This window comes from Danaus plexippus, chromosome 24 (assembly GCF_018135715.1).
Source record: "Danaus plexippus chromosome 24, MEX_DaPlex, whole genome shotgun sequence".
NCBI classification, from domain to species: Eukaryota; Metazoa; Arthropoda; class Insecta; order Lepidoptera; family Nymphalidae; genus Danaus; species Danaus plexippus.
The window spans coordinates 1520840-1764632 of NC_083552.1; the positions used below are offsets into that span (position 1 = coordinate 1520840).

The 243793-nt window shown below is 30.6% G+C and overlaps 9 protein-coding genes across 21 annotated transcripts; 4 read left to right on the forward strand and 5 right to left on the reverse strand.

The window, feature by feature from the left end:
- Positions 1-13629: 13629 nt before the first annotated feature.
- LOC116775960 (uncharacterized) lies at positions 13630-15245 on the reverse strand. The gene is made up of 2 exons (XM_032669030.2): positions 15102-15245; positions 13630-14991 (listed from the first exon to the last, which is right to left on the reverse strand). The coding sequence occupies exons 1-2, from the start codon at positions 15214-15216 to the stop codon at positions 13694-13696; spliced, it is 1413 nt and encodes a 470-aa protein (XP_032524921.2). The 5' UTR covers positions 15217-15245; the 3' UTR covers positions 13630-13693.
- A 27939-nt stretch (positions 15246-43184) lies between these two features.
- LOC116776060 (potassium channel subfamily K member 9-like) lies at positions 43185-50677 on the reverse strand. Its single transcript, XM_061524340.1, has 9 exons — positions 50152-50677; positions 49368-49801; positions 47982-48137; positions 47511-47637; positions 46173-46363; positions 45733-45920; positions 45532-45646; positions 45328-45415; positions 43185-45075 (listed from the first exon to the last, which is right to left on the reverse strand). Exons 2-9 carry the CDS (start codon positions 49492-49494, stop codon positions 44367-44369), a joined length of 1701 nt encoding a protein of 566 aa, XP_061380324.1. The 5' UTR covers positions 49495-49801; positions 50152-50677; the 3' UTR covers positions 43185-44366.
- A 79759-nt stretch (positions 50678-130436) lies between these two features.
- LOC116775896 (nuclear factor interleukin-3-regulated protein) lies at positions 130437-138821 on the forward strand. Its single transcript, XM_032668922.2, has 2 exons — positions 130437-130716; positions 136591-138821. The coding sequence occupies exon 2, from the start codon at positions 136636-136638 to the stop codon at positions 137728-137730; it is 1095 nt and encodes a 364-aa protein (XP_032524813.2). The 5' UTR covers positions 130437-130716; positions 136591-136635; the 3' UTR covers positions 137731-138821.
- A 1351-nt stretch (positions 138822-140172) lies between these two features.
- Positions 140173-143928, reverse strand: LOC116775975 (protein THEM6-like). Its single transcript, XM_032669047.2, has 5 exons — positions 143696-143928; positions 142414-142617; positions 142129-142343; positions 141768-141956; positions 140173-141287 (listed from the first exon to the last, which is right to left on the reverse strand). Exons 2-5 carry the CDS (start codon positions 142577-142579, stop codon positions 141165-141167), a joined length of 693 nt encoding a protein of 230 aa, XP_032524938.1. The 5' UTR covers positions 142580-142617; positions 143696-143928; the 3' UTR covers positions 140173-141164.
- A 1250-nt stretch (positions 143929-145178) lies between these two features.
- On the forward strand, positions 145179-148111 carry LOC116775925 (uncharacterized). Its single transcript, XM_032668979.2, has 2 exons — positions 145179-145447; positions 145699-148111. Exons 1-2 carry the CDS (start codon positions 145264-145266, stop codon positions 146160-146162), a joined length of 648 nt encoding a protein of 215 aa, XP_032524870.1. The 5' UTR covers positions 145179-145263; the 3' UTR covers positions 146163-148111.
- Positions 146645-173053, reverse strand: LOC116776059 (uncharacterized). 7 transcript variants are annotated; one of them, XM_061524249.1, is made up of 18 exons: positions 172893-173053; positions 170469-170633; positions 169709-169949; positions 169368-169520; positions 168567-168715; positions 168301-168426; positions 167179-167367; positions 166829-166927; positions 166482-166661; positions 165945-166195; positions 165383-165546; positions 156657-165032; positions 151612-156566; positions 151311-151478; positions 150190-150297; positions 149728-149872; positions 149347-149594; positions 146645-149119 (listed from the first exon to the last, which is right to left on the reverse strand). In XM_061524249.1, the coding sequence occupies exons 1-18, from the start codon at positions 172977-172979 to the stop codon at positions 148268-148270; spliced, it is 16656 nt and encodes a 5551-aa protein (XP_061380233.1). In that variant the 5' UTR covers positions 172980-173053; the 3' UTR covers positions 146645-148267. The 7 variants fall into 7 exon arrangements, 5 of the variants coding, with proteins under 5 accessions (XP_061380233.1, XP_061380232.1, XP_061380231.1 ...); XM_061524248.1 differs by having other exon boundaries at positions 149728-149854; positions 151612-165032; XM_061524247.1 differs by having other exon boundaries at positions 151612-165032.
- Positions 173054-173729: 676 nt separating this feature from the next.
- On the forward strand, positions 173730-201627 carry LOC116776058 (rho GTPase-activating protein 190). 2 transcript variants are annotated; one of them, XM_061524410.1, is made up of 39 exons: positions 173730-173847; positions 174293-174426; positions 175767-175879; positions 176456-176600; positions 177338-177543; positions 177695-177937; positions 178797-178897; positions 179504-179591; positions 180569-180696; positions 181027-181177; positions 181343-181452; positions 181708-181894; positions 182466-182581; positions 183315-183464; positions 183882-183984; positions 184328-184478; positions 185107-185213; positions 185430-185524; positions 186112-186267; positions 186627-186771; positions 187200-187306; positions 187672-187853; positions 188290-188464; positions 188841-188959; positions 189519-189596; positions 190303-190409; positions 190895-190987; positions 191398-191487; positions 192391-192481; positions 192768-192873; positions 193514-193626; positions 195612-195700; positions 195976-196080; positions 196319-196396; positions 196674-196809; positions 196978-197109; positions 197527-197665; positions 198007-198211; positions 199132-201627. In XM_061524410.1, the coding sequence occupies exons 2-38, from the start codon at positions 174363-174365 to the stop codon at positions 198203-198205; spliced, it is 4698 nt and encodes a 1565-aa protein (XP_061380394.1). In that variant the 5' UTR covers positions 173730-173847; positions 174293-174362; the 3' UTR covers positions 198206-198211; positions 199132-201627. The 2 variants fall into 2 exon arrangements, with proteins under 2 accessions (XP_061380394.1, XP_061380395.1); XM_061524411.1 differs by having other exon boundaries at positions 173739-173847; positions 174297-174426.
- A 289-nt stretch (positions 201628-201916) lies between these two features.
- On the reverse strand, positions 201917-236650 carry LOC116775864 (uncharacterized). Of its 6 annotated transcripts, none has more exons than XM_061524412.1 (9): positions 236465-236650; positions 207230-207333; positions 206863-206951; positions 206603-206733; positions 206017-206052; positions 205889-205924; positions 205422-205538; positions 202972-204150; positions 201917-202509 (listed from the first exon to the last, which is right to left on the reverse strand). In XM_061524412.1, the coding sequence occupies exons 2-9, from the start codon at positions 207298-207300 to the stop codon at positions 202348-202350; spliced, it is 1821 nt and encodes a 606-aa protein (XP_061380396.1). In that variant the 5' UTR covers positions 207301-207333; positions 236465-236650; the 3' UTR covers positions 201917-202347. The 6 variants fall into 6 exon arrangements, with proteins under 6 accessions (XP_061380396.1, XP_032524755.1, XP_061380397.1 ...); XM_032668864.2 differs by lacking the exon at positions 236465-236650 and adding an exon at positions 208423-208458; XM_061524413.1 differs by lacking the exon at positions 206017-206052.
- On the forward strand, positions 212308-215961 carry LOC116775866 (uncharacterized). Its single transcript, XM_032668869.2, has 3 exons — positions 212308-212537; positions 214092-214478; positions 214690-215961. The coding sequence occupies exons 1-3, from the start codon at positions 212375-212377 to the stop codon at positions 215166-215168; spliced, it is 1029 nt and encodes a 342-aa protein (XP_032524760.1). The 5' UTR covers positions 212308-212374; the 3' UTR covers positions 215169-215961.
- Positions 236651-243793: the final 7143 nt, after the last annotated feature.

The window sequence follows — 243793 nt, forward strand, 5'->3', positions numbered from 1 at the left end:
TAACAATCTCTTTAATGTCCAACGAAACCTCCGCTGATGAATACATATTATGAATAATGTGACATCGTTATCACGTAGAGTGTAAGTCTGTTTGTCTGTTATTCAATTCCAATAAATATACTAAACCGTGTGGTTTTATAACAGACGAATCTTCGGGTAAGTACTAGTTATATATATTTGAAAAAAAATAATATTAATGAAAATTCTGTTCGTTCGTGTATTTAAAGATCACGAGAAGAGAAAATATTTGTACAAGAAAAATGAGATTTCTTATCAACGCACTGATAAGAGAAGTATATAAATAATAATATTTTATAAATAAATATTTAAATAATATTTCATTTATGACATTATCATTTGAGAGTGTGGTGACTGATGTCTGGAGTAAAATGCAAGTAGTTTCATTTCGTTTTCTCGTTTGGTGACAAGACGTAAGATAACAACCGACTCCACACATTCAAACATTAATATATATATATAAAGTAATAAATATACTGATATTTTTTATTATATATATATATATATAATTGGATTTATACTTTCGTCATGTCTTATGTTTAGAGTCATAAGATATATTTTATTTAATATATATATATATAAATTTTGAAACATATTCATGTATTTCAAAATTATTTTTTTTAATATAAACATGTGAACTCGATCTCAGCAGATTTAATGTGAGACATACATACATACAATGACATTAACTAGTACAGCACGCGGTTCCGTCCGCGTTTAATGTCTCTTGAACACATTGAATCTACAAGCGATATATGTTTTATTAAAATATATATATTATTACTATGTTTTAATTATATATAATAATAATAATAAACACCACATACCTTAGTTATAATATATTAACAAAAAATATTCAACAGAACACAGCACGACACTTTTTTTTTATTATTATTATAATGATTAAATTTTAAATATTTTTTTTTAATAAATACTGAAATTTAATTAAAAGAATGAACATTAGAAAATTACTGTCTGCTGACATGTGATGTCTACCGTCTACTGTCTACTGTCTACCGTCTACTGTCTACTGTCTACTGTCCAGTGTCTGGTGCCGTTTGTGAGAACAGGAACAGGTTTGTTTGCGCCAAGACGTGTTCCTTTGTACGTTAGAGACCCTTCGGACGTCGGTCAGCGTGGGAACACGGGGAGCGCTATCACTAATATCACCATTGACCTTTGACCTTTGACCTATAATTTGCTTAAAACATCCGATGGATTACTAAACATATTATGCTCTTATTTAACTGGTATATGCTACAGAAAATATATTTAATGGAATTTAAAACCTATTTGCAAGATTAAAAAAATATATATTAATTTTGACTGGACTGTTTGATTTTCTTGTTAATTTTGTTTTTTATTCCTAATAATTAATAATAACTTATATTATATTTTAAATTATAGGTTATTACGTTTGAACAGAAATTGATATTAAATTTGTTAAATTAATTTATATAAATATTTATATTCTCTATTATTTTTAAATAAGAAATATCTTCAATTACTTAAAATTTACAACAAGATGAAGCCATTAATACGAAACGATAAAAAATAAATAATATATATATGAATTTCTCGTAAGATTATAAAAAAATGAATATTTTTACTTACTTTTTTTCTGTTTTATTTCTGTATCTAACCAATTATAGAGAATAATATAGTTATTAAAAGCCTTTCACGAAGTTTAAAATTTATATATCTTAATAGAACGAATTAATAAATAAATTACTTTGAAATAAAAAAAATCTGTTTCAATAAACGAATCAAATATATTAATTAATTTAATTTTATTGAAGGTTTCAATAGAAAAAATCTTCTGTATAAGTTTGTATTAAGAATATCACTTTACATTATTTCTGTTCCAGAAGTAATTTACAGCATCCTAAAGATTTATCCCACGAACATCTTTGTTGTAACATATTTATTTTATTCCTTAATATTTTTTATATATATACTTATACTTAATAATGTTTTTAATTGATTTTTTTATAAAAATAAAATATATTATTCCGCTCTCTGATGATAGGCATTTATTAACACCCTCATATTATTCGACTGGCAACATCAGAACCGTCTTTGAAGTACTTAATGCTTAGTATATATAAAAATAGATATTTTTATTTACAAAATTTTATGTCATACCATCTCATATATGGTTTAGTTTTTGTGTATTTAAATTATTATATAATGAGATTTCTGTCCTTTTCATATTAGAAAAATAGTCAACGAGAATTAGATTGCCCGAACAAGAAGCAAGTGTCTTATAAGAAATGTGAATAAAATGTTTTCTTTAGGAGTTTTTTTACTCGTCAAATAATTTAACAGAATTTTATTTAAATAGTAAAGAAACGATTTGCAGTATAATTGATTTAAAGGGTGCTAGAAATTTTAGACTAGTAATGCCATCTATTAACAAAAAGCCATACTAGAAAGCGCCACCTATATTCTGTTCTGTGATTGGCGCCACCTGTTGATCAGTAGAAATATTTTAGTAGTTTTATGTTTCCATATACTGGTTCAATTATTAAATTAGGTCAAGCTGAAAATTTTTACGCAAAAACACAATATGAAATATATTTTTAATTAGAAATTGTACTAAAATTATGGTTTTTCATTTCACTTCTTTTAGTTCCATCTAGTGTCGAAAAGCAAAAGCAAAAAGTCGTAAGTTTTAACTTTATAAAATATACATACATTTCTGAACGTATAAAACAGTAAGGTTTATTAAAATAAATGTCATATATTTTGCAAATTAGTATCTGTTTTCATGTTTTAAGCATATTACATATTTTTCAATACTTAAGGGGGCGATAAACATGTGAGGGGCGCAAAAGGGAATACAAATTAAAATTATATTAATTTATTATAGAAAACATATTTCCTTTTTTTCTTTTTCTCCGCCAAATTCATTCACATGAATCTGAAAATGCATGTTCCTTCCTTACTTCGAAAACAAAAATGATTCAGTGTTCAGTGAGTTTGCAAACGTTATTACCTCCTTTAGTGGCGCCTCAAGGTTTTGCTCCCTCCATCCTTTGTGTGTTGTATTATACATTTTATACTAATTTAAGAAAGGAAATGTATTGTAGTAATTAAGGTATTTTTGTGATTAAATAATATTTTATAAATATTATAACATATACAGACTCGGTACAACCTGAAAAATCTCACAGTTTGAGATAACTGTAGGTAATTTTTTATATTACATTTTTACTAATTCATAGACGCGTTTCTAAATATATAAAACTATTATTTATATATAGTTCTGACAGAAATTAATCCATTGAATAAGTAAAAAAAGAAAGTTATAAGAAATAATATTTATAAAAAATTTGTATATTAATTTTCTGAAATATTTTGAAAACATTTTAAATAAAAAATATTTAGAGAAATTTAATATACCACGATAAAGTTTTGATTAAAATTATTATGTTGTTTTGTATGAAAAAACAATATTAAAGTAAATATCCTTAAGAAAAAAATTCAATGTACTTTAAATTTAATTTATATCAAAATGAAATAAACAGTAATATTTCAAAAGTATTTTTATATAGAAATAAATATAATATTTAATTAATATAATATCAGATTAACTTAATATTATCTTATATCTTTTTAAATTAATTGTTAAAAAATAAAGAAATTGAAAATATGTTTCTAATTCTTGTAATATATTTATTAAAATCAAACAAAAATTATTTTAATTTTATTAAATGGTAAGAAATAATGATTATTAATTAATATATATTAATTATTAATATGTATTTTTTATACAAAACAAATAACAGCCGACGGAAGGTGAAATAATAGTTACAAAGATTTTAAAAAAATATAATTTTAACAAAAACGACGAAAATATTTAAATATTTTAAATTAATGTTTGAAATAAAAATAAGATTCGGAGGAACTAAAGAATTATATATACACACAAACATCACATACTTTTATTAGACATGTGCCTAATATTTATAGGATTATAGACAATTTTTGGCCGAGCCATTATTGAATAATAAAATTATCAACATAATCACATTTAAATTATAATAATGTTTTATAATAAAATATATATTTTTTACTTAAATATGAATATCCCATATAAATAGCTCTAGTGTCCATATAAATCTCGACTGACCAAATGTCGGGTCGATGACCTCACGAATATATGGAGCCGACGACTGTAATACGATTAGGTACGTTTATGTAATACATTCATTTTACAAAACATTAACAAAACAAAAACAATCCTTATATATGTTGTCGAAAAATAATATATCATATAAAAATATTTATATATAATTAATTTTAAATAAACAAATTATAAATTATATAATTCTATTTATAGGTTGGTAATTTTTATATTTGTGACTATTCTCATCCTGTTCCTTTTCATGAAATACAAAAAAAAAGAACGTTTTAATTTAAAAAAGGAATTATCGTTTTAAATAAAAGGAATTTTTTTTTTAAATTACATTTCAAATTAAAAAAATATATTTATTACTTATTATTTTTATTTTTTTCGAATATATTGTTCAAATATCAAGAATGCATTTAAAATATTTAGAACACAATTTATTTTATACCATTTTTTATTAAATAAATACATATACATAAATTATAAAAATTATTATAAATAAATGAGAAAAAAAAAAACAAAAATAATATATATAATTTATGTTCGTATTTTATATATTATAAAAGCTCAGTCACTATTAAATATATTTCTATAGGTACATAAATAATAATTCTATTAAATTATTATTTTTTTCCTAAATAAATAACAAAACAAAATAATTACTTATAAAATAATATATTATTTTTATTTTTATTTATTTACAACAGTCTCATTTATTTATTTTTTTATATATTCAAAATTAATATATATAGATAATTTTATTAAAATTGGCTTTAATCCACAAAATACAGTCCCTACCAACTTAGTTTTGTTTAAATAGCTTTTTCTCATGTTAATATATATTTATTTATAAATATTTATTATTATTTTTTTTATACAAAATTCATTATCAGATCTATTACGTATTTTTTTCTTCGTACTTGTCCTCGAAACATAGTTTGATATAAAAATATAACTTTAAAATAAATACGATATTATTCTCCTTAATAAATATAAATAATAACTTTAAAAACACTATCTATGTTGTTCATATTGAAACTTATTATTTTTGATTCTCATTTATTTTTTCTTGTACTTATACCATACTGTTGTAAAATATTCACAATCAATTTCTAACAAAGGTCAATGACCTGTTGTTTCAAGGTAACTATTTAAGAATTGCATTTTCTAAGACTTATAACAATTAACAATATCGCATAATGTCACACTAACAGCATCTCTGTACATCTCAAGAAGTCGCTGAAATAATCTACATTATACAATATAACATTTAAACTCTATAAGAATAAATAAATTACATTTTAATTTAATTAAGCAGACATCTTGAAATTCCGATGTTGGCTTCCCATTAACTGAACTAAGCGAAAATCCAATAAAAACCTACCCTTTTCAAACTTCTTCCAAACTTGATCCACTATCCAAACTATTTAGCCCCGCCCATCCACACGCAACCACTATATTGTTCCCATCTCCTTCTACCCTATGGGGAAATTTATTTATGAAGCGAGATGCTGCTGCTGTTACCGCAACCATTGTTAATGTAGTTTTATGTTTTGATTCCGGAATGTCATGTGTCATTGCTCTGTATCAAGGAAATAGCAACCTTATTACTATGTCATTGAGTTTAAAATCGTATGCTTTATTTGGTTCTTCGGTTCTTCTAATATTATTCCAAAACTGAATAGAGCGATATTTTTCCGCGAGCGATTCCGTGGCGTAAGGTGTAGACGTAAGAGCTATAGTGGCATAAAAATACTCAACTTAAGACGTTCTAGGAAAAAAATACGCGGCACCTCGAACACTATCGACGTCTTGTACAAGATGGCGGGTGTACGGGCGTTCGAAATTTGAATTTCTGAGAGATATAGGTGGGGTGTTTAGTTTATGTAGGCAATATCAAGCGGCTCCAGCGCCTCGAAGCGCTTTAATTGTATTGTATGGAAATTGTATTTCGCCGTCCAATAAGGTTTAAAACACAGCTTTCTTTGTTTTATATTTAAGTTACGGTAGTTTTATATTTGCCATAACTTATGTAATTATTAAAAAAATATTTTACATATTTTCTTAATGTACTTACCCCGTGTTGTGTACAAGTTACATCAAAAAAAGTGTTTCTCATAACATTATTGCTGAATAATAATTTCAATAAAATCATATGAATTACAGAACGTCTTATAAAACCCCCTCGCATGTAACAATGCAATACCTGTTCCTGCGACAGGTTAAGAAATTAAAAAAAAAAAAAATTCTCACAAGAACCGCTTCGGACCGGTTCCAACCGGATTTAACAAAATTATTATCAATAGCATTTCAATACTCTATCTACGTCCATATAAATATATTTTTCGTACAATAGATACATTATAGTATATGAATGTGATATTTCGTTTAGGTATTTATAGAAGCGTGATGTTGTGAATCTAAATTTGGACATTGGGTCAAGGACGGTCATTGGTGTGAGCTGTGGTTGTGATAGGTACTACCTTATAAACTATTGTTGTATTGAACTTAAAACAATTATATATAAGGAAAATATATATAAATATATGTTGAATGTACATATTATGTTTATTTGTGATGTGAATTAAATTAAAAAATTTAGCTAATAAATTCTTATACATATATATATATATATGTAAATAGTCCTACAGAACTTTATCATAAGAAGTTATTATTTAAGATGGACGCTTTACAGATATATATAATGTAAAATTATAAACACTGAATAAATATTCTTCTTGACAAAAAATATTCAAGAAATGAACGATAAAAAAAATCCCTCTATACTTAAATAAAAAGAATCGATATATTTTTTCTACATGATTAGTTAATGCTTGTTAGTCCGCATGTTAGTATATTTCTCATGACCTACATGAATCATTGTCCATTTCATAATAACTTGTTATATCCGGTTTGTACCGGATCAAGATGTTCTGTGTGAGAACATGTCCATCACATTGATAGTAACAGGTACCTACTGCGAGGGTGAGTTTAAATTGTGACCATTTAGTTGTTTATATATATATACCTTCAGTTGGAATACCAAAAAAAATTATTAAATTTGAAAAAAAAAACAAAACCGAAAGTGTCTTAAAAACTTAACAATATATATTTTTTTTTTAAACAATCTTTACCCGCGACTTTGTTATCTTGGAATTATAAATTATAACTACGTATGTATGTATTTATAATAATAATTTTGTATGGAGTAAAGGTTTAGTTAACGATACTAAACAGGGAAATAATTGGTATGTACATATGAGTGAAAACCACATCTCAATCGATTTAGCCGTTTCTGAGATTAGTCTGCACTAACGCACACACCTACCTACAAATAAACAAATATTCTAACAATCATTATTTTTCAGTTCTACCTGCGTTGATTATATATTTCTTTCTCATATACCTAACATAAGTAATAGATATTTATTAGATACAAGTAAATTATATCACTACCTATTATATACCTACAGATAAAAAAAATATTATTTATAAAAATAAAATTATGCATGTAACTAATAAAATTTATTTTCCTTCATAAAAGATAAATGTATTTCTCTTTCTTTCTATATCTTTAAAGATAACTCATACGTAATACCTGTTCTTATAAACAAGTTTACATTTTAAACTTTATTTCAATGCATAAAATAAATTCTCACAGTAACCGGATATATCCAGTGAAAACCGGATATGACAAGTTATTGGTTTACTCTACAAATGGTTACTGAGATTGAACCGTTCGTTAGACTTGATGATAGCTCTATAACAATGTTTTATAAGGAACATATAAAAATATATGGGGCTGGCATCCGGGGGTTCCAGGAAAACTAAGAAACTTACTTATATGTATATTATAATAAGAATTACATATTAAAACTCGTAACCTATACATAACACTATATTGCCCCGATGTTAGGACAGCAATGCCTTCCACAGCTCGTGTGGTGTCAGGAATCTCCTGGTTCACACGGCTTGGTGTTGGTTCCGCGGAGTCAGCGGCGTCACTCGTTATGTGATATTCTATCGATACAACGATGTCGCCCCGGCGATGCTCATTTATTTTCTGATATGTGACGCGTACGTAAAGCTGAATAAAAATATATATAAAATATTATAAAAATATTTACAAAAACTGACATATAAATTTTATTATCTGTGGTATAATTTCATACGGAAGTGATGAATTTTAAAATGATTTTAGACAATGAAAAAGAAATTCATATAACTTAAATTTGTTATTTACTTGTTTTTTTTAAAAAAAAGGTAGGTATTCTATTCGTGTCGTACGTATATATTAAAGTAAATAAAATTTATTTAACTTATCCGCGTTAATATGAAAAATAAATGTATGGAAACATTGAATTAATCAAGTAAAATAAAATTCGTCCATATCGAGTAAATCCTAATGACGAAGAAAACTAATACTTTTCGGATGTTACTACGCGTATTTTATTACTATAAACACTACATACTACCGACGTTTAGGTTACTTTCCAGCAACCGTGATCACGTCCAGACGAGTCGTGAAAAATATTAGTTTTATTTAAATGATCCGCGAAAGTCTTAGATATCATTATCCTAATGACAAAACCTAGTAATACATTGCATATATATATATATATATATATATATATATATATGTATATCTATATGAACATATAGAAATCAATTACAATAACAACGTCCAACGAAACAAGATAAATATTATAAACAAACAAAATTCTGATCACTTTTAAAAAATGTTGTATATTTTTTCTACTTTTATTTTAATTTAATAATATTATTTTTTTTAACCTAATTTAAACTAATATTTATATTAGTACTAATATTTATTTACACACACACACATATATATATATATAAATATATAAATATTTTATGACTAAACGAAACAAAAACAAACCTACATTTATTTCGTTTGAATCAAATGTTTATTTTATTGTATCACAAACTAGTTATTACTTACGATTTCACTTGTGTATAATAAAAGATTTAAACTCAGATGTCAATCACAACTTATGTCGGCACAGTCATTAAACATTTTGACAGGTTATACCTACTTATATGTTACAAAGTTGTAAATATCTTAAGATTAAATATCTTAAGATATATGCAGATGGATCTTAAGTCACCTTCATTAATTGTCTATCGTCGCTACTTATTTATTATAAATTCAAATTTTTTCTATATAAATAAATATTTCATTAAGTCGCATCTATTTAAATATATAAACATTATTATATTAACATTTCAATAACAGTCGTAATTAATTTTAAATGAAGGTGAAATTTGTGATTACGTAGCATTATGCTACGTAATCGTAGCCACGTGCTACGTCGTAGACGTTAATTAATATTGATCATATAAAAACAACCTTAACCAACTATGTAGACACTAGTTCATATTTTACCTATCAACTTAAACTAAACATACATATTATATATATATATATAAATAAATTGAAATCATTCTTGATTAAGCATACAATCAATACGTAATATCTCAGCCATCTCATCTATCTATATCTACATCTATATCTATACGAGTGTGTAGGTGTGTCAGTTGATACCTGTGTCATTAATTCATTCCAAGACGACTTATATCCCTTTAGACATTTGCATATTACAAAGTATAAAGTTCGCTAACTAACGGGGGCTGGAAGGTTGTAAGACGGGGAATTGGATACAGGGACGGACTCAAACAAGAATTGTATATATATATATTATATTACACCATCAGTAATAATAGTATCATGTATTATTGGGAAAATATAGATCAGCAATGAGCATAGATCGAAACATTTTATTTATTTATTTTTTGTTATGTAAATAGGTTTGTATATATTTGACGCCATTATCACATACGCTAATGGGTTGTATAGTGTGGAAAATTAATTTAGAATATCGTATCAAACTGAATGCGTACCTGGTGAGATCGAGCGCGGAAAGATGAAGGAAATGAAAATGTACTGCAAAAAGGGGGGTTCCCCCGGACGCCGAAAATTCTATAAAGAGGGGCTGCGGGGGGGTGAGGGCGGTTTCCCGGGGGTGTGGGGGCTGGGGTGTCGCCTTTTGTGATAAGCCTTGGGGGGCATTAGTCTTGCAGACGTTCAGAAATGAGTTCTTATCGGTCGGGATATTTCCTTTTCGGTGATGCGGGCTGTTTACATTAAGGTTGACTTTATATTAGTTGAGGGTTTATATGGAGATAGACAGAGATAGGGGGAGATAGAGAGAGATGAGGCCTAGTGGTTATATTACAGATGTTATTAATTATAATTATTATAAATAAATTTCAATATGACTTAGTGTATGTATGTATGTTTTGTGTGAAAATAAAAATAAACTAATTCCTATATATATATATATAATTAAAAATGTTTTATACGTCCGTAACTTAATATCTATTTACATCGATTCTGAAAATGTTTTATTTTATGTTATTATATATATATATACTATAATATTGAGAAGAATTAATATATTTTTCATAAGTACACAATAGATGATACTACAAAGTACCTACCACAAAATCATGAGATTTAATTCCTTATATGGTCATAAATCATTGATATATCACATATTTCATATAAGGCAATAACAAACCTAAATAAATTTATTAAATATATATTATTTAATAGTTATTATGTATATAATGTTTGGGGTCTGTGACGTCATCGCCCCAGGCCTGCTGACGTCACAGATGACATTCATACACTATAAAGTGTCTATTAAATACAAACTATGTTGTTTTTAATCACATAGTAACATATAGAGAGTTATTATATTAACATTCCAATAACAAATATATATATATATGTGTATATATATTAGCATTAGGGATATTAGGGACTGGATTAGAGATGAAAGCTCGTCTTTTCTTTTTTTATCTCTTTTTCTACGTATATATTACTAAAATTAAAATAGGATGAGATAGATAGTATTTATATCAACTCTACATAATTAATAGTATCGTCAAAATCGATTCAGCTGTTTCAGAGATTAGTCGGAACAGACGGACAGATAAAAAAGATAAAATAATAGTATGTTGGTGTATGTACCATGTATTCATCCAGGTGATACGAGTAGAAAACGTGTACCTTAATGTTACAAACAGAATTTTTTTCTACACATACCTATAATAACATACACACACACACACACACACACACACACACACAAACTAAAAAACTACTTAAACTTTTAATAACAATCCGAAAACATTAGCTTCATTTCAATAAACACCCGCGAAAAACTAAGATCTCATTAACAAACCACTTACAAGTATAAACCCAGGCTCTCCTCGTCTAAGACGCTATTAAAATTAATAAAGTCATCAGCGTGTGTAGCGTGCTCGGCGCTGTGTTCTCACCATACATTTCATATTTAATACAGAACACCACATTTTAACCGACACCGCATGAATCTAAACTTACTATGTAGAGGAATGATGTCGCTAGTTCAACTGTACTTAAAGATATATATATATATATATATTATTTCATATTATGTCATTGTGAGGTTTAAACTAAATGTTCTCACTTGGTAAGAGTTGTCGTGAACTAAATACTTACAGTTTGAACGTGATAAATTTTAATAGTCATTCATACTAGTAATATATAACGTAACAATTTAAACTTATAAACTGTCCGTATGTACCTTAATGATTAATTTGAAATTTAGTTTAGTACTTATCTGGGAACCACAAACAAACATACATACAAACATATATGCATATAATATTATAGTCATAATTAAATGTATGTACCTACCTAGTAAGTATTTGTTATACTGTTTTGGAACTTTGCCGCGTTCCAATTTTGAATTTAGATTACGTGTAGGGTTGTCCCCGAGGATACTGACGGCCTCATAGTACCTATTATTGATATCTTATAGAAACTTTATTCATACCATTATATTAATTTTATTTTACCATACGATTTTATTAAACTTATATTATCTTTGTTTAGATTTTTCTGTAATGAGTTATTAATGATTTTTATTTATTTAAATATATATTTTTTATTGCATTTATTAATTATGCAGTGTCAACCCTAAGTTCCAAGAAAGCAAAGGAAGAGGCGAAGTTAGATTGAAAGGCGAAGTAAGGACGTGCCGGGACGGACTTTAACGTTTTACGATCCCGGGATTTATTACAAATATATGCCGGGATTGGAAGAAAAATACGGGATTTGATTAAATATGTTGTGATGACACTAATATTTTGGTTTAATTTCGTTCTTTTTTTAAAACTATTATTATATTTACAAGTAATATTGCTAAATATGGACTCATTATATGACGTAATAATTAAGAATTTATAGTTTTCTTATAATTAATTATCATATTTTAATACTAAAAATAAAATTATTAAATATTATCGTTATTTAATATCAAGATATTTAAACTCAATGAAGATAACTTAGAATAAACTTTCCTCAATATATTCATATGTGTAAGATAGGAGGGAATTAAACGTAATTATGTAAATAAGTAAGCCGTGAAGTAGAGGCTCCCTCCCCGGGACTCCCCCTTCCTGGGATTCCCCCCATCCTCCTCGAGACTCCCACCACCCAAGACGAGCCCCCTTCGCGAAAACCGGCGATATTATAACTTTGCAAGCCTCAACTAACATATACGGAAACGGCTTTTTATAAATAATACATAATAAATATTACATACAAATCATTATATCATGCTCTGTTATATTAAAAACATTCTTATAAGAAAATAATTATAACATTTTTATAAATAATTAAAACAAAGTAATATAGAAAACAGCATTTTATATTAAATATATACAGACAAAAATAATTGTATATAATATATAATAATCCATCTCCATGTATACGTGACCGCAGTCTCACCGCGCTAAGAACTGCTCGGTCGCCATCTTGAATCTCATCCTTATATGTAGTAATGTATTAAAATACCTATTTAAGTTACACACGTGTACAGAGAGAGGTTGTGTATATATAAACTCGGTTACCAAAGCATGTATGCTAAATACTATGTCCTATATAAAATATTACTTATATGTATTATTTAATATTAACATTTTATAGTTTTTGTATGGAGGATTGATTATTTGTTTTGAATCAGAATTATCTTGGCAGAATGTATTAAACCATTGCTTTATATGAAAAAATAAAAATTAGAAGTTAAGGATTTTTTTATTAACAAAGTCAATATAATATGTATTGTAGTATAAAGACGTGGATTTAAAATATTCTGATGACTTAGTGTAGGATAATAGCAGGCGTTTGGAGAAATGTTCATAACAAAAGATATTCTCTATGACGAATTTATAAAAGAAATATTTTAGTTTTTTCAAACAATTTTTTTTTTATAACAAATTTTATAAATGTATTACGACTTTATTATAATCCTTGGAAATTTTCAAATACGATTAATTAGAAATGAAACAGAATTTAAATTAATATATTTATTTAATAATATAAACTAGAAGTGACAATAACGATGATTAATTCAAAAAATATATATATTCGATTAAAACTAAATAATAATAGTAATAATGTAATCAACGCGGCGTAGTCTTTGATTGGGGGCGTTTCTTGGAGGTGTTGGAGTATCTCCTGGAGTGGGCCACGAGACCTGCTTCTAGGAGGTCATCGACCTGAACAAGCTCCCTACATGATGCTGGTAGACTGTTCCCTTCGATGCACAAATTGATCAAACCCCTAGGTTTTCTATCAACCAGTTTCTGGTGCAACAAAACGCTGAGGATTTTCTTGACTGATAGATATGATAAGTTATTATAGGCCACGTTCAGGTAGCAGAGGGAGTTGCATCCCATGCAATACACGGTTCCGTATCTCTCGATGGTGTTGCCAGCGCTGTACGGATCGCTGAATTCCCCCAGCGTGTTCTCAACCACACTGACGGCCTTGTCGTAATAAAATATGTCCATGTTAGCGAGGCTCTTCGCGTCAGCGAGAGATTTCAGGGACGATTCCTTTTCCAGCTTGCCTCTTCTTATCGCCGGGACTCGAGTAGACTTTCTTCTCGCCGCGCGTTTGTCAAACTCACCGGCTTTTATCTCGTCTATCATTCTTTCTATGAGTACGTTCTTTTGTTTAAGATACAGCATATGCCTGGCTCTAGCTGATATCAGTTCGTCACAGCTCAACGGGAACTCTACCAGGCTATCCAGGATGTAACCCAGTCCATCATCGGTGATTCTGTTACCGGACACATTAAGGTAACACAGCCGTCTATTAGTCCGCAGAGCCTCCGCTATATACTTCGCCCCGACATCGGTCAATCTGTTAGTTGATATATTGAGAATATTTAGAGTCAGCGACGCCGGTGACGGGAACGTCAGTTTGGCTGATATTTTCTTGATGACGTCATCGCCGATCTTGCACCTGGACAGCGACAGGCTCCGTATGGAGGTGCTGTTTTCCAGCAGGATGTCGTAATTGGCTTCCTTGAGGAACGCTCCGTCGAAACAGATCTCTGTTAGGTTTGATGAAGTCATCATTTTATTGATTTCGTACACGGTGTATTTGTCCATGCCGCCCCTGATGGTGACCTTGCTGATGAATGACTGGAACCTGATGATGAGAGCTATCACCTTCAACACCATCCGCGGTATATTCAAGTTCCTCTCGAAACGAATCTCAACTAAGTTATCAAATGAATCGTAAACAGCTGATATTCTGATGACCTTGTTGTCCACTACGATCGGCTGGAGACCAGCCTCTGAGACATCATCTCTGTACTGATCTGAATTGACATCGTAACGGGATGCTGTCAACTTAATCTTGCTTTTGATCCTCTTAGATTTTTCCGCCGTAGCCACACTGACGTACTCATCTAGAAGAAAATAATTATAATAATGACAATGAAATCCATTCAAATTAAAATTAACTCAGAAATATAAAATCTAATCAAATTGAATAAGAAAATTCATAATATATACAAACTTTGATATATTTTGGTGATAGCGATTTCGCATTGCATCTGCAACTGTTTGCAGGCCCAGGGTAAGTAGTCGAGGAAGTTGTCTGGTGATGGACGGGCCTCGGACTCTTCATCCATTGGATATTATATATAAAGTTACATACAAATTATATAATACTATGACTATTCTTTATAGAATTATATGTCAAAATGATTTAATGACAGCAAGAAGCATACAGATAATATAAGAACATTGTGACAAAGATAAAATATTTATATATATATATATATATATATATATATGTGTGTGTGTGTGAGTGTGTGTGTGTTTAATAACATGAATAATATGCTAAATAGTAAACAATTACTATATTAAGAGAAATTTAAACGCTGTCAATGGTTCGCAAATATTATATTAAAAATATCTTATATCAGAAAATTAATTATAAAAATACTATAAAGCCGCGCAACGCCGGGGTATAGTCCTTACTTGGCACGGACGATTAAAGCTCCAATAATCTTAATGAATCAATATAAGTTAGAAACAAGATATAATCTTATAAACTATAACCAATTTAATCTGACACCTTAAAGACAACAGCGAGACCCCATACAGACAAATACAGTACCACTTAACATAAAATCAGATCAGATCGTAGAAAACCCATCAGAATTCCATGCAGTTTCAAAAACATAAAACAGTCCCCTACAAATCAGCGCGAGGTGGGGTCCTGTGGGGGGGTCGCGGGGGCCCGGGGTCGCGGGGGGCCCGGGGACCGCGTCGATATTCGCGCTCGGAAGCCATCTTAAAATATAAGGCCCCCTTCCCTCTGCCTCCTTAGACGTCGCTTTTTCAAACCGCGCTCAGAGGTCCGCAACCCTCCGGTCTGATAATAAATTATATTATATTTTCCATTTAATGTAACATATTCTTTTAATGTCGGATATAATAAATGAAGGTATGACTATACATATAATACAATAATAGAATATAAAAAATACTTTTACACTTTTGAATATTTATAGTGCAATGTAATTAACAGCTACATGATTTAAAACCACAAATAACCTTCTCTAAAAATCAAAAGTGATTCTCTAAAATATTTTAATTATTTTGGAGAACAAATGAGAACTTTTTTTTAAGGAGGTTATACATATTTATAAGTATTTCTATATTTTCGGAACTACGGAGATGAAAGTAACTTCACTTTGTACAACTGCATGTAGATGTTATACATTAAACTATTTATATCTGAGAGTAATTTCATGTTTCTCTTTACTTCAAAAGACAAACATAAAAATAGATAATGATAGGAAGTGTAAGAAGTAAGAAGAATTAATTCGTGTTAAAATATACAATGTTCAGGTTTCAGCCAAAGCAGCAATATGACACGGGTTAAAACAATCTGAGAAATTTGTCATTCCCCATACAATATGTTTTACTTTACAAATAAATAAATATTAAAAAAAAAAAAATCAATCGCTGTCAAAACTTTGACATTATACTAATGTCACTTGGAAACTATAAAACACGAACGCGTCTCAAGACGGCCACAGACTATAGAGTTATTAAATCTATGGCACTCATATTTAATATACAATACAGCCTTAACAAAGCCAACAGTAACAGAGCCACTTAGAGCACATAAACTAAACCCATAAAACGGCGATACAAGTTTACTTGTAAATTATCTTAAAGATAATAAATTTCTTGCCAACAACCGCCTGAATCAATACGGCATTAACTCACACACTCACACTCACGCCTACGGTTGCAGTAAAAACTATTGAAATGAAAATATAGACACACACATGCATAGAGCACTGCGAGCACCCACACAGACGCACGACAGGTGTGTACACGAACCGCGCTCTCCCCCCCCGCCGCTCGCGCCCCTCAGACCCCTCCCGCCCCCTCGGTGCGCCTTAGACGTTGGCTTTTTACATGGGTACAAGCAAACGCGCAGAGACTCGCAACATTCGGCACACTAAAATTATGTAAGACATTATTATTTTATTTAATACAAGTAAATACAAAAACTTAACAAATTATATACTATAACCTTCCTCGAAAATCACGCTATCGAGTGGTGATAACTGTTGGATAATCGGTGCAGTAGTTTTTCCGTGTATAGCGAACAGACAGACAGACAGACGCGGCGAGGGACTTTGTTTCGTAATGTATTGATTGATATTAATTCTCGTACCACAGCATGTAGGTCGTCTTCGATATGACAGTAAGCGAGTGAACCGCTAGTAAGATGTCTAACTGGATCGTCCGGACCCGTACTGTAACCGGTTCGCGCTATTCCTAATCTGTAATTGTTATCGACCCTCGGACGGTAGCATCAATGAAAGTGACGTGTGGGAATTCTATAAAGTTAAGAAATATATCTTAACCTGTTATATTTATACTCGGATCTAGTTTACTCGAACGAGTTTTATGTTAAATTGAAATGCTGTTCTGTTTGTTCGACATTTCCCACGAGGTCTTTGGATAGCTCCTTATTCATTTTTACTCTGATATAAGACATTCTATATTTAAAAAACTATTAAATCATAGAATTAATAACATTTTGATTAATATGACTAAAACCTATTTCTATAATAGTAGCAAAGATTTTATTTTAATATTACGTTTAGTCCTCTAAGATTTTAAAAATTTGGACATATACAAAAATAAAGTTACTTTCTTATCACAAAAATATAGTATTAATTATAGTAATAAACAATTCATATGACCTTAAAAACAATCACAATATTATGGGAATAAGGTAAACAAAGTCAGACGTATATTTGAATCAACCCTTAGTCTAAAAAACAGGTTTACAAAAACTTACTTCCCACGATCTCATAAACGAGAACAAAATCAGACAGAACCTGTTCTTTTGAGGACAAGTGGAGACAGGTGAATGAGTTATAGTTCAGACTACAGTTAGTGGTAAAATATTGTATTAGACGCATCGTCTTCAAGTGAAGTTAGTTTATGATCGCTTAAAATATTAGCTGTTGCGTTATAAGTGCTCAAATGTATTTTATGAAATATCGGCGGAGTGTAGGTATTTTAATAAAAGCGTGTCATTTTATACGGCTAAGGTAATAAATAAGCCTTGTATTATCATTGAAAGGCTATTTACGATCCCTATTAATTTTGTTATCGACTATCAAGTGATGGTAGAAAAATTTATTATTGTTTGAATTATTTTGTTGGTAATTCAAATTTAATGTGTTATAAGCGTTTTGAGATGTAACCGCAAGAAAATAATATCTTAATGGTAAATATGAAATATTAAACATACCTACTTCAATTTATTACTCTTATGATGTAGGCAAATGGATAAAAGAAAATAAACGTTAGATAATTTTTGAGGTCATAATCAAAATTAATAAAAACTTTAAAATAATGATTTAATATTAACGAATCCTCAATAACCAACATGATCCTAAACAAAAATTAAAATTCATGCGAGCGGAATACATAAACGCAGCAATACCCTAATTAGACATTTAATTATAAATCCAACATGAATTCTTAACGGACTAGACATGTTAAAATTTCACTTCCCCCAACCGAAGTGCGCTATAGGCGTATCACCGCGGCCCCATCTCACTGTCTTTCTAAGGGGACCACATAAAATAGTTATAGAGGGTAGGGGAGCTACTTAACCGTTTTTAGGAGCCCCCCTCTCCCCCCACCGCACTCCTTCAGCCCACTTCCTGCCCCCACGCCTCTCAGCCACCCCACAGTCGTATAACTATTCGTATATTTTTGCAAAACTGAATTCTTCCCGAGGGTTGGCGATACCTGCCTTTTATAGTGCGCGTCTATTGGTGTCCGTATTGTTTTTGTAGTGGTGAGGGGATTTCGAATTTCGAATTCGGGTCAGCGTTTTACTTTTAATTTGGAACGCCGGAAAACGGAAAACGTTTCCCCCTTCTATATTATAAAAACATTTTGTTACCGGACAATACTATCTATGTTTTTTTTTTTTTAATTTTATTCATCCGACATATGTAATGTAACCTCATGATATATTTTATATAACGCACAGCAGACGGAGCACAAAGGAGGTCTAACAGGTCGCTAAGCTAATTAATGGATAGGAGAGATACTTTGTACCAATTTCGCTTTAAACTAAAATTGCATGAAATGATATAAGGCCGTCGTATTTCTGTGTAACTAAAATTGTTTATGACATTTTTTTTTTTATTAATAAAGAGATTACATTCAGCGCAAAAAGTATTTATAGAAGAAAATTATTAACTACTGCTATAAATAATATATATATACACACATATATATTATTATCATTAGATGTATTACAGACGTTATTTATTAAATATATATGTCTTTTAGATATACGTTATCGATATCTTTGGAATTTTTCCAAAAGCTGACTTCAACTCTCTAACAAAGACTATAACTTAAGTCATAATATTGCCACAACTAACGTTATATATATAATTCTTCCTACTAATAAAATAAATATGTTAATAAAATAAAATCTATATAATAAGTCTGTCTGTTTATAATTAAACAAGCAACACAATTCTACTTTCCTCATATCACTTCACTGTATGGAACATATAGTTTTTGTAGGTATTTATTTATTTATTTATTTCCTAAATCCGATATAATTAGAATGTATAATGTATAATGTATAATGTATAATACAAGATGTTTGTAAGACGTACTTAATACTTATGTATGTACGTAGCAAGACAAGGTAAAATTTAAGGGAGGCGGTGACACAGAAAGGAAAAGGTTAGAACTGAAAATTTTATTAAAATTAAATTTTATAATATAATATTTTTTATTATATTTATATTTACATTGCGAATGTTATTATTATTATTGTTAGATTATAAACCGACATCAAAATAGTTTGTATTATAATTTAAGATAAAATGCTTTTCATTTATATTTGAAACATAACACATACATTAATTACTATATTACATCTGTCATCAATTGATGTAACTCTCTGGTTACTACTTCTAATCTATTCTAGACGATTTCCTTTGAATTTCATTCATGATATTTTTATGTAAAATATATATAAAATACACATACGCAATTTAAGATTTAATATATAGAAAAAATCACAATAAAATATTAGGTACATATAGACATAGATATGTTATATTTGTTGGCAAATATAATATAATGCAAAACTCATTACACCCCTTCTGTTTGCGTGGTGAGTGTGTCTTGATACAGCATATAAGTCGATCGCGAGGGTGGTTTTTACATACCCCTCAAGTATACCCACCCCACCGCGAACATCACTTACATAACGATACAAGCGAAACACACCTTTAGAGCCATATAAACAACGAACATTGTCCCATCCATATAACCATAAGAAATTCACCCCGTAGCTGCATTATATTCATAGGAATTAAACCTTTATTCACACGCAATAAAGATCGTTATGGCTTGTATTAAATCCAAGAAGTCCTCCCAACACCCCAGCGAGGGTGTAATCTTAATATTAATATCGCCCTGGGATGGCTGAAGTTTTATGTTGATATGTTCAAGATTACTCCACAGTTGTTATATAGGCGGTTTTATGATATCGGCTTCATACATATACTGTATTATGACGTCATTATATACAATAATATTAATGGGGAATTCTGTGAGTATGTTTGTTACCGTTTAACTCGGAAAATATTCAATTTATCTGTATGTTACTTTACGGTAATGTAGTTCATATATAAGAATAGGCTATAGGTATATATTTATGCCTTCACGATTTGTAGTTTTCGCGGAAATACGTCGTAAAAGTAGTATCGTGTGAAGTCACGTGGCACAGGATAAAGATGTCGCTGAAGGTCGCCTCGCAGATTTATTTTATACTTTAAGCAAACAATATGACTTAACTTAACCCAATTCCAAAGACCACGTGGATGAAATCGCGAGCAAAAACTAGTGTGTAAATTTTTTTATAAATTATATCTATATTTATCAAATAACACAATAAAATAAGCAAACTTTAAATATATATTTTTTTTTTTACAAAAATAAATCATGCGTAGTTTATCCGAAAAATACTAGTTTCATTTAAATGAATAAAACTCGCGAAAATGTTAGATCTCATTATTTAATTTTTTTTTTCTATACGTTAATAAAAAAAATTATATGGAAATTTAAAAGTAGATGAAAAATAATAAATTCTCCATAACTATAACCAATATGAAGGTATTAATTTCTATCCATAAATAAAATTTATATCACAGGTATTACGAATTAAATACACATATTAAAACATTATTAAAAATCTATTGTTTTTTTATGTCACAATTACAAAAAGAACATAAACACATACATCTCTTAACATATTTAGAACAATAAAAATGTAATTCTATTTATAAATTGTAATAGGTAATTTTTACTTTTCCAAGTCTCAGCCCATTGATCACATAATCTTGCCCTGCCTAAAGGTAAACTTAAAATTTTATTAAATACTTTTACTATTGAAATATATTATAATAAAAAAAATGTTACCTCATTTTAATTATTATTAACTTAAAATTGACAATTTTATAAGTTAAATTAATTTATCTCCAAATTTGAAATTAAAAATTTATTAAAAAAAAAAGAAGGATGAAATAAAATATGACGACGTTAATTTCAAATTAACAATGTCAGCGCCTCTCAAACATTTTTATACATTTTTTTTATAATTAAATGTCATGTGATCAGTGATCCTCAAACTAGTGCCATTATATTTAATATTATTATGTAACACGTTATAGTTGAGAGGCTCCGCTATGCGCCTTACATAAATTTTATTGGCGTAATCTCGACCGGCCGCAACATTCACTGGGCGGAAATTTTAAGATATACGAATGTCTTACGATCAGCAAAATAATCATTTTATTTATTAATATATTGTACATATATATATTAGATATACAATTCTTGACGATGGATAGATTATATTATAAACATGTATGTATATGTTTATGTTTATTATATTTAATTGTTCAGGTTTGTTTTGTTTTTTTATCTTGTCTGCGTGGATTTCATGTGAGTGTGTGCAATAAAAAAATATAACGATTTTATTAAATCATTTCTAATATATCACCTTCATGCTATTTATAAGTAGTTATTTTGCTTTATCTATGTTATCTGTAATAATTTTTTTATTTATACAATATTTATTAAAATAATATCACCACATTTGTTATCTGTACCATTTTATTGGGTCAACTTCTAACAACGTCTTTGCGTTTAATCAAAGGAAATTTCCAATTAAATTGATAACGATCTCAACCCTCCGCCAATGTTCACGTTACTATAAATTGTTTAAAGCACAGACACACACACACACACACACACAGACATACAAATACACACATACACGAACAGGCACACAGCGACATGGTGATAGGTAACAAATATTAAAAGAGGATATCACAGAAAACCTTCTTAAAGAATATTACATATTTTTTTTTAATTTATAACTGTATTTATAATTTTATTAGCTTGATAAAATGTGTAGTATCACATTTCACAATCATAAAGAGAATAAAATTTTTATTATAAATTTCATTTATGATAAATTAATTATTTTTTTAATTCAACGTTCAACAAATGTAAAGCAATGCTTTTCTGAAAGGCGTTTTTGTAACGAAAAAGGAAATTTATTTTACACACACACACATATAAATATATATATATATATATATATATACATGTGTGTGTCTGTGTGTATTTTCCTTCCTTCCTTGACTTCTCTTTGTTTTTCCAGCATTAATTTTATTGTTCTCTCATCTCGCCATCTTGTCTTATTATATTAATAACTTAATTTGGGGTAATTTTATATTATTGTAGATTATACCTAATATTTTATTACAAAAAAATTCTGCAACCCCTTTAATGGAAAAAAAAAATATTTAATATATAACAGATAATTAAAATATAATGAAGTAAAAAAAAATAATTATTATTTGATTTTCTAATTTAGTTTTTATGAAAAACAAAAAGAATTAAATATTTTATTGAGTAATATTTTAGTTAAAATCTTCACGTACATTGAATTTCGTAATGAGTCTCGTTGAAGCAGAAATGATTATGCCAGCATTTTTGTCTATAGAAATAATAATAGTTTCATTATTTTTAAGACAGCAAAAAAAATTAAATCATTTTAAATACGAATTAATTTTTAATAAAAAATATACAACTTTGTGTTTTTTTTTTTTTTTTTTTTTAAATAGAATATATTTTTTTATATAAAGAATTCAAGTTTGAACATTTTTTTTTATTTGAAGAAATATAAGAAATGTCTAATCTAATTTTTTTTTTTAAATAGATTTAATAACAGCTTTATTTACCTGACTTTGCTTTAGTTTTACTTCTGAATAGATTTCGTTTATTATCTGTTTTATAAAAATATTATATAACTTTTTCTAGATTTTTATTGGTTTGAAATTTTAATACCTAACTAATATTTGTACATATTCACATTTTTTTTAAAATATTTTTAATATAAATTATTTGACAACAAAGCTACCAACGATTAGGTAAGTCCAGATTTATAGCATTTTATCCAAAACCTCATCAGACATATATAATGATAGTCTGTTTGTTAATACACAATAACACACGAACAAGGAAATGTTTTTTTTATAAACAAGAAAAAATATAATATTAATAAGAAATTATGAATTAAGAGACATAAATATCTTGTTTTGATATAATAAAACTATTTATTGATTCATATTAGTATTATTTATCCAATCGTATACAATTACCTATAATTAAATATTATATATAAGTTAAATTTATAACAGATATAAAAAAAATTGTTATGATATGAATATTCTTGAATTTAATTTTAAAATCTACTGTAATAAAATAGTCAAATGTAACCTGTTTGAAATCTATTCACCAAGTACACCTACTTTTTCAAGTCGGTCAAATGACAATGGAATAAAAAACAAGAACTAGAATTTTGAGAATCTTAAAAGTAACAATTATAAAGAGAACGAGACATTGGAACTTGTTTTATATGTGTGTTTGTCTGTCATCGATTCCCAGGACAGACCCCGAAAACTAACCAAAAACTGGACGTGTCCGGTTCAAACTGGATATTGTGGGAAAAAACATGTTAAATTTAACCTGTTGACTTCAATATGTTTGTATAAAATTAATATAATTTTATATTATTGTTAATAAATAGAATTAAAAATATATATTAAATTTGGGATATTTTTTATATAAAATAATTAAGACATATTGTATTAATTATTGCTATTGTAAAATAAATATTATTTGCCTTATAATATAACAATGAAAATGAATAATATATTTTAAATCGCATGTTACGGACGAAAACATATTAAAAAATAAATGAGCATCGCCGGGGCAACATCGTTGTAGGGATAGAATATCATATAACGAGTGACGCCGCTGACTCCGCGGAACCAACACCAAGCCGTGTGACCCAGGAGCTTCCTGACACCACACGAGCTATGGAAGGCATTGCTGTCCTAACATCGGGGCAATATAGTGTTAGGTATAGGTTACGAGTTTTAATATGTAATTCTTATTATAATATACATATAAGTAAGTTCCGTAGTTTTCCTGGAACCCCCGGATGCCAGCCCATATAATTCGCATCTAAATATAAACTATATTAAAGATTTATTTTTTTATTTTTCGTATATTATTATGGCGTCTAAAAATTTCTTCTACGCTCCAACTCCTCTAGCGTCCATTACATCTTGACCTCTGTTTGTTCTCCAGCGACTAACAACTTGGGGTCATCCAATTAGCAGTTCATAATTTGATGTTAAAAATTAACTTGTTAATGTAAAACTTCTGCGTAATATTTGTAATATAACCCGACCTTTTTAAATATCCCTCGAGATGTAGGGAGTGTTTTGAAGTTTGGGACTTTCAAACTCTGCCGGGTTAATATTTACATGTTTTTTAATGTACTCACTGTTTTGTTTACATTTTAGTACGAACTAATTAAATATATATGGGATATATAATATATATACTTTATATAAAGAATATTTCGAGTTATATATAAAAATTATACAAAATGTATGTATGTCTTGTAATATATAATATTCAAAATATTTTATGAAGTAAAAAAAAAATGTTCCTGCTTACACAATTATTGATATAGCTCTCAATAAATAAATTAAATTATTTTATGATATATAAAAAAAAAACAAATTCTAGGCTTCGGTTGCTACAGGAAAATTTTAATATTTGCAATACAACCTTTATATATATATATAATATATCGAGAAACATTTAAATGTCTTACTATGGACAAATCATGAAAAATCTCTGTACGAGAATATAAAAATAATGTCTGGACATAAAAAATATATGTGAGAGGAAGTCATCAGTGTGTGAACACAATGGACAAACCAGGCCACTACATCCGGTTCGATAAACCACAGATCATCGTTCGTAAAGGCAGGTACACACAGAGGGTGATCCGCGAGGCTATTGACATAAAAAAAAAACATCCGAATTTCAATAAAGATGGCTGGAATCCATCCAACACCTGGAACCACCTCCTCAAAAATATAAAATCCCATCTCCGTGACCACATAACAAGACCTCAAGACAGAGTTAGCGTGAAACGAGAGAAAATTAAAAAGAATCTTTGACGATAGATGACAAATGACAAGACGAACAGACAGACATACACATCACGGTCGCTGCTAACAACCGAAACATCGGGGTGACGTAGTTTGGAATAAAAAATAAACATAACATATGAATCACAGTTTAATGGAAAAAACCTTCAACGAATAAATTAAAATTATTCAAACATTAAAATAACAAGCGGAAATACCGACCGTCCGCAGTCAGCTGGTGACGAGCGCGATCAGAACACGAGGGAGTGTACACTACTGTAGTGGAACTAAAGGGAATATTAATATAAATAACTTTTAAAACGCAATAGTAATCTCCACAGAGGCAGCATCCACGAACGGGCCGTGCGCTAAACGCCTCTTTTTTAAGGTTATTTTTTCCCCGGGCCGCGGTCCTTCCCCGGGCCTTACAACAGTGATTAATTCTCTCTCCCGGTCTGTTAACACGTTTTTTTATTTTATTTTTTAACCGCAATTTGTCCAGCGCCCCGCTGATGGACTCTTAGCTTGTTGTTTTTTTTTTATCAGCCTGTTGAGTTTTAACCTTTACGAGAGCTTGATCCTTTCAGAGCTTTTTTTTTATTTTGTTTTTGTATAGATTTAATATTTTTAACGTTTTATGAGAATTGTTTTTGTTATTTTTGTTATTTTTCAATATATTTATCGGGAGTGTTAGATGTGTGAATGTTTTAAAGATCGTGTGAGGTCGGAAGACGTAGAGAAACTAATTTACTGTTTTTCCTATATTGATTATGTTTTATCTCTTGCGTGTTTTAAAACGTAATAATTATAATAAAACAAATATATCTGCTAATTTAATTCAGCTTTAAAATTTTTAAGTTCCGAACTCAGCTCCGGTAAGTCGTGCAATAACATTACATTGTGTGACGTAGCTGCTCAGAAAAATATCATAAGTAGCCTTTTTTAATAATAACACACAGATACGTACACTAAGAGACATAAAGCTATATACATTTTATTTTTTTTTAATATATTACTAAGCTGTTCCCATTAAGGCAGGGTTACACATACCTAAGTTACCAATCACCTGTTTACACAATTGTCAATGAAACCTTTGTTGAAATTTCAATCAATCAACTATAAGGTGGTACCTGTATTTTTTTTAAATGAAGAATAACATTTTCCATGTATAAACCAGAACAATTAAACTATAAATTTAAAAAAAGAAAATTGTAACATAAAAGTAATGACAAGGTTATAAGGTACATAGATGTAAGCTACTAGACGGAACTACCCTTAACGCCATCTAGTATTGAATAGTGTGATAAAAAACGATCATTTTAATATATTTTATCCAAAAATCTATACTGATTAATATTGTGATCAAATTTATTAAATTCGTACTTAGTCATCAATAATTTCAAAGAATTTTTAATTTCTGTTATAATTTTTTTTATCTATTCCTCACAAGGTGTCACTTTTTCATTGCTTATTCTATTCCATAACAGATGTCAGTAATCATTGTTTTCTTTTCAACAACAGATGGCGTTCGAAATATTTCTTTTTATCGTTAGATGGCGCTGTAACCAACTACTGCCCATGAGATGGCGCTATCCGCATACTTAAATTTTAACAGTAACCTATTTATTATTACACAAATCATATCGCTTATCGTTACTATTCCTGTTTTCTTTAAATTTTTCTTTTGTCTGATTTTTCTCATTACGAAAAATTCTTAACAATTTCAAGATTTCCTTTTATACAGTTTTATTTTGTTATTATTTAATATTTGAAAACAATTTTATCCTTTTATATTTTTTTCTTCAATATATTAAAAGATAATGTTATAAACTCGTTTCAATTTATTTGCATTTTACCAACGGTTGAATATTTAAAAAAAAAGCCTAATTAACTAAAATTTATATAACACAGAAAAAAAACATCGAACACTAAAACAGATGAATTATCAGATGAATCTTGGTCAATATTTTATTGGATCTCATCTCAAGGGTCTAACCCTCCACAGGTGACGGTAGCCGTGGTCTTAAATCTGAACCCTTGCTTACAAAAACACGGCTCTGAGATACCCATTGTCCTGTTAGCGTGCGACCGTTGCAATAACGTTTGTCTTTCTTTGTTTCATCGTCAATGGGATGCTGCGGGTCTTCATGAGATGAATCACTTATTACTGATTATAACGTCGTGGTTCGCCGGAACAAAAATATATAATACTATTGATTTTAAGTTATTTGTAAATTTTAATTAAATATGTATTTATTTTATTATATACAACAGAATATTCAATATTCTATTTTCATATAAATTTACTTTAATATATATTGGACGGAAGTACTTTCTTCGTATTAATAACACAATAAGTAATGACTATATACCATGTTACTTTATAATTCTGATTAATTCAAATTTCATATATTTTTGATTTCTTTTCAGATACAAAATTTAACGTATTAATAATTTTTTATTAACAAAAAAAAAATGACACATAATTTTTATAATAAAAAATAATTCTTTGCTAGTTAGTGGGTTTTAATTCAAAATTAGCAACATTTGAAAACTATCAAAGGATTTTCAATTAACGTTAGGCATTCCAAACATTATAATATTTTTTTTAATTTTTATATTAATATTATAGAGATCGTAATAATCCGATCCATTTCACTTACTTCCGGATTATAAAAAAAAATTCATCTCACTTGAAAACTATAAATTTATAACGGTAAAGTTGCAAACAAGCAATTCTACGGCGTAGAAGATTCGTAGCACGAGTGACGTCATGACCCACTTAAAACCAACCTTTTCATGAAAATGTAATAATTCCTAATCTTTCGTCATAATACCTCGAAGGTAAACAAATGTCGTCAAAAAATAACTTTGTTCAAATTTGCTTATTTATAAAAAATTTAAATGCGCTTAACACACTAATTGTAGAGATGTCGAAGTGTAATTTTAAATGTAACAAACAGAAATTTGAATGTTACATTTAAAAGGTGATCATTTAAAAGTTTATTTTCATTTATTTATTTATTTTTTACAGTCGGGGACGTTGGCCGGCTGCAACCCTCGTGAGAACCGGTTATTTGGACCTCGATTGTCTCATTCACACTTTAGTCTTTTTAAATATTATATCGATAATTTTGCTTAAAATATTCACTATAATATATAAATATTATAGTGAATATTTTTTCTTTATTTTAAGCTATTTAATATATTTTTATTTGAGATTCAGAATTTAAAAAAAATATTTATTATAACTTTCCATTCATAATTACATCATCTATAAATGAGAATATTTATAAAATAGATGATCATAATCCGTCGGATGATATATCGATAAAACTAATCCGAATGAGTACATCACTAAAAAAACCGCCAAAAACCGGTCAGGTCAGTTTCTCGCTCACAATAGGGCCCAATGGTTACTTAAATAGGTCCAAATATTATAATACAATCCGGTATTATTAGACACTCGGCCAACCCTTTAAAAGGTGATTCTATTGTCCAGTTCGCCCTTCACTATCTTTTGTTGTAACCCCACTAAGATAACCGGTAAGACAACTTTTTGACCCCATGACACGTTTAAGGGTTACCTCAGTAACGTTCTGACCATGTCCTTGTGTTGTGCTGTTCCAAATTCAAAATTTATACTGTGAATCAAAACAAGGTGAGTAAATTATTTAAAAGATTCCATTTTTGAATTTCTCGCTTTTACTCATATTCATTTTTCTGTATGACATCTATCGTTTTTGAGTCTTTCTTCAAAGCTGCCAGTGTTAATTTTTTTTAAATTTTTATATAATGCCAATATCAAAATCCGTTGATCATAACAAAATAGCGAAAAATCGAAAGGTCCGCGTTACAATGGATCTATAGATTGTTGGAAGCCACCCTCGCCGATATTTTTAAGGGATCGTCATTGGCGGATTTTTGTCGGAGATTTCTAAAGCTTTTTCTGTCGTGGGCGGTGCGGGGGAGAGCCGGGGGAGACTCCGAAGCAATATGGCGTTTCTTAAAAATAATGGCGGGCTTAATGTTAAAGACGTACTGGGGCGAGTGTTTTAAATATTAACTTAATTTTTATATTTTATTGCTATATGTATATTATATTTTTATTATCTTTTTCAATAATATATTAGAATAAATAGAACATATAATTATATCATGTAATATTTATAAACATTTTATTAAGCTTAACTTATCTACTAAAATACAAGTATTCATATATAAAGTAGTTATAATTCTTCAACTCGAGTGTTCTTCCAGTAAGCAAGTACTTACTCCATTAACTCGCATCTTTCAAACGCTCCATCGCCTTTCTTCCACCTCGAGATAGAATTTATAATTTAGATGGACAAAACGATATTTTATTTTCTGCATTTATATTCTTAATTCAAAATCTATTTAACTAACAATATATAGACAACAAAAAATCTCATCAACGTTTCGTTTTTAATGAAGCAATTCAAGTTAAAATAATAATCCGAATCTAATAAACTCGAAATTACTTTAAAACTGGCAACTCGAAAGAAACCCTCCGAATAAAAGGCGCATTGAAAAGGGGTCCATCAAAACTTCGCAATCATTACAAATATAATAAGGACGAAAAAGTTACAAAATGGAGGACGGGATTGATTTTATTTGTGAGATGACACGATTTTTTAATTACGCGCCCATAAACTGTTAATGACGTCACAATGTTCGATGATTTCGATTTGATTAATATGATTCTATTTTTGAGTTTCCTGTTGTTTGAAAAATGTTCCAAATTCAAATAAATTATTTTGAAAAGAATATTGAATTTTAAAGCGTATATTATTTGTTTATTATTTTTTAAATAAAAGTAATAGATACGTCTAAATATTTATAAATTTACATTAGAAAAATATCTAATAGATTATATTAATAAAAAGAATTGGAACAATTAACCTAAAAGAATATTTATAGTTTATACCCATTAATTAAAATATTGGAAACATTTTAAGAGATTATAAAGAATATATAAATTTAAAACTCTTATTTTAAATTTTATTATAAATACAAACAGCTAATTATGTAATTCTAAACTAAAGTGTCAATGGCTATATTTTTCAAAGTGACACGTCGTCGAAACTTCCAGAAGCAATTTGGTGTTTAAGAACGGCCATTTGTCTGATAGCAAAGCGTCGATTTTATTTAAAATTCGAATATCATTTAAATTAATTATAAAAAAGTTTTTATATGTCACGATAAAATTATACATTTAGCAAACGTAAGTAACTCATTTATTATAAGAGTTAATGGTTTTTTATATTTCTTCATCGGCACGTTAATAATACGAGCAATTGAAAATCACGAGACGTCTCAAGATATAATTTAACTGTCAATAAAGAACGGCCATTTTGATTTGAAATAAAATACGAAGCAAGAAAGGCATGAATTAAAAATATTTGTTGTCGGGGGCGATTCCCTCCTTGGGGTAGAATTTTTGACGCCCACCATAGCTTTTTTTGAAAGGGGAATTTTGCAATTTAAATTTTATCTCAACGTAATGAGTCCCAGGATTTTAACGGATTCGAATTTGTAAGGAACCGTTGAGATATCTCCCTAATCTTTATAATGCCTTTAAGCAACTTCGATGGGTTTTTTAATTGCTTTTTTTTCATAACGGCTCGTGTTTATTATCTGTTGTTTTTGTATCCAAAGATATGGCAACACTGAAATCTTTCTAATAAGAAAACACGTCATTGAACACGTTGCTTATAAAATCATTTTTAATGTAAAATAAAATAACTTTATAAATTAAAATAACCCTTTTTATAATACACATATATATATATATATTATAAATTTGATTGATATCTATGTTTTTGTCGCTATGACAATTATTATCGGCATATATATATATATATATATATATATATATATATATATATATATATTACTCTTAATGCTTCCTGAGCCATCTCTGCCATTATATGCGACAATATAAGATGGAAGTATATACGGACCCAAAAAAAAACATGATTTGTTTAATTGATTCTTTTTTATAATATTAAAATTGTTATTTATAATTGATTTAGTCTGTGCCATCGATTTAAATTTCGAATACTCATAAAATTTTACAGCCAATAAGATTGGATGTGTAAATAGATTACACATAGTACGCAAAAAGTTTCTTATTGGAATTAGTTATTAGGAGGAATAAAAACATGTATGTGTTTTATTACACACACACATATATATATTTGTGTGTATGTAATAACATGAAAAATATGTTTTATTTGTAATTATATTAACATTGTTTCGTTTTCTTGTATTGTAAGGGTTCACAACAAGCTATAATTTTTATCTGTGAATTCTTTTGACGTACCCTCCTTCCGCTATGATAACGTTTCAATCATATTTGTAATGTTACAGATTAAAAAAGGATAAAACTTTATTTTAGGTATAAATAATATTTAATGTGAAACATTTATTACATTGTGTAATTTTTTTAAGTATATCTATCGCATGTGGCCATAGAACTACCTGAGTAGAGACGTTGAGTGGGGATGTAGAAAAAAATGCTGGTAGTTAAAGACATTCTTGTTGTAAGACGATTCCAATCAGCTGACTTTACTTTAAAATAAAATAATAATGTACAATTGAACATCTCGAAGGTTATCATTTTAATATTCATAAAATTCTTAATATTATAATGTTCCGATAATGTTTTATACTAAATTAAGTAAGACTTAAATTCCTTTATATTTATAGTACGTATCACGGTACGGGATGAACGTAAATACGTCGCTAAAGCCTCTCCGTGGATCAGTTGCGTGTTGGTGAATTACACCAAACAACTGTTAACGTGATTATTATCTGTTTGAGTTATTAACAACTCAAATTAAAAAAAAAACTTCTATTTAACAACTATATATCACTGGTAATGCATTAATATATTGATATTATCATCAGATAAGTAACATATTTAATATTTATTCTATTAATTACCAAGCTTCGGAAATGAATAAAAATATAATATTTTGTTTATTTCATCATAAACCTATAAACCTATAAAAGATAATCTTAAATGTTGGCCATAAATATTAAACCACTGCCGAGTTGAAATTAAAAAGTTAAACACAAAACCAAAATGGCGTCGAATAGTTTAAAGTTCGAGAGCGAAAGTGTTAGTAACTTTTTAATTTGCGAACCGTTCGGAAGTCGAATTTTTCAACGCCGCCAACTTACGGCGCTTCACTGAAAATTAGTTTAATAGATTACATTTAAGTTTGTTATTTTAAGCGCTTTATGTGTTTAAAGTAATATATTTAAAGGAAAATTCATTAACAATAACTTAGGATTATTTGTTTTATTTTTTAAAGCACATTGGCTGTATGGAGTTTTTATACACATATGAAACCTTCTTTCTATTTAAACTTAATGGTTGAAAGTTGTTGATAAATAAATGATTTTATTATGTCTGACGGTCTACCTTAGGAAATATATAACAGTATTACTCTATCAATACGCTACATCCGGCGGTTGGTACATCCTGTGACACCGGATCTCAGTTATTACGGCCATTTTGTATTCTTCTAAGTAATTTGAAAGTAGAATATAATTATTTTAATATGTTATAGGAAATATTAGCAAAAAATTTACGATTTCGAAGGTTTTAGCGAGTTTAGATTTATTTTTCTCCCTCTAGTAAACTTTGTTACCTTAGTACGGGGTTGGAACTTCACTAATTACCATGACGCTTTGGTAAAAGACGTATATAATTTGCGAATAAAAAACAAATGTAGGTACACGATAAAAAAAAAATTATAATATACAAAAAATATACACAAATATACTGAAATACTTTGATATATGAAGTGTAGGTATGTTTGTTTTTTTGCATAATTACCTACATTATATAACATTTTCAGTACATTTTCCTTTTAATGGACTGTAAAGAATGAAAAATGTTATAACATTATATATATCAAAACAAAGTAATAAATAAGCTTCAAAATTTTTAAATTTTCCGATTATATTAAGATTTCGAATATTTATTAAAAGATCGAGCGAAGCCGGTAAAAATAGCTTGTTTCGAAACAGTGTCTTTGCTACGTTAATTAGCCCTCGATAAAAAAAATGAAAGGGGCGATTCCGACCCTTTATAAAAACTTACCCTTAGGTAACTTACATCTGTTCCTGTTAGTATATAAACGGTACAATACTTTTTATGACCTTCCATTATTTTTTTCTTATCTATTTTTATATATATCTAGTCAAAGGTTTAGTTTTTTTCAGTTTTAAATTGATAATAAATTACAAGCAAATACATGTAGGTAGCTATACATTAATTACTAGTTATTTTTATAAAAAATATAATAAATCTTTATATTTCAGTAATTTATAGGCAATTAAAATGATAAGTACTTTAAATATATGTATAAAAAAATAATATAATTATTTTACCGTAACAATCTCAAAGAAAACATTTATAACAGGAAACATATTTCTTGGGTTTTGTTTGAAACGGATGGAGTCATACTGACAACCTCCTTGGAGCGACGCCAGATGAAGGAGCTTGTATTTTTAAGTCTGCGATCGTTGGCTACCGTCCATAAGTCTATAAAAAAAACTATCTTTTATACTAGATTTATACATTGTATTATAAAATTAATAGTATAAAAAAATTAAGACATTTTTATTTAATAAGAAGTAATATTTCTTCGCAAACCTAAGTAGACAATATTAACACAGCACTTTACTAATTATACTCGGAAGGCCTAAGTGTGTCGGTGAGGCAGACAGGATATTTTTGTCTTTCTCACAACTAAATACAAACTATACTTTATAATGATTTAGTATATTACATTTAGGAAAAGAGTTAAATTAAAAAACAAGAAATTCTAACAAAGATGGTGTTACGAATATAAAAAATAGCAAAGAAACAATATTTCTTTGAAGCAACGCTTTTCTCATTCCGCTTTTAAATTAAAAACAATTATGGAGGGAGGCGGGGGTCGAGATTAAAAATTAAGACAATTTGAGAGACGACGCCCCCGGATATAGACGGACGATGGACGCTCGTGTAATAATAATTAATGTTTATATAAATATAGTTTTTATTTGCATTCCTATAAAATTATTTGACGTGAGTTCAAGTTCCAAATTTGAATGTGATTAGGTTTTAGATGTTTTCTTTACGGCCAGGTAGGTTCTTTAAATGTTTTGGCTTCTGAAATTCAAAATTGGAACATTGATTTAGAATAGGCATATAGGAACTTGTTATTTTTTTTTATGCAATACACTTAAATAGCACTGTTATTTTTAGTATAAATCTTACTTGAGTAAATATTTAAAAAAGTTTTCGCTTTTCCTATCTTTAATTGGATACATATATATATTTTCCATGTGACTAAGTTAATGATAGTCTTCATTAACTTAATACTAAATAACTATGATAATTTATAAAATACACTTTTATTTTCAAGACTTCTGAACTTTTTTTACCAGTTTTTTTTTTATTAACAAAAATTCCTACAGCGAGTTTAAAGACATCACGTAGAAAAAATATAAAGAAAACCATCTTAAAAAATGCAAATAACATTACCCCGAGGGTGAAACCGTCAAACGGTATCATTACCATTCCAATAACAGCTCCCACCCTTCGATCGACATTTTTTCACCCCCCCGAGAGGGATGGCTATATAAAAAACTATCAAGTGCGAGAGGGACGGAGATACACCGTCCGACGAATTTTAATTTTCTTACTATTTGAATCTTAATTTTTCGGGCGATCTTTTATTCTACTCTAACTTATGTAAGTTATATTTCCGTCCCTCTCGGACATTTTTAAAAGGATCTCATTTCTATTGGAGGGTCGTTTAATTTGTTTCTTAAGACTGTCAGCTACAAAGCTCTTCGGATAAGTTATAATTTTTTTTTTACTTTTACTAAATTAAAATATTTTAAGAGAAAACATACGTTTATTTTTAACAACAAAACGAAATTAGCCATAGATTAAATATGAAATGTTGCCATACAAATAAAATTATACATCACAAACATTATGCAAATTATTGAAAAATAAGCCTGCGATTTGTATCAACGTCTGTGAGAATATTATTTCATATCTAATATTTTATTTTTTTAAATCTATATAAAAAAACTTTTTACATTTAATTAAGAGCTATCGATCACGAGGGGGTCAGAACACGTTAAAAATGTCCCCCACTTGGGGGAGGGATTTCTTTGTTCCGTTATCAACAGAATTATTTGAAAGTCGCAAAAAGATAGCCGGACATCTTGGATTGCGACCGTCGCCGTTTATAACAATTAATATGTGTATATTTTATATTCAACTTTGATTTAGTCGTCTAGTTGTAACTAGTTGCAACCTAGTTATAGATATACGTAGATAACAAAAAATATATTTATTAATATTAAATGGTCACAAAATTATAGTTTGTAATAAAAAAATATAATTGCATTTTATATTGAGAATTACCAAATCTAATATATGTAATTAAATATATACATTGATATAATATACTAAATTATTACTATCAATAATAATAAAATTATAATTTCAGGCCACTCGAAAGCAACATCTCGACGAATCTACAAAAACGATCCGCGAAAGGGGAGACGAGGCAAAAATGACGCTCCAAATAAAATAAATAACCGTCCATTAAAGACAGAGCTCCCCGCCCTCGCCGGCTCTAGAAAAAAATGTACCATTTCGGGGCGAGGCCGTTAACGAGACGGGTCTTCAGCGCTGGTCGAGCCGCTGTCTCTGGCAGAAGAAAAACCTTACAATTTTCCACAATATTTATAAGAAACAGTTTGTTCTCGTAAATTATATTTAAGAAGCATTAATCATATTTTAATTAATTAATATAGAAAAAATAATAATAATAACGAATATCATAATGTGATCATTAAAATTAATGGATTCTTTATGACGTGGAGAATATTCTAGAAGCAAAGCCTGTAACTGTGTGATAGTTTAAAACGTCACACGTAACGTTGGCCGTTTTTCATACATAGCTTTACATTATAGTCTTACTTAAAGCATAAACTATTTGTATTGAGAGTGATAACGTGCCCTTTTTAACATACACTATACTACAAACTACGTTGAAATTAGAAGCAAGTATGAGAATTTAGAAACAGAATACTTAAATACTCTCATTTAACCGTTTTCACTTAAAACATATTAATTCTAAATTTAAATAATGTTCAGGTAATTGTGTCTCATCAGCTTAAATAGTTTTTTTTTTGTATAGTGGCCATCATCCGTGCAAGACTTGCACAGTATATTCTGCCAGTGTCGCGTAAATATACAGTCTTTATCAAGTTGATATAAAAACTATAAGAAATTGAATGTAATCACTCTGAAGGCTGGTCACGAAGCGATGCCAATTTCCCATCCGACTGACAATTTCCCTGGCTTGCCCGATTTTAATACAAAACGAGAAAAAACACTCCTCTCAACCCCTGAGTTATTACGTGGATACACCCGTAATATTTTTTTCATATTGATATATTTAATTAGTATAATACATAAGGAACATTTCATATAATAAGTCACATTTAACTATATTTAAATGATTTATAACCAAATCAATCAATTATATAGATATATAATACGCAATATATAAGACAAATGAATTATATGAAGGTACTGATACCGATCAAAAATACATCGAGTATAGGCCAGTCTTATCCTCATATATCTTATCTTTTAGAATAGCTTTGGCGAGAGAAAGAAAACTGCCAGCCCCCGAACCCCCAACCCCACCCCCGACCCCCAACCCCCAGGGTGGGTTTTATAAGATGCTATTTTATTACTTCCATTGTATTTTTATCGATGTTTCCACCGAAGGAGTTTTCATCCAACAAAAGATATTTTTAATGTACATAATGTTATAAACAAAAATTATTTGAATATTTTTAAAAAGCACATATCCCGTTACTTGTACATTAAATAAAAACCGCGATATAGTCTAGATGAGAAATTTCAAATTAACAACACATGCAAACTAATTTGAAACACACTAACTTCTAAAGAGATTTTTATTTTTCGACAAACGAAAAACAAATGAAATATATATATATATAATACAAAGATCGTTTGCTATTTTAAATAAAAATTAATAATAATGTTTCCCGTAGTTTCGTTGTGTATTCTAAAAATCTTACTTAATGTTAGACTGCCTATATATATGTATATAAGTGTTACATTAAACATTAAAGTTAAGTTATAGCGAGTGAGTTTTATGAGCCGCGACCGATTCACAACTTCGAACATCGTTTTTACTTTTCAGTCAAAGAAAGGACATTAAAACTTTTTAAAAGCTATCGGAAAATAATTTATAATGAGAGAGTTTAAATACATATATATATATATTAGTAAAACTTTGTATGTTAGTATATCACGAAAAAAATCTTATATATACGTAATTATGAGGTTATGATTTTAAATACACTTAGTACGAGTTAGTATCGTCGGTACATACGAAGCGTTTCCCGTCTATAATCTAATTTACATTAATACTGTGTGTAAAGAGATCGTCAAGCGTCGAGTGATGAGCACTGAAAATAGTTTGACACTCATCAAATAAAAATAACCAGTATGTAGAATGTAGTGACAATACTCATTTCGTTTAGTTTGGGGAACATACCGAATGAATGAACGAAAGTAAATTGAATGATAGGAAACAGTAATGAAAATAAATTTTTCTCATTCAGCAAAATGACAGTGTAATATATTAATTTATAACATCCGGTTAGTAATTTAAGTACAAAAATTTAATATCAGAAGGTAGGTAGCTATTTATATTTTTCATCCCCCCCCCCGGGTTTCTTTTGGCGATTATTATTCTGTGGGGGGCGGGAGGTATTCCACCCCTTGGACTCTTTCCTTTTTGCTTCTTAAGTCCATCTTGAGACGGAACAGAGATAACAATGGAGTAGGCGTTGTTTATAAATAATATATAATATATATATATGATGAAGTTAACTACATACGCATGGACTTTTTTAATGTTCTTATTTCAATAACTAATCTAACTCCTAAACATATGATAATATATGTTTGGAAAGATCAAAAGTTATAAAGTAAAAATGAAATTTCGTCGCAAAAATATTATTATTATTATAAAATCTATTGCCATTTAAAACTTAATTTATTTACTAAAATATATATTGAAAAAATACTATCAATGCACGCGCGACTCAATGTTATTTTTACGTCCTGTTTCTGTCACTTACCCCTTTACTGGAAAAAGCGCGCCATCTACCCGGAAGGGGTGCGATATTTAAATATAAGAAGTACCCCCTTTTTTCGAGGGAGGTTGCCCTCAGATTTATAGATCTGGCCTCGACTGTGTAATTACTTATCTCTGAGAATGCGAATCAATCGTGAGTACTATCGACTTGTTTGTTATATAATGTTAACCATGAAGACGCGATGCCATTACTAAGGATATGATGAAGTGGTTACAGGATGTTGGGATGCTTCAGGCCCTGTTGAAGAGTCAAGGAGTTCCTTATAAGATCAACTTAATATTCAGCCAATATTAACACAGATTTTCATGTCTCGCTTATTGTTTAATGCAACTAAATGTAAATTTACGATTTATTACACGAACATAGCCCTTAATCGATGATTTCATTGACGTACATAATACATTTAATTCATTAAAATTTAATAAAAATGAATGTCAACGTTAAATATATTACCCGGTAGGTATATTAGTTCAGTCGGCTAATTCGTCTATTTTGTTCTAAAGCGTAAAACGCAAAACTTTCTTGGAAGTTTTAGTTTTGCAAACCAAAAATTGTTAGGCCGTCTAAAGTTCATTGCAATGTGAAAGTGAATCGTGCTCGAGGCGTAAGTGAAAATGGCTAAAGTTCTCACAACCGACCTCTTAAGACGTCTCAACTTTGGATACCTTGAGAACTAGATTTTTATAAACAAATTACACGCTTTCCAGCTTTATATGTAAATGTTAAAAATAACAATAGAATATATTTAGCTCACACAGACTATGTTGTGATCGTCTAATCTTTTTAGAACGCTCCACAGATTATAAAAGGTAGTGCAATCAAAACTTTTTGTTGCGACTCAATACGATGTGTATATATATAAAATTTTAAATATAGTATACAACTATATTTACTTAATAAAATTTGATTATCTGTCTGTAATTAAATTCTAATATATGGATATTTTGTATTTCTTATACTGTTGTTATTTCGAGCAATATATCGAGTTATATAAAAAATATGTTCACAGGTAATAAAGAATACTTATAAGAGGCCGTTGTGAGAAACGCGGGTTAGAGTCGCCTCTCCCTCCGCGGGGGTGATTTTTGCCAATACTTCAACGAAGATAGATACCAGCCACCCCTTGAAGGGTGTTTAAAGAAAATTTTAACTTTTCTTTATTCAAAGAAAACCGACTCCCTCCAAGGGGCGGCAGGATTTTTCTTATTATATTCTCTCCGGCTCTCAAAGGGTAGTAACGGCTTCTACTTAAGCATTTATTAAATCCATTTAAAGAGAATTGTTTAAAAAGTGTTTCCTATTTATAATTTTACTGTATTCCTGTAAGCAATTTGTTCTCGGAGCTCGTTTTGTTTTATTTAAGATGGCGGAATGAGATTCTTTTGTGAATTCATTTCAAAGGCTTTTTATGTATGGCCTCTTTGCTCTCTTTATTACTTTGTTGCTTATATTTTAATAAAAACGTCTCCATCTTCACAGTTTTCGATATCAACAAAATTAAAATTCAACTTTTGCATTGATCGTTTCTTTCGTGTGATATAAATTGCTCTCCTTCACAGTACCTATTGTTTAATCAATTGCTTTGATGTAAAAATTATACTAAGATAACATTGTTGTAATAAATATCAGGATGTTTTTTCCAATATAGTACCTAATGGAGATGATTTTTATTAGGTTTTGCAGTAATTAGTTAGGTTATGTCAGAGGTCATAAGTTTTTGTATTAGTCTTGATTGCAGAACACCAATACCCTTAGTAAATTTATTAACCGATAATTAAAGCGATGTACAATTTTTCTAACATACAAACATTTAATTTATACCATAGAAACTAATGTTGGAAATACAGACGATTGTCATCGGCTGAATGTAAAAAAACCTTCGATTTTATTACAAAAAAATTATTATGTCAAAGTATTGCAATCTATTTTGACAGTTAATATCTATGATCGACTTCAAGATATAAAAGTAGTATTTAAAACATTTTTTCTATATCTTCGTCTCCGCGACAAAGACAAATGATACATCTTAATACATACATTTTTATTACAAAAATGTTATTTTTTTTCATCGCCGTTTCGCGATCGTCAAAAACGTTAATAAGTTTATAAAAATACTGTTAACTTATGTTCGAGAAAAAACATGTTTTGACTTTAAATGAAACAAATATTTTTCGGATAAACTGCGCGTGATTTATTATTGTAAAAAACTACGTTTCGGTTACTTTTGAAGTATGTAGTTTTTTCAAAAATAAATTACGCGTAGTTTATCCGAAAAATATTAGTTTCATTTAAATGAATAATACTCGCGAAAATCTTAGATCTCATTATGTTTTTACTTTATATAAGGTTTTATTTTTTTAAATTGCATCTTAACGGAAGCGAATTTTAAGAAATGTAATATTTTATAGTATTTCAGGAATATTTTAACTTCAAAGTACAAACAACCAAATAAATTATATTAAAAGTTAAGCATAGTAAAGGTTTCTATTAATTTGTGATATTTTTTTAATTACAAACAAAAAATCAACAGATGTAACTTTGGTTGCAAGTTCCTTACAATCAGTACGTTGAAAGAAAATAAAATAAAAGCCACTAACTAAGAGAGAGAGAGAGAGAGAGAGAAGAAAATAAAATTGGTTAAATAAAATCGCTAAAAATGAGAATAATGAAAAAAATATATACATAAATAAAGATCGTCATGATAACTTTAACTTTAGTTTTATTAAAAACTTTAAACTGTTCGTATGATGGCGACAGTCAGAACCACCGCTGTTACCACGAACAATACCGAACGTGACTGACATTGACCGATTACTTTACATATAACATAAACTAAATTAGTGAAAGACGGACACTAGTCACTACCAACACAGAACAGTGACATCTATGAATTCTAAAATAATATCAACAGGAATTTTTGTAATAATTTTAACTTGTCTTATGGTTATAATATATAAGTAAATTTTATTTTTATTCTACTAGCTCCGTCGCTGGAGACAATTATGATAGTTCAAATAGCCTATATAATTACAAATACTGAACAATCATTTTATAATATTATTTTAAAACTTAATTTCAGTCTCGAAAACGACCGGAGATGCTTTACATTAAAAATATGCATTTGATAAACAATACTAAATTATGCTTAACTTAATATAAAACAAAGTTTACTTTAATTTCTTAATTGCAAGTAAGGTTCAGTCCAATTCGGACTTAATTTAACACGCTAAGTTTCAATTTGACCTTGACATTAAGTAACATTTTCGCCATGTGAATATAAAAATTATTTAGTACAAATTTCATCCGCTTTTACATAAAACCAGTAATTATGAAGTTATAAAGTAAATTCTGAAATTATTATCTCAGTTTTCTTTTGTAATGAGTATTGCTGTTAGCCCTGCGGCGTGGACAGAGTCACTGGCCTGTATTATTTTGCTTTGCGGATGTAAGAGTATATGGTTAAAAAGGTTTTAACATATTTTTGAATATAACTCCATCTATGAATAAATAATGAAATTCCGACTATTCAATACTATTAAAGGTAATCTAGGGGTTCAAATTCTTTTTCAGAGATGGCGCTAATTTAAAACTACTCCAGATTTAAATGAGATGAAATTTCTCAGCATTCCATGGATTCACCGTGCAGACGCCGGATCGATCGCGTTGCAGGGAGAGGAGCTTCAAATGTGCCTGGGATTTGCGACCCAGTTATAGTTTAAGGGGCCTCTATCTAACGCACATTAAACGCTCGCCTCCACCTTCCAAGCTCCTCTCTCTGCTAAACCAAATTTGAAACGAACCTGCTAGGGCTGCCATCGACGCACGTTCCACGAATTAACTGATGTTAGTTCTTGACAGGCCCAAGTCTTTTAGCAGGTTGTAGAGATATTTGGCTGTTATACCTGTCGCTCCTACTTCTACCGCGTACAAATTTACAACGAACATATTCTTAGTGGGTTCGTTAGTGAGCTCGTAATACTTATTGACTTTGATGACATGGTCTTTGGAGGTGTTGGTTTCCCAAGGAACCGTGACCTTTATTATATACGCACTTAATACGTAATTCAAAAAAAAGAACAGCCATTTTTAATTAAATAATGAAAAGTTAAGCTGAGAAAAGTTAATATCAGTTTTACTAAACTCCTTAATAACAAAACACTTGTCGCATATTAATATCGTATCTTTCAGCCAGAAATTAGCATATATATTTATATTTGATATACAATGAAAATAAAACAATCTTTTATAATGTTTTTTAATGAAATCCGATTTTATTTTACATCCTTTTTAAATTACAATCAACTCAGACCGTTATTCGTACATAGCCTAACTCAGTAAACATATATATTTGTCAGACACACCAAGTACTTATAAAGCAGGCATACAATGTTTTATTCTTATACGCGGTTTGTAAATCACTAACCATTATAAGGTCAACTTTAATGACGTGGAAGTTTACGAGGTATTATTAGTTCATCTAAAAAAAAACATATATATTAAATTTCAAACCGAGATCATTTACTCCGTCGGATATTCGGCCATTTTTTTAAATATTATATCGTATTTGGCACGTGCATTGTAACATCTGACTAGTCTTTTGAATTATTTAGAAAAAAAAAATGACTTAGTTATTTTTACTTAATCTTAAAAGCGTTTTGATTAAAAATAAATCACGTGTAACTAAAATTACAATTATTTTAGTATATCATTAAAATAAATAAAATCAGTCAAAATATATTATATATATATAAACGGAATGTTATACATTGAGAGTGTATCACTATACAGATAATAAATGCTTTAGTTAATATTAAGAGATCGACTCTTATAATACGAGGTTCAAAACCGAAAGTGAAATTTTAATTTCAATAAAATTTCAACAAAATCTTTTATATCAAACGCGATCAAAGATTTTTAATTTTTTTTTTGCTTCTGTCAGCATTAAAATTATTCTTACTAACAACAATAGTAATAAATGAAAAAAAAATTTTTTTTTCCATACTTAAAAGATTCAAAACTCTCTAAGCTCAATAGAGTTAAGGAATGTCGTTTTGGCTTACTAGTTAGCGACTTCGGCAGAATGGAACTTAGTCATAACAACAGTACGAACGACTCCGCAATCACACATTCTTTATTATCTACATTTTATCTAAAGATTCAAAATATCGGCTATCACAGAAATCAAATGCTATTAAATGACATCAATTACATTCCCTCTTGCGCAGTGAATGAAAAACGTTATCGACGATTACGTTTGTTGACATTTGAGTTCTGTGATGGGAGAAAAAAAATATATAGGGTCCAAAAAAAAGGAATTTTTAGCTTAGCGAATTTACAATATCTACATAAGCCAATACAAGCGTGAACTGTGTAAAATCTATAATTTACACTAATTGGCCCTTGTTTTAAACTAGGTTGTATAATTAGATGCTGGCACGATGCGGCGGCAGGTTGAAGGTGAGGGTGTCGTTGACGAAGTACAGGTCCTCGTCCTCGTCGTCGGGCAGGTAGTAGCCGTAGCTGTCGTTGGAGAGCTGGTCGTACACGGCGCTGGGGAGCTCGCACGTCAAGTCTATGTTGCGGTCCACGGATTTTCTGCGTTTGGCGAATATTATGGAGCCGTCGAAGGCGTACTCGTCGTCGAAATGCAAGATGGCGTCGTCGTAGAAGTAGTTCTCGTTTCTTCTGTCCGTGTTCCTCTCTATGTTCTTTATGATCTTCTTCCTCTCGTAGCTGGACCTCTCGGAGTCGCAGTCGTACACCAGCGGGTCGTTGGATCTGTTGTCGTTTCTGATGTTCATGGAGTACAGCGAGCTCTGGCTCTCCGTCCTGCAGCTGTCCCTGTGCGCGTGCGTGTACTGCTCGCTCATGTTCGTCATGCCCTTCCTCAGCTGTTCGCGTCTCTTCGCCACTATGTCTCTGAAATCTTCCGGGTCTATCTGGAAGTCGTTGGACTTAGCGTTCATGTACAGATAGCCGGACGCCGAGTTCAACCTCAGCGACTGCGACCTGTTCCCGGAGGTCTTCTCGCTGTGACGCGGCATGTTCCCTAGCTCCCGGTAGTTCTTTGATCTAATGTCCTTTATATAAGTCGGCGGCACCGGGGACAGAGGATCTCGGTAGGGGATTCCCCTGAAACAGTCAATATGTTAATTATATATCATTATTGTCATATATTATAAAAACATTTTATCTTATTGTTACTTTATATTTTGCCAAAGTACAAAAAATACAGTATAAATACTATATATGTTGTAAATTTCAGATAATCACTCCTATGCAGTCTTCTAAATGTTGAAGAATGTTAAGAATAATTTAAACACATTTTAATAAAATGTAGAGAGATATTTTAATTTTATATTTATATATATATTTTATACTCACATAGTTTTCCTGAAACAACTGCAAGAACAGCTACACACACTGGGCGAGTACTCGTCGTCTATGTACAGAGGTGTCATTGATGGATCACCTGACAAATGAATTAAATATTTATATATATATATATATATATATATATATACATATATATATATATGTGTGTGTGTGAAATTAACTAATATAATAATTATAACACTATATATTAACCAGCTGTGATGAGAGCGTGCGGTGCTGGCAGGCGTGTACCCCGGGCCACTCCGCGTAAAACCGCTCCATCCGCCGTGATGACGTCACCCTCCAGACGAACGGCCACCTGCTGCGCCTAGGGTACAAGAAACGTGTGACGTCACAGCTCACAGAGACAAAATGATATGATTTTTTTCTATATATATATCAGGTATCCGGCACCTGTTCCGCCTGCGCCTGATCCCTCTTCTCGTCCTCGGTGTTCATGGTGACGAAGCGCAGCACCAGCAGGTTGAGGCAGGCCGCCACTATCGCCAGCCCGAACAGGATGAAGATGAGAGCGAACATCACGTACGACGGCTTGCGGTTGAGGGCGTTGTCTTTCTGTAACGCCACCATGTCGCCGAAACCTTGGAGTATAACAAACATTATATACATATATATATATATAAAACTATTGTAGAATAATTTAAAAATGGTATTAATTCAATAATATTATATCACTCGTATATATTCTGATTTCTGATACCAGACATACATACGTCCTAGGACTAGACTAGTTATACATTTCACCTTGACTGTGATTTTTCATACCGCCACATATAATATATATATCAATTGTCATATCGTTGTTCAAATAAATATTCCTAATTAAATCTCACCGATAGTAGTTAGTGTGATGAAGCAATAGTAAACACTATCAAAATAGCTCCATCCCTCGAATTTGGAGAAAGCCGCCGCCCCACCAGCTATGGTCAACGAGGAGAGGATGGTCACCACACAGATCAGGTCGACCTCAGAGGCGTTCGTCTGAGCGCAGTTCATAGCTCGCTTTATTGATTTTATTATAACACTGAAAGGTACATAACAATTAGTCACAGCTGTTGTAGAGAAAAACTATATATTAAAAAAAAAAATTATATTTCAAATTTGAAAATATTCTTATCCCTTTATCTGTGAGAAATCTAGTTTTTTATCATCTGTTAGTTTGTATAGAATTATTGGTTGGGGAATAAAATGTGTTATAGTACAAGTGTGTATGTAACAGCTACGCTATATTATAGCTTCTTTTTTTTGTTAACGCGGTGAAAGGTTTTATACCTAACCCTCCGTCTAGGGGAGACGGAGGATCTTATGTGGGATTCACGGGCCAGAAGGGCCCATGCTACCCACTAAAACACCAGCGATCACTCTCCTCACCGCCTGGTGGATCGACGCGGGAATCGCTCAAGGCATGTATCCGCGACGATCCGGCGGCAGGCCGCGAACGGCCACCTCCCCCGAGGGCCCACTCCACGTGACAAGGAGCGTCCCCCCGCCTGGCGGGCTTGCTTAATCGCGAGAGGGTTAACCCCTTACCCCTCCCACCCAAGCCCACACGGCCAGTCTCCAACTACCCACCGCCGAGCGCAAGCGTCCAACGGCAGACAGAGCGGAGACCGGCCATCAAGCGACCCGGACCTCAGAAGAGGCCCGAGTTTCCGTTCGTCGCATTCAGCGGCGAACCCCCCCCCCTCGTGACTGATTGCACCAGTTACCCGGTGGGCGATGGGGTCGTCACGTCCCGACGCCAGACGCGGCAGCCGCGGACGGCCGCCTCCTCCATGAGCTGACCCCCAGCCCTGGACCGAGACCCCACAAGGAGGTCAAGGTCCTTCCCCCCGACACTGATTGCATCGGTTACCCGTTGGGCGATGGGGTCGTCAATGCTATATTAGACCTAAGATATAGGACTATAGAGCAGATTGTACCTTAACTATTATAATATATTAAAATTTTACCATCTTTTAGGAAAATAAATATATACATATTGGACATATTAACTATCTGCCTTCCTTTTGTTCTGGCTAATATTTGAAACGGATGGACCGATATTGATTGGACTACTATTTATATATAGCCCATAATAAAGAGAATAACTCCTTAATAAATTTATTTGTATAAACATCTCGTATTGTCTGTTATTTTTTTTATATATATTCCTATACAATATTACTCACCTACTTAGCCTGTTAACTCTCTCACCGATGCTCTGGAACATGATCAGGCCGAGGGGTATACCGACTATGGCATAGAACATTGTGAATAGCTTCCCACCTATCGTCGACGGAGTTGAGTGACCGTACCCTGGAAATATATACATTATAATATTAATATATATGTTAATTTATTGTATATATAAAATTTATTACATGAAAAGTAAAAAGGTCTTATTTTGATTGACTAATGTCTAACAAAAAATCAATTTAATGAGATTTCAATCATGTTATGAAGTAATTAAGAGCAAAATTATATATTTATTTTTTTATACGCATACAAAAAACACATACACATACCAATTTATACATCACTCTGCTACTAAATGTATCTGTGCGTGTCAAAATTTTTGTAAGTAACAAACAATAATTAACTAAGAGTTATACATTCATAACAATACAAAATAAATAAATATAACTTTAACTCTACATTACCGATGGTAGTAAGAACTGTGGTGGCGTAATAAAAAGCGCCAGTGAACTTCCACTGCTGGCCCGCTTTGTGCGGCTCCGACTTGAGAACCACTGTCTCCATAACGCGAAAATCCTCTTCGGTTATGTTGTATTTACGAATTATCATACCTTCGATCGCTGGAACACCATGATATATAATATATAATATATAGTTAGTGACAGAACACAAAATTCATGACACATATGTATACATATGTATATTGTTGTTAATTACAATTAATTAAGGTTCACTTTTGCTTGTTGATTAGGAGATATTAACAACACGTCTTTACTAATTGATTACTTATTTTGTACGAATTTAATGACTTTAAGGAATGTACATCGTGTGACGCTGTTGAAACCGAACATATATATATATGAGTATAATTATTTTTAGCATCAATTAAATTAAATTTATATTGGGGTAATATTTAAATTTAAAAAGAATGTCTATACTGAAAATTTACCTACACCTGGAATCAAACCTGTAATTGTGGAATCACTTTCCAGATGTTAAAAGCCAGCAGGTTCGAATCCTGCTTGTATCTATGGATCTTTCATTATATATTTTCTATTTAAACTTTAATATTACAATTGAAATACCTAAGAGATAGCTAAACAACATAGAATTTTGTTCCTTCGACTGACATTGGTCAATACAGAGCCACAAGCAAAGGTAATGTTAGTGTACTACATTTGTTTAATAATAACTACATAGACACTAGTGTAAACAAAGTTATATATGGACAATGATATAAAAATTATGTTTAATTCATTATAATATATTGTACTTTTAATACTAAGGTTTACCATATATATATATATATATCCCGTTTCCGACTAATCAGAAAAAAGATTCCAATTCCGACAGAAAATATTTTTTAAAGTGTATCTCTGGACTTGCATTACAATTCTTTATGGTAATATTATTTCTATTTTTTTATTGCAATATTATGCAACTAATCCATAACATTTACATACAAAAGTTGTCAATGTCAACTATTAATAGGTTGGAAGAGAATGTTTGAATCTAATTATAGCCTTGCTATGTCTATTTCTTATCTGTCCATAGCATAATTTTTTTTTTAATATCAGCCATTAACAAATCACGGATTTTATATAATTTTATTATATCGATATTATATACAATGTTTTCCTTATTACAACTATAATATGTAGAATGTTGTGAATGTAAGAAAGAAATAAATTATAGGGAATTCAATTTTCTATTCTAAGAGACAATCAAAACAGGAAAAGTCTTAAGATATAGCTGGTCCAAATTGCTACAAAGTAAATATTCTTCAAAAGATAATTAAGATATTAAATTTATGAGTGGGAAGTACTAATAAAATATATTTATTAACTGACCTTGTAAAACTTCAAATCGATTCTTCTCGGTTGTTGATTCCAGTGCATCAAAAACGGCAGCGCCGACAAGCAAGTATGTAAATGTGCACACAATTAATGACAAAGTGCGGACATTTTGCTTCTTCATTACTGACTATATCCAGCCTTAGGGCTTGCGGCCCATACATTACTTTTTAAACAAGCAATCGCATTTTACATACATCCATATTAAGTCACCATTTTATTATATATAAAAAATGTATCTCCCATCATTATTTATTAGTGTAACTATCTAAATAGGTTTTATTAAACATGTTCAGATTATCTACTTTTTTTTTTTTATTTCGGATTTGATTAAAAATGTCTACCAATAAATTGATCCCTCAGGAAATTGTTTTATTTAGTGATCATCCATTTATTTACATTTCTAATTCACATTCACTTTTTTATAATACCTGAAAAAGAAGTAAATTGTGACAATTAAGAATTTAGTATTGGTTTAGTAAAGGTGCAGTAACTTATAGTAATTGTATACATTGGCATAACTTGTAGCATTTTTAATGTTTTTATCTTACTAGAGTAATTGATGACATCTCAGTAACTCTTAGTTTATGTGTGTATTATTGCAGATTAAGTAAAAGATTTATTTATTTGTCTCTATAACATATATAAATTAAAGTTCCTTATTTATAAGACTTGTCTCTTATTTGACTTAATTTACACTAAAGTAATTTTAAATTAGATAAGTGGTAACCACAAATTGTACAATAAATAAATAATAAACATTTCATAACAAAGAACTCACCGTATTCCAACACAAAACTCCGCGACATCCGCTGCAATTAGGATTGCACTTATGCATCGCGAAAGACATTTATAAATATTAAATTAACTGCAAAGCTACATCCTAAAAATAAACCTTTAGCCCGCATTCGCGACCGATAGGTCAACCCAGAGAACTCGTAAGTGGGTCAAATGCTATTATAATTATATTTAAAAAAAAAAACACCTTTATAAAACACTTAAGGTCCCTCCTTTGTACACTCAAACACAATTTATTTTTAGATCTATACAGATAAATAAAGCTCAAATATTTTTTTTTTATTTTAGCCTCCTATGCGGTATTTGCCGTTGCTGTCACACCTGTGTTTCTTGTCCTGATCAATTCTTTGGCACTCTCCTCGCACATACACTTATTCATCTCGGTATCATCTTACTATAACGTTAAACGACTTTGTTATTTTCATTTCATTGAATAAAAATAGTGAAAAACAAGAATTTGGCTAGCAGTTCTCTGCACTTCCTAGGTGGATGTTCCTCATTGAATTACCAGTGTAAAAATATAGGTTCCATAAAATACAGTTTAATAGATTGCAACTATAAATGTCCTTTAAATTATTTTATAATAATGTATATAAAACATTACAATAACATTATTAGTCACAAATGTTAGTTAACATTTAATAAATTTTTAGATTATTTTAAAATGTATAATTTAATAAGGTTTCCTAGAGATACTAGATGCCGCTTTTAACAAACCTTTCTAACATCAAATAATCTTTGTACGCTTTTGATAAATTGAGTATACTCTAGATGTCTCTCATATAAAAAAATTGCTTTTATTTATGTTACACATATCAAAATATTGAGTTACCGATATGTTTCGTTCCTCTTGGGGCTTGATACTCCAAAAGAAGCAGTTGTGATTTAGATTTATCTGTTAAGCATATTTCCTTAATGAATATAAAATTAATCTATTGAAGAAATATTACAGTAAAAATAGTAGAAAAAGAGTAAATGTAACTAATAGTTAAGGATTTAGAGAGCAAACGTATAAATAGTAATAATAATTTAAAAAACATATTCATTTCTTTTGTTTTAAGTTACTTATTTATTGCAATACAACAATATATTGATACAATTAACAAAGACAGGGATGTCACTTGACGAGACCCTATTCATTTAATATATTATTTAATTCATATACAACGACTTTCCCATAAATCCTCTTAACTGTTTATTATAACGCAAATCAGAAGACCCCAATTTTAATTACTAAAGCTTTAAACGAATTTTTAAATGCTAAATATTTGTAAATTCTGTTATTTTCATGTATGGCAACCCTACATAGAGGGCAAGCGGTCCGTGAAGGGAAAGCTAGTAGGGCCTGCTTTCACAGCATGACCGTAGAGATGGTCATAGACAAAACTAGGTTAAACGGATAAACTTATTAAATTAAAAGTATATACACTTATTTGACATAAAATAAACTTAATGATTATGTGAATTTAACACTTTCTTTGTCAGGTTAAGACTTACTAAGTTATATCCGCCACACAATACGTATGTAGGTATTAAACATTAGCTAGACTCTGAACTTCTTATTCAAATAGCGCTTTTCAATGAAGTTTTTAGTCTAGAAAGATGTTGAGTATTGTTTCTTAGTAACAGATAATTCTATATAACACAAATAAAATGTAAAACCTAAATTAAGGCAATAGTGAATTAGCTATTATGGAAATAGTGCGTTCACCACCTACGCCGTCATTACAACCTACCTTCAGGGTGAAGGATAGTCAATTACTACCCAGTCATATAAGAAAAATTTAAATACACAAAATTGATATTTTCCATAAGGTACCATTAACACCTCATACGATCCGGGATTATCGTTAGGCGGTCAATGCATTTCTACGGTTACAGAAAATGCACCATTTAAATTTCTCGGTCGGAAGATTGACAATATAGGTCGTAAGATGGAGATCTTTAGAAGGAATAGTAGATAGCTTTTTAAAAGATCTCAACAAGGTAGATAGCCGACAGATCAGTAAAGTTAAAAAAGCTTGGAGCTACGATAATTACCTAACTTTATTATTACTACGTTTATTATTACTATTGGCCTTTCCTCGTCTATGATTTTAATAAAACCCTTTTGTCAAAGTTAGATGGCGTCATAAAGAGGCGTCATAAAGATGTTGAAGTTGTGGCGCGGGCTCGCGCTAACGGCTGATTCATCGGCTTTATTCAGGGATCGCAACAGTTTTGGGATGAGTCTGAAAAGGCCATCGGAGCTCTATAAACACCTGAGAGTTTCCAAGAGATATATCCTGGGGAAATCCCATGATGACGTCGTTACATCGCTCCCAAAAGACAAAGATGCCTCAGAGCTAGAGTCAAGGCTTCAATTCCACAAGCAGTTTATGATAGGAGCACGAAGTAACAGAGTAGGGTTAGGATCAAGTAGGAAGGTCCAAAACACGGATATATTGAAGTCTTTTATTCGGCAACCCGAGAATGATAAATAAAAGATCCATGCAATGAGTTTGGAAATGCAGAACGAGTGGGTAGACTTAGGAGATTTTTGCATCCCATTAGCACTAAAATGGAGCACCTTAATCCATTATTGGTCTCCGGCATTGCTAAAATTCTATATCAATGCTTTCGAGATGACTCTCCCAGATCAGAGTAATTTAATAAGATGGGGTTAAGGTACCGAAAAGAATTGCTATATCTGTGGGAAGGCAGTTGGAACTGCTAGGCATTTGTTAGTGGGATGTAAGGTACTCCTGGATAGCGGTCAATACTCGCGTCACCACGATAGGGTTCTGGAAATCATACGTGAAGCAGTTAGTCTTTCGGTAGTCAGAGTTAGTTAGGGGCACCTTAAACCTACACCTGGGTCGCAAGTCCCAGGGACTGTCGAAGCTCCACTCCCTGCAACGCAATGGACCCGGCACCCGCACGGTGAATCCATTGAATTCTAAAAGGTTTCGTCTCTTTACTTCAAAGCAGCGGAAGTCGGGTCCAAACCTTATCAAAGCTAATTTAAACTAATAATTCAAACTATTATCTTTTAATTTCATATAAATTAATAAATTTTATGACATATAAAAGCTTTAGCATTTTATGGTTTAAAATTTATTTAGTATTTGTCATTTATAAATATATATCATATGAAAGGGGCGCGGTTTAAGCCAAATCTTACTAAATCTGATTTAGAAGGATGGAAAGCACGTATTTAAAGAAAACAGATACTGTAACAAGTTTTGGATACTGTATAAAATAAGTCTATTCTCTGGGCCGACAAATCAAAAGTCCAACCCGTCATGTACCAGTCCGTTGTGAACAGGTTAAAATTTATTTTTATTTTTTTACCTTTGAGGCAGAGATTTATCGCATTCCTCTGATCCAAGTGGGAGCGTACGTGGTATATTGGTATCCCCGGGATGGGATACGATCTTCCATCTAAGCGCCAATGGTTCTCTCATCGGGGGTTTACTTACCCAAACGCCCGTGAAGTTTTAGTCCTTGGAAGATAAAGAAAATACGGGATAATATTTGGAAAACTTGCAGTGTAAATCACATTGTTAGATTAATTAGGACTTAAGTCTTCCCACAATCGAACTCATTAAAAAAAAATCAGCTGTCATAGCTTTATGCCGACCTTCAATGACAGAGTATTACCTCATACATAATTTAAACGATCATAGGTTGGTTAGTCTATAGATTAAAGTAATAAAAGTAAGAGAGCTTTCATGTTGTTAGTTATAAATAAAATGAACAGAAAATAGCCAATATTCAAATTGAACATTTTGATTATAAAATTTTAAAAGGAGTTTTATTATGTTATATATTTATTCTTAAAGTCTACACGAGTTGACTGGCTAAGGATCGTTAATCAAATAGGTCATACATGAAACTTTTTTTAAATCTTTTACCGTAACAAGTGAAACGGAGATTATGTTATTAATATAGACACATATTTTTTTTATGTGTTAATAGTGAACATTGTTTATGACAACATCAGTAAAAGTTTGAGACATAAAAAAAAATACTAACTTGCATTTATTTCCCTTGTTTTCCATCTTGTTTCTTCCTTACATTTTATTATTTTCAAAACTATTTCAATATAAATCTTAAGCAATATTTCGTTAAATACTTTCCTTTTAATGATCAATGGAAATGTATAATAATACGATATTGTAATGTCGGAGTAATTCTTATCCAACCTCGACAGAACCTAGACCTTTCTCTCAAGTTCTGGGTCATATACGTAACCAGTTGTTTTATGCTTTGGGCTGGTTTTCACGGTCTTATTTTTTTTCTTCGATAAGCAGCCAGCAAGGTTAGACCTTCAGACAAGTTCTTAATTTAAAATTATAAAAAAAGAAAATACCACAAATATAAATACTTTTTGTGTGTTTTTTTTTATTTATAATTTAAACTTAGAATCATTTTTTATTTGTCTAATCTCTATGTATTTGAATTTCTAATTTGTTTTAATAATGCGAACGAACAACGGCTTTAAAATCTTTTACATTATGTAACAATTTGGAGGTTAACGAACTTGTAAATCAGACGTTTAAGTGTTTAAATAATTTATGATAATGTATTATTAATACATATATTTATTTTGGTTTAAATGTTAGTGTTTTCCGTGACATTTAGTGTCTATTTTAGGCAGGGTTATTAATTATATACCCGGTAAAATTATTATTATTTTTAAATATCAATTGAAAATAGTCGAGTCTAGACCTTGAGTGATGTTTTATATGCTTAAAAAAGTGTATCAAGCATAGAAATACTTAAATAAATCTATTATCTACTGTATACGACATATATACACTGAATGTTTGGCGAAAAATATTTTCCCTCGATTCTATAAAAGTGTGGTTAATAAATAATATTCTAGAATCTATCTATGCTATTAATATATTGTTTGTCATAATCTGTGTATCTAGTGCCGCAGAACCTTCTAGAAGCCCTTTCACTAAGAGAAAACCGTGAAAAGTGGCACATCAAAGTACACTCATACTTGTCACGTGACTTTGAATGATCAAATATTAAACTACAATTAGATGTATAACTATTATTTTCATAGTATTAGTATTTGATGCAGTTTGTAATTATTGCGGTTTTACGATTTATTTCTATAGATTTATTTCTAGGTTAATTCAATCACTAAATTTATTATTAATATTATCAAAGATTTGATGAAATATATATTATGCATTTTTAATTTCATTTAAATAGCAATCCGATAACACATATATTTAATTAACAACTATGAATTTCAAATTGAAATTACTGGCAATTCTTAATAATGTCAACAACGGTAAATAAATAAATATATAAATGTATAAAAACAGTAAGTCACTGGAATGAAAAAGAAACACAGACATCAAAAAAAGTGAGCGATCAATTATTTATCTTAATTTTGCTGTGCCGCTTAAGCATCGGCTGTCAAACATAATGCCTGTGCCCATTTCACCTAGCTAAACACCTTTCTTTACCCACACATACGCACCTTTCTCCACACAACACACACAACACGTGCGAACACTATTTGCATACACGCGTATGTGTGGGTGAAAGTATGGATATCACTTTCTTACACGCGTCTATGTGTGAGTGGTTGCGTATACGCACGCAATGCCAATGCCAAGTTACGCTTACGGAACAATAATATTACATGACCGGAAAATTAGGTAGGAAATGCTACATTCAAAACGACAGTACAGGAAGTTATATTTTTAATATAAAAAAATAATTTGCCAACGATTTGTTTTATGCACATTGATATTGTGCTCGTTATTTATATATTTGTTTAAGGTGAAAGTTTTCCTTCGATTCTTGTTATAAAGATGTAGAAATCCACGTCAGAGCAGGCCCTAAGCTCGTGACATTTTATGGTCGGGTATTAATCTATCAGATGTTTTATGGCTTATAGAAAAAATCATAACACTTATATTGTCTTTGGTTTGAGAGAAATAAACTTACTGGCTGTATAGAAAGATTTGTGTCCAACAAAAAAAAAAAACAACATATATGAATTACTATTAAAAAATTTAATCGTTATATTATAAATAAGGAATCCTTTGTAGAATCATCAATTTTTTTAAAGATCAAGTGCAATTTAAAAGTTGCTTGTCAACTGAAAGCAATTAAAAGATAACATAAGACATTAATTATTTAATAATCTACGTCTAAGTGCAAACTTGACGGCAGAGAAAGCTACTTATAGCTTCTAGATAGACTGAATATTTTGATACTATTTTTATATGAACAATTAAATTTGATTTTCTTCCAATAATTTCATAAATTTGTTTTTATTCCAATGCTCTGGCTTATAAAATTGAAGAATTATTAACAAATTTCACGAAATTTACTATTATCGCACGTTGAACAATGTGGAAACTTATAATTTTTGAATTTTACTAATAATCAGACACAAATATCAAGATTATTCAAATAAATATCTCAATATTCAATGGTTAATAGAATTATGATATTTTAAACTAGGGAAAGTTAACATTGACTTATTTAGCCGGTTATCGATTTCAGAACTATAATTTGAATAAAATAGAGTTTAATCGATTAAATTTTAAATATTCGTATAATATGGCGAGTAATTTAAAATGTATATAAATCTTTTTCACATAAACACAAATAGACCAAAGTTATTAAACATGAAACTGCAATACTAGAAAATGTATGTGACACTACAGTATCTAATAGAGTAACGGTAAAGGTTTAACATGGATGTTGGCAGTGTAATGTGAAATAACAATGGCTATTGATAAAAGCGTTGAAAAAAAAAGTTGGCGTTCCAAATTCAAATAATTTCCCACACGTAACGTTACGCGGGAGGACATCCAGCGCGGGCCGTTATACGAAGCAGTGACCCACATATTTTACTAACATTTCGCTGCAATTCTGCACCGGTTCTTTTACTAACCTCATTGTAACTATCATTAATAACATTATACATTGCTGCTTTTATTAAATGTTTTAATATATATTAATATAGTGTGTAGCGTTGTATAATAAATGTTTGTATAGTGTTTGTTTGTAGAAATGCGATGGTGACGTTAAAATAGTAATGGCCGCCGGTGTAAGTTGCCGCGCTTTCTGATTTTGAGACGAGAAATTATCTTGCGGTTTCAAAGTCACGTACCTACTTATTGAAGTGTTACGTAGAATGTGGCAATGATTTATTATGTTATATTATCGTTATTGGCGTAAATGAAACTATCTCGTTAACAATATACTTGTACGCCCACAGATAATTTTCAGCAAGATAATATTTTATGAGTATATTTAATATTAATCTTAATGTTTAATCTGTGCTTAAACAATAAAGTAGCATACATTATAGCCCTTGTTGTAACAAATATGTTATCTGTTATATCAGAATAACGGTTGAAAGCCCATAAGCAAACGTTTAGTTATGTTACAGTTATAACATACATAACGTTATGATCCAAACCAATTACAATACCATACCGCCGCCTACACGCGAATGATTTATCTCCAATTTGATGATTCATTTGAGTCTGAATATATTGTTTCAATATGTCTACACTATGAAGGTAAGTCATATTGTATTATTTTTTTTATTTTGTCAATAATTAACGGTATATAATATACGTTTAATTGCATTTTCGTGTTACTTGTCAAAGAAGAATTTGAGCATAGTTTTTTTTTTATGTAGGTAATTTTTTTTTTAGTTCAAAGCTTTAGGGACGTCTTGTTGGTAGGAACCAGAGCAAGAATCCGGTTTTTGTGACACTATTGAAACAAAACAACTATATTAGATGAAGAAAAGGTAGTTTATTTTATACATAAAGTTTAAATATAGTTATAGAGATAGTATCTGAAAGGTTTTTTTAAGGATTTTCTATTATTATTTTTTTTAAAGTTCGACAAATAACTTTTTTTTTAATTTTCAGCCAGTTTTCAATTCTTAATAAAAATAATGAATATTTATAATAAATAATCGGATATTTCTCATTAAAAAATTACTCTAATAGCTATAATGAACCGTTATTATTTCTACAACAATGTAGTGTAATGTAGTTGTAGGCAACTAGAAATTTATAATTTTACATAAAAATGAAACTGTCTCATAGTACTGAGTGAATGTCGGGGAAATGCAATTTTCTTATGCAACGAACACTAATGCGATGCAATTGATGTATAAAATCAACGTTTCTAATATTACATACTCGCGTAGCTTTCTTCGACATACTCTCGAGTAAAATGGTGGCGACAAAAACTAGTGCTTTCTTTTTCAATGTCGGCTAAAAAGCGGGACGGAGATAGTTTTCATGAAGATTAGAATGAGACGGGTCTATATTATGTTACTGCGCGTGATTGCCCGTCTGACTGCACTCGGTGTGTATAGGAACAAACGTCAAAATAGGCGGCAACCGATTTTCACATTTATGACAGTGACGTTTAGGTTTTTTATCCATTTGAATTTAGAACGTCAGTTTTGTTCCGCTTTGGAGTCACAGTGTAGATTCGCGTGCGGTGAAATGTGGGACAATCGAAAGCCTTTCTCCGCGCTGCGGTTAGGTATTTTATTCCGTTAGTTTTTTTTTTGACGCCGCCATCATACCAACATGGCGGGCTGGTGGCATCATTTTTTCGCTTTGTCACGTTAGATCATTCTTGTTAGACGTGGAAAGCTGCTCTCTGTATCTAAGTCACATAACTGTACTCCGACGAAGAGAAATGATGTAATTGTAATAGCTGGTTTTGTTTGACTTTAGTAATATAATTTGCAACAGTTGGTAATATTTTTTTATGTTGTTTTATACATATATCTTATATATTTCTTAGGGATTTACTTTATATTATGTCACTTATCAATTGCTGAATATGTTTTTAGGTTAATAATTTTCTGCGAAACATTTGTAAAAATTTCATAATTACATTCGAAGCAATGATTATTTTAACCGACGAATCAAAATGATGTCCATGTTTTATAATTCTGTATACATGAACGGTAATTGCATAATTTGCATAGACTGCATCGCCACTTTCTCCGCCTAACGGGATACATATCTGGAACACGGACCTGAATAATCAGTTTCCCACTTTGCATGCAGCATTTAAAGGCTGTTTTTGTTTTTTTGAACTAAACATCCGGTACGGTAACATCAGAACATAATGCTTTCCATACAAAAACCCTTATACGTTATTTAGTAATTGTCTGATTATAGCTGTTCTGTTAAATATTATGCTATGAATTCTAAGATGAATATCTCTATAAGGTTACTGTAGTGTCATTGACACGGACTAAAGTGTAATATATTTGAGTCGGGTCTACGTCATTCGGCTCTATTCGACAGGTCATTGACGTATTGTAACCGCAAATCGCGACTGAAATTCGAATTTAGATTTTTTTTTTTGTCAAATTTCTCCGCCCTGGATTCATTCGGTATGGAATCCTGCTTTTAAATCCAATTACTTTTTTTTATTTGATAAAAGCTATTAATTTAATGGACTTCCTTTATAGACGGAAATATTATAAAGATTATTTTCATTAAATGTATTATGTACTTATTTATTATATATAACAAAATAATGTCATTAAACAAAGAGACCGTCATAGGTTTTGATGGTTATATTTAAAATGTTTTATGAATTTTTTTTATCTATATTTATATATATGTATATATATAATGAAATGGTTTCATGTATACAGCCACATCTGTCATCTAGTAATTACATTGAATTGTTATGTATATATAAATATATTTTTAATTTCTTTGCCCCGGATACCTGTCCCGTGTGTTTCACGGTCGACATAACAATCAAAACTGGGTCACATGGTGAAAGTCCGTGAAAGGTGACCCCAATGGGGTCAGTTACCAACATTACGTTGTGTCACACTTTCTTTGATTGTGATTTTGTATACTGATATATTATTTAATATTTCTGGCAAAATATTTACTGTATTTAAACACGTAGGTCTACAGACCTTCGTTGATATATTATATTATTGGACGTTTATTTTGATATAATAATATTAAAACTGACTTTAACTAAATTAGTTTTAAAATAAAGCATGAAAAAATTAAGTATTTTTGACTAATTTCTGGTTTTATATTAAACTTTTGCGTTATATCCGTCATGAAAGGGGCACAAAGCATTATTTTTAAAATTATTTTTTTTTTTTTAATATTTTTCAGCAATATCTAAACTACCAATATAACAAAGTTCAGCGGATAATAAATTTTCTTAACGAATATCTTATAAAATTTTTCTATTCATATTTAGATTTCAAAATGAATTAATTTGTTGACAATAATATTAATAATATATATATAATGATATCACTGTAACAGCATCATTCAGATGAATCGTGAGAAGAGCCGGGAAACATAAAATTTTCACAGACTTTTCTCAAGAGCATTTTACTTACTTTTATTGTTAAAAAACATTCCTTGGCTGCAACGCAACTTATATATAACGTCTTTTTTCTTATTCAGTGTTAATATTTTATCTATTAATTAGGATTTACTTCATCTGAAGAAACTTAAATCATAAAGAATTTTTAATATAATAATAGCTACATACAAATAGTTTTTAATATACTGAAAAATAACATTAACTCAATGTTACAGCCGTAATTCTTATGTTGAATGAAATATTATTAACCTGTTGTTTTCATTGTCATAATTAGAAAACGACAAATAAAAATCCCCTAAAACATAACAATGATCATAAACTGGCAACATTGAATTGAGGTGACCGAGATGTGTTGGTGAAATGCGAAAGCGGCCTCACAGCCAGACTGCATAACGGTACTGCATCTTAACATTACTATTTATCTTATATCTATGCAACTTTCACAATTAATTATAATTACATGTTATATATATATATATAAAATATATCACTTAAAATTAAATACTAATTATACACACAAAAGGTACAAATTCATTTCTCATCTTTTGTATAAAAACAATCAAATACTCATAAACATAATGAAACTACAATACCTCAGACCCGTTTAATGTACAATTTAAATAATCAACGACTAGACATATATTACAGCGTTCTAAATTATTTGATATATCAAGGAAATTTCTCCCATTTGGCAACACTCCATTATGACACAATACCGAAAAGAGGTAACTCGGTCACGCTAAAACGGCAACACTCAAAATAGACAAAATAAATTACAGATTAGTGATTACCAAAAAAAAAAATTACCATGAACGAATTGAATTACCTCACACGATCACTGATGGTTTTAGATAAATGCAAATTATTTATTCTTGATGTACCTATACTAAGGTACATTTTATTAACCTGTATAATAATTTAAATAATACCTATATTAAATAACTGACAGATCATTTCATAAGTTTTTTGCATAACATAAATTTATCCTATTTTTAAATAAAATTACGTAAGTTAGTTAGTTAGTTAGTTGTAATTATTTTGTTTATTGTTTTCTGTTACTTTTCTTATAAACACGAGTCGCTATTTCAGTGAGAAGACTCTCAAGTGATACATCTTTTGAAAAGAGAAATTTCTTCTGTGATTTATATTTGTGACTTGCAGTAAGTATTTAATTGAATGTCAGTAAATAGTAAAAACCTGCAGATATATGTTACAAGCTAACTTATTTTTACGTTTTAAATCGGAAATGTTTGTATTAAAGTATTTTAAGAGAAATCAACTTATTTTATATTATTAAATAATGTTTAGATATTAATATTTCATTTGTATATAAAAAAAATACATATTATATTATTCTAATATAAAATTTCTTACAATTCATAATGACAACATTCCATAGCTTCATTAATATATTCAAGGCGTCATATAAAGGCGTAACACGTGCTTCGCATTGACATTCGCGTGGTGGGCGACGACCCCACTTTCACTCCACCCCGCCTCTTGAACAACGGGAACTGATGTAACTGTTATATAACATGTAAAATTAATACGCACAGACAAACAAGCTAACAATACAGACTATATAGAATTTATTTACTTTTTACCTCATATAAAAATTAGTTTTAACAAAATATAAATTGCTGTATATATATGTAAAACTTAAAAAAAAATTAAAAACCTTTATACATTAAAGATAAATACAATTTATTTAAAATATAAAACGGTAATATATATACTTAGACATAATTCTATATTCTCTTCACTGGGACAACATTATAATTCTAAGCGACTTCACTTTCACTTGATGTCTTCCTCTTACGTAAAGGGACCTTGAGGCGTTGCGGTTAAAACCTTGTATTGTAATAAAAACTAGTACATACTAATATAATTACAAAAATACGTAATTATTGAACGGATCTGAAATCTTAAAAAGACTCAATAAAACTCGCCATAATACAATTTAATCATACTTATAAATAATATTTGTGATTAAATGTAACAAGAAGTATGCGGACGAGACTGTGCGTAAGAATAAATATGACATACTCTGTACTCAGTGTTTTCATATTAAGAGTAATAATATAAATATAAAGATATATTATTATAATAAATACCGAACAAAAGTTCGGATACTGTGAGAATACTTAGTAGTATGAAATACAAAAAACTATGAAACAAAATGTCGCGTGTTGATTACAATCAGTGACATGAAGTCTAGCTTCCGACGTTCGTAAATGTGGGTAACTATTGTAATAGGGTATAAAGTATTGACTGGGGAAATAATGACATAGAATAACGATATATCATAATATTAATATTATATAAATTAATATTTATGTCAAATGATTCTTAACTGTCATTTTGGATGAGCATTTATAGCTGTGCTAATTATAACTCAGTAATTAATGCTGAATCCGTGACAGTTGGAGATCGGTTGAAAGATTGAAACAAACGTCACGGTGACATTTCGAAATGTTGTAATTTAAATCATCCCCAGGCTCGCGATTTTCACTGGAAACCAACAAAACCGGTAGGAAGGCGGTGATTAGTGAAGAAAGTAGTGTTAGTAACAACAATGAGTGACGTAAGGAGAAACGCGTTATGCAACCAGGGCCTTGAACCTTACAGGAACTGGTCGCGGACACAATAACAAATGACAAAGTATACTGTATAAGTTATTAATAATAAATTTCATAACTATCGTACTTTATATCTTGTAAATTAAACCATAGTCTGTATGTAGTTTTCAACGTGTTCTCTTTTCGATTTACTTGAGAATCAAATATAATCATACTTAATTCAAGAATTCAGACATGTCATAAAAGGTATATATACGGTATAAATGCTTTTTTATCAACAAAAAGTACATTATAAAAGTAGAAATGATTCATACAGTTCAAGGCTCGCCTTACGTCAACGAGTTCAACGTCCTCTATTACGTATCGACTAATTCTTTGTTATTTTTCTCATTTATTTTGTGCTTTTTATCAAGGCGATCATATCTTACAGTGTTAATTATGCAATACGAATTATAGATTTTCATATTTCAATTATAAATTAGATTAAAAACTCGGCATTTATTAGTTATAATAATGAATGAAAACATAATGTCGGACGGAATTATATTAATGTTGGATTTCTATAAATGATAACTTTCTTCCACAGAGCAAGGGTAATGCACTTACAATACTTATGTAATATGGAATCATTGAACCTGTTATTATTCTGTACGCGCGTTACTTTCCACGCAGCTTGTTAATGCGCGCCGCAAAACGAAAACCCGCACTTTCGACCGGATGCGGATATGACAAAAAAAACGCATGAAAATCTGTACTACTGGCCACTACCCTAAGTTCTCAGCCTCATACGGAAAGTCAAATTTTTTTTCATTCATAAATCTTGAACTATTACAGTATTAACGCAGGTTATTGAATGAGACACGGGAAACCATTCGTATGTAGTGTGACTATGAGAATGTTGCATTGTACACAGATAAGCAAATAATAAAAACAATATATAAAATAGCTATGTACATCATGTCATAAACAACAAAAAAACAAACATTATTTTTAAAAAAGGTTCTATATTTATACAAAAATTATTTTTATACAGTTTATAAAATTAAGTTTGTTCGCCTTGAACCAAGAAACGTGTGTCTTAAATCACGTGTTATTTGAATTATTAAAAATAAATAACTCGAGACTAAACTGAATGCGTCACAGGGAAAACGGAATGCGTCATAATGAAATAACAATAACGCGTAGAGAAAAAATTATGAAAAAAAAAAATAAGTTAATTAATATAACTGTCAACTGTTATATTATAATTATTATCTAATGTTCCTTTATATGAAAGCGAGTATTTTAATCCACGATTGGAGTACTTTTAATTGTATGAATGAAAGGACTCTTGAATGTTAGATTTTGTGATACTTTTTTTGACAATTTCTAATTAGTTAATGGTGTCTTAGGAATGAATATTGATTATGCTCATGTATGATATATATTTACATTTATACTCACTTATACTTCACAATTTTTTTTTTAATTCTCATACAACCAATGTATACATATGTATAATCTGATGAGATCCTTTTTTATTAATTTGCAAATGAAAACCACCTTAATATTAGTTTTTTTCTATAGACAAAATAACTTTCCAAAACAATATATTATATATAATATGTAGGTACATTTTACTTCAATGAAAAAATTTTTCAATAATATACACACATCTTAAGGAAAACCTTAAGGAAATATAGATAGTATAAGATATGTTTTTTAATTTTATAATTATTTTTCATATTTATTCATTTATTTATTTTCTTGGTCGCTTTCAATAGTTTGTTTTGGCTTTTACATATATTAAAAATGTTTATCTAAGTGAGCACATTTCATAATACTTATAGAAAGAGTTTATATATATTTTTTAATATCACTGGCCAGTAATAAAGAAAAAAATAATTAAAAAAGATTCTTTTTTCTATATCAATATTTGTTCTTCATTAAAATTTCTGTTTAATTTTTAAGTTATCAAGTATTAAGTATAATATTTCAGTTGTAACCTAATTGATAGCGTTCAAAATCGATGTAACAGCTGTAACTACATAATAGAGATACAGACGTCACTGTTTAAGTGGTGCTTTTAAAATAAAACAATAATATTCGTAAAAATGAGTGGAAAATACGAGTGTGCTGTTGACTTTTAAAAATATATGCTAGATTATATACATCACTTGATAAGTCTAATATTTTATCTGTTATAAAGAAAAGATTGTTGCCATATGAAATATATTTCTACGATATGACATTTGTTACAGTGACAATTTTATTGAAAAATCTTTTGATTGATTGTAAAAAAATACTGTATTTTTGTTTAAATTTAAACAATAAAGAAATATTCAATTCAGAGAGATATTACACTGATATACAAATTAAAACTTACGCTCGTTTCCTCCTACGGAGAAAGTATGCGTCACTATAGTGACGTCACAGTGATGTCGTCAGCGGTGAGTCATAATGAGTTTCAGTGAGTCAGTCGGGTTTTCAAGATAATTCCATTAATTATATTAAAGTCGAGTGTTTTATGACGTGTACATGATTGTCTTATTATTCGTCACGGATGAAAGGCTGTTGAGGTAAATTAAATACCTAAATCAGATGCAGTAAGCATATTTTGTTTCGAAATGTTTTATATACTGTTAATATTCGTGAAGAACCGTTTATTAGATGTAGTTTTGGCGATAAACATATACAGTTAGTTACTTTTTCAAAAAGGTTCTATTTAAGAAAGGTTCTGTTCAACAAGACTAATCGTTGTAAAATATATATATCAGTTTTAGTACAAATTCATTATTTTAAAGATAGGACGCCAGCCTCGCTGACGTCACTAATGTCACTTCTTCCAGTACGTTCCAGATATTTTAAAATGAAACTTCAATTCTTCTAAATGTTCTTGTATTTCTCGAAGGTTCTTCGTAATCACATTCTTTATGATCCGCACTCGCTGAACTCTGCAGTCCACTGTCGTGCGTCCAGACGTCATATTTATACCAGAATTCATACATAGTTCTATTCTCCTTTTAAATAGTCTTTGATTTCGTTTTACTTTTAACAATAGTAACGACGACCAATAAGTTGTTATTATAATTGATGACAGCCTTAAGTTATTTTCATGTTGCATCCGTCATTGAAGCTGATAGCGCCGATATATATATTTTTTGGTTAAAAATATATGGAAGATTAAATAATAAATGTTTTATGAAGTTCTTTTATACACTTATGTTTATGGAAAATTGTCCAAAGATAAATATTAAACTATCAAAACGATCACTGGAAAGCGTGAGAAATCGCAGGAAAAAAATATTTACTAAACATTTCTTATCATCAATCAATAAAAGCAATAACTTGTAATTGAATCCAGAAAAATCAAAATGGCGGAATATATCCAGCTGTAGCAAACAAAGACAATGATTTCGAAAAATATAAATGAGTAATGGCAAACTCATTGATAGTAACAATAAATACTTATATCAATCTGTATATTTTTCGACGTAATTCTATTGTATATAATATTATTTAATTTATAAATTTAGATGTCTGTGTGTTGACTAATAATTGTACTCCAGTGTTGCATTACACAGTTTAAGTTTGTATAGGAAACAAATTATTCTTCAAACTGGCAACATTTGTAGTCTACATATCCTCGGGGATAGTGCAAATCCGTGTAATTAGCATTGGATAATTCCGCATATCTGCATTAGAAGCAGATTGACAGAATAAGATTTAAACTGAAATATTTTTTAAATTAACGACTTTTAAGGTCATTTTTTCACATTGAGTAATAAATTGACAACTAAATAATTACTCACTGTGCAAAAATTACCTTAAACGTCATTAAATTAAGAATATTTTATAGTTTATAACTTCCTCCGTAAAACTACTTTGAAAGCAGACACGCGGAATTATCCAATGCTAGTTACAAGGATTTGCACTATCCCCGACGATATGATTTTCTATCTGTGGCTAGGCTTTGTTTAAAATATTACAGAAAAAAACATATAACATTATATTAATTCATTATTCTGATTGTTAATTAAAGTATATTTGTTTAAATTCGAAAATAAATTTACATAAACCGTTCATACTCCTTATTTACAGTAGGGTATGGTACGTAAACAGCTTCCTATATTCTGATAAGTAATGGAAGGTGAATAATATTTTGGCAAATGATTTAATATTGTGCAACCAATGACCTTGATGTACAAGTAATGCGTATAAACTTCGTGATTCAGACACCAAGGTCACAGCCCTGTACCTTGATATCTAATATTCTTTTGTTATCTTGTTATTGAAATGTAACCTACGAATTTATATATTTTTTTGATTATTTAAACAAACAGCATTATAAAACAATCAAAATATCATTGCCATCCATATTAAATATAAATTATACAAAGAATTGCGTTATTTATATTTAGTGTTTACTGTTGTGTTTGAATAAATAAAAAAAAATAATGTGTATTTAGATATGATTTTTGTAAATAATATATTTGTTACAACAATTCACGTTGCTTCCTGTTTATATTACTTAGTACGAATCAATAGATAAGATATGGTATCGCTAGACGATAAATAATAAAATTCTGTGTCATACAATATAAAAACAGCTCTATTAAACGAATCTCGAAAATAATGACACTGGCGACTGTCACACCACTAGCGACAGCGGAATATTCTTGAAGCTTCCAAATAGTTTAGAGAAGATTACGAATTCTAATTTTGAATTTGTTTCACATCCATTTGTTTTTTTATTTCAAATGAAATTTGTAAAAGGAGACAGTATTTTCTAATTAAAATAAAATTTAACATATTTTTTTACTTCTTTACAGTATGGAATAATTAATTAATGGAACAATAAGCTTTCATTTCGTTATTTTTCTGTAACAAATAAATATTACATATTTAATTCCATAAGGTCTCTTATATATATAAAAAAAAACCTTAATCTATACTGATAGTTAATCTGTGAGTCATTGTTACGCAACGTGTCGTCGACCGCCGACCTTAGACCACGTGTTTGGACTTTCGGCGTCTGATAGCGGTTTGATACACCTGTTCTTTATGTTTTTATTGTCTGTTGCTTAATACATGATATTGTTTTATTCAGCATACATGTTGCAATGGCGGTACAATTTTAAAATTTGACATAATTGATTTTGAATTTAGAACGACTTTGTTTTTTTTTATTTCTTTAATATATGGAATGTAAATGTTCCGATTTAATTATCTGTTCGTGTTATAAGAATATTTATTTACTTTTATATAGAATTATTATACATAATATGTTATAATGTATCTATTCGTCATTCGTCATAGGTCGTTGATATGTTTTAACGTTCATTAACACTTATTTGACGTTCACGTTGCAACGTTGTCATGTATAAAGATTATGGACCCTGTAAGAATAATCTCTGTTTATTAGTTTATTATTATTTTCCTCGGATTATTTATTGAAATTCTTTATTAAGACATTGAATGTAAAGTGTAGGGATTTCAATAAATTTGTTTTATTTTTATACAAAGACGAATGTTGCGGCATTTGTTTTTATTTGTTGGAATACGAAAACAGAAAAGGTACTCAAGTAAAAGAAGCTAAATAAATATCCTACAGTCTACACATCTTTAAAAATGTAAGGGAAAATCCCGATGTTCTTCCATAAGGAAAAAGGTTTTAATTTAATGATATTAAAATATTTTTGGTCATAAATATTTCATATATTTTAAAAATATATTCGTATGTATATTAACAATTTCCTTCATAATACCCAATATGTAGTTTATTAAATAATAAATAGTTATAGAAATTAATAATATAAGAAATATTAAAAAAAAACTTTTTACATGGAAAGATATATAACTTATTACAATAAAAGCTAGTACCATTTTAAATAATCTTAATGTTTTTTAATTACGCATTGTGACCTCATTACATGTTTTTTAAGGAGGTTTTATGTATAAACAATAAAACATTATATTGTCTGTCATAAAAGTGACATTACGTCAAATAAATATTTTCAATCGAGTTCGTTACCCGAAATGAACTGTTAGGGGAACGACCTCAAACAGCACATCTTTATGTATTGAATTATTGGAAGCAATATTTATTTTTATTGTATACAACAAAGGGATCACAATTGTTTGATATAATTATATCCATTGTACCTATTGTGCAGGCAATGATGCGTCAATTTCAAAATTACGTATGCCTTTGACCTGTAGATTTTCTGAGTGTTTTGTTTTTATTTTATTTACCTATTGATAATAAAAAAATTATTATTATTTTCATATATATAAATTGTATTAGATCTATTGTTCAGGCAAAAAATAAATTATCTTTATTTTTTTTACAAGTGAAATAGATTCAGAAATTCAAATTAATCTGTTAAAAATAATAGATATTTGCAAATAAAATTTTTAAAACAAAATATTCTGAAGTAATAATAATTATGTAAAATATAACGAGAATTATTGATTGAAACACAATATTTCGAAGTGAAAAAAAAAAACAAATATCAAATAATTTTGACGTCTGTAATATTTTTTCAATTGACAGCTATGACTGAGCTACCGAACTTTTTGTTTATCCTACAAAGTTCAAGATTAAAAATAGCTTGAAATCAAATACATTCGTCCTCATAAATAACTTATTCTTATTAATTTCAAAGTAATTCATTTTGCACACAACGTTTAATGTACTGTAATGAACGCTTGATATGAAAACAATGCGAGGAAAAAGATTAAATACAGGAAAAAGAGTTTTATTGTTTTAATTATTATATAACAATAAGAAAAAAATAATGAATCTTTTCATTATAAAAGGTATCAAAATAATGTTTTGGAATTAATATCGACTACAATTTGAATTTCGAACGTTTTCAAAACAAGAATCCTATCCTATTAATTCTTCATTACAAAGCTATGATTATTATTTAACATCACTCTGTTATTCTTAAATGTACATAAGATCTAATAATCTGTGAGGATATCTCAATCAAAATATGGAGAAGATTCAAAATGTTGTGCAATAGTTAATACCGCCGAAAATTCGCCGGTTGACGACCTCCGTGACGCACACATGGACAGATCATTCTTACATTGTATTTACATGCACGTACACCGTGTGTCTGTGTGGGTTGAGGGAAAAATAGGGTGGTGTGTTGTTTGCGAAACTAATAATAGCGTATGGCGTTACGTGTTTTTAGACTGGGGCAAAGGCCCGTGCTTTATTAGGACGTATGAATGTCGATAGATATTAAAAATAAGACGCAATTTTCTTGTTATCCTTAATGGATCTTTGAATTTTAAAGTCTAGACTCCGCATTACGGACATCTTGGGATTTATTGCTTTAATTCTTGAATGTCATAATTCGGTTGCGAATAAGGTCACGATCTCGCCGCAATAACGTCCGTAATTTCCTTGAAGTGTTAGATCACAGCTATTATCCTTAAACCTTTAAATTATGAATAATTAGTAATTACGTTTGTTTACGAAGTTTATCATTTTATTATTCAAATTTTGACACGTAATGATTGTTTTGTAAAAGAATATAATGTATTATAATATATTATAAAGCTAAGTAAATCAACACAATATGAAAATATACAGTAAATATCTGCATCCACAGGCCGGTATGAGATCATTGACTTATATAATGCTTATTATATTTATGTTACGTCATACGAAAAAGGTTTTGTGTTGCAACCATTAATTTAATGGATTTATAAATTAAACCGTCGCTTGATTTTAAGCTGGGAATTAAAAAAAAAAAAACTATACAACGATATTAAATTCTTAAGATAGGTATATGTAGGTGCTTGTCGGCGTAGAAAGCGTTGCCCTCTGGCCATCCAACGAACAAGACCCTTCAACACGCTTGGGTTCTGAGAGATTTGTTTGAATAGCGGGGGTGTCGGGGGCTCATCGGGTGGTCGATAGAAAATTTTCCTTAGAGAAAAACGCCCGAAAATACGTGGGATCGTTAACCCATCGGCAAGGTCGTGGACGGAAGGTCTTCGGCCTTACGTTCAATGAACCCGCCAACACTGTCATCTGTATCATTTAATAATAATAATGAGTAAATGTTGCATCTCACTCAAAGCCACATTCACATATAACACATTAATGCTGTTTACTTTATAACATATATAGTAAATAGCTGTTTTAATCATTTTTAGGTCATTTGGACATAATTAATATCATACATATCATTATGTAAATGTATGTAAACAAATTTATGATAATAGATGTAATATAAAATTACGAATTGCATAACAAAATAAAACTAATATTTTCACGTATAAACTGCATAATCCCGACGTTTTGGTTATTTTGCAGCAGCCGTGATCACGGACAGACGAGATGAAATAGTGGTTTATTTGAATGAATACCCGTCAAAGTATTAGATATCGTTGTGCACATTAAGAGGTTAAGAACCACCCGTTCTTGAAGTCGGTTAAAATATTCCACCTATTAAGAGTAGTAAGTTTTCTATTGTAGGAAATTTCCTCTGCGTGCCTGGAATATAACCGCATTAGTAAATATTCTCTTTAATGAAAACGATATAAACATTACCAGGAAAATAAGCAACGTAACCGCAGACGCCATTCGCCATTTAATTTCGTATTATTTAATAAAATCCGGAAATTGTAATACGTCATCTTAAAAATATATATATAATCTTCAATGAATTCATAATATGTGATATAAATCAAATTACAACTGAATTAAATGTATTACGTTCAATTTGGGGGGGTCATTGTCCTCTACATAATTCCAGAATCATCTAACGTTTTGTGCTCACAAAGAAATATATATCAACTTTCGATTAAAGAATATTTACTAATACAGTAACAATAACTGTGTAATAAAATGAGCAAGTCTCTGATTTTTTCTATTTTCATGTATTATTGCTTAGGAACATATAATTATTACATTACGATCTTATCTTATATATATATTTAAGTAACAACAATTTTAAACATTTTAAACTAGCTGACAACCGCGACTTCGTCCACCTTATTTGATGTATTTAAAAAAAATTTCGTTCGTGCCAGGAACATTGAAGACTGAGATAGAACGCTTTGCTTTTAACTTGCATAATTTAATATTGCATGAAGATAACTTCGTATTTTGTAATTGAACAAAGTGGACAATTTTTTGAAATGCCAATGTCTCGATCTGATATAGAAACTATGTCTCCTGAAGAGTTTAACAAAAATCTGTTCAGCAGTTTCCGCGTGGAACTGTATCAAATTTTAATTTTGTTTAACAATATTAGTATTACATTACTAGACAAAGCAATGAAAAAATACAAAAACTAATATAAAATTGTCAAAACCAAAAGAAAATTCATTACTGCTAATTGGCATTCGGTCATACATTATTTAATGTTAAGCCGTAATCATTTACGTACTTACGTGATTTTTCCGTAAAACAGGGGTCGCTGACCGCTTTTGGATATCTGACGTTAAGTCGACCTAATAACCAACCCTTAACAATTCGTATTTCTTAATAAAAATATGTAGCAAGTACTTCAATGTAAACATATAATATACACATGTACATCTTAAATAAGGAAGTAACAATATTATAAATTGGCTGAGCTGATTATGATAAGACTTTAATCCCAGGAAGGTCTGTAACCTATTTCATTGTGAAAAATCATTGACCGACTTTAAATAAGGAAGTGTATATAATTAACTGTTTTCCTCGTTTATAATATTAAGACTGTATTCAAAGAGATTACATTTTTTTTAATGTTTTCTTTGAAGAAATATTTATTTAGTTTGTTAATAAAATTGAAGAAAAAAAAAACACACACAAACTAAAGGATATTTTCCATTATATTTTTCTACTTAAACTAATAATACTAAAATATAATTAATCTTTATTAAGCCAATAGTTGTTTATAAGTGTTCAGACTGATATATTAGAAAAAGCTATAAATCAACGAACATATATATATATATATATATATATACGTATATATATATATATATATATATGTATATATATATATATACGTATATATATATATATATATATATGTTTAATATCAATTATAAATAATTTAAATGTAAACCAAAAACTTTGGATTTCATAGTTAATATTAATTATTGTTAAAACTACAATAGTTTTGAGAATTATTTTTATCTATGAACACTTAAACTCGTAAGGCCATGCGTGGCGTAAAACGCCGTTCTTGTAGTGTCGCGTGACAATACGAACGAATTCTAGTTTGTGCCTATTAATAATTGAAATTAAGTCAATACTATAGTTTTTATTTTGATCATTAACCTTATTTTTAATTATTTATAAATATCGAATGCCATTTTTATAATGAAAGTCTTTTGTAGTAGAACAAAATTTTATGACTAAATTGTATACGTCGCTTCTAAACAGATATATAACGTTTTATTTAAATGATTTTATATACAACTACTACGCACGTTATCCTATATTTTTTTATGTTAAGTCGCACAGCTTTCATTTGTTTTTTTAATTATTTATTTTAAATAAATTATAATGATAGTGTCTTACAATGATTAAAGCTGTCACTTGTATCATAGACAATATTATTATAAAAGAAAGATACGATACTCTGCATATATATATATATATATTATTATATTATTTAAAATGAAAATGAAATATGTATTTATTTTTGTTAGATTTAAAGCGAAGTACTTTCTTACTAAAAAAAATTCAGCATCGCCTTAACCCGTAGCAACAGTTTTCAGTAGATCATTGAACCTTAAAAAATATGTTACCGTCGGGGATTGAACCCGGAACAAATGTAGGTTTGATGAAAGTATGAACCTTTTACATAGAAATATACACATGCAAACACACACACACACACACACACATATATATATATAATTAAAGAACTTGCACTTATATTTTTATTGTTTAGTTTAGAAACCCATTGAAAGTACGATATTGAATATTGTCGCTTGATAAAATTTTTTGTTGAACTAATTTCATATAACAATGTACATACTTATAATAAATAGTACTTACGCAACATTCTTATGTGAATTTTTGACACAACGTCTCACGATTCTTATCATAGAAGTGATAAGAAAACCTCAGTGAGATTCTCAACTCGTGACGCGTTACGTATTTTCGGATATGACTTAATATTATAAGAATTTGGCAAAATACTTACTTGATATAAAATAAAAATAACAATCACTAGGATTACTTCCTTTTGTACATAAATTTAATTACAATAAAAAGCAATAATCTCTATGAAAGTTTAGCTTCATTAAAATGCTTAGAATACTTTTCCAAGAAGGTTTTTCAATCAATTTCTTAGAGAAAATTAATTCCAATAAAACCGTCATGGTTAAATCGATAAAAAAAATATATAATTAAATGTACAGGACCTTCTTTCAGTTAAATATAAATGTGAGCACTATAAACCCAGTTAGTAATCTTTATAAATGACATCAGCGGTGAAAGACCGCCCCAGAAATACCCACAATTGATTTTGGTGAACTTTAACTGGGTTGTTCAGACGTACATTTGAAATATTAATTATGTATACTAATTATAATGAATAAAAAAGATTCTATTCCGTTTCTTAAAGTCAAAAAAGTTTTCATTGGTATACATTTTTTTTTTAATTTAATTATTCGGCTGAATGTTTTGAATCGGAGTCTTAACAAATATATAACATGTCATTTAGTATAATTATAATTGATGATAATGTTATTGTTCTTAAATCTTATTTATAATACATCTGAATTAAATAATTATTAATATTGTAATGCACATATTTTTTTCATCTGTATAACAAGATAATGGAAATAAATAAAGAACCTATTGAACCAATCAATTGACTGTTCGCCGCCCACACAAGGTCAATGAGCGCGGGAAAGCGAACGGAAATGTGGAAAGCGAGGAAGTGACGTCACCAGTTAAGTCACAACGTTTGGGAATGTGGAAGAGTAATGAATGTGATTTTATTGCTTGTTAAAAAATATGTTTTATAAACACGCTTCATTATAAATTAATATAAAAAAAAAAAATAATTAAAAAAAATGTGTTGATGAAATAATCTCAATATAATTCTGTACTAAATACATATATATATATAATTAACAGATAGACGCTATTTATATAAGGTTTTTTGTTTTTATTAATTATGAATGTTACAGGCGGAGTGCGGTGCAGCAGTTAGTTAAAGTAACCATCCTAGTTCAGTATCAAGTGCTGGGAATCTTTCGAACACCTGTAACCTAGATTTTATCTATATTTGCTCGGTTAACTCCGGTCGTCACTCTGTTTGCGAAATTACGTTTCATTGACCTTTGACGGAATTATCAGGAATTTTATACAAGATAACATTATATTACATATATATACATTTTTATGTAAGTATATTTTTGTCATATTTATTTATAGAAAAAGACGTTAGTTTATATTTATGTGTAAGACTTATGTAAGTTTTTTAAATTATAAATTATCATTGTCAAATTTATAAATATTTTTTTGTTTTAATTTCAAATAATAGATGCTTGATGTAAGGGAATGCAAGATATATTTAAATAATAACATATTGCAGGATGAATAAATACGATGATAGTCTCACAAATGTTGTATTATTATATATATATGTTTATGGAAGTATTTTATTTAAAAAAAAACACATTAACTTAGAGGCATTGACCATCAGAGTAACAATATCAGTCGTGATTAGGAACGACGTATTAATTGACATTGCGTGAAGGTAGGTTCAATGAACTCACCCGACCACCGAAATTACATTAATGACACAACATCTACAAATTATCGATATTTTTTATAAAAAATAGAAGAAAAATGATAGAAAATTAAAATACATATGGTTATATGGAGATTAGGTAAATAATATTTATTATAAAAAAAACTATTGGATAGTTTTTTACTAAAAAATCAATCTCACGATATATAATTAGTAAACAATTAAAATTTCAAGTGTGATGATACAGAAATGAATATAATTCATATATGGACGAACAGTTGTGAACCTTAGCTTAAAATTCTAATAATACAAGTAATAACAAATGAAATTCATACAAACGAATTATTTTGGTTCTAAATTTTAGATCTGAACAGTTCAGGAACAAATAATAATATAATAGAGTGTACAAACCATCACATTCTAAATTTGAAATTTCAACAATGAAAGAACGAACGAAATTTAAATCAAATGAAAGTTGTATCGAGGTTCTCAATACCAAATGTTTTCGATCCAGGAATGAACGAATGTTGAAATGAATGAATGATCGGAGTTCTAAATTGGAGGCGAAAGTGAAAATTCTTGCGAGCATCAACAAAGCGGACAACGACGTCCGGCCTTGACGTCCGATTCGTGAGACGGTCATTATTTATTCACCGCTCGTAACAAGGACAGGGAATAACATGGAGATGTATTAGGCTTGAAATTTTATAAATGCTTACTAATATCATTTTTACAGTATCTAAAATTTCAATCAATAATAAATATATAATGTATGCTTTACGTTAACACTAATTAAGATTATGTTGAATGAAGCCAACAAAATTTCTTTTCGATTTATTTTTGTGAAAAAAAAAAGCATTTTATATTAAATTTGATGTGTTATTTAAAAATAACTTACAATGAACGTCATCTCCATACATTCTGTGTCCGCCCTTGAGAGCGTTGCGGCAGGTCGTATACAGTTATGGCCTCACATTGCTATGTTTTGCATTCGTGTTCAGCTGAATAACATACATTAAAGAATTTAATATATTTAGATTTAAACATCAGTGTAATACAAACCATATGCTTTCTGTTATAACAGGATAGAAAATAAGACATCGTTATAATGATTACTACATATATTCGTTTCAATTATATATTTGTATTCGAGTTTTCATATTAGGAGCCACAGTTTATCTTAAACGGATACAAATGAAATGTTGGGTGAAATTACTGGCTGCTGTTTGATATATCGACCACAATCTATGATTAAACTGTACAGCAATTTAACTGAGATTTTATCATTGCCGTTTATAGCAGTAGCAAACACTAACCTAGGGTAATGTAGCCGTAACGTTAAAGAAGTATATTAATATAACATTTTTCCTTATTATATAATCTATATAAATGTTTTTTTATAAAAAAATATTAATATATACAACCTTCACGCAGAAGATGCAATGCCACACCATTGTTCTTCGACGGAAATTATGCTAACAATCGTAGTATTCACGAAGTAAATTATACTACACGGTAAGCATAACATTATTAAAAACATTTGATTATAAATACTTGTTGTATTATATATATCAGAATACGATAAACTCAAGTACGCCAAAAATAAACGTCAAAAAATTCAAGATGGCCGGCGCCGGTGCGGCCTCGCTGTATCAGGAAGTGCATGTAATACCAATGAACTTTTCAATGTTACCCACTTCTGTGATCCTACCTGAAATATGCGCTATAATTATTGCCCTTTTAAAGTATTCAACTGTTCGTTTTGGTGTAAGTACAACGACGCCGCCATTTGCAATTTGTTTTGTAGACTATTGATTGCGGTATGTTTTTTTTTTCTTGTAAATATTTTATATGTAAATGTAATATGTGTAAAAACTTGTAACATTCAAATAGTATTATAAATAGAATATTATAATATATGAATATTTAAATCAAAAGAAAAGTAATTATAAGTGTTATTAGTGTAATCTGTAGGCATGTGTCGGGTGCACGAATGGCTGAACGAATACGTATGAAGTGTATTTTTAAAAAATAATAATTTTATAATAAAGAATCTGAATTGAATAAAAAACTGTCTTGTAATAAAATATTGACTACACCTTTTGGTCGTTCTGGCTGCAGCTCATTAGCTTTTAAATAATATATTTTTTTGTTATTGAAAAATAATATAAGTATTAAAAAAACAACAAGCAAGACACATGACAGTGTATAAACAGACTGATAGACCTTATTAACTGTCTATGGTATATTTTGTATAATTAAAAATGTAAAAAGTAGATATTTAGTAAAAGATTGTTTCAATATATTAGCAAATTCATTATGATTCTCATGCACGGACATATAATGTATGAATATTCTAAATAAAATATATATATATAAAAAAATAAGAATCCCATATCTTAAATAAATATTAAATGCAAAACGCATTGCAACAAAGATCTATAAACATTGCAACAAAAACAAGATGGCGTCTGCTCGATGCCCCTGAACCTGGCGCTAAATTTACACAACGCGTCATCCGGTGCGAGCACAGATAAATAAAGACAAATACAGATAACTACAGAAACTCTAAATGTGTTCCATAAATAAATAATACACTTGATTGATATATCACAATAACATTGAATGTGTTAAATTAATTACAAGTTTAAATAATAGTTTACATATAGACAATGATATAAAAATTCTTTAAAGGGTGTTTAATATTTGTATATGTCTTAAGGTTTGTCTTCGTATTAAGGTTAATATTACGCGTGTCAGGTCTGTGCCATCTTTGATACTGAAGATGTATGAAGGCCATAGTCTGAGTGAGTGGCCGACCCTGAATTCGATTCCTAGTTCGATCAGCGATTACATTTAAACAATATCATCAATCATATATATATATTTAGTTTTATAGTATTCATGTATATAATTATATATTTATTACGGATATAATATTAAAACTGCTCATACAATTACAAAATACGAGTACATTGTATAAACAAAAATAGCCCACCTAATGTCAATGTAGCAAAACAAAATCATTATCACAACCTCAAATCAATCAAGAAAAATAAGTATTGCGTCTTAAATGTATAAGTTACTCGGTCGTTGACACTCAAAGGTCAGGTTTTTTATGTCCAGTACGAGGACTAAGGACTTTACTGAAACCTTCATAGTAAACATTGGCATTTATATTACAGCTTTTGGTAACTTACAATATACATTGTATTCTTTGACAGAATAAAATTTTTGACATTATAATTTTTTTTATTTCTTTCCTTTTAGGTTATGGTTTATTTGCATTCAGCCATAATGTTATTTGAAATATAATTGTTAGTTTATATATTGTGTAATATATTTCTAAACTGCTCATTAAAATATAATAAGAGTTATTCAAACATTATGATAGTGTAATGTTAGCGTCGTACTATTATAACATCGACCAATCAGAAGCGTCGTAACGTTCGTGATTCACCATCCAGCGATTTCCTCTCGCCGTTCTAATTTTAAAATCGAACCCCTTTTCTTAAATGGAATAAAATCCGGCGCCCATCCTTTTATTTTCGGCCACATCCGACAATAGTTTGGTCCTTTTTAGATTTCGGAAAGGATATCGTTATTATCTTTAATGATTATTTAAACAATTGTGAAATATTATACACACGATACTTAACGTCTTCCTTTTCCGTTTTGTACAAGAATTTTTGATTTTACAGTTAATGGTTGACATGTGGAATAATATGATATGATTATTACACTTACAAAAAAAAAAAATATTACGTTAGCTGATTTTACTGAATAATTTCTTTGTGAATTAGCCGAGAGAATTTAGCACTGAAATATATTTATTTAAACAAATATGAACACTGGACTAAATTTTTTCTATATTTAGGTATGGATATAATTTAACCTTTTTTTTATTCAGTTCATAATATATTATGATGTTTAAAACACTCGCACGGATGTATGAAGAACAAAAGAATTTTAAAATACTATACATATTGGCAATATGTTAACGATTGTTGTCATAGTGATGACAGTCTCATCAAATTGTTATTCCGATGTGTGTCTGATTGTTTGTTACGTGTAAACTATAGACTTTTATAATATTTTATAATGTTATAAACCCCTGAATACATTAGTTATTGATGGACAGTGTTTTTTCTTAATAAAGTTTTAGCTTTAAATTAAATAGTTTCTCTTTATTATGACCTGTGTGGTAGGCAATTATAGTGACAAAGATAAAAGGTAAAAGAAATATATATAAATGGTTGTATTAACTTCTCTGTAATCTCGAGTGACCGTCAGCCATCATTAAGAGCAAATGATAAAAACTCGGTCAGACAATATTTACAACAAACACACACATCCTTCGCCCATTGACCCACATTTAGGTGATACGTTAAGGGGACAAACATACATACGACCTTACAAAGAATTAAGACGTTATTTGATTTGAGAAAATTCGCGTAAAGATAACAAAGGTGAGTATTTGAATGGGAATGTAGAAACGACCGCTTTTATGTTATAGGTAGGTGTTTAGTAATTTAGCATAAGTTATTATGAACAAAATATTTGTGAAAAAATATTATATTAATTAATCTTTTTTTTGTTAAATTTCAGTGATATGGAATAATAAGATATATATATCGTGAAGGAAGAGATAATATGCTTTTAAACTTAGTTTTGTTACAAATTAATTGTTAACTAATTGTTTTTGCTTTATAAAATGCATGTATATTATACAATATTGGTTGTATGTGTATTTTGAGAAATTACATTATTAGAACAATTGAAAATACATACATATATATGACTGCAATGTCCACTTTCAATCACCAGACCAGATCGTATATACATACATTAAAACTTATTGCTTACCACAAGTTTGTATAGTCACTACAAACGAATTATTTCTCGTATCTCATTCAATAACCTACTTTAATACTTTAGTGAAGAGGTTTATGAGTGAAAAACTGTTGACTTTCCGTATGTAGTGTGAGGATGCGATCTCATACTAAACACACACGCAAGTAAAATAACCGAATATAATATAGCTTGCACAATAACACTGACAGCAGTCGTTTTGAGAGATGGCTTAAATATTTTTAAATGTCTGCTTTTTATCAGTTATTTATTATTGAAAATATTCATTTTACAAGAAAACACGTTGTATCGAAAAGAAATACAAGGGCGTTGAATCATAACGACATAATCATGTAACGACAACGACATATATATTATATATATATATATATGTATATATGTATTACCTAATAATATGTATTTAATATTAATTCAGAGACGATATTACTTTCGTTGTCCTCGGTTAAATACGTTTTGAAATTAGACTTAAGTATATTCGAGAATAGACGGGAATAAAGACTAGTCAATTAATTGCCGTATACTCGTACATACTAATATATAATATTAAATATTTTTTTTATTAAATTAATAATCTTATTGCATTTGTAATTGTGTTTTTAATTGAATTGCAAAATGAATTAATATTTTAATATGATTAGTATAATTATTCTTACATAAAATTTATTTAAAAATAACGATATGAAGAAACGTGTATTAGAAATTTGTTTTGATATTAAAAGTTTTAAAATATATAAACACGGACATGTACAATACTATCAGGACTTACGTCGTAAATAGTCTACTCTTAAAGAGTTCTCATAGGGTGACAGTTGTTTTACTATTGGCATGTGACATATAAAGATAGATAAATATAAAATATAAAAGATAAGATAGAAGTTGAAGTTTTTGAAAAAAAGAAAAAGAAAAATGTAACAATGATATATCAGAATATTATTCTACAAGTTACGTCCAGTAATGAGTAGGTAGCGTTGAGAAATATATTATACGAGAAACATTATCTCTGCATGTTTAAAGCAAGTGTTGAAGCAGATGGGAAAATTGATTTAGGCCTCTCACACACAGGCGTTTTTCAAGCGTTTTTTTATTATTATTTATATTATTGCTTTTAAATTAAACTAATCCATTCTTTATATGAATACATATAAATATTCTAAACATTGGTATTTGTTTTCGTTATTTATTAACTAATAATTGTCGAATTGATTTATAAGTAATAGTGAGTGCGCGTTAGGAAAAGGTTTTTGTTAGATTATAAAAACGCTCGTTAATGGAGGACCTTAAATTTGTGTCTGGTATTTAGGGGCAACATGGTGTGTTGACATTTAAACCTCAAGGCCCCGCCTGCTGGCCAGCGATCCAGGAAGATGAGAACCATTAACATAATATATATATATATATATATATATATATATATATATATATATATATATATATATATTACCAATATTATTGTATTGGTAGTTAATATTTTTTGAGTTTATATTAATTTGTAATATATATGTATATTTTCAATGAATTTTACATATTTTATTGTAATTACGTAAAAATAACCGCTCATTCCAATTGTTGTCTTGTACATAACAAGTTACTAAAAGATTTAAAGGGCTTTATAATCCTATGATACGTTTTAAAGTTAATCATAATCAATTTGGTGCAGACGTCTCAATAGTTTTAAGTCTGAAACAATTATTCAGACTATACGATTGTCTTTTTTATGTAAATAAAATTAATTTCAACGAAAACTTGAATGGCATGATGTTTACACGGTATTTTTATAGTTTTTCACTTAGGTTTAGTCTCTAACCGAAAAAGCGTCAGTTAAAAAATCCTTTAAATAGTTATTTTGATGTTATATGTAAGATTTTCTTAAATATCTGTCACGTATTTTATAAATAAATGAGTAAGAGACATACATTTGTGTTATAAGAACTATAACTATGGTTAGATATAAAATAATTTTCATATACATATATATATTTCATATAACATAATTCCGAGAATATTTATGTTTAATTCATACAAAGCTTCGTAATTATTACTGTACACTTTCATATTGCAGCCAGTAAATAATGAGACAGGGTTCGCAAATAAGAGATTCAGAGAAAAGGGTGTCTCCAGACTGGACGGTATTTATTTATAATATTTTTAATACCCGATCAATGTCATCAGTGTGGTGAGTCTTTTATAACACATTCCTATACAGTTTATATATTTTCTCTCTGTTTGTTATATGTGAATGTAAACAATAGTATTATGAAAACAACTTACACCGCTTTCGCTATAGATCCGTTTGCTTTTATCAAACATTTATTAATAATAATTGGTTTGTGTTATACTTAAAAAACGTTTATCTTCCTGATATGATAATAATGTTTGTAAAACTGTGTTACGAAACTAACTGGAACAAGGAGACAAAGAGAATGCGAGCGATTACTAATTTTATTAAGAAAATTATGATATTTTATCTTTCTTTATGTATTTTGTATTATAATTTTTCTATTCTTAATAATATGTTAAATAGAGTTTTAGTATTTTAAGTAAGATTCTTATAAAGTATATATTAATCTGGACACCATTTAAGTAAGGGAGCATATTACGTTTTTTTAACGACTTCGAAAATGTAAGGTTTAGAAGACTTAAATAGCGTTTTAAATGTTGTGACAGTTTAGATTTTTCTATTATAAATCTGTTGTTTTCTTTCTTATGACTGACGCTACGACGATATTTAACTTAGTTTTCATACTCTTAAATCTTTAATATTTAAAAAATATTCGCTAATTTGAAAATAAATTACATTAAATCCACAAAAATAATGAAAATAACAGGTTTATTCTTACTTCTTATTCGTTATCATTGTTTTACTAACCAAACCATAACATAGATATTTTAACAGACTATTGTTAACATAATAGAATTAAATAACTAATCATTTTATAGTATTAATAAACTTAGTAATCAGTTAAAGTTATTGTTGTATATGTTAATAATAATGTTATGTTAAAATAATTGTATAATGCAACATACAGACAACCAAATCATCTAGAACGGTACCGACCTACCGCAACAGTGTGAGTGTAGCCACTAGCCGGGTATTATGAGACCACTTGTACTGCCAACAGAAAAATAAACCAGCCAGCTACAGCTTATAACTTTATAGAGAATAAAAAGAAAAAAAAACTACCAACATAAAGATATAACTTTTAAAAATACTGGCCAGAAATAAAATATATTATGATGATTAAAAAAATTATGCCAGTAAACCTAGCTTTGTTTGAGATATGAAGGCTATATTGTAAAAAAATATATGTTTTAGATAAATATGTCATCAATAATTTGTTTATTATAATTTGACGGTTTCTGACTGTGAAAGTGATTTTGTTGTTACTTCTATTTGTAATACAGACAAGATCTTGTTCAGAATATCATAAGTCAAATCCAAATTTACTTCGTCGTGATATAACCTCAAAAGTAAGTGTTTGAATAACAAGCCTTTTTCATACTTGAGAAAGTTAAGTAAAACTATTATAGTCTTTACAAAAACCTAAGTCTGGTTCTCAATATCCTAAAGCAAATGTATGTGTTGTATTTCTGTGGACGGTATTCAATGCATCCCGCGCCATTGACTTTCTTGGTGCCATTAACCGAATAACCCATTGCACAAAGAACTGGCGCTTTTCAAGGTGAACGCACACATGCAAACGACACACACTCCCCTCCCCTGCCATGTGAATCAAAATAACAACCGGCAAATATCCGTAAAGCACCACAAACAGGAAACTGAGCCGAAATAACCCGTAACACCTTACAATACAGTCGTCGCATCAGTTTTTTATGGTAATCGTTAGTTTGTTGAGACGGGAAGGGTGCACACACACATGCACTCACAGACGGCGTGTACATGCAAGGTGCAGTCTGCACTCACACATATAAAACGTGCGCTTTGTAATACTTAAGCTTTCGAATACATAATACGTTGATAGTCAACGATTTTTATATAAAATAATAATACGAAGCCCGGCTATTTCACGGACAGCACACATGCACGTTTGAGGAAAAAGGTTTTTTTACTGTGTATGTGTGCGTGATGTCATTTATCAAATTCTTATCGTTTTAATGTATCGTTCAGCCATTCTTTGTGCTTTCATGAAAATATATTAGACTAAGTATAAATATATTGCCAAAGGTATCAACTATTGTCCACATAATATTTCAGACAGGCGAAAAAATGTTCCGGTTGATGTATAAAATTAAATCCTTAGAAATTTCAAACTTACGTTGACGCCAAAATCGAAGAAATAATTCAAAAATTTGTGTTTTTTTCGATTAACAGCTTTTTTTTTAAATATATCGCCAAGTCAAACACACTTAAAATGAAATAAAATATCGTAGATTTCGTTGAAATTATAAAACATAATAATTTTATATTTTTCAATAACAATGCTTAGATAATCTATAGGGGTGTATGACCCTGATATTACAAAAGGTCTATAAAAAGGTATTCGCCCTTACGGTTAATACACCCAACCGCCTAAGTTTTGTTGGGTCTATGACCGTGAGAGAGCGACTCAATAAAAATACCTTATATTACTGGTGTATAGCATCAGAATCTTTAAGAGATCTGTTGAATGTATCCAAAAAGATACATAATTTAGTTACATTTTTGATAAATTCATATTTAGTAATGATTTTCTTGATGTTAATATAAATATACATATAAGAATAGAATTTTTTTTCTTAACTATAAGGAAATTTATTTATATTTTTCATTTACATAGATAATTTTAATTCATATAATAGTATTATTTTGTGACATATCCCCTTGTACTCCCTTTGTATTTATTATTATATAATTTTCCTAAATATCACATTTTATTCTTCCACTGTAATATGTTAAGTAATATATATTTTAGGTGTCATCTTATCTATATATAGTAGTTTGTTTTATTCCATTCTTCGATATTATCTATTATACAAAGAATTCGGAAACGCCTTATCTATGTATCGAAGCAAAGTTTTTGAAAATTTTTTAATTATATCAATATTATTTTATACATAAAACACATAAAAATGAATCTATTTTTGTTGACAATCAATATGAATTCTATCACACCGTATGCTAATGGGAACTGATCGCGTGCATTGGCTTTACATAACAGTCGGGTCGGTGCAAGGGCGGCAGGCCGTTGGTCTAAGACTCATCAGTCTGATGACATCATAATGTATTAGAGAGGTCACGATTAATACTTTATTTTCGCATGTTCGTGTCTGATATATATTAAACTCTGCGCACATCATGTAATGTGACGAATATTTCGTCTGAAATGATTTTCTCATGTTTATCATGACGGAGCCTTGACAGGTCAACGACTCACTAAAGGTTGATGCACACTCACGCTGTCAGCTTGTGATCTTTGTTCATTATATTGTAATGAAACATATTTTTCTCTGTAATTTTTGTAATTTTGTGTAACTACCTTTAATTTTTAGCTCAGAATTAATGTATTGAGACACATAACTCGGATTGATTTATTACATGTAAACTTAAATAAGGGAAATGTATGTATTTAAATATCTTCATCAGCCTAAATCACTTATTTTCAATCCGTGAAGCTGTAATGTTATAACTTGTAACGTACATACATACATACAAATAAACATCGATACGCGATATATCAAACAAACGGATACGAAACAGTATTTGGCATTACATTACGTAATTGGCCAGGTCATCGACCCCAGTATTAGGACGGACAATGACCCTTCGATTAGGAATATTTTTTAAAAGCTATTTTTATATTCGCACTTATTCTTGCGCCGTCTGCATTTTAAAGAAATCTTATTTATCTTTTATGAGCTGTGTCTGCGTCTTAGTTATGATAATTATTTATATTAATCAAAATAAATGAAATTTCCAAAATGAAATTAGACTATGTTACTCTTTAATACAGTTGTCTGCCTGTGAGAGTCCAATCAAAATCGATCCAGTATTACATAACAAAGATTTGATAGAAGAAAAGGACACATAAAATATATATATATATATATGAAAATATTAAAGTATTTCTTGGTACGAATGATTTTCTGTTTAAAATATTTATCTTTTACAATGAAAAGATAAAAGAAATTAAATGAATATCTCTTAAAGACAATTTTATTTTACAATTTTTTTCCATTATCAGTGTAATCAATGTTTCTGTGTTGTTTTCGTTATATTGTTGCGAGGGAAATGTGACGATATTAATATTTAATAAATGCCCTCGGGTCAGAACATTGACCCTGGAGGGCGAAGGGCGCTGGGCTAGTGAAAGTTCACTTCCAACACTTTCCTTAAACATATAACAAACTATTAATCTATAAATTGGAATACAGCTAGGTAGTTAATATATATATATATATATATATAATAATATTAAAATTAAAGTATGTATTAATATCAAAAGAAAAATATGTTTATTTATTCATAATTTTTTATATACATGTATTTATCGAATTCATTTTCAAATTAACAAAGTACTGAATATTACGACCAAATATTATACTCTGTTACAGCTATAATAATTCGCATAGCAACGTTTTCGTAGACGCTCTACGAACATTGACCTGCCGAAACGTAGCTCGTAGCGATAAACCGTAGGCAGTTGACCCCGTAGAGCCTATTTCATTAATTTCGGAGGTCATTACGCCACTTTTAAAGTGTTAGCTGATTACGGTAATTGAGTCCACATAACTCGTAAAGAGCAAAACTTATCAGTATTGTATAAACGTATATTTTATAATTGTTAGGTAAAATTAAATAATATATGTATATATATATATTATTTGTTTGTTTCAATTTAAATTACATTATAGTTCAGTTTTTTCATACATTTTTTATTAATGCACAGAAAAAAAGCATATGTAGAAAGAAAAAAAATTTACTTTACTTTTGTGGTCCTGTACTTTTTTGGTAATAATATCAAAGGAAGCATAATAATTGATAAATAAATCATTTAAATCTCATTAAAATAATAAACCCAGTGTGAAGATCTAAAATTTTATATTTAATATTACAGCATTGATAACAATCGTCCGAGTTTGTAAAAACGTTATCAGAATTGAATCGGGACAAACTTACAAAGCGGTCAGAGTTAACTGTGTTTTGGAGATAATAATACACAAATACACGTACACGTACACGTACGAAAACATTATCTCAGTATAACATAAATATAAAATCCGTTTTATATAACAGTTATCGTAAAAAAATAATAATAAAGAATTAAAATAATCGTAACCCAACGCTTACACGAAACGTATCGGTCAACGACCCCTGCCCCAATTTGTAATAATTTCGTTAGTACTAACTTAATTGTGTCGTCAACATTAAATCGTTATGAAAACAAAACACCTAATTAACATACGTTTCATTCGTCATTATATGTATTATATATTGTATTTATTTATCATCATATCGTATAATTTCTAAATTTTAATCACATTATATAGCAATAATATTTTTTATTTTCGTTTCGTCATACTTTTATATATTATTAATATTCTCATATTTTTAATGTTTGTTAATATAAATAACGTAACATATAAATATGTTTTATATAGATTATATGTTTAAATGCAGACAGTGCAGCGACCAGACAACAAAGGAGCTTAAATCACTTGTCGAGACATTCCAGTTATTAGCAAATATAACAGCATTTTGACTGAGAACTACCGAAATGATATATTATAAAAATTTACAATCGATTTACCTCGCTGAAGATAACTAACTATACAATACACTAAACTATCTGTGGTAAATAAAATTCAACTCTGTTGTGGTTCCGTATAACTAACAGTTGCGATTTAACTGACTTTCAAATAGATAGACCAGAAACTTATAATTTCACAATGACTTGGCTTATTCTGATGAAGATCCAATAGATTCTATACAAGAATTAAATCTACACAATAAAATTAATCCTTATTAACAATAATTTCACATAAAACTAATAATTTTATTTTATAATATATATGTATGTACAGATGTTAGTTTGTTAACTAAAAAGGGGCTGTAATTTTGATGAAAACTATTTATTTACCAATAGGTACTCAGATATAGATGCCTCTTGGATTAATAAAGGAGTTTACACACTATAAATAAGGCTGTATACTCATCTTTTATAACTAGATTTCACTCACATCTATCGTTGATATACTAAGATTTTCACAATTACTAAATAACAATAACTTAGTTTGGTAGTTATGACAAACGTACAAACATTCTTATTAATACAAACAAAACAATCATAGCCTCCAATTCAGACCAGCTGATTTTAACTCCAATAGTAAACAAAACAATATCAAAAAGGTTTTTCAACAATACTATGTACTTTGTCATTATCCTGCCTCATTATTGGTTATATCATCATCCTATGTTGTAACTTAAATAGAATTAAAATGATATCCATTAATGATATAAAATATTTTTTTTTAATTTATATATATGGATAATATTGTATAGCACAGGTCGGATTGGATTTAATTTGTTCCTGCCGATATCACTGGGTCACTTTATGAAACTGAATTTGTTACGAGAAATATATTTTTATAAACTTAATACTACCCACAGTCATCTAATTTGTATACGCCTTTATAAAGCTGTATATACATTAAATTAAAATGATTCGTTTAAATACATAGGCTTCAAAATTTTCGAATGGTGATATAAAAATTAAAAACTATTCAATTAAATGGTATATTTAATTATGTTGTTGTTTTATATATATTGTTTTTAAATGAAGATATATTTAACTTAAGTGTTATACAAAAAAAGGTCACGATTAAATCTCTTCAATTCAATAAACCATTCAAAAAATAAATATCGAAAATGTATTTTCATTTAAATGTATTTAATTCATTTAACACAGAATATGTATGCTATGATAATGATATGTCATGATGTAATATATTTCTAGGTCCAGTTTATATGATAATGTTAGAGGTGTTGGTTGTGTGTAATGTTTGAATACGAACAGCCGCGGCCATCACTGACGATACAATTTATAAATAAATTATTATAAAACAAACGCCTCGTAATACAATATTAATGTTAATATCATTGATTTAATTTAAATATTTTATTAAATTTGTATTATATTATATTACTGTATATATATATATATATATATATAATATTATGCGGACCTTTATAGTATTTATTTTACTGTTACTTTATGCCTTTTAGTGTATCATATATGTGTATAGCGCGGTTTTTTTTAAATGTTTTATATATATATATATTGTATTGTTGTTTGTCCGTGTGTCATAATAGTTACCTGTCCTAAAGTCACGTTGTCGAACACGCAGCCCCGCCATCGTATGTCGAACGTGATTTTAACATAATTTAATATGAAAGTGATACTTTTCCATGTCGTCTTACGTGGCCTCATTTTAATAACATTTTTAATATATTTTTCCTTCTCAATATTATTCTGTTGGCTGTTTCAATGACCGTGTAAAGGCAGAGTTAAAACATTTACATTGTGAGACGTCAGTGATGATTGAGTCTGCTTATTTTATGATTTAATTATACATTTTAAACTATTTTTATACATATAACGTATGAAGTTTAGAAAATTTTTATTTAAAAAAATTCTGTATTACACCTACATATTAAAGACTAAAAACATATTTAATCAATAATATGTTGATTTAAAAGAACTGAATTCGTATGAGGAGACGAAATAGTAATTTAAGATGAGAGTTAAAATACTTAACAACATATAATTCTTGTTTAATTATAACTTAACATCAATTATAGTAGGAAAGAAATAAATATTATAATTTTAATTATAATAATAAATCAATAGTTTAAAATGCAAGTACAAATATATTGATTTAAGTTATGCTATGATATTCTGTGGGTAGTTTATAAAGTTACATGATTTTTAATCCTCCTAAAGATCTATATAAGAATGTATGGAGAGAAAATTCAATAGATGGCGTTAAACTCAAAAAGTCAAATAAAAAGATAACCCAAATAAAAACTACGTCTTATTAATTTGATAATTTAAATCAAACTATGGTTTCTTGATTGCAGCAACTGTAACGACGGGCAGTCGAGATAAATAAAAAACATTATAAGTAATATAAAATTGATTAAAAAGCTCCCTTAATTTAATAACATTCAAATATATATCTTTTTAATTATAATATTTTATATAGTTTTTACTAACTTAGTTTTTCCTATCAAAATATAAATGTCAAAGTCTGTGAGTATGTATATATGTTTGTTGCTCATTGACATAAAAAACTAATAAACAGATTTTGATGAAACATACTTATAATATAAGTCAGATATCAGACTAAGACATAGACTATAATTTATTCCGAAATTCCGTGTTGCTCCTGCAACAAGGCATAATAATTGTGTTATATATCACGTGATGCAGACTAAAGATTTAACTCAGAATTGGTTAATTGACATTGTCATTTGGTTTAATATAGTATACTCTTTATGCCTTATTCCGAAGCCGACGCTGACGAAGTCGCAGGACAATACTAGTAATTTATATATATATTAACTATGAATCGACATAATTATCTCAAAACTATTTAAGACTCACTTGCCACTACAGTTACCTCAGCTAACGTGAGCATAAAAATGCCTTCGCAGCATCTGTTCTGACCAGTTTGAACCTCCTGAGAAGTAAGGCTTTAAAAAGCTCCAAGGCCGCGGGCTGGTTATACAATTGGATGCGATGAAATTGAATTAAACCTTAATTGAAAAAAAAATTTACAGACGTACAGATTATTCGACTCGTCGTTTAATAAAGTGCGTAATTTTTACTATATGCTTTCTATTGAATATTTCGATATTAAATATTTTAGTACTACATACATAGAAATGTATTTCAATGTTTTAAAAAAAAATTATATAATGTTTATAAAACATTAAGATTTAGACTTGTATAATCTGTTTTCATCGATTTCATGTAATTATCATATCGTATCTATATTTCTCCGTTCAATCATTCGTCATTCATAAGGTTCATTTAAGATTATCGTGTCTGGGACGAAGCCAGCGAAAATCATGTCACGCCATAACCAACTGCATGTTTTATTTTTAATGTACCGCATCACACCTGGCTGTACTGTTATTATTGAGAAACATTTATATCTAACGATTCATTAATAATACAAAGAACTATATGAAAACTATATAAATGAAAAAATTGAATATATATTTTTTTTATTAACAAAATATATATTTTTTATATATACTTTTAACGCATACGACATATCGTTAGCTAGTCGTGTCGTGAGGTATAAAATATGTTTTCTGTAACCATCTTGTAACAAGCGTTTTTGTTGCGATTACTAACTGAATGGAGGTAATAAGAAAACATAACAATACATATAGGTTACCATTTCATATTAATTTTAGAAATAGTTTATAGAATAAGTTTTCTTATTGACTTTATTAAATTTATATTAACATTTAGGTGTGAACGAGACTTCGAGTGATAAATATAGAAAAGTAGACTAGGTTTTTCTTTATTCTAGATCTACTTGCAAGTAAAAGTAGCATCAAAATGGATCCAATTTCAGGGATCAGCGGGAACAAAATAGTTTTAATATAAATGCTGTGTGTTCATTCGTATGAGTTTAGTAAAAAGCATTTATTTTATGATAAGGCCCCCATTTTTTATTTTTTTTTGAAAAACATAATTGTTTAAGAGTTAATATATAAACAATATATGTACTTGTAAGCACCAATATCAGACGATCACATCTCGTCTGCCCGTTATCACGGTTGCCGCGAAGTAACCGAAACGTCGTAATTATGTAGTTTAAAATAATATAATAACCCGTTGTAATCCGAAAATATTAGTTTCATTTAAGAATGTTATCAGTTAAAACATTCTAAATATGTATTTCATATATATATCATCACGCCCTTGATTGTACGGTGACCCCGGCCCAAGGTCGAGATGCATCTGTCCAGACTCAGAGTTATTCTGGTTAAGGGCTTTCATTGCCATTTCATATTTATAATCGTTTAATATTTAATTTTAGTGCTATTTTACTTTCCAAATATTTTAAAATTTTATTCAATTTTTTTTTTTATAATGGTAACATTGTTCTAAATTACAATTACGTTTCAATTATATGATATTAAAATATTTAAAATAAATGACAGCATTATTATATAAGAATACACTCTTTCTATATGGATAGCTATATTTAATAAGTAATACTTTTTATATAAAAGTATTTTTAATTAAACCTCAAATATTGTTAGAAATAATAATAAGGGCAACATTAATGTAAAATATTTGTAGTCATAGTACATATGACTAACATCACCTAGCAAAAGTGAAAAACACAAGGCGGCGGAATTGGAAATAAAAAAAAAAAACAAACGCCGTTCTGACATAATACGTTCATCTCTTTTACACATATGGCATTTCATGAGTTGGATAAGGACAGAGCATTATGCACTAGGGGGCTACATTTCTGCAAAGTGACGCAATCTTATGCAAGGGGTCACTGACAGCGATGAAGGGCTTTGAAGTTTGTAAAAAGGCAAGTTTGGTTTTGTTTTATTTATACAATGTCTGGATTACCGTGTGATTTAATTTAATATAATAAAAAAGGATCACAACTAATATTTTTTTTATAATCTGTTGTTGATATTATATTATTTGTACGCCATTTTGTTTTATATTTAAATCAACTTTAGGAGTTTTATAAACATAAATAGGGTAAGCTAACATTTAATAAGATGTAAATTCGTTTAAAAAATAATAATTTATAGTATGTTCTATATAGGAATAATAAAACGAATTCCACATATATAAAATTAAAGTTCTTACTAATTTTATATAACCTTCCAAATGTCACGAGTAAAGTCGAATTCTTCATATTACATTTGGTGGTGACGTCACATCTATTGTACATATCAATATTGTTCTGGAATATTCTGGATCATTCCAACCTATTTTTTTATAACCTCGAAGCTTAAAGTAATGGTAAGCAAGTAAGTTTTTCAAACTGAAATGTATTTCCTTTATTGGAAAAAATATGACTCGCATGTCTGGGGTACGAATAACATATATTCGAAAATAAGAAACGAATCCGTGGTATATTGCTAGTATAATGTTAATAATTTTCGGTATTTATAAGAATGAGAAAATGTCAAGCGATAAATAACGAGAAAATTAAAGTTGTGCCGTGATGTCATTTGTTTATTTTATATGCCCACATTATTTATTCTACACTAGTTTATGAACCGGACTTTACCCGAATCTTATTATTATTTTATATTCTATAAAATAAAGTATTACTTATTGATTTATTTATTTTTAATACAAATAATATTATGAGTCAAGTATAACAATGATTGTTATTATGTATATATATATATTTATTCCTATAGTACATTTTGGGAGGAATGATATCGAAGTATCTAATTCTTTTAATGTTATAATTTAAATTATATTAAAATACAACACACACACATACAGACTAAATTATATGTAACACATAATAAACACATAAATAAAAAATAATGTTCTCATCCACGAATAACGAGATATGTCGGCTAAAGGCTTGGCTTGGATCACGATCTAAGAAAATTCAATGTGATATATTATAGTGTGTATATATATATATAGAAATATAATTAATTTACTATAGATATATATCATAACTTTGTGTTTGAAACAAACTTTATTAAATTTCAATACATCTACGGTTATTTAAGATTTATTTCTTCCACGTAAAACCTTTTTTCAAATATGTATATTAGTTTTTATAAACTTTTTCTTGGCTTTCTATAATAATAGTAAACAAACTACTCTTATAACTATTTACGTTCGATGTCATATCTTAAGATGTAATGAATTTTGTGACGTAATATTTTGTTAGTAATTATGTGAACAGACAGACATATAGGAGAGAATTACAACACTTGTATAATGCTACTATCTTCCCGTCCTTGCTTCACACGTGTACATAAGACTTTTGTTATAATCCTTATAGTTTATATATTTCTTAAAAGTATTGCCATTTTTTTTTTATCAATAAACATAGCCTCAATGTATGCAGCTTTCCAATGGTATCAGTAGTTTTTCAGTTTATTCACAACAAACGTACAAACACAAAAACACAATTTTTTCCTCTTTATAATGAATTTACATACAAATAATGATCTAAGGCTCCCCTTCTAACACAGCCAGACAGACAGCATTGTAAACGCACAATACAGGGTCACCTTGCTGAAGATGCTTACATACTGTATAATAAAGACAACAACTGTGTGTACGTTTGTGGAAAGTATCTCGGAAACTTAGTAAATTATCAAAAGCTACTTTTTATAATTTGTTTGTCAAAAGTATTAGAAAAATCTAAATATATGAAAATCAAAGATACGTTTTTTAAATATCAGTTTTCATTAATAATGGAATTTATAATTAAAGTAAGTATATATGTGGATATATTTAGTCTTATTTTTAATATTATTTAAGAATATGACAAAAAAAAAAATAAAAAAACATATATATGTGAAATAAAGAAAAAGAATTTTTATTAGTCTCAATATCATCTCTACAACGTTTTCACCTTACTTTACTCTTCACATCCATGACTGCTCAGCATATTCATTACGTATGATGCAATGTTATATAATGATTCATCTAACCAGATAAATGAATGCATTGCATAGCATGCATATAACATTGCTTTGTTCCAAACGACGTCATAGAAACAAAAAGCCCAGACGACCTTGTGGTACGATACCATTTTTTACCGAATCTTCAAAAGACTTCCAGACTATTATGCGTTTCTGGGAATCGAACCCCAGTCGTTAGGGTAGGTCAAAGTGACATAAGGGTCACCTTGCCGGTCAATGACCCGCCGTTCGAGGTCCAAAACATACTGGGACACCGTTAGTATCTGATATATTTAATGTGTCTAGTTTTGTCATATAAATTATGATGGCTAAAAACATTTTTATATTTAGTGAAAAAAAAAGCAGTTGTTTTTAAAATCTTATCATCGAAATGAACAATGATAATGGAAAATATATATCTATTTTGTGTTTCAAATCATTATTTTCATATAATTCATCATAATATTAATGGCCGTATTTTAAATCTTTATAAGGCTTCTTATATAACATGGTGATAATACAAAAGAATTTCCACCAATAAGGTAACTCCATTTTGGAAAACAACTGTTATCTGATTGGTCAATTTTAATCCTAAATATGCTTACATTTATGCCATACGCTAAACTTTCATTGATGAATTGTTAGTATGCTTATTTCAAAAAACGGAAATTAATTTATCTTAAATACATAATGTCGATTACAAAATTTCGATCACGCTTACATTATATTTATAAAATTAATATTTGCCCTCAATTAAGTATTGCGCTATATTAGGCAGAATGATTTAAAAGAGGTTTTAGTCCTCTTTATCGGTAAAAAAACAATTTTGTCATGGTCCCAACTTGCCCTAGATCACGTATCTCATGACGCAATATTAATGTGATTCAGTTCAGTCTTCCTGGAATTCAGTCTAGACTTGTTATTGTCCTGTTAGGGCAAATATTAAGGACTGTCTGAATGCTTTGTTTTAAAACAAAAAGTACAAGTCCAAAGTCAGCATCAAACAGGCGTTCAGGCTATAATATAAATGAGATGGTATGCGTTCTAAATTTAAAATTTACTTCTGTTCTAAATACAAACAATATAAATCGGTGTCACTTTATAGAATTGTCAGACGATTTTTTTTTTCATTATATATTTCGATTTGGCATAAGACTTTATGCCAATTATACTGAATATTGTTATAATTTATAAGAGAATAGAAAATTTGTATTAGAATAAAAACCTCGTATTGTTTGTAATGTAAACATTTCATATTTTTTCATATAAATGTAGTTATACTATATGTATTATCAGTACGAATGCTCACTAAAAACAATTCTATACAGTTCTGAGTCACGGTCGTCGCGACGTTGTACCCTCCCCCTACCTCCCCTCCACCCCCTCTGCCCCCTCAAGGGCCACACATGACAATGTCGGTGAGTCATTTATTATGCAACTCTTTGTGTCGAATATTACAATTTATATCGAGAGCGTTTTTAATATTTCTCAGTATTCATTCTATTGATCTATATATTTATCTTTATTTATGCAAATTAATATAGTTGGAGTCTGTTTGTTATATAAAATAACTTTCAAAAAAACGAGTGATGCAATTTCTGTTGTGTCTGATCGTTTGTTACGACTAATCTCTGAAATTGGTCACTATAGATTGGGCTTCAAGTAGAAACTTTAACATAAAATATTCCCTAAGTTTTGATTTTTTTTTTTAATCTTAATTATATAGGAGTATATCCTTCCAAATAAATATCGATGCAGAAGTTAATTATTTGTCACTTTTATTGAATTTTATTTACAATCCATCCATACATATTATAAAACAACATCCCTAGCCGCGTCTGTCTGTCTGTCTGTTCGCGATAAACGAAAAACTACTGCACCGATTAGCAAACAATTATCACCACTCGATAGCGTGATTCTCGAGGAAGGTTTTAGTATATAATTTGTTAAGTTTTTGTATTTACTTGTGTGTACATTAACGATATTTGATGAAGATGGCGGGAAAACATGAGCCGTCTGAGAGCTTTTAACGAAAACGCTGCCTAAAGCCTTTGAGATATGGCAAAATAATATATGGTGGATTTGTGTATCCTGTACAGGTCTACAGAAAAGTCAGCGGTGGTATATGTCTATACCTTAAGGTTAACATACTATATCCATTTTACAACTTTAAAATATTGGCATTCCTATAGTATTTATTGGAAAGCTATTTACATAAATACGGTATTAAGCCTTATCAAAATAAAATACTTCGTTTTCAAGCCTACATCAGCATCTGAAAATTACTTTTTAAATCCTTTAAATCGGGCGTCCCATTTGAAAGTTATCATAATATAAATTTAATCATTCTCAAAATTAAATAGGTTATTTTATATTTTTTGTATAGAGCCCGTGCTCTAATAGTAATTTTGTATTTTTTCTACTTTGAATACTAAACTTTCGACATAAAACCCAGTCCATACCTCAAGCAGACTGTTGCATATAAGGGATATTGTTTTCTTAAATTTAATAAAATTAACGTATTGAAAAAAAAAGTATTGACAGCCATTTATAGTTGTGTTGCCAGCATTAGATATATTTTTACGGATATGTTACTATCATTTTTCTGATAACACAGTGGTATTTTAATTAATAAATGAAAACAAATTGTTAAAATTAAATATTATATAAAAAAAATTAAGTCCTGGAATAAAAATGTTATACAACAACAATATATAATAGAATATTAAATCCATTTTAAATAAATATTACTTAATACACATATTAATTGCTGAGACGATAGCACGTGGAGATTCAGCCTTGGCGTCTGCAAAATATTTATTTCATAACATTATAAATAATCATTAGAATTATAAACACTAGAAGCGTCTCAAAATCTTCGCTTTACATTAAAGCAACGGACGAGAAAAGATACTTAGATAAAAATAAAGATTTTAATTTTAATTAAATACGTACATATATATATTTTTATCCATAAAATTCTATGTCAATTAATTTGTTAATTTTATTTAATGACTTAGTTATAAAAACATATATAATTATGTTAGATAGTTCATCTAGAATAAAAGTACTCGTTACATAATGTTTGCTCTCACAACCTACTTGATGACAAGTGACTTATATAAGCAACACAAAATATATATACACATTAGTCCACATTATTGTAAATATTGCTTGCTTATTCTCAATTCTCTTGCTAATTTATAATAATGAAATCTCAAGAATTTTGTTTTAAATATTTAATCGATATATATATAAATCAGAAATGTTGCAAAGAATTTAATTAACTACTAAACTATTGAACTCTTGCTATCATGATAATATTGTATCTATCAACAGATGTACACTATAGTTACACTTTAAACACTCCCAATTTATATCGCAAGCAAAACCACGACCAAAAGCTAGTATAAATTCCGAATGTTAATATATTTTAAACGACAATCACTATCATTTCTTATTAAATTAATTTCAATATTATGTTCATTAATTTGAGAAATTATAATTAAATAAAAAAATGCTTTCATGTTTACATTGTTTGCATTAATTTTATTTCGAATCTATTGGGAGAGAGAAATTTATTTGTTTAAAAAGTTCATTATCATTTTAATTATGACACATGATCTGGAAAGAATGTGGACTAGGGCTTGGCTGGCATTTGTTGATCGCTGGCTAGTCTTTTGCCCTAGCTGTGTTGAGCTTAGTCTTATCTGAGACGTATTTTTGGATATTGTTTACACTGTGTTTACCAACTTGGTTGAGCTCATACGAAACCGATAACAGCTGTTGCAGCTGTGCTGCAGGTGTTACGTGAATGTCAGTCCAGAAGACCTGGAACTTAAAAAAGTTTGTCAAGGCAAAATAAACATACAATAATTCATGTACTGATGGTACCAAAGTTATGATCTATTTACATATCAAATCCCTATTAAATATTTCTTAAAAACTTCAACTAAATAAATTCTATATCGGGATATAACTTTTTTATTTAAAATCATAATATACGTGTATACAAGCACATATCGAAATATCGATATAAATGGGGCCAATCGGTATATCGTGTCGATAATAGTGCTGTCGTAATTGTATTGTTTGGGGTCACCTATATAGAGTTTCAATGACCCCATTTTTTGACCTCATTCCGTTTGAAGTTATGGTCAACTTTTAATTGTTTCAGAGTGTATACATATTTTTACATAAAATTTCAATTATATTGTAACTCTTTCATTTATTTAACGTTAATTTCAATTCCAATAATAAATATGTTACATTGAATAAAATAAACCGATTGTGAGAAACACATTTTATGATACAATATTATCGATATAATTGATTTATTTAACACTAAATAGGAAGTAAATGAACAATTAGTTATAAATAACATAAAAATATAATTTATTAATATATATTAAATAAATCCTATGTCAATTTCAGCCTATCCCACTCCGGCCCACTTACAACATTGCGCCATTATCCCTTGCATAATGTACTATAACGTTTCAATTGTTCATTTATTTAATTGTTAACATTATGTACAGTTTTTAAGCAAAACACATTTAAAATTCAACACAAAACAATAGAATTACATACTTAATACTTTAAAAAAAGGACTTGTTTGAAAATATGAACATCAAATAAGAATAAATTGAGATGAAAGAGATTTAAATAATAAATATGTAATTATGAACCTCATAAAACGACCCCGGTATCACCTTAAACGAACACATTAGACCGCAGCACAATATATTTTCCTCCTTTTCTACCTTGGATTACATCATGGCGCCTTGAATAAAAAATAGGTGTGCACTTCCGATTAAGACCTTTCTACTTCCGCTTGACCTTAAACCTTTTCTTTAAAAAAAAAAACGAGTTTGTCAAAGTCTATTCATCTATCACACGACATATATTTAAAAAGTTCTATTGTTGTAATCTGACCAAACAAAATGGCGGCAAATAATGTATAAAGCATTAAATCATCTAGCTTTTACAGAAATCGTAAAAAACGATTGCTACCACAGTTTTCCACAATAAATACTAACACAGTGACATTGAATTAAATTATAAAAACATATTTATTTGTAGGCCATTTTGAACAAGGATTTTTTTTTTTCAAAACGAAAAGTTACAATTTATTAGGTGACTAAAAAGTTAGTTAGTTGTATTTAAAAATATTTATTTCGTAAACGTTTTTTATTTCGTATTTGTTATAACAACGGAGAAGCATCGTTGGTTGTAAAAGAAATTAACACAGACTAAAAATACTATAATGCATATGATAAACATTAAATCGTAATGCAATATACAGCCATTGTGATCTGTCAGAACTGTCAAAAGAGATCTTCAAATTGTCTGACGAAACTGCATCGACTTGTGAAATCTAAAAGCAAGGATACTGTGATATTTGATTCAGTACGTTTGTATTACAAAATATATTATACCTTAACATATTACATGTATATAAATATCATATCTTACGCGTATTATATATTCGATTAATTTATTATATGTGACAGATCTGATGTTCAAAGTCATTAACCATAGATTATACAAAAGAATATTGTATATTTTTTTTAATTTTATCTGTCTCACATTAATTTTTAGATTCATAAAACCCCTTTAATATTTTTTACGTGAAAAATAGGTATAATAATTATTATTAATACGCCTGTAAATAAATGTTTCTTAATATAAATAAAGTTTGAGAATACATTTTTTTTTTTACGAAAAAATTTTTTTCTATATAACTGTTTCTAAAACAATAATTTCTGAATACATAACAATATATATTTTTTTAATTTATTAGTCTTACAAAACCAAATATCTTTACAATCATGACGAAAATTTAATAAAAAAAAAACTATTTAAAAAAATATACTTAAAAGCAAACTATTTAGTCAACATTATATTGTACTATTATTATCTATAAATAGTGTTAATTACGTGTCTTTATTGCATATAATTGCTTTGTAATATAATTGTCTGTTATCACAAGGCGAACTCGAGGTCCAATCGCTTCCTTACTTCCTCGTAACCTTAATTCTGTAATTTCTTTTTAAATAGATATCAACCGACATTAATGTTTTATAACACGATATCATTGTTTACATTTGTTTAAAGACTAGCTGCGTTTTAATCGGATAATTTGGTTTGAATTTTATTTTATATTATAGTGTTAGTAAATATGGGATAAAAAGTGAGCTAGCTATCAAGTAGTGGCATTTGCTAGAGTCCCATTGCCCAAGAAATGAAAGGAGTTCCCTTGACCCGCCGCTCCTAAGCTAAGACATTTGTGGCGCAACTCCTCGTCTATCCTTGAGGTTTGTGTAATCTCCCGATGCGACGGAAGTGTACTCATGTAATGATTTATGCATTAGTTTTATAAAGGCGAATGACCGCATGTTGTATACGTATGTATATATAATAATATATATGTACTTACAAAAAATAGATAAACAGGGAATCAATAGACGATATTTATATTGGTGTTTCTAAGAAAGATTTATTTTAGTTGTAATTGAAATAATACTGATATGTTTTCAATAAAACCGAAGATTTGTCAGCAATGACACTCGTACGATTTTAAATTAACGATCAGAAAATTATTTTCTTGCCATTAGTGCTGTAATTTTCTTATGAAAGAAATATAGGGATTGAAATTAAATATTTATGATTATATATATTTCCTAAAAAAAATAAATTAAATGTATCTTCTCTGAGTCATCAAATAAGCAGATTTAAATTATTATTAAAAAATCACAGTTGTATAAAAACAATAGATTTATATATATAAAGACGAAATGAAATAATCATTCAATTTAACCTATATATTAGTTATATTTAACTGTAATTAAAATATTCGGTTAGATTTGATAATCCATTAACCTCAGTAGGTTGCATCAGAGGCTGCGCATGCGCAACATAAGTTTTTGCAACTACTCCACTTGCATAAAGACGAATTACAGTAATGTTGTATATATGGGAATAATTATATAGATCCGTACACTATGAAATGTATGACCTTTGTTTTTAATTTCAGTACGAACAATCAAAGATTACACCTTTTTATATATCTATATACAATATACATATATATTTTAATAATAGCATTATAAATAAGAAAAGCGTATTCTCACATATATGAGAGAATTGTATTTTAGCGTAAATCTTATTGCAAGATTTGCTAAATCAATTTTGTTAATGTATTTTTTGTATACGAGGTCATAAGGTCGTATCATTAAGTTAATCTTCACAACGTTTATTTTGCACCAAGAATCCTGTTTCAAACGATATCTCAGATAATTACTGGAAGATTATAATTTAAGGATAACTTAAGGATAAAAATATTTTTTTGCCATTACGTAATATATATTATATCAGTATTGTTATATGAAAAAAAGCTTCAAATCCTTAAACCTACATACCAACTAACTATTATGTATAACTGTTCGTTTAACTACTTTTATATTGAAACAATTTTTTAATAAGAAATTCTATGGACAATTATCTCAATTACAAATATAGTGACGTCTATACAAAAATAAACCTTAATGTATCACATTAAGGCATCAAATTGTATGTTATAATGAATAGTGATGCGACTCATAAAAAACAAGAGCATATCTGAGGTGTCGATGTAGTTCAGTGTGCCGACACGTGACACTATTAGAAAGGTGACGTTGGAATAATATGGACATGACACGACTTGCATAGTATATATGTATTAGTATGTATAGAACAATAGGCTTTGATTTAATATATATCAATAATACTTTCAATTATTGCTTGCTCTTGTATTATTTATTTGATTTGTTCTAAGAAAGTATTATTATTATTATTATACAATCATATATAAAATAGGTATAAATAATTGTTATGTTCAATGTCATATCCATGTTATACATATATCTTCCACGAGTCCCGTTAGAATCTGAACATCCCTGTGTTCATCTAGGGTTGAACATGACAAGTTTTTGTTAATCAATATTAATAATTTATTTAATTTTATTATAACACAATAACAAGCATTACATTTTTTTTATATATAAGATTAATATAAAATAATATGATTTATTTATCTTTATTATTATAATGATTAAATGAACAAATATCGCAATAAAATTAATTAAAAATAAATAATGTTTTGATTTCATCTCGAGCAGAAACGAATTGTACTGTAATGTATAACTTGATGATGTCAACCCTGAGTGATATCCGCTTGTTACTGGGTAAGCAGATTATGTCAGTGTGAAGTCTTGGGAGACACGTTCTCTGTGACAGAGAGGTGGCCTCTTGATGAAAATATATCGAGACGTATATAAATAATGTATTTAAAACAAAATCTTCATTTAAACATAAAAGAGGTTTACTTTTTGACTTAGTCTTAAAATGTTATTCAATGGATGCGTTGATAGAAACGTAGGTCAAAGGTCAAAAACTAGAGCTAAAATTAATTTACTCGTAGAGAATATAAAGGAATTAAGTTGTGAAATTCCGAAGGATCATATTATAAAGCTCAGAATGAAATTTACTGGATAATAAAAAGATTATGTAGTTCCTTAGGGCTTGTATACACGAGCCGTACTAATAATTGATATTAGAAAATAATTTTAATTAAAATACATAAAACTGTTTAAGTTTAAAGTTATGAAGATTACTATAAGATTTAATTCTTATTTTATTACCGATAACAGAAATCACTAGTTTAGGATAAATTATCACGGGCTTATAGATTACGTATAGATGGATCATGGAATGGAAAGTAAATTTAGATTTATTTTTTAATAAAATACAACAGAAATAACTTCTCTAAGATCTCCTTGGAGAAGTTTAAAAAAAAAGGCTTATAGTCCAATTACGAGACCCGTTCAACCCACACAGTATATTTTTAGTTAGCCAATAAAAGCTAAAAGTTAATCTAACGATAGTTTTACTTATAATGAACATATAAATTTTATATTATCACAATATCGTGAACAATGAACCGAATTAATTTTAACTTGTTGCACCCATAAATCATAAGTACATACTTTACTATTTCAAAACTGACATTCTAAAATTAACCGACGCAAATCCCACAGCGACCAGGCCGTATGACCTTCACCATCCCCCCCTTCATTTAACGTGATAGGTCAAAAAGGGGTAATTGAACCCGAGCGGGGGCTCATGATATTTTGGACGCTCTCACAGCAATGTATAGATTATGCAACCGTGGTGACCTTAAATTGTCTTACGTAACAGTAAACTAAAACCGCTGAATAATTTCATGGTAACTTCATCTCTACATCCATTATTATAAAGTTGTTTTTTGATCGACCAGTTCCCGTAACGTATCAAATTGGGTTAGTCAAACCGTTTACAACTGTGTATGTGTATGTATGTCTGTGTACGCTACTATCTCTGCAATGTATGACAACATCTGCTATTGATTCATAATTATTAATAAATTATATAAAACTATAAAAATCTTTGTCTAAATGTTATATAGGATTTCTTTTCTCATATAAAGTAAAATTTATTTTTATTACTATACATATAATTAAAGGATTGCGAGTGTTTTTGTCAAAGTGTTACTTAATAATAACCTCACTGTTATGAAAATCTCGACCTGATCTCAAAACCTTGGCTCAGATGCATGAACCGATTATGATGCAACAGCTTGCGTAACATAGTTTTAAAAAGATTTATAACCTAGATATACTTAGTTTGTGGCGCAAACCTTTATTGTTGAATTGAATAACTCAGTGTGTAATTTTAATCTTAATACAAAAAAAAATAAAAGTCTACTATTTTTTAGTTAGGCATAGATTAATTATATATATACCTATATATAATACATTTTTCAGGTTTATACTGCATTTATGTAATAATTTCTTTATAAATATCAAAAATATCTCATTTATCCAGAGACTAGAAAATACGTTATCAAGTAATTAAATTAATTTTTATCGAGCGATGGCATGAGTGTATTCTAGAAATAAGCCTTAATAATTGTTTTCCAATTATCATCATTGTGCAAACATTATGTCATTTGTGAATCATTGATTCGGAACCAAAGACAGATTATGATTAATGACTGAATTAAAAATGATATAACTCACAGCTAACCAATAGTTTATTTTGCAGGCTAAGTTCATAGACTCGTCGTAAACCCTATTTAAAGTTTCACTATAAGGAGCATAGTGTTTAATATTGTAAAAAAACACTTATTAAAAAAAAGGTCAATATATATTAATACATCTAGATATCTATTAACCAACACTCGATACTTACATATAACGAAAATCATTACAAGTGCATAATTGCTATCAATTCACATAACGTAAGTTGAATTATAGAAATGATATACAATAGCAATAAACATTTGAAATGTCAAAACACTTATATACATTTCTCCATACAACCTTGGCATATATATAGAATTACGTCACTTAGATAATATAGCCTATTAGTTATAAGCATTGTGAAATGTAAAGATATGTACACATGAGTGGCGAGTGATAAGTGTTCAAGGGCACGCTCTATGGGTCACACTCTTAACTGAAATTGCATGTTACGTATTATAATAATCATATCTGAAAATCCATTGAAATCCACAATAAATATAATATTATTTATACACAATACTTCCTAAGAGATGAAATAATGAATATAGCGAGATACTAGTCCCTACTAGTCATTAGCATCATTATTGTATAGTATTTTTAGCAAACATAAACAAAAATCATCGAAATCGTTATTTAAGACATAAAATACATTAACTTACGAGTATTTTAATATATATAAAATGAGAAATAATATGTGTGAAATGTTATAATTGTAATAAGGACGAAAAATTCCAGTGAAAGATCTTAACCATCCAATGGTTAGTCACAAACTATACCGCGAGATGCAATACGAGTAACTATTATAAAACACATGTTGCAATTCAGTACAATGGCTTTAAAACCTCGTACATCTGGATCCTCTCACTCCAACCCGATGGTCTCCAACCTTGACATGTTACATCACGTCCAAGGTTAAGAGCGGTAACCGGTCCAATTATGTAACCTAACTCTTGCCAAATTTCGATTTCATCATATAATATCAATACTTGTTGCTCTGTTGGTTATGTAATAATTATTCTACACTAGCTACCTGTCCCTGCTTCGCACGGGCTCTTTACGAAAAATATAAAATGACCTATTCAATTTTGAGAATTGTTAAACTTATATTATGATAACTTTCAAACGGTATGCCCGATTTAAATGATTTAAAGAGTAACTTACAGACACTGATTTAGGCTTGAAAACAGAGTAGTTTATTTTGATAAGACTTAATACCGTATTTATGTAAATAGCTTTCCAATAAACGCTTTAGGAATACCAATTTTTAAAAGTTGTAAAATGGATATAGTATGTTATCCTTTAGAGATAGACATATGCCATCCCGGACTTTTCTGTAGACCTATATAAAATACACAATTCCACCATACATTGTTTTGACATATCTCAAAGGGTTTTGGCAGCGTTTTCGTTATAAGCTGACAGACGGCTCATTCTTTCCCGACATCTTCAACAAATATCGTTAATGTACACACAAATCAATGCAAAACCTTAACAAATTATATATTAAAACCTGTCTCGAGAGTCACGCTATCGGAGGTGAAAACCGCTTGACAATTGGTGCAGTAGTTTTTCTGTTTATTGCGAACAGACAGACAGACAGACGCGGCGGGGTACTTTATTTTATAATATGTATAGATAGATATGTATGTACAATCTATGTTTAATTTAACTGAAAATTAAGAGTATATTATACATATATAAGCTTGAAAGGTTTTTAGTATTATATACATATATATATATATATATATATATAATTGTTAACTTATAACATTTATTTAGATGATATTATGCAATTTATATGAGAGTTTATAAGTAATAAATTTTAATTTTATTGAGATCTTTAGTAAATAAGTGAATTAGTGTTGCCATATTAAGCATTCAAATCCTCACAAAATATCATATTATTAATGAGGTTTGTAAACAAACAGTAAATTATATTTTATAAGTATAAGTTATTAAAGTAGCATTATAAAGAAACGTTACATGTCTGTCGAAAGAGTTCATTCTCGGCGTGTGGCAACACTGAATAACTTTGTCGCCCTAATGAGTTCGTATACATCGTATATTAATTACAATATCATTATATTCTGCACAATTCAAGTAAAAATCGCCATATTTTAACCTAATAACTTTAAATAATATATAATTTAAATTTAAACTTCAAATCTACTTAAAGGTGCTATATTTAATCCAGTTTTGCAAAAGTCTGTATTCAAAAGACTATTTGGTAACCAAAATGCCAATATCTTACTGGCATTCCATTTATTTAGTATAACGACGCTAAAACAATGATTTAAAATTATATATACCCCGCGGTGGTTCACAGTGTTAAACAAAATATACAATATAAATTAATTCCATGGAAATATGGAAAAAAATTCAGAGCTTTCTTTATAATTTAAAAACCTAAACGTTTTTTAGCCTTAATTAATATTATTTATAATAAAAAAATTATGTATCTGACATTGACATTGCTGTTTCGTTAATAAAACCATTAACTCGTATGTAATAATTGTATAATGTTATTATATGAACAAACAGCAAATGCCTCTGATTGCAACAGGTCAACTAACTGTGTCGAAACTCATTCGAAGGTCTCAACCCGTTCACACGAAATGTATTTATATTATAATAATGAAGTACACGAAATAAATTATTATAAAATATAATATAAGAGAATATATAAATATTTTTATTTTTTTATTTCATACTAATAACTTTCATGTTGTCCAATTTTATTTGTCATTGTTAAATGATTGCAAGATTATAAACGATTTTATTTTTTTTATCAACAATTTGCAACATGTTCACACAGGCGCCGTAAGTACATACATGAATGTATGTTTGGCAAGCGTGAGGTAACTGTGTGTTGACATATCTACGGAACTACATTTCGCCACTAGACAGCTTGTGAATATTCTTTTAATCTTATATTCAATGACATTAAAAATTATTGATTAATTTATTAATTATTTGCTTATCTATCAGCCGTTACTCTTATAATAATATCAAAACCCGACGCAAAAAATTTGGTGTCAATATATGTCAATTTGTGCGTGCGTGTGAGTGTGTATGTCTGTGACATCGTAGCCTTTAAACGGATCTACTGATATTGATTCATTTTTTTTCACTTTATAGCCAGATCTCTGTTTTTATATATTGGTTAATACAGGGATAGCAGTGCTCTTCCCAAAATGATGTAAGGCATTTTTGGCCTGCGATAACTCGATTAAGAACTTCCCCATGTTTGCAATGATATTTTTTTATTAAATAATAAAACAATTTGACTCAGTCAGCGAGTTTGATTTCGTCAAAATATTTAACTATTGATTTGTAGTCGTAGTTTTCATAACTAGAGTTATTCAGGCGTGCTGTTTCGGGTTACGTTAAAACTATTAAATCTGTCCTTGGTCGTCGCTCTCTGATGTCGACATCAATTGTAAATCTAGCAGACATACCGACACAAAACACTTAAGGAGACTGTAGTTTGTACTGTTAAAAATTTTACATTTTATTTAAGACAACATTAATAAAAATGACAAAGACTTGGTCAAGTAACAACCAAAACCAGCACTTTATTGTATCACTAACATATAATCCTTAGTAGAAGATAATTTTATCTTACGAATTTTCAATTAATTATATTAAGATTTTTTTTTTTAAATATACTTTAAGAAATAAAAATCATGTAAACCGTAAAAACGGTTACCAATAATAAAAGAACATTTATATTTTACAGCCAAATATAGATGAAAATAAAATAATGGCTTGATCACATATAATTGCTTTTTAAAAAATAATTAAATTAATAACAAAATTATATTAAATTTTATATGATATAAAAACATAAATATCGTTGATTGTAAACACTCCTTTAGAAGTAAATTTTCAAATCCATTTCATAATATGGACAAAAACGCAACTTTATTTATAGTAAAATGTAATTTTGTTATGAAATCCTTTGGAACATTTCATTCTATTTAATGACCTTATATTAGAAAAAAAAACACTGCTATCTGTTACGATATTTATCTTAAAATGTCCATAAATTATCTGATTTATTATATATATATATATTTAGTTTCTATTAAATCTATGTTAAAGTACAAAGACATGTTACCTAACTGGCGTCAGTACAGTAAATCTTGTAATATCCGTGCCGTAAGCGCATTGTAATATATTGGACACAATAACTTAGGCAACTTTTGCAAACCGTTGCTAACGTGGTTTTTTTTTATGGCAATTTTATTACGTTTCGATTGTCCGTATTACGTTCAACTTTTTCGTTTTTAATTTATCTCTCAATTATTCGTGAAATGTGTTATCTCTATCAAAAAATATTTTAAATGTTATTAATTTTATCATATTATTGTATATATAGTCAAATTATATGTTAATGTGAAAATAAGAAAATATATCTCCAAAAAATTCACTTTTAAGTTATCAATATGAAGTTGTATAAGCAACTTGTATTGTGACAGCCTTTGGACGTACAACGAACTAGAACCAGTTAAATTATTCCACATATCAATAGGAGTCGAGATAACAAAGAAACAAAAAATATATTAGAATTGCAATTTTCGACCTTTTTAGGCAATAAGGAAAGGAGCTTGGACGGTGGAGGTGAGCTTTTAAGGCGCGTTAGTTAGGCCCTTAAACTACACCTGGGTCGCAAGTCCCAGGCACTGTTGAAGCTCCACTCCCTGCAACGATAGACCCGTCACCTGCACGGTGAATAATAGAATGATTGAGAGGTCTCATGTATCACAACTTATTCTTCCAACCATACGGCATATGATAGAAATTATTTACGGAAAATAGTCTAAAATAATCAACAATTTAATTATTTTTATAAAATTAAAACGATGTCATGAAACCATATGTCTCATACAAAAAGAGAAAAACGTTTAAAAACTTAAAAATCACGTGCTCTCTATAAACGTCACGTGGAATAAAACAAAGCAGTTTTTTCTGAACTACAAATTTCCATGTGCTTAACAAAAAACTAAATATTTATTCGCCTTTTTTTCCTTCACGCTCCAAACACGTGACTCCGAGACGGAAATGCACTGATGTTTGTATTCATGTTAAGGATCGTTACGTAAAATGAAAAAGGATTTTCTTTTTCCTACCGCAATATTCCATCACATATTTTTTCTAGATACAGCGTAACCTAGGCTAGGTTTTGATGTCCTTTATATAATATCGCAAATATAAGTGGAAAGGAAGGAATATAATTGTTTCCTAGACTTAAAATACTTGATATATCAATACTAAAATATATATTGTTTTTTTTTTTTGAATTTGGCTTATAAAGTAACGCAGAATATTTTTTGTAGATTAGATTTTGACAAAGAATAGATGTGGTAAAGGCAATGTCTCTGTGTATTTTATGTAATTTCTATTTGCAGAATAGAATAGTGTAGAGGGATAGCAGAATCCAATAAAAATCCATATAATCTAAACAGGTGCGTCGTTTGGTAATTGGTCCCAAAAATTAATTGTAACTCCTATTCTAAATCAAACCTTATTCAAACGTAATTAATTAGATTATTATTCACACTAAAAAATAAAAAGACAATTATCTCGATACGTATCATAGAAGTAAAGATATGAAAATTAAATAGTTTTCATAGAAAATGCAGGGGTCTAAAACTAGCACGTATGCCGTAGTCGATCGTCAACAAAGCCTGACAACCTTGCCAACTCACCCCTGACGTAAATCTACACGTGATCCGGCCGCGTGCTGCGTTACGTATTACAACTGAACATTTTCCATTGACAGGAGCACAGGGTATAATACATTCAGAATAACATTCACCTTATATAACTATACGGAGTCATATAATTCTTACATACACAAACATATATATATATATATATATACGTTTATAGGGATTAAGGATTTCAATAGTACTACACATTATTTTTTACATTTACGACATTCGCATTGAAATTTACAGATTTTCGTTCAACCAAAAATATAAACATGGCCGACAGCTTATATTAGTTGTAAATTTAACATCATTAATAATTAAAATGCATGAAAGAATATAGACAAATTCGTGGCTCGGAAACTCCAAATATGATGTTTAAAAACAAAATATATGAAAAATGAGAATAAGGTTTAAGTGACTTATAAATTATTAAGAAATATATAATATACTTGTTTATTTATATGATGATTTTTAATATTAATATTATATATAAGATAGGTTTCCGAGTCTACTTTGAACATATACGCGCTTTAATCTCCGCTCCGAATGACCGCTATATCTGGAACATTCTGAAACGAATGAAATAAATTACGTAATATATAATATACAGTAAATGTAAGCGAATCTGCCGTAGAAACTAGTTTAAATTACGTTATAAAATTGCACATTTTAGTGGATTTAGGTTAAGCTATTTAGGTAATCTATAACCGAAATTGTGTAAGCTGTTACGGTGACCATCTCATTTCATGCTGAATTGTGACAGCAATTTTAGTTTTTTATTCTAAAATATAAACATCTATTAAACGAGCTACAAAAAAAAGTCTATGAAGAGATGAGATTGTCTTAGAACTACAATCTCTTATTTCACGGTAAACATACGAGTATATTTATTTACCCCCAAAATAATGCAAATATTAAACATAAACCGCATTAAATACGTTTTTTTGTTCAACATAATAACAATAAATAAATTATTATTAATATTCCTTAACTCACCATAATATTATGAACGCTATTAAAAATATATATAAAATCCACGAATGTCACAAGTTACATGTCTAAAACAATCGGTGGAAAAATTTAATCAAACTGTCCGTATGGTTATGTCAGGTTTTTGTACGCATCGTGAGACAATGGAGGGAATTAGTTTCGTCGGAACGTGATCGTGACGATACGTAACCGACACGTGACGGATCAGACGCCTGCTTCACGTGAACGTAGCGAACATGTGCTGTCTAAATTTACATTACCATATAGATTTCCATATCTATTGTTCTAGAATATTCGGGTAATTGTTATTTAAATTCTTTCAACGATGTTTTTGTGTGTTTTTCAGTATGTTCTTGATTTCTGTTTAATCCGACTGCCATCTGATGGTTATGTTTGTTACTCAAATATTCTTTGTAATGTATTGGTTTATAATATATTGGTAAATTCTTAACCATATATTCAATGAAAATTTTTCAAAGATAACAACATCGGATGTGTAAGTTTGATCATCTTAACATAGTAACCTCAGCCTTCTTTCTTTTCACCAATATCACAACTCTATCACCATACAGAGTGCATCTGATGCAAGGAGATCACGTAATTAATTAAATCACAACTTTTCCTCACAGCCAAGGCTCTGCCCTTCATTCATTTCCCGGTTTACTCTTGAATACTAAGTGTAATCAGTTTCCTATTTATAGTACAATAATTACAACGTAAGCCTTAATCATACCTTTACAATAAATTACGCAATTTACGACACTCGAGACATAACTTAAAATAAAAAACCTTGTCCAAGATATAATTGAAAAAATAAAAAGGATAATATAGTTTAAAAATTTTCATTTTTATTTAAAATTGATGTATTTTTTTAATGATTTTTCATTGATCAATGAATGGGAGAGTGAATGGTTTGATATTAAGCGCGTAACAATGAACATAGATCTAGCCAAACCTTCACTACTGTGTAGTTACACACAATAAATAAATTTATCGTATTTCAGGAAATACTTACCCCATTATTATGCAAGCGAGATAACTGACGAGGCTGCTACGTTTTCCTCTCTTATTAACATTGAGATAAAACAAATGTCTTTAAAATGTATTTAACTGATGGCAATGAAATTCATTTTTGAGGGCAAATTAAATGCCACATATTATGCGGGTGAAAAATTTTGGAGGAGGTTTTTTCCGGCAAAACACGCAGCTTTTGATGATTGGTTGACAAAATGTAAAAAGGAGACTAGTTAGAATGTTAATGTACATATATATTTACAGTAATTTCACATATAAATTAATAAGTACACAAATAATAGGTCATTATGAACATTTTATACGTCTTCCATATATTAAAGAATAACCAAAACAGAAAGTTTCAGACATTATGAATAAGATATTTTACCAAACCTATCTTTACATATATCTTCATAAAAAAATTATTTAAAACTTCAATAAATATACGATAATTCAAAAGGAATCATTCATTTGCTTAAAAGCTAAGATAGAGTTTGTAATAAATACGTTTTGTCGATATGATACATAAAAATATATTTGGATGGCTGTCAAAAGAATACGGAAATGACCCTCCGTTTTGGCTTTACCGCGATCAGGTAGGAAGGCTGTTGGGGTCAAATTAAGGTCGTGATATAATATTTATCCTTAACACTGTCATACTTACAAAGTCAAACGGATATTTTAATGCATACTTCATAGGAATTTGACTACATTTTACAATGTTATATAGACATAAATTTAATTGATAACAAGTGATACGTGAACTAGCGATTATATAGTATAATTTATGCTAACAATAAAGTTCCTGCAAATTATTATTTTTCTTGTATTAATGACTCTTCTATAGTTCTCAATGTTTCAATGAAAATATATAATTGCCTCATTAAATAGAGACCTTTGTACTATATGCACTTTAATTAATTTGCTTTATCGTGTTACGCAATCATTTTGTTTTGAACTATGACAAGACACGCGTCCCTCCACGTGGTCGCAGCACGTTAATTCACGCGTGCGCAGGCGCAGCGATAACTCTCATTAACGCGTTCTGCAAATCTAACGACTATGAATTACTTCTCTTATTATATATATTTATATTTGGAAAGTGTTAGATATAATTATCTGTTTTTTATATTAAAATAACAGATTTTTACTAAATGTGAAACGAAAAAAATATATTCTTTATAATTTTAGTCAGTCTGTTTGTCTGTATCGGCTGATTTTGAAGAAAATACTGCTAGATACGAAGAAGTAACTTATAATACATTAATTTTAGAAATTATATTAATATAAAAAGTCGCGGGCAGTAGGTTATATAATTACAAAATTCTACATTCACCTACATACGGAGATATTTTCTTTTAGCCTTTTTCAAAGAAGTTATACAATTAATTATATAGTGAATTTTATTTCTCCCCCTCAGAATGGCAACGTGCCTAACTTTTGACTTTGTTGTCGATGTTACCAGTGTGTCAATCGATTCCAACGTGGGCCAACATTCCAATGTCGTCACGAACGTGCGACATAACAAACGGAATTAATCGTATTAGAAATTATAATATTAAATTTAATATAAACAATAAAAGTGACATATGTTTAATTTTTTATTCATTGTTATTTTAATAAATTTCTTATGAATCAATTTATATTATGTTTAGTACAAAAAAATATACACACTGAAACATTTTATGTCACGTATTATGAGGAATACAGGATCCAATGCTGATATTACTTGACTCATTGGATGGAACAATTTTGGAAATGCGATTGTAAACATCTTAAAATTCATAGAAAATTATAGCATTAGCATTATATTTGATATTATTCGGTATTTTTCCTAGAATGTTAGTTGGCAGATCTCCCGAATCGCGGTGACCAATACCTAACATTAATTACTAGGAACGAAGACGCTTCCGGCGACATTGTATGATATTTGTTGCGCGTTTATCTTTTGTATGAATAATACATTGATACAGAACAAATATACAAGAAATATATAATTACTATGTATGTTTTCATGAAGTAAATACTATTCATTGAAAACGACTAACCTGTGGCATGGAATTGTAATGTCTATCGAAAGAAAAATAATTAAATATTCTAGTTTCTTTTGTCTCATATATTTTACTATAAATTATGATTACTTATAGTAATGTGGGTAATGATAAAATAATTTTATTTAAATAATATCAGAAATTAAATATCTTTCGCTTTACTTTTAAATCTCATAGTTTTATATAATACATATATACAATTACTTAATATAAAACATATTAAAATTTTATAACTATATATGATATAGTTATATCATTTTCATATACATACACCGCCCACAGACTCTCAATGCTATTTTTGTACTTTGTATTTCTGTTCTGTATTAAATTATGTAACGTAATAAGGCACAAAACACGCCCAAATAGTCTTATAGCGGTCACAAAATTAAGAAGATAAGCTTTTAATATTTAAATACTATTTTGGACATTTACATAAATATACCAAACTTATAGGAACAATAATTATAAATAATGTTTACGAATATTTTTTTTAAATATATTTTTATTCTGTTTTTCGTATTAAGACACTATGCTATATGATTAAAAAGCCCCCCCCCCCTTTTTGAAGTTCCTAACGAAATTGAGCAATAGGACAATTTTATTCAAATAAAACATATACTATATCCATGTGTATAATATATTGTATTTTATTTATATATACTTGCACCTGACCAGGGCATCTATAAGACAAACATAATATTAATAAGGTATATGTGTGTAAATTACATTATGCGAAAGTTATGTTACTTACACTATTCATAACTAAACAACAGCTGTAGGGATTTGGATGAAAATTAATGGTTAGGTAGTTTAGAACCAGGAGACGGACAAAATTACTGCTTTTTTGCGACCTCCAACCAGAACAGAGTTCGCCCTATCAGCTATTCATTTCTAATTCCAAGACTGACGGAGACGAAGCCAAAAGCTAGTTCTGAGATAATTATCACAAGTGCACTGAGATAATTATCCTTATGAGTAATTAATTGATTATACTTCATACATGTTTTCATTATCTTTTATATAATACTTGTGAGCAACTTCATAGGATATAAAGGACGATTTAATCTCGTTTGTTTTATCCAAGCAACATTACTGCAAAGTTTCATCAAAATCGATTCAATAATATCAGGAGTGATATAAAATATACTTTATAATTGCATTAAGCTGGGAGCAAAACAAATTAAACTATTTATAATCAAAAACAAGTTTCTAACTAATACAGCGTAAGATATCTTTAGTAATAAATATTTATGTCTGAATTATTATTAAGAGAGAATAATGGTATATGCATTACGTAATAATCGACAAGTCACGCCCGGTGTCTGCACGTGTCCGAGTCACGTTTGGCGTTACGTAACACAACCTTGACTGTGAAGTAACGCAAAATTTTAAGGAAATATATTATAAAAAATTTGCTTATGATTTTATAATTCGAGTCTGAGATCATTGAATCGTTTATTTTTCGTTGAAACCGAGCAATAAAATGTTATATAACTATCATTTTTTTTCTTTTAAGACAGCGCGTTTTTGATTCTTTAAAAATACGTCACACAAATAATATAAATATGTTATTACTATTGGGAGAATTGAAACTAAATAGACTATGTGAGCCATTTAAATGACAGAACAAAATCATTGATTGAGACGATATATTAATATAATTATTTAGTATAGTGTGAAAGCCCCAGAAAACGTACACAAGCTGGAATACTAATCAACAGACTTATACCTAAAACTTTGTGTTTAATAAAATAATATGAAAACCATGTCCCAATGATTTCAAAGCAATGACTCCCGTCATATGAATTCTTGTATTTAACTGAACTATAATATAAAATACATTATATTAAACCATGTCACCTTGTTTAACCAGTGTTACTTAGGAAATGGGTTAATTTCATACGTTTTTGTTTGATAATTTTAGCAGCTAACTTTCATGTAATTAGGTCTGACGTGTGCTCAAGGTCCAGCACCTTAAGAACCCTTGTAATCTCAGTCACGTGTTGTTTACTAAAATGTAACAAGTATTGTTGTTTACTAAGAAGTAACAAGTATTTTAATGGGTTCGTATGTAATTTTCCAATTTCCTTTATAGCACTTGTTTGTCTATGGCAAATGATATACTGTTGTATGACAAACCAATATTATCATTTGCATGAATTTAATAAAAATTCTTATTATATTAACTATGTGATATTTTTCTCTGTAGTACATTTCATTCAGATGTGCCGACTTAGTCTCACAAATCATTTCCGTTTACTATTCTAGAGTGTTCCAAATTCATGGTCGGTAAAAATTTATATGGTTTTTATAGAAGTAAAAAAAAATGAAGCACGTGACCAAATCGTATGTTGTATTCTGGGATTTCGAATACAAGGTCGCCTCCGTCGATAACAGAGCTACGAATTTACCAGAACACCTAAATGGAAAATGATTCTTATGAATCCACGAATTCAAATAAGTATCAAATAAATATACTTTCTCCCGGCGCTGCTCGTGTAACAAAGTAAAATGAAAATAAATAAATGATAAAAGGTGTCATTGAAAGACATGAAAAACAATTTAAATACTTTGTTATATAAAATGCGTCAAATACAAAAAAAAATGAAGTGAAAAAACCTAATTTTTTTTTATTTATAAAGTTAAAATATGTCGAAATTACTAAATATGTAAAAAAATAATTAAATTAAATTGTATTGCATTATCTTGAACGTGCCTTTTTCTTGTATATAGCGACCCAGTTATGTGTTGTTAGACCACGTACTCTGCATACTTGGGCACTTCCAAGAAATATTGAGCAATAAAAAATAAATTTTAATTATTTTTTTCACTTAAATTTACATTTAGACAATTTAATTTCTTTTAATTATAAATCTTATTATACACAGGACGGTAAGAAAATGAAAGAAAAAATTTTTTTTTTTTCCTTATAAAAAATAACACCCTGTTGAATTATTAATAGCTATCAGTTTAACCCAAAAATCTGATACACGTTGCATGTTTCATCGCATACAACTCGTCTCTCATATCACATATAATGTATTGATTAAACGCACACGTACTTAATGTACTGACGTTTGAGATGATTAAGGATAATGTGGCATTTATTATGTCACAGACGATAAACTATTTATAATAATCATAAGATAACGTGTAGAATGGAATACGAAACAGATAATACAAAGATAATTTAAATATTCTTATATATATATAAATAGAGTTTTTGAGCATCTTTCTAGACTTTTGCGAGTATTAATTTAAATGAAACTAATATATTCGGATTACTACGCGTTTTTTTTTATTACTTTAACAACATACTCCCGACTTCTCGGTTACTTTGAAGCAATCTCTCAGAATATTAGTTTGATTTCAATTTCTGTTCCACTGTCACGTGAAATACCTCGTCCTGACTCCTGACTCCTAAGTATAATGCCTAATCATTGTTCAATATATAAAGTAAAAATTATGTTGCGATATTTATTAATATTCAATGTTATATGATTAATACGTAAAATATCAATAACACATAGAGTAACAGAAATCGTAGATATAACACATATAAATTTTACTTCCAGTCCTCATATATAAATGAGCAAATCCGTAATTGTTTACACGTCTGACAAAGATTTTCATTAAATAAGAATAACAAATAGTATGCTTTAACAACTAAGACAATATCTCGAGTGTGTTGATGACAAACTATATCACTGCTATTGAAGTCACTCACAATGAAATTTCTTTATTAATAAGCAAAATATAAAAGTATTATATAAATATGTTTAAATGTTGAAAATAGCATGACAACGTGACGGTCTATCACGTGGATAGGACGACACGTGTCCTTTCAGAGCGTTATATAATAGTGAGGGGTACAGAGCTCGGAGATCCCGGGCTTTATAAGGAAATCATTTCATAATTTGCAACATAATATATATATATACTGTCATATTATACATATATATGTAGATTATATAAACGGTAAACATGATTATTTAATATCTATTAAGATAGTGAGCTTAAGTTCAAAGCTGTAACATACAAACACACATTAATGTTATATACATATAATGGAGATTTTTGTATAATACAGGTCACATAACATATATATGTCAATACAAGTAAATATGTCGTCGTTAGAATTGCGTAACTCCGACCGACATTCATAGCGATTGGCTTATCAATTGCATTATCTATAGTTTGTGATGTAATTCTAGGTTAAATAAACTAGATAAGTGGAATTAATACACCTATATGATCAAACAGGGAATATTGGATTTGGAAATAGGACACATAATATAAATATTATATTAATAAAAAAAAACCGAAACGTATTTTTCCATCCCTATTTTATGTAACACTCCGTTAACCCGATCCCGAAATAAACAAAAGGCTGTTGAGTGTTCCAGCAGCAATTGTATGAAAAGAAAAACTCTTTCTCGCTGAATCTTTTATTTTCTTTGAATACAAAACTTTTATACAGATTCATATTTAAAAAACCAGTCCACGTGACGCCCGAGTCACATGACCGAGGAACGACCGCCCTTACAAATAATGTCTACACAAAAGTTTACAAGATCTCGCTAACTCTATCTGAATACAAAATTGTTAAAATATAATGAAATTCAAACAATATATTGGTTTCGTACTGAATTTTTGCTTATAACCAAGAAAAATAGTTCAGTCTTATTTCCTTTAAAAATTAATTATCGACTTAATATTTAATATTAAAAGTAAATAATAACTATATATCTGGTTATATACATACATAAGGTTCAACATATAAGAATAAGAAACAAATATGTTCAAGCCTGCATCAACAAAGATGAATACTTAAAATAAAATCACATTTCCATTACACACTATGTTTTAAACACGGAGAATTGAGACATTTATACCAAAATTAATGTATTTATATACAGATATATATTTTATTCGAATAAAATAAAGTTTCAATATTCTAATGTAGACCTGAAAAAAGGATTCCCAATACATATAACAAATCAACTACTTATAATGATAGCATTAAAAGTAACAATGAGTGCGAAAAAGTCTTATCTGAAATCTATTAGGCCAATTAATAAAAGTCATTACTTTTTATCAAATCACTATCTACGAGCTTACATCCTTATATTGACGAATTAAAAAAACAATGATGAAGATTATATATGAATTGTTTTGTGCTTATAATGTTTTATATAAAGAAGAAAACGATCTTTTCGGTATATATATATAAAGAATTGAAATATTTTCTGGCCTTACTGCAGCTCTTTCGTACATAACTCTCTAAACATAAGTGCATATATTTAATTATAAATTCAATTCCACACCATAGACTGTGACTTTATTTTTCTTAAATTTAATTTACATGCAATGTAAATATCAATTCTGTCGCTTCATAGATCACAGATCTCACAATGATTAAATAGACGTCTTTGAATCTATTTCATATTATGACAAACCAGAATAACTTAAAATAAATAAATAAAAACATGCTAGCATCACAAAATATAAATGAAACGCGTAAGTTTTATCATAATACTTATTTGAAACAAATTTTCAAATAGAAATATATTTACGACGAAAACAAACTGGTCTTATTCCGTCATGGGATATAAATAAAACAATAATTTGAAATAATATAAAAAAAAAACTACGTCGCAGTACGTTACGTAAACCGTCCTTGTTACGTAACTCTCACGTGCACTCGGTCACGTTTACGGGGGGCTTCCTTTGTCAGGAATTCCGGGTTAATTTGCTATTATTGTGCATTAGATTTTTTAGAAGTAGTATTATTAAGATAAAAATAAATTTTACTTTATATTTATTGTCTATACTATAACTACTTAACCGGTTATAAGTCTGCAAAGAAATATCCGGATCCACTTTGTTTACAAGAACAGACAACTTATATATTTGCAAAACAACTTGTAATGTCATTAAAAAAAAACATTTTTTTAACAATAAAAATAACTTTTCAGTATTGCTTGTTTTATACCAAATTCGTTGGAAGGCAATTAATTTGGACGTAACTGGGAAATAACACCTTACATCAGGAATCGTCTGATAATGACGTAGTTGTTCTTAACGATTCTTCGAAACATCTCGATGACGTATCGATTGGGGGAAGTTACGTCGTTAGAATCGATTATTCATGAGTGACGTATTATCGATTCCGGTTATCATTCTCATATAAATTATGGTAATACCTTTTATCATTATTAATTTATAAGACATACGAAACTGGAATTATTTTTGAATGATTCATATTATGTGGTCGAACATTATTTACGTTACTATATTATAGTATGGAGTGATATATATATATATATATATATTGTAATATTTGTTGGATATGATGCTTGTTTTTCTAGCTCTCATACATCAATGCAGTCAGATAAATATTTAAGGAGTTACAGATGTTATGCAAGCCTCAAGGCCAGAATATTCCACACGCGACCTTGGAATACGCACACAATATACGTTCAATATAATTTTCGTTCTGATATAAAAAAAAATATTAAAATATCTAAGCGAAAACATGTTTTTTTCTTGATTCAATGAAAACGATTTTCATGGAAACTTCTTTACTTTAAGTTTGATAGTATCTAAGTGAAATTAACAAAGAGGTTGGGGCAAAGGGCAGACGTAAGGCTTCCGTCATTAGAAATTCTGCGAAAATAAAAAACAAAACCGGAAAATTTAATAGCTTCTAAAGACTTATTAATTTTTTTTTTCTTACAGTGTAATTAATAAAAAATTACGAAAACTTTTTAATTGGTATCTCTAAACTGTTAAACTGTAAGTATTTACGTAGATTCCGAAAACTCGTACTAAGATAGTATGCATAATAAATAATCGATTCTACCGGCGAAAAAAACTACGTTCAATCCTTCAATTTTATTACAAAATCGTTAACAATGTCTTAATGTGTCTGTAATAAAGAAACTAAACCAATATTGCAGAGACAATTACATCGTCTTAAACTATTTTTATTGAATTATGAATTAAATTGACAATATTTCAATAGTTTTTTTCTCATATAAATGAACACGTTTAGACTGTGACAGCGTTTATTTGATTTCCTAAGCTAAATAAAAGAATTTTAACGTATGAAAAAAAAATTCAAAATTCAAAATCATGATACATTTAGGATAACCACACAGATAGACATATCAACTTTATTTATATGTCTGCAAGTATTATTTTTAAAGTATAATTAATTTACCTAATGTATTAATTAAACGTATAGCATATATCCAAATTTCATAATACCTCATAATTATATATATATATAGAACTTAAGAACACTAATTGTGACTTCATATAAACATATCTTCGTATTTACGTGAGTATAATTCCTATATTAATTAGATAATTGTAAAAAAAATATAACAAATATAATTCGAGTCGTCTTTGTATTGAATAATTCTCTATAATCAAAACATCTACGCTTTATAAAAATATCTATAAAAAGTCCGCTAAAGATAATCACGAATAAATATCATACGTCCTAAATAATACGTCAGGAACATAAACTTAAGAGAACGGAAAATATAACATTTCAAATAGAATACATTACGTGCATTATAAATTTACCGATTAATATTGAACTCTCAACACTCGCTTAGAAGCTTCCTTAACAGATAGTTAAAAAAAACAACATTTGTTTATTTCCACAATTACTTGAACTCTAGAGCTTTAAAATAAACAAATAATTTGAATGACTAATGTATGTTGTTTAGAAACTTTCCATCATTTTATGTTATGTATGTATATGCATTGTTTTATATAAGGTCATTATATATACATATATTACATAACAGTTCAAAATAGAACGAAAAATGCATTCCACGTACATTTTTTTGTTATTAAGATATATCCATATATATATATGTGTATATATTGTGAGAGGTGGCAAACGAGCAGGCGGCCTACTTGATGGGCAGTAATCACCGTCGCCCATGGACATCCGCAACATCTTTGTTGCAGATGCGTAGCCAACCTTGGGTGTTTAAGAAAAGGGAGCAGCGGGAATAAGAAATTGGTAGGATAGGGTGGGAACAGGGAAAGGACAACCGGCTCTCTCACTTATCGGACGAAAGACTGCTTCACGCCGATCTTCTGTGAAAGGGTGGTACTTCCCCGGTAGGGACAGCCCATGTTCGATCTGATCTTGACCACAGCTATCTTAGCTCTACCACTTACAAAATACAATATATATATCCAGATACATAGAGTTTGTATAGGTATACCATTTACATAACATTATTAAAAATTGCGTAAGTCATTGTCAGACAATTTTAGGCTATCTTGAAATGGGATTGAACGATAAAGCTATTAAAATCTATACCATTGATAAATATTTTACATGTCAACTGACGAATCGGGAGATTCTGCTTGTAATCGTGAATAGACAATGATATGAGACCAAACTCTTCACATAATAATACACTATAATATATTGACATTATATAATACACATATTTTAATATTAAATTAAAAATCAATATAAATATTTGCTGGAATTTTTCTAACCGGATATTCCTAAGCTGTGTGGGGTGCGTTAGTAATTACTAATCACGAGTTTGCAATATCACACTTCATACAGAGCGTTTCTTTTATTTAATACTCACACTGGTAGTATTGAAGATGTTTAATAAATGTTTAACTCGAAACCCTTCGTACGTGTTGTGTTACAAGTAACCCTTAGTAAGCGTACCGGCTGTATGTATGATCGAGGTAAATATTTAGTAACAATTTTAAACGCTTTATTTTAATTCCAATCAATATAATAAATTTAAGTTTTACTTATAATTTAATATTTATTCGTATTTAATTTTAAAGATTTATATATTTATATATAGATATATGATAAACTCCTAAAATCATTGACCATAATTCTAATTCCGACGTATGTTAGACATAGATAAGATTAGATGATCTCATTTAAAAAGTATATATTAAGATTTTTTATTCCTTTTTCTTACTAATATATTTTTTCACGTGAAATTCTTTTAATTTCAAATAAAATACTAATTACATTGCAATACATTATATCATTCTTTAAACGATTGCAGGTAATAAAAATATATGATTTTCAACAAAGTAATTACTTCATGACATGAAAAAAATCTTGAATATTTAAGTTAATCAATGTTAGTTAATGAAATCATTAATAGTATTTAATGAATATTTTCCAAATACTTTTAATTTTGGGCAGAATAATATTGACAAAATATATGAGTATGCTTGAATATGTATATGCATGGAATGCAAATTTAACAACAGGTATCCCTATTACGCCGTGGGGTGAGAAAAGCCGGTGACTCACAATTTTTCCCTACAAATGTAATTTTTCTTCACAAACATTGAATCACGCGAGATTCACTTCCGCTTAAAGAAAATGACTCATCGAGTTTGTACGAAATTAAACGAAAAATATTATATATATATATATATATATATATATTCCATCAATATTAAAAACCTAATTTAAATTAAATTATGTAAATAATGCGATATTTTTATTGATATACACGTTGCTTAATGATAGTATATCTTAGAGTTATATAACATCTTTCTCGCCACGACGGAATCACGCTGAGTATTCAAACAAACTCTTCTGTTATTCTGATAAATAATGTAATAGTATGTTTTAAATTTAACAAAACTATTAAATTTTTTTCCAATAACCCTCTATTATTTTTTTAAATAAAAGATCTATAATTAAACATTCATCGTGTCAAATTAATAAATTTTATGTATATTTTTATTTTCAATAAAATCTTACGACATAAAAATTACCTACATTGATAGCAAAATAAAATTAAACAGAAAATTCCGCGAATATTGTTATTCGAATCAAAACAACGCCACAGATGTTATTTTTATAACTAAATCGACTACTCCTACGATGACAATACACCATGTATAAAAAAATAAAGACAATTAAAATCAGACTCTATATTAATATGAACAGAGTCGATTTCACAATGTATTAATTGTTATTATATTATTACATCAACAACTTAAGTGTTAGTTACATCACATAACGTGTTTCAGTATGTACCGGCTTGTGACAGAGCACGTCAAACAAAACAAACATTAATCTCATGCACGAGTCTCGTTCTGATCCTGCTAATCTTATTATTACGAGGAAATTAAATGAAAATGTTCTTTTTTTAAATTAATTTTTTTTATAACTTAGAAACTTAATATTGTGGGTAGTTTGCTATTGGAGTCATCGCGATAGCTGAGCAAAATAACTCTTATTGTGATGCTTAAACAAGGGAACTGTGCTAGCATTTTTATTATGCGTAGTAGGTATAACCCATAACTATTTAAAAAAATATATAATTCGTTTATTTAGGCTAGATGTATCTCAGATTAAATCTTGCGATATAAAAAAAATTTATAAAAATAAAATAAAATATTATCTCTTTCTTCCTATATATCTTGGTTATAAATATATATCTCAAAGAAGTAATTGTTGAAACCATCTTGTATACAAGGTTAAAGATTTTAAAATAGATAATATGAAAGTACGAGAATATTTTTATATATTTTTAGTGTAAATTTTTATGACGGATAAATAAAACAGTCTAGTCCGACATTCGTGTTCATTAGCTTTGATATTTTAAAAATTCAAAAATAATATATAATTCTAATTGAATTTAAAAGTATATATATTTATTGTATAGCTTAAATAACAAATTTAAATATATATACAACCTGTTCCTTATATACTTTTATATACATATTACGGTATGTTACATATTCTTTATATAAACATCATATAAAAATTATATTTTATTTTATAATGTTATCACTCGGATTAAAAAATCATTATCATAAATGTAATAAAATTGCATAATGATATCGATAAGCAATTAAAAATTGGCTTTCATTTGAAAGCAACATTAATATTGCAGATTTAAATCAAAAATGTTTGTTCCATATATTTAATTAACCTCCATAACAACTTAGAACTAAATAATAATAAAAAAAATTGCTAATATTCTTGTATTTTAAGTTGAAACATGACTTGTCTGAAATGACTAAGGACGTGGCCCTTCTATACTTCCTTATGGTTCAATGTGTTGATAGTAGTAATAGGTAGATTTCGAGCTCACGTCACTGATTATTGATAATTAATAATAAATAACATTTATCACTTATCAAATATAATATGATAAAAAACGATTAAAAATCAATAAACACTGTGAATCATGTTATTATTTAATATTACTACTATACTAGTCTCTGTCGTCGATTCCGTCCGCGTTTAATGAATTTATTCAACAATGTATCAATTTTAATATCAATAAAACGATTGACTGGTATACGATTCGTTCTATTTATATGTGTATAAAAAGAAAAAAAATATCATTTATATTTTGTATTGTACATGATTCATACCTCTTTATAGAAACACAAAAACAAAAACTATAAAGGTGACTAAAGGAATATATATTTCATTTTGCAAGTCACGTTTAAAAGATACTATGACGTTATTGTGTATAATTATCTCACAACTTTACTATTAAATAATTCTAAGTGGTGAAATTAAGTTATAAATGCGCTTATGACGTAGTTAGTGACGTAGGTAGACGGGTATTATAGGTTGCCACAAGCCACAATGTCCAAAATGTGCTATTACCAGAATATGGCTCAATTTAAGCTATAATAATAAATAACTTATCACTATCACAATCATGGGACAAATGTCTAAATAAATGAATTTTCCAGCTATTGAGTATTTCATGTATCAAAAGCATTAATATATATAAGCAAAAATTGCTGAATGGATATTGATTCAACTTTAAAGCGAAGAAGTAACGTATGAGGATAACATAGAATACAACTTCTAACGGACAACTTGAATAAAGTTAGAAAGTTCCTATCTTTAGGTGAAATTTCGTCATTTTTAAGTTAAATAACATTACTTATTAATCTACACAACAGATAATATTAATTAAGAAAACAATGAAGAAACTGAACAAAAAAATTAACACTCATAACCCGAACACGCACACAATACAATATCACTGAACTATTCTAAAACATTTACATTATTTTTTATTTACTAATAAATTTCTTTGTCCATTCAAGAGTTCATTGGATGGTAAACAATATTGTCTCATTGTAATACTAGGGTTAGACACATTTACAGTTGAATAAGTAATGTAAGACAGTTGTAGAACTATAAAGGATTTGATAGAATTAAAACAAATATTTAATCACTTTTATATTGTTTGAAAAGCTTACCTATAAATTCCTTCTAAGTTTTCTCCGAAGGGACTTTGAAAAGAATGCTACTAAGAATATCGAATTTGAAAGAGTACACTTAGCATAAATACCTGTAGATTTAATTCTAACTGAATTACGGAAACCAGCTCTGAGCTTGCCCAGCATAAATTCACAATGCAAACCGTAATTAGAGACGAAACCTCTCAGCATTCCATGGATTCACCGTGCGGGTGCCGGGTCCATCGCGTTACAGAGAGAGGAGCTTCAACAGTGCCTGGGACTTGCGACCCAGGTGTAGGTTTAAGGGGCCCCTAACTAACGCGCGTTAAACGCTCACCTCCACTGTCCAAGCTCCTCTCCCTACCTAACCATATTTGAAAAGAACCTACTAGGGCTGCCTTCGAAGTACGTTCCAAGAACGAATTGATGTGAGTTCTTGACAGGCCCAAGTCTTTCAGTAGGTTATAGAGTAATAATTGTAATATTGAAATTATTCCACCTTAATATTTTTCAATTGATAAGAAATAAATTATAATAAAACCTTAAATTTTACGATAACAGTATTTGAATGTCGTATATTTTCTGTTACACACGTTATCTCGTTCTTGACCGCATTTTTCTAAGATATAAAAGTAACGATTGTGTTATAACTTGCTTTTAAATCGCAAAAAAAAATCATTTTGTTCTAACGGCATGTCATAAGATGTAGGACATCACAGCATAGATGGTTACTGAAGCTGTTACGTTTATTTCTTGCTCTTTTGACTTTTATGTGGTAAATTTTGATCAAACAAAATCGAATAACCAGCATGTGTTTGTAAAATCAAAGGATAAAAAATTAAAAAGAATTACTATTACTATTCGGAAAATATAAATAAGATTTTGGAGTAACAGATTATAAATTTACGTTTGACGGATTCACTGAAATAATTGAAAAACTAAATAAGGGCCACTTTATTCCTTCGAATTAAACATTACATAATTTCTAATTACGTCTGAGTGATTCGTAGCTAACGCGTCAAAGTGCTATGAATAGTATCACGAAATTATTAAAAAGAGCTTTATGATTTGCGAAACATAAAATCACATCTTTACCATCATCACTCTTACAAAAACAAAAAAAAAATCGAGTAGCAAAAAGGTCCCAATGTAGGTCATATGTTAAAAACTTTTTGCTTCAACTTTAAGGAAAATTCTGGAATATGGAACTATTTTTTTATATAAATAAGTCAGAACAAGATCATAACCAGATCACTAGCTCTCTGACTGTGACATCGTCTGTGCTTTTTTGAATTTATATAACAACTTCATAGTTCGACTAAATGCGGTTTAGTAAACACTTAACGCGGGAAATTGATGATGGCGTGCGGTAATTACATAAATATAAATACCCTTATAATAAAAAAATATAAAATCAAATAAAAATCACTGAACTGTTACTTTTAATCCAATACATTGTAATAAAGTCTATTAGGAGAGACATAAAAATCTTAAATAGGCTTACAAGCTGCAAATATTCATTTAAAAATATGGCAATAGAACTGTCAATCTTATTTTATACATCTTCTATATTCAAACGCTTGCTTTTTCCACAAATGCATTCTCATACAATAAAAACAATATAATGTATGATTATTTTTTAATTCCTTTGACATTCCCTAAACCGAGTCCCATACTATAAGTCCAAAAACAAAAATCATAAAGATTTTATATGTGTTTTAATATTTATTACATAAGCAGTAATAATTTAAATTTAATACATCTAATGTAATACAAACATGTCGCTACATAACAGTCAAGGTGAAGTATCCCCGGCGATTCCATCATTTTAACAAGAAAAATATGTTTTCATATAAAAAAATGATTTATTCCAGACACGAGGCTTATATAAGTATTTTTTTAACAAAATTCAAAACACATTGAAGGTTGAAGAAAAAATGCAACTGATAAAACAACATCATGTAAGGAACACGTAATAAATATTTATTCTTACCTAACCAATGTAATATTTAAAAATATATATAAAAATAATAATAACCTATTTCGTAATTTCTATATACGAAAAGTCTTAAAAAGGGCGATAATTAAAAAGTGATCCTTTTTTATTTAAAAACTATGTTGTTCGATATATTTTTTCTTTTATTATTATCATTAATAACACAGATTAAAAATTTCAGAAAGTATAAATGAAAAGAAGAGAAAAGAATAAAAATATATACTACGAATAGTTAATAACATATAGCTATGTAAAATAATAATATCTGAATAACATATATAACAATAGCTTTATTTTATTTGAACGACCTTGATATATTTAAAATTCAGCACGTGATGTTGCCTTGACATTCGTAAGAGGATAACAATTTCTTGAAATCTAAAAAAATATCACTTCTTTAATTATCTGTCTCTGTAAACATTGAGGAAAAATTACCACAAGTTTATAAAGAAAATTAGATGTTGCCAGACATCTATATATTACAATAATTTTCTAGCAATGGTTTTATTTGTTATGATAATAATAAAAAAAACTAATATAGATAAACTTAAGGTAAACGGAAATGCATACATTGAAAAATATTTGTATTGATATATTTTATTACATATATTTTTTATGGGTTTAGATATAACTTTAAGTATTTATATCTAAAACTATTACAGTCGCTGAAATTTTATTTAATTCATTACACCATTGTGATTGCTAAAAACGGACGCTTATCTATCGATTACAGATTTCGTAGAAGCAGAAAAACACTAAATACATGACTCAATAGCGAATTAGTTTAAAAAAAAATGGACACTACGTTGAGTCAATAGCGCCAAAGTGATTACACAGCTAGGTTACGTAAATAATATACTCACACAGGCACAATGTCACACACACTCTCAGATTACACACACTAGTGTATGATGTGGCTGTGTGCGCGCTGCCGACCATGAGTCGGTCGACCCCACTACAAAATTTAGTCGCACTCTAGACTTCGCAAAGAGCGGACGAGTCCAAAGTTACTAGCGTACAACGCCATCGCTGTGGATATTTCGTCATAACAACATTGTGATAGTGACAAAATCATTCAGGACGTGTTAAGTGGGTGCATAACATTTATTGTTCCATTTTAACGCACTTTAGACATTACAGAAGACGTTATTGTTGTGATTTTCTGTTTCTAAGTGATATTATAACACTGTTTGGATAATTCCGGATAAGTGCTAAAATTGCCGCAAATATTTTTGTAAGTATATATTTATTTTATTTACGCTTTATAATTGTTTTTTTCTTTTCTAACAAGCATTTTATACATTTTTATTTTTTAAAGATAATATTAATTATAACATTTAGAAAAAAAATCTGATATGTGAGTGGAAAAAAAAAAGTTTCTAAAAAATAAACAAAATCTTTACGTAAAACGAATTTAATTTAAATCTTTAAATATGAGAAACGAGATTGAAAGTTTTTCCCGCTAAAAAAATTCCTATCTGAAAATCAAATTTGAAAATTTCCAAATCAAATTCATAAAAAGAATTCTAAACTATTCTATATTAGTCTTTGTATGTATGATTCAAATTTAATTTCAATACATTTAAATAACTGGGATGAGTCACATCATTAACATGAAAGTTCATAGAAGCTGAATAATGTCGTACAAAATTTTGTTTACTCACGCTCTTGTAATCTCGTGCCAAAATGTTATATCAATTAATTCTTTATTGGCTGTATGAAACCAGTACGTGTTTTGACTCTTTTGTTTTGCATCTGCTTCCTTCACCATGTTTTCTTTATCTTTGTTTACGACGCCAATATCACGTTGATTTTGCACAATATAATTATTATATCCTTTGTTTGAGTACATCGTTATTATCTTTGTTATGTTCAATTAATTGTATAGAGAATTTAAAAAATTATTAATACTTTGTCTCGATAATTTTAAGTTGACGACTTACAAACTTCCTCTTCCGTTGCACATAAATTATTATTTTTAGTCTACCGTCATTCAATCATTTTTATTATTTTTAATCTACACGTCGGCTTATAAACATTTTATTATTTGACGTGAAATAATTATTTACAATTTTCTTAATCAACATTGTATACACGGATGTTTATTGTAACTGAATAATATATTAAAAAAAAATTAATGATGCCATCGGTTTGAATAATAAAGGAATTGCGTTTATTACATGTGTTGTAAACAGGCTGGCACGGCGTCTCTGTCGTAAGCTATTGTAAACGCTTACACAACTGGTTCAAGGTTCCTATCCGCCGGTGCGTTCGCCTGCGGATGTACGGAACCCGAATTTTATATAAAATAATTTAATATTAGTTTTCTATTGAATTAGATGTGAATTTCAATATTGTAAATATAAAAAGGTCCTTAGATGTACAATACAGAACGTTCGGAAACGGCGAGACTTGAATCGATCGTAAAGGTCAGTTAGCTATCTATGACGCAATATCCCTAGGGCGGCGTTGCGCAATCCGCTGCAATACACACACATACAAATATAATAAATCTCTATACACACTACGACGCTCTAATAATAGACACAAAGAAGTATAAGTGCATTATCAGTAAGTGATGTAATACGGGAAGTTAAAGCAAGGTTGTCCGGAAGGTGCTAAGCTGAGGTCGTGCCCGCATGCATTTAGCTGAACGTGCCTTACTCGATGTGAATTACAATCCACACCACACTACACAACCGACCCTGGCAGCACGGTTACAAAACACCAAGCTTATCGTGTATGGATTGCCCTAATTTTTTATCATCACCTTTATCTCGTATGTGTATTACGTAAGTATTTTTAAGCGCAATAACAGACGATAATTTCATCGGATACGAGGACATTCAAAGATAACTTGACCTATATTTTTTTTATCTCGCTCACAGCGCAACTAACCTACTTACTGCATACGGCTTCACCGATTGGTGAAAAAAAAAACATAGAAATCGAATCACCAACTTTTTTCAAAATTAGAACAGCACAAGGCACACGATATTCGGCATGGTAAATTCTAATTATATAATTTAACGCTTAACTTTATAAAATCGATAACGGTAATTCCCAATGACTCATCGCACAGAACTAGCCCAGCGTAAATACTACGGACGCCAAATATCAACAATGAGCATTGAAAACTCATTACATCGATTATGATACTTCCTTGAAACAAAAACTTATTTGATGCAATTCATATATAAATTCTTAGAATCTAGAACATTGAAATAGGTTAAGTGTTTCTTAATAATACAGCAATTAACTGTCTAGAGCAAGGTCGGTACGGAGAAGTAATGTCTTTGTCTCGTCAGAACTTGGCTCGGTTTTGCGAAAGTAATCACACTACCGACTACACATGTCAAAAGAAATGTAATGTATTATCTCAAGGATGAATTCATTGTGTCAACGTGTAATTATGGTACAGATTAAAATTATCAGCAAGGGAAGCCCCTGCCGGAACACAAGGAATCGAACCTTGGCATATATAACATCGGTCGTTTATCGCGAGGATTACGACACGACACCTTGACATCAAACTGCTATCGGGAATGAGAGGCCGTCCCCAAAATAACGCACGCTTTAATTGGGCCTTCGCTGAACGGGAATGCGAATATCGGTCAAGTATACGCGATTTTCGGCGAAAAATGCTTGAAGTCCGTCCAAAAATGCGACCTCTTTGGAACCGTCTGTCAAAAGGACAAAGCTCTAAACGATTCTAACGAGTCGTCTGCAGACAAAACAAGAAGACAACGGTTGTTTTAAAAACATTTCTGTCTGAACGCTGAGAGAGAAAAGATAATAAATGGCGCCAAAACTTAAGTGAAACTAAATTCACTAATAGACATTATAATATTCAATTGACATTAAAACAAACAATAACGTTGTTCAACGGAAAAATATAAAAGATGGCGCCCGCCCTACTTTTCCCGCCAAGTTGTCGCGAGCGTGTGGAAAGTTACCGATGTACTACTTTCTCTACTTTTTCTAAGATGGCTGACATTGTCTATGGACATTTATGTTACTAGCAATTGTCTTTGCTAGGTCAAGAGCAATACGCTCGCAATAAAACTCGATCGTTAAGTGCTAATTCTTATTGCACGTCACATCGTGAATGTCAAGATTACTTTAGACTGTTGCATTATTGAAATACTACACAAAGGCCGTACTGAAGTATGTGCGTTTAAATTATAAACATGGATGTTATAAACAAACAAATATTAGTAATTAGTAAGAGGAGGGCGGCGATTAGTTCATTAGGGAATCGTATTAGTTGAGGCGAACGTGCTGTGTTACGCAAACAACGTGAGTCCAAGTGCACGTGGGGATAGCCGCGTGACCGGAGAGGAAAACGTGTCGCAGGACAATCACGATTAAGGTCAGGCTGCACAGAACAAACTGGCGGCTTTCAAGTTAAAAAAAAATATCAGTTTGAATAAAGAACGCTCGAATGATGCGTTACAAACATTAATGTCGTTATAAATTACGTAACACACGAAATGTGAGTTTATCAGCTCTGACTCAACTTGATGAGTGGTTTTTGATAACGTGTATATAATCGGTAATTTGTATACATTTACTTATAATGTTAACAATATGAGAAAAAAAAACTTTAATGGCGTGGAATAATAAAATTGTACACGTGCCCCCCTCACGTGTGGGCTATTACTGCGCGCGCAACGTGATTTGACCACGTGTCATTTAGTTCAATGTGAAGGTTATTACATAACCTAGCACAATCCTATTAAATAAAAACTATATAAAACCTTATTACAGAATAAACGAGATAGAAAATGACGAGCAGTAGCACTTAAGGCTGGAGAATATCAGCCGTAGAACGGAAAATTAAAAAAAATATTCAACCCTAGCTACGTAACGTGTTTAAAATACGACCAAAAAAGTTACATATAAAAATTCATCTTACATTTTAAATCCACACAGCATTATACGAATCTAAAACTAAATCACAAGAAAATGCTGCATTCACATTCCATGTCAAAGTATGGCAAGTGTTTCCCAACTCCGGAGCCAACCTTGGCGTAGTGACGAAACATTTCATAACAAGTTTCGGGGCACAAAAACTTTGTACCGTATGCCAGCTTTTGGCTAACGGGCCATGAGAAAGTACATCTAGCTAACTGTGTACAAACCATTCCGAAGGTTGCACCGTTAACTTCGATTCGGTTGTAAATAACCTAACGATATTAATTAATTTCAAACGATTCACTGTTAGAATGGAGTCTTGGATGATGTGTATACTGAAATGTTTAAAATTTTATTTGCTATAAAAATTGTGTTGCATCTTTTAATTATTCCGATATAACTGACCGTTCTTTATAGAGTTAACCGTTTGCGCTACCGAGCGTCAACTAACGGTTTTTTTAGTTAAATGGAGCAGTTACGTTTTATGTTAAAGTATTATTATTGTTTAATGACTTACATCAATCTCTAAAGCAAACAATATTAAACAAATATATAAGGTACATTTAACAGAAAATTCTATATGATTTGTACAATGCTAATGATATGTAAATATTGTAAACCTGCCTTCCTTGTTAAGATTAACACCTCACAGCGGTCAGGCGAGAAATGTTTATTCAATAACTGTACAAAAATATAATAGCGGTCCGGCATTACGGTGAATCGACTGTTAATATTCAAACGACATTTTGATTTGAACCTCTTTCATGAAAATAATGCTTAAACACTGGCTGTCTATAAAATTTAAGAGTCGGTTTAAAAAGAAATTATAGCGCTGACATTTCAAACAATTAGAGCTGACTTTTAATCGAACAGTTAGCTGTAACGGGTGCGCACGCGCATCTAGGGCGGCCTACTGACACCGAACGTAACCAAAGCAACCTGCTCGTGTCTGGTTGACGGGTTACGGATCTTATATTACCTACATAAACCTTTTACTTATAAGAACAATTTGTCTTTCTAGTGTCAATATTACTAAGAGTAATAGAATAAATTCTCTGTATGTAAGGTATTAAGGTTTAGTATTGCGTGTTGTCAATCTATCATGCCATTATGACTACTCGGTGGTGTATTATATCCGAGTTAAAACTACTAAATCAATTACACGTTGCGTCAAGTCTTTAAACTGATAATAATTCACGGTACAAAATATAAGATTCTACATAAATCAAGTATGGGAATAGCGATTGTTATATAAAGAACTTAGAATGCAATGAAAACGTTCGAAAACATCTTAAAATACTCCTGGACGGCTCTAATGATCATTTTCGAATTTCATAAGGAGGAAATTGTGAATAATCTCGTATAAACGCCTAGGAGCACGTGTCCACAGTCCCGGTATGTTTAAAATGACATGCAAATAATCTCGGAAACGCATATAATCAGCTTTAGAAAGAACTCTCACGTTGTGCTCGATATCAGCTCGTGTAGAATAACGTGACTGGGAGACTATAAAAAAAAACGTATGCGACCACTTTTATAGTTTTGTCACAATGGGTAATTATTTGATCCTTCATTGTTATCCTCGTTGGTAATTGATAACAATAGTTTTTGATGTTTTACAACACTTCCGGTGTTTGTTCGATAATTATCGATAGTAAATTGTATTATATCGATATAACTCAACGTTTAGGTAGTTTCAGAAATCGATGTTTAAGTTCAATGACACGAACCGATAGATATCTTTCAAATAATAATATTCATGGAGTCGGCATTCTCGGTCCACGTCGCTTACAACGTGAGTCTCTTGCGAAATCTAAATATTTTTCTTTTGAAACTGTTAACCGCTTATTCAGCGTCCGATCCACTCTAGGCACATGCCTTCAGGCGTGCGTTGTAATTCAGTTCCAACTTTTAATTGTTTGAGTACACTTCATTACACGACTGATATATTAAAGTTTAAACGCCTTTCGTCCTGTCATGTTACACGTTGCATCGAGCTTGGGTAATCATTTATTCAGATTTTTTTTATAATAATATAGGGAATATTGTCATAATGTAGCAACTTGCGTTACACATAAGCGATCCACGTGTAAATGTTACGCATTAGCTTGCGACATAATTTTTGCAAGCGTATTTTGTAAGGCTTAGAGAATCGCAACATTATAATAACGTAACCTCTCTTTTGTTGCAGAACCACACTGAAGATCCTTGCGGACAGGGCGTCGTCCGCAGAAACATGGTCGCCGAATTCATTCTTAGTCAGCAACAACTGCTGAATGCTGGTGGGGGGCCGCCACTAGTGCCACCACCATCCCCATCCCGCATCGCACAACCACCACGCGCTTGCCTCTCTGTCTCCCCCCATTTCCCAATGGAGCAAGGGCCGCCATCGAGCAACGGAGATGATTATGGAAATTCCTTCGATTTCTCAAAGAGGAAGGATTTCTTCGGACAGCGTAAGCAGAGAGAGTTCATTCCCGACAGCAAGAAGGACGACGGTTACTGGGATCGCAGACGGCGCAACAACGAGGCGGCCAAACGGTCCAGGGAGAAGCGTCGCTTCAACGACATGGTCCTTGAACAACGTGTTGTTGAACTCTCCAAGGAGAATCACGTTTTGAAAGCTCAGTTAGATGCGATCAAAGAGAAGTACGGCATCTGTGGAGAGACGCTCATTAGCATCGATCAAGTACTGGCGACTTTACCAACTTGCGATCAAGTTCTTTGTGTAACAAAGAGAAGTAAACTGTCTACGAACACTCTATTTTCACCTGCACAAGCTCCGCCAGCCCCAGTACAACCAGCGTCGCCCCCGTCCCCGCAACCTCAACACGCTCCCGAACAATACCAAGAAAGGCTCCCAGCGCCCGAGGCTTACTACTCACATCCATCTCACTTCGAACCCCCCGGTTCAGTCTTAAATCTCTCAAGACCCCGCCGCGCCCCTTCGCCCTACGAGCTCTCCTCTCTCTCAGGCTCCGGAGACGAGACAACGGAGCAGTACGCCCCGGAAAACAACTGCCTCCCTCTCAAACTCCGCCACAAGTCACACCTCGGTGACAAAGACGTCGCCAGCGCCCTCCTATCACTCCAACACATCAAACAAGAACCGGGTCCGCGCTCCTCACCGTCCTGGGACGGAGAGGGTTCCAGCGACGAGAGGGATTCCGGGATCTCACTAGGAGTGGAGTACAGGCCTCCGAGGTCTGACGAAAGACTCGCAGAAGAAGAAGACGCTCACCTCAAAGCCGAGCTGGCGCGGCTCGCCACGGAGGTGGCCACGTTGAAGAATATGATGCATCAGAATAAGTCACGCTCGCTCGAGCACTGAGCCGGCGGGCTCGGCCCTGGACACCGCCTCGCTTGCGCTTGGACCGCGCAGGTCGCCCGCCGCCCTCAGCGCGGCGACGGCTAACGTTTCGCGATCCCGTGTCGATCTTATTCGTACAAACTGTCTCAACGCCCTTCCCTAGTAGTCGAAGTTACCACGTTGTAAAGAGATGAAATATATATATGTATAATAAAGTGCAGCTGTACGCGGCTAAGTCGCAAAGCCTATTTGTAATCCTTCCTATAGTCGTATGGTGTATTTCCGTAGGGTAGAGATAGTCGCTTCGACGACGCGAACTTGGACTTTGAATATGAGACTAACCTGTTCGGTTTGCCGACTTTTCGAGCAGATAAAACTCGTCTACTCAGTGATAGATTTAAAATAAAAGATGCATTTTTAGTGTTGAGCTGTATGTAATGTACCTTATGTTATAATGAATATGTGCAGTAGATCTGTTTCATCTATTCGAAGATTCCGTTGTAAAAATCGATGGCTAAAGACTATTTCTGTGTTAAGTTAGTGTTAAGTCGATCTAAGTAAACTTAAGTCCAACTCGGAACTTATTCGTTCGTCTGTGTATAGTGTCTTCATTCGGAATATCCGTTGTTCCAAACCAAAAATATGAGATAGATCCTCTAGCTGTCATGATATCGCAAAACTATTTATAAGAAGCTATTTCTAAATCAGATACACCAGTGCCTTGGACAATACATACCTACCTTAAAATAGAATACATTAAAATAATATTTTTGTACTGTTAAATAAAATGCTATTTCATTTGTCGCCCGAACCACGAGTTCTCGCTCGTTGCGATCCAATCGCATTCATGAGTATTACATGTGAATGAACGCATGGCGTCTTAACCTTTCACTGTCGAGTTCGATCCGTGGTTGGGGTATTTTTTAATCAATCCTATGGCTAGATCGAAGTATTGATATGTATTGTAAGCACTCCTTACTGCCCTAAGGGCATGTGATAGGACTGAAAGGAGTTATTCTAAGTATTTATTTATTCGGACCGTGAAAGAGGATTTTACAATTTATTATCTTTGTATAAGAAATATGAATAAATTGTGTACATTACAATTAAAATGATGAATTTTATTTTCACCCGATAACCTTTGTAGCACAGGTGCTTACCACAGAAATAATGCTCATACGTTTAGCATATCTTAATTACTGTGTCGGCATATAAATTGCCGTACCTGTTATGAGTAATTAGAACAAGAAGAAATTTTACTTACATTCATAATAATTGTTAAAAATAATATTAAGATTTAATAAGAACATTTAAATTATTTCGCTTATAAGATGATTTAAACGAAACTAAAATGAGACACCAACAAACTCCTTTAAAACAAAAAGCTGTAACGTTTTAACAGAGAAAAAATTTGCTCATAATAAAGTCTAAAGTGCTGAAAACATAAATCTTAACATTTTTATTACACACAGCAAAAAAGTGAATTTCCTTCCATTACAGTATCTAAGTCATTATAACATGACCCCACATACATACGCCGTCTCCTAGCTCGTCATTTCTAACATCAGTAAGCATTGCAACCAGTGACGAAATATACAATAACAGCAATGCTTACAGAAAAAAATTACCGGTAGTTTGACTCAATAGCACTTCAAGAACAAACGTAATGGAGCGGAACATTGCAAACTAGACGGTTGCGATATATTTTGGCAATAATATAAACTTAGTGCATACAAAATATGTTATGCAAAAATAACATAGTATTTTCTATGGAATTAAAAGCAGGGTATATTATCCGTCATAATTTCTTTTATGTGATATCAGATGTAATAAAGCTGAAAACGGTGATACTGTCAGTGTGACGTCAACACCTATAAATGGAAACTGAAAAGTAGATATTTTAGGTATGATAATACAGAATGGGTTCCGGACTGGGGGTCTGGCTCTAGTCTAATCAAGAAAAGGAGGGAGAAAATCATTTAGATTTTCTTCATCCTATTGAAATAAATGTCGTAGTTAAGAGAAAAAGTTTATTAAAACATGAGTGGTTTGTCTCATACAACTAGGGAGGTCTAATCAGAGCTAACTACAAGTCTGTATTGTCACACTGCATACGAGGAGTTTAAGGTTTACATTCATAACACTACGTTCGTATTATCATATGAGATCTATGAGTTTTACACTTTCAACGATAAGTACGTAGTGTGCTGCGTGACGAAGGAACTCGTGGTAGGGATACTGCTAGCATTGTCTCACAACAAATTATATCTCATATATTAGGTAGTACAAAACTATTACGTGTTATTAAATGATTTTGTATTCAATTACGCCCTTTCAGAAGCTAATGGGTTGGTCTGCTGTAACGAATACGTTAATAACTCCTGCAAATAGGTATATCTAACACAGAAAACTGTTTTTCATATCTATATCTTATTAATATTTAATATTAATGTAATAAAACAATTATACCCAATAAATATTATTTTAATATTCGTGATATTATATACATAACATATTTTAAATGTATTTTATACTCCATTACAGTAATGCTACATTTGCTTGGAATGTCTGTTAATAAATACTAATCACACAAATTTAAATAAAATAAAAAAATAGTTTAAAGAAAAGAAAATAAATACTCAATAACATATCGTTATCGAATTTTTGTTATTTCAATATAATAAGGATGTTTACAACATTATATTAATTATATTTTTTTATCATTTATTACTATTTATAACTTACCGCCATGATTCCGACGCCATTTTAATAGTTTGTTCGTATGTGAGTTCAAATGATTCAGATAACCAGTCGTATTTTAAATTTACGATTAAATTAACTTACGCGTTTTTTTTTTAATAAATATACGAATATATTTTTCATTAATTATAATGACTTTATCCACAATTATCTTTAGGTTTAGTTTACATACACTTTTAATAAAATATTGCATTTCAAGGAACTCTTGAAACTTTTAACAATAAAATTGTTCAGAATAATTCTGAACAATTTACGAAACAAATAAACGAACGAAACATAGAGTTTATTTACTCTACGCGTTTCAAACGTTCATTTTTTAAAACGTGATTATAATAAATAAAATAAATTAAATAAAATAAAAGAATTTCTAGTAAACCATTGTGCGTAAAACATATATATATAATAAAAACAAGAAATAATTAAGTTATGAATGATTAATTCTAATATGAGAAAATAACATACAATTGTTAGAGATCTTCGTAATCTCACAATTTAATAATATTTATATATCATTCTAAACAACGGCCACCCTCGACTAATTGCCATGCAATATCACTTAGGTGTATTAAGAAATCATAATAAGCCCTTTCCAGACGACGCTTGTAGCTTAAACGGCGATCTATATGAACCCGAACGCGGACCAACATCTACTGGTGCTTTTTACAACTCAGGTCCTCGTCCGGGTTAAGCTGACCTCACTCTGAAGCGTTTGGGATCGTCTCTCCGCAACCAGTGTGAGGTGGCTCTTGAATAGGAAGGGCGACGGTCGGTCGCAGCTTGGCTGAGCTCACTTCGTTACTCTGCACCCACAGCTCCAGCTGAAAATAAAATTAACAATTAATCGGTTACACATACACAGAAACAAAAAAAGTCTAGAAACTTCGCTTTATAAGACTAACAGTGACTGTCAAATTTAGGTACTAAAACTTTTTGGAGAATTTGGAAGATAACTATGGACATCAATCAAAGCCTTGAGAGACGACGATACGATTGATATTGATTTAAAAACTTAAAAATACATTTTCTATACAACAAACTCTACTAGAATAGAAAAGACAAGTCACAGTTGAATACGGCGTCAGTCTTCATTTTTAGTTCTGGATCCTTAATACAAGTTTGCCTCATCACACCGCATACGAATATCTTCTCTGTTCTCATTCATGAGCTGCGTTAGTACTACAAAGTGCGAGTATGAATGACAAACTCTCAACACTATATATAGTGGAACTACACACAGTCAGGGTGCACATACCAGTTGTGACATGTCTCGTAATGTTATCCTCATTTTAGTTACAAACCTCAGAAGTCATCTTCTCGGGCGGCGACTTGCAGCTTCCGGAGCAATGCAACTGAAGGAGTAACTCAGCGATTGCAGCTACAGACGTGTCTATGATGCGTTGTCTGCACAACGCGACGGCATGCACGAAGCCGCTAGGACCGATGAACTCATGCTCCATGAAGAAAGTCTTCTCATCCCAGTAGATCGCCTGCAATTATTACACGGAGTGGCATACTGGTTAGTATTACGCAATATTAATCACAAATTGGCTTAATCAATCGTTGCGCAACGTTGATGTAAACGAGAGCAATTTGTACTTTGACATAAGTAGATCACGATTTAATTAGCCTTACATATATATGACTTGTATAGAGACTCACTTTGGATGTGATGGTGAATTTAGTGAACGGTTTCAGGTAACGCCTGTAGCGGATGGTAGTAGCCGCCTGTAGTACGGAACCACCAGCGGCCTTGATGTTGGCGTACAAGCCAGTCCTCTCGTAGAAATCGGCTCTAGCGAAGTCCAACTCGCGAAGGTATCTCGCGTTGTTCATGTGGTAGAGGAGTGTGTCAATATCGTTTAACAGACACCAAGCTGTGGAGAACAGAACAATGTCCTATTATTTGAATTATTTGTTTAAATTAAACATATGATGATAACTCACATTGGACGTCAGTTGTATCCAAAATACAGGTCTTTTTCCTAAAGTACCTCGCTTTAGCTACAGTATACATCATTCGTGCGAAGTACGCTACATCCAAGGTCCCGTACAAGATGAGGGTGCCAGCCACCATCACAGCACTCCATCCCGGCACGCAGATCGTCCACATTGTAAAGTCTACACTTCAAGTTATCTAAGAAATAAAGCCTGTAACATTAATTGTGTATTAAACGCCTGTACATAATCAATTGCAATGGAATGATGTGATATATTTTCTTTCAGTCTATTTTTATTTTATTATGTAACAGGTAGTTATTATTTGAATACTTCAGTACTGTATTTGTTACAAGGTTATATAGACCATTTTATTTATTTTTTTATGTTAAAACGTCATCATTTTATAGCCTCTAAAAATAGGACACCTTCGGATGTACGAATTATAGCATAACTATATACTAAAACTAATTTCAGCTGTAACATCTAAAATATGATTGGATGAGAATCAGAAACTGTCCTATCAATTAGAAACCAGACGTAAATTTACTAGAAGACCGTTCGTTGTTAACGGTTTGAAAAGGTTATAACAAAAGTTACATATTAATCGAGTATCCAAGGATTTAATTAACGCGAACTAACTTTAATGTTAAATAATACGTGGAAACCATGGAAATATATATGTGTATAAGTTAATATATTTTATAATGCTATTTATATCTCAGTTTATGTTGTGACCGGAATCTTATAAATGACCGAACTCGTTTATTGGTGTCAATGAATAGTGTTGAGATGCATCTCCGACAGACGACTCCAGCTCTCCGCGGTAACAGTAAACGTACCGTTAACAATATCACGTAGAATATATAATACTCCTTTATTTTATCAACGAACCAATGAAACTACTGACCTAGATTATGAATTTTTATATAATATTTGTTTGAAAAAATTTTCGCATCTCCCGTTTTTATGACTACGTATCCATAGATCAAATTAAACCTAATCCTAACACTGAATTGCAATATAATTTGTTGTATCTTATAAGACTAATAAAATATTAAAGTAAAATCTTATTTAATCGTTCAGTTATGGAAATAAACATTGAGTTTATTTAGTGAAAAGACTTATAAGGATCTCAATGTCTACCGTAATGAGAAATTCGTTTAAACCTCTGTAAGTACGCAAAGTGTGAAATTAAACGTCCGAGTTGATAAAGATATGAATCACAATTATAATAAGATTGTTATAGCAGTTTAGAATACTGTTAGATGATTTTTATTGAAATACTCACCTAGCTAGGTCCTGCCGGCGAAGCTCTCAGACTATAACATTACAAAACAAATCAATTATCATCTAAGTGCCGCTAAGATAAATATATATTACTAGATTATCAAGGAACGTTTTATATTTTAATATCTGAAATAACCTAAGAGGCGGTGTCACTAAATTTTCAGACACAAATACAGTGAATGTCATTTTTATTGCGCGCGCAGTCCGATCGATACATGGCGAGAGTTGCTAAAGAAATTTGAACCTTAAAATATAATTGACAGTCATGGAATCATTACAACTATCCTATAAGACAAACATTTCTATTTTCTATAGCTTTTATTTAATAGTGGCAATTAATTTATAGAATTCAGCCTTTGGTTACTACGACGGTTTGTTCAGACGCAAGTCGAAACACGACATCCCCTTTCTCCTTTCAAATCCGTCCGTCGAGAACTTACGTTATACAAAAAGAAGATTTTTTTATATTATTGAAAGCAAACGGAACTTTTAAACAAAATATATAATTTCTATTGAATAATCTGCACTAACTAAAGACAAAAATCTATCAATTAGACTTAAAACTATCGGATATGTTGTGATTACATCACGATGATTCTTACCAAGCTACCTACTCGATACTGAATTATTTTCAATATACATATGTACTAAGAAAAAAAAAATGCCGTCTTATTAGAAAGCTCCCAACAGGAGTGTTCACACGAAAAACCCGGAAGATGTATTGTTATTTTTGTATCACAATCTGAACTAAACGAGTGCCAAGTTTTATAAGATCGATTAATTAGAACCGCCCTATATATGAGTTCTCGGATATTCTTACGCAACAACAACATAGTCGCAAGACGTATGCGAAAAATATAACGAAATTAAAAATAAAAACAATGACATTTTTTAACATATCTACCAATTATTAAATTGTCTTTAGGTTAAGATCTAAGTATGTAATTATATCAAAAGAGACTGGATTAACTTTATATCACAAATTGCAATAGAATTACATAGTAGTATCCTTTATAATATTTTCCCTTTCTATTTATTATAAGTAATAGGTTATTATTCAAGAATATCATAAGTTACTATAACTTTAAAAAAACATTAATTCATTATCCTCTTCTTAGGTGTAAAAAAGTTGCAGAACCCTTAGAACACTGCCGTCTAAATCATCTTTTTAGTTTTTAATGTAACAATGAACTAATGAATTACCGGTAAGCAGTTTTCTTGTTATGGCCGAACATCGATAAAATAGCTAAGATTGAAAGTTGACCACAAATATGTTTCAATTATAGTTTTGTCGTTTGTAACAGCCTTATACTGATTGCAGTTTTAATATGCACGAAATTAAATTAAAGAACCTCATGAGACACTATTGACGGCCGAGACGCAGTTCAATGTCGGGGGATGTCGGTGACCTCGGTTGAGTGTTTTCATCTCTTTCTTTAATACAGTGCGAGAGCGAGATGCATTCAACCGATCCGATCCGACATTTTGACGCCGCAGTGACGTGTCAGGCCAGAGAGTGTCAACAGTGCAAGTTGTTTACAAGAAATAAATATTGATATTGTTAAAAAAATGAGGGAATTTAAATACGACGTTATTGAATTAATTCATGCTGTACAAGAACGTCCATGTCTTTGGGATAAGACGTCAGAAATATATAAAGATCGACTAGAAAGAAGAGCAGCATGGGAACAAGTATTTACCTTATTAGAGGAGAAATACGAGGAAATGTCGTCACAAGAAAAAAGATTTACTGGTTTGTATATTTTATTTGACATACATTTCCAAATATTTACCATTACACCATCCGTCACGATTTTCTACTCCGTCACGGAAATCAAAAAAAAAGCAAATGCTTGATTATTCTAGTGCTCAAATGTTTGCTAGTTAAAATATAGCAGGCGCGCATTTTATTTTAATAACATCACTTCTGTTTACATTTAATAAATTAAAAAAAGTTTATAACTTAGAACGGATTGAAGATATATTAATATGAATAATTTTCAGGGGAACATATTCTGAACAAATGGACAAATATTCGTGATACTTTCGTTAAGTCATTGAAATCGAAAGCTGGCAGACCGCGGAGGAAATACCTGCTTTACGATCACCTAAAATTCCTTATCAAAGTAACAGCCACCGAAGAAGACTGCACAGAATACAATAACGACGAATCCTATATTTATATGAAACCTGAAAAACTCAGTCCTCAAGAACCGTCTAAGAAAAGATCAAAGAAATCCGAATACGAGGAACCGAAACAGAAAGAATACGACAAAAATGAGATGGATTTCGTTGAAGTGGATGAATGTAACGATCCTAGAATAATGAACGAGGATGAAGCGTTCTTCGCGTCACTCCTGCCCTCTGTCGTGAAGTACAATGAGGACGAAAGACTCGAATTCCGCATGGAAGTGTTGGCCATCATGAAACGGATAAAGGACAAACGGAAATGGACCAATGACGTGTGACTCAGGTTATATAGGGTGTTTGATATATTAAAAACTTATATACTAATGAGCACTTATTTGTTAGTAGTTGTTACAAGTGGCGTCCTCCGTGCTCCACTAATTATAATATATAATCCTCAGAATTATTTTTATGACTGATTATAATTAATTAGAATACTGAACCATTGTAATTTTGTAATGGCAACATTTAAGTGTCAACCTGTCTGTATTTAAAAAAAAAACTATAAGTATTGGCTTCAGCCATTTTGTAGGACATTACTGGAAGTAACGCCGAACATTGAAAAGCATATCTGAAACTGTATCTTGAACATGGTATTTATTCGTTTCTTATGTTATAGGTAATGCTCCTAAATAAAAGTACAAATGACATTAAATATTATTATTTAAAATTTAAATAATTCTAAGTCAGTGAGTGAGATTATTTGACAACTGCTATATATATATATACATAACAAAGATTATTGAGAAATAAAAAAACCAGCTTTAATAGATAAGTTTTAATGATCATTCTTCTGCAGCACTTTCAAAAATAATGTTTACATAATCACAAAACACATCTGGATTAATTAAAAAATAATGACACCTCTAAATATTAAATGTACAGATAATAAATGTTAACTTTGTTTACCAAAAATAACAAAACGTCCGCAACGCGCCGGCGATCGGGTCGTTAGTCGTGAATAATATTGAAGGCGACCGATCTGCAATACCGAACAATAACAACATACAGAAATATAAAAAAAAAACTCGAAGCCTACCACGAGAACGGCATATTTTTACAAGAGAAAAAAAAATATTTAAAAAAATTCACACGGAGTTCCACAATACTTGCACGTCGAGGTGCCTCTGTCGGATATGAAAAATCTCATTAACCGTAACACCAGGAAGATCACTAGATGTATAACTTTACCTAATAATCGCTATCTTAACTAATCGAAGTAACATCCTGAACTAGGCTCTAAATCGATTCCGTATCGATTACCGGCACACAAACATTACATTTCACTATGTTTACGAGATATCGCACGAAAAAAAATTTTTTTCCTATTATTCCCTTCAATTTATATATACAAACCACCGAGAGCAATCTCAAGAGCACGACATAAATTATACCATCAAAAAGGTAGTATTATAATAATTAAGAGAATTTATATACAAGCGACGTAATACTGTATGACTTGAAGCCAAAACACATCGGAGTGGACCGACCGATGCTGACCGATGTCGACCGATGGTGTGAGTCTACGAAAACTATGAAATAACGATTAATGACTAGACTGTCCGGTACGGTACGGTACACTCGCGGGGACAAGTGTTATTTACATCCTTACTATTAGTTAAATTCACACTAATTTATCCAAGAACCTACGTATCCATAGACATATAACACCCTTCGTAAACGTAAAGCGATACACACGCCAGGCGAATGGCTCGTGTCAATAAATTAAACGGTCAATTAAAGCTCGTACAGAGACGACGATTTGTGCATTTCCCATGGAAGTTGCTCAATTAAATAGAAACTATTATAATACAGTATAGAAAATTATAATTATAAAATATCTAAACGTACAGCGGCTATGGAAATCACCTCGTCAGTCTAGGTTTATTGAGAAGGGATATAATATTATAACTAGTGACACTAACAGACAAATTCACATTAGTATGGCCATTAAACACTAAGAGGAGAAACTTAATCTACGCGGAGGTAACCTAACTAATACATTTTTATACAATCAATATATTATTAATACAATATGTATAAGGTTATATTACACGCAGTTTAACAAACACAGAAATGTCCACGGTCGGAGTTATGTCCAAAGAAAAATATAAGTTTTGAACTGATCGGTGATAGTATTATTTCTTTTACGATCTTAAAAATTAACAACACCTTAAAGGAGAAATCTAAACCGACAATAAACTTCAACAAAATTAATAAAAAAAAAAAATCCTCGTAGAATTTGAACAAAGTCTAAGTTTATTGTTATATACAAAACAATGTCAACAACATATTTATATTAAGAACCACGTCTAGGTAGAGATCGCAATCAGTCGCGGATGTCCTTCGTTAAAAATATATCCGCCATTTTTATCACTATATGTCTTTAATGTGTTGGGAAGTCCACGTTGGGTTTTTTCTGCCTCGACTTTTTCGGCCTCAGCGGCGCCGGGGAACCGTTGCAGCAATGACATCCCCTTTTAACCACCCCACGACCGGAAGCCCTGCGTCTCACTTCCATAATATCCGGTGACCTTTCACCCGCCCTCGTCTTCCCGGTCATACTTCTTTCCATGCCCTCTATAGAATACAAACGTTTCGCTGGATACGTCCGTATAGGATGTGCGTCATCAGCTGACGAGCCATCAGCACTTCCGCTCATTTCTATGCCCCTGGCGTCCTTTATGACCGAGTCTAATCTCATATGTGTACCCAAACCGCTGGAATCGGTGGAATTCGTTTCTTCGTATGGGCTCTTGCAGCATTTTTCGCTGTCACTGCTAAAATCCAAAGGGCGTCTGCTCTCAGATCTCTCGGACGCCGAGTTCGACTCCCAGTATAGCTCGTTGTGGGGTTCTGGTGTCGAGTTTCCGTCATCCACGTCACCTGCCATGGACTCCAAGGTGGCGTCCCTCGAGTTGTCCTCCGCTACCATCTTGGCGTCATCCCCGGCTATGAGTCCTTCCGGTTCATCCATCCACCTGTTGTCTCGTCTTTCGTCCCAGCAGACCCGCCGGATGACCTGTGTCGCGTTTCCTGTTGAATGTACGATCGCGGAGGCTGTGTGTGTCAGATGCAGTTCCCTGGTGTCGTTGATGACGTCATCCCTGAAAGCCTCTCCGTGGCTTATGACGGTGGGAGGCGCGCTAACTAGTACGGTGGCGGGGGCGCGGGTAGCGTGAAATATCGTCGATGTTATATGACGACCTTTCAGACCGGTGATTGTGAAAGGCTGGATCTGTAACGTGCATTTATAAATTATATTTCGCTCCATACATACTGATATATATATATATGTATATATTATTCTAGTATATCGTGTATGTAGTTAAGTGTCATAATATATTTTTTTGTGAACACTGATTTTACAAATGATTATTTAAAAACTAGGATTGTAAATCTTATGAAAATATAAAATAGTGTAAATAAATTGAAAGGCTTTATTGACAAGAAAAAACCGCTAACCTCTCCGTCCTCTGTGGGTTCAGTGTGGAAGGTTGTGTTGGGATGTGATCTGGCGAACTCCTCCTGGTCCAGGGCGATGGTGGCTTGCATCCCATCCTCGCTGACGGTCACTATCCCCTCGTCAAGGCCGAGGGTCACCCCCAAGTCTTGTTGGTCGTCTATTTCCTGTTGTAGAAGGTGGTCCGTGGCTATCTGATCGTCCATATCCGGCTGGGGAATCCCGCATTGACTGAGGACTGTAGGTTGAGCTGGAAATATTTATTATATTATAAATCTAAAGAAATAATTAGATATATTGATTCGAAATATAAATGAAACAATTTTAAAATAAGATATGAGATAAAATGACCCAATAATGTAATCAACAATGTCTATTCTTACGTGTGTGTGAATGTTGGTGTGCCTCATGAGCTGGCGAGTTACCAAACAATAGTTCAGCCTCCGGGAACAATTCGGAAGCCGATGGGGAGTCCACGCCGAGATCTTCACACTCTTCGGATAGAGATTTCTGTGAAAACATAGAACCCTGAAGCCCAAGGTTGCTATTAAAATAAAGGAAACAAAAAATAGATATTTAATGTATGGAAAAGATAAAAGTAAGATTATGACAAATTAATATGATCAAGAAATAAATTACAAATTAATTAATTACTGCAAAGAAAAAAAAGAAAACTCATACAATAATGTAAAGAAGAAAAATTCTAAAACGTTTTTGTTACTCATGCTAGGAACAGGGATATGGAATAGAAAATACTATTACGATATGAAAAAAGAATTGTTTGTAACAGAAAAGAAAATGTTATTTGTTCTATTTAAAGCTATTTATTTTAATTGCAACACTACCTGCAATCTCAATTCGTGTTCCAAGATGGCGTATTTGTGCCGCATGGCCGCTGCGTGTGCGACGTGCGCGAACCGATGGTGGCGTGAACCATCCCGTCTCTGAACCACCTATTAATATATAATTAATTATACACAACATTTACTTTATTCATATGGAAATTTGTCAAAACAAATTTAAGAAACTAAAAGACAGTACAATAAGGACTCGACTCAATTTATCATTTGTTTTCTTTACAGTTTATAGAAATTTACGATTGATAAAATATAATTTTTATGATAAAAATATTAAAACATTAACCTTCTTGATAATAGAGTGGTACGAAAACGATAGAAAATATATATAAGAACATTTTTGTATGCCAAGGAGGATGATTTGGACACGTTACGAAGTTAACAATCTACCCACAATATTGATAAAAATTATAGACGATAAGACTACAACATTTATTAAATCATAATATACTTGAAACTAAAATCTAATAACGAGTTCCTTTAAATGGAAATGATTCACATGCACGATGGATACATATCGCACTTGTCTATGGATAGAAACGAGGAACAATTGCAACATGCAAAATAATACACATTTCACGTCTGGTATCGGCTCAGGTATGATAACGACTGAAGAATATTCATAACAAGCAATCGAGAATGTTCTCAAGGATACCCATTTGCTGGTAAATGAAATTATAAAATAGAAAACATAATAACAAAGACTTAAATGATTGGAAGACACTTATGAGACTTAACAATATGATTTTTCTTCTTTTCGGCGAAAGTATGCCATGTATAGAACATAGAAGCGACAATTTTATATTCATTGAAAGCTCTCTAGATTACATTATCATTATTTAAGGCGTTGTACAAAAGCAAGCTTTAAGCGTCGGCTCTGAATGATCGATGAAAGCCTTATGCATTTAATATATAAATTATGTCCGTATATGTTATTTATTGATAATTAATTGTAAGATCCACCAACTGATGTCGCGTCTATATGAACATAACGGCAAACTAACACCGAAAGAAAGAATGGCAAAGGATAAAAGAAACTTGAGGCGTGCACGTTTACTAAGAGGCTTTCTAAGTCTGAGGGGGCGACGCCTGTTCTAATTTACGATCACCTGGTGGTAGGCCTTATCGCCGCAATCTGACGCGTCAATATCGTATGCGCAACGAGACGTATCATCTTGTGAATCGATGATGTACGACTTTTTCGAGTCAATGTCGAACATCTTATCAAAAATCCTTTGCGCCTCCATATCAGGACTGTATCGATCTGGTATGGCGTCCTGAAGTTCAAAATGCGCATCAAACACGTATCATCCTGCTCTTCGAATATTTTACGGACAATACTCGCGGTCCTAGACTTCAAATATGATATAGAAATACAGATTTAACAAATATTATTATCGATATACTTACGAGAACGGTTCTGTCCATGTTTTCAGTTCGTACCGTCTCTTCGTATGAATAGTCATGTGGGTCTGCTGATGACGGAAGATTCCAGGGTTCCGTATCTTCTGGACTCGAATCTCGTTCAGGTTTCACTTCCTGTGTTTCTCGTTCCGGCCACGGCGAGCTGGTAACCCTGGTTTCAACCAACTCAGGCGGTGTCGAACCTGCTGCGTGTGAGGCTGTACTGTCTGGAGGCTGAACAGTCGTCGTTGCTAAGTTAAACGTGTGAATATTATGAAGAGCCGCAGTAGGCAAACGGACATGTCGAACGCCAGGGCGAGCCAAAACAGGCTTTAAACCAGCCGGTCCAATTAGACGTTGTAATAGTAGTGCATTTGTTGTACCACCCTCTCCACCGACTGTTAAAATTTTAGGACCTCGATTTGTTACTATGGCTATTTGCTGTCCGCCCTTGACCATGGATACGGGCAAAAGGTAATTTGCTGGCATTAGTACAGCTGTTGTTGGTTTGCCAGAAGTGCCTCTCGCGACAGTAATCGTTTGACCATCCGCAACTATGACATTCCGCTGTGGTTGAGGCCTAGGTTGTGTGGGTGTCGAGGGCTCATTGTCAAAGGTTAGTTTTCTCACTACTTTTCGCGGACTGTCCTGTGGTGAATGACTATCCATACAGCTTTCGTTGCAGTCACCTTGTGAAGTCCCACAACTGCTGTCTTCAGAGCCCATCGTGCGACAAGTGTCTTCCCCGAGAACGGGACTCATATCGCGCATGCCGTGACGCCTCGAACCACTAGAACTTTTTTTACGTTTTGAAGACCCTGGATTTGATGGAGGGTTTGTTCGTCTTCTCGGTGCTGGTTTATCTTTATCCGGCGAGTTTTCAACTTGTTCTTTATATTCGGCCAGTATGTATAGAATCCTTTGGGTTGTTTGTTCATCTTCTAACGGTTTTTGACTGGAAGTTTTAGGAGGAACTGCATTTATTTTCATAGCAGAACTGGATGATTTAGGTCTGGATTTAGATTTAGAACTAACTTTTGCAGCTTTTGGCTGGCTTGGTTGAGCCGAAACATCGTTGGATGTCGACTCACTGGTTACAGTGTGAGGAATTTGGATATGTGTTGAAGAAGAAGGTGATTCTACAATTCCTGAAGAATCTGGTGATCGTACAAAGGTCGTGTTGGGTTTTCTGTTTACATAAGCAACGTTTAAAGACTGACTATTTCCAATTGAATAAAGGACTTGCTGCGTAGACTCTGTTACTGTAGATGTCACAGACGAACCATCAGTAGCATCTGATGATGATCCATGTAACTTAGCGAACACATTGTTTGGAATGGGATTAGGTTGAACTGTACTCCGTTCTTTTACTTGTTCCAACACCATATCGAATTCCCGAAGTTGTTCGAGTGTTGACGTACTCATTTGTGTTTCAGAAGACGACTGGCCTTCAGAGGTCACTTTTACTTCTCGATTTGTTTGAGCTTGCGGCAAACGAATGTGCTGGCTAAGAGGTGGGGCTGCAGTTAGAACAAGTTGTTGATAGACAGGTTGATTTGCACCTCCAATAACATTCCGTTGTATTTGAAAAAATGACGGTCTTACCACTCTTGCACCTGATACCATTTGAGGTGTTTTGCTTAGCATGGGTAATTTAATTCTCATCTGAGTCAAGACTGGTTGGTGCTGTGTTGCTCCTGACTGTCCATTTTCATTTGTCAGTCCTGTGTGATTGTTTCCCTCGTCACCTGCGCTCTCTGAATTTGAATTATTCTGTCCATGAGGTACAATTTTTATAATAGGCGATTCAATATCATTTTGATTTATAAATTTTACTTCACCTTGGTGTTTTTGATTATCGTTATCCAAAAGCTCGGTGCTAGGTACAGTTATTAAATTAATTGTTTGGCCTCCTCCAATATTGACTGGTATTTGGCGTGTGTAAATAACGCCGCCGTGCATTGTTTGTATGTTCATGGGAGTTATAGTTTGCTTTATTTGTTGAACTAAATTTGGTTGTGTCTGTGGGGTTTGAGCTGGGGATTTTCTCAGAAGAAGTGGTGGGCTACTAATTTGGTTGATGTGATCAATGTTCATTGTATTATCTGTACATTCAGGACTCTCTGGTTCAGAATTGATTGATGATAAGTGAGAATTATTTGTATCCAAGTCCATAGGCTTTTGATTATCCTCTTGAAAAACTGGTTTACCAAAAGCTTGATTAAATTTTGGTAAAGTCGTCGATTTTTCAGGTACCGTTTTGTTAGAACTTTGAATAAACTTTGCATAGTTTTCTTCGTATACAGAACGAGATTTAATTTCATGCTGGGGATTTCCAATATCCTTGACTTGTGTTGAATTACTTCCATTCGATGTGGGACTTAAATCTTGGCTATCCGATTGTTTTGGGTTGTTCTGTACATTAGACTCAATTGGTTGCAATCTTAAAACCATGCTTCTTTGATGTGGACTATTTAGTTGAATGGATTTTCCATCAGTGGATTTACAAAGAAACTGTACCATCTTTTGTTCATTAGTACCTTGATTATTTGTAAGATTTGTTACAAGATTTACCCTCTTTATTAATTGTCCAGCTGTGTTATTTTTTTGTGTTCCTGTATTAACGATATGAAGAAGTTGATTACTTCCGGCCTGCAAGCCAGAATCAAGTAGAGATAATCCTCCGTAAGAATTTTGTCCTGGGTTCGTATTAGAAGTGGAATTTGTATGTGATCCTTTATTTTGTACTATGTGCAACATAGGTGCATTAGAATTATTAATAACTGTATTTTGAGCGTTATCTACTACTGTAATTTGATTTCCATTTGTATTTTTACTTTGAACTATATGCAATACTTGAGAAGTTAGAGATGAATTTGTTGTAGACTGATTATTAGACTCTTCAGTAGTCTGATTTAAGTTCGTGGGCAATATTTGCGCTAGAGCTTGTTGAAAACTAATTGAATTCATAGCAGACTTAGATAAGTCATTTGGTGAAGGTGAAGCGTCATCAATTCCTTCTTGACATACATTTTGATCAGTTGTTTCAGTATTGTTACTTATTTCCGGAGTAGTTGTTATGCCAGCAGCGTTCATTGCATGAGCAATTTGATCTGTTTTCTCCGAGGAATTGTTGTGTTCTTCTTGTTCAGGTATAAAATCACAATTACTTTGTATTTCTTGATCGTACATAATCTCTGGGTTAGTTGGAGTATTCAAAACCTCAGAATTATCAGAAGAGTCATACGGGTATTCTACGTTATTAATATGTTTATTGACTAATGATTGTAAAACATTGTTTTCGTTACAATCATTTTGAACGCTCTCGAAATCAGGTATTTCATCTTTGATCTCTGTTTTAATTTCTGTTTCAACAGGAATGTTTTCAAAATTAAAGGACGCTTTCAAGGATTCTTGGGCTTCAATATGACGTTCATACTCTTGAACTAAAGGAAAGCGGATATCCGCAGTTGTCAGCTCGGTATATTCAGTTTTTATAGGAGGTTGGGAATCATCTTGTGGACTATTTTCTGCTGAACACTGCGAAGGACTAGCATCTGTTACTTGAGTTACTCTCGGATCACATGTTACAGGATTTTGAACTGCTGCACTAACTGGTAATTGGCCTACTTGTACTATTTGTACAATACATTCGAAAGGCGACGGCTTAATAAATTCGGGACTAGTCAATTCGTAAGGAAATGTATGCGATATATTATTTTTATAAGAATCTTTTTTATCTAAAAGACAACTGTTATTCAATTCTAAAGCAGTATTTTTGAAGAATGATCGCACTTTTTCTTTCAGTTGAATGTAGGTTACGTATCGTTTAAATATATTTTTCTGTTCTTCATATTTATCGGTCTCAGTTCTTTTTTTCTTACTTATTTCTTGATCTTTGGACATTAAAAACGGCTGAGCTTGTTTTACGTCCGACAGAGTCGCAGCCGAAAATTTTGAATTATTATCTATAACTTCGGAAATTTTAATGACTCTGTCGGACCCCTCACCAAAACCCATTCTAAAATTATTTTCATTAATATTACAGGTAACGTATTCATGATTGTAATTGTAAGTTATTTCTTCAGCAAATGTTTGTTTCATTGGGTCGAAAGGACTTTTGTAAACGTCTTCATCTACAAAAAGTAAGTTTTTAAAATCAGTCTGTTCAGTATTATCAACTGTAATACCTCTTATTGGCCACGATTTGAGCAAGTTGTTAACATCTATATATTCTATATGAAATGGTCTTGAATATGAAAATGTTACAGAACTACAATAATCAAAAAGGCGTTTATATTCTTTGCTATATGCCAAATCATTGATAGCAGATATGGTGAGTTTTGGATAATCAATATTTTTCCCTTTGCGGTATTTTTTTCCGTTATGCAAATCACCTACATCAATTTTACGTTTTAGATTTCTTTTATATTTTTTATCTTTCGACATATGAAAGTCATCGTCTTTTAATTTTTCCTTTATATATGTTATCTTAGGCAAAATAGTAAAACTTAAAGCTTCATCTTGTTTATCATTGATGTTAATCTCTTCCTTTAATCTCGTTTCCAAAATTTTACTTTTTAAATGATTCATTGCTATTTTGGATTTTTCGTCAACAACGTTACCAATAGATTCATTTTCTTCAATCAAAGAAGTTCTGTTAGCTATGGGAAAAACATAACATGTACCTACAACAGGATCTTCATAAATTGAACCTTCTAATACTACTTGGGAATCACCTTCGTAGACTAGAGTGACATTTTTTTGTTTAGGCCTGTCGTTACAAATATTTACTTTAAGTTCTTCATGATTTATATCTGACAATTTCGTTTCCGGTGTAAAACATTCGGCATTATTTCTATCCGCAGCGCATACTGGTTTTATTTCAACGTCTTTGTTTTCACTAAATGTTACTTTTGCATCTTTACATAAGTTCATACTTTCTGGTTTTGTTTTTTCTTCTGCAAGAATGATATTTTCAAGAATCAAAGAATGTAATTTATTATATGGTGCCTTTAAATTAATTTCTTCATGTTTATTTATACACTTACTATCGTCACCTGTTTTTTCTTCAATGTTAAATGATTTTTTCTGGCTTTCAGTTTCCTTACTACTACACGTCTCTTCTAATAAGCTTAAAGTTTCATTTTCATTTTTTTCTGCGCACTCGTTGGATAACAGTTCAGAGGAATCACTACTATCTAAAATACCTTTGCCACTAGTAGCGTTATTAGGGGGCTTTTCAAAAGGAACAAGTTTTTCCTCCTTTAGAGTATTCTCAAGAGAATTACGTTTTTTATTTTCTGCCAATCTCGTTATATGACATGCACCATTAAGCTCTTCTTTTTGTTTTATTGAAAAATTGGTAAAATCTTTTATTTTTGGTTGCTGTTTATTATCCAGTTTACCATCAAAATGTTGATAAGTTGGGCAGCTATTTACAATTTTGTTTATCTTTAATATATCATTTATTTTATTTGGTGAATCAATTCTTACATCTTCTGAAGTCCTGAAAGTCTTAGGTATCCCACTCAATATTTCACTTGTTGAAATATATTTATCTGAAATTCTGTCCATGTTGAAATCTTGTGGAACAGCAACTTCTATAAGGTTTTCTTTTATTTGCTGTATTTCATTCAATAATTGTATATTACATTCATTCTCTTTTATGTTATGAAGTGCATTGCAATGTGTTATACGCTTATTACAAGTAGCAACTTCAATTTTATCGGCCAAGACTTCAAATTTTGAATTCTCGTTTGGTTTGAGATTTGATGTTAGAATATGATTTTTATCCATGTTAATGTTGTGACGTGGATTTTCATTACTTACGTCCATTTTTAATTCACTATCACTTTCGATTTCTTTTGGGAGATGGTGACAAAATAAGTTATTTTCATTCTGCGTGTTCAACGTCAAAGTGTCCGGAGACGACTCTTTGTGTTTATTGTTTTCTTCATATCGTATATTAACAGTGTCTTTTTGATCCAATATATTTAGACTATTGTTGGAATTGGATTGTAATACTTCTTCGCCACTTTTGTCTGTTAGATCGTCTAAGCAAGTAATGTCATTCTTTTCTCTCTCCATATTATCTGATATTACAGAGGGTCTTGGGTCTGGTGTCTGACTTTTATGTTCTATTTTATTTTCAATAATATATTTATCGTCATTTGCATGACTAATAAATTTGGTGCAATTATCGACGTGGCTCGGAAGCGTGTTTTCAGTAACTTTGAGCATATTATCACAACGAACATTCACTGTACTACCATTTTTCGATTTTGCCTCATTGTTTTTAAGTTCTGAAAATGGTAATTCTTGTGAACTATATTGATCTTTCTTTCCTATGTTGTTAATAGTATTCTGTGCATCGTTAACGACTTTTTGAGATTTCGAAGGTCTAAAAGAGTCTTTAATTTCAGATTTATTCTTGCAGAGAACTGGAGAATTAACCTCTTGCAAGCAGCCCATACTAGTATTTACAAATGAACAACAAATTTTCTGTAGTGATACTACGTTTTTCGTCGAAAAAAGCGTCTTTCTTTTACGTTGTAGTTCTGATAGGCGATCATCAATTTTATGATCTGTTGTCAAAGCAACTTGTTCATGTAATTTTGAAATTTTGTTGCAGTTATGACTTACTCTTATACCATCCAATTTTCTCTTTCTAGATAAATTTGAAACTTTCTGGCACTTAAATCTGTCTTCTATAGTTTTTAAATTTTCTAAAATGTGGCTATTCTTCGTTAATAAATCCAAAGTAAGTTTAATAAGACTATCAACTTGTTTATATTCATTCAATACAAAATGAGATACATCTGATTCTGCTTTAATTTCTTTATCACTATCACAATCGGTTGATATGTCATCGGGTGATAGAATTACGTTGTCGACTTCAAAAGAAGAATATTTTGAAATTATGTTCAAGTCCTTCGTTAATATTTTACGAATATTTAATTTTGTTATCAACCAATCAGCACGACAATTTGATGCTATTAAACCAGTTACTAAATTAATGTGATTAAACGTGCTGCTATCCTCAAAGCAAGTTGATTTAATATTACAATTTTCTATGACTGAAGGTGATATTCTCAGCATGTCGTTTTCAGGTGTTGATAATTCATTTAAAATCGACTTTGATTCGGCACTCTGTAAATATTGTTCACATCTTGGTGCAATCTTTTCAACTAGATTTAAAACTTCTGATAACTGCCTGTTCTCTAAACCATGTTGATATTTAAAATCAGAACTTTCAGTTTTATTCCGATAATAATCGGCTAGATCAAGTCTTACTAAATTAACATAACATTTTCTGTTTTTTATTTTTAGGTGTTCGTAATCTTTAACAAGTTTGTCACATTTTTCAATTTTCAAAGAGCACTCTTTTAGTTCAAACTCATTTAAAACGTTTTTTGTTTCACATATGTCAGAGTCTTGCACAGATTCTGGTTTCTTTTCCTTAATTTCTTGAGATGTGGAATTGAATTCAAGATCATCATTTGAATTTTTCGATTTTGAGGTATCTAAACAATCCTTTATGGTGGTGAAATATAATTTCTTAGTTTTTAGTTCAACAATTTCATTTGATGAGTCGTCTAGTTCAATAAAATCTACAACATGTTTCTGGTCATCTGATGTTAAATCATTTGTACTTTCAACTTTATTTAAAGTATCCAGACCAATTCCTGACTTCCCTTCATTTCGTTTTTTACTATTTAGGTTGTTAATTCGCTGTAATTTGACTTGACATCTCTGAGATAGTTTTCTTTGATGTTTCCTAAATAATTCTGAATCCATCGAAGCAATCTTAAAACGACCAAATTGCGTTTCAAAATGTTGCAGCGAACAATCCTCGTCGTCATCGCTAATTAAATTAATAGTTTCTGGATCATCTTTGGTCACATAGGACACGTCTTGGATTTGTGTTTTGACGAATGAAGGGCGATCTTTAGATTGAACAGATATTTGTTTAATATTTAAAATACATTTTGTACTGCTATTCATCTTCTCCCGTAACATGGCTTTAATATTAGGATCTTCCAATATTGACTCGACATTAACATTTACTTTACCAGAAATAGTAGCTTTAAAACTGCCATTGGGAAGTTTGATACGAATATATCTTTTTGATGGATCACCTTCTAAATTAGGCAATTCATCGAACAAAATTTTATCCTTATATGTCTTTTTAATAGCCTGTTTACTGTCAATCTTATTGAAATCACAAGCACTTTTTATACTGTTACACAAATCTTTGTTACTTTTTTCCTTTGACTTGATATCCGTGGAGTTCACACTCAATGTCGAATTCTTCTCTATACTCTCAAGAGGTTTATTACTTTTACATTCCTCAAGAATTTTGTTATCTATATTTTCTTCCTTTATTTCGTCCATATTTTTAAAATTAGATTCCAATCTTCCTGAGCCGTTGTTTGTAATAACAGGTATCATTGTAGACGCATTTTTTTCTTTTGCATCAACATTCATATGCGAGTCAAATATATTATTATCGTGTTCGCGTTCACTTGAAACTGAAAGGTCATTTGACTCAAATTTTGTAAGTTTATTGTCAATCATTTTACATTCTTGCGATTTTGTATTGACATCTCCATTGTTTTTTGAAGATATACCTGTTGCTACTGTCACATTGTTAGTTTTCGTTAATGCACGTATATTTTTTGCTGCAGTCGCATTGTTAGGTTTCGGCATTTCATGTGTATATTTATGAGAACTTTTAAATTTTTTTCTTATACGTTTTTCGAGTTTCGGTTTCCTTAAATTTGAAGGATGGCAGTCACTCTTGTCTTTTTTCACAACTGGTAATGAATTTGATGACCGTAATAAAATTCGTCGACATGCTGGTTTAGGTACTTCTTTATTTGTGCATTCTGTGATAGACCGTTTATAAGGGCTACTTTTACTTTTCAAGTTTGATGTTTCAGATTTTTTTTCATATTTTATTGGTTCATAACCAAGCGGAATGGGCGCATCAGAGCAACGATGTGTAGTTTCTCTATTTAGAATACGTAATCTTTTTTGGTATATTCTACTCAATTCCTCTTCCTTTGGTACATTCGATGAATTAATTTGTTCTTCTTTATCATTTTCCTGGGGTAACTTTTGCATCATAGTTTTCTGATAGCATTCTTGTCTATTCATTTCAACCACGTTATCAACACTGACGCTATCTTTAGCTATTTCATTTTGACCTGCACTTTTATTTAATATATTCAATTTTGTTGTATCCTCATTATCAATTGTCAACTTAGGCTTACAAGACGTTATGTTTACGTCTGAAATTTTTAAATCCGCTGTTCGGTTACAATTTACAGTATTATCGCTTTTCTCTTCAGTATGAGTTTTATGATATTGAGAGCCTAAAGAGTTTTTTAAATTCGTGTCGTTTTCCTGGCGTGTTTTAATAAATTGAATTGTTTTAGATTTCATATCTGTAATTTCGTTCTGAAAACTAGAATCACATACTAGTTTTTCAGCAACCGAATCATAGAGTTGCGAGTTTGATTTATTTAAAATATTTTTATCTCTTTGAATCGTAGGCGATGTCTTGTACTTAGTTTCAGATCCAACATTTGAAATATTTTGAGTAACTGGTACGGTGACTGGTAAAACAATAGAGTTTTCGATCAGCACAGGATTCACGACTGGAGCTGTTGACTGTGTGGTATGATAGATAGCTACATTTGGAACTTGGTTAACAGCAAAATATGCGTTTTGATTATAGCTTGAGACATTCCCGTGGACATTTGCATCGTCGACATGTATGGTCTGAAAGGGATCGTAAATATAGTCGTTACTAATCAGCATAACATTTGTATTGGTTTTCCGTTGTGGCACAGTCAAAACTACCCTTGTGGAATCCAGAATATTAAAACGGCTGTTTTGTACGGGTGTATTGATGACGTTCCTGGTCTGAGATTCCATTTTCACGGTTAATTCGTCTGTTTTATTAGACGAACTGTTAGCAACACGAACTGCTTTATTCGAAAAGCAGGTATTTGTATCTTTAGGCGTAGACTGACAAATATTTTTTATTTCACTTTGTTCACGATTTACAGAGGCAGTCTTATTTATAACAGAGTAATAGTTAATATTATTGTTAACTTTTCCGGGAGCGACAATTGCTTCGTTGGAAATAATTTTTAATTTTGATTCCGCGTTGTTTGTATTTGACGTACACTTATTTCCTGGCGTTTCTGCCTTATAAGCACATCTTGAAGGTTCTTTGGAATTTAAATCAGATAATTGATAAGAATTGTTAAATATATCAACATTTGTTTGAGGTTGTATATGTAAATTTTTGTTCAAAACTGGATTTGATTTCTTAGATTCGCATGTCTGTGGCTGATTTTTATATTTAGCTGTATTCGACAGGGAAATGTTATAAATTTCTTCATCTGATAATTCACCTATTTCTTGGCGCAGCTCATCGTCCATCAACTCCTCTAGAAGATCATAATCAGAGTTTTTTATGCCAGATATAAATGGATCGTTACGATTCTGAATAACACTTGGTAGTGGCTTGGTTTGGCTTTGTGAAACATCTCTTTTTGATAAATCTAGAAGAGATTCGAAAGATATTTGTTGTGTTTTTTGTGCCACGGGTTTTTGATTTTGATTTGTTTGTGTTTTGGGTGCCGCAGCATTCTTTATACTTGTTTGAGGCTTGCTGCTAACTGCACATTGCTTATGGTTTGTTTTCAATTCAGTAATTTTAAAACTTTTAACTGTTGGGCTCATCGTTTTACTACTATTTTTTTTCTGGTTCGCAGCATTGCTTTTAATAGTTTCTTTCGTAATATTTGTATTAGCTTTCTTTTCATTTTGTATATTGGACGTCTTTAGATAGCATCTTTCAAAGGAATCTTTGTTGAGAGCAATGTCAAGAGCATTAGGTCCAGTTTGATACACTCTGGTTGGAGTCTTCGTTGCTAAAATAGCATCCATAACACTTTCCCAATCACTGCTCTGTGTCGAATTTTTCGTGTTCTTACTCGGTTCCTTAACTTTCCGCACCTTTTTGGTTTGAGAAGTATTTTGAGTCTTGGAAGTATTTAATGCCGATGACGAAACAGGTTTCTCATTTGTATTCTTTTTTTCAGACACTGTTATATTTGTTTTTAAGTTGATTGCGTTGGAGTTCCTTGCAATGGTATCGAGACTAACAATTAAGGGCTTTTTATTGTTTAATGTCGAATTACTCTCGACAACGCTCTTTGGAGTAACAGTCATAGATTGTGTTTTATTAGAATTTAATATCGACTTTTGACGTAATAAGTTCAACACGTCGTCTTGATCTTTCTGCGACAAAAAAGATTTCCCAGCCGTTGACGATGTTACTAATTCGTTAAATTTTATATCACTTGTAGTTATGACATTTGGTATAGACTTTTGACAACCACTCGAAAGTATATGTGATATCGGTTGTTGACTTCCAACAACTCTTAAAGCTGTCGTCGATTGTGCACACGGATTTGCTTTGGTGTCTCTCTTTTCTAAAATAATTTTATCTTTTGTATCTTGGGGTTTTGTTATATCAATTTTTGATATAAAAATGTCCCCTTTTGGCTGCAGATGCTGTAGGTGTTCAACTGGTTTACCTTGAACGCATTTATTGGGTGCTGTTTTGTCAATTGTCGGCTTTAGTTTTTGGTCACACTGTTTGGTTTTAAGGTAACTCATACGTGCGAAGGTTTTAGGGACATTATCAGGTTTCTTTGGAATCATTTGTTTGGGACAGTGATGCGTAGATGAAATTTTTGTTTCTTGTTTGTCGTTGGAAGCACCAGCGTTAATACTGTCTTGTAAATCTTTAAGAAAATTGTGAAATTGTCGTTGGCTAGGCGAGTCTTGCTTGTTTGTTATCGATTGCGATATATTTTGATTACTTTTAGATGCAATATGATTCACGTTCTGTTCAAGTAATTTTTCTTTACTTTCATTATTTCTCTGAATTAAATTCGGTGCTTTGTTTGAAATACGTTGCGGAATGTTTTGGTATATGCTGCTGAAGCTCTCAGATTTCTGTATCTGTTGAGGCTGATGACTCGACATCGTAGCTTTTAAGAAATTTTGAAATTGAATTTGACTAGGGCTGTCAACCACTTTTTTCACTGCTGTTTTATCTACTCCTGATTGCAATTGCTTTACGAGTTCATGGTGCGGATTTCTGTAGGGTGATGGTTTGCATTGTGTGGTCTTTTTGGGCGCTTTCTCTAATTGGCGATAATTAATGTTCATATGGTCATTGTTTTTATATGGTTCAATCTTTTTCACACAAACCCCAGGGACCGAGGCTTTTGTTTGGTCAGTTGGTCGGTTAATAACTGTGTTTGAAGACAAGAATTTCTCAGCAGCTTCATTGATGCCGATTTTATCTCTGTTAAACGCTGTCTTCTGCAGAATACTGTTAACCTCATCTTTAAGAGCGTTTAACTGTTTTATTTTCTCTTTAGGAAGAAACACTTTAGGCGCGTTTGTTGATGTTATATTTTGTGAGTTAGATGCTGGCAGTATAACATTATTTTGGGATGACAAATATCTCGGACTAACTGATGGAACCGAGCTATTTTGGTTCGATGAAGGTATTTGTGTGTGGGTCTCAGTTCTGACATCATTAAGATTCTTGTAGCGCCTAAATTCAATTAGTTTCTTTATACTATTCTTGACTTCTTCATTAACAGTGTTTACGTTCGCAGCTACATATGCATTTCGGTAACCAGGTGCTACGTTATCACCATATATGTTAGTTACGCTCTTTGATAAAGTCGACTCAATAGGTTTAGTTATTTTCTGTATATGGTCGTTAAGGTTTTTTTCCGGTGACTTAATATCCTCCATAGAAAAGAGACCATCGAATAACACGTCAGGGTCATTGCCCTCGGAATTTAAGGACGCTATTGATGACTTCCCCTGACTGTCATAGTCGCTGTCGGTTACGCACATGTTAATATTGACGTCGCTGCTGAGATTTCTATTGATATTTGAATATCCAGCCACTTTCATGCCAACCAGCCTGGACAACGAACCACTCGGCCTGTTGACTGGTTTTACCTGAACATCTTTATCTTTCTTCTTACGTTCTTTACGCTCTTTTTTCTTTTGTTTTCCAATTTCTTTGTTTGTTTCTTTTATATCTTTTGTTTCTTGCTTCACATTTATCTTTTCTTTCCTTTCTTTACTATGCGGCCGTTGTTTCTTCTCGTTTACCTTGTTTAAGTCTAGATTGAGTGGATCTGATTCCTCCTCTGAGCTATATTTTATTCGTTTTGTTTTGGTTTTCTTCTGTCGATGAATCGTCAGTGGTAAGTCTAACGCAGCGCTGTCGCTCTTACCTGCTTCGTCCGAGGCGACGTCTTGCCAAATTTCTTCCGGCTCTTCTTGGAATTCGACCAAGTGTTCGTAACCTGAAAATTCGGCGCAATTTAAGTTTGAGCGTATATATATTTATATTACACACTCTACAGAAGCTTAATTAAAAACAAACATTCCATATATGGCTATATTAATAGTAATATATAATAAAATTTTAAGTCACTAAAACCACAGTCTATGTATAAATTTATGTTTGATTCCAACTACAAAACCGAATAATCTATCATTTAAAAAAATATATAATTACAGTCTAGTAGTTATTCCTACTGTATTGTATTCTTATACATATCTAAACAGACTAGGGCACTTTCTCTATATTTAGAATATTTCCGTATCACTCAAAGCGATATCAGACCCCTTATTGAAATGGAAGGTAAATAACCTTTCTCAATGCCGTAGAACATATCGGAGTCATCATCTTGTTCTTCAGGTAGATGTTGGAAGCTGCGAGGGTCAAGGTTGAGGTATCGGAGTTCAGTTGTAAGGGCCCGAGTTCCACCACCAGTTCGTTCCATATATGTTCGGCAGTTTTCCAACAATTGCTCTCTGGAATAAACACTTAATAAATACATACATTCATGCTATATACTGTATTTCACTTAAATGCCTGTTCTAATGTGAAGGCAATAAATAAATTACGCTTATTATATTCTGTTAGTAAGTTCGTTTATGTCAGAAAATGTGCTAAGATGTGAATTACGTGTGGACTATTACGACTGTAATGTATTCTGTACATCATATGCAAAAGTAAAGTCTTTTTAGTAACTAGATATTATTTTTAAGAACCTTCATGTTAATATAAAAATAGTACAAACATCCAAGTGAGATTTAAATTACCTAATAGTATTACAGAAACATGTTGGGAATATATATTTTTAACCGACTTCAATAACTGAGGTTTTCAATTATTTTTATGGTGATATTATTTGTATCAAGTAACAAACCTATCTGTATCCCATGAAAGTGTTTTGACACGCGGTCCGGATATCAGAACGGAGAGATCTTGACACAGTTCTGCCCCAAGTCCCAGAGCTTCGCCCTCAGCGAGGATTGCTGTTGATAATACATTAGCCTGTTTCTGTGTTTGCTTGAGGTTGAGCGTCTCTGATGTTTTCACCAGATTCGTCTGTGTGCGACTGTCGTTCGCCCAGCTGCCGTACTCAGAGCTAGATACCTCTTTCGTTTCTTGGATATCCTAAAATTAATAGTTATATAGCATATAAATTTAATTCTACTATATAATAATTATCGATCGATGTTATCAAGTACAATGATTTAATTCATACATCTAAATTTAGTGAGAACTAAACAGAACTATTCTAGATAGGAAATGTTAATTTGTGATATTCTTTTTCAAACAATTAAATAATTGAATAAATGATAAAGAATAGTTTTTCTTTTAAAGTGTAAAATCACTTGAATTCGTAACACTTCATATATATATATATACATATATACATATATATATTATTTATACTCACACTTTGTAAGGGAGCGAGTATTGGAGCGGCCTTCACCCTCTCATACATTTCGGCAGACGGATGTACTGAGAATGCTGTCAATATACATTCACAATCCAATCTCTTACTGTTCGATAATAGCTTACCCAGCTGAGTAAACCAGGTGGATAGAGTTTGTTCAGTAGATCTGGCTTCAGATTCCTGGAAATTTCGATATAATAATTAATGTAATAACTATTTTTTTGGAATAGAGGAAAAAAATATGTAGTGATATGCAATGTTTGAAACGAAAGTTATAAATAAAACAGTAAATATAACAAGTTGACAAACCAACATTGATATATAAATCATATCATAGCGTTCATTACCTTTTCAGTCTTAATTTTCAGCCTTTCCAATTCATTCATGCCAGCTGTGATTGCACGTACGTACAACTCACAGACAAAGGCAGTCTGTTCATTTTTGCACTGAAATAAATTAAGTTTTCATTTAATAAAATGAATTTTATTATCAAAAAAGCTGAATAGACATCTTGAATAGTTCAATTTATACAAACAGTATTGTTAAATACTATGATGTCAAGTGTAATGTAGGTAGATAATTTTATTATATTAGGTCCTGTCATTCAGTCTTGTTACTTAGCACAATATAAGTGCACACATAGTGCTAATTTAAATATAGTTTTACTGAATAGTACAAGAACTTATGTTATTATTACCTGAGAATGTACAGCCTCGGCCAATGTATGGAGGTGTCTAGAGGTAGCCGCGGGTGCTGCTAGGGCTGCTGCTGCAGGAGGCAGTTTGTCAATCGGCAGGAGTCTGACCAAGGAACTGGCGCAGCCGTATAGAGATACAAGCGCTGCACCCGTACATTGCGGCACTACCATACATCTTGCTATAACCACCTGGAAAAAATTGAATGGGATGTTAGAAACATATAACATATTAATACTAAGCTATTAGGATTGAATTAGCAATTTTTTCTTTTATTTAAATTTTGCATTACTTTGTTTTATGTTTACAGGGTGGTAAAGGAGCATCTTGTCAAATTATGAAAAAAAGTACTTGAAGATTTATATTACTCACAAATCGATTATTTGGAATTCAAAAAAGTTAATTTTAAGCAGCGAAAAAGTTAATTTTAGAATATGTTCCACTTGAAACTAAGAGATTACTCTTGAACTAAGATACGATTGAATAGAAATTTTTGAGAGGAAGAAATGACTATGGAAAAAATATTTTAATTTAATTTGCATTCTGCAGCTTCCTTCTCGTGGCTCATACATTGCATGCAACTTTTATATCTAATTCGCCATAACCTGCTTGAAACCATATGAATGTCACATAATTGTGTAGATTACATGAGTGAATAATGCAAAGATTATGTCAACAAATGACTGCTAAATAAACGCTAATAGCAGCGAAACACCTGTATAAGACAAAAATACTAAATTAAAATACCAACAATTCCGTGTCAAACCAGAGTCCAAAGAAAAGACCAAAATAATTTTGTAGCCAAGAAAATAAATTTAATGATAGTGTTGATATGGACACTTTGTGAAAAGGAGGTTGGCTTTAACATTCATATAATAACTTAATAAGACTAAAAGAAAATTTTTACCGTAATTAAATTGAGAAAACTTATCATTTTGGCTGTAAAGTTATAACACATTTATTTTATATATAATGTAGATATCCTGTAGTTTTGCGTAATTACATAATATTTAATTGAAGTATAATCCCTGACTTTAATATAATTTTCATACGTTAAAGATCTCAAAGATCCTGATACTGAACATAGTTCATTAACTTTTTAAGGATTCTATCATTATATTTACCTCAGCAACTAGTGTTGCCGCTTCTTTGGCGTTTTTCCATAATTTCTTTTCTCGCGGATACAACTCGAGCCGATTGTGAAGCCGTTTGACAAGTTGATAGCCATTGTGGAGTGGGGTTTGTTTAGCCTGTTTGTAGCAAACACAAAATTTAAGCATAAGCATACATCTGATGTATATATTGTAATATATCTAATATAGTCATCAGACATATAGTATTCTATGATTGACATTGGTAGATTTAGAAGAAATTATATTTAAAAACTTACCAATTCAATACATCTGGACCGCAGTTCACCTTTATATAATAACACAAATTCAATATCCGTGATAAGATTCCAGACATCATCTGTAAAACCAGCCTCCTTCCTTAGAACCTTCACAAAGTTTGAATCTTTGCTGGCTTGTTCTGTGTTATCTGTATAAAAATAAATGGTATTAATATTTTATTAATTATGAAACAAAGAAAGTTACATATCAGTGTCTTGCTATATTAAAAAATAATATTTATATTTGCAGAAATTCAATTTTTTTAATACTCATGGTATTATTTAAAAATGCTAATCAATATATGTTACTTGAATAATTTTCAAAGAGTAATGATGCTGATTTATACTCAAATATTTACATGACAAAGTACATTTCATTTATAAAATGAAATACATATATATAGTATTTTAATGTCCACATCCAACTTATATTATATATGCAAAGGTTTGTGAGGATGTATGAATGAATTTGTGATTTGTTTTTTTTTTTTTACACAAAAACTACTAAACGCATTTTGATGAAACTTTACAATTATGTAGATAAGAAATCAGAATAACATGTGCTGTAACTTATGCAGTAATTACGTGTTCCAATGAGATCACGATACATCCCAAACAGTTGTATGTACTATGTACTAAGAAGTAACATGACACAGACTATATAAATATTAAGTTTATAAATGTTGCTGATACTCTATTACCAGAATTACAGTTTAAGCAAACTCTATAAATATCTCTCTGCATCCAATTTCAAATTCTGTGCGGACAAAGTCTTTGACAAATATTAGTATAAATATATACCTCCAGCCTGTAATTGATCGACAGTAGTAGCCCGAAGTCTATTCATGACAGATGTTGCCAGTAGTAGAGCGAGATCGTCGCATTTGGAGGCAGCCAGCTGACGAAGACGCGTCACAAACATCACAGCACGCTCCAACTTCAGCCATTCTAGAACTGAACAATGATATGTATATAAATGGTTCATACAACAATCATTAATATTTTTAATGTTAAGTTGGAATTTGGATGTAAATTACTACATAAAAAATAGGTATATTATCATCTACCCACTAGACTTGAACTTGTTTGTGAACTGTGTAAGAAGTATGTTAAAAAAAACCTTATTCTATGAACAGAATTACCTTCTTCGTCACTTGGTTGTGTTCCTCTAGAATCCAGTAACGCCTTAAGAACACTGTGTCCCCACGGATTTGTCAAGGTGCTCCGAAACCACAGTGCTCTGTGCTGTAGCTGGTTCTCCCATGACGGACTCCATCCACCTTCTCTCCTAGATATGGCATTCTGACATTCTTGTATGAACTCATCTATCGCTTCTTCCAGCCATGTATGGTGATCTTTGCTTTTTGGTGACTGCCATTCTGTCTGTAATTAATTATTTTTCAAGTAAAATAAGACATTTCAATTAATATTTTTTTTTAATTAAATAATTCTTTAGTGGTCAGAGTTAACTAATCTAAAGAAAACTGAATGATACACATCAACAAGTCAAAAAACAATTAACAAAACAAATGACATTTATGTATTACAAAATTATCCAATATTTCAAGTACCTAAATAGACTAGAAAGCTACTAAGGTAGGTAATGAAAGTAATTTAGGCTTCATATTAATTGATTTAAAGACAGAGAAAGCTCCAAATTCAGCTTTGCTTATTATGCCATTCTTCTTAAATCAAAGGCAGATTTACAAAATATTTTGTTCAATATAAAGGGCATAGTCCTATGGTAGTTCCGACTGTAGTCAAGTCAGGATCTGATCTAGGGGTCTTTGAGGATGTAAAAGGATAGCGAGTATCTCAAAGAATTTCTAATATGGGGACAAAACCGCAGGCAGTAACTGGTATATAATAAATATAAAGTTATGTGTACAATGTGTATATTACCTGTAGTATTGTCCGAGCTGTGTGCTGTTGAAGCCAGTTGAGAAGATGGATCTGTGTTGTGGGCGCCGAGTGCTGACAAAGGCTGTGCACGCGGCGCCACGACTCGCAGAGGAGTCGCGCACGCTCTTCGCCGGAACAATCACCACTTAGGCGGGCTTCTAGCGACTGAAGATATATATTTTTTTAATACAAGCTACAATAGAATATTTCTTATTAATTTATAGTGAGGATATTCATGGAAGGTTAGTCTGTAAGGCTTCTATTAATATATTATTGTTATAAAAGATATTTGATATAACAATAATTTTGATAATATTACATTAATAACTTTTAGTGAAGATGGAAGTATGACAGAAAATATCTAAAATACTGTATGTACTTCAATCATTTTATGCTTATAATATTTATGGTTGGGAAAAACCTGTTTATTTATGTAAATTTGTTACATTTATTTGGTATAATATATTTTATTTGCAAGGTTTAAGGTTAATTTTCAATTATAATAATAATAGGCTTTATTAAAATATTTTAATTTACACATACATATATAATTTTATTTAACTAATAAAATTATCAACATATTTTATTACAATATGTTTCATGTTAATGTCATCAACATTTAGAGATTTAAAATTGAAATAAAAACATAACATTACAAAGACTTCACAATCTGCTTCAAATAGCAATCATTGATCTTCAAAAAAACAAGTGACAATATTTAAACCAACTCTGTGATTTAGGACAATAAGATCCCAAAATGTTTACATTCTGTTAATCTAAATAAAATCTAAATAGTTGCAAGGTAACAATACATCGTTCAATCAAAACATAAGACACAACAGTAAAGCTATTTGTAAATAATATTAACATGCAACACCTGGAAACTGTCATTATAGTATAGAATGTACGATGAAAAGAGACCTAACACTTTTGCGAGTATTCATTTAAATGAAACTAATGTTTTTGGATTACTACTCATATTTTATTATTTAAAAAAACCATGTTCACAGCTGCTTCAAAAGTAACCGAAATGTCGGGAGTATGTAATTTTTAAAATAATAAAATACATATAGTAATCCGAAATATATTAGTTTCATTAAAAGGTATGACTGGACTAGTATGAAGCATATTATAACATTTAAAGTTATTCTTAAATATAAAATGAATTGAGAAACTTATATGGCTATATCTCAATGTCTTTATAGAAGACATCTTGTAAATAGTATAAAACCTGACTAAATGAAATGGACAATCAACTGAATGTAAGAATACAATAGCTGAATAAATTAAACAACTTCAAAGCAATATTTAGGCAGCTTCAAATATTGACAAAATATTTAATTCTGCATATTTTATTTGTATTTTAATTAAACTATTAACTAAACATCACTAAAGTTAAAAACATTTTCACATCTTATAACTAATATTCTAACATACTTAATACTTGAAATAATTTTATTGTGATAAAATTTACAAATATGCCTATGTAAAATTGTATTAATACATTAATAGTAACATTATGTTTGAAAGTATATAAAAAAAATCCTATGCAAGCAAAGTTTAATTACTATAGGCTTAGAAGATAACACATATTCCTAATGGTTTTAATTATCTTAAATAGAATGACAATAGATACCAAAAATATTTTATATATACACATACAAAGTTATAATTGAAGTTATATAAAATAAATTATACTATAACAATATAGAATTGTTGGAAATAATCCCCACTATTGGCCTCTTTATGTAAGCATATGATCATTGGTGCTTAAAAATAATATTTAGACTACTTAATTAACTTTACTATATATATATGTGTGTTCTCAACAATTCCATATTAATATATTTATATTACTAAGATAATTTAAACAATTAGCAGCTCACTTAATAATTGAAAGATTCTAGTGTTCTATCAAATAACAATGATATCATCCATCAAGACATAAATATATATAAATATTATGGTGTTATAATTTGTTGGGAATACGTGACATTACGATGAAGAAGTATGGCTGATATGTCAAAAGTGATATTCATGCATTAATAATCGTGTGACTAGAACGGAATAAACTACGAAATTATGAGAAGTAACATAACCCTGGCATTTAACAACTAATTTTTCTTTAAACATAAAAGTGAAACCATTTCGTTGAAAAAGATTCATTTTCAATGGAGATGTAAAAATATTTATAACATAAAAGTCAGGGTATACAAAATGGCAAAAAATTGTAAAATTCTTTAATCTTATATAAATTTATTTCTGTTTCTTATTTGCTTTCATTGTAAATATGAAAATATTCAAAGAAATATAGAAAAACAAGACTTTGTAGGAGACAAATATGGCGGACCTGTAGTGGACTTTACGACCACAACGGCGTCATATTATTTATGACTAAAAGAAAGATTAAAGAAAAACACTTACCTTGTAAAGTTCAATAAAATATGTTTTGCTTTTGGGGCCACTTATTTGATTACTTTTCACGTCTTTTCCATCATTTGTAGAAGTCATTTCTCAAGAAAATATCGCGGAGAGACATTTATGCGCTTGTGTTTTCGTAAAGGTGCTGTCAATTGTCAGTTTTGTACAATGTTGCTAGTGAATGCCTAAAGTCAGAATAATGGAATGAGACATAGATATATAACTAATAAAGTAGAACATAATAGGTCTGCAGTTTTTAATATAAATAAAGAGGTCATTATATTTTATTGTTATAATGTGACTATAGCTTAGTATGTAATTATAAAATTACAACAAAATTATAAATTTTGATTTATACCATACTCATAAAATCAAAAGCAATATTAAAATATTTTACAGATCTGGAAATTATACAAGTTACATTATAATTTTATAATTTAAAATAATACGAAACGAAGTGCAACATAATACAGAGTTAAAGTTTTTTAATTCCTACAACATTTTTGTTTTAAATTTCTTTGAGTTGCATGATGATTTAACTCTATCTTATTCATAATAATCTAACAAACAAATAAAAACGTACGAGGCATGTCAGTAAATATCAAAAGTATCATTTGGACTGTCATACAACAGCATCATATTTGAGTATTTAAAAGAATTAGTAATAACTTCATAATTTTGTATCATACTTCGAATTTGGAACCTTTTTCATCATACTGTGATTTTTTTACCGAACTGATTTTAATGTTTTTTCTTTTTTTTTTATTGTATAAAGCGACAGATGTAAATTGTAATATTATTTATCTTTACACAATGTAATATATTCCTAGGTGTGGCAATACCAGTTCGTGAAAAGCAACGCGAGTTGTGTCAGACAAGGATTACTGCGTTTTCGTAGAAAAATTAATTGGATTTGAGTGAAAAATGTGATTTGTGGGATTAAAAAAGTGTTTTATTTGTAGGTTCTTTTCATATTCAAAATCAGCTTATTTTTGTAGTATAAAATGAAGTTACAATTGTAATATTGATATGTCAAAGTAGAGGGCTGATCAGAACACAATAAATTATGTCCTTACATTTTCTTTCTTATATATATTTTACCACAATGGAATTTTTTAGTTTAATACGACTGGTTAACATATTTCTTCTATGAATATTGTCTAAATGGCAGGTTATCGTTCGATATAGTTACATCTGGCAAACATACTCGTTCCCTTCCGTTTTCGCTAATTAACGAGTTTTTTTTTAATCTATTCGTCGCCCTTATTATAGTGCCCTTAATTAAAACAGTGGGAATTCATTGACCTTGACAGTGATCGCTTATGTTAAAAAAATGTTTTTCTTCTATAAACTAGTATGAACTTGGTTTTATGCATTCATATATAAGTTTTGTGTCTTTCAAGCTAGATCCCGTGTTGTGATGTGTGTGTAATATGAGCTGGGAAACAACAGATTAGAGTGATATAAAGGAAGATGGCAAAGAAATCTGAGAACATTGGTGGTAAATTAGTAACTGTGTCCATTGTTGGATTGTCTGGTGAGTTCCATTGTATCTATTTAAATTAACATAACATTAAACAATTGCTTTTCATTAAAATAATGTTTTAAATTAATGTTGACGGGTTTTGTTATTTAAAATAATTTATTACAGCTATGAATAAATATTCATTTTTTTAAATATAGGTATTAAATCATTTTAAACCAAGTTTTATTTAATTTTTTGTATATATCTATTGTATGTAGGTATATATTTTTACTGTGATTCTCTCAAAAAGATAAATGATAGTAAACAATTACTTGTATCAATGGTTGTTTCTTATTAAAAACTATATATATATGTTTAATAAATAGTAATGTTATAAGTTATTTCATTTATCTTTAATTCTTTTTATTGAAGCATTTGCTACTTATAAAATTATTACTGATGTAAACACATCAATAGCAAAAATATAAAATATTATAAACCTATATATTTTATGGTTTTTGTAATTTAGATTTTCATAACATAAAATCTATTTAGTTTTATTCTAGAAAAAAAAATCTATTTAAGTATATATTTTTTTTTAACATACACACAGATTAAAAATCATGTTAATTCAACAAATAATGAAAGCTGCATGTAACCACCTCATCAATGGAGATAAATATAAATTCTATGATTCATTCATAAACAAATGATTACTTGACATCAATTGTGCATGTCTATTGTGAACTTATCTCATTCCTTTACACTTCCTCTTTATAATTCTTATCAATGTACATGATAGATGTATTTTATTTTGTATAAAATTTCTATTCACATTCTTTATTTGAAGAGTTTTTTTTTTAATTAACATGTTATAATTTTTTTTTTATCTGTGTATTGTTTATTGAGATCATTCTAATTTGGGATTTTTGAAGTATCTAAAGAAAGATATGTTAATGTCTATGTATGTTTCATATTTTTATAAAATATCTAATTAGAATGTTTTTTATAATTATTATGTACTTGTTACTAATTACATATGGAAGTATGCAATGATATAATATATTGTACAATTTTTGTTTGTCTGTTTGTTAGATTTTCAACTAATTTCTCAAATAGCTGAACCGATTTTTGTCATAACTTTTATGGCAGATAGTTGGTGTAACAAGGGATAACTTAAAATGTTTTCAATATAATTGCTAAAAAATTACCCTTTTGCTTTGATGAACTATGTGATAACAACTATATCATGAATAAATATATATTTTTTAACATATTTTAAAAAAATGTTTTAACTCTAAATACACATTAATTTAAAGTTTTGAAAAATGTAGTTATTCTTTTATACAGGCTTTATAGGGTCCTCAAAAGTATGAGACAGTGTTGCTAGAGGCGTAATGTTCTCATTTCAGGTACCGAGAAAGAAAAGGGGCAGCTAGGTGTGGGAAAGTCCTGTTTGTGCAATAGATTTGTCCGCACAGACGCTGACGACTACAATGTCGATCATATTTCCGTTCTGAGTCAAGTAAGTTATATTAATATTATGAAATTACAGTAGTTAATGAACTTAGAATAAAATATGCCTAGGTAAAGGTATTAGGAAAATTTCAAAATAACATTTTGCACCTCATTAATGTTTTTGTTTTAAAAAAACATTATTAATATGTTAAATTAATTGTAAAGGTAACATGCAATTTAGCCACGGATAGAAAGATTTTTTTATAAGTTTGGTGGTTAGATGTATGAGTTATATTTTTATATTTAAAGCAAGAATATCTTACGGAAAACTAAATTAATAATAGTGTAGCTATTGAGTTTCAATTGTTTTGTTATCCAATAATTTTGTTGTCCTAGTGAACGGGAAGAGCTTTATTTCTACTTACAGAAATGTCCATCGGTTGCACTTAACACTCCCAGTTGAAATGTATAAAAACCTTAAAGATTTCATTTATTTATTATGTTGACATCTTTTACAAATATTTTCTTTTTGTAGATCAGTTCTTATGCAGGGTAGAAGTATCAGTAGAAAATTTGTATGAATAAAAATCTATTTTTTTTTGTTAATATTAACTACTGAATGCTCACCTAATTATTCTTCCAGTCGGACTTCAGTGGTCGTGTGGTCAACAACGATCATTTTCTATATTGGGGCAGCGTCCATAAGGAGCAGGATGAAAATGAGTACCGTTTTGAAGTGGTCGAGCAGACTGAGTTTGTTGATGATGCCTGCTTCCAGCCATTCAAAGGTATAGTACTATATAAAGTTAAGTTTTATTACTTTTCCTATCACATGACCTTGAAAGGACCATCACCTATGCCAGGGGTTCCCAAACTTATTTTGCTGAGAAAAAAAATTTTTTTAGTGCCCCCGTTTTTTCACTTACTGAATAACTATAAAACTTATCCTAGCTCAGGCCTCTACACAATGCCGCCATTTTTTTTCTGGATTTCTTAGCGCTCCCTTTAGGTCTGCAGCGCCCATAAGAGGGTGTTATCGTCCACTTCGGGAAAGTTTGATCTATACCTTGCTGATTTTTTTTGGAAACAAAAATATTATTAAGGCACTATAAAATAAGTTTAGATTTGATCATAGAGTATACATCCTGTGATGACTAATGACCTATGGCTTCTACATGAATAAAAATACGTACCTTAGGCATTGAACAGGTTCATCTTAATGTATTAGGTTTTCAGCTTAATAAAAGCTTAGTTTATTTATTTTTTCTTATTAACAAACAATTCTGTTCACTTACTTTATTCTGTACAGCCTTTGACTATGAAAAAAAAATTTTTTTTTAATAATATATTTAACAAAAATATTTAAATTAAATTTATATATGGTTATTTTAATAAATGTATAATTACTGGTAAATTATAAAGGAAAATGATTATTGTCTCATAATATTTCAACAAATCAAATTTTTATGAGCGAATCTATTGCTAAATTATTTTTAATATATAATGTTTTTACTTAACTTTATAGCTGTTGGCAAAACTGAAACGTACATAAAAAGGTGTGTGGCCACTAAACTGCAGTCTGCTGAGAAGTTAATGTATGTTTGTAAGAATCAATTGGGTATTGAGAAGGAATATGAGCAGAAATTGATGCCGGAAGGAAAGCTGTCTGTGGATGGATTCCTCTGTGTGTATGACGTCAGTCTAGTACCTGGACGGAGTTGGGAGAAACAAGTATGTATTATTGTAAAACAAGTAAAAAAAATTTTGATTTTGTAGGTAGCCGGACATTTGGTAAACATCATTTTCTATTGATTGTGAATGTTTTAATTTAATAATACTATGCTGTTTATAACTCAAACTGATTTATGTTATGTCTCCGCAGAATGAAACCCTGGTACTTATACTTCAGAATATAATAAAGTTGAAGAAACCGGTTGTGTTAGTTACATCCAAGAACGATGAAGCCTGTGAGCAAGGTGTTCGAGAAGCGGAGAGATTGGTACAGAGGAAGGAGTTTAAGGGTGCCATACCCATCGTGGAAACATCCAGCCACGATAATGTCAACGTAGACCAGGCATTTTTCCTACTGGCGCAGATGATCGATAAGTCCAAAGCTAGGATTAAGGTTTGTATCATTCTATTCAATTATTTTTATGAAAGAAGATTGTATATGTCATTAAAATAAAACTTTTTTGATCAATTATTACAAAAAAAAAAAAATTCAATGTAATAGTTATCTTTGTCTTAACTTTCTGTGGGTCAGTTTGATACTTTTAATGACTTCAAATTCTTAATAAGTATTTCCAAAAATACTGGAAATTGTCTTTAGATTGGATTCTGGATTTAGGGTTATTTTACTACCAAGGTCATAAAATGACATTCAAATATTAATGCTGTGTACGACCTTCAAGTTTAACAAATTTATTTAGAATTCTCATGTATACATATATCTAGGAGATGTTGCTGTAAAAAATTTTTGTATACAACAACTATATAACTGTTGGCAGTGATGTCATTACATCTGATATCACTTCAGATAATAATTATCATAAGTTAAGTTATTTATCTTAAGTTGTTTTGGGGTGAAATTGTGCATAGTATTGTTTATATTCACGAGATATATTACTGTAAAAGTGCTTTGCGACATTTTGTCTAAAAAGAAATTTAGATACTTACATAGTAAAATAAATGTGTAGAATATCTCATAAAAATGTATTCAATAGCTAATATTCAATATATAGCTATGAATCCTTACCTCATTTGCTTCATAATAATGTTGCCTGTATTGAAAAAACATATAAAAAATTAAGCTCATACTGTTATTTATATTTTATCAAAATTAATTTGTGTACAACAAATATATAATATTTACTAATGAAAATTAAATTATAAATTTAAACTTTGGTCGTCTTTAATAAAATATTTGAAGTAATTAATATAATTTTATATTGATAATGTTGCTCATAGCAAATATTGGTTATCAGGTGGCGAATTACTCGGAGGCTTTGCGGATAAGAAGGGAGACTCTCGATTTTGTCACGGAGGCTTTCACTCAGCTGATAAGAATACACGTACAGGATCACAAGTACGTTTATAATAATTAATTGGAAGGAATTCTTATTATATTGTTATGTGTTAGTTATACTTGCTAGGTATTGTCAAATATAATGATGTCAAGTATAATGTAGGTAGATAATTTTAGTATATTAGTTCCTGTCATTCAGTCTCGTTACTTAGCACAATACACATAGGGCTAATTTTAATATAGTTTTACTGAATACTACATATATAATTATGGTTTTGCTTACTTTTGTGCTATAGTTCTGACATACTTATTATTTGACAATAATCTAGAATATATTAGATGCATTTTGTATATATATATACACATATAACATGCATCATATATATATATATATATATACATATATATATACACATACATGATGAATGAAAATATTTTTGACTATCTTGTGTTTAGTTTTATTGTGTAAACTCTTATTGAAGATACATTATTATATACATAGACAGCTTCATATAGCTCATAACATAAATAAATCAAAATGAAATAATATATTTCTATATGTAATTATTTTATCAATTAATTCGAATGAAAAAAGGCACCAAAAATACACACGGAACCCTCAAATTTACATCCGATTCGCCCTTGACTGATTTCCTCTTGTTATAGAGAGATGTGGTCGGCGGTTAGCAAAAGATTGTGTCACTATCCAGAATGGATCAAGTTTGTACAACAGTTTGGAAATGACGGAACCCAGGTATGAACCCTCATTATTACATAACACAAACTATATTTTAAATAAAATATGTATTCTGGAAAACGACATATCATAGATACATATGTGTGTTGTAGTATATATCTATAGACATATTATTTATAGTATGTACAGCCTGTATATGTAAAATCAAACAATGAACAAATCTTCACTTATATTTATTATAATAAGATAAAAATAAAATAACATGTTGCGAATAATAATAGGACATTTTTCTTATTACAATTTTGTATGGATTTAAAAAAAAAATCTGAATTAAAAAAAAAAAAAAATAGTAAAGGAGGTCTTAAATGATATCTACAATATTATGAGATTTAAACACACGTTGCATTTTTATTATTAGTTTACTAAATTCTATAAGTAACTTAGATGAATGCTTTTTTTATATTAAAGGTTTATACATATTATTTTTACTTATATACAATAGTACAATATTATATATTAATAACACAAGACAAAATTTAATTGAATAACTATATATATGACTACATGTTTTCTTAGTTTCTAGTCTCCATAATGTATATATGAATTAGTAGTATTAATATGGAGTGGTGATTTTATTATATGACTTTGTTTATTACTTATTAGATAAATCTGTATGTCTGTAGGTCTGTTAAAGTCATACTATACTATGGAAATTGCCCAGCAGTTTTGAATTGTCGTGAGTGAAGCAATAGGATTCATCGTAACATAAATTGTTATTATGTATCCTTAAATTTGCCTTGAAAACTACATACTGACAGTTTATCCATTTTTTCTCATGAATTGAAATCAATACTACCAAGTGCTAACATATATAAATGACAAATTTTATATCTAGAGACACAGTTACCCGATTCCATGATACAAACATGTGTTAGGCTCCACACATTATTTTGTTTAAACATACAACAATACATTAATGTTGGGAAGCCATTTTGATTTTTATCATCCTATAACATTATACTCTTCTTACAAAGGTGGTTTTTCGACGTCACATCCGTCGCCTGAAGGAGGAACGGTCAGCTAAGAAGCTCAGGAAGCAACTGGCCAAGTTACCACAGGTTCTTACTAGGATGCAGTTGTCTACTGATGACATGCAAGAAAGGTGGGATTCCATACATCATTGTCACGTAAAAATAAAATCTCTCAGCGATACTTCACTACCATAATAATTAAGTGTTTTATGAAAAAAAAATATACACATTGTTTAATTGCTTTGTGACGTATAATGACAAACGAATTAATGTTATTATATAATTTATGTATTTTTATTCGATTGTTTGTATGTTTGCATGTTTCTCATAAACAACAAATGCATGTAGTGTAGGTTATAAATTATTTATACCTAATGTACAGTATATTAAATGTTACATGAAATTGTAGATTATAATTTATATTTGCTGAATGAAGTTACGATTGTCCTATTCTGTTACAGTGACTGGGGTTCCGTGGTCCGTCAGATACGTTCTCACCGTCACTTCTCTGTGTACTTCACGGAGACACGGCCCAGGGGGAGCTCGGACAGCGGCTCGGACGAGCCCCCGCATGACGCCACGCTCAGGGTTGGTGATAGGGCGAAGTATCAGGTGAGATACACTCATTATGGGGAGATATACCGTGGGATACACATTATAGGATGTTTTTATTATTAACTAAAAAGTTAATATTAAAAACTAGCGGATCAATCTTCTACTCATTTATATATTATATATTTTGTAAGAGTATTGAAAATGTAAACTTTTGTGTTTTAGACTTTGGGTCAATCTCAGAAGATACCCTTCGAGATTCTGGAAACGAATGAAGCGGCAGCTATTTTCAAAACATACTTACACGAAGCTCAAGAGAAACAACGGAACTTTGAGTAAGATTTGAATGTATTTATAGGATAAATTTTTCTTTCTTCTGTTGTTTGTTTGTATGATCTATGTACAGTATACAAAATATATATTATAAGGTTAGTAACGAAATTTTATAAGTTTACAAGTTATTAACATAAAGGATTTTTTTTTGTTTTACTGACTGTACCCGTATCATATAAATATATGACAATATACCAAAAGCATATTATTTTGATATATTTTTTTACCACTTTATACAAACCATATACCAATCCTAGATGGTGTCAGCAATTTAAGCGACTGTTAGAAGAAACGGGTTACGTAACACCCGGGAAACAGCTGTCGGAAGTAAGGGTGCTGTTGATGGGCAGGGAGTGCTATGAGGCTCTCACCGAGGAGCAACAGCAGAGAGTGTACGACGATCATCAGAGAGAGATACAGAGGAGAGCCAAACATAACCTGCAGGTAGAGGAGCGAATACGTCATTAATATTACGACAGCAACGAAGATGATCAATAATGATGGAGTTAATTTAAGTAGAAGAGATAAAATGACAAATTCAGTAACTACCTGCAACTTAGGGAATGTTGTTACTATATGTTATATGTGAGGTTGTAGGTTCGAATCTTGTTCGTGTCTATATATATATATATAACGTACGTACGTATCTGACGGTTAAATTTTATAAAATATATATATGTGTGTACTATTCCAGTTATAAAAAAAAAGGAATTATCACCTGATAAGCTGGTTATTGATACTTAATTAACGAATTGATTAATAAGTGTTGCCTGGTTATAATAGTAATTAAGAAAACAATTAATTACATGATAAGTGAGCAGTGTTGCTATATATGAACAATTCCGAGGCTTTTTAATACCATACACGCATCTGTATAGTTACTACCAGCAAAAATGATTTTCTATTTTCACTGTCATATTACTTAATTTAAATATGGTATGGCAACACATATGTGTTATATAGTATGGTTTATTATACCAATACTTTCCACTATCTAATGGGTGTTCTTTTTAAGGAACTGCTATTGGAGCACGCGGATCTCTTCTACCACTTCAAGCGGATATCACCAACAGGAACCATAACCCAGGAGGATATTAAGGAGATCACTGATGTGCTGCAAGACGACTTCCGGTGGGTAGACTTATATTATATTACATACAAATTAGAGCTGACAGAATAGTTAAAGAAATGGAAGTTGTATGGTTAAAAAAAATATATAAGAAATAATATAGAGCCTGTAAAGTTTAACTATATATAAATATATATATATTTAAAATGTTCTTTTGTTTCAATAAGAATATCGAAAATCTAATTCCTTAGTATTATTTATTATAATTCTACCTTCTTTTATTTAAGTCGGTTAAATTCCGTGATAATTTAAATTTTCTATTACTTTTCAATACCCATACCAAAATTTTGAATCGCCACATAACGCACGGGTCAGTTCCCGGTTTTCCATTCATAAATGTTTGTAAAATAAAATTTTTGTATATAGTATAAGTATATAAGTGTTAAATTATACAAAAATATTTTTCATGTAACAAAAACTTCTATATAATTAATTTTGTATAACTAATATTCAGAAAAATCACATTGGTACCTGCCAGGCTTAGAACCCGCACCTTCATGTACGAGTGCTTTCTAAGAGTATTTAGACACCACTGACAGGTGGTGAAGGAAAACATCGCGAGGAAAGCAGGACTTATAATATCAAATTATAAGTCTGTTATCACCAATCCGCCTTGAGCTAGCGTGGTGATTAATTCTCTAACCTCCATGTGAGGAGACACCTCTCAGCAGTGGGGTCCTATAGGCTGGTGATAAACTATAATAAGTCCTATATAGATGTTGTTTATCCCCACAGATACAAGATGTTGGATCGTATGGAGCAGGATCGCAAGCTGATGTTGTTCCAGCACCTCGGCTTCGTCCACTGTCCCATGAGGGAGCACTGTCCGGCTGGCTCGAACTGTCTGGACGCAACTCTACCAGTCATACTCAACACTAGAGTTGGGTTAGTATATTAAAATTATATGTATGGCAATATTGCTTGAATATATAATTTACTGCACATGTTATGAACTTGTATTAAGAGACGAGGATAATTTTAAAACTGCCCATGTCAACACAATGTGTACGACCAATATTCCAAGTAGGTAGACCAATATGTAACTGTATTTCAAAAAGAATTCTCGGCCTGATAAATTTAAAAGAAGCAAAGGAAAAAACTATTTGTTCATGATATCAGATATACATATATACTTTTTTATATTTTTCAATTTTTTTTTTATAACAAATTAATATTGCATCGTTTAGTGAATTAATATGAAAATATATTAAAAAGTCAAATGTCTTGCGTTACTTCACATTAAATATATTATTAATTTTTTCTACATTTTAATGTGAAAATTTAATTGAATTAAAATTACAGCTCTCTGACGTCATCGAGTGAGTCTCAATGCCTGGCGGGTCCTCCGGCGGCGCCCTGGGCCCTCACCAGCGACTCGGACCATATCAACGTTATTATATTAGGGGTGAGCTGAACATATATATTTCTATGAACATATTGGAAAGTACAACAAAATATATGTTATTGCGTACCAAAGATGTAGTGATACAAACAAATTTAACAGGTCACACGACATATTGTTGGTTGGTTACAATTTTTCTAATAGATTATTCATGATAATTTAGATAAGCTGTAATATGTATAACTCTATAACTTTTTAACTCTATAATATAAAAAAAAAAATGCCGCAAAAATATCAATAATTTTTTTTTATGCCAGTTATAACTTTATATTAAATATGTAATACCCAGTATAATAGATAATAATATGGCACTATTGATCATTGAATATCTCCCACCACTCTACAGGTGGAAGGCGTTGCGGGTGAATTTGGCAAGCGTCTATCAGCCGGTTGCGAGAGTGAACGACGTGTCAGTGCGTCTGTCCCTCGACGGTTAGATCTTAGGCTGAGGACAGACGACTTCGCTACTGACGCCCCGTCTGACTTCGCGCCTAATGGTATGTTATACGATGTCTCCTAAGATGTTTACGAGTATTTTATGAACTAATCTTTATTATACAAAATTAATGAATTGTTTAATTTGTAAATATTCGTCTATGAACGATAGCTTCTTAATGTTATAATTACATACATAAATATATATAAAGAATAATAAATTTTCCAACATGACCACACACAGGATATGTTTGTCGAAAGCTCTGACCTATAAAGCTTTTTTCACGTTAAACTTGTTAAACACACACTCATAGATACTATTGGTTCAATATTTGATAGTCTATGCTAAATACATATTCTATGCTTTGTTTTGTACGAAATTAATTTAAATATGGAATGTTACAAAAAAGAGTACAAAAACCGATTTTATCACTTATGACTTATGATTTTTTCCATTTGACTTTTTGTGTTAAGTATATATAGAAACTGGAAGTGCTTTGAGTTGTACGGAAAAAATATATTTTTTTATTAATCATATTTTTTTTGTCTTGTTATATACAATGATAACAATTTATCACTAATACTTAGCACTTGTAAATAACAAGTCTTTTTAACCGACTTGAAAAAAGGAGGACGTTCTTAATTCGTCTGTATTTTTTTTTTCAATATTTATTTATTGTCTTCTAACAGGATATTTCTGCGTGTATCAAGATCAGGAATCTTTTGAATATATCAGAGGTTGTGCTGAAAAAACTCTCTTATCTAGTCTGGAACAAGAAGACAAACTTCCATTTCAGGTTCGTGTTACGCAACATATGTATAACTTTACATATATTATGAATTTTATACACTTGTCTCTTTTAAATAAAAGTATACAATTTTCATATTATGATTTATGTATTGTGTATGCAAAGTTTTATACTCATTCTAAAATTACATTTGATTGAAGAGGGGATAATGAAATTTGTTAAAATATGTGACCTCTATATAATATTAGTATATTTATTTTGCAGGGCTTGCCATTAGTTGTAATGTTCGTCCAAGACGAGGGTATGGATAAAAAGGAGCTGGCGAGGCTCCAGGAGGAGGGACAGAATCTAGCTGATAAGTCAGTATTATACTACTGTATTTATATACATTATTTAATCTGTGGCATTCATACTGTGGTAGCCAATAAAACTATATTTAAATTAGCACTATGTGTATTGTGCTAAGTAACAAGACTGAATGACAGGACCTAATATAATAAAATTATCTACCTACATTACACTTGACATCATACTATTTGACAATACCGACCAAGTCTTACTTACATATTTATCAGATTTATGCGTTTTTTATGTCATATATATATTAATATAGCAATAATATATTTATATTATTGTTATTGAATGTTATGTTTGGTCATTATATTGAAAAATAAGTTATGTAATGTTTAAATTACAATTTTGAATTCTCTACGGATGTTCCGTACGATTGATATGATATTTATAGTAAAAAAATTAGCTTTATAAAGAAAGATTAATGTTATATGTGATCTAAAAAACTTAAACAGTTATTCAGAAGTAAAAGGTACTTCCATTTAAGTATACGACTTTATATAAAACATTCAATACAAACTGTGGGTATAATAATGTTATAAAGATATAGTTTTATATGTTATATTAAGTTACTAATTGATTCCTTGACTTCCAGCCTTCACTGCTCGTATATGGAAGCGTCTGTTAACGAGTTGGGCACCGAGGCCTTTACTACGGACGCTATACAGGAGTTAATACGAGCCAATAGAGAAAAAGCTAGTTATGCTCACCTATACAGAGATCTCATTGTCTGCTTTGATGCTGATATACGGTAATATATATATATATATATATATATATATATAATATTTTTTCCAAACCCTAATAGTAATGTGTGGTTAGTTTGAGAAAAATTATTGAAAATTTTCATTTTTTTCTTTGTATAATAATGAAAATAATGTGTGAAGTTTACCAAAACATCTATATGTTAAACTATTCTTAATCTTTAACTCAAACTATTTACAATCTTAATTGATAAGATACTTAGCCAACGATCAGTATAGTGGTAGTGGTTTGTAACCAACCTACACCACGATGAAGAGTGAGATGACAACCAACCTCCAACATCCGCCACTATGATGGCGTAATTATATAACCAGCTTTCACTATAATGGCGTTTCTTTCCTCTAGTATAATGGTGTGCATGTTCTGTGACGACCCCTACTCGCCTGAGCGCGCGCTAGGTCCCCTACTACAGCACCGAGCCTGTTTCTTAACGGGAGACCGGTCCATACTCATCGAGACATTCCTGGGCGACTCCAAGAGGAAAGTCGAGGTTAGTATTAAAATAGTAGGGGATTCAGCTAATTGGCTTTATGGTAATTCGTGTATATCATAGACTAGAATGACTGTATTCTCAAATAAAGATTTTTTTTTATTATATTCTTGATCTTTTCTTTTAAGAATTATCTCTGGGAATTAATAAGATTGTATAAGAGTACAGGAGCTTCCAAAAATAATATATAACAAAAATATATATATTTATAATATGACTATTTAACTCTACAAATAAAAAGAAAAGCTATAATTTTTAAGTTTTAGAATATATGAATAAAGATTAAAAATTTGAATTAAAAAATTTTCTGAATAAACTGATTGTATAACAAATAATTTACATAATATACATTATATAAGCAAAATTCATTATTAGACTAATACATATATTTTATGTATGTTTCGTAAAGGCTGTATATATATTATCAGGTTATAATCTCAAGTTTCCACGGGGCCAGCCAGTTCAGAGAGGAACTCATACATGGATTCATTCTCATATACTCAGCTAAGAGGAAAGCAAGTTTGGCTACACTCAAGTAAGTAATGATATGAAAATAAACAAAATAAAAATATTTATATATTATATATTTATTTTTATAGTATTAAGAATAATTGATTGTATTAAAATCATCGTCTCAGTAGATGTGACTTGTCTATGCTTGTCAAATTAATATTTTTTTGTCAATTGTTTGTCAAAGCTCTTGTTTTGTCTAAACATTTTTTTTTTTATATTTCAGTCACTGTAATGTATTTAATAAATTATATTAATGAAGCCTTTGAAATGTATAATACTATTCACCTTGTCTACCTAAAATATATATTTTTAACAATATTTACTAATGATAAAATTGTAAACAGAATCCACTAGTTAATATAAAATATATATCATATATAATTTCAGTGCGTTCTCAATGAATATTCCCAATCTGCCGATACAAATGGTAGCTGTCACTGAGGGCGGTGGTTCTGCCAGTGCTTTTTTTGGCACTGACCTTGGACACGCTCTCATAACAGACGGCAACGCCACGGCAGATAGGCTGGGAGCACATTTCACTACATATAGCTGTGCCGCTGAGAATAAATGTGAGTTAGGTTTTTTACTCGTCTGTCATACATATATAAAACTGTTAGCGTCTGTTTATTATCTTAAAATTAAAGGGTTTTAGTTAATACACATTTTTTTTTTGTAATTTTTTTAACCGCCTGTATGTTCCGGATAATCATTACAACGTGTGGACCGATTTTGAAATGAGTTTGAGAAGATGATAGCTGATGTCATAGAGAGGAACATAGGCTACTTTAATTTTACGCATTTTTATAGTTTTTAGTATTAAAAATAATAAAAACAATCATTACGCGCCGACGGTGCCATATGCACAGCTACATATAAAATGCCATTTATAAGAATAGTTCAGTACAAAATTATGTATACAAGTACAAAACAATGTTATATATATATATATATATATATATATATATATATATATATATACATTATATTTATATTATTGAATTCCAGCGGCTTTCTACACTCCTTTCTTCAAAGAGGTATGGGAACGTAAGGGTGAGATAGAGAGGGCGTTCCGTCTGGAAGCACCCCATGGCCGATCCCATAACCCTCATAACCTACCGGACGTCGCCGCGGCCAGGCCGGCGCCACCGCCGCGTCTACACTCCTACCACCTGGATCACAAGTCAGTATACACACTAACACACACGCACACACAGACACACACACATAACGGAAATATAGCGTATAACAGCGGACACCAAACTCACTGTACAAGGCAATGATAGCTAGTGCAGTCGTGTATCTTCTATTAAATTAATGAATTTATTTTATATTTATAACATATTTTTAAATAAAGGTAATTTTAACGGTTTCCGTTGGTAAAACAACAAATTTATATTATAAAATAAAAAAAATCCTAAAGACAATCAATTAATATAAAAAATTAAAATATTCATTTTTTTTTCTATTATAAAAATCTATACTAATCAAATAAATTATTTTTTTGGCCGCATGCGTTCGTATATACTTCATTATTATATAAATATTTTGTATTTCAGAATGGAACACAAACTTACTAACTCACTAGACCTCCTCATCGGACCAGATTCCCGTGCGGACATCGACTCTGAATATAGCGACACACTCAACAACTCTAAGAATAGGGGATTTTTGAAAGGCGTGTATAAACATAGGAAGTTTACTTATATTAAAAAATACAAACTAAACATTTACCTATTATATAATATTAATAAAACAACTAATTATATTACTTGTAAAGATAACAAAAACTTTAAAATACCAAATAGTGAGGTACGATAGTGTGTACGTCCGTAAATCCTGAAGGTACAATCGAGAGTGATGAATGTTTAAGTCTCGGATTCTTATATATTCTCAAGCTACCAATGACGTCACAGAAGCCACGCCCATAAATTAGATATATTGATTACTGTCTGCTAGCAATGACTTACTCTATACATTGCTTATATTTATATATAGAGATATATCCTGTCCATATATTTGGCTGAATATATCTTTCAACTATAACTTTGTTTCAACCGTTTTTCCAGGCGGTAGTATTTTCTACAGGGTTTGAGAACTCTGTAAATATCAAAAGAATATATTTTTATTTCACTCATTAATACCTTTATTTACTAGAAAACTATATAAATCTATATTGTAGGTAATTTTTTATAACTATATATCATATAATATATAATCAATGTTTGTATACGCAGGTTTTAGTGTGTACCCGCCACCCAGCACGCCGCCAGAGCCCGCTCCGCCAGATCACAGGATGCACGCAGATTTATCACGTATGTAACCAATATAGGAATAAAGGTTCAAATCCTGGTTAAAATATATTTTTAATATACATAACTATAAAAATAGGTAAAGATAACAATTTCAATATAACATTCTCTATTGTTTATTTTAATTACTAAGGAATTGATAATTTAAATATTTTTTTTTTTACTAAAGTCTAAATTTAAATAATTTTATGCGATCACCTATTAAAATGTACACTATATTTATTTATTTCGTCTACTCTTACATTTATAATGAAACGTATATTTCGAATTAAAAAAAAAAGAAAACTATTAATAAAAAGTTTGTATAATCAATTATTAAATTGTATACCTAACTGTAAGTAACTGTACACGCAGCGGATCTCAACTGCTCGGAGGATTCATTGAGCACGCACGAGTCAGGTGATAGTAGACGCTATTGCCATAGCAGTAGAGTTTAATTTACTCCGTAGCTAATCCGCATGATGTAGAATAGATTGCGTTTATGTTTTATACACATATGTGTATTATTCTTGTTGCGTAAATATTTAAAAATTATGAACTCTAGTATGTAGTTTAATTGTTTTTTATGTATTATCAAAGATTTATGAAGGAAGCACAATTCAGTATTCAGTGCATGAAATATAGTGAAGATATATCATTAAGCAAACTTTAAATATCATTGTTATATATGTAATGAAGCATTTCTAGCGCCGTGTGTGGTTATATATAGATGGTGGGGGCTGGCAGCCGGCGGGCTACGGACAGAGAGCCTTCACTACGGGCCGAGCTAGACCACACCAAGCACATCCGAGACTAAGGCATTCGCAAACATTGAAGGTATATACGATTACATACGATTAGATCAGACTTAACCAAAGTGCGTGATTACGCCCTCTTGTGGGCGGTGCGGGCCTAAAGGGGGCGGTAAGAGGCACAGAAAAAATGTAGGCGTTGAATAGAAGCCTTGGGGGGGTGGGGGTGATTTTTAATTTCATTTAGCTAGGATAAGTAATAGTGGTTTTTTGCTGCACGGCTTTAAGTTTAGGCTTTTAAGTTTCTCACACATAAAACTATGTTGATACTATCAAGTGTGAAGTTATATGAATGAAAAACTAAGTGACTAAAACTTAATTTGGTAAAGATATTGAAGTTAAGTGCATTATAAGCAACTACCCTCACTTTTAGCCATGACTTCTAATAATAATCATTTGATGAGATTCCTCCCACTTTGACCTCTGAACTCATCCTTACCCTCCTAAGAAAAAAGATGAACCTTTATGTTTATTTTAACTGTAACATTAACCATTAATATATTTTTTCAGCAACCAGGTAAATTGGATATGAACAACTATACTATAGTGAGCGATGCGCTGCAGCACATCACTATAGGACAACCACAGCATAGAGAGAGAAAGGTAGTATTCAATTTGATTATTACATAATACTTTATTAACTAGACATTTTTTGGGGGTAAAAGTAACCTTAGATTTTTCAGAAACACAGCAAAATTTTAAGGCACTTAAATAATAAAAAGCATTTATACTACCTAATATATTTTTAGTCTGTGTTATTATTTATGTTACTAAATTCCTTTAAATATTCGGTTTTTTGATAGAATTAATTACATAACTTCAGCGATTTCTTGCTTACAAAATATCAAAAATCTACTAAACAAAAAAAAATCTACTAAATCCCTTTATAAGATTGTCTAACATACCCATTACTTTATAAGATTTGTTAAAATAAACAAAACTTTTAAGTTTTTGTGTCCGTAGTAACAAACGTACATAATGAATGTAATTATGATGATATATATTTTTGTCAGTCTCAACACTCGGGCTGGTCTCACTCCGGACAGAATCACCATCCGTCAGGAGTTAGTTCAGAGACTGAACTAGACGCGCAGTACGCACAGGTATGGAAACAAAGACATTAAATAATGTATATTAATTTTTTTTAGTAATAATTATTAAAATGTATAATCGAATGCATCCAAAAGTTAACAAAAAACACTCAACGCCATCTATTGGGTGCATAAGCCAACTATTTGACTTTGTGTATTTAATTATTTTTTTCCGTTCATCATTCGGATTGATTTATGTATCTATGACAGATAGACAGAGCCTTTTTAAAATATATAATAAATAAAAATAAGTTTTTTTTTATTTCATCGCGCCGGTTATGACTTGAGTTTGTAAACGATTTTTTATTTTTTATTAGAAAAGAAAAATATTTCGATTTGATAAATTATGTCATTTTCAGGTAATCAATTTATCCAATTAGGTTATAACTTATAAAAACCATTCTACAGCACAAAGAAACGAAGTATCAATGGAGAAAAATGTTCGGAAACTGAGAAAAATAAGCCATTTTAAAAGCATCGGATTAAAGTCTGTTAAAGATTCGCTTATATTATTCTTTGTAAAATTAGAAATTAAAAATACTTTAGCAAACAAAATATATGAAATCTCACGTTTCATCTGGCCGTGATCACGGTTGCTGAAAAGTAACCGAAACGTCGGGAGTATCTTGTTTTTTACAAAAATAAAGCAAGCGTAGTTTATCCGAATAATAGTAGTCTTAGATCTCATTAGAAATATGAAATATCAGGAAAAAGTTTTATATACCGCTATTACCAATTTATCAACAAAAATGATTCCTCTATATAAAATATTATCAACTTACACCAGCGAAGTTAAAGTACAAAAGCTGATATATTTTCCTACGCTGTATATATTTGGCATTAATTATAAATAAATATATAACCTTCATAATGATTAAGACTGATTTAATTGCACTAATAATTTCTCATTACCAGATCAAAGAGACCAACGAATATATGGAGGCGCCCTCTATGACCAGGTTACGGAGACATCGCAGACATGAAAAAACAACAATGCATCAACCTTGTTAGTATACGTTGATTGGAAAATATACTTTATTTGATGCGACATTCGGCTTAAAATTGTTTGCATTTATCATCACATGCATTTTGCTCCAAAAGTTAAATAGATTATTAGTTGCAAAAATTGCTTCATTATATATTAATTTACACAATGTTCACATCATTTTGTATATGAGATTGATTTCATTCACACAAATGGAAAAGTCACGGAACTCAGTGCGGTATTTTTAATTTTTGTTTCGATCTTAATTCGCACAGAATTCACTGTATGTCTGTTGCTCACGTTGCAGCTTTCTCCGAAACGGACAGTTCCGGATCTAGCTCAACGTCGGGCGGAGCTCGCGCACACGTGCGACGCCGGCACCACGCACACGCGCCCAGACATTACAAGAAACGGTACGTGTGTATACTACTTATAATATTTACTAATATCTAAATCTATCTATATTTTAATATGTAAACACCTTTAACTAACTATTCGTTATGGATATATTTTTTTTATTTTATACAGAAAATTTATGTTTTTTTTTTCATTAGGTCCCGTACTATCTTGAAAGATTTGTGGTATTCAAATTGTAATAGTAGTTGTTTACTTTAATATACTTGTAATAGATGTATGTGTAATTTAATAAACAATATATATATATACTAGCTGTTACCCGCGAATCCGTCTGCGTAAGAAAAATAATAAGACACTGAGAAGTGTTTACATATACATAAAAAAACAGGGATTGGTGATAAAAAAATAATTTAGGGTTGTATGTATTTTTTGATGCCACATTATAAAAAAATAAAAACAATAAATCTCGTTCAAAAATTAAATAAAAAGTTTAAGGATGAACAACCCTTATCACTAAGGGGTATGAAAAATAGATGTTGGCCGATTCTCAGACTTACTAAATATGCTCACAAAATTTCATGAGAATCGGTCAAGCCGTTTCGGAGGAGTACGGGAACGAACATTGTGACACGAGAATTTTATGTATAAGATATATATTATTTAATGGAATTAAAATGGAAAATATTATTATTCCAGTTCTTTAGGTAACCTAGTAGCGGTACAAAGTCCCAGGGTTCCAAAGTTGGGAATGTTTGTAGGCCCTCCAGAATTACCGACCGGGTATAGGGCTAGGACACAGGAGGATAAAGGTACATTAACATGTATTAGTTTTTATATTATAGTTACATGGAAATACAGTTAGACCCTGGCCAAAAATTTATGCATAATTTGTAAGAGTCCACGAAAATTTTATTTGGTATCTTACTCAAGATCTATACGGTTTTCCATTAAGGGCGCTTGATCTTTGAAATGCAAAAAAAAATACATGTAGGAAAGATATTTGCGAAATTTTTTTTTTATTTGGAAGGTCTATCGACCCCATTATGTATAAAATATGACATCATTCAAATGACTGCCACGGCTTCGGTTGGTGGCGCGCACACGAAAGGTCCAATTTTCGATGACTCTGGCGCACAAATCGGGCTGTATTTGATCGATGGCGTGGCGTATGTTGACTTTGAGGGCATCGGTGGTTTGCGGCTTGTTGGCATAGACCTGCGACTTAAGAAAACCCCACAAGAAAAAGTCCAGCGGGGTCAAATCGCACGATCTCGGTGGCCAGTTCACGTCGCCTCCGCGCGAGATGACCATGTCCAGAAATTGCTCGTGCAGAACTTCCATCGTAGCGTGTGCTGTGTGGCACGTAGCGCCGTCCTGTTGAAACCACATGTTGTCCAGATCCATATTCTCGATTTCAGGCCAAAAGAAGTTGGTTATCATCGACCGGTATCGCTCACCATTGACGGTGACGGCCACACCATTATCGTTTTCGAAAAAATACGGACCAATCACGCCTCCGGCCCAAAATCCGCACCAAACAGTCACTTTCTGCGGGTGCATTGCCACTTGGTGAACCTCGTGTGGATTGGTCTCGTCCCAAATACGGCAATTTTGCTTGTTGACATAGCCATTCATCCAAAAATGCGCCTCGTCGCTGAAGATGATTTTTTTGCCAAAATCGGCGTCAACTTCCAACTGCTCTAATGCCCAGTCAGCGAACACACGGCGCTGTCTATGGTCATTAACCTTGAGCTCTTGGGTCAGCTGGATCTTGTACGGGTGCAGGCTCAAGTCACAACGCAAAATTCGCCAAGTTGTCGTCTGCGAAAGGCCGAGTTCCTGTGCGCGACGCGGAATTGACTGCCGCGGGTTTTCGAGGACACTGTCGCGCACAGCGGCGATATTCTCGGCAGATCTCGCGTTACGTTGACGCACGGGAACCGGCTGATTGTTAACTGACCCGGTTGACTCGAATTTGTCCACCAATCGACGGATAGTCGACTCGGCAGGACGATCATCGCGACCGTAAAACGGGCGAAGTGCGCGGAACGTTGCTCGAACTGAAGACCCATTTTCATAAAACAATTTTATGATTTGCACGTGCTGCTCGACACTGTAACCTGCCATGGTGGTTTGGGAGGACGGAATGAATATAACACACTGCATTTGACAGCTGTCACTCAAACAACATGGCCGCAATCAGCTGTCAAAGTTCAAGCGTCCCTATTGGAAAACCCCATATGTGTATGTAACCATTACATATAAAAAATATATATACTTTGGCAAAAAATATAAAAGTTCCTGCCGGAAACCAAAATAGATAGATAGAAAATGGTCTAGACTCTAGAAGGAAAAATTTACCAAACCTTTGCTATAGCTTCATGTCATATAATGTATATTATTTTGTGCTCATTATTAATCGCGATAGATTTTTTTAGCTACTTTATAAATCTATAACTCAACGAAATTCGTCTTCAGAAAAGTCGTTTATTTATCCTATTGTATCTCACTTTTGTATCTCTGCTGTGTTCTAAATTTAAATTTATTTTAAATTGTGTGCGTCGCCTTTAAAAATCGATTATAAATAAATTTTATTAGCATCAGATGAAAAGAAACGACTTATATAAAATTTTTATAATGATTTGGACACAATGAATATATATTTTTTATGTAACTCTTCCCCTTAGTGTACAATAATTCACTATCCTATGTTATTACAGCGAGTAATATTTTATCTTTTTATATATTAAAAACAATATATTAATAGTTTATTTAGTTAGTAATTTTTTTGTAGGGAGTGAATCAAGTGATGGTAGTTCTGACAACGAATCAAGGCGTACGCGACCGCTACCACCACCGCCTCACCATGAACCACAGCTTAAGGTAGCTATATACATATGTAAACTATGTTAATCCTTACAATATCAGGTACCTACTACTGGGAGTACCAGCAAAATAGGTTTAGACGTTTCAGATATTAAAAATAATTAACAGATAGATATAATTTTATTCTTCTTCTTTTATGAAGAAAACAAACATATATTTTTTAATTGCTATCTCTTTCTATTTTGTTGATAATTGTTGATAATAAACGACCTGCATTGTTGTTGTAAGTCTTGTAGATAAGTCTTACATATGACAAAAATGATGTTTTGTAGATGTTGGCCGGTGAATATCCGTCATCCACTCAGGACAACTCGTCTTCCAGTGCAGCAGACTCTCGCAGACGACAGGCCTTCGGTAAACACGACCGGAGACATAAGGTACTGTATACATTACTTAATGAAAAATATGTATTTATTTCTTTTACTTCTACATTACAAATTTGACAAATTAATATTTTGTCTAAGTACAAAATAGTGCTACCCTCATAAATTAGAATATTTAAATTTTTGTGTGATTCACTTTAGTTCAATAGTTTTAAAACATTAACTTGTGCAATTAATTACATTATATAGCACTAAATTATTCTGCAACTAATATTTATTTATTTTATAACAGGAATTTTCAAAAAGCAAAGACAAAAAGAACTCGGCTCCGTTGCAAAATACTAACTCAATACAGAATTGGGGTCCACAGGTATAAGCACTCAGTAATTGTTTATTCAAATTGTGTTTACATAAACAAACTGTATAAATTAATAATTAAAATAAAAATATACAATGAAATATTAATTAAAAATTAAGAAACTCATATACATTGGTCAGCTAGAACATGAAAGGTTCAAAACTGACTAATGAATTTTTCATTCTATATTTTCAATTTTCATTTAAGTTTCAACTAATACTGGTTTAATATAGAAGAGTGTACTAAGTTGAGTGTATATTTTTATAATAACAAATCACTGTGACCTCAGGGCCCCCACGGAGTACCTCTGTTCGTTGAGAAGTGTATAGAGTTCATAGAACGAGAGGGTTTGGCATCTGAGGGACTGTACCGCGTCCCTGGGAACAGAGCCCACGTCGACATGCTCTTCTCTAAGTTTTATGAGGGTATTGTATATATTTACACTATACATAATAATATTTTATCAAAAAACATACGCTAACTTTGAATGTAAAATATTTGAAATTTTTTATAGTTAATTACTTTGATGAAAAAGCTAAATAAATATAATGTGAGTATATAGTTAGAAAAACAATGTCTTTATATAATTTCAGATCCAAATATAGATCTAGAATCGCTAGACATACCCGTGAATGCCGTTGCCACAGCATTGAAGGATTTTTTCTCCAAGAAGTTTCCACCTTTATTAGATGAAGCCAGTATGGCACAGCTGGAGGATATAGCGGGTATTACGACACTTACTGCTAGTTGATATCATGTCAATGCGAGTACATGTTAATGGTGCAGGCCGTGAGATAATTTGGAAATGCTATTAGTTCTGTCCATTTCAATCTGTCTGTATACTAATATGAAACCTTGAAAGCAAATTAATATAAACATTTTCTTTTTGTTGGTTTGTTTTAAACAAAAGTATTCATACAGTGTTTTACAATTTTTGTCATAACATGAGCCGTTTGGCACGAATAAATATTTAGCTACCCTCCTAAACATTCCCTGTTTTCTTGTATATAATAACATTTTTCTGTATATATATATGTTAGTAACTTCAGTGTTATGAGTTCTTAAATTCTCGCATTCTCACATACTTTCTAAAGATAACTGACAAATAAATGATCCATTAATTTTTCATATATATTTTATAGCAATGCGAGGTTGTATCGCTGGCGGGGTTGAGTTGAAAGATCGCAGCTGGAGGCTCTTGGCGCTACGAGCATTATTGGCGTCGGCGCTCACACCGCACGCTCGGTCCACCCTGGATTACTTACTGCATCACTTCGCACGGTAATTAAACATTACCACCCACTTTAAAAGATGGTTAAGATGGATGGATGGATGGATACAACAAGCTTGTGATTTACTAGAGTCTTTGTATTAACACGCCCTTTGACCTTTGAGGCATTTCAAAACAACAAAATTACAAACTCTTGACACTGTTTTAGACATTTTTGTCTAAAAAAAATATATTTAAATACAGAATTGCATACACATACAAAAATCTAAGGCTACCTGAAATATAACTACTTATATATTTGCTTATTCAACTGTTTGCTAACTTCATAGATCATTCATAACCAAACCAAAACATGTATTGTAAGGAAATAACAATTCCCCCTCCTTTGCAGTGTCGCTGACAATTCTAAGTTGAACTCTATGGATAGTAAGAACCTCGCAATATGCTGGTGGCCGACTCTACTTCCGGTACAGTTCAGTGATATGGGCAGGTTCGAGATGACGCGGCCATACCTCGAGGACATCGTCCAGACTATGATAGACCAGCATCCCTTCCTGTTCAGGGGTCAGGAAGCGTTTGTCATGGTCTGAGAATTGGTATGTCACGATAGCTCAGTTGTTAACGTTGCTACGATGCTAGGTTGTATGCCCGGGTTCAAATCCAGCATGTATCATTTAATATCTGATTTCCAATCTTTAACTAAACATGCAGATGAAAATTATATCTATATTTTATAATATGTCCTAATAGTGAAATAATGTTCCTAAAACTCATCTGGTAGTATTCAATAGTTTAAAAAACAAAAGTGATTGATAAATCATTTGGCAGCTTGGTTTGCAATATTACCATTATTTAGGGGTCATAAACATATAATAAAAGTCGTGGTGGCCTGGAGGTTAAAAGCCTTCCTCTCAAACGTAGGGCGCGGGTTCGAAACCTGGCAAGTACCAATGTGATCTTTTCCGAGTCATGTACTTTCTAAGAGTATTAAGACACCACTGACGGACGGTGCAGGAAAACATCTTGAGTAAACCTGGTCTTATAATTTCAAATTATAAAATTGAAATCACCAACCCGTCTTGAACAAGCGTGGTGATTAATGAACTAACCTTCTCCATAAGAGAAGAGACCTTTGCTCAGCAGTGGGCTCCGATAGGCTGATGATGATGATGATGATGAATTCATTGTTACTGGTATATATAGTATATAGTGAAAAACAACTGGATAAAAATGAAAAAAAAAATTCAAAAGAAGCAGAGAACTAATAGGCTGATGATGATGATGAAGAAACATATAATAGGTGTTATGGAGGCTTCTCTTTAGTTTACATGTTTACAGGACATTAAGCCCAACATCGCGTCGTTAGAATGTATAAGGACAAATAAATACATTTTAAACATTCCTTTGAAAGTTTTTTCCTATAATATAATTACCAAAGTACAATTTCAGAGTTATATGTATATTACGTATTGGAAGCGACATTAAATTGCCTTTACTTTTCCATGCGACCTACCAGAAGCCCACAATGCGTGTAGCATTCGTGATGGACGACGTGTGACGTCAGAGCAGTGACGTCATCGGCCAGTGACGTCATGGACTGTAACGTTTATATAATCCCGTACCGTTCCAGTGAGGTTATACATTAGTGCGTAATTCTATTCACACGACTATAGGCTTTATTGTATACTGATAAGTGTCTATATTTGTGTGGAATATCGACCTAGTTCGATACAGGCTATCATTGTTGTAGGGGTTTTATGAATTCGAATATTAAAATTGACGTTTATTTTTTACAAGTGTTGTCATATCATATGCTTAGAATTCACCGCGTCGCTTCCGTATCTAGCGCTTTTATTTATATTACGTGAGTAAAAAAAATATAATAATAATAATGGGATGGACTTTTTGGATCAGTATTTTAATGTAGGTGAGCGCATTAATTAAGTGATTCGTGCACAAAATATATATACATATACCGGTTAATGTTGAATAAGTGTCGATGTAAAATCAATTATGGCAACACCGCGTAATGCACATTCCGTTCCGAGGTAATTGTTAATGTTAATATAAAATAGTTTGTATGTGCGTGTGCAAGCGTTTGTTGGCATTATGGAGTTGTACGAACAGGTTACTTATAGTCTTGCCATTGTTGAATGTCATACGCTTGTCACTTTTTTTGTATTATGAACGGTAGCTTTTTTTATTTATATATATATATATATACATTTTTATATATTACAGAAGATTTATTTTTTAAAGAACCTCTTTTTTTGAATTTTTTTCGTCTATGTGTCAAAGCTGAATATATTTGATTAATTCTCGAGGAGAAATAATTTGATTGATTTAAAAAAAAATTGCGTTTGATAACATTAGATTCTTTTACAGAAGAATTAAGATCTCAGATTGTCCATTAATTTTTTTTTTATTATTATTTAAATGTATCACAATTTTTATCTATTTAATATATTTTTTTTAAATTATCTTTATTTTTTTTTTTTGAATAGCGAAGCCGTTTTATAAAACGTTTTTAAAGCGGACGGCCTATTTTGTATATTTAAGTATTTTAATAGACTGACGCTAGACATTATTTTCGACGATTTAAAAAAAAAAGGGAGAGATATTTTTGTATGCTTTATGGTTTCGTTGAGTTGTTTTTGCGTTTTTATGTAACGATGGAATATTATTGGCTCGAGGTTTTTTTTTTTTTTTTGATAATCAAATTGGTGTTTAGAGTCAATATTTTATATTAAAACCTATTTTATCCTACGTATAATTGAAGTGAAATAGTTCTATACATTAATTCGGCCATTTTTATATATATATGATTAGTACCAGTGCAATCATTATAATTTTTTTTACATTCGTGATGTATAATGTATCCTGTAACGCTTAGTAATGGACGTATAGAAAAAAGGTATTTATATCTATATATATATAATTATTTATTTATTTGCGTAAATATGTGAAATCAGTGTAACAACTAGTGTGTAATATTTAATATATAGATGTCTCCACTAAGTATAGGTAAGGTCGTGTAAGTTTATATGGTAATGAATATCACAACAATCGCGCCCTGCAGCGGGACGATGCGAGGGAATTTTTTATATTTTACTATTGAATCTAAAAGACATAGAACCTATTTTTGTTTGTATTTTTTTGTTTACTTTATATTTTAGCTTCCATTACGCAGCACCCTCTGTATGATTTATAAACTTTAATATATAAAACGATGTAAATATTGTACATTGATTTAATTCGCGTTGTTTATTTATTGAGATTATTATTTTTTTTTTGTTTATTATAATTACTATTTTAAAAGCCATACCTACTTGTTACTCTATGTTCTGTGGGGTTTGTTCACAGCGCTCCTGTGCCATTTTTTTTCTTCGATAACATTCTTATACACGTGAATCCGAATGCGTTGTATTTATTTATTAAAAAAAATATATTTTTTTCCTGTAGTATCTCAAATCTCCTAACGTAGAATCAATGTACGCTTCGACAACTGCAGCTTCAATGGCTGTTGTGATTGAAAAGAAAAAATACTTTTGTGTTTTTATAATCAATTCTCAGATGTACCGTTTTTAAATTGGACTGTCATTTCGTTGATGTTTTAATTAAGTATTAATGTTTAATACACACGAATAAATAAATTAAATTATATGTTTGGTTTTGACTCGCGTGTATTTTGTTTTTACGTTTTCCTCTCAATTTTATGGGACGAAAAAATTTACATTCTCTCAGTGATAGTCTTTCGATCACGTTGACGTTACACAGCGAGTGTAAATTAATCGAAACTATGATTTTAATATCAATATGAACACGCGGGAGTTAATTCCAAAGATTTAATTTAATTTATATATTCCTGTTATTCACAAATATTCTTCACCATGTATATACGCAGCTATTGAAGCTACAGGATGTTATAATTTTTGCTATGTGCGTCTCAACTGTAAAACACAGTTCAAAAGAATGTGTCATATTTTATAATAAATAACCATCTATGTAATGATGTGCTGTTTTATTTGATCTATTGTCTATTTGTCTATGATTCGATTGCAGAAAAAAGAATTCGTAAAAATATTTTTTGCTGAAACACCACCAATTTAAATTCTTATCTCGTATATTTTTTCTGTTCCTATTCCTACCGCTAGGTGGCACAGTTGAAGTACATAATTTTCAGTTTTTTATATTAAAAAATACACGAGAGTATCCACTTCATTATACGAAAGGTAACCAGCTAAAATAAAGATAATATAATATAATGCTAAAGAAGATAATAGAAATAAAAAAAAATAACGTAATTATTAATAAATTTTCTTTATGCTCAGAGCACTTTGGAAGTTATAACATCACAAATTATTTACACATCCGCATAAAGTATCCAAAATACAATATGCGCCAGATCTTACAACGTACATCCAACGACGTTTAAACCTGTCTACCATAAATTATATAGTACATTCAATAAATTATATGACAGTGCAATAAATTTTGCAATTAAACTATAATTGTTATCAACATTTAAATACACTTGCAATTCTATACAATATAGACATTTTAATAACACGTCAACAATAACAGCGTAGAGTAAAATCTACTATAAACTGTCAAACTTCTAAGTAATAGTTCACTACACAATGCATAGGGTCAATACACTCGCTACTAATGTAATCCCATACGAAATGTGCCGGGTTAACCTTAAAGATACTTGGCGGAATACAGTTCAAGGTCACACACATCCCGCACCCCAGCATCCACACCAGGGTATAGAACCGTCTTGAGGAGCGACAGACAGCTTCCGCGATTTATGAGTACAAGCTGATCCTAAGGAATTAACCGAGGAACAGACGCTGTTCGTACGCTCGTGCTCTGAATGGGATGTGGTCATTTCCTGCAATTAAAAACGTTATTATTCTTTTCGCAATGGAATATTTTTGTAATGAATTTCTAAATAGCCTACCATAAGGGAACAGTATGGGCTGTGTCATGTGTTGTTGATCACGATATAGCTTCCTATTGGTATAAAAGCCTACCGTGGCAAATTGCCGTAGCTTAGAAGAATGTTTGATATTCGTGTATCTATAAACGATGACGGGCATCATACTCCCGTCCGCCCCAAGATGTTGGAAGTATGATGGTGTTTGCGGTGTCGGGTGCGGATTATAATAATACGAAAAATATGCGTGAACATAATGTAATAACTTAAACATACATAATATAAGCTTACATTTACATTTAACATATGAGTGTTCAATGGAAATGGGTTACTTTAGCGAGCTACTGTATTTACAAGGCATGCAAAAGCGTGTGACTGCTCGAATCCAGCAGTCTTTCTAAAAATTGTCTTAAGTACCTGATAGCTATCCCGCTTGTAACGCGGGCTATAGCTGGTAGAGGACATAGCACTTCGTGGTAACTGTCGATGTCTTGTGCAGTGCTTGTGCTTAGGATCCTGTTCCTCGATCAGCCTCTCATTGTCACTTTCAACCTGTGTTGGAACCCCATTCTTTACACCATTCTTCGCCTCAGCTTTTTTTTCCCGCCGTTTTCTTTCGCGTTTTTTGAATGTGAGGGAAAATCGCTTTCTTTTCTTTGCTTTCGGTGACTCTGGTCTTTGGGGTACAGTGGATTTTTCTCTTTCTGAGCGACTGGTATCGTCATCTGGTGGTGGTGCCTGCGATTCTGAATCTGTTCTTAAAGTGATTTCAGTGCGGCTTGAAGAATCTGGTTCACCATTCTTATACGCAACTTCCTTTTCGAGGTTAGCTAATTCCATTCTTCTTAATTTTCTTGGCAATTTGTTGACTGTTGCATAAATCGGTTCCTCGTGGTCGCCAACAGGCGCTGATCGTGATCGGAAAAAGAAATCGAATTTCTTAGGTTTCGTGGGCATTTTTTTCTCTACAAAAACAACTGTGCTCGCTACTTCTGTAGTTGTGGACTGTATTTCGCTACTTTTCTGATTCGGGTCACTCGGAATGGGCGTTGTCCTAGGATAATCATAAGTTAATTCTATATTCTTCTCCGTCACATAGCATTTCGGTGTTTGCTCTTCACAAACTTCAGTCTTATTGTCTGCTTCGCGGTTATGGCAACAACATTTTGTCTCTACGATGTTTCTGGTGTTGCACATGAATATGGAGTTTTGTTGAATGTAAGTAGTCTGTATGGTGGTGGGCGATGACTGTACATCCCCTAATAAGTCCTCTATGTTACCCCCATTATGGAATCTGTGCGGTTGGTAAGGCGCTATCACAAATCCGGGTGGTGGGGGTACATTAACATGAAATGGCGGCGTAGCTATGGATTGGAAATATCTTGGTATATTCGGAGCATCATGAACTAAAACGTCTACAGTTCTGTCGGAGCCGATGTTCGATGTATTTGCTTGTGATTGTGCATTGTTTGTAGACTCTGTCTGTTTTTCTGTTGTTTTATTAGCTGCGTCCTTGGTGTTATTTTGATTGTTATCTTCGGTACGCTTCGCTTCCTTTTGGCACTCGTCACAAGTGCAGGGGGTTGCTGCACCGCTCTGAAACGATAAATCATGAATTTACACTGTTTATATTTTAAAACGCTTACTTCATATTGTAAACTCCGTGCGTATTAAATATAAATGATGTGATGGTTCAATAACACTATAAATATAATTCTCAAGTGCTGTTTTTATAGTTAATATTGTAATAGCGCCAAGCATGAGTTGCGACTTTCCAATATAATTTCAAATTTGATGCAAATTAATTTATTTCTCTGTGTGTGATGCATTCAAATGAAATCAAAGTATTAATCTCGACTAAAGAAATATTGAAATGTAAAAAGCAGAACAAGATTTCAAAGAGTCATGAGTAAGTTATTCAGTACCTATATATTTGTTAAATTTATTTTAAAACAAAGCTGTTGTACATTCGGAGTGTTATATGTTTCAGAATTAGTAGTAACGTCATCTCGACAGATTTGTCACGTTAGTATTATGATTTTGGACGACCTGCGTCACACTTCCGTAGGTAGTGTCTGAATTTTAAACAGTCCTTCGTGATAGATCGCACAAAACAAATATAATAATATTTAAAACTAACATTATTATTTTACTTCGACAATATTTAAATATATATCTCAAAAATGACACCCGTAAAGTTTTCGTAATATAAAAAAATATATTTACAGTTCTAGCAAAAAACAATTTCACAGAGAATGAACTGAGACATTAATTGCGAAGTGCAATAATATAATTATCATGCATATTTGTAAAACACAAACCACCATCATATCCCACGGATCATATTCATGACACCAATCACGACACAGCGATCCAGCCGAGCGACGGAACCAAACTGAGTTTATTTATAAGTATATAGTTGCCACAATATTTTTTACGATGGCCGCCCTTGGCTCAGATATCTCCAGCCAAAATTCTGACAGGAGATCCAGCTCTCACGGTTTCCAACAATTTACTATCTAATGGATGTATTTCAGTGAGAAACTAGGACTATTATTAGTACAAATATTTCGTACGGCAGTTGATTTATCTAATATTAAGGTTGTTGTGAAAATGTAGACTTTTCTCATAAAATTATTTGTACGAATTAACATTCACTTAATACTGTGTGATTATTTGTTGATATTCATTTAAAATTTATTAAATGGGCTTAAAATTAACCGCGTCGTAACGCCGTAGAATCTAACAGTAAATCTCTGTTTTCATATCACAAATTACAGTGATATTATTGAAATCTTTATACCCTAATTGAATGAAATCTAGAAAACAAATTATATATATATGTAAATCCTAATACTTTTGTATACCTTATTCTCCTGTTCCCCCTCCTCCGGCACCACGCTCAGATCATGAAAGGCAACAGCTCGAACGCTGCCGTCTGCGCTGGCGCACTCCGGGCAAGCGCTGCACACTGACGCGCTGTCCTGCCACACGACACTGTGCTTTATTACATTACATTTAAGATAACTTTTCGGGTATCGTATTTACGCTTATTACGAACGTTGGAAATTTTCGAGTTTCTTAAGTTATTAACAAAAATTAGATTTTAAACTGATCGATTTAGATGATTGATATTCTCCTATAAACGTCGTAAATGGTTACGCAATGACATACACTATTGCAAGGAGAGGCAGAGATTGTAGCGTATTGATGTGTTAAAGTTAGGTTAAATACGTACTAACTGAGAGTATTTTTTGATTATTATTTTTTTTTGCATGAAACACATAAAAAAAAGGACAGCACATTATGAAAGCCAGAGTTCACTGTCACTTACGCTATAGTCTTCCTCCTCTTCATCAATCTCTTGTTCCTATCCATGCAACATCACATTAATATCTATTAGATAAATATAATAAATATCGTATACAAATTAACCGAGAGCGTCTACAATTCAAGACTTACATTTTGATATTCCGAACCATTATTTTCGCCTTGAGACTAAAGGTGCATGCAGAGAATAATATATAGAGAAATATAATTAAAATATCCTACAAATCAAAATATATAGACATCGAATAATAATAAAATTAAATGTTTAAAAAAAACATGCATGCAAATTAATAAAATAGAATTTTAAGTTAAGAAAATGATGAGAATTGTCATTTCATACATACATCTATGTATATAATATATTTTATATATTATAATCTCTAATTATAATATTCTATTCTACTTTTGGTCATATTTAATGAAAAAAAATTATATATATATTTTAATGCTTTTTTTTACAGCTATTTACTTCAAGTAGAGTTGTTTTGTGGGTATTATCAAATAAAATCTTTGACGGTTTTTATAAACAAAAGCAAGGCTCACAAGTAACATCACTAACGTATATTATGTATATGTATGTTTGAGTATATATATTTTCTACTATTAAATATAATTCCTTTTCGTAAAACTAGCAAGATATGATCTAATAAATTTATCCTGTTAAATCATAATCAATCGTCATTTTTATGAACATTTCGTGGATTGTCGTTGTACATACGTCCGAATGTTCCGGCGACGATCGTCTTTCCCGTAGCATACGATCCAAACGATCGTATTCGTATCTTAGTGCTGATATTTCGCGTTTTAGTTGTTCGTTTTCACGTTTTAATTTTTTTATATCCGACTGACCTGTTAACAAATATTATCTTATATACATATAGTTATAGTGAAGTATATTTCAGTACATTCATAATAAATGTATACGAAATACATGAATGTATTTCTTTTCACTCAATTTTTATAATAAAACGTTCTTACCTCTTTCAACTTCAGCGTTAATATTAATAGTACGCAGACGAAGCTCTTCGTTTTCGTAGAGCATGCCCCGCGAGGACTTGCGATCCAATCTACAAAGTACAAGTAAATTTAATATAATAAAATATATTCAAATTATTTTAAACAAAAATTGCTTATAATAAAAACTAAATTATATATATACCTTATATAAAGTTATAATATAAATATTGAAGTGATTTTGGGGGTAGAATTAAAGTTTTTCAACTACTTCTAGGATGTTATTTAAATCCTGTCTTTTTCTTTAGAATACTCTATCGTGTCATCTTTATTCTATAACACGAGTAGAACGTAATGTTCATAATTTGAATGCAAAAAGAATTGAACTTACTTCCTGTTGGGTTTGACGTTGACATCTTTCCTGCGCGTGCGCAGCATACTCGCTCCCGTCATACCCGACATGGTGCCCAGCTCCCGCCATGCGTTGATAAACACCTGTAAAACAATATTATGTAATAATTAATTCATTATGAAAAACTTGTCTTGTGAGACATATCTTCATTATCTTTATTTTGATATTCAACCTAGCTAGACTTGGAAACATAAAGTTAGCGTGTAGGCACTATTTCAAAGATTCGTCTTATATGAAAAGGTTCCTTCGATCTAAACTTTATTACAAACGAACTGAAATTTTGTTTAATAGTTCTTACAAACGGTCTGCCATGTTTTCATCAGTGCCACATTTAATTCTTTGTACTATAGACATTATATATTGTATTGCTCTCAAGTACAAGCAATATAATGAGAAATTTACTTGTATTCAAATTCATATTATCGCAATCGCCTCACTAATATAATTGTTATTGGCGCTGTAATTTTTCATCGCAAATAGAACAATCAATGTGAAGCGTAAGCTACCGGTCTCTACACCTACGACATTCAACCCGCAACGTGACTACAGACTCATACTTATATGACCAACAAAATATAAATTTAAAGGCAGGACCTGGTAATTCTATCTTAACAGTCTGTCAGGAAACTTGTACTATCACGGCTCAGTTTGTGATTATGTACCTACAGTCTGTATTTGAATAATAAAAACGAAGCATTATTGTAAATGAATTAAATTTTTTCGTCTCATAAAATTTCTATTATAAGGCTCGTCGTAATGAAGATAATATTAAAATGATGAACGTAAATATGTCAACGTATCGAGAACCTTTTAAACGATTAAAGACTACGTCGCATTAGGTTGTCACGTTTCTTGTTTGAAACGTGCTTACGATCGCGTGAAAATTATGTGACAATATATTTTACTGTACCTTAGACTATATTTACTTAGTATTTAAGTTACGTAAATTTAATAGTGAAATGTTCTTCAGAAATACGATCTCGTGTCTATCTTGGGTATATTGAAATAGAGTATTGATAAAACAAGAAATTTGGAATTAAAATTAGCTTTTCAGCATCTTTTATTTATTCGACATTAAATAATTTATATATTTTACACTTCAACAATAATAATAAAGTGTTAATTATTACCTTTTAATTACAGAATGCAATAAAAATTACATATGTACATACCGAAGACGCGAGCACAGCGATTTGTAGCTACATTCACACTATTAAAATAGTCACTATTGTTAGATCAATTATTAATTGAATTAAACTGAATGCCGCCGTATGAATACAAACTGTTCGCAGACTGATGTGTACAGAACTCTTGACCTGATCTTCAGTTGACTCATGCGCACTAGTTGACTAACTTAATTATGTAAACTAACTTAGCGTTCCGTATAGACTGTGGTGTGTATGCTGAGTAAAATATCGCTGGTTATAGTCATATCTATAGATACAAGATATTAATTAATTGAATTATATAACTTTTTGATGTTATCGAAATGTATTGCATTGTTTATATATAATAAATATATTACATATATGTATATCTGTAACAATGTAACAAAATAAAATAAAAGTTAAAGCAATACTAACAGCTTTGGTTATCGGGAACGTAAGGATTATTCTGATTAAGTTCTAAAAGCAGTTAACAAAAAAAAAAGCACGCGTAATATATCCGAAAAATATTAGTTTCATTTACATGAATAGAACTCGCGAAAGTTTTAGATCTCATTATGAGTTCTAAAAGGTTCGGGAATCAAAAAAAAATCAATTAATATTATATATATATATGTGCGAATTCAATGGTATTTTTCTATTATTATTAATTTGCAAAACACTATTCTAAAGTTATTGCAAGGCTTCATAGTTTTTAACACCATTAATAACTTATGGTTGTCACGCTTTAAATTTTAGTTTATATTCCTATAAGCCCGGAAGTAATCCGCTTTGGTATGAAATTAATAAGCACGCATACATCAAACTATCAGTAGGTAGTATTTCATAATTTTAACCTACATTACTTCATAACGAAAACAGCCTAACGACGTCTGTTTCGAGAGACGAAACGAAACGGGATGATGTCTGTATTAATAGTTTATCAATAAAGGTCGAAAGGTCAAAGTAATACATTTTTATTGTAACTAAATTCAATAACCAATGAGTATTGACTACAGGATTAATGTAGATATGGGACGTTATTAGTTTTTTGTTCTATTGCGGTCTAGTATTTTTTTTATTGATTGGCAAATCAGCTGACGGTATAGAGCCACTTAATAATGGCATCCCATAGTGAGAACCTGAAATCGCTTCGCGTATAAATTCAAATCAAAGTAAATTTTTCCAGTAAGTACCGCTTACTAAGTGTAAGACGCTGTCAAGCGCCCGTGATCACAGTTGCTTTAAAGGAAACGAAACGTCAGGTGTATGTGGATATAAAACAATAAAAAACGCTTGCAATCCGAAAAACTTAGTTTCATTTAAACGATTTCCAAATCTTTGGCAGCCCTTGAACTGGAAGATTAAGTCAAAATAAATTAAGAATTTTATCGTGGAAGGCTACTTCGTGTTAGTAGCTAACTGTCATTTTGTGGTTCATTTGAACAGGATGTGTCACTGCAGTTAAGTCAGCAATTGCAGCCTTCAGACAGGTAGTTTACATTAATTTGATTTATAAATTATAAATAGAAGAGACAATAAAATAAGTGAATAAAAGTCTGACTGCGTAATGAGCGAATAATCCGAAGGGAAATATTATACGGTACAATGAAAATGGTTTGGTTGGCTTATTTCTTTAGGAATTAAATTCTCCAGGACTAACTTTTCTCTAGGAAGCGAATAAAGTTTTGCAAGTTGTGTATATAGGGTATATACCCTAAACTAAAGTTTAGTCTCTGTTTTAACCGAGGATGATTTTTTTTTTGCTTTTAAACTTTTATTTTTAAAATTAAAACAACTCAAAATTGTTTTTATTTCCGTAGTTTATTTAAAATCTAACAAGATTTTTTACATGACTGCTATCTATGGTTTCAATGATTTGTTAAGTATTTTTTCCTTTACCTCATTTTAATTATATTATATTTGCAACTGAATATATTGTGATAGTTAATAATTTCATGTATATAGCTGATATAACTTACTAGCTAAGAATTTCATATTAAATAATAAAACACTGTTGGAACATTTATCGTTTCATAAGTTTTGCTGGAAGGTATTATCTTTGTAATCTTTGTGTGACACGTATTTTATTTGAAAATCGTATTTTTTTTATATAAAAAAGAACACATTTGTCTCATAGTTTTAGCTTAATAGAGTAAAACACACACAGACACACACATTATCACATACGCACATGTACATGAAAGTCCTTATATTTCCGGCATATTCATAAATTATTCCCATTATATATCCCACTTCAAGTAGTCAAAGTCATAAACCTGGGGCTGTTTCATACGTGACCCGGGTATTAATAAGGGTGAGATGGATGCTATATTCTTCCAACCAACCACCAACTTCAGTCCAACCTATATTTTTGGTCCCTTTGCTACGGACTATTTAAGCTCGTAGAGATAATTTAGAATTATTGAAAAACATTAAAATCTTTCTCTAAAGAAGATTAAGGAATAAAATTTGTATCTTCTAAATTTTTATCCTTAAAAATATATTCTGTATTATAAATCCCGTGTTTTTAAAATTTAAAGGAATACTGAATTTCGTTTTTAACATTTTTTCTTTTGTGGATTCTGTCTGTCACTATTTATGTGTTATAAATTTTTATATTGAATAAAACAGCCGTTGCATATATGTTCACTATATATGAAATTGGAGTAGAATTCTGATATTTTTTTCAACAAACAAGACCTTTTTGCTTCATCCACGTACTTCTCATTAAATTAAAAATTACTTATAAAATAAAACTTACGACTATGACCAGGTCAATGTTAGGATTAATATATATATTTCTTTATATTTCGTGTCCTATTAATTTTTCTCACTTATGTATAGTCGTAGGTGTTAAGATGAAAATAATTATAATATATAAGATATAATTGCTAATTAATAAAATATAATATATAAGATATACTTGCAAGGAAGGCATTTCTAAACACGAATTAATAACTCGATGTGAGAGCTTTTAGTTTTTACAGGAACTAAAAAGATAATATCGGTCGGAATGTGTTTTAAAACTAATCGCACAGACTGAATTTATGCATAAAATTTGGCAAAGTTGCTAATAAAAATAAAATCACACTTAACATTTAAAAATCGAACTTAAAAACAGTAAATCAATGACTAAGATTTTTCCTTTTTGTACGATTCATACATATAACGACCTTACATACAAACACTTTACTCTAAGTTCGAAAGTCTAAGCTGACTTAAAGAAACTAATTACGAATAGTACGTTTAAATTCAAAGTTTTGATATTATCATTTAAGTAAAACTATGTATGTACATATATTACACATTGAAACTAGAATTAGCCTTAGTAAAATACAATTATCTACTCTAGACGTTAATCATTTTTTATTCGTTCGACCCTGTTTCTTCATTACTCATTGTACATCTTATTCTCGCTGACGATTTTGGATGAAAAATTTGTGCTAAGGGAACAGTTTATTACTTCGCAAAACATATAAAATGGCCTTTATACAGTGCAAAGTTTATTTTTAATATACAATTCAGATTATTCGTATTTAATTTTGAGTTACTTTTCTTTAGTTAATAATATTTAAACATAATTTAATTTATAATATATGTAGGAATATTAAATAAGGTTTATTTTCTGCACTATTTATCAGAACCCTAAACGTAAGCGACACTATTATAATTTTATTATAAATAACATAATCCATAATAGATTGCAATACGAAGCGACGTAAGTATATGATAATATAAGTAAAACGTATTAAAATAAAGTAACAGGGTAAGGATCTAAATATATTGAATACCTGCTGAGTATACGCTTATACTAGTTGTATTTTGGACTGAATCCGACGAGGCATATCGTTCACGTAGAGGGGAGAGGGCGACGAGCGGGGAGTATGGCGTGTCGGGGCGGGGAGCGGGCACCGTCAGTATAGCGACACGCTTCGCTCGTGCCGTGTGTCGCTTCCGCTGCCGCACCCGCTAAGCTATGAAGGTTAAAGTGAAGGGAGCTAGGTCCAAGAATATGGACAAGCTGATAGCCGCTGTCCAAGCACGCGAATGCTTGTGGGATAAGAGCTATAGAGGTCACAGGAATCGGTTTAAGTTGGAGCGTTATTGGAATGAAGTGGCCGCGGAAGTTGGTACTACAAGTGAGTATGTTATTCGGCCATTTTGTTAGCGATGTTCGTGAATCCGCTTCTTGACGCATCGGCCACGCTAACGCTTATATTGACCTGTCATTTTAAATGACATTTTTTTTTTGTAAGTCTTTGTCATTTTTGCTGTTTTAGGAAATGTATCAAGCATATATTTTTTTGTTGTTTTTATTGTTTTAATTAAAATAAACATATTTAATTTTGAAAATAAAGATTACATATTCATTATCACAAAAATAATATAAACCTACGAGTAGGTATATATTAAATTCGTGCAGAAAGTTACTTTGAGAAATTACACATATATAATTAAATATTAGATTTCATTACAAAATAATAAATTTTAATAAAAATCTACTACCAAATTTATTTATTATGATTATGAGAAGTTATTTAATGATAGATTTTACGTTTTGACCTATTTTGTTTTGCGGTAGCAAGCTAGCGTCTCTGATATATAATACACATATTAGGACACTATCTATAGGTGTTCTTTTTTAATAGTGGAGCGGAAGATGATAAGGTATTGTCGTAAAATGGTACATAAATAATAAAGTATTAAGAACTTTCTAGAAATAATATGAAATAAGCCAACATAATCGTTTGCTTTCGTCGTGACAAACTTCCGTCCTCTAATTCTTTTAATTGGCAATTGAATTTGTTTCTCTGTCATTTCTTTATTAGGCTATGATTCTGAAGCCCTATAGTTTTTTGTATCTCTGTTGTAGTTTTGTTTAAATTAGGTTTAAAAAACATGTATTTTTGGGTTTATTACAAAAGTTATTTATTTTACTTTAATACCTACTCAGTTTGGAAGAAAATCAAATTGGTATAACGAATTAATGACTCTAAACATAGTTTTTGTATGATTATAAATTTTACGTAAACTAATCACGAATACTACTTCCGAGCAATACAAGTAGGTTATCCAAAACATAAATACCTATAGACAATAAACAAATCCCTTTTTTTGATTAACGCTCAGTCAGATAATAATAAACCCGTAAAATTTAACGATAACCGTTAATAGGTAACCTTATTATTTTATGTATCGTATCTTTTATTGTCTTAATATGGTACAGATTTGATTGGTTGTCTGTCGGATGAGGTAGCAAACTAAAGAATCGATTTACTAAGTAATTTTTTTCTGTGATAACTAATAATCGTACATAGGCTTAGCTAGGTCTAAATATATAGGGAGTCAATTATGTGAATTTAAATTTATATATATTGTTTTTAAATTATTGTTTTTTCATTTTTTATTCTCTCATGGCCTATAAATTTTGTACGTATTTGTGAAAATTTTGAGAAATAAGATTTCCTTAGCTTATTAAGAAATAGGTTTGAAAAAAGCCTTATTTATATCATTCTTTTATCGAAAAAGATACACTGTTTATATATTTGACCCGATAATTTATAATGCGCTCATAATTACACAGCAAAGTATTTAAAACACGCGTAAAAAAATGAGTACATCAATATTTTACGTGCCGATCGTCTAAATCATAAATTAGGAAGGTATTTTATTAATATCTCGACATATTTCAGGTATCAATTGCAGAAAGAGATGGAAGAACCTCAAGGACCAATGTCGGAAAGAGATGAAAAAGAACAACGAATCAGAATGGCCTCACTTCCAGAAATTGAAGTTCATCCACCATCAGTTCCTGGCTGAAGAGGAGGAAGGCGACGAGGACACAACAGATGAAGTCTTTAATGGCTTGGATGAATCTATTAAACGGCCCAAGTTGGGTTACACCATGAGAAAGAAATTGCTTATGAACAAGAGAAGAACAATTGACGTTGATATGGACAAGCTGATAGAACTGGTGCAGGCCAGGGAGATTATATGGAACAGACAGCTGAAGGGACATCACAATTGGTATAAATTGGATGAAAGTTGGAAAGAAATTTCTCAACAACTTGGAGTTACGCGTAAGTGTTATTTGGAAAGAGTAAGTTAAGCTTGTTTGGTAGAAGTCTTCAACTGAGAAAAAAGTGTTATGTCTTCTTGGTTAAACTATCTGTTTTCCTCTATCTCTTATCTCTATCTACTCCCTTTATAAGCGACATTATATAACCGTCTGTTAACATCAAACTATTTCCGAAAGCAAATCCTTTTAATGCCTTCTTATTTACCTTTCAGGCGATGAAGCCAGGCTTAAATGGAAATATCTACGCGACCAAGCTAGAAAGGAATGCCGTAAGCAAGTATCAGAATGGGAATATCTACCGAAGCTTCAGTTCTTAACAAATCAGTTTAATGACTACGAAGGTCATGACACAACAGACGACCACTTCAACCAGGACTTCGAACCCACGCCTGAACAAAGCAGCAGTTATTACTTGGAACCACCTGCAACAAATGATATAAGTGTCAAAGATGATGAATTCGACGAATTCGATACTAAACCTATCATAATGGAGACAGATTTTTACGACGACGATGATGAAGCCCAAAAAGGGACAGGAAATGTTGGAACTCCTGAACCAGCTAAGGACGAAGATATCGGTTTTTTCAATAGTCTCATACCCCATGTTAAGAAACTACTGCCAGCGAAGAAATTGATGCTGCGGATGAAGATACAGGAACTGGTTTATAATACAGTGTACAGTGAGACCTAGGACAGGCCTTTTGGGGGTGAAGACCCTCAATTTTATTGACGTTTTGTAATTTAAGTGCTGTGCAAACCATAAGGAACAATGAAAAAACAACATTTTTAGGCAATGTTTTGCTGAAAGTTATGATATATGTAGTGGTTTTAGGATGCATATGAATAACTGCATAACACAAAAATAAAAAGATTTTTGTATGCTTGGATAAAGTTATCAAAATTATTATGCACTTCTTGATAGGAACAAAAAGCCATTTATCTATTGTTATTTTCTTATGATCTGATTAATTGCATCTGATTTAGTTCACAAGCAAGCCTCAAAAATCACGTAAGAAATAAAAAATTAAAAACATTAAACTTTGCTTTTCCCAAATTTTTTGGTTTAAATGAGTCTCGGTCTTAGAAAAGGAATGATTTTCCTCGAGCTCTTTTAAGTTATAAATAATAACATTATGTCTCAAACGCATAAGTTTGCTTGAATTTAAAACTGTGTTAACACCAACTCCCCGTGACGGAATCAAAATATTGAAAATTAATCGCAATATTATTTATTGTATGACATAAACATGCCTACGTTATAACATAAATTCATGGAAACATAAAAAAAATGTTAGTTTTATAATTTCTTAGTTCCTTAGGTTTAAAAACCGTTCTTATTCCTTAATTTAAGTATTATATATTAATGAAATATCTATAATACATTTGTGTATAACAACCCTATAGCATAAGGTCAGATATGTAGAAAAAAAACAACATTGAATTGTATTCAACAACGACGTATTTATTAAAGCAAAGTAAGATTACGTTCAGATCTCTCATTTGATTACCAAAAATCTATTGAATATAAATTAAATTAATATTTTCGGATTACTACACATCACATCACACTTCGTCTGCCCGTGATCACGTTTGCTGAAATGTAACCGAAACTTCGTTAACCAAAAATAAAGTTTTAACCAAAAATAAAGCACGCGTAGTATATCCGATAAATATTAGTTTTATTTAAATGAATATAACCCGCGAAAGTATTAGATCTCATTATCTATACTATTGGTTAGTCAAGTAAATTTGTACACTAAAGAAATGCAAACCGCCAACCCGTCTTGAGCAAGCGTGGTGATTAATTCTCTAACCTTCTCCATGTGAGAAGAGGCCTTTGCTCAGCAGTGGGCTCCGATAGACTGATGATGATGATGATGATGATGATGATGAAAGAAATGCATTCAAAATCCGGTAAGAATGAAGCAAGTGTTACAGTTATAAGCATCTCGTTACGTTATTTTGACGGATTGGTTTGGTTTCTTTTAAACTTATATTATTTTTGAAACGGTTTTAATAATTTTGAATTCTATTCATGTGTATGGCCAGAGTAGATAACCTAGTTTCATTTTGCAAAATCTCTAGATGCAGAAAAGAAGCGGAGTTTTAAAGTAACCGTAAGTAAAATTCCATTAAATCAATAACAGAAGAGAAAATCTAACTGTCTTTCGCTTAGTTATATGTAGTTTATGTTAAAAAGCATAAAATAGCAAACTTGATGTATATCATGTCTTGTAAACAAAGGAATATGTTGGAGAACGAATAACAAAATATGTCAAGTCAAATAGAAGTCTTGTCTTTTATGTTTTGTTAATGTCAGGCCTTAAAGTGTCTTGGTTAGCACTTTGGACAGTTGTCGCGTTTATGCTACCTGTTGATATTTTATTTTACTTCCCTTGATTAATTTTCATGTATACTTTCTCCCATATTAATATTTATTTAAATTATCATTGCTCTTAAAGCTTTTATTTCCAAACCGATGATATAGGATGCACATAGGGTCGTGATTGTGAACGTTGTTTGTAGTTCTTTAGTGTGTTCATCCATTTTCAACTGTATTTTAAACTGCCAATAAAATGTATCGGTAAATTAAGTAATTTTTTAAGATGCTGTTTTTTTAACTACAATACAAGGGGTCCAGAATTGAACTCGTCTCAGGCCGTATACACTTATATTTAATTTACAAATCAGTTTGGTTCCGTCACACAACCTTTCATGCTATTTTATGTAAATAACTACCTTTGTAGTCCTAATGGTCCCGCCATTTCAACTCGGCGTAATAAAACACCTATTTTAGAAATACTATGAATAACAAAATAAGTCACCAAAATTCTAAATATACGAATAAATTTATAAATAGTATATTTTTTTTGTGCATGTAAACAGTATTAAAACAGCAAAAATCTAGACAGCATCAGATAATTCACCTTTCTATATTGATGAGTTAGCAGTTCTATTCCAAAAAAACTTCACAATTAAGTGACCCAGTTCAAAAGATGCCGGCTAAGACTATGCGGCGTGTCAACAATACCTTGAGTGGCTATTGAGTTTAGAAGTATTGATGTTTATCTACACTTAATGGTTATAAGTTTGTTTTTAGAAAAAAAAAAATAATTACAACGAAAAAATCACGTATTAATTTTCATATTAATCAAACAAACGTCTCAAATTTTATACCAGTTAGCTGTCATAGCTCAAGATTAATTGTGAAAGGTTTTATATTTTGTATTGTTATAATTCTTTAACATTTTCCATACGTACGTGTTATTGTAAAAATACAATTTCTATATTTAACTAAAAAAAACAACAGACGAAGAAATTTTTTTTTTTGTATTCAAGCTTTCTACCAAAAAAGTAGAGATATAATTTTAGAAAGTGTGTACGTAATAAAAATCGATTAGAAATATCGATTGTAACAATTTAACTATTAAAAGTTAAGATAAAGAGAATTTTATAATTCTATGGTTAGAATTGCTGGTACACAAAAATGTATGGAATGTACAGATTGTGTATTTATTACGTCTTTTATATAGATCTGATGAATATTATCGAGTGAGAAGTACAATTGTCACCTTCCTTAACCGAAAGATCTACTTAACTAGACTTAATTGAATGAATATTCTAATAAATGTGTTGAAGAAATTGCAGAAGATCGGCGTGCAGTTGCCTTTAGTGGCTGTGTTACGTCCCATGAGTGAGAGAGCCGGTTGCCCTTTCCCTATTCCCACCCTTTCCTGCCATTTCCTTATTCCCACCCCTCCATTTTCCTCACAAATCAAGGTTGGCAACGCATCCGCAACATCTATGTTACGGATGTCCATGGGCGACGGTCACTACTGCCCATCAAGTAGGCCGTCTGCTCGTTTGCCATCTTTCACGTGACATAAAAAAAAGAAATAGATATTCAAGACTTCTTGTAAATAATTATTCCATTGAAGGACTTTTCGTTTCAAGTGACCATAACTATTTTTTTTCGTAATGTATATAAATTAAAGTATAATTATATAAAATATCAAATTGCTCTGTTTATATTAAAAATTTTAAGAGCTCAAGTTAAAAAAGCAGTGTTTTCATATTTTGTAAGCAACTATAATATCTGCACTTGAGTTTAAAAACAGAAGTGGAATATTTTAAAGCATAACGCCACTTAAGCGTACATTTAAATGTATGGCATTTTCATTTCAAGCTGACACTACTCACTAAAACACCTTTAGTTATCGTTGATTAAGTTATTAATGTTTTTTATAGCAAAAATCATGTTTTAAGACTAAGAATTATATATATATTTCGTTTTAGAAGTATTCGTACGAATATGAAATGTAATGAATCATCTTATAGGCCACTTATTTGTCGATAAGTAAAATTTTAAGTTACTTTTAATTGTATGTTAGGTTGTTAAATGTATGTGTGATATGAATATAGTATTGAGTCTAGTTGCCAATACAGATTTTAATGATTAAATAATAAAAAAAAAATTATAACACTATTTAAAACCTTTGTATATAAAGTCCTTATAAAAACAAATTAATTAATATTACCAATTTATTATTTAAATTGGATGATATAAGACAATCTGCTAACTACATTTTTTATTGATTAACTATAATTAAGGTTTTAATTTGAATATTTAATACATTTTTTTGGTGTAATAGTAGTATAAAGCATACTTTATTGTCATTGCAATGCCTTCTAAAACAGTTTTAGACACAAATTATATCATGAAAATAAAGAACGGGTAACATTTTTATTAAGACACGTAATTTCAGTGTGTACCCTGTCATTTAACGAACGACGACCATTAAATCAAAATCACCTTTAAAGAAAAATATATTCTCCATTATGTATGTAATTCTAGCTTTTTTTAAAAAACATCTACAACTAATAAACATGTGACCCAAATTCATACAAATGAAGACTAAATAATAGTTCCCAATATAGCTATTAGCCTGTTATTGTTTACGATTTCAACTCAAAATAATCCTGATTTATCGACCGCGTTGAAATATTGTAATGGATTTTGTGCAATATATTTTGTGTTACGAAAATTTTTGCTGATTGAGTTGTTCCCATTTGGCATTTAGCAATGTGCTAAGAGTTATTCAATTATGACGATTTGGAATCGTGTAAATTAGTTGCGTATGCACCATCGACAGCTTTTCCAGGGCATAAAAATTTAAATGAACATTGTTGTAAGCTTCCTTGAGTGATTGTTTTCGGGTCAAGACAAAGCAAACCTAAAGCGATGTTCCGTGGAGGCTGTGTACCATTAATTTTTGCTTAAAACAACATCATATTTTCATTATGAGTATAATTTGATATAATAAAATCCAAAACAGATAATTAAATAAAAACCTGACTTTTTCATTCATAATATAAAGTATTAATAAAAAGTCATTATATTGTAAACTATATTTAGAATTTAATATACATATAATTATGTCATATAACTATTTTATAACAATCGACTTTAAACTAAAAAATTTAACTTCACTTGCAATTGTTCAAAACTTTTTTATAACTTAGTAGTTTTCGCCAAAGCAAGCAGATGCTTCTAGCGGTTAGCTAACCGCCTTAAAATGAAGAGCTAATATGCAAACAAGCTACGTATTATACGATGAGTCGAAAAAAATACACTCGTCTTATTCAATCGCTGCAGCCGGTGAAGAGCATCGATGCAACAAAATAAAAACGCATTAAAACGTATGAATCAATCGATCCTCAGAACTTACCCTAAATAACAGTTCCAAAATAAATGTTCTTAATTCGCAAAATCATTTTATGCATCACAGTTCATTCAACTGACATCTAAGTGATTCTAAGAAATAAATACAATATAACGCCGAGACGAATTTAGATTTGCAGAACACTAATAATGATTTTATTGCTATATAAATCATCGTAATTGGAAAGGAGACTAAACTTCGTATTGAGAAGGAAGGAAATTATGGTCTATTATATACAGCCAACTTCAGACAAAAAAGTTTGATTTGTGCTATTCATGTGCACGTCAATCCCATACATTGATTGTATCGCTAAAAAAATACTATTGCTTTTTCTCATATATTTAATGACAAAGGATCAGACAGTAAAAAGAGTGGTAATGAAAGTGATTTCTGGATAGAGGAACTGTGTTTCAGGTGTTATAGACCTTGGGATCATTGGAACTAAGCATGAAACAATTAACTAAAGCTACTAGTTTATGGATAAATAATTTTTACTTATTTTTGTACGCAGCAAAGGCAAAATATATTGCTCTAGCATTTACTAATCTTGTATAGTATTTATATCAGGACATTATCACAGGTTCTTGACGTGATCTCAGTAAGTTTTTTTGACTTAGTTTAATTTATCATAAATCTATTTAACTGATGTGATTTTATAGAAGACCCCACAAGAGAATAGGATGAAAATGATAGTACGGTTGTAAGGACTTAACATTCTTTAAATCAACCCAAAGATTGCATCTTCATTCCGTTTGATTTAGGCACTATTAAGAATACGTTGCTACAGCAGTTTTGCAACTGCCCAAATAAAGGTCTGCATTCATGTCCCTGAGTGTATACCTTTCATTATATATTTCTTGCAAGTTGTCAATAAAAGAAACTTAACCAGCGTACGGCGATTGATTGATTTTCGTATATCCTTGAGTGCAAACATATATTTACAGCTTACAAAATGTATGTAACGTGAAAGCTAAATTGCTACTTCTGTTCGTTTATTATAATTTACTGTGCTCTCGTGGTTACCATCGTTGTATGATTGTTTTACTGTCTTGGCCGGTTTTCAATCACGCGATGATTCATGTCTGATCAAAGCGAAGTGTTTTGTTTATCCTTTTGTTTAAAATGTCTTGGGATTAATGGTTTCATTATCGCTACCAATAGCGGTATCCTTTTTATGATACAGGTTAAGAATCCCAATATTGTTGGTTATCAACCGATATGGTACTACTGTCTTCTACAATTTTTATTGACAAGTTTTAAGAATTAGTTTTATATTTTAGCTATAATGCCACCGCTTGTTGCTTAAAAAAATTATAACTAATAACTGTTTCGTTTATAATTTGAAAATAATCTTGCGTATATATAATAGGTAAATACAACTTCATATAGCGCCTATCTATGTAAAAAAATTAAAAGATATTTTAGGCTTTAGCAAACACAGACCAACAGAAGCAAGTATAAGAGTAGGTATTTTTAGTAAATTTTTTTTTGGAAGATTAGACTCTTTTGATCCATTCGTCTTTGGCAAGTTTTATAATTAAATCGTACTTGCAGTTTAGGCAAGATAACTTGGGTAGATTTATAGATGTAAGTCTAGTTAGAAGGTAATACGTAACATTTTTGAATCCGTAGGGTTATTTATTCAAAAAAGTTAGGATTCAAATTTCAGAAAATTAAAAAAATACTTCAGATCCATTTTAATATAAATTTTTAAAATCATTTTTAAAGATCTATGTAAATTATTGTATGAGAAATTAATTAATTGAATTCTCACAAACATATCTGTCTCTGAGGAGTTAAAATTGAGTTCGAATTTGTCTTTATATTGTTTAATGTTATCTTGGTTTCAAATATTCCCAAAAAATTTTACTGGTAATTGGTATTGACGGAAATCTTAACTTACTGATTGTTATTATAAACTTTTTATGAGTTTAACTTATAGCTTTAAAGAAAACGCGATCTGAGACTATTCAAAGTCATTTATATATCTTCACTACACACGATGAATAATGTCAATAAGTGGAAAAACTCAGACACTGTAAGCATTTGACTCTTTATTAAGAATGATGTTACTGACCTGACTTTAATATATTCACAATTATAAAATACAATTTTAAGTATTAAAAATAATGTCATGCTAATTTTTTTGGTACATTATATTAGACAAGGATGATAGATCATGGGCAACATTTGTTGTTTTTTGTAACAAAAGAATTGTCTCTATTACAAATTTTAAGTATATATAAATAAACAGATATTGCATTGGCAACAGTCATTCTATCTGTTTGTTAGTGGATATGAAGCGGTACGACAATCTCACTGAAAGCTCTAATAATAAGATATAGCCACAATTTGGGTGAAATTATAATAAGAAGGAAACACGGATGTAGGCAAACTGCTTCAATTCTTTGCTGAGCACATGAGGAAGGAGGAGCAATATTCTTTGTCCGGATTCGAGCAAGGTCTACAATGAAAGAATACAGGCCCAAAGATAAAAAGAGGATGAAGGAGCTTAAAGCTTGCACTTCCTGCGAACGGTTCCCAAAGCGTATTCTATAGGATACTGAAAGTTTAGTTACTTTACGCCTGTTGTCAGAACTGACTTTTTGCTAAATCTTGGGCACAAATTAGCTCTAAATATAACAGCAGAATTCCATACACGATCCGACTTGTGTTTTGTATAAACAAAGAAGCTGTCCCTGCGTGAAATACTGCCTACATTCTAACAACAGCTGAACATACTGGGAATCTTTCGTACTCGGCTCAAATGACAAGGCAACTAACTATTCGGATCGTATTGCAAGGATCGGATGATAATTGTAATAAGGGTTGAAGGAAATTAAATTATAATTAAAAATATAAATGTGTTAATGCCTATAAATATTAGTAGGGTAGACAAACGAACTGTTGTTTGCTGTCAAGAAGGATTTTTTTAACCGATATCAAACGACTTCACCAATCGGTAGTCGAATTGAAAGGGCAAGTGAGGCAACATGTATGTATTACCTTGAGTTACGCTTATAACGCTGTTTACAAAACGATATCGGAAAACTACGAGTTCCGATCTGAAGATAATAAAAATTATTGCCGTTGGTATTGTAAAATATGGAATTAACCTACTTTATTGATTACGGAAAGTGTGTAATTACGTAAGTGAACATTTTCCATTCTGTTCTTCCAACTTAAAATTTTAATAGAAAAGTCTTTGTGTTTATTACTTAAATTGTGACAATCAAGGCATAGGTGCTTTTTAGGTTAGGACCCAACAAACTAAGTAAAATATATTCTTTACACATTTAGTTATGTAGTCAGAATTTAGTTATGTAGTTTTTTACAAAAATAAATCACGCGTAGTTTATCCGAAAAATACTAGTTTCATTTAAATGAATAGAACTCGCGAAAATCTTAGATCTCATTATACGTAGTCAGAAAATTACAAAACACTTTTCATTCCATTGGGGTCTCTAGGGAAGTCCGTTAAAAATTATTATTTCTAATTAAATATATATATATTTTTAAATAACAATTTTTTTTCTTAAAGTTTTGGGCACGTCTCTCTCGAACCCTATTATACAATGGTTAAACAATACAAATGACATCACCCTTAAATTGTATGTATACAATTATTTTTATTGCTCTTGTAAAATTCCTTTTCTACCTTCCATTTTACTTTCGAACAGTTTTTATAAATTACGTGGACATTTACGTTACAATTAAGTCGTCAAACTGCGAGTTGCAGATATTTCTTAGCTCATATTTTACGACGGCAATAAAAAAGCATAAATTCTATAGTAAATTTGAAAGATATATATTATTTTTGTTTTACACATCCGTTAAACGTACAATGTATAATATGTATATGCAAATATAATTATACGATGTTTTTGTATTGGAGTGCAGAAATAGGTATAAGGTAGTCGCATTGTTATGAATCTCTTTATAGGATAAAGTTTTCACGAAAACGGTGCTTTGAAAGCTTTATAATAATTCTTTTAGTATAAGTTTTAAAATGTTAGTTTAAACTTTTACATTAATCGTTATTTAATACGGCGATAAGAACTCGTACTAAGGGTCACATAAAATAATTGGCAATTACTTAAACGCTAATGATATAAACTGAGTACTGTCGTTATAATTCTGTGTAATTACCGTACACGTTTCAATGTGCCTTTTACAAAATCGCTAGTTTTCAACAGACTTTAAATTCAATAGAATTATCATGTCTAGGTTTGTTTAAAATTTCAGTTACAGTATTCTTACAGGTTTTCTATAAAGTATAGAAAGAAATATAAAATGTATATATGTTACAATTTATACAAAATTATAAACATGTTACATTTAAATGTGGCGTGCCACAATTCTATTAAACAGCTTACACTAGCTAGCTTGATTAAATAATTCCACGCGGAATAAATATTTAACCGCCAACCTAGTGACCTTATAAATTGTTTAGTTTTAAGAGTACGGTGTATGTAAAGATATCCTTCCAGCTTTAGTTTGAGATTTATTTAACAGGAACCCTTAAAATTATCGTTGGCAAGGAATAAGAAATTCATGATATCAGGAGGGTGGAAGAAAATGTTCTTTAAATGTAAATATAGAATTTTATTGTGTTTTGTTTAGTTTTTATCTACAATAGTGATAAATAAAGAGTTCTAAAAGTTAATTGCGTAAAATGTCATAAATGTATTGTTTCAAAATGTAAAAAAAATATTTTTCATGGGTTAAGTAATCCTTAAAATTCCAGAAAACCATCATTCAATACGTGCAGAACACTTAAGAATGGAGCCAAGTCCAGCTTTGCACTTTTTTATTTTCAAATGTAGGACATAACAGTGAATGTTTTTAATATTATGAACTGACAATAAATAAAAGCTGTAAATTCCATTTTTTTTTTATTAATATCTGGGATCCATCTTGAGTGATCAATCATCAATCTGCTACGCCAGGAAATATCATCTACATCTGTGTAAATACTAAACTATTTTGAATTCTCATTTATAACAAGTTGCCTTGAAAAATCTTAACGAAGAGACTAAAGAGGAAACTTCATCCAAAAGCAAGATGACATAAAATATTGCAGCTTCTTGTTAATTGGAGGAGTGAATAAAATAATCACTTCGTCCAAATGAATTATTTAATAAAATCGAATCTGTATTTTCAATAGATTTCAGCTGTATAAGGGGTGACTTATCACTTATCACAAAGAGTTTGTGGTAAATGAGTGGACTTTATCAATTTACGAAGGGAATCACTGTTGAGAGATTCTGGAAGTGGTTCATCAGCATTTCATTTATTTAAACACTTCCAGTTCAAAATCTCTTTTTTAAAGTGAAGTTATATGAAATGATCTGATAATAAAAGGGGTAAGCAAATAATTCGAATGAGAAATTATGAGACTAAATTATTATATCAAATTATGGAAGAGATTACATGAGCGATAACAAAACAGACAAGAAGGCTTAGCAGCTGAGTGACCCCGGATTTATATATAATAGAATCCGGGACAGAATAAAGTCAAAGAAATTTCAAAGATTCTAATCATTGTTTAAACGTTTAAAGGTGGAAAGTTATTATTCGAGATTACGAGTTTATCGGAAATAATTTCAAAGTGCCAGAAACAATTATTAAGATCCAGAAAAACTTGCAAACGATTAAATATTGTTCGGATTATTTTTCTACAGTTGCCTCTCGTCTACCCAAGCCAAATAGTAAGGCTGTGTTATAAGTAAAAACTACAGTGTCCTGGCAGGATCGCCATGTAATGTGGTGCCCTGAGAGAGGAAGGAAAGCCGAGACTGCTAAGTAGATACTGCCTTTATTTCAAATAGATCGCACATTAAATAGGTACAAAAGAAGGTTACATATTATATAATGATTAATAAGTATGTTTCGTTAATATAATCGATTCACTACATCTGAATATCAGGAACATGATAAAAAGAGGGGTGTTAGAACCTTGCCTACTTTATTTAAGTTCCTATACCCAATCGGGAGGAAGTTTTGTGAAACCTTCTAAAGTAATGATTGTTGGCTGAGTGAAGGCACTTTCGTGGCAGTGTCAGCGTCCTAGGTTCGATAAAAACAGTTTTTTTAATACCATATGGCAAATAGGCGTACAGTCCACCTGATTTTAAGCGTTGACTACTGACGCCTATTTTACCAGGATTATCACCTGCGTGTTGCTTATCCTTCAAATACCTATTCACTTCTCTCTTAAAGAACCCCATACAGTAGTCGTTTGAGGAAACCTTAGCAAGGTTTTTATTACATAGTGCCAGTGTATAAAGTAGGCAATTCATCTTAAATGGCGTAAAAAAGGCGTGCGGATGGTCTCCCTGCCAATGGAGAGCTGTGCGACGATAAAAAGTAGCCCTTGGCATCATGGCAAAGATTTTCTCGGATGAAATCAAATCATACAGGCGGTAGAACACGCATAGGGTGTCAAGAACTCTCCTCAGAATAACCGGTTCAACACCTCCTCATTGTCGTACAACCTTTCCTCTAAATCAATACGACTTGTAATTGGAAAACGAAACACCATCCAGAATCACTGCCATAGAAATTAATTTGTTATCTTTGATGTAATACGTGTATATCGTTATCTCATTATTATGACGTAACAGATATATTTATGTATTCGCGAATTTTAAAGCGCGTTGTGATAATAGAGCTTACGGTTCCTTGAGAACCCAACATCCCTAAAGACCATTCCATCAAGGTCAATAAATATTACGAGCGCACTAACGAACTCACTCGAAATAGGTTCGTCGTGGATTTGTACGCGCTAGAAGTGGAGCGAGAGTTATAACGGCAAAATCTCTCTACAACCTACTAAAAGGCTTTGGCCTGTTCAGAACTAATAACAATTCATTCTTGGAACCTACTTCGAAGTAGACCTAGTAGGATCTTTTCTAATTTGGTTAGGTAGAGAGAGGAGTTTAGACGATGGAGGTGAGCGTTTAACGTGCGTTGGATACGGGCTCCTTAAACCTACACCTGAGTCGCAAGTCCCAGGCACTGTTGAAGCTCCTCTCCCTGCAACGCGATTCACCCGGCTCCCGCACGGTGAATCCATTGAATGCTAAGAGATTTCGTCTCAAGACAGTTCATTAAAATCGAAACATTGAATTATCAATAACTAATGTTTATTACTGAGTTTATTCTGATTACTTCATAAGAACTAAAACTTTATTCTATTACTTTTGCTTTTTGGTAATTTACTCTTCTACATACCTACCTGTTATAACGTCAACGGTTCCATAAAACACTAGGAGCTAAACATTTTAATCAAGACGTATTGGGATATCGATAAAAATGTGTTACTTTTATTTATTAAATTTATGAAATTTACTTGATAGATCTTGTCTTATAATAAAAATGGCGCACATATAAGATAGGTACGCGATAATTGTCGTTAAAGGACAGAAAGATGGTTGTTTGACTCAAATTAAATTCCGGATATTGATAAAAATATAATAGGTCAGTTTTATTTTGCAGTAAAACTCAACCTTTCCAATATCATAAATGACAAAGTTTTTAATTAGGTTTTTTAATAAAAATTTCAAACATCCATGTTAACAGGTGCCAACAAAAAAAGAAATAGACAAATCGTAAGTCATTTTAAAACAACGATTACACATGGTGATAAAAGAAAAAACATTCTAATACTTATAATAAATCAAACTGGTGTCGTAAATGAACTTCTAACTTAATAGGAATAATTTGAGACGGATGTCTGTATGTCCTACATTCTTGAATCTATAATAGTTTGCCGTTCAGAGCTTCGAAATAGTACATTTTGCACTAGAGCAATGCACCACAGAATATGCATAAAACATTTATCCAGCCAATCGTTAATGCTTAAAGAGTTTGAACCATTAAAAATATAATGATTACTACAAAAAAAAAAGAAAACAATCTTTTAAAATCATCAAAGCGTTTGACATAAACTCAATTTTTATATTTGAGATGTCTCAATTTCGTGCCAAGTGTTACGTAACAGTTTCATGAGTGTTCACACCACTTAGCGGAGCAATTACATCGAAAATGACACAGTAAAATATATTTTATAGGCCATAAAATAATCTACGTTTCGTAGTTTCACTTTGTTAAATCATTTTCAATGTTACCAGCTCTCCGTTGTCACATGGTTATATACGTTTTATGAAATTAGTTTCATTGGAAAGGTTATTGTTACGTAATCTTTAATTTGAATAATCAAACTATATATTTTCATTTAAATGAAACTAATATTATTCGGATTTACTACGCGTGCTTTATTTTTGTAAAATACTACATACTCCCGACGTTTCGGTTACTTTTCAGCAACCGTGATCACGGCCAGACGACATGTGTCTATATGAATGACTATACAGTGCCGACGTACGCGGAGACATCTCGTCCGCCCGTGATCACGGTTGCTGCAAAGTAACCGAAACATCCGGAGTACGAGTATGTAGTTTTTAAAAATAATAAAATACGCGCAGTATAATCTGAAAAATATTAGTTTTATTGAAATAAATACTCGCGATAGTCTTAGATCTCATTAAATAAAACTTTTTATGTTATATCGAATGGGCACTTACATTTTATAAAAAAAAAATGTGTTTGTTTTGTTGGCCGAAATGTTATTATTCTGAAGAAGTCTAATAAAAAGCTCAATAAATAATTGTAGTGTTATAAATGTAATATTTTGTTAAATGAAATAAAATTTTACAAGTATTTTACCTGTTTTGGTCAATGTTAGGAAATTTTTGTAGTAGGTATTTTGTCGTGACTCAAAGATCTTTGTATTTAGAGAATATTCAAGAACGATTTCTGGTTCTCTATCATAGAAACGAAATGTCATTACAATAGTTTTAAGGCAATATTTTACAAGATTATGATCTCTATATTATCTATGTAAACAGTTTATAAGCCTTTAAAACTGAATACATCAAATTAAAAAAAAAAGTAAATAATATGGCCCGTAAACAAAACAGTACTGAAAAGAAATTAATAAGCAATAAGAGTAAGACACTCTTGATATTAAAAACCTTTATTACAAGAATTCTAGAGAACAACTCTTGAAAAACAACACTTACTAAATAAACGCAGTTTGTTTGTATTAATAGATTCTTGTTTATGTTACAAATGTAAACTATCTGGTTGTTGAGCGTTTATTTTAGAGTGAATACTAAATATCTCAGCGATCATTAGCGTTACCGCTGATAGTAAGTTCTAGTTTAGTGACCAATTACAACAATTTAATTTCGTAGTATGACTTACATCGAAGTTATTACGAGATGAATGAATGACTGTATGGATTAAAAACTAACCTTGATTATAAACCAGCATTTCTTCGACGAAGGTTTAATTTTTTATTATATATTTTCAAAAAAATCACCCAATAATTTTTCATATTATTTTATTTGTATAAACCTTATAATCGGATCGGAAAATTTCAAACGCGCAAATATATATTTTTTAATTTGATACCATCGACATTAATGAAATATGTCATTTGCGATTCCGAAAAAGATTTTATTTTTTTATTCTATACAAATATTTAAATATGTGAAATAAAATAAATCGAAGACCCGAATAAAATATTGTTTTACGACAAAATATTTACACGCCAGCATATTTTATTCCAGCGGATATTTCTGGATAGTAATATGTCAGCGGATAAAAAAAATGTGGATGTTTTCCAAAAAATCCAATACCGTTGACATCTACCTAAATTATTAATAATATGTGACATCATTGCGAAAAAGGTTGAATTAATTTTGACACAAAAAATACCAACTTAATAGTTAGTATGTTTGTTAATTTGTATTCTAAATTTAAAATTGATATAAAATTTTTTTCATTACAAAAAATATGATATGTACAGAAAACGATTTAAGTCGTAAGAAAAAAAAAAAACAAAAAATTCTATTTCCCTTCTCATTTGATATACTTGACACTATGTTCGTGAATAAAGTGTTACATTTGTGTATGGACTATTAACTCTCCGTATGTAGTCACGATGCATACTTGGGATAGATAAATTATTCCGTAATCTTTAATAAATAAAATAACATCAGTATAAACGCTCTAAGTCGTATTACCAAAATGACACAGACATCTGGTATTTTATTGTAAATAAAATATGTAATAACATCTGTTATAAAGATCACAGTAGGTATATTATACGTATTTATATCAGATAAATGGATAGGGTTGTGTATCACATTTAACTGTGTTAGGGCGTACAAACTAATTCACCATATGCATATCATAAATAAAAGTTACAAAAGTTATCAAAGTCACGTTAAATTCGGTTCTGTTTGGAGATTAGTCGGATAAGACGGACGAAAACCTTGAGAATTGTTATTCTATTTTTTTATGTTACAAGTTAATCCTGAAATTTATTTCTTTTAGATTTATCTACGACGCTTCCTGCTTTGATATCTCAGTACTACGTATATAATCAATACATTAATAAAAAAATATATCAAATACCAAAAAGGTATGAAAAACGCACTGTAATAAGATAAAACGGATGGTATTGAAAGCCTATATAGTTATTGACAAATCTTATGCTAACATAATACTGACATTAAAGTATACGTTTGGGTTGAGCTTACAATTTCTTAGGATCTATAAAATACATGCCGTAGTACATAAGTTTATCGTTATTATTTAATTTGAAAATCATTTGTTTCAAGGTTTTTATTTATAGATTTCATTAAAGACGGTTCAGTATTGAAGCATATATAGTATGTTGCCAGTATTTTTTTATTTTCTATGCAAACTGTACGAATATAACTCGCTATGCCTTATGGGCCCAGAAAGACGATCTTTTAGATAAAAAATATAAAGATATTTGAAAATAATGTACGCACATATATGTTATATGTATCTATGTACATAGAATAATTAAAATCTGTTTAATATATTGTAATTTTCACATTATTACTCGCATTGTGTGTCAGCCCTGAAATATTCAGTCAGACGAACATCTAAAGAGTGAAATTACTATTTTAATTTCTAGTATTATAAACAGGAAAGCGTTTTGTACAAATTAAATAAACAGAATCTTATATCTGGTAAATAGCCTTGGCACCTCGGCTAGTTTCATTACGGACCATATACATATAGGTCAAGTTTGTTTAGAAAATTATTTTTAAATGGGAAGAGATGAGGTTAAAGCGCTTCAAAATTAACATTTTTCATTATACCGTGGAATTGTAAATGCTCTTAAGCACTGTCAATATAAAACGTTAAGCTGTAAAATTTTTTTTAATAATTTTTAAAAACTTGTATCATGTTATTTCTATGGAAATATATACACATATACGTTTTTAAATTTTTTTATTTTTAATTATTTCTTAAAAACCATAAAACGTTCGGAAATAAAAGTTAAATATAATCCTGTTTTAACGTTTACTATATTAAGTTTCAGTTAAAACGTTTTTGAAATCTAACAAACAAACATACGAAAAAATCTTTTAAATCACTTCGTGATTCACTTAGTGCATTTCACGCATATTCAATCTCCTGTTCCTAGCAAAATGTATATGATTTGACATACAAAATTTTCTATATGGATATTACGAGCTGGAAAATCGAGAAGGCTTTATAATCTACTAAGAAATTTTCTTGGATTGTGTAAAAATTTGAGAGATGAAGCTAATATTTCGCGTTTTAAATACAGTCGGGGGACTCCTATAACATTGTCAAAAAACGAAGGATCTTATCTATTCATATATATTACTGATCTAGTAACAATACTTGATTAAATAACTTGATAAACTATGCTTCTAAATACTCTTATCCTTTTTAATGGAGTCCTAAAAGTATAGAAGTGATTTTTAAATTATTTAGTTCCTTTTACAATGTTGATAGTGTGTATTTATGAATGTATGGAGTGATAAATGATGTTGTCTTTGTTAATAACCGGCATGAAATAATACATAGAAATATATTTAACTTATGTATTATGTCACATTATTTGTCAGAATGTATGTATTTTTTTGGTATAACAACTATCTCTTTATAATGGCAACACTAATGAAAAAAAAAAAATTAAACATTTTGATAGTTGTTTAGTTATAGACGTAAAATAACACATTTAATAAATACATTGTGAATAACTTGAGCATTGTATAAATATTACATTTTTTCTAAATTATTTTTATAGTACGGAATATCTTAAATTAGATCGGCCTTGACAGTCCGACTTTGATCTAACGCACAATCTCTCTTTAATAGTAGTTTGATGTGGAATCCGTGAATAATATGATTTATAACGTAAATATGATATACATACAGAAAAACTTCAGGGTCAGAGCGTATAAACATGGAAAAATAGCGATGAATGGAAAAAAAAAATTATAAATTGAATTTTCGTTAAGATATTATAATAATAATAAAAAAACTTTATAACTATGAATATTTTAATTAAAACTTCGATTGAATAAACAACACCTGGTGGTTTTTTTTGTTTATAGAACGAAGAAACTCTTTATCTATTTGAGTGATATATATCGTTCTTTGGAACCTTGAAAAATTTCGTCTGCACAATTGTCTACTGTAAACAAAATAGTAATCGTTGTTCTATTCACGTAGTATGTGTTACGTATAACTTAAACTGTCATGTTTAACGTGTTACGCTACAGTATTTCAAAAATCTATTTTTTTATATTTTCTCAACGTTTCTTGATTATTTTCAATATAATGAAAACATTTGTTCTGTTGTGACTTCATTTTACTAAACGTAATCACTAAAAAATTATAGTAGTGAGATCTAAGACTTTAGCGAGTTTTATTCATTTAAATGAAACTAATATATTTCGGATATACTACGCGGATTTTATTATTTTAAAACTACATAATCCCGACGTTTCTGTCTGCCCGTGATCACGGTTGCTGAAAAGTAACAGAAACGTCGGGATTATGTAGTTTTAAAATAATAAAATCCGCATAGTATATCCGAAATATATTAGTTTCATTTAAATTATAGTAGTGTCTTGATAGACAATAATTTTTGGTCAAGTTAGGTAAAATCCGTTAGTTAATTAGTTCGCATCAACTTGATAAATACATCAATAATTAGGACAAAATTAAAATACTATTGAATAACGAAATTGAATTGAAGACTTGCAAAAATTTAATTTTACAAGGTTCTCTTAAAATATCTTTTATTTATAATATTTTTCCTTTTTATTTATCTATATTTATCTTTGTTTTATAATATCACAAGTGAATTTTAAATCTATTTAATTTGTCTGCACAGCTATGTAATGTTATATTGACAGCGCCTACTTCAGTGACGTAATTCTGTTATCAACGACCTAGGTATTCAAACTGGGTACTAAGTTTTTTACCCCAGTAATATTGATAACATAAAAATGATAACCTGCCAATAAATATTAATTTTAATCTATTAAATAAATCATAGTTATCTAATTGGCTCCTAAGATTTCTTACGATCTAACAATTTGAACTTATCTTCAACTAAATTTTATTTATAAGTAGAAGTATTAATGTATTTATATACAATTAATTATAATATATAAATACTTTTATTAAATAAATATAAAATAACTGTGATCGTTTAATAAAGTCCCTAACATTTCTCTTGGCTCCTTAAGTTTCAACGATTGCATACCTTACGACGAACGAAATAAGGTTTACTTTTAATCATCACGAACTAACGCTTGGTGTTATAATTTATTATTATAAGTGGAGTTAGGGTTACTATTTTTTATATGACATATGTTAATTTTCAAAAAGTTAAAGTGATATGAAAATATCAAAAATAAAATTAATATATATAATAATGTATAAATATATATATTTATATATCTTTCTTATACTTATGAAATAAAATATTTAACCCGATTTTCAGAAATGATCGAACTGGCATTGAACTCCTAACGAAAGATGTACGGGCAATGAAATGGCTATAAAATGAGCCGATGGGAGCTGGCCGTGACGTCACCGATGAGGATCGTGTCACACTGCGGATTTAAATGTAGTTGACATCAGTGAGTCCGATGAAAAAACTTTGTATATATCGATTAAGATTTTAATAAAGAATAAATTAATATTGGAGTAATATGAAAATAATTTTAGAAAAAAATGATCTTTAACAATTTATAGCTAAAAATTATAATATCATTCGAGGATATGAGAACCATTAATTGATTGAGTTAAATCAAATGTTGTTATAAGTAACAACAGTTATGTATACGTTAAATGTTATATTAAATATTTGTTGTTTAATAAGGGCTCTATGATACATATATTCATTCATTAAAAAAAGCCCAGTGTGCCACAGGTATTAAGTATTTATTAGTAGCAATCTGCTTTAGTTACATTTACTATAGCACTAATAAGTTTCATCTTGTTATTTCCACGTACAGGAAGTTCTTATATTTTTACGTATAATTTTATAATAAATATATTTATAAATACATATATTAATGGCAACAGTTAATAAGGAAAATAATATCTCTTTGGAAGAAGACGTGACGAATTAAAAGAACTGAGTATACGCATAGTTTAAACTTAATAATTTAAATTACTGATAGTTAATCAGTACCTAGAGATGGTGATTTTGACCTTGAGTCTTAAGAGTTAACTCTCTTATTGAGAACCGTCGTGGCGGACTGGAGTGGAATTTTCAGGGATAATACCTAATAAACTAAGGTAGGCTTTAAAAGGTATTGTTATGCTATACATGTGTTAAGTGAATTTTTAAAAGAATTTTGGATTCAACTAGACCGTAAATGAGATCATTATTTCTTTGTTTAGATTTTTATGAGTGATTCGAATTTAAATTCGTTATTATCGCATGCATTTTAAATTAAAATTCCTCATCAATTCCCAAATAGTGATATAATCTAACCTATGCATTTATATTATGATTAAAGCATTTTTTACAAAAACGTCACATAACAGATATTTTGAGTTTTAATTAAATTAGAATCAGGGTTAAAAAAAATATTTGACAAAATTAGAAAATATTTGGGAACCATTTTTGTGCAAAACAGTTAAATAATAACAACGGGATATCATGTAAAAGCTACTTTTTTTTTTTTTTAAATGGAGTCATATATTTAAATGCCAGTCAAATACATTTGAAACTTAGAATTGAAAATATATCTGTATTCAAAATGCTTTACACGTAAATATGTATAAGAGATGATGGCACGATGGTATTGTCTGTATGCCTTTTCAGCCAGCTTTAGAATCGTTTCAAACAGCCATTATGCTCTCGAAAAGTAAGCTTTTTGGTACACACTTAGTTTTTTGTTTGCGGCTCTGTGGGGGATTTAAATATATATCTTTATAACCATAATTTTTTTGTAAAATCATCAACAACATATTATTGTAATCTTTTAAATAACGTGTTAAAGGACAAATATAACATATTAATTGCAGTGGCATCTTGACTACTTTTTATATGTTCCATAAAAACTACATGCTTAGAGACTGCATTGTGTTATGTTAAGTTCTAATTTTATCTGTGGTGAAGAATGTTATCTGTAACAGGGTCCTTGACCTGCTATTATGAAATCAGTTATTGAATGAGCTATGCGGCACTAGCCGACTGCACACAAAAAGGGAGTTATGATGTTGCTTTTTTTATCTTCCTTGAGGTTACTTTAAATAGAATGTCCCGTTTTATGTTATAGCTGCGCCTATAAGTATTTTTATTCTGTTTAAAACAAATTCACATATATATTTAATGATTTTCTAAATGATTTTTTAATGATTTTCTAAATGATTTTCATTGAATAAGTAAAGTTTTTGTTTCGTTAGTTGTAATCGTTGATAAAATTTAAAAAATTTAATATTGAAAAAATACTCATTAAGACCTGTCGGATGTAATGGGTCAGATGTGTTTATATTTTATATTCAAACTGTCTTTCCCATTTACAGCTATGATCGCCAGTTGCAGACAGTTTATTTTGTAATACTGAAAACCATATTTCCTCTTTTTCGTAATTAAATTTAAAAAAAAATATCATAAATAACTAACTATGACCATTTCTTCAGTCTCAGTTTTTCTATAACAAGTTATTTAAATGTATAACAATAATGGGATATATTTTATAATTTAAAAGAAAACATAATAAAACAAATATGCTACAAAAAAAGTATTTAATACAGCAAAAGATCTTAAATCAAACTTTAACCTAAATCCACTTTAACTAGAATCATCAAATTAAAAAGAAAATCTTTATTTAAAATATTTAAAATCAATGATAATAAAACAGTTATTTACCTGAATTGTAAATAATTTCCCAGCGACGCACCAAAACAAAACGAGCAACGAAATTAAATAGTATTAACGTCACAATGCCTTTATAACCCACATCACTCAACACAGAAGCAGTGTCGTTACGAGTGTTGACAACTTTTCACACACAACATTGAGTCTTGGATCCCTGGAGATCGTACGCGTTCTATGACAGCGAGATTTATACTGACTAAAATTAGAATTGTTGATCGTATGCAGCGCAGGGTTGGCAACTCGAGGCAGGTTTTAAATTAGTTTTCATAGAATGCATTGTCTTAATAGTTTTTTCAGCTAACTTATAACTATCGCTTGTACGCTGCACGTGCGAGATGCACTGGTTAGTAGAATTTTATAGTTTAAACTTTAGTTGGTGTAAGATGTACGCTGTATTGTCTTGACGTGTTCAAGAAAGTTGTTTCATTGCGTTTTTCATTAAATAACAATCGATATAATAAACCTTTTATAAAAAGTTTCCTTTAAATCTCAATTTAAGAGATTTTTTCTCTAAACTTCATCTTCACGTAACGTTTTATGTTTAAAATATAACTACATGAATTATGTATGTTATGGGTTTATTTTTTAATATGAAACACACATTATATATATATATATATTTTTTTTGTTTTTTACTCCTAATTATATTAACATGTATGTATTTGTTTATATATATGAATATATAATATGTGTAAGTATTTAAAATAAGTGGTATGTTTATAGATTAATGTATACTTTTTTTTCCTACAACGTAATTTCTGTAGAAGTTCCCCGCATTAAAAAATTTCTGTGTGATGATCCTGTTAAGGGGTAAGTCTTCCTCTGTGCACCTCAATTCCTTTATAATGTTGTATTTTTTATGTTATTAATAAACAAATTAATCAATAAATTTCTACAAATTAACAGAAAAAAATATAGTCATGTCCTTACTAATGACACAAAATGAAAAGTTCATCAAATTACCAAACAATAAAGATTGTTATTCGTTACCCATTATTAAAATTAAATCATAGCTTTAGTTGTACCTTTTTTGTTTGTGAATATAATTGAAACTTGTGGTCGTAAAATGTGTAAGCCTATTTACAAAACTGTCCGCTCAATTATCCCAAAGCTTTCAGACCTTCGATCATGTTGGAGTAAACAATATGAAATTCGATCTTAAGTTATCCGACGGTATAAATTTATTAGAGATTACAATTTTACCAGAAGCCAGTCGTGGATTAGAATAAAAAAATATTTCTTTATAACTTCATGTTGTCAACTTTTGACATTCTAGAATCTAGAGTCTAGTGTGTACTAAGATATTAGAATTGATACTGAATGTTATAACAGCAAACGTGTAATAAATATCTTCAAATACATTGCTTATATAAATGTTATATAGATATTGTATTATTAAATTTCACAAATATTATGAAATATGAAAATACATAAATATAGTCCCTAAACTGAAAAACATCTCGACAATTACCAAATAATTATTTATCTCAAATGTATTTGGAAAATTTATTATCAAATTTTAATCTTTATCTTAGCTAACATCTTCCTTTAATTCTCTTTAAATCTATTTTCCTTTCAGCTCACTTCCTAAACGATTGTTCCATTAAATACGGCTTGAAAACTAATCGAGGCCACAACTAACATACAGCTCTTAATTATTTTTACATTTATATACTGTTTATTGTAAAGATTTTCCTTGAATAACTTCCTCTTACTTAATCTCCTTGCATAATTCAGATTTCCATTACTTTCTTTTATATTAACGATCACTTTACTTGATTCAAGTGTTGTTGTTCGATTGGATTGAAAATGTGTTCTATAGATCCTTGAGTTCTTTGCGACGTGAAAGATTACGAAAGATAATAGCGAAAATCTGTCATTAGTAACATATACAAAATGTTACCTTAGGCCTGGAATCTAAAATCAATCCTGAATATTAAATCTTCGTAACTTAAACAAGCTAGTGGAAGATAGTAAAAAGCAGGACTACTATTTCAAATTAGGAATAATAGTCTTAATATCTTCTCAGACATGACACAAGTTATTATAGTTTAGTAGCGTTCGTTAAGAAATGCTGAAGAGTTTAAATTCATGTGTATTCCAGGGATATATTTGAATTCATTGCAATTATCATAAATTCTTATGAAGCTGGTTTATGAACAACTTTTTTTAAATAAAAATTTCAACCCATCAGGTCACGGAACGAGTTTCTTGATATAAATCATCATTGAGTTATGAAAGTACTCACTATATATGTACATATATTAGGTACTAGCCCCTGCGTCGCACGGGCTCTTTACAAAAAATACAAAATACCTTAATTTATTTTAAATGCCAATTTATAAAAGTTCTAAAATGGATATAGTATGTTATCCTTAAGAGATAGACATATCCCATGTTGGACTTTTCTGTAGACCTATATAAAAACCACAATTCCACCATACATTGTTTGGTTATATCTCAAAGGGTTTTGGCAGCGTTTTCGTTAAAAGCTGACAGACCGCTCATTTTTCCCGACATCTTCAACAAATATCGTTAATGTACACACAAATCAATGCAAAACCTTAACAAATTATATATTAAAACCTGTCTCGAGAGTCACGCTATCGGAGGTGAAAACCGCTTGACAATTGGTGCAGTAGTTTTTCTGTTTATTGCGTACAGACAGACAGACAGGTATTTTATTTTATAATATGTATAGATAATGCAATAGAAAAAAGTAGCTACAACACCTGTTCATCATACAACCCATATATTCTCCGTTTCCTAGATGTCCCGGTGCTGTAACAGTCTTAATTGAATCGTCTCTAAGCGTACGTCGGTCTTTTGTAGGTCAGAACATTTTATTGTAAGCCGTAATATTTTTTGTTACTATTAATTTTTTTTTCATTGGATTGAACATTGAAATTCTAAAAATTATGAATTTATTACTGTTTTATTAGATACTTATGATTCCTCTAGAGTCTAGATGTTTCTTGCAACTTTGTCCGAAAAGTTATAGAAATATATGTCTAAATCAAATATAAGATATATACATCTTATGTGTGAACTAAGCTTTAATGCTGTAAAATTCACAAAGTTGAAGGTGTGAACTGCGCTTTAAGGCTGTAAAATTCACAAAATATTTATTGTATTAACAATTTATGTCTATGGATTCCTTGCATGTAGGTATGATTTTTATTTGTAATAAAAAGCATATCAACAAAATATTAAACATAACATTATTGGGAATGAAGAGTATATATGATAAAAATTAATTTTACGTATTAATTTTATATAATCCGTTTAAATATTTAATAATATAAGCCATTCAACTCAGTTATCGTCTTGATCTGAATACCAGGCGTGTTGGGATGCCTTCTTGCGTGATTTACAAAGCAGCTGTCATTTCAGACTGGAGTGACAGTTATTCGTGTCAAAATGGCGGATGCAATTTAATCTATTCAGTAATATAAGAAATATTTATTAGTGTGTATTTATTTAATTGTACATTAGATCAACGATATTAAATTTTAAGCTATAAAATAATGTTTTATGTCATATAATAGCTCACCATAGGAAAATATTATTAAATTTAATAATACTTGTTAAAATGAAGGTAGAGTAATTATTTAATTAGCTTTTGTTATTAAATATCATTTAAGATGTACATATGTACTATTAATATTGTCATAGGATTGACTAACTTTCATACTCAATATTTATCCAATACTTCTGAATTGGCAAACTTTTGGAGGTTATTATAATACTGCTCTTACTTAGCAACATCAGGACCTAAGGCCTAATAAGAAACCTAACCAGACACTTCGAGATGATGCATTATCAGATAATGCAATAATAATTACACTTTTTTCAACACAAATTCAATTGCATACTTACAGTCAGTGATATAAATGATAAAAATTTAATTAAAACACTTTATTATTTTATCATCTGTGACCTAAACATTTCCGGTTAGAAAAGAGACTTGTGACTAGAGTTACCATTTAAAAAAAAAGTTTCAGTTTTGCTTCTTCAAACACGATAATAGACGTATAGACGTCGAGATCAGATTCGCTTATATATTACAATTGCTTATAAACAATATTTGCATATATATGACGAGTATATAAGAAAAACTAGTATATAAGGAACTCGTATTTGGAAGTTTATAGGAGTATTATAGGAGTTTATTAGCGAATATGGTATATAAGCGAATGAACGTAAACGTAAATGTAGTATATAAGTGGATCTAGTATATATGTGGGAGGTACGGATAACAAAGAATTGTTGAAAATACAAAATCTTAGTTTTATTTGGCAAACACAACAGTCGTCTTCACATCGTCTTTTATTCTCTATTGACATTTCTTTAGTGTTGCCATAGCAAACACTGGGTTAACTTACAAAAATACAAAGTGGTAGAAAATAATTAAAAAAAAAATTAAAAATAAAAGCCCACACGGCCATCCTGGTCATTCAGATGAATCGTTACCTTCTTCATTAGCCCACGGTTTCATGAGATCAGCTGAGCTAGATGTGTTATAGGGGCCCTCGGTGTTTCCAATCTTTTTAAAGGAATATCTGTCGTTGCGATTTTTCTTTAAAACCTCGTATGGCCCTAAAAATTTTGGATACAATTTACTTCCATGTGTATATTGTGTTCTTTTAATGGCAAACAAATCTCCAACTTCGTATTGTTTTGCCTCTTTTCTTTTTCTGTTATAGGTCTTTATGTTCTCTCTCTGTATCTTTTGTATTGATTGTTTAGCTGTCCTTCTTAAATCATCTCTTTTATCAATAAAATCTTCAATCTGTTCTTCTTCAATCAACTTCATCAGTTCATCATCCCGTTTTTTCATTTTTATCCCAAAAACTAGCTCAAACGGCGTCATGTTGATACTTCTGTGGTGTGAGTTATTGAAGCACCGTTGAACACTCGGTATTCCCCTGTACCGCTTAGAAGGGTCGTCGCCGCTTAAATTGCTTAAAACAGTGATGATGACTTGGTGGACTCTTTCCACTTGGCCATTTCCCCTGGACTGACCCGTAGTTATTGTGTAATGGGTTATGTTTTCTTCCTCACAGAAATTCTCGGAATCGTTTAAAGTAAACGCAGCATTACGGTCGGTCACAATCCTCTGAGGAGATCCGAATGTCTGTTGTTGAAGTTGAAGTTTCAGCAAAGTTTCTTCGGTAGCTATTGTTTTTAACGGGTATATTCATCTAAATTTTGTAAAGCCGTTGACAACGGTCAAAATGTATTTATAATTCTAGTTCGTCGAAGTCAGCGGTCCTAGGTGATCAACATGATCCAGTGGATGTAAGTATCCTTCTTTTTTTTCTTGTGTATGTGATATGACTATACACTCCACACAGTTATCTATAACTTTTTTAATCTTTTCTTTCAGGTTCTCATTATAGTACTCTCGATTTATAAGTTCTTCAGTTTAAAAATTCCAAAATGACCTTGGGCGTGTTTCTTTCTTATTATTTCATACTGAATCTTCTTTGGAATAGCAATAAGCTTTATGCCATCTTTTTCTTTACATAGAACACCATTATTAAGTACATAATTATCATATGTTTTTTTTTCCTAATCACTTTTTCAGAACAGAAATCTGAGCATCGTCGTCTTGCGCCTTCTTTATTCGTACAGATGTTTCAGTGAGTGTAGGCAAAAAATTAGGATGTCTGCTTAATGCATCTGCACGCTTCATTTTAGTTCCACATCTATGTTGTATGACGCGAGGAGGTAAGTCTTTCTTAATTCTATTTTTCTTTTTAACCAAAACTATGGGATTAGCGAAGTCGGACAAATACATGTATGTAGTGGTAGAAAATAATAAAAAAAACTTTAAAATAAAATCCTCTTCCCACATATATTTGAATTTTGTTTTAATGACAAAGGGGGCAAACGAGCAGACTTCCTACCTGATGGAGGTAGTACTGTCGCCCCTTGACAACGGCAAAATAATTTTGCCACTATTATGTAAGGAAGATGGAGAGGAAAGTTTGGGAAAAGGGAAAGGGTGGGAAAAAGGAAAGGGCAACCGGTTCTCTCACTCATTGGAGGAAACGAAGCCATTAAAGACTGCTCCACGCCGATCTTCTGTGAGAGGGTGATATTTCCCCGGTCGAGCCAGCCCATGTTCGAGCTGCAGTAATTTGACCTCAGCTAGGCTCTATTACCTACTAAATATATTCGAATCTAGTCAGAATGTGTCCTAGGAGTAGCTAGATTCATTCATTCATATATTAGATATTGAAGTATCCTCTAACTTTAACTTTGTAAAGTTATTTGAGTCCAAAGCTATGAAAATCGGTGTCCTTGCAAAAGTGTGACAATTTATCATGAACCTTCATTATCAATAAAGCTCAACTGGGCAAGTACTGCCAAATTTCACTTCACTGTCTTGGACCCCGTTGAGAGACATGCAAAAAGGGTTATTGATGACCACAACTTGGTAAAAAACAATCTAGCCAGCTTGGAATACAGCCAGCATTTCCTTGTTATAATTGGCCAACTAGATCCATTGTTAGCTTTAAGGCTTGTTGTATTGTAGACCTTCCTCGCATACGTGAAAGCAATACGCTTCCTCCTTCCTAATGTGTACAGCAAAGGACTGGAATAATCAGGAAAAAATTGGTATAAAATGAGATTATAATTTGGGTATCTTCAAGCAAACGGTGAATAGGTTGTGACTGAGATAAAGAGTCCAACATCTATGACTTTATAAATAAAGTAGTTATTATCACAAATAATGCATCTTATTCAACTATATTAATTTTTTACTTAAATCATTTTCATATATTTAGTATAAAAAACGTAATTCCTTGTTCATTAATCCATCTTGAATGGTGTTTAAAAATATATACGTTTTATAATTGAGACAAAATACAGAACTTAATTATATAGAAATATTCCTTAAGAGAAATATATAAGTAGATAAGACAAAACTAGTTGAAGTAAGTTTGTGATATATTTTACTCATTTAGACGAAGTAAAATATGTTATATCTTTTGTTGTTGTATGCTACGCGATACTCTGTTTCAGATTGATAGATCTACAAACACTATATTAGCTTTGTGTCACAGTATTTAGCTGTCAAAAAAGCCATTGACACAAAGTCGAGGTTCAAATGACAAATACAACGAATAAATGAACAATATTTATCACGTACAGTGTGATTTTGTTTTGCGTTTTTCAAACTAAATTGTAATTTCAATTATGTGATGAAACTAAATTAACATCTGGGTTTCTTTACCATATAAACTACAGGGAACAGAGCGTAACTTAGGTAAACTTCAGTCCTTGAAACACCGTCTTATTGTTGGAAGT

Coding starts and splice junctions, on each gene's coding strand:
- LOC116776058 (XM_061524410.1), top strand. CDS start 174,363: ATGGCAAAGAAATCTGAGAACATTGGTGGTAAATTAGTAACTGTGTCC. Junction 187,307..187,671: donor GCAAGTTTGGCTACACTCAA/GTAAGTAATGAT, acceptor ATATAATTTCAG/TGCGTTCTCAATGAATATTC. Junction 193,627..195,611: donor TAGGACACAGGAGGATAAAG/GTACATTAACAT, acceptor ATTTTTTTGTAG/GGAGTGAATCAAGTGATGGT.
- LOC116775960 (XM_032669030.2), bottom strand. CDS start 15,216: ATGGATGAAGAGTCCGAGGCCCGTCCATCACCAGACAACTTCCTCGAC. Junction 14,992..15,101: donor TATCACCAAAATATATCAAA/GTTTGTATATAT, acceptor ATTTTCTTCTAG/ATGAGTACGTCAGTGTGGCT.
- LOC116775896 (XM_032668922.2), top strand. CDS start 136,636: ATGGTCGCCGAATTCATTCTTAGTCAGCAACAACTGCTGAATGCTGGT.
- LOC116776059 (XM_061524247.1), bottom strand. CDS start 172,979: ATGACTTCTACAAATGATGGAAAAGACGTGAAAAGTAATCAAATAAGT. Junction 168,427..168,566: donor GGTCCAGATGTATTGAATTG/GTAAGTTTTTAA, acceptor TGCTACAAACAG/GCTAAACAAACCCCACTCCA. Junction 167,368..168,300: donor CGGCAACACTAGTTGCTGAG/GTAAATATAATG, acceptor AATTTTTTCCAG/GTGGTTATAGCAAGATGTAT.
- LOC116775975 (XM_032669047.2), bottom strand. CDS start 142,579: ATGTGGACGATCTGCGTGCCGGGATGGAGTGCTGTGATGGTGGCTGGC. Junction 142,344..142,413: donor GGATACAACTGACGTCCAAT/GTGAGTTATCAT, acceptor TGTTCTCCACAG/CTTGGTGTCTGTTAAACGAT. Junction 141,288..141,767: donor CCGAGAAGATGACTTCTGAG/GTTTGTAACTAA, acceptor TTTTATTTTCAG/CTGGAGCTGTGGGTGCAGAG.
- LOC116776060 (XM_061524340.1), bottom strand. CDS start 49,494: ATGAAGAAGCAAAATGTCCGCACTTTGTCATTAATTGTGTGCACATTT. Junction 48,138..49,367: donor TCGATTTGAAGTTTTACAAG/GTCAGTTAATAA, acceptor ATGGTGTTCCAG/CGATCGAAGGTATGATAATT. Junction 45,076..45,327: donor AGTTGTTTCAGGAAAACTAT/GTGAGTATAAAA, acceptor TGACTGTTTCAG/GGGAATCCCCTACCGAGATC.
- LOC116775866 (XM_032668869.2), top strand. CDS start 212,375: ATGAAGGTTAAAGTGAAGGGAGCTAGGTCCAAGAATATGGACAAGCTG. Junction 212,538..214,091: donor CGCGGAAGTTGGTACTACAA/GTGAGTATGTTA, acceptor GACATATTTCAG/GTATCAATTGCAGAAAGAGA. Junction 214,479..214,689: donor TCAACAACTTGGAGTTACGC/GTAAGTGTTATT, acceptor TTTACCTTTCAG/GCGATGAAGCCAGGCTTAAA.
- LOC116775864 (XM_061524412.1), bottom strand. CDS start 207,300: ATGTCGGGTATGACGGGAGCGAGTATGCTGCGCACGCGCAGGAAAGAT. Junction 206,053..206,602: donor CGTCGCCGGAACATTCGGAC/GTATGTACAACG, acceptor ATGCACCTTTAG/TCTCAAGGCGAAAATAATGG. Junction 205,539..205,888: donor AAGAGGAGGAAGACTATAGC/GTAAGTGACAGT, acceptor GTCGTGTGGCAG/GACAGCGCGTCAGTGTGCAG.
- LOC116775925 (XM_032668979.2), top strand. CDS start 145,264: ATGAGGGAATTTAAATACGACGTTATTGAATTAATTCATGCTGTACAA. Junction 145,448..145,698: donor ACAAGAAAAAAGATTTACTG/GTTTGTATATTT, acceptor AATAATTTTCAG/GGGAACATATTCTGAACAAA.